General features: G+C 36.5%; 34 protein-coding genes, 1 long non-coding RNA gene, 3 other non-coding genes and 1 pseudogene across 58 annotated transcripts; 21 read left to right on the plus strand and 18 right to left on the minus strand.

Annotated features, from left to right (window-relative positions):
* Nucleotides 1–1,319: 1,319 nt before the first annotated feature.
* Nucleotides 1,320–7,696, minus strand: LOC108999238 (phosphatidylinositol 3,4,5-trisphosphate 3-phosphatase and protein-tyrosine-phosphatase PTEN2A-like). Of its 2 annotated transcripts, none has more exons than XM_018976092.2 (13): nt 7,445–7,696; nt 6,058–6,592; nt 5,779–5,880; nt 5,634–5,690; nt 4,901–4,966; nt 4,408–4,584; nt 4,205–4,291; nt 4,025–4,089; nt 3,873–3,949; nt 2,761–2,807; nt 2,494–2,624; nt 2,338–2,407; nt 1,320–2,139 (listed from the first exon to the last, which is right to left on the minus strand). In XM_018976092.2, the coding sequence occupies exons 2-13, from the start codon at nt 6,502–6,504 to the stop codon at nt 1,618–1,620; spliced, it is 1,848 nt and encodes a 615-aa protein (XP_018831637.1). In that variant the 5' UTR covers nt 6,505–6,592; nt 7,445–7,696; the 3' UTR covers nt 1,320–1,617. The 2 variants fall into 2 exon arrangements, with proteins under 2 accessions (XP_018831637.1, XP_018831636.1); XM_018976091.2 differs by having other exon boundaries at nt 6,058–6,598.
* A 576-nt stretch (nt 7,697–8,272) lies between these two features.
* Nucleotides 8,273–13,481, minus strand: LOC109016711 (KRR1 small subunit processome component homolog). The gene is made up of 12 exons (XM_035686313.1): nt 13,140–13,481; nt 12,984–13,060; nt 12,164–12,274; nt 11,835–11,903; nt 10,407–10,463; nt 10,188–10,226; nt 9,968–10,072; nt 9,806–9,888; nt 9,616–9,697; nt 8,848–8,991; nt 8,666–8,737; nt 8,273–8,581 (listed from the first exon to the last, which is right to left on the minus strand). Exons 1-12 carry the CDS (start codon nt 13,333–13,335, stop codon nt 8,477–8,479), a joined length of 1,140 nt encoding a protein of 379 aa, XP_035542206.1. The 5' UTR covers nt 13,336–13,481; the 3' UTR covers nt 8,273–8,476.
* A 9,780-nt stretch (nt 13,482–23,261) lies between these two features.
* On the plus strand, nt 23,262–25,182 carry LOC108999137 (uncharacterized protein At4g06744-like). Its single transcript, XM_035686311.1, has one exon. The coding sequence runs from the start codon at nt 23,401–23,403 to the stop codon at nt 24,883–24,885; it is 1,485 nt and encodes a 494-aa protein (XP_035542204.1). The 5' UTR covers nt 23,262–23,400; the 3' UTR covers nt 24,886–25,182.
* Nucleotides 25,183–31,075: 5,893 nt separating this feature from the next.
* On the plus strand, nt 31,076–32,953 carry LOC109021033 (uncharacterized protein At4g06744-like). The gene is made up of 2 exons (XM_035686264.1): nt 31,076–31,469; nt 31,675–32,953. Exons 1-2 carry the CDS (start codon nt 31,142–31,144, stop codon nt 32,766–32,768), a joined length of 1,422 nt encoding a protein of 473 aa, XP_035542157.1. The 5' UTR covers nt 31,076–31,141; the 3' UTR covers nt 32,769–32,953.
* Nucleotides 32,954–42,576: 9,623 nt separating this feature from the next.
* On the minus strand, nt 42,577–44,013 carry LOC109021032 (annotated as a pseudogene).
* Nucleotides 44,014–47,813: 3,800 nt separating this feature from the next.
* Nucleotides 47,814–49,610, minus strand: LOC108999143 (scopoletin glucosyltransferase-like). The gene has a single exon (XM_035686737.1). The coding sequence runs from the start codon at nt 49,464–49,466 to the stop codon at nt 48,000–48,002; it is 1,467 nt and encodes a 488-aa protein (XP_035542630.1). The 5' UTR covers nt 49,467–49,610; the 3' UTR covers nt 47,814–47,999.
* A 723-nt stretch (nt 49,611–50,333) lies between these two features.
* LOC108999144 (scopoletin glucosyltransferase-like) lies at nt 50,334–52,176 on the minus strand. Its single transcript, XM_018975938.2, has one exon. The coding sequence runs from the start codon at nt 52,055–52,057 to the stop codon at nt 50,609–50,611; it is 1,449 nt and encodes a 482-aa protein (XP_018831483.1). The 5' UTR covers nt 52,058–52,176; the 3' UTR covers nt 50,334–50,608.
* Nucleotides 52,177–52,825: 649 nt separating this feature from the next.
* LOC108999145 (abscisate beta-glucosyltransferase-like) lies at nt 52,826–54,720 on the minus strand. The gene has a single exon (XM_035686804.1). It carries the CDS (start codon nt 54,347–54,349, stop codon nt 52,913–52,915), a length of 1,437 nt encoding a protein of 478 aa, XP_035542697.1. The 5' UTR covers nt 54,350–54,720; the 3' UTR covers nt 52,826–52,912.
* Nucleotides 54,721–55,495: 775 nt separating this feature from the next.
* Nucleotides 55,496–61,940, minus strand: LOC108999142 (probable E3 ubiquitin ligase SUD1). Of its 2 annotated transcripts, none has more exons than XM_018975936.2 (9): nt 61,558–61,940; nt 60,138–60,830; nt 58,412–59,179; nt 58,102–58,313; nt 57,621–57,986; nt 57,118–57,275; nt 56,872–57,035; nt 56,605–56,751; nt 55,496–56,228 (listed from the first exon to the last, which is right to left on the minus strand). In XM_018975936.2, exons 1-9 carry the CDS (start codon nt 61,855–61,857, stop codon nt 55,722–55,724), a joined length of 3,315 nt encoding a protein of 1,104 aa, XP_018831481.2. In that variant the 5' UTR covers nt 61,858–61,940; the 3' UTR covers nt 55,496–55,721. The 2 variants fall into 2 exon arrangements, with proteins under 2 accessions (XP_018831481.2, XP_018831480.2); XM_018975935.2 differs by having other exon boundaries at nt 57,118–57,278.
* A 2,838-nt stretch (nt 61,941–64,778) lies between these two features.
* Nucleotides 64,779–70,477, plus strand: LOC108999268 (filament-like plant protein 7). The gene is made up of 6 exons (XM_018976135.2): nt 64,779–64,965; nt 66,230–66,368; nt 66,642–66,789; nt 66,933–69,354; nt 69,450–69,507; nt 69,860–70,477. The coding sequence occupies exons 2-6, from the start codon at nt 66,270–66,272 to the stop codon at nt 70,388–70,390; spliced, it is 3,258 nt and encodes a 1,085-aa protein (XP_018831680.1). The 5' UTR covers nt 64,779–64,965; nt 66,230–66,269; the 3' UTR covers nt 70,391–70,477.
* An 811-nt stretch (nt 70,478–71,288) lies between these two features.
* On the plus strand, nt 71,289–74,409 carry LOC108999181 (40S ribosomal protein S16-like). The gene is made up of 2 exons (XM_018975992.2): nt 71,289–71,357; nt 74,035–74,409. Exons 1-2 carry the CDS (start codon nt 71,289–71,291, stop codon nt 74,407–74,409), a joined length of 444 nt encoding a protein of 147 aa, XP_018831537.2.
* Nucleotides 74,410–81,845: 7,436 nt separating this feature from the next.
* LOC108999180 (caffeoyl-CoA O-methyltransferase 5) lies at nt 81,846–84,176 on the minus strand. The gene is made up of 5 exons (XM_018975991.2): nt 83,987–84,176; nt 83,709–83,788; nt 83,387–83,531; nt 83,122–83,253; nt 81,846–82,453 (listed from the first exon to the last, which is right to left on the minus strand). Exons 1-5 carry the CDS (start codon nt 84,077–84,079, stop codon nt 82,160–82,162), a joined length of 744 nt encoding a protein of 247 aa, XP_018831536.1. The 5' UTR covers nt 84,080–84,176; the 3' UTR covers nt 81,846–82,159.
* A 7,010-nt stretch (nt 84,177–91,186) lies between these two features.
* On the minus strand, nt 91,187–93,130 carry LOC108999177 (protein ALP1-like). Its single transcript, XM_035686286.1, has one exon. It carries the CDS (start codon nt 93,014–93,016, stop codon nt 91,676–91,678), a length of 1,341 nt encoding a protein of 446 aa, XP_035542179.1. The 5' UTR covers nt 93,017–93,130; the 3' UTR covers nt 91,187–91,675.
* A 1,023-nt stretch (nt 93,131–94,153) lies between these two features.
* Nucleotides 94,154–100,714, plus strand: LOC108999176 (E3 ubiquitin-protein ligase MBR2-like). 7 transcript variants are annotated; one of them, XM_018975983.2, is made up of 5 exons: nt 94,154–94,514; nt 96,624–98,118; nt 99,928–100,026; nt 100,104–100,244; nt 100,397–100,714. In XM_018975983.2, exons 2-5 carry the CDS (start codon nt 96,763–96,765, stop codon nt 100,526–100,528), a joined length of 1,728 nt encoding a protein of 575 aa, XP_018831528.1. In that variant the 5' UTR covers nt 94,154–94,514; nt 96,624–96,762; the 3' UTR covers nt 100,529–100,714. The 7 variants fall into 7 exon arrangements, with proteins under 7 accessions (XP_018831528.1, XP_018831526.1, XP_035542338.1 ...); XM_018975981.2 differs by having other exon boundaries at nt 94,200–94,514; nt 96,557–98,118; XM_035686445.1 differs by having other exon boundaries at nt 94,200–94,495; nt 96,389–98,118.
* A 3,401-nt stretch (nt 100,715–104,115) lies between these two features.
* Nucleotides 104,116–106,446, plus strand: LOC108999178 (transcription factor bHLH95-like). The gene is made up of 3 exons (XM_018975988.1): nt 104,116–104,490; nt 105,492–105,959; nt 106,107–106,446. Exons 1-3 carry the CDS (start codon nt 104,116–104,118, stop codon nt 106,206–106,208), a joined length of 945 nt encoding a protein of 314 aa, XP_018831533.1. The 3' UTR covers nt 106,209–106,446.
* Nucleotides 106,447–108,013: 1,567 nt separating this feature from the next.
* On the minus strand, nt 108,014–108,850 carry LOC118344837 (uncharacterized mitochondrial protein AtMg00810-like). Its single transcript, XM_035686265.1, has 3 exons — nt 108,833–108,850; nt 108,594–108,708; nt 108,014–108,351 (listed from the first exon to the last, which is right to left on the minus strand). Exons 1-3 carry the CDS (start codon nt 108,848–108,850, stop codon nt 108,014–108,016), a joined length of 471 nt encoding a protein of 156 aa, XP_035542158.1.
* An 8,861-nt stretch (nt 108,851–117,711) lies between these two features.
* Nucleotides 117,712–119,442, minus strand: LOC108982943 (U-box domain-containing protein 26-like). The gene has a single exon (XM_018954427.2). It carries the CDS (start codon nt 119,241–119,243, stop codon nt 117,987–117,989), a length of 1,257 nt encoding a protein of 418 aa, XP_018809972.2. The 5' UTR covers nt 119,244–119,442; the 3' UTR covers nt 117,712–117,986.
* Nucleotides 119,443–121,185: 1,743 nt separating this feature from the next.
* On the plus strand, nt 121,186–126,492 carry LOC108982949 (probable receptor-like protein kinase At1g49730). Of its 4 annotated transcripts, XR_001994786.2 has the most exons (10): nt 121,186–121,404; nt 121,991–122,542; nt 122,785–123,072; nt 123,188–123,455; nt 123,542–123,594; nt 124,227–124,294; nt 124,418–124,507; nt 124,818–124,902; nt 124,984–125,701; nt 125,890–126,492. XR_001994786.2 is itself a non-coding variant. In XM_018954436.2 (9 exons), the coding sequence occupies exons 1-9, from the start codon at nt 121,326–121,328 to the stop codon at nt 125,526–125,528; spliced, it is 2,028 nt and encodes a 675-aa protein (XP_018809981.1). In that variant the 5' UTR covers nt 121,186–121,325; the 3' UTR covers nt 125,529–125,883. The 4 variants fall into 4 exon arrangements, 3 of the variants coding, with proteins under 3 accessions (XP_018809981.1, XP_018809982.1, XP_018809983.1); XM_018954436.2 differs by lacking the exon at nt 125,890–126,492 and having other exon boundaries at nt 124,984–125,883; XM_018954437.2 differs by lacking the exon at nt 125,890–126,492 and having other exon boundaries at nt 123,194–123,455; nt 124,984–125,883.
* Nucleotides 126,493–126,566: 74 nt separating this feature from the next.
* On the minus strand, nt 126,567–128,779 carry LOC108982950 (cold-regulated protein 27-like). 2 transcript variants are annotated; one of them, XM_035686627.1, is made up of 3 exons: nt 128,443–128,774; nt 127,085–128,333; nt 126,569–126,928 (listed from the first exon to the last, which is right to left on the minus strand). In XM_035686627.1, exons 1-2 carry the CDS (start codon nt 128,695–128,697, stop codon nt 128,106–128,108), a joined length of 483 nt encoding a protein of 160 aa, XP_035542520.1. In that variant the 5' UTR covers nt 128,698–128,774; the 3' UTR covers nt 126,569–126,928; nt 127,085–128,105. The 2 variants fall into 2 exon arrangements, 1 of the variants encoding a protein (XP_035542520.1); XR_004798571.1 differs by having other exon boundaries at nt 126,567–126,928; nt 127,070–128,779.
* Nucleotides 128,780–131,077: 2,298 nt separating this feature from the next.
* On the plus strand, nt 131,078–135,743 carry LOC108982947 (bZIP transcription factor 46-like). 6 transcript variants are annotated; one of them, XR_004798573.1, is made up of 6 exons: nt 131,078–131,205; nt 132,632–133,842; nt 134,833–134,904; nt 134,996–135,055; nt 135,152–135,252; nt 135,429–135,743. XR_004798573.1 is itself a non-coding variant. In XM_018954434.2 (5 exons), the coding sequence occupies exons 2-5, from the start codon at nt 132,748–132,750 to the stop codon at nt 135,170–135,172; spliced, it is 1,248 nt and encodes a 415-aa protein (XP_018809979.2). In that variant the 5' UTR covers nt 131,078–131,205; nt 132,632–132,747; the 3' UTR covers nt 135,173–135,743. The 6 variants fall into 6 exon arrangements, 5 of the variants coding, with proteins under 5 accessions (XP_018809979.2, XP_018809976.2, XP_018809978.2 ...); XM_018954434.2 differs by having other exon boundaries at nt 135,152–135,743; XM_018954431.2 differs by lacking the exon at nt 135,152–135,252.
* Nucleotides 135,744–136,336: 593 nt separating this feature from the next.
* Nucleotides 136,337–136,409, plus strand: TRNAE-CUC. The gene has a single exon. It is a non-coding gene; the product is annotated as a tRNA-Glu (tRNA).
* A 584-nt stretch (nt 136,410–136,993) lies between these two features.
* On the plus strand, nt 136,994–137,066 carry TRNAR-UCU. Its single transcript has one exon. It is a non-coding gene; the product is annotated as a tRNA-Arg (tRNA).
* Nucleotides 137,067–137,553: 487 nt separating this feature from the next.
* LOC108982948 lies at nt 137,554–140,679 on the plus strand. Its single transcript, XM_018954435.2, has 3 exons — nt 137,554–137,684; nt 137,808–137,874; nt 138,770–140,679. The coding sequence occupies exon 3, from the start codon at nt 138,795–138,797 to the stop codon at nt 140,385–140,387; it is 1,593 nt and encodes a 530-aa protein (XP_018809980.1). The 5' UTR covers nt 137,554–137,684; nt 137,808–137,874; nt 138,770–138,794; the 3' UTR covers nt 140,388–140,679.
* Nucleotides 140,680–141,142: 463 nt separating this feature from the next.
* On the plus strand, nt 141,143–145,440 carry LOC108982946 (ferredoxin--nitrite reductase, chloroplastic). Its single transcript, XM_018954428.2, has 4 exons — nt 141,143–141,657; nt 141,950–142,304; nt 142,882–143,170; nt 143,538–145,440. The coding sequence occupies exons 1-4, from the start codon at nt 141,285–141,287 to the stop codon at nt 144,276–144,278; spliced, it is 1,758 nt and encodes a 585-aa protein (XP_018809973.1). The 5' UTR covers nt 141,143–141,284; the 3' UTR covers nt 144,279–145,440.
* A 14,450-nt stretch (nt 145,441–159,890) lies between these two features.
* On the plus strand, nt 159,891–162,922 carry LOC108982942 (abscisic acid 8'-hydroxylase 4-like). Its single transcript, XM_035686318.1, has 9 exons — nt 159,891–160,280; nt 160,394–160,718; nt 161,008–161,157; nt 161,273–161,521; nt 161,621–161,710; nt 161,805–161,883; nt 161,986–162,092; nt 162,320–162,438; nt 162,546–162,922. The coding sequence occupies exons 1-9, from the start codon at nt 160,078–160,080 to the stop codon at nt 162,676–162,678; spliced, it is 1,455 nt and encodes a 484-aa protein (XP_035542211.1). The 5' UTR covers nt 159,891–160,077; the 3' UTR covers nt 162,679–162,922.
* Nucleotides 162,923–164,977: 2,055 nt separating this feature from the next.
* On the plus strand, nt 164,978–174,815 carry LOC108982945 (LAG1 longevity assurance homolog 2-like). The gene is made up of 6 exons (XM_035686835.1): nt 164,978–165,100; nt 166,250–166,458; nt 172,482–172,637; nt 174,152–174,383; nt 174,463–174,607; nt 174,796–174,815. Exons 1-6 carry the CDS (start codon nt 164,984–164,986, stop codon nt 174,813–174,815), a joined length of 879 nt encoding a protein of 292 aa, XP_035542728.1. The 5' UTR covers nt 164,978–164,983.
* A 1,686-nt stretch (nt 174,816–176,501) lies between these two features.
* LOC108982941 (ethylene-responsive transcription factor ERF109-like) lies at nt 176,502–177,753 on the plus strand. Its single transcript, XM_018954425.2, has one exon. The coding sequence runs from the start codon at nt 176,669–176,671 to the stop codon at nt 177,428–177,430; it is 762 nt and encodes a 253-aa protein (XP_018809970.1). The 5' UTR covers nt 176,502–176,668; the 3' UTR covers nt 177,431–177,753.
* A 362-nt stretch (nt 177,754–178,115) lies between these two features.
* LOC108982277 (two-component response regulator ORR23-like) lies at nt 178,116–180,112 on the plus strand. The gene is made up of 2 exons (XM_018953600.2): nt 178,116–179,365; nt 179,840–180,112. The coding sequence occupies exons 1-2, from the start codon at nt 179,218–179,220 to the stop codon at nt 180,031–180,033; spliced, it is 342 nt and encodes a 113-aa protein (XP_018809145.2). The 5' UTR covers nt 178,116–179,217; the 3' UTR covers nt 180,034–180,112.
* A 2,090-nt stretch (nt 180,113–182,202) lies between these two features.
* Nucleotides 182,203–185,476, minus strand: LOC108982285 (protein CYPRO4-like). The gene is made up of 2 exons (XM_018953612.2): nt 183,705–185,476; nt 182,203–182,695 (listed from the first exon to the last, which is right to left on the minus strand). Exons 1-2 carry the CDS (start codon nt 185,337–185,339, stop codon nt 182,405–182,407), a joined length of 1,926 nt encoding a protein of 641 aa, XP_018809157.2. The 5' UTR covers nt 185,340–185,476; the 3' UTR covers nt 182,203–182,404.
* A 1,344-nt stretch (nt 185,477–186,820) lies between these two features.
* Nucleotides 186,821–186,893, minus strand: TRNAR-CCU. The gene has a single exon. It is a non-coding gene; the product is annotated as a tRNA-Arg (tRNA).
* A 203-nt stretch (nt 186,894–187,096) lies between these two features.
* Nucleotides 187,097–190,450, plus strand: LOC108982279 (probable LRR receptor-like serine/threonine-protein kinase At1g67720). The gene is made up of 9 exons (XM_018953602.2): nt 187,097–187,243; nt 187,590–188,145; nt 188,279–188,745; nt 188,862–188,997; nt 189,100–189,171; nt 189,332–189,400; nt 189,550–189,621; nt 189,741–189,812; nt 189,946–190,450. Exons 1-9 carry the CDS (start codon nt 187,150–187,152, stop codon nt 189,950–189,952), a joined length of 1,545 nt encoding a protein of 514 aa, XP_018809147.1. The 5' UTR covers nt 187,097–187,149; the 3' UTR covers nt 189,953–190,450.
* A 447-nt stretch (nt 190,451–190,897) lies between these two features.
* On the plus strand, nt 190,898–193,881 carry LOC108982275 (protein disulfide-isomerase SCO2-like). Its single transcript, XM_018953596.2, has 3 exons — nt 190,898–191,444; nt 192,489–192,615; nt 193,721–193,881. The coding sequence occupies exons 1-3, from the start codon at nt 191,070–191,072 to the stop codon at nt 193,792–193,794; spliced, it is 576 nt and encodes a 191-aa protein (XP_018809141.1). The 5' UTR covers nt 190,898–191,069; the 3' UTR covers nt 193,795–193,881.
* A 2,798-nt stretch (nt 193,882–196,679) lies between these two features.
* On the minus strand, nt 196,680–198,790 carry LOC108982276 (cell number regulator 1-like). The gene is made up of 4 exons (XM_018953598.2): nt 198,340–198,790; nt 198,167–198,238; nt 197,858–198,070; nt 196,680–196,958 (listed from the first exon to the last, which is right to left on the minus strand). Exons 1-4 carry the CDS (start codon nt 198,536–198,538, stop codon nt 196,882–196,884), a joined length of 561 nt encoding a protein of 186 aa, XP_018809143.1. The 5' UTR covers nt 198,539–198,790; the 3' UTR covers nt 196,680–196,881.
* Nucleotides 198,791–199,924: 1,134 nt separating this feature from the next.
* On the minus strand, nt 199,925–204,007 carry LOC108982289 (nifU-like protein 2, chloroplastic). Its single transcript, XM_018953616.2, has 4 exons — nt 203,809–204,007; nt 203,616–203,727; nt 201,821–202,131; nt 199,925–200,345 (listed from the first exon to the last, which is right to left on the minus strand). The coding sequence occupies exons 1-4, from the start codon at nt 203,896–203,898 to the stop codon at nt 200,157–200,159; spliced, it is 702 nt and encodes a 233-aa protein (XP_018809161.1). The 5' UTR covers nt 203,899–204,007; the 3' UTR covers nt 199,925–200,156.
* Nucleotides 204,008–208,945: 4,938 nt separating this feature from the next.
* On the plus strand, nt 208,946–215,004 carry LOC118344838. The gene is made up of 8 exons (XM_035686266.1): nt 208,946–209,162; nt 209,454–212,504; nt 212,936–213,090; nt 213,241–213,511; nt 213,594–213,690; nt 213,801–213,925; nt 214,011–214,089; nt 214,857–215,004. Exons 1-8 carry the CDS (start codon nt 208,946–208,948, stop codon nt 215,002–215,004), a joined length of 4,143 nt encoding a protein of 1,380 aa, XP_035542159.1.
* A 6,419-nt stretch (nt 215,005–221,423) lies between these two features.
* LOC108983923 lies at nt 221,424–223,145 on the minus strand. Of its 2 annotated transcripts, none has more exons than XR_001994943.2 (5): nt 222,971–223,145; nt 222,531–222,582; nt 222,242–222,325; nt 222,022–222,078; nt 221,424–221,857 (listed from the first exon to the last, which is right to left on the minus strand). It is a non-coding gene; the product is annotated as an uncharacterized LOC108983923 (long non-coding RNA). The 2 variants fall into 2 exon arrangements; XR_001994944.2 differs by having other exon boundaries at nt 222,531–222,636; nt 222,971–223,120.
* Nucleotides 223,146–224,331: 1,186 nt separating this feature from the next.
* Nucleotides 224,332–225,798, minus strand: LOC108982278 (WEB family protein At1g75720-like). Its single transcript, XM_018953601.2, has 2 exons — nt 225,032–225,798; nt 224,332–224,460 (listed from the first exon to the last, which is right to left on the minus strand). Exons 1-2 carry the CDS (start codon nt 225,660–225,662, stop codon nt 224,387–224,389), a joined length of 705 nt encoding a protein of 234 aa, XP_018809146.1. The 5' UTR covers nt 225,663–225,798; the 3' UTR covers nt 224,332–224,386.
* Nucleotides 225,799–231,174: 5,376 nt separating this feature from the next.
* On the plus strand, nt 231,175–262,386 carry LOC108982284 (DExH-box ATP-dependent RNA helicase DExH7, chloroplastic). Of its 3 annotated transcripts, XM_018953609.2 has the most exons (34): nt 231,179–231,566; nt 231,787–231,892; nt 232,024–232,211; nt 232,669–232,722; nt 233,613–233,763; nt 233,853–234,235; nt 234,684–234,902; nt 237,565–237,676; nt 237,890–238,087; nt 238,690–238,769; nt 240,031–240,153; nt 240,335–240,421; nt 241,347–241,447; nt 241,958–242,015; nt 242,528–242,593; nt 242,928–243,010; nt 243,121–243,301; nt 244,799–244,951; nt 245,073–245,174; nt 245,266–245,418; nt 246,089–246,193; nt 246,668–246,808; nt 246,892–246,981; nt 247,064–247,120; nt 248,048–248,131; nt 255,364–255,462; nt 255,556–255,696; nt 256,045–256,115; nt 257,776–257,845; nt 258,568–258,660; nt 259,371–259,583; nt 260,430–260,522; nt 261,289–261,411; nt 261,903–262,386. In XM_018953609.2, exons 1-34 carry the CDS (start codon nt 231,258–231,260, stop codon nt 261,978–261,980), a joined length of 4,365 nt encoding a protein of 1,454 aa, XP_018809154.2. In that variant the 5' UTR covers nt 231,179–231,257; the 3' UTR covers nt 261,981–262,386. The 3 variants fall into 3 exon arrangements, 2 of the variants coding, with proteins under 2 accessions (XP_018809155.2, XP_018809154.2); XR_001994678.2 differs by lacking the exons at nt 258,568–258,660; nt 259,371–259,583; nt 260,430–260,522; nt 261,289–261,411; nt 261,903–262,386 and adding an exon at nt 257,064–257,215 and having other exon boundaries at nt 231,175–231,566; nt 257,776–257,833; XM_018953610.2 differs by lacking the exons at nt 256,045–256,115; nt 259,371–259,583; nt 260,430–260,522; nt 261,289–261,411; nt 261,903–262,386 and having other exon boundaries at nt 231,175–231,566.
* A 2,474-nt stretch (nt 262,387–264,860) lies between these two features.
* Nucleotides 264,861–268,501, plus strand: LOC108982286 (uncharacterized protein At5g49945-like). Its single transcript, XM_018953613.2, has 3 exons — nt 264,861–266,090; nt 267,733–267,936; nt 268,031–268,501. Exons 1-3 carry the CDS (start codon nt 264,987–264,989, stop codon nt 268,259–268,261), a joined length of 1,539 nt encoding a protein of 512 aa, XP_018809158.1. The 5' UTR covers nt 264,861–264,986; the 3' UTR covers nt 268,262–268,501.
* Nucleotides 268,502–279,086: the final 10,585 nt, after the last annotated feature.

Genomic DNA, 279,086 nt, shown 5'->3' on the forward strand with positions numbered 1-279,086 from the left:
CATAGCTTTAAAAAAATTCCGATACGATTTTCTGATCTTGTAATTTCTTTTTGTTTTCTTTTTCTAATTTACGTATTTTTAATTTTTCATGGAACTCGTGGACCCGACACACTTGGTTTATTCCATCTTTAGCTTTCCTGATCTGATCTATTTCTTTTTCTCGATTGCAAAAATCCTTAAGCTCGTCATCATGTGTGTCGTGCATGTGTTAATCTTGTTTCACTCTACGAATCAATAAAAACATCATTATCAATATTGGTGTTTACCTTTCAAACTCTTTATTATTGAGGTTATTATTGAGGTTCATATTTAATCTATATATATATATATATATATATATTTCCATAGTTAGGTATGCATCATGATTACAATGTATGCTCTCTGTTTCTGTAATTTACTTTTTGATCATATTATAATATAATGTGATCTAGTAGGTTAGCTATAAAATTCAGGGAATTTCAAGAGCCTCTTTCTGGAACCCGCGTCAATGTCTGTCATTATAATGAAAGTTGATGGATTTTAGATAACGGCATTCCTTCTCCAACTAAGAATTTAGTTTTACTAAAAAAAGAACTTAAGAATTTAGTATAGTCAAGATTTCCCTTCCAAATTATAATATTATAAAATGAGAAAACACAAATGAGAATAAGGAAGGTCAGTTTTTATTTTATTTTTGTAAGTAACAAAAGCATGAGAATAAGAAAGAGATTGAAGAAGATCCATTAATGAAAGATGAAGAAAAATCACCCGTTATAAATTTAGAAAAATGAAAAAAAGAAACATATTTTTGACTTTTGGACAATGTTCAGATCCAAACATTCCGCATTTAGGAAAAGAAGCCAATTTGTTAAATTTTGGGTTAATTCTTGAGATTTTAGCTAAAACATGAATATAGGTATTTTTTTAGTTTTTTTTTATTAAAAAAAAATTGTTCCTATATTTTGGGATGCGGATTAAGAAGATTTATTTATTTTTTATTTTAAATTCGTAGAGGTTATCTCAAGGAAAAGAGCATTAAATATATAGAATTTTAAGGACCCTCCATATACACGGCCAGAAACCAGCTTTGGCCCAGCAACAATTGTTGGACTTTCCACCCTCAAAAATATAAAGGAGGTCCATTACTCTTCCGGACATGGCCCAAACCAATATTAAAAAAAAAGATGTTATCAATCACATTAATGAAATGCGAGTACGTAAATGTAACTGATATGTAGAGGTAAAGAAAAGGGGTAATTTAAAGCTGTAAAGCGTTATGTCCAATTGGCTTCCTCTGTATGTCAGAAAACTTAATAAAATAAAATAAAAACACAACAGGATAAAACAAATATACACCATATGCATATATAATTTTGCTGTGTTATTAACATGTTACAGTTTTTGTTGTTCATCGGAAAGTAATAAAACAAATTCACTATTTTGAGTCCCATGATATAAAAACACTTCTCACGTCTAGCCAATTTTTTACACGACAACACAAAACACCAGAACCAGACGTGTCACATTACCAAGGAAACTAAGGGATTGAACAAGACCTCGTAATAAGCAATTGGTGCATTTACAAGCCATTTTATGTACAGATCATTTGAGTCCGAGGCAACAATGTATACCTGCGGTTTACTCACTTTCATAGTCCTCATCATCTCCAAATGTGAAAACAGAAGCATCAGCTGCCATTGCCTTGAATTCACTTTCTGTGTTGGGCACCTCAAGGACTGAGACAGCTCCGGCGACGGCATCACTTTTACTCTGCCCATCAACATGCATCTGTGTGGAGCCAGCAGTGTTCCCCAGAGATATATGTTCGGTTGCATGACTCACACTTGCAATTTGATCTGAATTTGTCTTCGTCTCAGAACTGGAGATGGTATTGGTGACAGTTCCTCCTCCTGCAGAAGCAGCTTCTGCTTGCCTGCTCTTCGAGGAACCAGTTTCCTCTGCCTCACTATCTGAAAAGACATCATCTTTATCTTTCTTTTGGTTTGGTCTGGGTGCACCCTCATCAACTGAAGCAGTAGTAGTGCCCGAGCTTTCATCCGTTTTCTTAGCAATAGTTTCAGTGTTAGGTGTTGTAGGGACAGTGCCGTTATAATCAACAAGCACAACCTCAACCTGAAATCCGGGGGAAGGAAGTTTCCTCTACAGAAAGTACAAAAAAGAAATATTAAATGGCATAACATGCTAATCAACAAGAAAGCTAATAAAGCAGTAATACTAATGATGGGAACCAACTCTTTCAGATTTAATATAACCATATCTTGTGGAGAAAAGCATGTAAGTGCTAGGATCTAAGTGCTGTATGTGCAGATCACCACATGATAAATGTTTTATTTTTACCTTGTCAAACCCGTCGAGATCGTTTGTGTTTAAAACTTTTCTATTTTCTGTCATTGTTGTGTTTAACCAACTGAAAACCAAAGAATAAACAAATTTCAGTTTCACATGAAAAGTGTTAAACAAAGTGATTCGTTAGGAAGAAGCTGGATTACAGACAAGTAGAAATCGCCTTGGCGGTCGTGAAAATGGACTTTGAAGTCCCCAGCTAGCTCTGTAAGGCCAGGCTCCCCTGGCAAAGTGAAGACCATTACCCCCTTCTTGGGTGCATTAAACCAAAAATCTTCTGGCTGCAGGAAATAGAAAAGGGGCATGTAATCTCAAATTAGTATAACACTACAAATCCCAAACGTAAAAATGGAATATCATCAAGACCTTTTCTTTAGATTCCTAACTAGTTGCTAGCAAACGGTCAAAAAGACCTACCGAAATATCCTTGGTTCGTGGATGACTTTTTGTGGAAAAGAGAACACCTATGCATTGAAAAAGCATATCAAAGCAAATCCATACAGTAGGCATTAGGGAAAAAAATAAAGCAAAATAAGTGAGCAAGCATAATGATATTTTATTTAAAAACAAGTTTTGACGCCATGCAGTGCTTCAGAGATACCAATTCATGACTAAGAAGAATTACACCAATTGTCCCTTAAACCTATCAACCGAGTCCATTAAGCATACCAATGCATGATAAAGAAGAATCCATAACAAGTCAAGTCGTTATCAGGATGAAAACTCAGAAGATTCAAGGGTAAGGGAAGATTTTCAAAGAAAGGAATAAAATTGATAAAGGTTGTAAAATGGGAGGTTCGGCCCCAGGACAGGGCGGTATACAAGAAAAAAAATCTGGAAAATGAAGAAAGAATGAAGTAAGAGAAGAAACAGCTACCTCCTAGATTCAAACAGCTCTAAGAAATCAAGAAGAGAAAGAGCAGCAATTACTTGCATCCATTTGGTCTATAAAACAAAAGCTTAAAATTCTAAGCATTCTTCTGACCACTCCCCAGATGACCACATAGGACAGGAAAGTGCAGTCTCACAGATATCACGACACATTTCATGCAGAACATCAATGTCCGTACCTATAAACCCAAACAAAGAGAACACAAACAACTATGGTTCTCATTGGCAAAAGTGTAAAAAATGTGACACCCATCTGCATCAATGAGCTATCAGTGCCAGGACATGCCAATGAGTTCTTGCTCAATTTGTCTGGTGCTGTAAGGTTATGGAATACGGCCTTAAATCAACTTGGTAAAACTCTTCTAGACACCCGCAAACTTAGGTTGTACAACAACAATTAAAACAATGCTCCAGAGTATGTCAAAAGAAGAATATTAAAAAAAAAAAAAAAAGTATAGAACCAATATGTGTATAGGTAAGTATGTATACATGCATGTATATGCACAAGCACTGATGAATATCAGGGGAAAAAACATAAGGAAGGTATGGCAAATAAACGTCAGTATAATATAAATATCATAGAAGAGTGGAGGGAAGGGAGGAAAACTTTCAAACAGAACAGGTATGCCACAACGAACCATTATGATCAGAAACAGTAATGGAGGGCCTGATCCAATAGGGACATCTGTGAATTCGAAATCCCCTAAGCATGCACCTGCACCAGATGTGATGTCAATGCCCTTGTAAAAGCCTGAAGCTGCTACAAACAAATATGAAGTCAGATGTATACCTTCGCCCAGGAGGGGTTTCACCATTGAAGTATGTTAAAATACGCTCAAAATATTTGACGTACCTCTGAAGAATTAAAAAGAAAAAAATATATACATTTCAGGTAAGTAAAATGTAAAGAAGCTCGGCAATAGATAAGATATGAGATCAAAAAAATATCACAGAGAAATGAAACACTAACAATCTGACTTGGCAGAACAAGCCCTTTTCCATCGAAACATCTTTTCTGATTGTAGTAGTCAATTGACTCCTCAGCAGTTGGGAAGAACTGCAAAGAGATTAAAAGCCCATGTTGAAACAAGCCATGAATTAAAAAAAAAAAAAGTGATTAAAACTTCCACTGTGATCATCGTCACATAATTCAGTAACACAATGAATCCTTGCCTTCAAGAATAGAAGAAGACTGGAAATCATCAACCCTGTTCTTGCCATTCCAGCCTTGCAATGCACAACCACAACATTCTCGATATCCTCCTTCAACCATGAGTAAGCACTTTGGCAAAATGATATTATCAGTTGAATTGGGGGGCAATTATGATCATTAAACGGGAAACAAGCCACCTGTAGAAACATTTAAGAACTTGATATATAAAATATAAGTAGCAGTCAACTTTTTTCAAATGCCTTTGTGTCAACCATTGTCGTTTGTTTTACCATGCAGGATCACCTAGTGGGGGAACTCATCTTTTTGTCATGACAAATGTAAAATATGCTTTCTTCACTAGCTGTCACTTGAGAGCTATGTGCAATACCTTGTGACGCTCAATCAGAGACAAGGCAAACATGCGAATGGCCCAATACACTAAGGTCTATGATGTACAAGGAATGTAACCCTACATTTTCCACCTAGTAAATTAAGTAACAAATTATGACACACCTTTCCTTCAAATAAGGACGCATCATACAGCCTCTCAGAACAAAGATTGTACACTTTGTACTTGTCCTGCACATGGAAAGTAATGCAATTTATTCCAATACATAGCAATAAGACAATGAAAAAATTTCAACAAAAATAGCATTTAATTTATATTATACAATTGCAACAACAATGATAACAGATAAGGCCAGAATGTATCCAATGGACAAACTAACAAGCTGAAAAGTAGGCTTACAAAGTGTTTACACTTAAACCAAAGAAGGTCAAAACAAATTCGATTTACATATTTATTTTAAAAGAAAAAAGCCATATCCAGTCCACTCTAATCTTGACAGAATAGATGAAGAACTTTCTTTTTCCATTTCTTATGAACATTGGTGGTGGATATTCCACCACAATTAGCTATAATTATTAAAAAAGTTCCATGACCTAGCTGAATCCAAGTAAAATGAAATGAAAGCCAAACACTTCCAATACGCAAATTTGAATAACAATACCTCTCTATGACAATCTCATAGTCAGGAAAACAATTGCTATATAATTTACAAGAATCAAACTATACTGTAATGATACAACAATAATGGGTACCGGAACTTTGGAATAAAATCCACACTAACAATGAAGCATTCAAGAGTATTATGTATCTTTATTCTACAAGGAAGCATTCTAAAAATATTAACATGCAGAGAAGTAATTAAAATGTCAATAATCAATAAAATGTAGTTGTAGTTACCTTGTGATGAGTTTCAAAGAATTTGATTACTTCTTCCATGTGGTTTCGGTAGAACCCCTGATCACATATCAAGATAGTTTGAAAACTCGTGTATAATTGAACAGGACGAGGAGACTCAGCTGTGCAGTTCAGATGAATTGTTTACCTCAACATAACCGAAAAATCCAGAGCTCATATCACCAGCAGGGAACCCCATTGCAATTATATTCTCAGTGATATAAGTCATATCCAGATCAAATCCTCCTTCCTGAAGAAAGGTACACCAGTCAAGGTTATAATCACATTAGACAAATACATTACAGAGAAATGAATATAAAAATGTAGCCAAAACCGCAAAAATTTACACATTTAGGATTGATCCCCAAATAAATTACAAATATGGGTAAAAACCAAGGATAAAAGTCAAATAACACTAGCAACCCACCTGGTATCTTCGTTTATTTTGAGAGACAACATGCCGAGCCTTCACCTGTACAGCCTTTACTGCATTCTTAGAAGAATCTACTAATCCTTTTGTAACAGTTCCAATAAAACCAGGTTGTGCAGTCATTGAAGTTCCATCAGAACTATCGTCTGAAGAAGGGGCTTTTGGAGACAAGCGCAATCCTAATCCACTGGTAAAACGTGCAAAAGTTGACTTTCCAGCATTTCCAGTTGGAGAGTCATCTTGTGTGGCAGCCAATGGCTGAGGAATTTTCAGACTTTTGGCCCATGCAGATATTCCAGAAGGAGATAATTTAGATGGTACAACATGAGGCGAATTATCTAGTCCAGAATCAGCAGCAGCTGGAGTTTGTATAGAAGCTTGGGGTGGTGGGTCAGGTGCTTTAAGAGGAGGTGAAGCTGATGAATCGGCAGATTTTGAATCCATTCCACAACCACTAAGGTTTTGACAGATACCGTTGATAGATGTTCAATGTCCCAACATAAAAGGTGTCTATAGCATCTTGCAATTAAAGCTGCAACTAAAGAATAACAATGAATGAATGGATAATTTACGAACATCCTAATAAATCAAGTTTCCTAACACTTAGAAAAATAAAAAACAAGTTTCCTAACTTTCCTATATCTGCATCAATGTAGATCACAGGTTTCCCATTCAAAAACAGCTATTAAGATAGCAACATTCATATATATGATTTTATAAGGACTTTGGTTTTGGGATTTATGTAACTCCCAAAGCTCTTCCACTGCTTGTAAAAGGTATTCCTCCACCATAAGATATGGTTGTCAATAAAATTAGGGGTACCATCCCTCTTCTAAAAAATAAAAAATAAAGATAGCAACATTCATCAGGATCAACCCTGAAATTACATCACCGCATTGATAGACCTAAGGGAAGAAACTGACCCCAAATCATTTTTCTGAGACGACCAAAAAACCTCCCTAAATTCTATGCCGAAATGGTTAAAAGAGTCCAGGCCAAAGTGGATAACAAGTGCCCCAAAAAAACATAATACAGGCATCAAGGACTATGCTACCGTTAAAAAAATTTCTCAGAGCAAAATGAAATCAAATTTCGCTTCGAATGACAGAGCTTTGAGAATCCACTCGCATACAATGTTGCCAATCAATTCAATTCAACTCCCTGACATAGCCAATCTCCCTTATGCTACAGCTAGCTACAAATAATTTATAAATTAGTAATGGAATTAAAAACCGCATTCAATCGTTAAAACTAAGCCAAATATATATATATATATATATATATATATATATATATATAAGAAATAAATTATTTGAAAAATGAACCGCAGCTTTCCAGATCCATGGGCATGAAATTTTGATTAGGCGAAGTTTAAATATCTTACCGAGATAGGAAGGCGAGCCTATGGAGCTTTGAAAGCTAGTTAGGGTTCAATAGAGAGGTTCGAGAGAGAGAGAGGGATGGAGAGTAATCGGACGGTAATGAAGATGATGAAGATGGGACGAGTAGCCTCACGTGGGGCTTCGGTTGGTCAACTCATCGGAAGGCGGTGATTTCGGGAGCGATGGTCATGAGATTTTTAGATGGTAATCGAACGGTGGTCAAGATTCAGGGTTCCCCCGATGAAGCTCAAGGCAGAATACAAGCACACTGATTCTTCGTACCTCTTATTACATACAAGTGACGGTAATAGCCTATTTTCAATATTTTTTTTTTCTGTTTTATTAATATTCTTTTTTTATATATATATTATTTTAGAGTTTTTTACTTATTATTTCAACACGCTATTTTTTATTTTTTTTTTAGCTTTATTCTTTCTAAATTAATTGAATTCTACTCATCATTCATATACCACACATTTAATAAAAAAAATTAAAAATTAAAAATTAAAAAATTATATATAATATGTGATGTGAGGATGGTGATTCATTTTTCTATAGTTAGTCCAAATGAAAACCTCATTTTTAATAAAACTAAAATTAATAGCAATGTAAAAGACAAATAACCTCTTGGGTCAAGATCAGGAATAACGTTGTCTTCCTCGAAAAAAAAGCAAACAACAGGCGGCTTGAAAATTTAATAATGTATTCTCACTTTTCTGTGGCAATATAGACTCAACAAGATGGAGTTTCTTAGATAAAAATCTTGTTGGATGTTATGATCCGTCGGATCTCTAGTGACAATAATGGCAGGTTGCTCATTGCTCAATCCATGACCACACTTATACCATTTTAAGGGTTGCTTGTATTTTCAGGAGTAATTTATAAATTTTTATTATCCACTTACACAAAACTCAATGAAAGATCAAAAACATATCTCAAAATCTTTTCTGAGAATTTCTCAAAAATTTCCTATAACCAGTCATGCCCCTACAATGAGAAAGCAACATCAGCATTGACACACCATGTTTAAAGACTCAGCGCTTGGATTTCTTTTTAAAAGGTTCGCCGGCTGCTGAAATATAAGCTTCAGCATTGATATTCTCAACCAATTTTTGCTTTCCAAACGCCTTAGCCTTTTCCTGTAGAGCAGGGAATTACATTAAAATTGAAAAGTCCCAAAAAGTAAGACGCCTGAATCTCATGGTCTGGCAATCTTATATTACCTTTAGAGACATGGCTATGGACGCCACATATTTGGTATCATCCTCAGATTTTGTATCCTGGATTCTCGGCTCCTGAGATTGCCATGACCAAATTGTTCAGTCATTGGAATAAAAGATGAAATCAGCCATGAATCAAGATGACAATAAAGTGACAAAGGAGTGAAACCGCTTCAGAATCTGACCTCCGGGGGAATAAATGCAGCTTCTCTTTTTCTTTTGTTTTCTGTGGTTTTCTGTGCCTGCTGCTCCTGCTTCTCTTGCCACTTCTTCGCCGATTTCTTTTTCTGAGACGTGAAGAATTCTCCACTTGCCAATTGTTCATCGATCTGAAAATACGATAGAAATTGCACATCATATATACTAATACTATCTCTTAGGCATTACAACAAATTAGATAAACTCATAAAAGAGAAATAGCATAGGAAGGAGTCTCGGTGCTCTAAAACTATGCAAGGAACCCACAGAAAAATATTTCACCCAACCAATTTAGCAAGTAAATCCGTGTCTCCACTCACAAATTGACAACCAAGCAAAGCACAAGGAAAAGAAAATTTGACATCTTTTTTATTCTGCGTACCAAACCTATGGTTAAACCTTGGAAAGATACACATCTTTGCAGCCACCTTGTATGTATTAAATACAGATAAAAACCAATAGTCACAAACATCATATTCAAAGGTGCATATAATCAAATTGTGCAATATAATCACAGACAGTAATAATCACTAAACAATTAAAAATTCATAATAACTGCTGAAATTTGTATCTTTATTACGTGCAGAAGAAATTAATGTTCTAGGGGTTTTCAGACCTAAGATATCAAAATTGAAAAAAAAGGATTCTCGCCTTTGGTGGCAATGAGGGAATAGTGATTATGATAAGAATACATTAAAGCATTGAATCTCTTGCAGAAATCTAAAACGTGTAGATACTAGAAGCAGTTCTCTCACCTTGCTAGGCTGTTGTGGAGGAGGGAAAGGTGTATATGGTTTCTTCTCTTTAGTCTTAACCTTCTTTTGTTTAACATTTTTCCTGTGTGAGAGTTATAGAAGTAATGTATATAAGAATTATATACAGCAGAAGAGATTGAAAAGAACAGATTATGTCCATAAACAACAAATAATGTAGTAGATTCTGTACTTCTTGAATTTGGGAAGAAACCTATCCCAGTTTTCATGTGCAAGTGCAGGATCCTTTTCAAGTTCTTTCTTCATCATAAGAACCTACTCAGAAAAGAGAGTTTGAGAATGTTTACATATCCTCAAGAATAAATAACTACAATCGTAATAGAGGTCAATTCACCTTGATATGGTATACAGGATGCATTCTATTCAGTATGCAGTCTTCCACAATCCTCCTGACTTGCTTCAAACCTTTAAATGAACCCATAGCAGCAACTGTATTGCCCTATGCATTCACAATCAACAAGAAAAGGAATTTATTTCATGACTCTCCACTTTGCCCAAGGAACAACAAATAGCAGCAATTGACCTCCAAACTAACAAAGAACGGTAACAATCACCTGAACTAGAATATAGCAGCCGGTCAGTATTTCGAGTGCCTGCACCGTCACAGTTATCATGGTAATTCTAGTATTAATAAAAGAGAAAAAAAAAATCTGACAGCATACAATGTCAAAGCATGCCAGCCAATTAGCTAAACACTCTTGTTTTTCCTTTCTTTTCTTTTTTTTTTTAAATTCAAGCTGCAGGAGATTATCAAATGTAACCACCATACACACCTTTAAAGTGGAAGAATTAGGACCAACAAGATGTTGCCTTCGTTTCACAAATCTCTCCTGCACACAATTTCAAAAATTAGACCAGCCCTAAACTTGTAAATCCTAAGCATTACAGTCTCCGAGAAGGGATCGACTTGTAAACAATAATCTTCATTTGTTTTTTTCCAAAACTTGAAATTGATTTAGTTGCGTGCTTGCACGGTGAAGTTTATGTCTGATTAAAAAACAATCATGCATTAAAAAAATGTACCAGCCAGTATCCACCTAAATTAAGTATTTCTCACAGCTTCAAAATATATGAACATTGGCATTTCACTTCCAAATCTTTCTTGATAGGAGACAATTTTTTCATGTCTACAACAGCCAAAATATACCACTTCATAAACTATTGGCAAATATCAATAACTAACTTCTTTCCAAATAGATAAAAGTTTGGACTTCTTTGTACACTATTCCTCACGTAGTCACATTAATTAAAAAAAAAAAAAGAGGTATTAAACAACTCTCCAACTTGATAAATCAAAGTTCATCAAGCACTATAGTACAATTTTTATGTCGGGGAACCTCTCCAAGGCAGGGCCCTTCGGACCCACCCCTGCGGAGTAAACCTCGGTCCCGTACACCGCACCCTCGGAAGTTTCCTACACGGAACTAGTTAAATCGCTGGTTTTTCACCGGGGGGTGTGGCCCCTAGAGATTGTTTGCACCCAAGGGGATTTGAACCTTGGACCTAGGGGGAGCATGCCCCCAAGCCCAAGGCCTTTACCACTTGAGCCAACCCCTAGGGGTTTACCATACATTGTGACACTTGTTCCAATCAAAATTTAATATTTCAATACCGCCATATATTTTGTATGATTCCACACATTATATGGATTAAAACATGCATATATTGAACTATCATGATAATGGAATTTGACGATACTAAATTCCTGCCAGAATACAGGTTTTCACACTACATGTACATGAATGTCCATCAATGAAGTGCTAAACTCTCTTACAATAAGCACTCATGCACAGATTCCTTGTAGCATTAGTATTAGGATTCCTAATTTGACTAGTAATAGTAAACGAAAAATCTAATAAAACCAAACTTGGACTCAAAAAAAAAAAACTAAAACCAAGATATTTAGAAAATTCTCCAAAACTCTAGACTCAACGCAATGGCCAAGATTCTTAATAGCAACAACGGCAAAAATTACTCCACAAATGGCAAAGTTACAGATTTGTCCGAGGAGAATACTAATAAAAATCCAATTGAGAACTTATTTAACACAAATCCTAGTGACTTGACCTTAAAACTTACTCTTTTCATCGGATATCATACATGAATCGCACACATGAAAAAATTCCAGTCACCAAAAATGAAAATTAGTGTAAAAGTAGAAAACACAGCAACTTGATCTTTCTTCAACGGCAACTACATACCTTATTGCGGACCAAGTTGGTAATCTTGATGATGTCACATTGTATTTCATCATCAAGAATTTTTATTGCCTGCCACCAAAATGTTGTACAACAACAAAAAATTAGGCAATTAATGAAACCTGCTCACAACAGAGAGCTACTAAGGTAGTTTCAATGAAGACAGTTAAGCACATGAATTAATTGAATATCACTCTGTACATCCTTTTCATCAAGAGCTAATAATATAAGGAAAAAACCAATACCTTGGTCACAACACCCTTCTTGCGCTACAGAAAATTCATACAAAATAGGCAAGAAAACAACATTGAAAGGAGAACTCAAAATTGTACCTGATGAACAGGAACACTTCTTGACAAAAGCTTAATAAGATCCCTAGCCTTAACGATAATATATGGGTCCCTAGTCTTTCTGGTTGTTGAAACTGTCATGGAACCCTCAACCTGACCAGCAATAAATCATACAACGAATAAATACAAAAATATAAACATCCGGCCATCAAGAACAGAAATAAATTGCTGAAAAACAAAATTGTTGAAGAAATCCCACAATTTGAACTTCCAGCTACTAGCAAAATGAAAATGGGCAATGGGTACTTAAGAAGCTAATAAAGGTGAAACCAGCAAACCAAAGAAATGACATATGACTGGATTGGTGACACCCACATGTGCACCCTATTTTCTTCTAGAGTGGCACAAAACCTGATATGAGTCATAGTTGGTAAAGCTTTCTTTTTTAAATTTTCTATTAAAAGATTTGCTAAAATGTCATGAAACGCAGTATATTTCCACATTACATAGATGGGACGAGAGCAATCTGATACAACAAAGAAAATTTCACCCGGATTCTACTACTCTCTTTCCAGTGCACTTCTTGCTCCTCTTCTGCAGATTTATCCAACCATTTCCTGTTTCTTACTAGTTTTACACCCAAATTGACAAAATAACTCATTAGAATCGCTTCTCCCAATTATTCCTCAATCGCAACAACACGCCTTTTCTGCCATAAACCCTAAACTGACCAGTCCCAAACCACCACCCTAAGCGAGTACACTCCAGCTTCATTTCGCAATAACAAGGTGATCAAAAATCAGTTTTCATGTAAATAAAAATCAGTAATCCGTTCACTAAAAATAAATTTATGGAAACTCACCAGATTAAGTTCACACGAAATACAATACTCTTTCAAAGCGGATTTCACATTGGGCCAAACCTCTTGCAAGTATTTTTCTGAACAAATTAATTGAAGAATCAATTCAGAGATCTCAAATCAACTAAAAATGCCCAAAAGAACTGGGGTTTTAATTACCTCTGTATTGAGGGAAGAGCGTGGAGAAGGAGCTGACTTCAAGCAAACCGGATTCATTCCAGGAGGGGTCAAACTTTTCGATCTTCCAGTGGTCGATGTTGGGGTCTTCGTCCCATGGCTTCGGCTTGTCGTGCTTCCCCCTGTGCTTCTTCAACTTCTGGGCCACCAAAGCGTCGCCGTCGTTGTCGTTCTCCATCGCCCGCTTGGATATTGAGCAAGAGACAGGAACGCTTGTAGGCGATTCGAAGCCGAGGTTTAATTATAAACCCTGGATAGAACGAGAGAGAGAGAGAGGGGGGGGATTGTGAAGCACAAGGGTTTTACAGACCGTTACACAAACACAACGGAGCTGGAGTCAAAGATAGAGCCGTTAATTACCTAACTTCAATTGGGTTCATCGTGCTCATAATTTTGGGCTAATCGAAGAAGGATGGGCTCCGCATATAACTATGAGACCAAATCTGACCCAACAAAAATACAAGGCCCATATAACGTTTCCAAAGCCCAAAATATCAATACCGGTTGATGGATGAGGATTGAGATCCATTATAAATGCTGTACCGTAAAGATCTAAATCCAAATAGATTTTATCGAATCTAAAATTGATTTTGTAAAAGGGAAAAGAGATGGGAGTTTATATAGTATCTAATTTCAAATTATCGTGGTATAATTAAATTGTACTATAAACTATAAAATTTAGCAATTGACACCTAAACTTTTTAAATTTTTACAATTTATGCATATATGCTTAAGATGGGATTGACGGATTGTGTGACATGCATGCCCTATTTGTTATTGATCTCAACAATTGTATGTTTAACGGATCAGATCAATTGTCAAAATTAGATAGTTTAGTGTGTCATGATCTTGTCAATTTTGATAGCTTATCGTGTAATTTATTTTTTTATTTTTTAAAAAAAGTGATATTTCAAAGGTGTGAAATGCAATTCGTCCCAACATTTAATTTTAAAAGATGGGAGGAGTACGATTAGATTGCGATCTTATAAGTACAAAAGAAGCATAAGATAAAAGGAGTTGTACTATATATATATATATATATAATGTAGATTAAAATAAAGAAAAAGCTTGTAGACCATGCAGAGCCTTTTAAAAGTTGAATGGCAATCCTTGAAAAAAGGAAGGCTTCCCTCCCACCTATAAAAGCTTTGTGAAGTACTTTATTATAATGATCATCCGAAACATTTAATTGGGATAAAATCAAAAGGTTTTACATGTGCTTTTGTTTATATTTTAATGGGACGTACGGAAGCTGCATGCATGCTTTAATCTAAAAAAAGACTTCGATAACATTAAATGACCACACATGGAGATCATTATCCACCAATTATATATGCATGCATATATGGGACCGAATCAAATCATCAGCATGCAAAACATCAGCATACTTCCTTTTGATCTACTACTTTCAACGTCGATCCTAAGTTAATATAGATGTATTTTTTTAGAAATATTTGTTTTAAATTCTTCATATGTTTTTTTTTTCCACATATTCAATAATTAATATGCCACTTTTTTCCTGGTTGCTGCATCCCATTTTATAGAATCTTAAAAATGATTGATGAGAATATACTCTGTTATTGTATTTCTGATATGTGTACAAGAGTTGCTATTTATAATACAATTGGAGATATAACGTATTTAAATTTTGAAATACAAAAACTGATATCCCAAGATTTCCTCATGCCATATTTCTTCATCTTTCCGTTGCTTGAGTTTCGGCAATTTAAAAAAAGCTGATATCCCAATATTTCTGCACCTGCATGCCAGACTTTATTCTTTATTAGTTCCGTTGCTTTCGTTTCGGCATCTGTTATCTATTGCTTGAGTTTCGGCATTTATCTTCTTCCGTTACTTGAGTTTCGGCGTCAGATGCACCAATATCCCCCCGCAATCGAAATGGCAGTTCTTGGAATTGAAGATTGGCGCGTAACATAGTGAATCGAGGAGCATTCAACGCTTTGGTGAGCAAGTCAGCCAATTGATCTTTGGAAGTGATAAACAGAACTTGAAGCTTTTTTTGTAGGACTTGATCTCGTACATAATGAAAATCAATTTCAATATGCTTGGTACGGGCATGAAACACCGGATTGGATGAGAGATATGTGGCACCAATATTGTCACACCATAATGTTGGACATTGAGGAAGAGAGATGTGTAAATCATGTAGAATCGATTGAATCCATTGGAGTTCCGCAGCGGCATTGGAAAGAGATTTATATTCGGATTCAGTGCTGCTTCTTGCCACAGTTTGTTGTTGTTTGCAACTCCATGAAATTAAGTTTTTTCCATGGAAAATACAATAAGCACTCACACTTCTACGATCGTCGCTATCCCCCGCCCAATCAGCATCACTAAAGCTATGAAGAGCTTGATCAGTTTGGTTGGAAAAATGAAGACCAAATGAAATGGTATACTTAAGATATCGAAGGATGTGCTTCACTGCTTGCCAGTGGGGTTCTTTTGGTTGATGCATAAACTTGCTTACACGATGAACACTGTAAGCAATATCTGGACGTGTAAAACCAAGATAATGCAAGGCTCCAACTGTACTCCGATATAATTGAGGATCACTGAAGTCGGCACCTTCAAATTTAGAGAGATTGCAAGTGGTTGCCATGGGAGTTGCACATGGTTTCACGTTATCCATATTTGTCTTCCGTAATAGATCACTAATGTATTTACGTTGGGTTAAGAATAAATCATCACCCATACGTAAAGTTTCAATGCCAAGGAAGAAAGATAATGGCCCAAGATCTTTAATTGGAAAAATTGTTGCTAAAGTTCCAATTAATTGATCAATAGCTTTAGTGTCCGAACCTGTAACAATTATATCATCCACATAGATGATGATGATTAATTGAATTTTGTCTTGCTGAAAAGTGTAGAAGGAGGTATCAGCCTTGGAGCCTTTAAAACCGAGTATTTGTAATTGATCTGTGAGGCGAGAGAACCATGCTCTTGGGGCTTGCCGAAGGCCATAGAGACTTTTTTTTAATTTGCAAACATGATGAGGATAATCCGGATGAATAAAACCTTGTGGTTGTTGTATATAGACATCCTCTTGAAGAAATCCATGAAGAAATGCATTTTGAATATCCAATTGGCGTAGTGGCCAATTATTAGAGACTGCAAGAGAGATGACAAGGCGAATTGTTGTTGGTTTAACCACCGGGCTAAAAGTTTCATTGAAATCAACTCCTTCTTGTTGATGGAAGCCTTTGGCAACAAGGCGTGCTTTGAATCGTTCAATATTGCCGTCAGCCTTTTTTTTGACACGATACACCCATTTATTCCCAACAAGATTGTATTCTTGTCTGGGTGGAACTAGATCCCAAGTTCCATTTTAAATTAAGGCATTGAATTCCGAAAACATTGCATTCCGCCATTGCGAGTGCTTGTTTGCTTCGGTGAAACAACTTGGCTCAATGTAAGAATTATTTACCTCAGCAAGAAGTGCAGTTGGAAGAGGATATCTGATGAATCCAACATACGGCAATTTTGGCTTGAGGTTATTTGTTTGTGACCGTGTGACCATGCGCTGGGTTGTAGCAGACGTAGACACATGGCTCGGCAACGTACTGGGAAGGGAAATTTCAGCAGGCGTCGAACTTGATGCAGCATGCAGGTCTGGAGCAGTGGCATTATCTGGATGGTGCATTACTGTTGGAGTGACATATGGCATGAGATCAAATGCAAGTGGCAGTGGATGAGGTTGAGAGGACACGGCACCTGTATGTGAAGTGAGTGGGTGCGGACTTGCGGAATGCAAATTGAATGGAAGGGATGCCACGTCAAACTGAGAGTGACTTAGAGTGGGAAGATCTGGTTTTTGATATGGGAAGAGAGTTTCATCAAAGACCACATGTCGAGAGACATATATTTTTCCTGTTGATAAGTCTAGGCATTTGTAACCCTGATGTGAGAGACTATAGCCTACAAAAATGTAAGTTTTGGATCGAAAATCAATTTTGTGACAATTATAGGGTCGTAGGTTGGGCCAACAAGCACAACCAAAGACACGCATAAAATCATAGTTCAGCTTTTTGTGATATGCTTTTTCAAATGGAGAGAGGTTGGCCAAGATTTTAGTTGGTAAACGATTAATAATATAGGTGGCCGTTTGAAAAGCATCTTCCCAATAGGATTGAGGAAGGTTGGAATGAGCTAATAAAGCAAGACCCATTTCAACAATTTGACGATGGCGTCTTTCAACCGAACCCATTTGTTCATGAGTATAAGGACAAGCAATACGATGTTCAATACCACAATTTTTGAAATAAGTATTGAGTCGGCGAAATTCACCTCCCCAATCGGTTTGAACCGCTTTAATTTTTGTATCAAAGTGCCGTTCAACATATGTTTGAAATTGGAAAAAAATATTTTCAACTTTAGATTTGTGTTTGAGGGGAAAAAGCCAAATAAATTTTGTACAATCATCCAAGAAACAAACATAATAACGAGAGTTATAGCTTGAGGTAACAGCACTTGGTCCCCATACATCAGAAAAAATGAGTTCTAAAGGTCGAGTTGCATGATTAACAGAGTTTGAAAATGGCAAATTGTGGCTTTTGGCCATCTCACAGTCAGGGCAAACAGATTGCCTTTTATTAACTTCAACAGAAATTTTATTGGAATTTAACACATGATTGACAGTACGAAAATTAGTATGTCCTAGTCGACGATGCCAATCAGAGATGGAAATACGAACACCGACAAAAGCAGAAGAGGCAGCACGTTGAAGTGGTGGTGAAAAGCAATACAATCCGCCTTTGCTATGGCCTTTATGAAGGACGTTCCCCGAGTAGTCCTTAATGAGAAAAAATTCATTATGAAACTCAAAATAAACATGGTTATCCCGAGTAAATTTTTGAACAGAGATTAAATTTTTTGTGATTTGGGGAACAACAAGAATTTTATCAAGAACAAAAGATTTTGAAGGGGTGGATAAGGATGTGGTGCCAGTGTGGGTTATAGACAAACCTGAACCATCACCGACTTGTATTTGATCAGTGCCAACATAGTCTTCTCCACGTACATTGAGATTATTGGAATTGTTAGTCAGATGGTGCGTTGCTCCAGAGTCAACATGCCACTCTTGATCAGACGGCTGTTGAGTGTGGGTGGTGGAGAGATTGGCTTGTCCAGTCCGACGTGGTGGTGGGGGTAGAAAGTGAGGATCATAGCGCTTATAACATCGAGAGGCAGTATGTCCTGATTTGTCACATAATTGGCACCACAAGTCAGAATTACGGAGTGAGAAATTACCTCTACCAGTGCCACGATTGGAATTTCCAGAGCTACGTCCTCTATTGGAGTTGCTACGGCCACGATAGGGGGAAAAGTTCTGCTGGCGTGCAGCTACATTAGCTGACACGTTCATTGTTGGAGAAGACTGAGAATGGTGTGCAATTCGGGCTTCACAAGTAAGAAGCATAGAGTAGACCTCCTCCAACGTCAATGACGCATCACGAGCAGAGATGGTAGTGACAAGAGAATCATATTCTGGTCCTAAACCAGCAAGCAGGTAAGTGATTGTGTCATCAGTGTTTAAGGGTTGCCCAGCAATTGCAAGGTTGTCCGCGAGACGTTTAATATGCATGAAATATTCACTGGCAGTCTGATTGGTTTTACGAGCTGTAGAGAGTTGAGTCCTTACTTGAATGATTTGAGCCCTGGACTGAGAAGCAAATGAGGAGGTAAGAGCAGTCCACACTTCATGAGATGTTGTGCAATGAGCAACCTGAGCAAGAACTTCATCAGTTAGAGAAGCATTGAGACAACTCAGAATTAAATTGTCTTGAGTTTCCCAAATGTCAAAAAGAGGATTGGGAGTTGTGGTGCCATTTTCGGCAACAAGTTCTTTTGACGGTGGCGGGAGAGAACCATCGAGGTAGCCAAAGACCTTTTGGCCTTTCAGATATGGAAGCATGGTGGCCTTCCAGGTAGGATTGTTGGCACAACTGAGTTTGATAATGTTGAGAGAGGAGGTGGGATTGAAGAGGGGAAGTTGAGCAGGCATGATGAAGATAGGAAATAGATAGTTGACGTTGGTCTATTGGCCGGATACCATATAGAATCTTAAAAATGATTGATGAGAATATACTCTGTTATTGTATTTCTGATATGTGTACAAGAGTTGCTATTTATAATACAATTGGAGATATAACGTATTTAAATTTTGAAATACAAAAATTGATATCCCAAGATTTCCTCATGCCAGATTTCTTCATCTTTCCGTTGCTTGAGTTTCGGCAATTTAAAAAAAGCTGATATCCCAATATTTCTGCACCTGCATGCCAGACTTTATTCTTTATTAGTTCCGTTGCTTTCGTTTCGGCATCTGTTATCTGTTGCTTGAGTTTCGGCATTTATCTTCTTCCGTTACTTGAGTTTCGGCGTCAGATGCACCAATACATTTTAAGCCTCATCAAGGTCGACCACCCTCCTGGCCAGCCGGCCTCTGTCTTTGAGTCGACGTTGGTTAATTTTAGTGCGTGGCAAAAATGGCCGGAGGTGTTCGTACGTAGATGCACTTGAAACGCACGATTTCTATTTTCTCTGAGATTGATCTCACTGATCTGATACTGATCCAACTTCGAGTACTCTTTCATCAGTACGCACCCGCCCCGATCGATCTGATTTTTGGAGTCCAAGCACAAAAACAAAAACGTCCCTAATTCGAAGGAAAGTAATAACATCATGGCCAGCTAGCTTATTGTATTACAAGATTCCCAAAAGCCAGGCCACATGGGTTATGTTTGTTTTTATTTTGATGGGGCATAGGGCATTTTGTAACATGGTCTATGTCGTGCATCGAAATGGAACGTATAAACAATCCCTAGTACTGATCTCCTCTCCCTCTGGCCTCTAATATTTTTATCAACTTTATCCTATATTTTGAAACATGTTTTTTAATTTGTTATATATGATCTCAAATATTTTCATTCCATCAATAATTCTCATATGAGTCCAAATTTATAAGAAGATCAAACAATTCCACTGTCCATTCAACCACGTACACGTCATTGGGCTGTCGGATGCACCCAAGGTAGACTGATCATTGTAGAGTTGCCATCGAGAAGTTTGGTGCCTTGCCCAAAGGGTCAAGTAAATTAAAAATATTTACTTTTTGGCAGGGCCAAATTAATTCGATCGATAAGAGACAGGTCAAAAATTATAAAATAAATAAATCTCATTAATCATATTTAGATTATACATGTACATATATATATATATATCGAGAGGTTGAGATCCCAACAACTTTTCCAAAAAAATGAAACAAAGAGAAAGTCATATCTTGTAATTACCTCATCTAGAAATGGACATGCATCTTGATTAGTGGTTACAATATTAATTGCGGTGAATGTAAGAATCTCAAATTGTTTAGATTGGCTGCAAATGTCAGATATCCATTAAATTAAGGCTTGTATAAAAATTACGGTGTCTTGTATATATAATATTGCATGTATGAGATTATTAAGTAGTTTAATTATTAGCTAAGTTAATTGGACCACCAATGGGCACTAAGTCTGAATTATTTGTCTCATTAATGCTGAGCTCGCTCTAGTTTGTTGGCATCTGCACTTCAAATAATTATATATATATATATACATATATATATATACAGAGTAGGTGATATCCTTTCAATTTAAAACTTCTATATTTATATAATATTGGTAAAAATAAAAAATAAAAATAAATAAACCTCTGTTTGGTACCCTCGGCGGGGGGGACTTTGCCAAAGACTTCGACCCCCGGTGCCAATCTTCTATTTTTTAATATATCAGCCTATTACTTAAAAATATCTATATGTGTACTGTTTATTATAAACAGTAATAAACAGTAAAGCAACTGTTTTTTTTTTTTCTTCGCATATTTTTTTACATATCCTATTAACAATATGATGAACAGTAATGAACAGTAAAGATTTTTTTTTTATTTTTTTGATTTGTCCGTGTGAATGCCAATGTACGACATAATACCGCAATCGTGCATAGGGAATGAGACAGAGGAAGAAAGAAAAAGTAGAAAAAAATATTGATTTTTGAGTTTTAAATAAACAATAAAGAAGCTATTTTTTTTCTTCGAATGTTTTTTTCGCATATCCTATTACTGTTTATTATATTATATACTAAAAATTTCCTTTAACTTATAAAATACTAATTTTTCATCATTAAATAAATGATGAAATTTTAATATACATTTTTAAAAGTAAAAACTATCTAATTAATTTAAATTTTTAATATAATTTAAATTTCATAATAAATTATGAACATAAATAAATAATAATTTTATTCTTATATATTAGACTATTTTAATATTAGAAATTACACTTTATTTTTTTCTTCAATTTGACAGATGTGGCAAACGTGTTTTTTTTTATCAATTAGAAAATTTTATGTCATACAGGATTTTACACAAGTACCAATAATTTCAAAGTAACCAAGCTCATTCTACAAATCAGTGCAATTACTGAATCAAATAAATAGCAAAAACAGAAAAAAATAAAAAAAATAAAAAAATATGAACTAATTAATTACTGTCGTCTAGCCGATCTAACACTTCTATCATTGCCGACCTTACTATACTAGGATGCCTTTTATATATGTGTGCGTATATATATCTCCTTATATTTAAAAGTGTGTATCGTCTGATGAATAGTAAGATAAACAGTAATAAACAATGATAAACAGTATTCTTATTTTACGCTTCCCTTCTTCGTCCATCTCAACATCCTCACAGCAATCCTCTTTACAAAATCACCATAAAATATCACAAAAATTATTACAAGAGAACTGCTACCGAAAAAGTAGTCCGAAAATATGTCCTGAATGTATATTTCACTTTTTTATTTTTATTTTTTCATGTATTTTTTTAATCATCCTAAACATTTTTAAAAAAATAAAAAATTCACAACATCATTAAAAAGCAATTCCTTAATCACTAGGTAAAAAAAAAAAAGGTGAGAGAAGGAGAAAGAGAAAGCGAGACAAAAATGAAATTTTTTAGGATTTAAATCTAACCCTTCATCATAACTCTTTAAATTTGATCAAATGGTAAAAATTTAAATATTGATTTAAATTAATTTAAAATAGATAATTAACATATAGATATCATATCATAAATAAATTATCAAATTTAAAAAATGATAATTAACAAAATGATGAAAGTTTGTTAAATATTTTTAAAAAAGTATAACTATATAAATAATTAGAGTTTTAACATAATTTAAATATGATAATATTCTTAATTAACTAAAAAGAACTGCTACAACTAATGAAAAAGTAGCCCGGAAATATGTCCTGAGTGTGTATTTTATTTTTTTATTTTTCTTTTCTTTTTTTCATGTATTTTTTTAATCATCATAAATATTTTTAAAAAGATAAAAAATTTACAACATCATTAAAATAATACTTCCTCAATCACTAGATAAAAAAAATTAGACAAACGTCCCTTGGACGTTATCTACTGCTAGTATATATATATATATATATATATATATATATATATATGTTTTGCTTAGCCGTGCCGATCTTCAATTATGTTAGGTTTTGTTTAGATATTAAAATGAGAAAAATTAGTAAAATAATTTATGAATGGATAATAAAATAATTTGAATTGAAATGTTTTATAAAATTTTAAAAAATTAGAAAAAAAGTATATAAAAAATTAAATACGGCAGATAAAGTTCTAGATTTGTCTTTTAGCCTCTGCAATCAAATTGCAGACCATTGTTGGAGGGAGGGGGCCATTGGGCATAGACTTTTATGATTGCAAGTACAAAAAGTATCAAAATTTTGCCGGTGCACCAAGTTAATTGAAGAATTTTACTTATGTTTAGTACTCCAATTCCTGTGAAATATTGAACTGCAATCCATGCGATCAGCAGCAAGTGGCGTTCCACGCCAAAATCCAGGACCTACCAAAATTATTATTTTTAAAAAAAAAAAAAAAAAAAAACAAGGAGGAAGGATGGAATCCGTGAAAAACTGTACTGAAAAAGTATGTGGGGGGAACAGCAATTACAAGAAAGTGTTACACTCGTGAAAATGACAGGGCAATACACGGCCTCTAACCCCGGACAAACTTTTCCAGCAGTGTTATCTGTATTGCCCGTGAATGGAAGAGAATACCTCTCTGACTTTTCTCCATGCAATCTACGCTCCCTCTATATAACATTACCTTGAACTAATCTACTGATCTTGAGAGTCCCTAGCTAACTTGCACAGAGATATCAGAGATGGTCACCGGCCTCTCGTTTTGTGTTCCATTTCTTTTGCTATCGACATGCTTACTTCATCAATGTTTGCACTACGAGGTGGCTGCTGCTGATCCTCTTGTTGGGTCCAATAGAGAAGCATTGGAGATAATCATAGGTGGTGGTGGAGGTGGCAATTCTCCTGCTCCTTCTCCTGAATATGTAGACTGTCCTCCTCCCCCTCCTGAACCCGTTTGCCCCCCACCACCATCGCCACCGCCGCCCCCATCTCCACCGCCACCGCCACCCCCTCCATCGCCACCTCCTCCATCTCCATCGCCACCGCCACCATCGCCACCTCCTCCATCGCCACCGCCACCATCTCCACCACCACCGCAATCGCGACTTGAACTAGTCAAACCCGTTCTTCGAAGATTCCAAAGACTTGCTACCTCAGACCCAAAGGGCATTTTCAAGACATGGAAGGGCAACGATATATGCAAGTGGAAGGGCTTATTTTGTGACAAACGTCCGGACATCAATCAACGAGCTCTTGCTGCAGTGGACTTCAATGGCTTCCTGCTTGGCCGTAAGGACGGCGGCGGGCTCCCTCTCTATGACTTCATGGAGAAGTTACCAGATATAACCGTGTTCCATGCAAACTCCAACAATTTCACCGGCGGCGTCCCCAAGAAGATCATGAACCTAAAGTACTTCTTTGAGCTTGATCTTAGCAACAACAAGTTATCCGGCGAGTTTCCAATGGAAGTTCTTGCAGCCAAAAAATTGACGTTCCTGGACCTCCGGTTTAACTCCTTGTATGGCACAGTGCCACCTGGAGTGTTCAACCTAGACGTGGACGTGATCTTCATCAATAACAACTTTTTTGTGCAAACGCTTCCTGACAATCTTGGCTCCACACCAGCTCTTTATCTCACTTTTGCCAACAACAAGTTCACGGGGCAAATCCCACGAAGCATTGGCACTGGCAAAACTTCAGAAAACCTCATTGAGGTGCTCTTCTTGAACAACCAGCTCTCGGGATGCTTGCCACCCGAGATTGGCCGCTTGAAACGGGCAACCGTGTTTGATGTGAGCATTAACCGGTTGACAGGTCCAATACCCCAGTCATTTCAGTGCCTGACCAAAATAGCATTGCTTAATTTGGCTCAGAACCAATTCTATGGGGCGATCCCGGAGGCCATCTGCAAGCTACCTGACTTGTCTAAATTCACGTTATCATACAACTACATCACCGAAGTCGGCCCCGAATGCAGGAAGTTGATAGGAAAGGGCATTCTTGATGTTCGAATGAATTGCATTATAGATCTTCCAAATCAGAAATCAAAGAAGGAATGTGCTATTTTTTTCACCAAGACGGCCAAGTTCCACACCTGCCCCAACGATAAGATGTACCTGTCTTACATTCCATGCAAGAATAAGTATTATTCAGGTTCGGATCATCAACCAACGGTTGCAGCCACTTCGCCATTGTCCTATGACGCTCTTACGCCGCATGGGTCGTGATTTTCATGCTCTTTAAATTGACTAGCTCGATTAACGTCGAAGATGGGGGTCATCCGTCATCGGGGGGCCAGCTTTGCTCTTTAGTAATTATGTGTGTCTATATATATATATATTATATCATTGTCAGTAATTAAAAAACAATAAGTTCATGAATAAGCAGTACTACTTTAATTACGTATCATAATTATTTGGCATCTTGATCATGAGCAGATGCTAAATTGTATTCCTCGTGAGCAATGTTTTCCGATAATGTATGAATGTGATATAATTAGCTGGTAAATGCCATGGTTACGATTCCTTTGCTTCTCCGCCAAAGTCGTCTCAGGCGATCGAGTGGGACAACGACTTTTCTTCTCCATAATGAAAATATCTAGTAGATAGGGATAAGAAAATGAAAGATTTCACTGTATAAAAAAAATAATAACTATATATAATCATGAAAGGTGTAACGTGGTATAATCATTTTAGAAAAAAAATAAATAATTATTAAAAATTAATTTATTTTTATATAATTTTTATATTTATTTATTTTTTAAATATTAATTATATGACACTTATGAAATCACACGGGCATAGACTGTACTGGATGGCCCACTGCCCATGCAAATGTACACAGGAAATGTTTGGGGGACTCTCCATCAATGATTGAAAAATGATTATCAATAAATTTATGTATTTTTTAAAATATTTAAATACATTTAAAAATATATCTTTATAAATAAATAAAATACAATTGCGCTAAGGGCATATTTGATAGATACATTTAACTCCGATTTAGATTAAAAATTTATCTTAATTCATCTTATTTCATATTATTATTATAATTTTTTTAAATTTTTATGTAAAATATAATAAACAATTTAATTATTTCAAATTATAAAATAATAATATTATTAAAAAATAATATTCTAATAATATTTTATTTAATTTATCTTGAATCATTTTAACTCATCTCTAAATCCAAATAGGCTTATAGTCATCATAATATTATCCATATATATGATCCTCACCTCTTTTATTTTAGTTCTCTTTAGGAGTGATTTAGATTTAGAGATGAGTTGAGATAATTTATGAATAATAAAATAAAAATTAAATTGTTTATTATATTTTGTATAAAAATTTGATAAAGTTATTTTAAAATTTTAAAAAATTAAAAAATTAAAAAATTAAATTATTTATTATATTTTATATGTGAAAAAAAATTAAAATGATAAATTTAGATGAATCAATGTGAATCTTAAATTTCAACGAAGCTTTTTATACGTTTCTAATTTCTTTATTATGGGAGTTGATTTATTTTTTAAGACAATTGAAAGCAAGTAGTCGGAAAAAGAAACTTCGAGGAAGGGCACTTTAGGGCAGGAAAGAGGGGGGAGAAAGAAAGGAAGGTGGGTCATGGAAGTAGGTTGACAGTGTTGAAAGGGATTTAGACAGCGTCTAATCTGGCACTGACTATCAAATTCATTTCTTTCCCTTTTTTAAGTATATATTTAAATTGCGTTTGAAGGTTAATTTAAATTAAATTGAGATAATATAATATTATTTTTTAATATTATTATTATTTAAAAATTTAAAAAATTTAAATTATTTATTATATTTTGTGTTAAAATTTAAAAAAATTTTAAAGATGAATTGAAATGAGTTTAAGATCCAAACTCATATTTAGATTGTATTTAAATATTGAATTGAGTTGAGTTAAATTGAAATGATAAAATATTATTATTATAATTTTTTAATATTATTATTATTTTAAAATTTAAAAAAATAAAATTAATTATTATATTTTATATTAAAATTTAAAAAAATTATAATAATAAATTGAGATAATAGTAAAAGGCAACCTTAGTTTGCATTTGTTCCTAAAAAAAAACCAACAACAAAAAAAAAAAAAGTAGGATAGATTATTAAATACGAAGATCATTGCGCTTGGACTGTCTGAGACGTGCGTGCCACGAAGGTCAGTGCATTTATGTCTAGGTCCCAGCTTTTGAAGGATATCGTTGTCATTTCACATCTGTTAATCATGGGTTTTCAACGCGGTGTGCACGTTAAGTTTTGTAAGGTCTGTCTGTTGCACGTTTATCCTACCACTAACAAAAGTTAATTGCGGGCTGATGGGATGATACCCTTCCACATTCTCTATTGCTGTTTTATTATTGAGTTTTTTTTTTTTTTTTTCATTTTGCTCTTTAAATTTGTACTTCAAATCTTAAAACATAACATTCTTACATAATTTAAAAAAAAAACAAATTTAATCAACCAATAAAATTATATAATTTAATTAAAAATAAATTCAATTTTATAAAAATTACATGATTATATTAGTTGATTAAATATATATTTTTTAGATTATACAAAAAGATCATGTTCTGAGAGCATCATCAATGGATTAACTAAAAGTTAAATCTATTGAATATTTAGTTATTAGAGAGTAAAATATGCTCACAATAGATTAGCTAAATTTCAAATAATTAGAATTTAACTACAGTAATTTCAAAAGTTTTTTCCAACTTGAAGGTTACTAGATATATATCAAATACATATTTTATCAATTATTTTTCTCTCCCTTTCGTTTTATCACATATTTTATCACAATTGATATATTAATTTAATTATAATATGATTATTAATTAATATACAATAGGTAGAATAGTAAAATATAATAAAATTAAAAATAATAATAATTAAAATAAATAAATATTTTTAAAATTATTAATTATTCATTACTATATAATGAATAAATAGATAATTTAATGTAGAGATTTGATGTGAATAACTAAAATCAAATTCATCTTATATTAATTTATTGTTATATAATGAAAAAACAGTTATTTCAATATAGAGATTTATGTAAATGGAATAGTAAAAAGTTAAATTTTTTTTACATTTATAAAAAATATCCTTTAATTTTATTTAATCTATTGAGAATGTTCTAAGAAAATTCAAATTCAAAAAACAACTAAAAAACAAAAAGATAAAAAAAAATCCAAATAATAAAACAGTAATAAAGAAGGCGTTGCCTTTTGATCAATATTGACTAGTTAAGTTAGTACTTGGTTTGTCCTTCCTGATTGGGTTAGTGACAGTTTCAACCTTAATTTGTTTGAAGAAATGGGTTCAATCATTAATGTCTCTTCTTTTAAAAGGAACTAAACCAATAATTATATTAAACTCTCTAATACTAAACTTAGATAAATAATTGACCCCTTGCTCACGTTACTCCTTTTTTTATTTTTCCTTCATATTAATTATTGCATGCAGACCAATTCATCTTCACTTTTGTCGGGGAAAAAGATAATCATTAATATTATTTACTCAGTGGTCCGCATTAAATAGAGTGCAGATACAAAAGTGGTGGGCTGGGGCACATAACGCCTGAACATCTTGTTCTAGATGGGTCAGGCCTAAAACGTTGTTTGTTGGGATTAAAGAAGGCCTGACAAAGAAGAAACGAACACAGACGTCAAAACATAATAAACGGCCTGCAACTACGCAGATTAAATTCAACATGCAGGGGTGGCTCAATGCATACGGTAGTCTAAGACCAAAATTTAAGGTGAGATTATTTTTATAAATTTTTAATATAATAATTCAATCAATTTTTTAATTAAATATAATATAAATTAATAAACATTTCGATTGTAAAATATATCATTTTTTTCTTTGTGTAAGTTTTAAGATCAGAATTTTTTTTTTAATTAAAGGCATATGACTGGATTATCATAACATTCAGCTTCTAAAATAGAGATATGAAATTCAAAACCATCTCCCCAAATCAAAAAAAATAAGATCATAAAAATTTTCTTTTTTAGATCATAATTAATATTATTTAAAGTTGAGATTATAAACTAAATTTTATATTCTATTCTTAATTACTATATATCTAAAATAACTATATTTTTATGTTATAAGATGTTGATTAAAAATATTAATTATTAATTTATTTATAACTCATAGCAAAATATTAAAAGAATATCTGAGATATATTGATTACACTACTAATTTTTTTTTAATATCTATTTTCTATCAATTTTATTTTTTTAAAAAATATAAATAACTTATGTCGATTTTTTTAAACAAACAACATTAGTCATTGGGAGCTTAATTAAGGAATGGGGCCTTAGGCAAGCGCCTTAGTCGCCTTGCCTTTGAGCCGCCCCTGTCAACATGATCGCCTGTACAAAGAAATGCTCCTTTCCATTTTTTGGAATTTAATGATAAGTACAATTATTAGACGCGATTTCAATGCTATATTCCTCTATCTTAAATAAAGTCTTGGAGTTTGCGCTCCCGGCAGATTTATAATTTCAAAACTATCCTATTTTTAATTTTAAACTGTATTTAAATATTAAATTAAATTAAATTCAGTTAAATTGTATTGAATTGAAATAATAAAATATTATTATTATTTTAAAATTTAAAATAATTGAATTATTTATTATATTTTATATTAAAATTTAAATAAATTATAATAATAAATTAAAATGAATTAAATTTGGTTTAGTTTCCAAACATATACCTCCCATTCTAAAAAAAAGTAAGGAAAAATCTCTCAGAAGTATCTCTCCGTCGATACTTGTCTTTTACAACAAAATTGCCGGCTATACATTGCAATAGGAATGGAAGAGTATGCTACACTGAAGTTTCATATTTTGTATATTACTTAAAATATATATAATTTTATTTTTTAATCTTTATAATTTATATAAGAGTAAAATAATAAAATTATATATTTTTAAATAGTGTATAAAATGCGGTGATTATATCTAAAATTTTTCGGAATGAAAATATGGGTTCCTGCGTCGGTATGGCTTTGGGCAATGGGTATGCTTCAACTCAGCTGGATTGCAATTTTTTTTTAAAAGAAATTCACTTGGCATGCTACGTGGCATTCCTCGTGAATAAAATAAAAGTATTTTATTAATATTTTAAATTTAATTTCAACTTATCTTGACTTTAAAATTAAATGAGGCTATTGGTGGCTGTAAAAATACAATGATTCAATTTAGATGGAATTTAAATAGTGAGATAAAATTAGATTATTTTATATAAAAGTTGAAAGTTGAATAAAATATTATTAGAATATTTTTTTAATAATATTATTATTTTAAGACTTTAAAAAATTAAAATTAATTTATTTATTATATTTATTATAATAATTAAATTAAATTAAATTAATCGAAATGATTTTGATATCCAAACAATTTTCATACACAACTATAGTACTCAACCGTTTTCCGTGATATATGGGACGACGTTTGGTCCTCCCGTCCCGTCCCGTACGGCCTCCCTTGTTTGTTCAATCATAATTGAGTGAGAACGTTTTAAGGCATGACGTGCGAGGGCAACCCAACCCCTCTACGGCTACTTGTCTCCGAAAGTGAGAGGGCAGGCAGTCTGGATATTTGAAATATTTTAAATAAAAACCATTTATTTAAAAGTGAGATGGCAACCCCTCAACAGCCATTTATTTAGCGAAGAGTATTATAACGTCTAGATATTAAAAATGTTTAGAATAGTTGTTTCGAAAAACACATTTTCTTTTTATATATTTTTTTAATTATCATAAATATTAAAAAAATGCACAATATCATTAAAAATATTTCTTTAATCACTTAATAAAAAAAAAAAAAAACTCATTCGAGATACTTTTTAGATCTTGAATTCGAGATTTAAAGTATTTCTCAATATTTTAATATATCTATAATTAATAGTAAAATTATTTAAATTAAAATATTTAATTTAATTTTTGAAAATAAAAAAGAATAAATTGAATATAAATATTATAAAATTAAAAAATTATTTGAAATATTTTTTTGCTATTATTTTTATCTTAAATTTTGAAAAAATAATATTATTTTTTGTGTGTTGATTGAGAGTTTAAAAAAATTTTACATTTAAGGAATATTTAAGAAGTAAGTTATAAGATTCACATGCCAGATTGGTGGGTAATCTTAGCGTACGTAGTAGATCAGAACGATACTAATATGATAATACTAATATCAGAAAAAACAAAATTATAAATATTTTTTATACCAATGTTAGACTTTCCTGGTAATTGTCGTGAACTTGTCGTGTGGCAAATTGGACAGAGAATTTCTCAATATTTCTCTTAAATAAATCTGAGTGGAAGACCTCTGTTGACTTTTCTTCTGCATGTATGTAGGATTGTCGCTTACGCTCCCTCTATTTAACAGCCCTTTCCTTGATCTATGTGCCATTAAAGAGTAGAGTCCTTAGCAGGAAGAGATCAGAGATGAGGAGCATCACCTTCTGTGTTTCATTCTTGCTATCTACTTTACTGCTTCATCTATGTTTGTACTATGAGGTGGCTTCCGGTGATCAAATTATTGGGTCCGATAGGAAAGCATTAGAAATAACCACAGGTGGTTATGGTGGCGGCTATTACCCTGCTTCACCTCCACCCCCGGAGCATTGTCCTCCTCCTCCTCCTCCCCCTCCTAAACCCATTTGCACCACACTGCACCGGCCTCACTCATCATCATCACTCACCACTGCCGTACTCCTGCCTCTCCGCTATCCCGAACTGATGCTGTCCCACACACATCACCTCCAATCGACCCGTAATACCGCCACCCGCCGCCACCACCACCGCCACCTCCGCCCCCCACCTCCTCGCATCGGGCCCGCATGATGCCTGCCGCCGCCCCACCACTTTATCGCATCACCTCCCTGCTTTTACCCCGCATCGCATCATGCCCACACCCCTTTACTTTTACCTCCGCATCGCATACCGCCACTTTACGCATCACTCCCGTAAATGGGCAGACTGTGTGCCGGGTTGTGAGGTTGCGGCGGTAGCGCATCAGTTACAGGTTTTCAGGACGTGGACGGGATACAGCTGGAAGGGCTTATTTTGTGACGCACATCCGGACTTCAATCAACAAGCTCTTGCTGCAGTGGACTTCAATGGCTTCAAACTTGGCCGTAAGGACGGCGGCAGCCTCCCTCTCTATGGCTTCATTGACGAGTTACCAGATATAACCGTGTTCCACGCAAACTCCAACAATTTCACCGGAAGCGTTCCCAAGAAGGTCATGACCCTAAAGTACTTCTTTGAGCTTGATCTAAGCAACAACAAGTTATCCGGCCAGTTTCCAATGGAAGTTCTTGGAGCCACACAATTGACGTTCTTGGACCTCCGGTTTAACTCCTTGTGCGGAACAGTTCCACCTGGAGTGTTCAACCTAGACGTGGACGTGATCTTCATCAATAACAACAACTTTGTGCAAAAGCTTCCTGACAATCTTGGCTCCACGCCAGCTCTTTATCTCACTTTTGCCAACAACAAGTTCACGGGGCAAATCCCACGAAGCATTGGCACTGGCAACACTTCAGAAAATCTAATTGAGGTGCTCTTCTTGAACAACCACCTCTCGGGATGCTTGCCACCCGAGATTGGCCGCTTGAAACGGGCAACCGTGTTTGATGTGAGCATTAACTGGTTGACAGGTCCAATACCCCAGTCATTTCAGTGCCTGACCAAAATAGCATTGCTTAATTTGGCTCAGAACCAATTCTATGGGGCGATCCCGGAGGCCATCTGCAAGCTACCTGACTTGTCTAAATTCACGTTATCATACAACTACATCACCGAAGTAGGCCCCGAATGCAGGAAGTTGATAGGAAAGGGAATTCTTGATGTTCGAATGAATTGCATTATAGATCTTCCAAATCAGAGATCAAAGGAGGAATGTGCTAAATTTTTTGAAAAGAACGAGTACCACACCTGCCCCAACGAAAAGATGTATTCTCACCACATTCCATGCAAGAATAAGCATTATTCAGGTTCCGATCATCAACCAACGGTTGCAGCCACTTCGCCATTGTCCTATGATGCTCTTACACCGCATAAGTTGTGATTTTCATGCCCGAAGTTGACTCATTGACAGATGGGTCATCGGGGTGTCTTTATTTATTTTACGTCTAAAATTGTTTTTTTATGTACAAGCACCCATTATCTTGAAAAGATGTTAATGCAAATCCTGTACCCCTGAGTATTGCCATTGCTGTTAGGGAAAGCTTGCTTCTTGTCCGTTAACTTATCCTTGACTCTGCTAGCTAGCTAGATAATAATGTACATACATTTAATGCTGACGCTACTACTTATTTCGTTAGGTTAAAAATTAACAATTTTATCTTTACATAGCTTTCATCTATTTAAAATACATAAAACTTACGTTGAAGTTTTGGGAACATATTTTGAAGAGATGACAATGAAACATAAAAATGTCGTAACAATCCTTTTATCCAAATCAGAAAATAAAAAATGAAATATCTGTCATGAAATTTGAATATAGGTGTCGGTAGGCTGGCCCACTGCCATGGAAATAGCCTCTTTTATTTTTTGTTTACTTTATTTATTTGAAGTGTGTGTATTTACTTTTTGTGGTTGCTTTATACTCCTCCCCCTTGGAATATTTTAGGCCCCGGTTCTGTCGTGCTTTTGATAAAAGATGAGATAGAAATTTAAAGAGCCTGGCCGACATACAGATGATATCCAATAAATAATAAACACGATATGGAATCTCCCAATACTTTAAATGCTTAATAAAATATTGTACGATCAGATTATTATGAGGTAAGGTATCATTATCATTTCTAATTAATTTTCTCCATTAAGTAGGAAAGTAAGCGAATGCTTGAAAAAATAAAAGATCAAAGGTACGTAGGAAAATGACTTGGCACGTCTCCCACTCTCTCATTTTCATGCGCTCTATCTCTCTCCTCAATTATCGTTCATTTTCATGCCACATGCACGCTGAATTGCATTCAATTTCGGCAATCGTACTCAGTTACGTCACAACAACCGAAGAAGTGGTCACGACACACGCTTATTCATTTTCTAGATATTCCCCCCTTTTAGTACATTTTTTAAAATAATATTAAATTAATAATTACTATTATATTAATTATTATCAAATCAATAATTTGATTTTTACAATTATCAAATTTATTTTTATTTGATTTTCATAATATTTACCTTATCTTATCTCATCTCAATATAATTTTCTTATAAATAAAAATATATGTCTTGTATTCAATAACAATTGAAAAAATAAAAATATAGCACTAAAAAATAATGCCCCGTCTTTTTCCTTCCTCCATATTCTTTTATGTTATATTTTATTTTCTATCACCCACAAGTCACATGGCAGCTGATCACAAGACTATTCAGCAGAATGAATAGCATTATCATTGATTTTATGAAAGTCATCTATAAAATTTAGTTAAAAGTATATATTTTTTATAAATCTAAAATCATTCAAGTCATAATTTCACTCGGATTAATCAAAATGATAATATAATATTAATTTTTTAATAATATTATTTTAATTTTTTTCCTACACTAACAATATATTAATTAATAATCACTAAATATTATTTAAATTATTATTTCCCAACAATTTTTTTTCCTTAACATAATTATTCAAAAAACACATTTTAGAATAAAATTGAGAAATATTAAAGTAGTTGGGACTAATATTTTAGAATAAAATATTATTTTTGAAGATAAATAGTACATCTTCAAATATGAGGAAACACTTAGGCTAGGTTTGGTTTGCCAGATGAGATGAAATTAGTATGTACGGATGAGATAGTTTTGTCTACCAAATAGTTAATTTCACATCTCTATTTCATCTTTAAGTTTTCAAACTTATCTTATTACTTTTTGTCATAAACAGTAAAAAGAATCTCACACGGTAATAAAAATTCATTTGTGATTAAAATAGAATAATCAATAAGTCATTATTAGAATAATATATTTTTACAAAGAAATTGATAATTTTGTGAGTATCAAATAGAAGTGCATTTTGGGGTTTTATTAGAAAATTAGAAATTAATAAATTATTTAAAACAAATCTACAACATAATTCATATAATAGATAAAAATATCTTTTAAAAAAGAGAAATTATGAATTTCAGTCAACAACTTTTCAATATATTTTGGGATTTAAATTATCTTTCAGAATAATAATATTTTTAAGAATAATATCTTTAAAAAAGAGAAATTATTTTTTGAAATTATAAAGTAATTTCGACTAACAACTTTCCAATATATCTTGAGATATAAATTTATTTATGATAGTTTTTTTAATTATTCATAAATATTAATTTTTTTTAATATATTTATAATTATTACTCAATTATTAGTAAAACCCATTCCTTTATCAAATAGTGATTTTAGACCCACACATGGGATCTGCCCATTGTGTTTTTTTTTTTTTTTATGCTTTTTTCATTCCTTTTTTTTATCATTTTTAAATATTCTTTTATAACAAAAAAAAATTCAATATCAATAAAAAATATTTACTTAATCATTAAGTAAAGATAATAAATAATAAACACGACATGGAATCTCCCAATACCTTAAATGATTAATAAAGATAAATGATTTGTAAAAAAAATATTCTTTATTAGTGGGATCCATTTGGTTACAAAAACTTTATATGAGATTTATCTATTTAGAACTTATATATAACATTATTCATTAATAAAATATTGTACGATCAGAGCATTGTGAGGTAAGGTATCATTATCATTTCTAATTTTCTCCATTAAGTAGGAATATAAGCGAATGCTTTAAAAAATAAAGATCGAGTACTATGTTAGGTAGGAAAATGACTTGGGGTTAATGCAACGTCTCCCAGTCTCGATCTTCATTCGCTGTCTCCCTCCCTCCTCAATTATCGTTCATTTTCATTTTCATGGCACATCCACGCTGAATTGCATTCAATTTTGGCTGTCGTACTCGGTTCTGTCACACTAACCGAAGAAGTGGCCACGACTCACATTTATTTTTTAAATATTTCGCTTATGGTCTTTTTTTTTTCTTTTTTTTTAAGGTAATATCAAATCAATAATTAATATTATATTAATTTAATTTTTTATAATTATTAAATTACTTTAATTTGATATTATTTTGATTAGATATTATATTGATTTTATTTTCATAATTATCAAATCAGTTTAATTTGATATTATTTTGATTTTATTTTCATAATATTTATCTTATCTTATCTCGATGTAATTTTTTTATAAATAGAGATGTATGTCTTGTATTTAATAATAATCGAGAAAGTAAAAATATAGCCCTCAAAAGTATCTTTCCCTCTTTCTCATTTCTCCGTCTTCTTTTATATTTTTTTTTTCTATCACGCAGAGCATTAGCATTAGATAGGTCATCTCATTCTTTAAAATTTAACTAATATGTAACTTTTTTCCTTTTAGCTAATCATTTAAAGATTGAAATCTATATTGGATTAACCTTCACACTCTCTATAATAATAAAATATTATTATTTTATAATTTTTATATTTCTTTAATTATTTTTATATTTTATTTTCATAATCTCTAATAATTATTTTTATTTTCACAATTTAATAATCTATAATATAACAATCTTAATATAATAGTAAAATACACAATTAGGCTCTCTCTTTATTAGGCTCTACAGTTTTCAACTATAAAACCGGAACTTAAATACACAATGGATAAGGTTGCATAAATGTGCTTACAATATCTTATCCACAATATCTCATCCACAAGAGAGAGAGAGAGAGATTTCTTTTCAAAACGGTGTGCGTTAAATTAGTATTATCGTTTCTTGTTTTTTGTTTGAAAGACCGGCCCATTTTTTGGCCCATGGTTGGGTCCTTTTTTCAGAATTCGGTCGTTGAAAGGCGAGCCGAACAACAAACCAAAAAAAAAAACAAAGAAGCTTACGTAGTCTTTTTTCAGTCCACGCTGATTTAAAAAGAAACGAAAAAAGATGACGATGACGTAAGAGCACTAGTATTACTTTTTTTTTTTTTTATATGTATATCTAAAATTTAAAATATGATTTTATATATGAAGAAAAATTTTTATATTGAATTATTTATCTTTGAGTCAAATAAAAAAATTATTATTTTATTATTTTTCTAAAATGATTATTTTTTTATATTTTACTATTAACATTATTGTAAATTTTATCATTTAGCACCAATTAGAATTCTTTTCTTAAAATTCTATCAATTGGTGGAGAGAGAATGAAAGGAGGCGAGAGAGTGAAATTAATAAAATAAGATTTAAAGAATGAAGAGTAAATCTTTAAATTTATAAAAATATTATTCATAAATATATAAATTTGTAAATCTGCATAATCTAATACAACTTAATTTAAAGTCATTATATAAATATATAGATAAATATGTAAATGTATAATTCAATACTAGTGTTATAAGGTGTTGGTACGTGGTATAAATAAAAAGCGGCACTTCAGCCACACATGGGGCTTCTACAGTATTTTTTGTATGTATATTTTTAATATTTTTAAATATATTTAAAAATAATTATAATATTATTAAAAAATAATTCACTATTATTAAATAATAATAAAATCAGTCCAGAACCATCCGAATCCCTCGTAGCAGCATTTCTCATTAATAAAACAAGAAAAAGCTCATAAAACAATCATAGTACACCGCGAGTCATAAATCAGTTCTAAAAAGTTTTTAATTTAAAAAAAAAATCTCAAATTTAATTTTTATGCAGGATATGGTCCTATGGATATGGATATTGTGCGAGACTGCGAGTACTTCGGTCTTCACTTGCAGTATCGCCACAAATAAGATCTCATATATCCGAGTGTCAAATTTGACACACCGACAAATCACAAATAATGGCTCTCTTTTCCTCCGCCGTAACTTACGCTTTACTCACGTGCACCGCCTGACAATCCCACTATTACAATTTACAACGTCACAAAGAAGTCCATGTCCTGTCGTAGCAATTGCCTCATCAATCGTACAAAACGCGAAGTTTCTAACCTTCACGCGCCGCAACTGACCAACCAAGGTACGCGTTTCCAATCACATAATATTACTCTTAGCACGTGACATTATTCTCAAATCCAACACGAAAATGTTATAAAATTAATAAATTTAAATTAAAATAAATTGATTCGTTCTGACACAATTTATAAATAGATCAATTTACTTAATATAAAATCACAACTCGTTTTGAATTTATTTTAAAATTAAATTTTTATTATTGTTAATTTATAATATTGTTGATTCTCAATATACTTATATTTTGATTATTTTTATCAATGTTATGAATACCGTACCGGACGTCGTACCGGACGTCGTACCGGTCAAGGCACTGGAACGAAATATTTCGATACCGATACCGTTTTGGGATAGCATTTCGGGATAACGTTTCGGAATAGTCAATATATAAATAAATTATATATAAATTATATTCCAAAATAATAGTCTATATATAAATAAATTATATATAAATACATATATATATAAATTATAAATAGTTTAGTCTGAATTAGGAGTAAAAAAATAAGTTTGTAGTTTGAAAAAATGAAAAAAAAAATACAGGCCGAAATATCGGCCGGTACTGGCCGAAATATAGGTCGGTACAGGCCGAAATTTAGTCCGATATGGCCGGTATCGGCCGGTATTTTAGCTGGTACGGAATAGATATAGTACCTGTACCGGCCGAATGGTTGAAACGAAAAATTTTGACCTTACCGACCGATACGGTACGAAATTTAAAACACTGGTTTTTATTGTAATTTTAAACCTATGCTCATTATAACAAATTTTCCCCCATCTATCTTAGCGGGCCTGAAAATGGTAACTAAGAGGACACGAACCAAAGTTTAGCCCAAAACAAGTAGAATCTTTGACCCAAACCACGGGTAGCCTCATTTGGACGCTACCTGCATGAGGGAACGTACTGCAGGAAGATGAGACTCGCCGACCTGGTGACCCTTTGAATAGTGTCCAACTTTTGAGTACTTGTCTGTATAATGGGCGGAAAGTAAGGGAGACCCTCGATCCTCCGACATGAGAGGCATCAACAGACCACAGAAGACGCCAACAAGGTGAGGCAAATCGGAGAATCACGCCACATTAATGACGCTGTCGCAAAGCCACGTCGCATTAAATGACTATGACAAAATGAACAATACTAGGACACGGACTCAATGAGGGCACACACGATCTGTCCCCCCAGACTCATAGCATAAATAGTAACTCCCAAGTACAAGAAACTCTTTCTCTGATTTGTAAACTCTCTCACTTATTAACAAACTTCTAGGATAATTTATTGACTTCAGTATTGGAGACTCCCCGACCCTAAGGCCACCCTCTCCTAATTTTCTTGTTCTCTATTTTTGCTAGCCCAAGTTCTGAAGACTTAAGTTGCTGGAACTTGGCTCAAAAGTGTGCAAAACGCGACGTTAACAGTGGTACTGTATGTGAGATTTTTTTAGATCTTACGTGAACTTTGTATGCCTGCGACAACCCGTTCTGGACAACTTAGAAGAGATACTGAGGAGGACATGTAGGCAAGGCTGTAAACTATGGAGGAATGAGTGACGAAACTGACCGACGAGGAGCATATGCTTCGCAAAGAGAATGAGGAGCTCGTGAAGCCTTAATGAGGACATGACGAGGAGGCAAAGTCTAGCGACATCGAGTACATGGAGTCTTGGAACACAGGAGCTGAAGCAAACAAGGAGGAAGAGAGGAAGAATATGCACGACGAGCATCACAATCTCATAGGAAAGTACGAGGAGATTGCAATGAAGGTGGGTACGTTGTCATTGATGGACCAACTGCTCACGAGCACTGGTCAACCCTACACGGAAGAAGTGATATTCGTGTACTTACTGCCAAAGCTCAAAATCACAGCCATGGAGAGGTACAATGGAAGTAGAGACCCCCTCAAGCACCTACAAACCTTTAGGGCTCACATGACGCTACATGGCTTACTGGGCGAGGTGGCATGAAGAGCGTTCCCGCTGACCTTGAAGGGGCCGGCATGAGTGTGTTTCAGGTCTCTGGCACCTAGATCCGTAGATAGTTTTGGCGAATTGGCTAGACTTTTTCTGACCCAGTTCATGTCGAGGCGGAGAAGGCGGTGCTCAGTAACGGACATCCCCACCATCAAGCAGGGAGATGAGAAGAGGCTAAAGTCCTATATGACTCGGTTCAACAAGGAACGCATGACCACTGATGACCATAATGAGAAAATAACATTGGCGGCACTTTTAGGAGGGGTCTGGCCACGATTCTAGTTTATGGCTGAGTTGATAAGAAGCACCCCCGTGTCACTGTAAGAGTTCATGGATCAAGCTGAAAACTTCATCAACGTTGAGGATATTTTTCAGGCCTTGACAGAGCCAATAAAGAATGAGCTAGAGTGAGCAGAAATGAATATGAAGGCCTTGACTAGGGCTAAGGTCCACGAGAAGCCGGAGAAGAGTTCCCAAGACAAAAAGAGAGAGGAAGCTCCGACAAGGGGACTGAGACCTCGGTTTGACCGGCCTACATTCACCATCCACAAGGTCAACACCTCTGCCGCCTGCGAAGATGATGACTGAGATCTTGCACGCCACTACTGCATATACCACAGGTCCACCTCGCATTATACCGAGAATTGCTTCTCCCAGCAAGGGAGAAATGAATATGCAGAGCGGACGAGACAACGCTATCCCCCGACTGGAAGATTGAAGCATGAGAGAAGGGAAAAGTCGAGGGAAAGGAGGGGAAGGTCGAATCAACCGGCGCAGAAATGAAGAAAGCCCCTAGAGACGACCACCAGCGCGGGGACTGCAACAAGATCACCCTCATTCGCCACCACGGGAGGGACCTCTACTCTGAGAAATATGAACCATAGTGGAAGGATTCACGGGTGGGAACACTTCCTCATTAAGTAAGAAAGCACACGTTAGGCGAGACCGGTACCACGAGGTGTACTCTTGGCAAATTACCATCCCGCCAAGCACCGAAGGGATGAACCAACCTCGGCCATCTCCTTTGTGGAGGCTAACGAGAAAGGGGTCTTGTACCCGTATGATGATGTGCTAGTGGTGACTATGCTGGTTGCCAACTTCACCACTCACAGAATCCTCATTTATAATGGGAGTTCTGTCGACATCCTGTTCTGGGGGATCAACGCTACCTTAACCCAACACTTACATTTCTTGCAATATCAATGAGAGGGAGCATGTTCAATCTCAAACTGTCCGGACAGCGTACCTTCCTTGGGGTTAAAGGGGAGGGACATTGGCCTCGTAAAACAAAGTCACTAAAAAACTCAGGAGAATGACTACTTGCCAAAGGTGGACAAAAAAAATACGGGCAGGAGAGCCGTCGGCCTGTGGGGTCTTCGAGAATAGGCTAGGCGCTAGCGGGGTGGATCGTAAAGCCCTGTATGGCGACAACACCCCCAGCTTGACACCATAGGAAAACACGCAAAAGCAAATAGCCAGACTTAATCAATAAAGGGTAATATCATTAATCATCACAAGTTACAACATGAAGTTGCAGAGGAAACCTGCTGCAGGGGGATGAGACTCGCCGACCAGGAGACTCATCGAATAGTGTATAGCTTTGAGTGCTTGTCTACGTAATGGGTGGAAAGTATGGGGAACCCTTGATCTTCTCACATGGGAGGCATCAATGGACCATTGAGGACACCAACGGGGTGAGGCAAATCGGGGAACCTTGTCGCATTAATTGCACCACTACCTGAGCTACATGCCACATTAATGACGCTGTTGTAGAGTCATGCCGCATTAAATGACTTTGACAAAAGAACAATACGAATGACACAAACTTCATGAGAGCAAACACAATCTATCCCTCCAGAGTCATGGTATAAATAGTAAGTCTTAAGTATGAGAAACTCTCTCTGATCGCCAGACTCTGTCACCTATTTACAAACTTCCAAGAGAATTTATCGACTTTGGTATCGGAAACTACCCAGCCCAAAGGCCACCCTCTCCTGATTGCATTCTTCTTTGTTTTCGCAGGCCCAACTTCTGGGGAACTGAGTTACTAGAACTTGGCCCATAGTCGTGCAAAACACGACGTTAACACTCATATTTGTTATTGTATGATTTATAATATTGATTTTATTATATGTTAAAAATTGAAAAATATTGGTATATATTTTTTAAAATATTGTGGTTATTAATAAATATAGATTTTAATTTTTATGTGAAATTATATTAATCAACTCAAATAAATTATGCATTTTAATTCGACTCATTTATATAAAATAAACGGATTTAAATGTGTTATATTCTATTAACATATTTTTAATTAATTATTAAACAGATCAAAATAAATACATGACTTTTTTTAATTGGGTTGAATTAAAATTTAAAAATTTGATATATTTAGTTTAACAAGTAGATTAAGATTAACTTATAAAATTTCATGAATTGACATAACATAACACGATCGAATCTCGATTTGCCACCCTAGTCTGTCTCTTCTACAGTTCTAAGGTCCGAAATTCAAACAATCCCAATCACCGTTAGTCCGTTACCGACAATCTACGTATCCTGATGATACAGCACAGGGCCCTGTAGGGCCCTTTTCTCCAGAAATGAATGAAACTAATTTTTTAACGAAACCGTTTTAGAAACGGGATCGAATCCGTTTCGTTTACCGGTTTACGTGTTTTTGGGTTTAATGAAATGAAAATTTTAATTATTTACGTATTGATTTATCATTTTAAATTTTAATCTGTTGTTATGACCGACTCTTCAGCAGAGTAAATAATTAATAGAATCCCCGTTCAGATTTTTTTTTTTCTCAGCTATTCCGTTGGAGATTCAATCACTATCATCGATCAAATTCTGCTCTTTTCCCACCGTTTCTCGGCAATGCATACTTTCAGATACCCAGTACGCAATCTTTATCTTTGTTTTTGAAACACTTGGATGCTGAAAAACTGAGCACCTATAAAATTATATTACATTTTATATGTTAAAGGGATAATCATAAAAAACGAAACAAATATTAATCACAAGCCCCATCTCTCAATGATCGTCTTCGTCAATCGTCATCTCCTAATGATAAAGAAGCTAAACCGACGATGGCATTAATGTTGATGAGGAAGAATTCGAATTTGTACAGAACTGAAAGCTGTTCTCCTCCATTCTCGCCACCACAAAATGCCCCAACAAATCCACAGTTTCAACCATATTCTCTTCGCACAAGAATTCATCGCTGCAATTCCGTTCGACCTCTCGGTCGAAGTCGTGCACGAACACATGGGTGCGGGACCGACCGTCGCTTCTGCTCCTCGCCAGCACGCTCGCCGTGAATATAGCAGACATCCTACCGGGAGCATTTGGGAAGTACCCACGTGGGCCATCGACCAGAATAACGTCCCAAGGCACGTCGTAAATGTGGTTGGGAAGGTCGTTGATTCCGAGAATGCATTCCGAGAACAAGAGGTTCTGCACAGGTCTGCACTCGTTGCGGACCAGGGATTTGGTTTCTTTGATGAGCTCCGTCATGTCGGAGACCTTGGTGGAGTAACACACGTCGTAGGCTTCGATTCCCGGGTGAGACTGTTCGAACCTGGAGACCAGGAACTCGCTCTCGTCCAAATAGACTGTGCGGCCGTTGAAGTTGAGGGCGTGCCAGAGGAGGGACTCGTGGGTGAGACCAAACGCCAAAAAGTTGCAGCGGGGAGAGCAGAGGCTAAGAGCGTTGGCTATGGAAGTGAGCTCGGCGGAAGACATGTGAGGAGAGTTGGTCGAGTTCGGGATCGTGGAGGCGTAGTGGAGGAGAGCGTCGGAGATGGAGAAAGGGAGTGGAGTGGAAACGGAGGCAGAGGTTAAGCTTGGGGATCTGGCGGAAGAGTAAGGGAAGGCGGAGTTGATGAGGGTGAGGGTGAAGGTTAAGGCGAAGAACGTGGTGAGGAAAAGGAGCCAGAGACGGTGGGAGTTTGAAAAGGAGGAGGCAACGGCGCCGTTCTGTCTGTGAATTAGAATGAGCTTGCTGCTCTTCATTTTTGTTTTTGCGGGGAAGAGGGATAGAGTGAGGCGTGAGGAACCGGAGACTTGAAGATCTTTCATTTTGTTAATGACTCATTTGGTTGAGCAATGGCCGGATTGATTACTCGTTTGATTGAGAGAGAGAGAGAGAGGGGAGGGGGGCCAGAGTCATCGCGGAGGAGATTCAAAAAGAGCGATGAGATTTCACGAAGACCGAGGGATGAAGAGGATGTGAGTGGTGGAGATGACGTGCCCTCTGAATATAGCACTGATATTCAAGAAGGCAAGGGAAGGAAAGGAAAGGGGATGGATGACCGACGGCTTTTAGTAGGCACTAAATATTGCATTAGTTTTAATTAAGTGGAATGATACCTATCATCTCATTCTATATATTTTCTATATTTTAATTTTTTTATTAAATTATTATATTCATCATCCACATATCACATATTTATTATAAAAAAAAATTAAAATAATATGATATATGTTATGTGAAATGCTGAGTATAAGAATTGTTCATGATCTTTAAAATGCTAAAAACTGAAACTTGATACTCTAATTTAATTATATTAATTAAGATAATTGAGATGAGTGAAAAATGCAATTTTTATAACCTGAAGAGTTTAATGTGTTAATTTCAAACTAAACATATTTGAAATTGATGAGGAAAAGTTATGGAACCTTTCGCGGAGCTCACTGAATACACTACAAAAAACTTGTTTATTTACTGTCAGTTATTTCTTATCAAAATTATTATTTTTTGTTAAAATGAGTCTATTTTTATCTTAAATGGTCATTCTCATCGTAAATAATCTGTCACAAATATATATATTTTTTTGTAGTGATACCTGCATAATCCGCAAGAAATCGGGCATAAATTTTAGGGATATGGAAGGGTCATATTGTAGGTATTGAAGTTTAGGGTCCGTTGGAGGGATGGATATGGAAAAAGTTAAAAATTAGAGTCTTTGTTTGAGGGCTTGAGCTAGCTATAGTTATTGGTCAAATATTGTGATCTAGCTAGATAGGAAAGAAGAAAGAGTAGTTGTGGCGAATAATAACTTCACTTTCTGTTTTGCCCCCAATGTATTTACATGTCTCGTACGTGTTTCATGTGCTATTCTCACAAGATTTGTGAGTATTTATTATGTACATGATCATGTGCTATTATCAAAAGATCATGTAAACGGGAGTTGATCAGTCAAGCCCGACTATTTATTATGGTTTGTCGTTTGCACAATCTAAAGACATGAAGAAAGAAATGGTTTTATTTTACATGGAGTGGATGAGTCCAAGTGAGAAGAATGATGCAGAGAGATGCCACCTTGTTTGTTTGTTGTTTCTGCGCCCCCACAGAATCGACAGCAAATTTAAAGAAGATCCACGTAAAGCCCATGCAATAAATGATGTCTATCTTTACAGAGTTCACACAAATATATACAATATATTTAACAGCATTCACATTTTGGATATATCTCGGTAAAAACAGTACAACACAAGTCATGAAATCCTTCACTATTTTGAATGATCTGCACAACCTTAATTAGGAATCTTCGAAACATGATATAGATCATAAGCACTCGGCTAGCTAACAAGGGAACTATAAAATGTTCCTACGGTTGAGGTTGGGGTGCCACAAACTTTAAGCTTGAGCGCGCACTGTGAAAAATAAACGAGGAAAGTTACCAGAAGTTATGGGACAGTAGATCAGGTCCTAATTAAGGTTAATTAGATGTTTCAATCAATGTTGGTATTGAATAATGTAAAGGGAGGCTGCCCAACAAGAGCTTCAAAGTTCCTTTTTTTGTTAGCTATGGAAATGATGACTCCGCATTTATCGGCCTTTTTTTCCTAGACCGTTGAAGAAAAAGTACAGTAAGAACGTTGAAGAAGTTCTTTGCATCCTTTTGATTTTTGAAACCTAGAAAGGAATTTTTTTCCACGTTGATTGACAAATTTACAGACCTTAATTTTCAAAAATTCTGTCGTTTATGTTCTTAAGTCTATGATAAAACTTTTTTGGTCCGAGTGAATGATCAGTGACTGGCATGGCATCAGCTTTATCTCCTAAATAATGCAACGTCTGTTTATCATGCCTAGATCATATGACCTTTGACCCAAACTGTGTTAAATCAAGTTATCTTACATTTGAGAAAAAAACAGTAACATGATATATTTCTCATGTCACAATCCCAACCTAAACCTTGTGATTAACGTGATAGAGAGTATGTTAACCTTTTGGTACATTGATGCTTGAGGCTGATCTTTTGAACGAATCCATACGCTACGTCGCTAGCTACTGATTGCTAGCTGCTACAAAAGTTTGAAATGATTGAGCGGTACACATGAAAGTGCCTTCCATTAAGGCGATACTTTTTCAAAAGTTGAAACTTGCCTACCCACTAAACTCTATAATTTCAGTTGTTTACGCTAATACTTTTTCCCAAACACTTCGCTCTTTATTATTCCTGGCGAAGTTATTGTATGATGCTGAACTCATGATTGGACAGAATCATGATGGAGGGAATCTCTAGATGATATAAATTTATGATTATTGATATGATATGGACAATTATAATGCTCCCATGCATGCAAAGTAGCAGTGAGGCCGTGCTGCTCCGAATCCAAGCTTGAATACAGGAACTAAGGAGCAAAAGCCAAGAAAGTAGAAGTTGATACGGATTCAAGAATATCATCATGGGCTCACATTCGAAAAGTAAATTGCTTCGGACTTTGAGGAGTTCGGTACCCCACGACAGAAACCTACCTCAACTGGAGCCGGAGGAGGTCTCAATCTCTAATTACAAGACCGCATGACTCATGAGGCATTATACCCTATATCTAAAGCCGAAGACAGCTAAGTTCAAGATAAAAGCCCATTTATAGTGAGATGGGCCTGACAAAACCCATTCTATATGGGCCTTGATTCTGAGATAAAACTTTGTTGTTAATTAACGGAACTCTGTTTGTTAGTATTGAGTAGTGGTAATAAATAAGATCTCGATCGATCCGAAGAATGATTTTACTTTCAAGTGGGTTATGGTCTTTCACCTGTAGGAGTTCATGTGGCTCCTATAAATGTCGGTTATTAAAATCCTTTCAAGAAATTATCAAATATTTCAATCTATTTTTTGCAGAGCAATGCTACACAACCTCCTCAACTTCCACACACCACATTTTTTTAAATTTTTAAATTTTGTTTTTTATCTTGCAAAAATTATTTTTGTCTTCGATTCACATTATTTCATTAAACATTTGTCTTACATGTCAATATTTGTGCGTAGGGGTGTAAACTTAAACCGGAAAACCGGTTCGGACTGGATTGGACAAAACCGGTCCAGTCCGGAACCAATTTTTAAAATGTAAAAACCGGCCGGTTCCGGTTTTGGGATTTTTGGACCGGACCGAACATGACCTATTGATTAAAAAAAAATAAAAAATAAAATTTTTATATATAAGTTTTATACAAAATATATTAAATATTAATATAAATAAGTTTTATATATAATGTATAATTATAAATTTATACATTAAATGTCAATTTATAATTTCATATGTATATACATACATATATATGAAATAATTTCATATTATAATTTATAAATTATTACATTAAATGTTAATGCTAATATATAAGTTTATAAATAATACTAATAGTCTAATATAGACTATAGATTATAATTATACTTATAATTAATACTAAAAGTTTTTACTAAAAGATTATAACTAATACTAATACTTATAATTAATACTAAAAGTTTTTTTTTTTATAAACAAATTTTTAATAACAAATTGTGAAATTTACATTTTAAAAAAATCGAAAAACTGGACCGGAAACTGGAAGTACCAGTTTAGGAGGGTAATCGGTGTGTAATCGGTTTTGAAAAATACAAAACCGGTACATATCGGTTCAGTTTTAGATTTTGTCTAAAACCGGATCGGACCGGATTGGTTACACCCCTATTAGTACGTGAATTGGTGCGTGAACTCGCTTACAATAAGACTTTTCTACTTAAAATTTTTTTTTTGTATTTTGATTTAATTATTTAATCCTTAATTTGGATTTGAAATGGAATATCTTATTTTGTGTCTAAGAAATATGTTGAGTTTCTATCCCTAAAGAAATTTATTTATGAACTGAGACAGTCTGATTCTTTTTTTTTTTTAAGCCGAAACTCTTGTTTCAGCTTTATGGCGCTACGCCAAAATCTCTGTAGAAATTTCTAAGGAAAACGAAAATGCTCAGAGTAGTGTCTCAGTTGCAACAAGCACAAAGTGAAAAACTAAACTAGTTGTTCTCGGTAGCTTCACCAGCAATGGCATGCGAGCTCAGATCTTCAATCAAGGCATTCAAATCAGAGTAAGAGGATCCTCCTCCTTCAGCAGAGCTCTTTGCCATCTTCATAAGCTCTCTTGCTCTGCTTCTCATTTCCTCTGCTTCTTCCCCAACCATTACTCGAATTAACGCCTTCTCTATGGCTTCCTTCCCAATGCTGTCGCCCAAAAATCTGACCCATTGTTGAGCACCAACACCAACTCCAATTTTCAGGATCTGGGTGACCAACTTCTCATTGTAGAATTGCTCAGCAGACACCGGCCATGTTACCATGGGCACCCCTGCAACCACTCCTTCCAACGTGGAGTTCCACCCACAATGAGTCACAAATCCACCAACTGCTTCGTGATCTAGAATCAACAGTTGGGGTGCCCACCCTCTTATGATTAGACCCTTTCCTTCTACTCTTTTCTCAAACTCTTCGGGCAGCCACTCGTCTTTTGTTCCTTGAGTTTTTTCTCTCTTCACAACCCAAATGAACTGCTGCTGAGAAGCCTCAAGACCCATTGCAATCTCCATGAGCTGAGAATCATTGAAGTTAGCCATACTCCCAAAACATACGTAAACAACAGAATCGGGTTTCTTCGAATCAAGCCACTTCAAGCACTCATGGCCATGAACGGAAGCTTCCTTCCCCCTTCGTGCTTTATCCTCAGACTCCTTATTGCATAATGAAACCGGGCCTATATGCCATGCCTTCCTTCCAAGGACCTTCTTGTAATAATCTGCATAAGCTGGCTCAAGATCGTAGAAGCTATTGAAAACAGCCCCATCACTCGTTAGCTCCGCTTTTATGACTTGTCTAATCAACTTCCCGACATCGGTCTCGATGTCTTGTGTAACAAAATCTGGAAGTTGGTTTCTTGTCAACTTGATCTCGTCGGGGAAGTTGGGGAGGATGAACGGTTCTGAATCTGACGAAACTTTTTTGTAAGGCTCGTATAGCCTAAGACATTCTGAGGCGCATATAGAGAAAGAACTTGTGGCATGGAAAATAAGCCTCGGTATGCCAAATCTCCTAGCAACATCGGTGGTCCATGGGAACAGCGCGCTGGTTATAAGGCAATCAGGACAATAATCTTGAACAAGTTCTTCGAGAGGTTGCCTCAGCAAGGTTATGGCCTCCAGGAATTTCATCCGCAAATCAGGTGCAGTGGCTAAGTGGTAGCTCTCGCTTCCTTTGGGCAATCCAACCTGTTCAGCAGGGAACTCGATGATTAACATGTCCATTTTTAAACCCAGAATTTTGCTTTTTTCGACTGTTTTTAAGATCGAGGAGGCATTGAGAGGAGTAGTGATTATGGTTATTCTCAAACCTCGGGAAGCAAATAGCTTGGCCATGTCTATGGCCGGGATCATGTGGCCTGCGGCCATGTATGGGAAGATAAACAGGTGAAGCTGGCGCTTTTCACTCTCCATACGGAGTTAGTAGAAAACTTTTTGTGGCAGAAGATAAGTACTGGTGACGAAGAAGAGCAAGAAGAAGAAAGAAAGCCCGGCTAACAGTAGCAAGGCATTGGATTTAGGATGATCGTTGCACCGTACTTAAATGGATGAGCTTTATACTCATCGTTCCATATACTTCAGCTCACATTTATTTTTATTTTATTTTATTTTATTCTTATTAAGTTCATTGAATTTTTTCAATAGAGTTTGCTTGGTGTGCACACCAAGGCGTCTGCTTTTCAGTCTTCCCTACTAATAATAATAATAATAATCATAAAAAAAACTCGGCCTTTGCTTTCACTGGTAACGTAACGCCCTGCGTCACACAGATAGTGCAGTTAAAGAATAGTTTGTCTTAAAAACTTGACATTTATGTTTCGTAGTGTCGTCTCCGAGAATCATAGCCGCAATATCGCTGTCACTGTGGATAGGTTCTACTTAAATCTATTTATAATTTTTTTTTATGAGAAGTGAGAGTATTTTTTTTATAAGATGTAAAATATGAGATAATGAATACTGATGAGAAAAAAATTTCGAAATTGTGTGCTTCATCTCTGTCAGAGTATGCGATAGTCTTCTTGTTCAACGATATGAGAAACGGGGAGGGGGGCGCTATTTCACTTTAGCCAAACATAAGGCTGCGTTTGGTTTGTAAATTACTCTCAACTCATCTTAAATCATCATTACAACTTTTTCAAATTCCAACACAAAATATAATAAACAATTCAATTTTTTCAAAACTCAAAATAATAATAATATTAAAAAATAATCTTTTATCAATATTTTATCATCTCAACTCAACTCAACTCAACTCAACTCAACTTACTTCAACATTCAAACTCACCTGATCAAACGGAGCATATCTACCCTTGGATTGGCATTTAATTCATGAGAATTTTGCAAATGGTTGAATTGTAGCATTACTAATGGAAGACTTCAGAGGCCACCGAAGTTTGAATGGAATTTCAACATCATCCACAAAACTGTCTAAGAAAGAAAGAAAAAAACATTCCTTTTCACACTTGGATCAAGTTTTAAAGAAAGAAAGAAAGAGCCTTCCTTTTTCAATGCTTGCTCTTATCACGAGCTTGTTCCCAGATGTTTTGTTTATGGCATCAAAGTCTGAGGGACTTCAATTCTTCAATTGAAGCATTCAAATCGGAGTAAGACGATCCACCTTCGTCAACGGCTATCCTCGCCATCTCCGCAAGTGCCTTTGCTCTTCTTCTCATTTCCTCTGCTTCTTCACCCACCATAATTTGCCTCACTGCCTTCTCTATTGCTTCCTTCTTTATGCTATCTCCCACCACTCTAATCCATTGCTGAACACCAACAGCAACCCCTATTTTAAGTATCTGAGTCACCAACTTCTCATTGTAAAATTGCTCCGCCGAAACAGGCCACGTAACCATTGTCACCCCAGCAGCCACTCCTTCCAACGTAGAATTCCACCCACAATGAGTCACAAATCCTCCAACTGCTTCATGATCGAGAATCAACACTTGGGGTGCCCAATCTCTTATAATTAGACCCTTATCTTGCATTCTCTTCTCAAATCCTTCGGGCAACCACTCTTCTTTCCCTCCACTGTTCATTCCTTTCTTCACAACCCAAATGAACTGCTGACCTGAAGCTTCAAGACCCATTGCTATCTCCATTAATTGAGAATCACTGAAGTTTGCCACACTCCCAAAACATACATAAACAACGGAATTGGGTTGCCTTGAGTCAAGCCACTTCAAGCTTTCATGTTGATCGGTGAAGGCTTCCTTCGATCCTCTCAACGCTTTCTCTTCAGCGTCCTTATTGCATAGCGATACTGGTCCTATATGCCAGGCCTTTCTTCCAAGAACTTTCCTGTAATGATCAGCATAAGCCGTCTCAAGCTCATAGAAGCTATTCACAATAACCCCGAAACTCTTCCGGTCGGCTTCTTTGAGTGCTTTAAAAAGCTTTCCAAATTCTGTTTCTACACTACTTGTGACAAAATCGGGTAGCTGCTTTTTTGTCAGCTTGATCTCATCGGGAAGAGTAGGGATGACAAAAGGCTCTGAATCAGATGACACCTTCTTGTAAGGCTCATATGATATCACACTCTCTGAAGCACAGAGAGAGAAGAAACAGGTTCCGTGGAAGACAAGCCGGGGAATCCCACATCTACTAGCAACATCGTTAGACCAAGGAAAGAACAGGTCAGAGACGAGGCAATCGGGACGATGTTTTTGGAGCAGTTGCTCAAGTGGTTGCTCAAGCATGTTGCTGGCCTTGATGAACTTCTGGCGCATCTCGGGCACAACCAAGTGAGCACTTTCGCATCCTTCGGGCAATCCTACCTCTTTAGCTGGGAATTTGATGGTAAGAACTCCAATTTCGATACCTAAACTCTTGATTTTGTCGATTGTCTTGGAGAAGAGTGGCACGTTGAAAGGGGTGGTGACTATGGTTGCTTTCACACCTCGCGAAGCATATTGCCTGGCTATGTCTACTACTGGTATAGTATGACCTTGAGCCATAAATGGGAAGAAGAAAATATGAAGTGGACGATGGGTTTCAGTACTACCCATGTTGCCTTTCTTGTAGATGACGCGTATTGATGATTCCTGATTAGAGAGAATTCACTTGGGCTATAAATTTCTCATTGAGAGAGAAGGTATAAATAAAGTAGCTAGGTCCAAGAGGAAAATGAGAGGCAGGCAAAAAATCTAATAATTTTCTTTGCTAACATAAGCACTTGCGTCGGGGGAAAAGGAATCTTGCGCGGCACCCAGCCAGACTTTGTCATGATAGTCAAGGAAAATACGCTTACGTCAAAGTATTTAATGATATAATATATGGAGAAAGAGTACTGTGCCAGGCCTTGAAAGTCACTGTCGAGAGTATTTTGTGGATGAGCAGTATTACTTATAAATCTATATTTATTTAAAAATATATCATTTTATTTTTTTATTTATAGGTGTAAGATTTATATCTAAAATTTTGGACAATAACTATTTGATCTTTTATAATAATAAATTTATCTATTTGAAATTTATATTTAATATTACTCTTTATAATAATAAATGTTGTCGTCGTTTTATAATAATGAATCTTGCGCAGCACCCAGCCAGACTTTGTTACGATAGTCAAGGAAAATACGCTTACATCAAAGTATTTAATGATATAATATATGGAGAAAGAGTACTGTGCCAGGCCTTGAAAGTCACTGTCGAGAGTGATTTTGTGGACGAGCAGTGATACTTAGTAATACTTATAAAGTTTGTATACCTATTTAAAAATATTTCATTTTATTTTTTTATTCATAGATGTACAAAGTGTAAGATTTATATCTAAAATTTTGGACGATAACCATTTGATCTTTTATAATAATGAATTTCGAACGAGGGATCATCAGATATTTCGATCTCCAATCAAATCCTCTTTCAAAGTCTGACTTTTACGAGCTCCACAATTAAATCATCAGCATCCTTAAACGAAGATCCACCTTGTTCCACGGCTCTCTTGGCTTTCTCTGCAAGTTCCCCAGCTCGCAGTCTCATCTCCACTACTGCTTCACCACCACCCATCAATCTTTTCACTGCCTCCTCCACCTTCTCCCTCCCCACCAACGCCGCCTTCTCAACATTAAACGACATCCACTCCAAGCTTCCGACTCGAACCCCAACCCCCAACACATCGGTTATCAGTTTCTCATTGTAGAACTGCTCCGCCGAGACAGGCCATGTAATCATGGGCACTCCACAACTCACTCCCTCCAAGGTTGAGTTCCAGCCACAATGAGTCATGAATCCACCCACCGCAGCATGCTCCAATATCAATAATTGCGGTGCCCACCCTCTTATTATCAATCCCCTGTTGGATTCCCTAATCCGCTCTTCGAATCCGCTGGGAAGCCAATTTTCTTCTCCTCCTCCTTCACCTTCTCCCCTCGATTTGGAGAAGATTTTCCCAACCACCCAAATGAATGGATGCTTGGAAGCCTCGAGACCATGAGCGATCTCAAGGAGCTGTTGAGGTGACAAGCGAGCCAAGCTCCCGAAACTGATATAAAGAACAGAGCCTGGTTCTTTATCAGCCAACCAACTCAAGCAGGTTTGATCGTCGATTGAGGCTTGTTTGCCTCTCTCAGCCTTATCTGCAACATTTCCATTGCATAAAGACACTGGTCCTATAACCCAAGCCTTCTTTCCCATCTGGTTCCTAAAGTACTCAACGTAAGCTGGCTCCAACTCGCAGAAACTATTAATCACTATCCCAAAGCTTTTCTCCTCGGTCTTAAACATCTTATCAAAAACACCAGATTTCTCTCTAGCAAAAGGCGGGAGCTGAGACCTCGTCAATTCAATCCGATCAGGAACACCCGGCACAACAAAAGGCTCATAGTCCGAACCCACCCTCTCGTGCGGCACATACCGTCGAATATTCTCTGTGACACAGCGAGAGAAGCACCCATTTCCTGTGAAGACAATCCTTCTAATCTGGAGTCCGTCGAAGAGATCAGCCGCCCAGCGGTGAAACCCGTCAAAGACAATGCAATCGGGTCGGTGTTCAAGTAGGAAGAGCCTGAGAGGCTCTCGGAGGACTGAAGTATCAGTGAAAGGGGTGGCGGACATGTCGATGTCCGGAGAAACGGCGTCGTCTGGCAATGGGAGGGAATGGATTGAGATTGAGCGGCCGGAATGTTGGTCGCGGAGGATGGAGTTTTGGAATTGGAGGACGTTGGTGGGTGTGGCTATGATGGTGGATTTAGCTCCATGGGATGCGAACACTCTGGCCGTGTCTATCATTGGGATCTGGTGGCCTCCGCCCACGAATGGGAAGAAGAACATTTCAACTCTACGAACTTGTTCCGAGTCCATGATGCAGGAGGTGGAAGAGATTTGGACTGGACAGTAGGCAGCCCCTAGAATTTAAGGAACTGACTGATGAATGTTTATGTGTTCCAGTTCTGTGGAAGAGATTTATAGAAGCATAGGTTTAGAACAATGCTAACGTCATGGATGACATAGCTTGAGATGATTTTCAAAAAACAAACTCCAGAGCTCTTTTTCCCGTGTCATCTATACGATTGGTTTCCATGGGAAAGTTTGGGGGACATCCCTATCGATAGACCATACGTATGTTGATGGAGACATAATTAGATCGGAAAACCAATCCGATACGGCAATGCAGCCCACGGCAAAATCAGCCTCACTGCATTTAAATTTGTTGGGGGCCCAAAAGAGATGGGATCGTGCAACTGGTACCAAAAGTTTAGACCGTTCATTGTAATTTTTGTTTTTGTTTTTGCTTTATATATATATATATATATTTAAATATCTTTAATTTAAAAATACATCAATTCACTAATAAATACTTCTTTAACCACAAGCATTTTCCAAAGAAATGTGACATAAAACAAAAAAGATGGGACATAAACAGGGATTTGGCTTGCTAGAAGAGATGTTCGAGACTTTAAGAAGAAGGAAACCAAGACAGAGAGCATCAGAGTACTTGATGACCAGAGAGGTGAATAAGGATGAAGAGCTTGTAACAAATTCAATATTAGAATAAACTTGCACCCAAAACCCGTTGACGAGGCTGAATCATGTAAATATTATTGGATTTCCTTATTTCCTGCCATTTATTTATTATTAAGGAAGGCATGAATGAACACTTCAAACACATTGTCATCAAGAACAATCGCGTGAGAGGAGATGATCATTCGACCATTGAGGGCCAATGCATCAACAAAATCCATTGCTATACAAACTTCATACCCGTGCTCATGGAATCCAATTAAATTAACAGTCGTATTCGCAGGGGAGGGGAAGAAGGAACTTTAATCGGCTCCTGCAGATCAAATCTATACAAGGTGCAGCACATCCCAACAACGACAAGTACCAGCTCCTTTTCAGATGGCAGGCAAAAGTTTGATAATACTTATGATAGAACGAAAAATGTCTTGACCTCTCTCTCTCTCTCTCCCCATGCAAACGCATAAAAGACAAGTTTCCACAAATATCCATACAAATATCATATGCATGTAGAAAGGAAAATAAACATGAAAAATATAAGATACATGCAATTTTATAGACACTATAAGTATATTGTTTTCGTCAACTAACTTAACAAGTACAATATGCACAAACCGCACATAACCCTGAACTTAACAGAGCATTTTTGAAGACCCAGAAAAAAAGTGTATACATCCTGCAGGCTCAACGATTGCCAAAACTGACAACACATTCCTCATGCGTCATGTTGGTGAGCTCGCCTCAGCCGCAACCCCACATCGACTTCTTCGTCATGTGGAATTAAATCAGTGCCATGCAGATTAGAATCTGGCATTTCAGAGGAAGTCCCGGCCTCAATTTGCTTCTCTCCAGTGTCTTCCCCAAAGTTATGAAGCCTACGGCCAATCAAATAGCGATCATCACGTATGGAATTGTGAAGATTGGTGAACCAGACATGAAACCTCTTGGCACAGAAGAACAATAAGCTGATGCAGAGGCATCCCAGCCAGGCAAACCGGTAGACTGCAGAGTTTACTATTAACGGATACCCCAGCACAGGAAACACCCCTCTGGCTAAAACATAAGGTACACATAATGCTGTCAACAGCTTCATTATGATTGGGAACACGATCTCACGCAACACCCAAAGGCCCTGCAGCCTAGAGAAGCCGTCTTCTCTCACTCTCTCAAATTTTATTCGCCAACTTTCATCTACCAGTGGCATCATGTGATCCAACATAACCTGTTCAGAAACCACAACAAACTCGAGAAAATAAATGATAAGTCAACTGTAATAGAAGCAACCTAGTCTTAAAAGAGCTCAATAACTACAATTTGTTCCTCATCTACACATGTAAAAGACTCACTTGTCCCCACAAATAAGTTTCTACAACAATTGTATTCCCCGTTATAATTTAGGGTGTTAAAAACCCCCCTTTACAAAACTCCCAACGTCCTCATCAGGGCCTACGTCTCAGTGCTCTAGCATCACTAATAACCCAGTAAATAGTTAAATTGACTTCATAATTGCAACAGCAAATATATCCAGGACAATCCTAACAACTTGTTTATTTATTTGATGCCAACATAAATTGAATAGAATGTGATTTAACACTAACCAGTCTAGTCCAGATCTTAAGAAAGATGAGGCCCAATGCCCAATCCTGATACAGTAGGAAAACCGGGCTTTCATCCACAGGCACTCGCATTGGCACAATTACCAAAAGCTCAAATAGTAGCCCAATCAACACGGGGATAACAAAAATCTGGATCACAATAGTACGTGAGTCAAGGCATTTTGAAAACCTGGTATAGTTAAAAAACAATAACTACGCATAACAAAAAGAAACCGACTTCTGCGAGAAATAACCATAATCAATTCTTACCCATATTGACAAAAGTGCAGAACTCTTAAAAACAATACCACACCACTTGCAGATTCGGCTCAACAAAACTGTAGCCCTCTTAGTTCTAATATGCTCAATGGAGTATCTAGCACCAGCTACGGCAGTCCAAATTACATAGCTTCCAATGATGAAAGCATATAGATCTAATAATTATAGAACACCATATTAACATTCTCATCCAGAAGTATGAATAGGTAGAAAATAGATTCAGTCAGACCATTTTACCATTACACTTGATGCCGTGAGTCATTGGGAGAAGAGGAATTGCGTTGAAAATAGCCCTTCCAAGTGAAACTGGCACAACTATCAAGGTAGAGTTGAAGATAAGTAGAGTCATCCAAGCCACCACCAACAATAGGACAATGCGGAGAACAAAGCCATACCTGCTAAAAGACAATAGGAGCAAATTTTATACGGTAGCCAGAGAAGTCTAGAACCAATAAACAAAAACGTCAAGCACAATCACATAGACGAGAAGTCTAGGTGGCATCTACATCAATCTGATTTGAAGTCACAAATTAACAACAGTTTTACTCAACTCATAAAGTTGCAGTCAGAATGCAAACCTATAATGGCAGGTTAAGGCAGTAACATACAAACTAGGATAGAAAACAGTATTATTAAAAAGGACAAAACTCGATAGCTAAGATTATTCGACAGTTCTTTCTTCCATTGAAGTAATTAGGATCTGCTAACGATTTTAAAACTGTGAACATCCAAAAACTTACTCTGAATCAGACTGGTCATCACCAATGTACTCTTCCGAAACATTTGAGTCCTCTGATGCAAGAATCACTGTGTTTGGATCATCAGCACCAGCAAGCACCACCAGGGCCCTATCCTGTACTCCTACTTGTACTGCCTGTAGTCTATCTTGCCTTCCTGGATACCCATTACCATTTTCCTGACCACCATTGTCCTCAGGTCTGGGCAATAAGAAATCTGTTAAGCCAAGTGCCCAGCCAACCGCTGTAAACCAGTACCTTAGAAGGGATTTAATTGTTGTCCGTAATTTAAAATGCTCAATGGCAAATGGAATACAAATTTGAAAGAGAAGCATGTCAGCTGGAATTTCGGTAAATGGGTCAGACACCCTGCAAATAAAAAGATAAGATCCATAAGTTAGCAAACAGAGGTGACATACCAACGTGGAAATAACATGGGTTAATCAATCAACAATAGTAGCCACAATAACATCAACCAACGTACGAAATATCAAGTGGGAAAACGGAGGGAGCCATTCTCATTGCAAGTTTAACCGGTAAGAACACCAGCATCACAATCAAACTTCCATAAACAGCAACTGATAACAGAACCCTGCGAGCATGCTTGTGCACAGGGTCATCAATCAAATCACGGAACGGATTGTAGTTTGGATCAGCAGGATCTCGAAGAAAGTACAGCACTCCATTACGCAAAACCTGACAGTGCAAGAAAAGAGTCTTTCAGATCAAAACATAACAGGATAAGTGGTCCAGAAATGATAGAATCAATATGATACAATGGCAAAGAATAATACCCCTCTGAGAAGGCTAACGAAAATGCTTATTTGCAGCATGTACACAATTCCTACAACCCAATGAACTAATGAGCTCGCTAAAGGAGAAGCTGATAAGAATTGAACTCTTTGAGACATTGACTTCCCAAACATCCTTATCGTACAGACATCTAGCCACCATCCACACATCAAAGGGAACACCCCAAGTTCAATGACAAGAAGGAAAGCAACTTTTATCATAGTCATCAAATGCCTCATTGCTGCCAAAAACTGCCTGAAGAGAGATGGAATTGTCTCTGCTATAGAAGCAATACCATAGAATCTCCCCAACGTCAAAGACTCACCCTTGGTGTATCGAATCAGTGCAACAATGCCAAGATAGAGGAAAACTAGAGAAAAAATAAAAATATATCCAATGGCAAGAGTTGTAACATCAGAAAGCCGTGATGTTGCAACAGTTTCCCCTTTCAAAAGATCTGTCGAAAGTGGTGAACTAATGTTGTTTGAGGCCTCATTTAGACCACTATAGTTACCCTTCAACATTTCCGCAACCTGACCAAGCACACCATTTTCTTGATTCTCAGATGATAGATTTGTTATCGCAGTTAATGCATTCTTCAATGTAATATTTGCTAAGGAGAGGGCTGTCTCTGTAATTGGCAGAACCGTTGACAAAACTGGACCACTAGCAACAAAGGAAAGCCAAGATACATAAAAAAGTATAATCCGGCCGAACGAAAAAGGCACAAAGATCACAACACCAAGGAATATCATATTGCTGGCCAGAACCTGCAGAGACATAGGACCAATTTATAGACCAATCAGAGCAAGAGTAAAAATTGACACTAACAGTTTTTTTTTTTTTGACATTGGAGCAACACAGTAAGTTAGAACAGATAGATTGCAACATTATTATGTCAGGCAGCTGAAATATTCATGTAGAAAATAAGGCAGATGATCCAATACCAATGACATAGGCCACAACAAAGATAGAACACTTTAAAATCTTATTTAGTATGTCTTTCTCCTTTTATTTTGCTACCCTCTGTCAATTGAGTGCAGTGGAATATATTTGAAGTGTTTAACATCTCATCTGTGTGGATGGAGGAGCCCACCAAACATTATATTTTCCCTGCTTTCCAACTGTTTCATAGATATGACCCAGCTCTAAATGAATAAGGGGCAGCATCCGACTTGTATGCATCTGACTTCATTCCTCTACTTCTTCCAGTACAATCACCCACCATGCATATCAGCGGGACTAAATCGGTAATATGTGACCCACATGCATTATATGGTGGTTGATTGTACCAGACCAATTAGTAGAGCCACACCTCCCCCATCAGCATACTTATCTAATTACATCCTACTTAGTTGCCATGCTGCGTGCACTTCTACCAAGTTGCATCAGCATGCATGGTGATAGTGCTGTAATGATCTGTTTACCCAGTTAAAAGGGGTCTTAAATGTGCTAGAATGCCTATATTTGTATACAAATAAAAAAGAAATAAATAAAATAAAGATGTAAAACAGCAAACTTAAAGTTGAACCTCATACTAACCAACAGAAATTGCAGACTACCCTTCTATAGTAATTGATGGTACGGATAATTCTCCCATAAAAATAAAGTAAAAAACCAAGGGTGTTGTGAAAGCATGATAGCATGTGAAACCAACTGATAGAATGGATATTATAACCAGAAATGACCAGAAACAGAGTAAAAACATGAGGGAAATAGCAAACTCACAGTGAATGCATTTTCAACCAAATGAAAGACAGGGCCCTGCATGCCAACAAGCTCATCAAAAGGCACATCCTCTGCACCATCAGCATCATCCAAACCATCAAACATCTGTTCAACATGAGCTTCAAGACGAGCTGCCTGCATCTCCCACCGAGCAGCAACATTTTCTGCATTTCTCCTGAGTATTTGACCAGCACCTGCAATCCCTTGTCCTCCACCCACATCTTCAACGTTTCCATCACCGGCATTATTCCTATTAGCTTGCCCAGGAGGTCTTCTTGCAGCACGAGCACCATTTCTGTCCCCTTCATCTTCTCTCTCAGCATCCTGTCCTCCAAGTTCCCGTAAATGCCTGAAGTAATCCCTCAAAGAAGTTGCACACAGAAAAATAAACACGATGCTGGCAGAAAGTAGAAACCCATGTAGGCAATCAGTAAGGATGAGTGTTATGGACAAATGACTTAGGAATAATCTCTGGGCTTCACCAAAACTCCTCACAAAAGCCAGCCTCCATATCCAGAATGTAATGAAAGGTATAATGAGGAGCCAAACAGAAAGGACAAAACCAAGGCGCAGAAAGAATTGCAGAACATGGCAAGCTTTCATTGTCATCCCAACTACAAACTCCTGGAAAGGGAGCCTCGCTGGAGCATTCTCAGCATAAACAGGGGAGAAGGAAAATGCATGTTTGCAGACCTGTAACACAAAGGGAGTATATTTAATAATGACATAAACTAATCTCCAAGCAGAGAGCTAAAATCATTTTAACCACAAACCTATGCTTCCCGGAGAAACACAACTCTACCCAAACCCAAATCATGTTAACCATAAACCTATGCTTCCTGTTGAAACGCAATGCTACTCAAACCCACAAGGAGAAACGTAAGCCACCATTGTGCTTCAGCTTGCATGACATCAAGCAGACCATTTGCGATTCAGTGGCTTAGGATTTGCCTAATTATATTCTTTTATTGTCATCTTCCTAATAAAACCATAAAAACGTTAAATTTTACATTTTAAAGACTAGGAAAACTAAATCATAGTTCCTTAAACGTAAAGTTCAAAGTTGACGGTCTTTTATTCCCTTTTAAATGTTCACCAAAACATAAGTACGAAAATAAGGCTAAAACCATTTCAAAGATTGGTCATGCTATTCTCATCGTTGTAAGTTACATTGCTTAACACTAATTGCTACACTGAAGGCAAAACCTAAAACCCTAATTACAGCCTCTTTAATCGATGTTTCAACATTTCTCTCAATCAAACTACCAATCCAACGAAAAAAAACCTAAAACCCTAATCCCGCCCTCTTTAATCGATATTTCAACCTTCCACATAAAATATTCATAAATTTCATTAGAAAGGAAACAAGACCAGCACAATTTGAAAAAATTAACGTCGAACAGAGAGAGAGAGAGAGAACCTCGCACTGGCGAGCGTTGCTGTGATTGAGCCACTGCAAAAGGCAATCCTGGTGGACGTACTTAATGCTTCCGCTACACGCACACGGGAAACGAAGTGGGTTATCGGAGTCACCCGGGTTCCGGCAGATCCGGCACACGTCCTCCTCTTCCTCCTCCTCTTCCTCCTCGTACCTTGCTGCCACTTTCGTTGGCACTTCTTTCTCCTTCATGCCTCCAGGTGTCGACGAAGTGGCAGAAGAAGACGACGGTTTGACGCCATCGCCGCCTCGGATCGGCGGCGCATCCGGGTAGATCTCCATGTCGACGGTTTCAACGAGATGATGGATCGCGAGGAGAGATGGAGCCCAAGGATGGAAGAGAAGCTTTTCTCAGTGTTCCGAGTTTGCCCCTCGTGGGCGGTTTTATATTACTGTTGCGTCCCGATAGGTTTCTATTAATTACGTGGATGTCGGTTCCACTGACTCCGCGTAATCTGATGACGTGGACGTGGGTGATAGGTCCGTCGCAGAGTGCTTTGAAAAGTCCGAACTTACGTTTGATACTGGAATAATGCTAATACCGTGATAATTTCATTTATTAAAAAATATATATTATTAAAAAATTAATTTTATTATATAAATTCAATATTTAATTATTTTTTAAAAAATGAGTCCACAACACTGTATATTTTATTAGAAAATGATTTACCTACAACACCTTATACAACACATTGTACATATAAGGGGTATTATTGTAAAGTGTTGTACAACAATGTGTTGTATAAGGGGTATTATTGTAAAATCATCTTATAAAATAAGATGATTTTACAATAATACCCCTTATACAACACATTGTTGTACAATATGTTGTATAAAGTGTTGTAGGTGTATCAGTACTCTATTTTATTATCGTAAATATCATTTATGTTGATAGATTTTTTATCATTATATTTTTAATAAACAAGTCAGTCAATCAGAAGGAAAAAAAACAAAGTCAGTCAATCAGAAGATTATATTTTATATGAATAATGCTAGAGCGGGCGCTCGGGCTCTGTATTTTTTTATATGATTTTTTTAAAATTTTTTTTTATATAGATTTTTTTTAATAATTTTAAATATTTTTAAAAAATAAAAAATTTATTAAATTATTGAAAAATACTTTCTTAATTATGAAGTAAAATATTAAAATATTTTTTATAATTTTTATTTTACTTCGTAATTAAGGAAATATTTTTTAATAATTTTTTTTTTTACTTTTTGGTTAAGAAAGTATTTTTTAATGATGTTTTGAAATTTATTTTATTTTTTAAAAATATTTAAAAGTATTAAAAACATCTATATAAAAAATAATTTAAAAAATACATGAAAAAACACTATGTTAGAGCCTGCGGGAGCCCAACGAGAGCCCCAGCGATAGCTCTAGCATCATCATTTATAAAATAACAATATTTTTTATAATTTTTATTTTACTTCGTGATTAAGGAAGTATTTTTTAATAATTTTTTTTAACTTTTTGATTAGAAAAACATTTTTACTGATGTTTTAAATTTATTTTATATTTAAAAAATATTAAAAAAAATTATATAAAAAATAATTTAAAAAATAAATAAATATAAATAATAAATACATACTTGTAGCCCTGACGGGAGCTGTAACACTATCCATTTTATATTAAATAGATTTTGATCACTTCAAAATTTATCAACTGTATAACCTAGATTTGACCACACGTGTGGTGAAGCTTTCTAGGTTCAGATTCTTTATTAATTTTTATTGAGATTTTAAGATTATAGTAGTAGGAGTGTTTTGTCTCATAATTATAATTTTTTTAAATTTTTACGTAAAATATAATATAATTTTTTTAATTATAAAATAATAATAATATTAATAAATAATAGTTTATTTAATTTTTAATTTTTATATCTAAAATTATCTCAATCTTATTTTACTATTCAAACTGAACCTAAATTAGGAGATATTGATATATGAAATAAGTTTTATAATGACTATTTATATACAATGATGTTCGAAAGTCACACAAAAAGAGTGAAAGAGAAGTATTATAGTATAAAGAGTATCAAAAACATAAATTCATCAACTAACATAATTTTATATAATAAATTATTTTTATTTTATAATAAAAATAATTTTATAATTTAATATATCATATTAAATCACTTAATTTATATATTTATCTTGATCTAATTTAATTATAGTTAAAACATATTTTTAGCGGATGTAGCACAATTAGTTTGATGTATTATCATTACTTTCGTTGAATCATGATCCAAACACTGGTACATTTGAGACACGGGAAGGATCTACTGATCATCGATATCATAAGCAGACAGATATGACTGCTGACTTTTTTTTGTTTCACGAAGATCGTGAAAGATATTTTTAGCCGTTATAGCACTTGCTTTGTTACTTTTTTTTTTTAAAGAGCAATGAATCCCTTTTAATTTCCTCGCGAAATGATTATGAAAGTCAGAGCTTACTGTTCAACCCTGTAATCTGTATTGCCCTTTGATTCTTTAGTTGCCTTTATGATAATGAAGGGAATGATCATGATTGAAGTCCGGGTAAACAAAGGAAGTAATTTTTAAGTTGGCATGGAGAGACAAATCCAAAAGATGACTTTGAAACCTGAATAGGGTGAAATGTTCCAACTTTGAATTTAACACCTGACTTGGCAGTTGGCCATAGTCCATACTTTCTTTCCATCTCGGGATGTCATAAATGGCACAAGAAGATTTTGCTGACTGTTCATACTTTATTCCCAGCCTGACTTGGGTCTGTGTCCGGCACTTGGTCCCAGAAATTCAATGCTTTGCTTTGTCGCAAGCTTACTTACTGTTCCTCGTTTTGTGTCAGCGTAAGTAGGTATCTTCGGATTATAAAAAGGAAATTAAGAAGCTCGGAAGAACAGCTACAGGCGAGTGTGATAAGAAACTGAAGGAAGGGTTTAATCAATAATTTCATTAGACCCCGCCCAGTATTAATTTCACTGGGATCCCCACTCATGGCCGATCGATCACCTATCTCTTTCTTCACTTTTGTCACCGCTTTGTCTCTTTATGACTCTTCTACTTTGGGCCATTGTCTTTGAATCCTTTTTCTTTTAGCTTTTCCATCTTTACGTTATATTTTCTTTGTGGGGCCAAGGTTCTCTCTCTCTCTCTACCTCTCTCTATCTTTATACTCAGGCATGTGTCGGTGGAGAGCAAGCATCCTATGATGTTTTTCTTCTCCCAGTTTTGCAATATATAGTTAATAGTTCTCTTTCACTTTCATTTCCAGACGATGAAGTGTCTTTTCTGGTGCATTCATGACTCCAGCTTGTGTCTTTCACCTCCCTCTCAGTTTTACACCAGAAATGGTGGATGATTCTTGAACTGATAGTCATCTCTCTGATGCTGCTCTTGTCAGGTGAGTGCTACTACCGTACTGTAGCTCAAACTCACACTACTACTTTCAGTCTTATATTTAATTATTTTTTGGACTCAATTCTTTGCCTTCATGGCAGTCTACAATAGAGTCATTCGGAATGACTGTTCATTTTGTAAGACCACTGGTGTGGCATTAGTTAGCACAAGACCTTCTTGTTCATTGTTTTGGTTTCAGAAGCTTAGAATATTATTTTTGACACCATTTGTGTTTCCATTTTCTGATCCTCTATGTAAACACTATTTTGATATTTTCTGATTGAAGAGGAACGGATTGAGCACCAAATGTAGAAATCTACTTATATTGTCCTGCTCTTAGATTGAGAGAGATAAATACGGTGTGTTGGCCCTACGGTAAATGTTGTGGAGTCCACAGATTGCGAGTATTTTTTTCCAGTCTAGGCTCTAGAACTTGGGGTATGGATGAATTATGGGGGATCTTTTTTTTTAGGGACAAACTGCATTTATGTCTGTACCCCAATTAAGAATTCTACTCAGTCAATCAACATGTGTATAATGCTGTAGTTGTTAAAAAAAATTATGGTGGATCTCAATCCACCTTGTCACAATTATTATCATAGCTAGAACACAATATTCCCTAATTTTCCTTAATGTTTTCCCCCTTCGCACCTTCCCTCGATGAAAGTGAATCAGTTGCAATTAGTTATCTGGAGTTTGTTGTCTTGGCAAAGAGATAAGTGTTGTATACACTACAATTTCCACTAGACTTACTTCATAACCATCAATTATTGTCAGGAAAAATTTACCCCAAATCTCCATAAGTTGGTTTCTTTGTATTGTTTTGTTTTCTTACTCAATATATAGGCAAGTTATTGACATTAATGGAACAATTTACCAAAAGGTGTCCCCTTTCAGCTGCAATTTGTACTTGCTGCTGAATAAGGATGGTTACTGAATTGTTTGGTTTTGCTTACTGATGAAAAACTAGATTCACTAATCAAGTTATTGTTATTTAGATCGAAATTAAGTCATCTTAAAGGGACCTTGATTGCAATTATCAGTAACATATGCTTGTAATGGCGGAAGGCAAAAGATGGATTAGCAAAGCATTGATTTTTCTTATAGTGTGTTGATATGGCTAAGATTGTAAATCGCAGAGCTGAATGCCTCAACTACCAAAAGATCTTACCTTGTGTCTAGTTAAATGGACTTGCTTTCTTTTCTAATTTTTTATCTGATATTTTCCTAAGAAAGATTCTTGTTGATAGATGGTTTTTGTACATCAGGATTGAGTTCCGCCCCCCTAGTTGAATAGAAACCGAAATCATGGACCACAAGTCTTGGCTATGGAGGAAAAAATCTTTAGACAAGACAATTGTTTCAGCTGAAAGAGTTGCTGTTCCCTTGAGGAGAACTGAAAAAGAGGTAATGGAGGCTTCTCTTGATCATCTACCTTATGTTCTATTAACAAATTTCTTTCATGTTGTCTCACTTTTCATCTTCTGTTCTTCAATTTATCATGGAAGATTCCACATCTACTTTTTCTATCTTGCGCATGCCTTTTCTATTTTCTGACTTATTTTTTTCTTCCCCATTGTCTGACCACTTGATGTGAGCACCTCATAGCCCATGGCATTTTAATTGGTGGAGGAGGTGTTAAATATGATTATAATACATCAGTCATGTTTCTTTTATTAGATATGTATACTTCCAACACCACATGAAGGAGGGCCAGAAAGACCTGTGAAAAATCTCAACGAGAAGTTAGCTTCAGTCCTCCTTGATTGTCATGCCAAAGACAACCTTGTGACAAAACATGCAAAAGGGGCTCAAGAAGCTGAAACAGGTTATTCACTGATATCCTTACCTGTTCTCTTTTCCCCCCACCTTCAATGATGCTTCCAGTGGAGATTAGTTGTATTGGTTTATGCAAATCATCTGCTCTCTTTGGCTTTCCGCCGACTCAATAAACAGAAATTTTCTTTTTAGGGTGGGAGAAAGAAGCAGCAGTATGCCAAAAACAAGAACCGGATGAAGCTTTGATGCAGGGAACAACTGCAAATGAACAAGTGGCTTGCTCAAATGCTGCATTGAAGGAATGTATTCAGCAATTATGCACTGTTCGTGAAGAACAGGAGCAGAGGATACGTGATGCCACCATGAAAACATCAAGAGAATACGAGAAAGCCCAGAAGAAATTGGTGGATGAGTTGGAGGAGACAAGCAAACAGCTCGCGAAATTGGCTATTGAGAATGCCCATCTGAGTAAGGCCTTGATAGCCACAGAGAAAGTTGTCGAAGATTTACAAAAACACAAGTCTCGGGCAGATGCAGAATTCAATGTCCTTATGGTTAGATTAGATTCTGTAGAAAAGGAAAACACTTATGTAAAGTATGAGTTTCACATACTTGAGAAGGAGCTTGAGATTCGAAATGAGGAGATTGAATATCGTCGTCGATCAGCTGATGCAGCACACAACCAAAATTTGGAAAGTACAAAGAAAATTGTTGAATTGGAAGCAGAGTGTCAACGACTCCGTCTCCTCACGCAAAAGCGGCTGCCAGGTCCTGCTGCTTTGGCAAATGTGAAGAGTGAAGCTGATATGTTGGGAAGGGATCGCAAAGATATTAGAAGAAAAAAGCATAGTCCTACAAGAGATCTGGTTGACCGACTCCGAGAAGCCACCACCGGTCCTGAAATTCCCAGTAAGAAGATGAATTTCCTGATCGAAAAAGTACGTGATGTGGAAGAAGAAAACAAGGCTCTTAAAGAAATTATAACCAAGAAGAACTCTGAACTTTATTCTTCAAGGATCATGTATGCTCATACAGCTTCCAAATTATCGCAGATGGAGGCTCATGCTAGAGAGCTTTCTAAAGATCATAAATCCATGGAGCCATTGAGGTGTAGTCCCATGTCAAATGAACTTTCTCTACTGTCAGAGTCTGAAATCGGCAGTGATGATGGTGTTAGTTCTTCTGGATCTTGGGCTAATGCACTACTTTTAGGATTGGAGCATTTCCGAAATGTGAAACTCAAAGATCCAACGGTACACAAAGCAATCGAAGCTTCAGACATGTGTTTAATGGATGATTTTGCCACGATGGAGAAACTTGCGATAGTTTCTGTGGTTACACCTGGAAATGCGTCTCTCCCCAATTTGGCTGGTAAGGATCCAGGTCCAGTTTCAACTCATTCTGGTTTCAGTGACAGAAAACAAGAGATGCAATCAAAAAACATGCCTACTGAAAAAACTTTTGACTGGCTTCAAATTGTTTTAAAAGCAATGCTGGAGCAAAAGCGTATTTCGAAAAGAAGCCTTTATGAACTTTTTGAGGACATCAAGATTGCTTTGGGTTATATAAACCATCCAACAGCACATGAAGCTGATGCAACTGCAACCTCAGGGCATTCTGGAGAGTCTACCCCTCTCCACGTTAGAGGTAATATAACCCCAAAATCTCCCAAGACATCCCCACTTGTAGATTCTTTGAACATAGTTTCGACAATTGACACCCTAGTGGAAGAAGAGGGAAAACAACTTAACCTATCTAATCTGAGTAAGTCGATCCATCAAATCATCAAGCTGGTTGAAGGGATCAAACTGATGTCGTATGTCAGCAGTAATACTCCAGAAGAGTCTAAGGGGGATCAAATTCAAAATCCCAAACCATTTCATTCAGCAACATCGGCAGACTACTTTGTCCACGTTTTCCAGTGGAAAAGTTCGGAGCTAAGTGCTGTTCTACAACAATTCATTTGTACTTGTACTGATCTCTTAAATGGAAAAGCAGATCTTGAAAAATTTGCCACGGAAGTGATGTTTGCTTTAGAATGGATTATTAACAACCATGTGACCCCTAAAGATGCTTTAAGCTTAAGAAATAAGATCAAGAAGCATTTTGGTTGGATGGAATCCGGAACTGAAAATCAACATGGAGTTCAGACATCCAAAGAGTCATCGTGTTTGCCATTGATTGCTTCTTCACATGACCAAGATGTTTTGCTCCAAATGGAGGACATTCAGTGTAAACTGCAAGAAGAAAACAGTACATTAAAGGAGGAATTGAAGAAGAAGGAAGCCTTAAAGAAAGACATGGAAGCAAGGTTACAATCAGCAATTGATATGAGTGAGGCCTTGATGATACAACTTGGAGACTCGGAGAAAAGCCTTGGAAACTTACAAGCAGAAGTGGAAACTTTAAAGCAATCAAAGGGGGTGATTGAAGATCAGATTGAAAATCAAAAGTTGATAAACGAAGATCTTGATACTCAACTTACTGTTGCCAAAGCTAAAGTGAATGAAGTTTTCCAGAAGTTCTCATCTTTGGAAGTTGAATTAGAGGATAAAAGTAACTGCTGTGAAGAATTAGAGGCAACATGTCTTGAGCTTCAACTTCAGCTAGAAAGGTAACTACTGATTGCATAGTTCTACCTTATTTACTAACTAAACAAAAGCATTTCTACTTTATGGGGGATTCTGATTTCTTCAATGTAACTCACAGTGTTGCAAAGGAAACTCCGAAGTACAGCATGAATCAAGAGGGAAAGCAATCCCAAAATGTATGTTTTTGACATCTTTTGTGTTTGGGAAGAGACCCATGTTTTGGCTACCCAAACTTTGTATTTAACTGAAAATAGATATGTTTGATGAGTCGAGCTAATGGTATCATAAAAACCAATCGTATTCAATATTCAGTATTTTAAATAAGAGGGAAATTATTGTTAACATCAGATAATATACACAGCAAACAATTATTGTGTTGAGATATTGTGATACTTCACATAATTTTTTGCATGGTAGTTTGTTTTACATGGGGTTCAATCTTGTGAGATATAATTATTCAATGCATTTGTAACAAAGCAAATTACTATATTCTATCATATAAAATTAATTTTGTCGAATGTTTTTCAGGGTTGGGAGATCACAACAGCTTCCCTAAAGTTGGCAGAGTGCCAAGAAACCATCCTACACCTGGGAAAACAGCTGAAGGCTCTTGCTTCACCTAGGGAAGCGGCACTGTTTGACAAGGTTTTCTGCAACACCAGCACTGCAGTTTCTGCCATTGATAATAAGAAATTGAGCAAGCGTGCTTCCCTCCGTGATCGAATGCTAGCTGAGGATGATGCTAAGGCAGAGATCCTTAAGTCTCCAAAAGCTAAAGAAACTACAAGCAGCACTGCAGACGCAGAGAAACAACTTGTTCTCCACTCTAGTAGCTATAATGCTTCATGTGCTCCAAACGCCCTGGTACATGCTCCGGGAGCATGTTTCGGTTCGAGCCATGAAGGAGATAAAAGTCCCGCTGGTTCTCTAACTATTGTCCCAAATAAAAAACAGGGAGGATTCGGTTTGCTAAGGAAACTTCTGCTGAGAAGGAAGAAAGGAAACATCAAGAAATCCAGATCTGTTGTAGACGAAGAACTAAGGCTGAAAAGCAATTAAACGCAATGTTCACCGTTACTGTTTATTATTAATTGTATTTGAACTGTTCGACCTTTTCGAATGAAGAGAATGGAAGTTTGGGCTTCTTTTCTCTCATCTTTCTTTTTTCTCATTGGAGGGGTTTTTCTGGTTGTTCCAAGTGTTGCTGTTGCTGATGTACAAATACATCTGGGTTTGAAGAAATTTGAGAGCCGCCATAAACATATACATAGAAAGGACGTTGTAGTTGATCATGATGGCATTGACCAGTGGCTATCATTTATTGAGTATTCTGGTCATGATTGCATGGCACGGCAGTTTAAAGAAGATAGAATGCAACAGTTAATAAGTTTAACGACATATTCCGCCTATTATTACTAGAATAATACATCGACAACTACGTACAAGAAATCCCAACTACGTACTAGAATAATAATATGGGATAAATCTAAATATCTATGTATGACCTCAATTGTCCTATCATCTTCATTTGCAAAGAAGATAAATCCTATTAAATTATAAGTTCATGTAATAATATAATTTTTTGCATTACTAAAACTGATGCATTATATTTAAAGAAGTAAAAACTGACACTTTATATTTATACTTATCTCATGAAGTTAAGTATTCTACTTCTAAATTTTCAGAATTTCTATCAATTTTACCGAACACAGTGATAAAAAGTTGATACAAGTCTCATTCTATATTTTGTAAGATAAAAAAACAAATCTCAGATCAAGAGCAGTTTTTGAACAAAGGGAACTCTATTCGTGAGAGAGGGCCCAATACAAGGGCATTTTGCCGTTTACATTGGTGGCGACAACCCAAGCGCGTCCGCATGACATGCCCATATAAATTTGGAAATACATATTCTCGCCTCCGTTCCTCACGCTCACCAAATTAGCATTTCAAGGCAACAATGGCGACCGGTCCGTTGGAGTCGGTGCAGTGCTTCGGGCGCAAGAAGACGGCAGTAGCAGTGACCTTGGTAGGAACCCCTGTTTTGTGGCTCATGGCCAAGCCATTAGTCATGTGGGGACAAGGCTAGACAACTCCAAAACAACCTTAGGGGCATGCCATGGGGCTTGTCTTGACATGCCCAGGGTGCCCAAGGGGGCTGGTGACCAAACCAACCCATTCAGCATGCAGCCCGCATGCCCAGCACCCACGCACGCCTCGCCCGCAGACAAGCCCAGCGCGCGCGCGCCCCAGCAGGCCCATTGCCCCAGTGCCCAGCGCCCAGGCAACCTGCCTGGGCCATGCTAGCCTGCACACACCCAGACCAGCCCAGGGCTCTGCCAGCCACATGCCATCAGCCAACCTAGCCCATCAATGGGCTCATGCATGCCATGGGTCAATTTGACCCATGTCAACTATGTTATTTTTTATTATTTATTTTTATTTAATTATTTATTTTTCAAGGGACCTATTGGGAGTTTCTAACTTGTAACTCTTATAAATAGGACCCTTAGGCTTTGCTTTCATATCTTTTGAACCTTTGGCAAATTCCCTAAGTGGGTAGACTAGTTCTTGAGATCATCTTTCGGTACTAGGCACTTGGACTTTTTGGGTGCAATTCGTGAATCCAAAGATAGGATCACACCTTGCAATTCGTGAATAAGTGTGATTCAATCTATCTATCTTGTTCATTTCATCTTTAGGGTGCAATTCGTGAATCCCTAAAGAATCATTAATCTTATTAGGGGTGTAACCGGTCCGGTCCGGTCCGATTTTGGATAAAATCTAAGTCCGAACCAGTATGTACCGGTTTTGTATTTTTCAAAACCGATTACGCAACGGTTACCCTCCTAAACCGGTATTTCTGGTTTTACCGATTTCCAGTCCGGTCCGGTCCGGTTTTCCGATTTTTTTAAAATGTAAATTTCACAATTTGTCATTAAAATTTTGTTTATAAAAAAAAAAAAAAAAAAACTTTTAGTATTAATTATAAGTATTAGTATTAGTTATAATCTTTTAGTAAAAACTTTTAGTATTAATTATAACTATAATCTATAGTCTATATTAGACTATTAGTATTATTTATAAACTTATATATTAGTATTAACATTTAATGTAATAATTTATAAATTATAATATGAAATTATTTCATATATATGTATATATATATATGAAATTATAAATTAACATTTAATGTATAAATTTATAATTATACATTATATATAAAAATTATTTATATTAATATTTAATATATATTTAAAATATTATGTATAAAACTTATATATAAAAATATTATTTTTTATTTTTTTTAATCAACTGGTCCGGTCCAAACAATTCCAAAACAGGAACCGGACCAGAACTAGCCGGTTTTTACATTTTAAAAATCGGTTTCGGACTGGACCGGTTCAAAACCAGTAAAACCGGTCCGGTCCGGACCAGTTTTCCAGTTTTCCGGTTTTCCGGTTTGAGTTTACACTCCTAAATCTTATAAGTATTTTCCATCCCATCTCTTGTCTTCCATTTTCTATCTTTGATTTTATTATTTTATGTGCATTGTTCTTGAGTTGTTCATAGTGTTCATCCATTCCATTGCTCATTTGATTCATTCCATTCCATATACTCGACCACCATAGTGTTTGTCATAATTTCCATAAGTTAGTCCACTTACCATAAATTGCCTCATCCATACACTTTGCCCTAGCCGAAACCCACATAATCACACTTCCACACACACCATTCGGCCAACCCTAATGTTGCCCCACTTTTCATATAAGCTCACCTTCCCATAATTGTCCTTCATCCATCATATCCTTAACCCTAGCGGCCCATCATCACTATCCAACACCAAACCCTAAACACAAGTGGCGCTAACCCTAGTGATCCCATCTTACCTTCTTTGTCACCTTCCATAAATAGCCCCATCATCCACATAAGGCCTAGCCACCCACCTCAAAGCTTTATAAGGAAACCCATTTCTTCTAGGAGTCTTGACTTTCTCCAATTCAAATTCAAATTCCAATCCCTTAATTTAAGGAATTGCAAATCCTATTCAATTCCTTAAATCACTCTTCCTACAATCTTTCCAAGTCAATTATTGACTTGTCATCCTAATTCAAAATTCAAACTTCCATCTTCACTCAAAGATTCCTTCCATCTTACAAAATTTCCATAACCATTCCTAAGCTAACCAAACCCTAGCCTCACTCTTCCAACTCATTCCCAAACCCTAGCATCATCCTAAACTCCAACTCTAAGTCAATCTTGAAATCCATCCTAGCCACCTCACAAAACCCTAGCTAGACTTCACCTTACCTACCCTAATCATTATCCAAGTAGCCCAAACATTAAGGGTAACCCTTAAGCCATTCTCATCGCATCAAACACCTATAATCCTAAGCCAATCTTCCAAGACCACACCAACCCTCATTCTACCATAGCCCACAAAACCCAAGTTGCCTCTAACCCGAACCCTAACCTCATCTCATCCATTCAACCATTGCCTCCATCATCTTGGCATCTCACTCAAGATCAAGTCTAGTCACCCACGTCGATTTGCCTTAGCCTACCCAAACACATTTTCATTCCATCACTCAAACACCATCCTTTTATGGAAAGGCCAAACAAGCGGCACGAACACTCGGTCACCATCATCACCAAGACTAGCCGTGGACCCTTAGTGTTAGGGACAAGTCCGAGGTCCCTAACAGACCTACTACAAGCGGGGATGTGGGCTGATCAAGATCAATGGGTGCCTGATAGAGTTGGTGGAGCCGGAGATCCTGAGGTTCAAGGCGTACGAACCGATACTCTTGCTGGGACGGCATCGTTTCATCGGTGTCGATATGCGGATCCGTGTCAAAGGTGGGGGCCACACTTCCCAGATCTACACCATCCGCCAGAGCATAGCCAAGGCCCTCGTTGCATACTACCAAAAGTACGTCGACGAGCAGAGCAAGAAGGAGATCAAGGATATCCTCGTTAGGTACGACCAGACCCTGCTTGTCGCTGACCCCAGGCGCTGCGAGCCCAAGAAGTTCAGTGGTCGCAGTGCAAGGGCTAGGTTCCAAAAGTCCTACCGTTGAGGAGTCTAAAATCCCATAATCAAAAGGCAAAATTTTTGTTTTTTGTTGTATTGAAATTCTACTTATGATACTAAGCACTTGAATGAATGTTGGTCTTCTTTTGTTTTCTATTTCATTCATAATCTGGGAACTGTCTTTTGGGAATCGCTTTCAGTTGATTTGAATGTGGAGGTTTTAGATAAAATATTTGGAATCCTTTGCCTAATTATCTTGTTCGGAGCCATTTTGCTGTGGCGTGTTCATGGGGTTTGGTTACAGCTGATTGAATTGGTGCTCAAACGCATGCTTGATTCAGTTTAAACTTTCCGTCTCTAAGTATCTGTTTTTTCCCGTTCATTACAGGTTACCCTATTATTCTTATTGTTACAGTTCTCAAATTTGTTTCTTGTTCTAGTTGTGCATTCGGGTGCCAGTGAAGGCTAGTACGTTTGTGGGTTTCTTTCTCTTAGGTAATTTGAGCCATTCCGATAAAAATTTATGGTTGTTTTTCTCCTATGCCATAAGAGTTTCTCAATGTGCTTGGTCCACAGACAATTTTGTTAGTCTGGTTTAACCTTTGTGTCATGACACTATGCAAAGTTAGTTTTCTTTAGCTATGGGTATTTATCAATGCAAAATATGTGATCTGACAAGAGAATGAGCATTTTCACTGATCAATTAAGCCTGAGACTTATCAGTGGAACGTTTTGCCTTAGTTGTTGATGCACACTTGACATATTAACATTCTTCCCTTAAGGGAACTGTCGCTTATGATGTTCCGAATTGGTTGGCAGAAATGGAGGTAGGTAGGTTATTGGATATCTATAAATTGTTTGCTACAATTACAGCCTACACTTATTGTATAAGGGGATGCCTAAGATTCTCAAAACTATTTGAATTATAATAGAGTTGTCTCATGAGAGGTGCAAGTTCAAAACATGTACCGAGGTTCTTAGACCTTGAAGCATTCACAAAGAAGCTCCTCAAAACTAGTCGTCCGTTACAATATACAGACGAGCCCCCCAACATTGGAGAGAATGGACAGACTATGCCTCTTAGGCCGAAAATCAAAGCGAAGGAACTCCTGATGGTAAACTAGCAACATACCCAACATCATGTGCCATAAAGAGTGTTCTATCGTAAGAGAAAGCGTGGCCCAAAATTTAAAATGGATTGCAGCATGATAAACCATAATTTTTGGTAATCACGAGCCCAACTTGACCACTCTAGTGATAGATAAGTTGGTTGAAGCAATTTCTATTTCTAGAATCTTAGCTTTAGATTAGAAAATGGCAAATGAAGAATTGAAATTGAATTGAAGCCTAGCAAATCAACCTAGGCATGACTCAACAAAGCTTCCAGTTCCCGATATCTATTTTTAGCCCTCTCTGAGTCTCTGTCGTTTAAAAATTCATGATTTTTATGAGCTGCTGCTTTGGAAAATATTATGAAGCATTCTCCCTACCAGAAAAAGATTGAGTGATGTCATTCCTTAGATCCACTCAGAAGATTGTCCATTGTGTAATGAAGCAGAATAAATTTCACTCCACCTCTTCACAGAATGCCCCATTAATCGGATCTTGTGGCAGCAAAGCTCTTGGCAACTAAATCTCGCTACATTGCTGATACACTCTATGTCAGATTGGATACAAATGATTCTAAATCCCGAGAAGGAATTAAGACTAAACGACTTAGAAAAATATCCCTTTCAACTATTTGCGGTCATCATTATGAATTTCATTTGGAGACAAAGAAATGATATAGTCCACAATCACACAAATTTCTCTCTTTGGATAGCAAAAGATCAGCTGAACTAGATTTATCAAGCCAATAGATACGCATGGGAAGAAAAACAAAAAAAAAAACAAACAGAAGCATGGAAGCCTCCCCTTCACAACCAATGGAGTTTCTCCTTTGATGCCGCAGTTAGATAATCATTCTCAGCAATCTCAGTTGTATGGAGGGACCATAACGGAAAAATATTAGAGATAAAGATCTCAAAAATCTAAACCACAATTACTATGATAGCAGAAGCTTCGATTAGAAAAAAGAAAAAGAAAAAGAAAAAAAAGACAACCAGTTATGTCATTAAATAATAAAGTTTGATCCTAACCCACGTCCAAGTACACGGCAATTGGGAAGCTGAGCTCGACAAAGTAGACCGGCTGATACAAGAGAAGTGATCGGCTTCATTGTTTTTTTGTTTCTTGGTCTATTTCTTTTTCTCTGGCGCAAAACGAGAGACTTCAAAAGGAGGAGAAACAGCTGCCAATATTTTTTTATTTTCAAAGGTTTTTAGGAGAGCAAAACATCAAACCTGAGAACAGGTCGAGCCCAATTAAGAAGGATAATGAATAGCCAGGGAAAAAAACGTGTTGGAAACCACCACAATAAACAATCCAAGTAACAAAGCGAGACCACATGGAAATAGTAGAAAGACAATATGCCCCGCCTGGTGCGGATGCGACCATCAATTCTCCATGTTACCATAAAAAATAATGATCGACAGACCAACCACACTGAAGGTGCTATCAAATTCAAAATAACGTTGCAGAGGATAGATAGGGAGAGCAAGCAACCAGATCTTTGGAAACTAACATCATAGTTCTGATATTTCTACGCAAGTTGGTGGGGTTGCTACTTGAGAATTTTGATGATTCTTGCGCTTACATCCCATTACTTTCAGTAATTTTCTTTACTGGATGTTTTAAGCCAAACTCCAAAAAATCAAGTTATCAACTCCCACTTCTTCTTCCAAGTACCTATCATCGCCTATAATGCGCAAGCTCATTTTCCCCTAGTCGCGACCCAATAAACCTTATCCACAACTTGCCAAATGGCCTAAACTCTAAAGTCGCGCTGCTTTTGATATATATATATATATATATATATATATATATATATATATATTTTTTGCATGCATATGCCACGCGCGTGTTAAATATGCTTGAGGATTAATTACTTAATTACTTCCTTCTTTTTGTATCTTTCAGAGCGAATGAAAAATAGAAAAAACTTGAGATGTCTTTAATTTACACAATGGTTACCTTCTTACCCCATGTATTAAGCTTTAATTTGCCATGTGAATGAATTGAAAAATAAAGACCCCGATTAGCTAAACTATAGACCAGCCTCAGACAAGACCGAACCGTGGAACAGAAGGTGACACTTTTCCGTTCAAACTAGCAGTCTTGCCCACTAGATTATACAGACGGACCACACTTCTGCAGGGACCTTCAATTAATTAGAACTTGATCTCACCCTCTTTTTCCTATAAAATAATGCACTGATGCGGACAGCCATTTAGGAAGAGGAATTCCATGACAATCTATGTTGAAATTTCTCGCAGTTAAACTGAACACCAAGTCTCCACTTTTCAAAACAAAGTTGGTCGCCAAAGCTCAACTACTAGATTAGCCAGGGGACATAATATTCAGAGTTAATTCTATTTTACTTGTTAAGTATAGTACAGCTCATGAATGTTACTTACTATCTTTGACATGTTTGGGTTTGGTGGATGGGTGGGTGGAGGCCCCCGCTGTCCACCAATTATCAATGTTCCAACCAATTCATTTCTTTATTGTGTAAAACATCATGATAACCATGGAGACGATCGATCGTAAAAGTGGATTAACATTTTATAGTTTGTCGTTTCCGAAGGATTTAATTAGTACAAGTTAGGTGATAATTCACAACTTGCATATATATATATATACTAGCAGTGGTTCAACGTGCTAGGCACGTTAGCCCTGTTGGAAGAAAAAAAAAGTTTTACCAAAAATATATATAAAAACCCTTTGTAAAAGCAGATAACAATACAAATTTCTTAAGAAATATGTTCATTACATAGAAAACAAAGGTAATGGTATTAAAGCTGCAAGAGCTTAGAACATAGCAAATGATTTCGTGCATAATTATTTCAAGTCCATCAATATAAAGCCCACAGTTACCTGTTAGTTCACAAAAATTTACAGTATAAGCCCACAGTAGTAAAAACAAAGTTGGTGCTAAATAGAACCAATAACTTATTTTCATAATGCCATCTGAAAAAATCTTGTATACCTAATGAAGTCAGCCCCTCGGCCTCCACCTATACCTGCAAATGAGAAACAAGAAAGACAATTGTCATGCACAAGCATAAGAAGCAATTGAGAATGACTTATTGTGTAGTATTCCTTGTATGTCAGAACAAGCTCTCTGTACAGATATTAGGGTGTGTGTGTGAGCAAACTCGGGCTCCTCTCACCAGAAAGGAAATACAATGGATAATTATATAAAATTAACAATAGGAGGTATGTAGAACACCACATATCTTTTATTTATTTATTTCTATTCTAACCTGATTTAATTGCCAGCTCCTCATTTCCAACAAGTCATTTTTTATATCGTAATGGCAGATTTGTTTAAACGACTCTTAACGTTTAAAGACTTAAGATAAAATATGATTTTTAGCCAACTACTTGGACTGCATAAGTCTCTTTTTCATATAATTTCTAAATGAGGCAGTATCAAGTTTGTATGGAAATATTAGCACAATTTCAAATGAGATGAGAAATGAATTTTTAGCATCCAACAACTACCACTTAGTAACTGCAACAATAAACTTGCAATAGATTAAATAGAAGAAATCTTAGAAAAAGAAAACACAAGATGTGGATTTCTGAATTCTGATAGATTGTAGAAGAACATAGAACCTTGTCAAGGGGACACATTCACCTTCTTTATAATTAGCTGGAGCTCGCATAGAACCCCAGTAACATTTGCCAAAACAACATTAATATCCATGTTAAACACACAACATTACTATCCATATTAGACACACTAATGTGTGAAAAAGTTAAAAAGAATATGCTAATGCTAAAGTTAACTTGGCAATTTCTTGTCAAGGAAGAACACTGTCAAATTTACAGTATACCAGGAAAAGAATATAACAGTTCACAACCACTAAAACAATACCAATTAGTCTATTCAATAACATAACAGAATCCTTCTTTTGTTTACCAAGTGACAACAATGTCAACTATGTAATGTTTGTGAGAGGCTATAATCAGGAGGCTCGAAATAATGGGAAGTAGCCAAGCAAACTACTTAAGGTAGCTACAAGGATAATCCCACAATAGTTATAAAAAAGGTACGGCTACATAGAACCAAAAAATTATTTTCATAATGTTAAACTTCTGAAAAAAAAAAAAACAATCTCATATGCCTGATAAAGTCAGTCCCTTTGTCTCCACCTATATATGCAATTGAGAAACAATAAAGACAATTGTCATGAACAAGCATAAGAAGCAATTGAGAATGACTATTTACCTTATTGTGCCTTATTTCTTCCATGTCAGAACAAATAATAACGTAAAAATAATGTGTGATGAAAAAATCAAATCACCACAGCCATATATCATCTTCCCCAGGGAACTGCACATCAATTCAGATCTTATGAGCAAGCTGGTGATGATTATATAATTACAGAAGCGTTGAGAGGGGAAAAAAAATAGCAGACTACTATAAATAATAATCCAGGAGCCTATCAAAAAAACCCTTTTGACTAACCAAAACTTTTCTCTATTTTTAAACATAAATAATAAAACATTTGATTTCTGGAAAGGAATTCTCTTTGAACAAAAAAAAAAAAAAAAGCCAGAGTTCAATATTTTAGCATTTAGGGCATTTCTATTTCTTTCTCTTAGCATTCCTAGAACTAAAGGACCAAATTCAAAGCCATAAGAAGGGAGAAAAAAAAGAAAAAAAAAAAGAACCTCAAAGGGAAACTTTTTTGGAAGGAAAATAATAATTTGAAACATACGATCCTTAACATTATCTAATACAGTATCATTTGTGTATATGCAGTAGGATCTGACCCGAAAACTATAGCACACAAAAAGCAAAATCCAAAACCTTTCATCTCATCTTGTTAATATATCGAGAAACTAATGCACCTCGCAATATACATAAAAAAAGGTGTAAAGAAATTAGGGTGTTCGAAAAATATAACTAAAATTTCACGGTGTGTTTGGCTGCCAAGAAAAAGTCAGAGAAGTTTTGAATTCGAAATCCACATCTCTCGTCATCTAAAATCCCAGCAAAATGACAACATAACATTCAAAGTACCAAACCCTCATTCCCTTCCCATTATCTCCGCTTTCTCTGAAAGCACACATAGAGCCGACGAAGATCATTAATTTCAAATGCTACACCCAGCTTAGATCTGAAAATAAGAGAATAAGAAAGAAGCAGAAAATACAAAACTAAAGAAAATCCTTGCGTCCGTACCTTAACCAATGGGTAATCGAGAAAGAAAGTCCAACCAAATGCAACAACAATAAAAACTTCAAATCGATGTTTTGAGCAAAAATAAATGAGGGGTTATTGCTTCATTTCTGAATAGGAAAACTCCTTTTTTTGGTTTAGTTGTAGACTTTCTACCTCCTCGTGCTTTCTAGGTTTTCTGGGTTCTTGCAAAAATCAGAGAGAGAAATATATTTTGCTCAAACAGGGACGAAATCGAACGAAGTGAGCAAAAAGAAACACAAAGCACAACCACACAAGGACAAAAGTAGAACTAAGGAAAAAAATTTAGGTCCTTCTCTCTGTCATTTCCCGAAGCCCTCTTTCTATCTCTCGGATCTTGTTAGATCCTTGTATCGCCGCCATGTGCCACCCTCTGGGCCCAGCCTCGTCGGCCTCAATGCCACCCTGCCACCACGCCTAGCCCCGCCACCCACAGCCGTTGGCAGTGCCACCACGAGGCACCGTGAGCCTCCTCTCGAGCCACCCCGATCCTCCACTGCTCCAGCCCAGCGTCCCTCTCCCATTCTCTATCTCTTAACCTGCGGCCTCCAACCCTCCCGGTGCAGCCACAAACTACCTTAGACCATGACGACCCATGTCCAAGCCCACCTCCCTTAGCTATTGCCTCTGTCCCTGCACCACCAAGTGAAGAGAAAACCAAAAGAAGAAGAAGAAGATGTAGAGATGGTGTTACGTGGAACACGCGGAAAGTAAATCACAAAAACAATAACAAAACCGTAATAAGACCCAACCACAAATGGCACGGATGGAAGAAAAATAAAGTGACTGTTCATTCTTGTTCATCTGAGTATAGCCGCTTTTAAGATATAAGGGATATTTGATAGACATTGACAAAAAATGAGTGACCGCTTCTTTCAAACATTTTAGCATACAGAAACCAAACAATATATGTTGATTATCTGATCAATATCATTCTAAAACACATTATCATAACCTATAAAAACTGATCACGCAATACTTTTACGAATCTTATTGTCAAAAAAATAGAATTTTGTGAAGCCAGCTCGATGACATGACATGATTACGTACGAAAGCGGGTTGTATTTTGAAGAATGTTAAGACCTAGACAGCTGATCACCCATTAATCTACACTCCAAAAACCCAGAGGCTTATTGAGTTGTCCATGGAAAAGGACGTAAGACCGTTCATTGAGTTATGATCATACGCTATCAAAGGCTAATATTTTATTTTTCTTTTGTATGCAGTTAGCCCTTGTATCTTATTGACTTGAATTTCGAACACAAACAGGTATAGACGACCATATTACCATCACTAAAATACAATAATGATATTTTTATGGCAACAAATGAAATCAGCACCATCGGAATGTGGTCATCTTCCATCACTCACCGTCCATCACATAATACAAAGACAAATTAGAAATGAATTATAAGAAAATAATTAGACGGTGAGTTGAAGTTTAACGGGCAGTTTTTTTTTGGGGGGGTGGTGTGTTGGTCGGTCATTTGATCCGACGGCAGAGAGTGATCCCATCACCAACAGGAAGCATGCAGATCTCAATCCTAGGGTCGGCAGCAAGGGCCTTGTTGAGCTCCAAGACGAAGTCCCTGTAGTACCTAACGTACTTGCGAAGTGGCGCATCAGCAGGCGCCACGACAGAGCCGTTCCAGAGGGTGTTATCGTAGCCGATCAATCCCCCGACCTTCACGAGGTCAATTAGCCTCTTGTGATAGTTGATGTAGTTGTCCTTGTCCGCGTCCACGAATATGAAATCATAAGCTCCATGGTTCTTTTCCTGTGGTTCACCAAACAAATAGCTTAGCTTTCAAGACTTTATCATAATTTAAGGTACGACGTCGTTATTTTATTAGGTTATACTATTCAACATTCCACCCTACACATTATATATATTTTTATTTTAATTTTCTTTTGATTTTATTCTCGTTAAGCTAATTGAGTTATTCTACTCATTATCCATATATCATATACTTTTTATAAAAAAAATAAAAAAAATATGATGTATAAGATGCTAAGTAGAATTATTCTATTTTACCTTATTAAATAAATGGTTTTATAAAATTTAGGTCTCATTTGTTTAAAATGAGGAGATTAAATGAAAGTTTAATAAAATATTATTATATATTAATTTTTATTTTAAATTTTTTATTATATTTTATATAAAATTTTAAATAATATATAATAATTAAATAAAATAAAATAATTTCTGAAAACAAGCAAGTCCATAATCACGGATCTTCTTCTCATATAAGTCTTAAAAATTAATTAATTATTAAAGTTTTGAGAGAGGCGAAGTCCCCGCGGCCCAAGGCCATCCCTAAAATATCTGGAAGGCGGTATTTGTGCCTCTCTTGTTCTAATTTTTGCAAACAATTTATGATTTTTTTATAAGTTAAAAATAAAATGTTTACAAACAGTGAAAGTAATTGGGCTCGAGAAATTTACATCTTCAACCAAAAGGTCAAGGACTGGGAGAGCGGGGCCCTCTCTGAATTCGATCTTGTGGGCAACACCGGCTTTTTCGATGATGGGCAGGCCTAGCTCGTAGTTTTCTCTGTTGATGTCCATGGCCAGGATCTGTGACAATCAAAAATAGAATATTATTATTACTTTTTTTTTTTTAAACAAACTTTTTTGGGCTGTTATGGTTGAGTTTGAGAGACCATCTTATTGTAAGTATCGGTGATTGGAAATTTATGAAATTTCTTACCTTTCCATCGTCGGGAATCGCTAAGGCTGTAGCGAGAAGGGAGTAGCCGGTGTAGACACCGATCTCCATGGTGTTCTTGGCATTGATGAGTTTGAGTAGCATGTTCAAGAACTGGCCTTCATCGGCTGAGGTGGTCATGATGTTCCTGTTTTACCATTCAAACCAAACTGACATTAAAAAGACATATACAATATTTATTAATCAGTTAAATTCATTGTTTCTTACTAAATTGAGCTTTTGAGGGTCCTGGTACCAGAATTGATCTGAGTTGGAAAGGAAAAAACATAAAAGAGAGAAAAGGAATCTTAATCACGAAACTCACCATGGATGCTTGGCAGTCACCTCTCTAAGCTCCTTCATGGGTTCAGGCTCTCTCGGGTAGACACTGGTCTCCAATATATACTACAAAACCATACCCAAAAACCAGAAACAATGTTTTAAAACCAGAAATGGAAGATCGATATATAATTGAAATAATAAAACAAAAAAAGCTACAAAAGCCCGCTGATGGTTTAAATAAATTCTCTTTCTTTTCCCTTTTCAATGTTTTCATCCGTTGGGGGCGTTAATACATGAAAGCATTGATGGAAACACATCTACCTGATAAAGAGCATCACTCTGCAAAAGGCTCTTGTGACCAACCTCCTGGTGCCTCCCGGCTTCGTTTTGATTTACTTCTCCCTTGGAAGCCATTGCTGTAATACCTTTTGTTGTTCTTGTTCTTGTTCTTCTTTCTCTTATCTGGCCTTTTGATCTCTGGACTTTTGCTCACCGATTAACAGTTGAGCCTGAGCTAAGAAGAGGAAAGAGGGGGGGTATATATGGGGAAAGAGGAATCCGGTTTGAACCAGATGGCGGGTGTTTGGACCGCCCGCCAAACCGGTCGGGGGTGGGTGAGACTGCAAATGTACCCATGAGTCTTGCTTGACGTCCCACTCGCTGGGGCCAGTATAGAATTGGTAATGATCGATTCATCGTCTGTGGAGTGTAGACCAGTGGTCTCGGTTGGGGTCTCTTTTTTAACATATTTTGTGTAATGCCAAATTTGAGGCTTTATCTGTTCCGCTGTAAAATAAAACAAAATCAGAAATTATATTTGCAATTTTAGCAGAAGATTGTATGTCCAATTTTATTGATAAATTAAGATAAAAAAAAATATTATTTTAAAAAATATTATTATAATTTTAATTTTTTTTAAATATAATTGTATAGATTTGTATGGACTATATGTAGACTAACTGAAATAAAATATAGAATAAGAATTCAAGTTTTCTATTTAAATGCTTGATAAAAATAAGAATGAGAAATGCTAGAGATCAACATACTGTACATTGCACTCTCCACACACCTTACATAATTTTTTTTTTTTTCAACCCAGCATGTTAGGTGTGCTGGGGCTTATACCAATAGTAGAGTGTGAAGAAGATTTTTTCAATAAGAATAAGAGAAAATATAAATAGCAACCTACTGTATATATCAGCCGCCGCACACTTAATGTATTGAGTGAAAAAAAAAAAAATTTATCTATAATATACTGCAGCTTCCGACTGATGCGCAACACAGCTCTAAGAATAATGCTATGCACACCGCTTAGTGCTCGCGCTGCGTCCTCCCGCTTGATGTACATGCCCCGTGGTATCAATTTTAAATATTAAAAAAAATTTCTGAATCAGTTGGCTTTTTTATTTTTTATTTTTTTCCATCCTTCTCTCCCAAATAATAAACTCTAACTCCACTCTCCACTTCGTAGCTTGCCTTATTTGAATCTTCCATCCCAACTCAAAAAAAAAAAAAAAATTGCTCACAAATAATAAATCCCAACTTCACATTGTAAAAATCTTCCCCAGCCTTGTTCTTGCATTTTTCGAATCACTCATCCCAACTCCACATCGTAATGGAGTTGGAGACATAATGCAAATCCAGAAAAGCAGTAAATGATTGCTAGTATGACCTAGATATACAAATTTCTCTCAAATTTGGGAAAAAGAAAATGGAAAAAACATGTCATTTTCACAAAAACTTCTCTTTCCATATAAATAAAAAACAACACATTATGTCACCAATACAAAACAGACTATGGAAGAAGAAACACTTACAAGTTGCAACGGAAACTCTACGCAAAACGAAACAGTCATCCATACCACTCAAACTCACATGATACAACTTCTTATATAAACCATAAAAGAAATCAACTGGAAATTCTAGGAGTTACAAATTTGCACACAGATTCGAATGATTTCATAACCCTATGTTCGGTGCCTAAGAAAATAAAGGAAAAGAAATCAGAAAATTTGAGGTTGCTATGAATTTCACGAATTGAAATTTTATCTTCTTAACTATCGTCGTTTCACAATTAAAATGGATCTCTTGCCGCACGGACTAGATGCCGGTGGAGATCTGACGGAGGAGCCGAAGGAAGGCTTATTGTGATTGGGGATTTTGGACTTATGAGAATTTGGGGGGAGACTTTTTTTCTATTTTTTTTTAAATTAATAAAACACACAACAGGCCACCTCAAGCGGAGAAGGAAAGCAGTGTAAATGAGCGGTAACCGTAGCATTATCCATAAATAGATAATCAGGAATCAGAACTCAAGGTGTCAGTCAGTGTCTGATCTGTTAACAAATAAAAGGGCACTGCTATGGGTCCCGAATTCGGGATCCATTTTGTGTCCCGAATAAGTTTTTTATTTTTTTTTATGTATTTTTTTAATCATCATAAATAATTTTTAAAAAAATAAAAAAATTACAACATTATTAAAAAATATTTTTTTAATCATTCAGTAAAAAAAAAAAAAACAAAAAAAAAAAAAAATTTCGGGACACACTTTGGGACCCAAAGCATTTCCCCAAATAAAATTATGTAAGTGTGTATAATAGTAATAGATAAATAAATATAATACTGCTACTTGAGAAATTTTAATAACCTGTTCGTTTGCTTAAAAAAAAAAAAAAAACCTGTTCTTTTGCCCAACCGGCCCCGCAAGCTTTTTGGTGGAATAATACACGTGGCAATTTTAAATTGAAGTGCGGTTGGTGGAGAAAACTAGGCGTTTTTCAAAGTAAGAGTTGGTAGGCGTGATTGGAATAAATTGAGATTAAAATTAAAATTAAAATTAAAAATTAAATAAAATAGTTTTTTTTTATATTTTTTATATTTTAAAATTTTAAAATATTTATTTTATTTTATAAAAAAATTTAAAAAAGTTATAATAATTAAATGAAATTAATTAAAAAGTCTTGTCCTCAATTTCTCTAAAATTTTACTGCAGTTTACGTGGAAAAAAGTACTGTGATTGTACAAATGTTGTGTATTTTTAAAAAAAAAATTTATATTTATTTAATTTTTTAAAAATTAGTACCTGACATATCATTGTAAATATCTTTTTTTTTTTATTAATAATATTTGTGGTGATTTTTCTTTTTTTGTTAAATGGTTTTGAGAGTGAGTTCAAAGCACGAACTAGACAGTAATTAATTAAGATAGATTATTTTGTAGGTCATCACGAACTTTTCTGAAAATTCCACTTCATCTATACGTAGAAAATGACCTTACAGCGTACTACTTCACACCAATGCCAGTGGTGAAATATCGATTTAAAAAAAAAAAAAATTACAAGAAAATATCTAAATCAAGGTTGGTTCATTGTTAGGTGAGGAGGTATAAGGGCGAGAGGCCATATGCTTGAAGTCAAAGCAAATAGGCAAACAAAACAAGCCGCCACCACTAAAACCTACAGAAATGGGGGGGTGGTTGTGAGGGGAACACATAGGGCATAAACTTGCCTCGAGTGATTTGCAGCTTCATTGACTTTTCATAGAGTTTTCTTGGGAGGAAGTTTCCTGCTTCAATTCATTTTATAAATTTAACTGAACATGTGAGAGATACATATATTTTTAAAGAATGATGCTACTGGGGTGCTATCCGCATTGCACCGCCCCGTCCCGCCCCGCCCCCTCGCATGGGCCGAGGATGGGGTTTTACTCTCGCCTCCACTCACTTCAATAATGAATTACATTTTACTATGTTAAAAAATTATTCTTAGATTTAAAAATGATCAAAAACATATTTAAAGACTTAAATTGTAAATTTAAATTTGTAAATATAACTATAATTAAAAAATTATATAATTTTTAAATTTGCTAGTACATATATCTTGTGTAAGTTGTAGTGTAATACAAGAGTCACACGCTGCTTAAGTGTGAGACTTGTATTGTTAAAACAATCTATAAAACGGTCACTCTACTACATAACAACTTATATAAAGTATTAAGTAAAAGTTATACTTAATACATATTACTATATTTATATATAGTAAAAATAATAAAGATTTATATATTTATATTAATAATAATAAAAAAGTGTAGGGTGGGATTAGGCCCTACCCGCCCCCGCTAGGGGGCCAAATGTTGGGCAAACAGAGGTGGGACAGCAGGGTACAGGGCCCCACTGTCCACCCCTATGCTATTATGCCGCCTCATTTTGCCTTTTCATTTTGACCGCTCATGCATTTTATTTTTTAAATTTTTTTTTACTTACTAATTAAAGAAGTGACTGTTAGTGTATTGATATATTTTTTTATTTTTTTAAAAATATTTAAATATATTAAAAACAATGTAAAGAAAAAAATAAAAATAAAAATTATAGTAGTGGGCACGCTCAACGGTCAAAGCTGCGCGGCACACTATCACTACCCATTTTTAAAAGTTTAATTTAAAAAAAAAAAAAAACATAAATTGTTTCTCACAAATTTAAGATGCACGCGAGAAGTTAGTTTATTGTCAGAACAGTTGGAAGAAAACTTTTTTTCTTTTTCCCATTATTTCGTGATTTATTTGTTGAGGACGTCGTGTTTACTGCACGTCTAATGCATGCAGTGTTTTTCATATCTATTCATGCATGAAAAGTCAGCAGATTGATGTTATGTGCAATCCATATCTGTGTTGGGTAGAAATTAGAACAAAATATTACGCCACGAAACCTATGGATGCCCACTCATTTATCCAGAGGAAAGAAAAGGTTTCTTCATTGGAGTCAAATTAATTGAAAATAGTGAAAGGCTGAAGGTCAGTGGGAATAGAAAAAAGGCAAAATATAAAAGTCATCCCGAGAAAGAGAAAATATAAGAACAGATAATGAAGAGCAAGCTGCATGTGTATGAATAAATTGGAAGGCCATTGTTAAATTGGAGATTGATTTCGGGCCATTTTTGTGAGCGGATTATTTTAGAGGTAATTATGTTAGAGGTAATTATTTATCCCTTATGGATCTATCTAAGAATACTCGATTTTGGAAGGCTATTATTAATAGTATGCCGGAGCCCAAAATAATTAAAAGTGGTTAGTGAGAGATGGAAACATCTCTTTCTAGTATGATAATTGGGATGGAGGTGATCCTCTTCATGTCCAGTACTCAATGATTGAGAAGCCTTTGTTGAAGGTAAAAGAGTGTCAGATTGGGAATGACTGAGACATTCCACTCTTGGAAAGGCTCGTGGGTGTCCAAAAAGCTAATGATTTGGTTCAATTCTTAGTTAGGCGCAAAGAGAGGCATGATGTTCGTATTTGGAAGAGTGAAAATGATAGTTATTTTAATATTAAAAGTGCTTGGGATTGTACTAGGGTTCGGGCACCTTCTTTACCTTGGGCCTAATGGATTTGGCATGCTAACCTCCCCAAGAAAATCTCTATTATAATGTGGAAAGCTATCACTTATTGTTTGAGTGTGGATGAGAAGATTAAAATGACTGGCATTCATACGGTTTCTAAATGTAATTGTTACTCTGTGGGTCACCTTGAAGATCTTAATCATATTCTTTGTATGAATGATTTTGCTAGACAAATATGACGTTTGGCGTTGGTTTAATTAGGTGGGCATATGGGTCTTTTCCGCACTTAGCATGAGCAAGTTAATTTTTGGTTTCGTCGTGTTGGGCACTCCTCTCACATTCGAGCTGTCTTTGGTCTCCTCCTGTCTATTGTTTCTTGGAAGCTATAGGATAGATGTTGCAAAGCCCGATATGAGGGTAAGACTAATATGGTTGAGTCGGTTTGACATGTTATTAAAGTCTAGATCCGTTGTGTTATGCAAGGGTCTATGAAATCTTTAAGGCTCCTAAAGCAGGATGTTGTTATTTTAAAGAGACTGGATATTCCAATTTTAACTCCTAAAGCTAAGAAGATTACCTTGATGAAGTGGATTTGATCTCAACAAGATTGGGTGAACCTGAATACTGATTGCGGTAGATTGGGAAATCCAGGTACGGCTGGTGCCGAGGGTGTCGTTAGGGATGATAGTGGTAAGGTGTGTGGGGCTTACTCTGTGTTCATAGGCCAAAGCTTTAATAATTTTGCCTAAATGGGAAGTTTACTAGAAGGAGTTAGGAGGCGTTGTCTGCTTGACTTTTATCAAATTCATATTGAGACAGAGTCTCAACTTCTAGTCAACTGGAATCTTGAGGATTTTTTATATGAGATCCAAGCTTGCCTTCATTGCATGGACTATAAAATTACTCATATCTACTGCGAAGATAATGTTGTAGCTGATTTTCTTACTAAGTAGGGTGTTGGGGGATTAAATACAGACTGGAGTGATGATAGAGATACTTTACCTATTCAGTTAAGAGGCATTCTTCGCATAGACATAATTGATTTTCCTTATTTGAGGTTATTAAAGTAAGGTACTGGGTCTTTGCTTCTCGCTTCTCTGTTTTTTTCCTTATATGTGTGATATGTTCATTTTCTTGCAGGTTGGTTTCTTAGGGTTGTTCTTTCTATTTAATTTGTAATTTTTTGGTTTTCTTAATTTGTGGTTGGATCTTTTGGTTTTTGATATCTGGATTTTGGGTCCTTATGCTTATTTGTAACTCCTAGGTGTCTGGTTGTAACGACAGTTTTCCTCCGCAAAAAATAAGAGCTATCAATAAAATTGAAGTACCGTCATCTTTTTTTAAAAAAAAAAGTATGAAGAAATTGGAATTTCAACAATGGTTGGGGAGTTGAACTTAGGTCACAATATAGAGTTCCGCTTGTATCAAGTATGCAAGTTCTCTATACACTTTCAGCCTTGCACACCTGCTACTTGTATCATTACTCAGTATGTACTGTTTTTTTTTTCCCTTCTTTTCTCCTCTGGAAAAAATAAGGATTTGGAGTTTCAACATAAAGATCAAATATGAGGTTATATTATAAAAGAAATAACCAAAATCACCGCTGACACTATAAATTAGAATCATTATAAAGGTTAAAAAAAAAAAAAAACTTATTACCTAGACAATGTGAAATCCCATTCATCAAACTCTCACTTATCACCATTTTCATAGATTGCAGGTAACTGAAAGAAATTCACACGTCTATGAAAATCTGGTTTAAAGTAATCTTTCCTTAAAAGTTTGAATCCAAAGACACTACTGTACTGTTGCTAGTATATAGAACTTCAATGACAACTACCAAAACCAAGCAAAAGCTACTCGCAGCAATCTAAACAATATTGTCATCTACAGCCACTTTTCAATTCAGCAGCAATTATGACCTAATTTACTGTATTCCATTACACAAAATAAGATGGTTACACCACACTACAAAAACATTCTCATAAAGCTTTAATCGAAAAAATATTTTCAATCCTTCTCGCGCGTCAACGAAGTCAGTGGACATAATGGTCTTCGATGATCTTACATTTTAGATATCCCATGGTTTATTGCCCACAAAGGAACATAAGCAAGAAGAACACGAAATGTTCTTAGGTGAGACCTAATCGATCAAAAAGAGTACATAAAGTTAACAAGACGTGCCAATCTAGTGAGATCCTGGAACCAAATACATTCTGTCATTATGGAGATGGTAAAGCATGAAGAGAAACCATGCATATTGAAGTTCTCATTTCTTAACGGCATTTTAATATCCGTATGTTCTCGTCACTGAAAAGCTGAGAGAGATTTTGTAACACCCATATCAGAACTAGAAAATTAGATAGACGAGCTTTTTTCCCCCAAAAAAAGTTGAGAATTACCTACCCATGTCCAGTACATGTTAATTTTACAGTAATGAGAGAGAAAAAAATTCCTCTGCATTGCTAGAGATTCTGAAGTGTATGTATCTTAAAAATGGAACAATTGGAGCTACAGACAAGAAAAGTTCTATAATCTTGTTTTCTAAAAAATCTTAATTACCTATCTAAAAAATGTTGATCAGAATAGGGGTCACCCACGTCCTTCCAAAATTCACAAGAAGCTGACTCATGATTGGTTTTTAAATAGCACCAAACCACGGAGACCAACAGAGAACAAGCTTAATCACTTGACTCTTTTGCTCTCCTAGCCAATGCAGTTCTGATAACATAGGCCTTGCTTTCAATCAAATTCTCCTCCAACCCACTATCTTTATAGCAGCGAGTGCTCTGATCACAATCCCCCGACCCATCCCACAATGCCGTATAGTCCTCTCTCATTAGCAACGCATTATGAAGCATCGAACAAGCACCAATATAAGCAACAGCATTCTTAAACTCCTCCTCTATAGGCCGGCTCAAAACGCCCCAATTCTTCAAACTAGCAATGGTTTTAAGTGCCGGAACACGCATCAAACCATGCGCCTTATTGAAATTCTCTTCGCAAGTACCCGGCAAAGCGTCCACATATGGTACCATTAACCAAGGAAGCAAAGGGTACCCACCACTTCCAACCAAATACTGATTCACAGCCACCTCATTTATAGTCACTGAAAGTGAATTTAGTAACATTTCGTCTTCAATATCCTTGTACAAAGTTGATGACTTTAGAACCTCATAATCACCCTTATTGCCTCGAAATCCGGCTACAATGCTCAAAATTTTCGATGACGAATCTACCACTATTTGAGCAGCAATTCTGTCTTCTTGAACTTCATCGTTTGGTGACTTGGGCACATGGTTTTTTGGAACAATCTTGAACCTTGCGCAATCAAGTACTCCACAGCAATTTGGCAATCCGGTAAGGCTTTGGAACGCTGTGGCCACGGATTCGAGCTCGTTTGGCGCCGGGAAAGTGACCCAGAATCGAAAATCAGTGCATAAGACACGGCACAATTGCTTGGTGCAGAATTTTGCTACGGACTCCGAGACACCGAACTGCTTGGAAAGCTGGCGGTAATCGGAGCCGGTGGCTATGCGAAACAGGCCGAGACCGAGCCGAAGCTCTGCAGAGAGGTTTAAGGGTGAATCGGAGGGATCACGGCACTCCAGTAAAGGTTCGAGCAAGCCGGAGAGCCATTCGAAGGTTGAGGAGGTCATTCTGAAGCAGTTCTTGAACGAGTCGGGGCTACGACTCGGCCCGAATTCAACCCGGACTTCACCGAGTCCTAGGTTTTCTTTGTCATCTGTAGGTCTAGAGTCTCTTTCAGGTAAATGGATTCGCTTGCGTTTTCGGGAAGTAGATAGGAGGGTGAGAGAAGCGGAGATTTCTTGGGAGAAGAGGAAGTGGTGGATGAGAGGTAAAAAATTTGCATTGGAATTGGAATAGAAATTACGATGGGAATTGGAATTGTCATGGGACGTAAGGGAGAGGGGATTGGAGCAAGGGAAGAGGAGTAGAAGGAGCAGGAGGAGTTCGGAGATCAAGGAGGAGAGTAAAGCTGCCAATTTCCGGGACTCCATTTTTAGGAAAATTTGGTTGGGGGGAGATTTGATTTTCTCGGGAATCGAGGTTTTGTGTTGTCGTGTGAAGGGTTGAGTGCGGGCAAATGGACGTGAAACAAACGGCACATCTCATCTGGGTGTAGAGGCAGATCGTGCGGTCCCTTATTCTTCTTCTTGTCTTTTTTAGCTGCAATAAAAATCTTCATTCCGGGGTCGGGGACACCGACACGTATAACGTGCGACTGTTTTGGAAGGTTTGATTGGTCAACTTCCTTTTTTTTTTCATTTTGTCGCAGTTGTTCCAGTGAAGTTAAAGGACTTGATTTTTTAACCTTATTAAACCAATCTTGTGTATAAAATATTATGAAAAATGTTGTATGCCATTGCTTTTCATTTTTCAATATCTAAACTCTAAAATTGTAAGTTTGTTTTTTGCAGTGTTGACTCTGAGAGGATGAAGAGATAAAAATTTATTCTCTCTTTTTATTAATTTAGGTTAGTTAGGGCTTTTATTTTTTTCCTTTTCTATAGACATATTACATCAATTGAAGCGGGGAGTGTCTTGGGTTTAGGTTGTCGTAAATGGCCTATACATAAGTGACTGGTGTTTATCATCTAATAAGTAAGTTTAATTTCAATTAAATTAGACACAACAACATCAGTCAACTAAATTAGACATTGTCTATGTTTATAGGCAAGAAATAAAGCAGCTCACTTACTCACAAGACATGTTCGTTTTGTGGATGACACTAATCAATAGAGACGTCAATGTCCATATTTTATTCCACCTAAAATCTTGTTATATATTAATTTGTAATTAGTAATACTAGATACAAGTCTCAAATAGATAAATTCTATATAAGTCTTTTGTAAAATAATGAATCACACTAATAAAAAATAATTTTTTTTACACTTTTTAAAGTGAAGTTTACTTTTTTATAAAGATTTATATAAGATTTATATATTTAAAATTTATACAAATCATTTATCATTTGTAATTGCATTGACGTTGTAATTGGTTTACATTACGAATACAATTTGTTCTGTTCTGAAAAAAAAAAAAAAAAAAAAAAACTAAATTAGACACCAACAGCATCAGCCCATTAGCCCACGCAAGACCTGTTGGATCTCAAGTGCATGTGGCTGTGTCGGAGTATCAGAGCCAGACCCAAAAAAGAGACCAACCCAATCCAACCTCCCCATAGGCACTTTCAGATCACATACCACAGATCACTGTGCCTCTGCTCGTGCTCTCTCCCTCCCTCATCCATTGCTCCCGTGCCTTTGTCGAGTTTCTTCTATGAACCTATTCTCTCTCTGATACAAGATATAGTAACTGAACGAAGATGAAGACTCAGAATCAGGGAGAAGGAGTGAGGGAGATTAGAAACGAGTCACAAACGTTTCCAAATCTGGCTCAAACTGCGACCTTTTTCTCTTTGTCCGGAACCCCAATTTGAGCGCGCATCCTCTTGTTTTTCTCTCTCGGGGCCTCAGGTTCTTTTTCCTCATCCATGTAATTCTTCTTACGGTTACCATTATAGTTTTTTCTTGTATTATGTTTTGACTTTTGGGTTTTATTCGTTTGTTTGAAGGGATCCGATTGACCCATCTAATTTTGTTTATTCCATTTATATTTGAAAATTTCGTTTTTTTCGTAAATTTATGTCCCCAAAAAAAAAAATAAAAAAAAAACTTTTTTGCAGTTGTTGAGATTTATGCTGAATCTGGTAATTTTATTGCTGATGCTATGTTGAAGTGGGCTTATTTGGAGCTTTGCTAGTTGAAGGAGTGCTGCAAGTGCAGGCGATCTTTACAAAGCGTTTTTTTATTTTTATTTTTTTGTTATCATATTATAAGATTTGTGATTTGATCATGCAGATGACTACTCTTTCATGCTCTGTCTTTAAAAAAAAAATTAAAATGTTAGGGTAGAAAAGTTTGAATTTTTGTTATCATATTATTGTCTGGGGCTCTAGTTACTTATCAGAAAAAAAAAAAAAATTGTCTTTGACTCTACTATTAGAACCATTATTGTACAATGCCCTGTTATTTCTCCCCATTTAGGAATACAATAACTATTTCAAAGTGTAATATGTCCTAGCAATTCGTTTTTTCTGGCATTTAAAGATCTCTCTATCTATCTCACTTTCTGCCCGTCTCTCTGTGGCTTTGGAATGTGTTTTAGTCTTGGGTAACTATAATGGTGGAGTTGTCTCAGGTTCAATGTTGTATGGGTGCGTGAGTTGTTTTTTCCTGTCACTAAAAAATCCATGGTTGAGTCCTTGCGATGGCAGCTTCACCTTATGTTGCTGCATCTTTTGGTTGCCTTTTTTACATTCCCTGTCGTGCTATTTCCCTATCTGGTTCAGCTACTTTCTTTCATTATTTGATACCCAAAATTCCAAATATATACAGCTATATTGACCTTCTTTGGTCCCTAGTTTTAGACACAAACTTGGGTTTGGTTTGTATCTTTTTGCTACTGGTAGGATTCCTTCCATATGTGCCCAAGAAGTGTTTGACATAAACCAGCATTTGCATCGGAAACTGGAATTTTGTTTAGCATCCTAGAAACTTTACTGGTGGAATAAATTCACCCTGATGCAAGGACAGTAGGGGTGTAAACTCAAACCGGAAAACCGGAAAACCGGACCGGACCGGACCGAACCGGACCGGTTTTACCGGTTTTGAACCGGTCCGGTCCGGAACCGGTTTTTAAAACGTAAAAACCGGCCGGTTCCGGTTTCGGAATTTTTTGGACCGGACCGAACCGGACCGGACCGGTTGATTAAAAAAAATAAAAAATAATATTTTTATATATAAGTTTTATACAAAATATTTTATATATATTAAATATTAATATATATAAGTTTTATATATAATGTATAATTATAAATTTTTATGTGAAATTTTATATATAACATATATATTCATATATGAAATAATTTCTTATTATAATTTATAAATTATTACATAAAATGTTAATACTAAATCACTAAAAGTTTATAACTAATACTAATATATAACTTATAACTATACTAATAGTCTAATATTAATACTATTATATAGTCTAATATATTAATAAAAGTATAAAACAGTTTTTTTTGAATCAATTTTTTTTTTTTTTTATAAACAAATTTTTAATGACAAATTGTGAAATTTATATTTTTAAAAAATCGGAAAACCGGACCGGACCGGACCGGAAACCGGTAAAACCGGAAGTACCGGTTTAGGAGGGTAACCGGTGCGTAATCGGTTTTGAAAAATATAAAACCGGTACATACCGGTTCGGTCCTAGATTTTATCTAAAACCGGACCGGACCGGACCGGTTACACCCCTAAAGGACAGGGATTACCTTTTAGTACACTGAAGTTGATATTAGGCAGGGTTTTGTTTCGTAGAGCACCGGTATGAGTCATCGGACTTCTCTGAATAACAAGCTAGATCCTGTAGAATGGGCGTTGTCAAATTATAGGGTATACTATCTTCTGGTGAGACAACATTTGTGAACGCAAGTACTCATGATGTTCTGAGCTTTAGTGGCTGGAATACAGGTGAACCCAGCTCTAGACTGAATCAACAAAATCAAGTGAATGATGATGTGTTTAAAATTGAACACAGGTAGTCTTCTTCGCTAAATGTACATTCTGGGGCCAGCCCAAGGTTGGAGGAAGGGTGACTTGAAGTAAATAATATCCTTTTTCCTGGGAGAGTTAATATTGGCCTTGGTGGCAGTCGGATTAGAAGTGGGCCTTTGTTCATGGAAGGCTTCAGCCCTAATAATGTCCCTCAGAATGTGAATCTAAATGAAGGATATGCGGGTAATAGTGGGAATAGTGGTGGGGGCATGGAATCTGGTCTAGGCCCTCATCGTAACAAGTCAAGTGGAGTAGAAATAGAGCAGACATCTTCTGCTTGTGGTTCATCTAATTATGTTGAGACTTCGTCTGGAAGCTCCAGCTACATGGTGGAGGACAGTACTGGTGGCTCAGGCTCTTCTTTGGGGACTTGGGGTTTATCCTGCAAGCGAAAGGCCCTTGAAGGTACTTCTGGGCAGTCTTATCCTGGTGGAAGTTCTAACTCCTTTCCACAGGCTGAAAATGCTGGATGGCGTGGTGGCTCTGCTGGTTATAGTTCTTCTAACAGTCTATTTATACTCTCCCAGGATTCTTCTGATGTTAGTCCTCCAGAACAGCAGAACCTAAGCATTGGGATTGGTATAAGAGGAGGGGCTTCTGATGCCTTTCCTTCTTCAAGTATTATGGGTAATGCAGAAATCCCCTTCAGAAATTTTGGTAGGAGACCAAGTCCTGGAAATCAGCAGGAAGCTTTACCACTGAATTTATCTTCAACAGGGAGTAATAGGCGTTCTCATATTTTCTCCTCTCATGAATCACCTAGATCTGCTCCATTTGGTGATTCTCTGGACCAGAGACCCGCAGCAGTAACATCAGCAAGTTCGGGTGGTCCCCAAAGCCAGTCTCATGCTATGCATGATCCCGGTTTGTCAGGAAACACACATCCTTTCCATTGGAATGGGGCTTCCACTTCAAGAGTGAGTGGCTTTTCAAATTCTCTCAACTCTAGAGAAAGAGGCCCTTCATTAAGAGAAGAACCAAACTTAAGAAGCATCACAAGAAATGCTACAGTGCATCCCATGTTTGTACCTGCAACTGATGTGAGAAATTCTGTAAATGATCCAACAAGTTGGAGTTTGGCTTCTAGAAATATCGGCAATTCTGGTGGAGTTACTTCCACTACTAGAGCTGGCCCCAGTTCAAGCATCCATATGTGGCCTAATTCTACCTGGATTCCTCACCACAATCCCCCGGCACAAAATCAGCTAAGACCATCCGAATCCCCATGGTCTTTGTTTCCCCCCATTGACTCAGAATCTGGAGGTCGTAGTGGTCATTTTACCTCATTACCTTCAGGCCCTTCTTCTTCTTCACAAGATGCAGCGAGGTCATCTGGATCTAATGGCCAGGGCCATCACCAACAATATCCGAGGTCTGCATTTCTTATGGAAAGACAAACTGATGATATTCTTGGTATGCCCCATTCTTTGCGAGCTTTGGCTGTTGACATTGAAGGGAGACGACGACTAATATCTGAGGTTTGCATTCTAATATTTCTCTCCCCTCTCCACTTATAAAAAAAAATATATATATTTCTCTCCCCTCTCCATGTTAACTTTTTTGGTGTCTATATTGCTTAGAGGCTATGCTTTTTTTACAAGTGCTTAGAGGCTATGTTCTTGTGTTCAATCTTTTACCATGTTTTGTATTCATGTATCAACTATTACTGGTGTGCTCATGAAATGCACAAAGTATTTTTTGATGTATAATATTCTCTTATACTAGCTGTTAATCTCTCTCGCACTCTCAGTGTGTGTGTGGATCTTTGCATTGGTAATGTGCCTAGTAGTAATGGTACAGTTGCATATGTTTGAACTCCCTAAGAGTTTTTTCCCTTGTTTCAATATATCTCAAGATAATGTTTGGACGTTCTACAGGAAATTTTATTCATCTTGATATTATGTTGGCCTAGAAAAGTAAACTAAGAATTGCCATCTTCATAACTAGCTTTTATCTGCAACTTACGGCCTTGGGTTGAACCACTGTAGATGGGTTTAAAGCTTTTTAGTTTAGTTTTATAGTTTTAAATTAGTAAAAAAGTGAACATTGATCCACACAGATGTAGGATATTATACATCCCAATTCAGTGCAAGTTTTCTCAATTGATAATTTAAGCATATCAAAGCAAGACAGACTCCATTTAACTATAGTTAATCTAGGACAAAGCAGACCTACCCTTGGATTACCCATCACTTTGGTTGTGCCCTTTGGATGTTGGGTGAGGAGCACCTGGAGCCATCATCTTGTATCCATAGTCCAAACACCCCTGAAACTGGCCCAACGTCTTAAGAAATTGGGCTGGATTATCTTGTAATTTTTTATTTGCCAACACACATTTTTAAAGAAAAGCTTGCTGCATGGTTCATCAAAGTTTGGTTGAAATCGTGAGTATTGAATTTATTCAGTCTTTGTCTGTATAATCAAACATTTGAGCTATTGGCTTGCTTGTTCAGGTAACTAATTGAAATTTATAAAATACGTGTTTCAACTTTTAGCTCTGGGGTCTTAACAAGTATTTTACAAGGGAGTGAGAAGTCTGTGGTGTATTTGAAGATGTTCTTTCTAAACACTCTTTACCAATAGCTGGTGGTCCACACTGGGGTAACACCCGTTGTCTTTAATACAATTTATCTTATCAGAAAAAAAAATGAATAATCTCCTTCACCAGTTATGCGGTGCAACTAATGGTAGACAAAAAAAGAATTACGAGTATGGTGTTGGTGCATGGATGATCAGTGTGTGATTATACCGGAATGGATGATTATCTCATTGTATTCTTACTTTGATATGCTTTTGTTGTAAAGCCGGTGGCTTGACTAGGTGAACCGTGAACTACCTTTTATGACTATGGTATATGGTTCACTGTTTGGGTATCATGTGTAGCACATGTAGAGTACTTTCTTATGGATGACATATACGCAAGATGCTCTCATACATTTAGTTTTGCGAGCTCCCTGCCTCCCATCCCCTTGACACTTAAAATTCTCCTTCTTATCCTTTTGTTTGATCAACTCTATGAACTTGAGAAGAAGCATATTGGACCACATGCTCTGTGTACCTTTCATTTACACTTAAAATTTTTTTCCTTATGATTCAGCATACTCAAGCTGCCAGCAGATCCTTGCACTTGTGAGCAAGACCTTGACATGATGGCTCTTTAGGCACCCACCTTGTTAGGACTCACTAAGATGCTCTGTTGATCCAGAAAAATGCGTACTACGTACTTGCCATTTGACACATGCTATGGCTTTGGCTAACATTTAAACTTCATATTGGTGATATGCCAGGACTATATGTTTTTTGACCCGTTCATATATCATGGCATGGCTGATGTGCACGACATGCACAGGGATATGCGGCTTGATGTTGATAACATGTCTTATGAGGTATGAAAAGAAAAATTATTTTCCATCAGCATTTCTAGTAGAAATTGTTCTCTTGATACAAACGGTTTGGATATTAGGAACTGCTGGCATTGGAAGAACGCATTGGAGATGTGAACACTGGACTGAGTGAGGATAGCATTTTCAAGTTAATGAAACAGCGAAAACATTTAACTGTTGCACCAAATCCTCCAGACTTGGAACCGTGCTGTATCTGTCAGGTATGAGCTATCTCCATCTGTACTCTGTGCATGTATTTTTTCTGCTATATTTCTAGTTTCTACCTTCTGTTTTCCTTTTCATCTCTCTAGTAGACTGCCGTCTTGGATTGCCGTATATAACTTTGTTTACACTGCTTGAACCTTTGTGGCAGGAGGAATATGTCGATGGGGATGGTCTTGGGACACTAGATTGTGGGCATGATTTCCACACCGATTGCATCAAACAGTGGCTAATGCAGAAGAATTTATGCCCCATTTGTAAAACGACAGCCCTGTTGACATGAGAGGGATGATGACATTGTCTAATCGTGAAATGATTATTTCCTTGCACAGATGAATCAACAAACCCATAATTGGGTTGATAATAACTTAAACATACCTTTCTTTCTGAACGCAGTTATCTTGTTCACGAACTGCATGGGTTCACGAAGACGAAAAGGTGTAGTTATCTGTAAGAGGGAAAAAAAAAATGCTACTTAATTAAGTCATAAAGGATTTGTCTATAACTTTGCAACGAATACGTTCATATCTTCATGCGAATTATATATATATATACACACACATTAAAAGTATATTTGTCACATTACGAAGCATTGAAAATGGTGCTGGAAATAAGAATTTAACTTTTTTCGTTATACCTATCAGATTGGTTAGATTTTAATTTGGCTCGTCTCATTATATGGTGTGATCACTGATGATCTCCTTCTCGGAATTGAATTTCGAAGATAATTTTATCGTATAATTTCTTTAGAACTTATTCGGTTTTGGTATAAGATACGCTGCATCTTGTTCATAGTCCCATAGATTTAAAGAGTTATATATATATATATATATATGTATTCGGATGTTAATTTCATGTCTTTGAGTCTCATGATCCCCCCCAATAAAGATAAAAAGTTGTCACTTGTGCTTTGCCGACGGTCTCCTCATCTTTTACAAAATAGACATGTTCGGTCTAAGTGGCCAAGGAGAACCCAAATTAATTAATCCACTTCCAGCATATCATATTACATATATATATATATATATATATATATATATATGGTACCACATGATTTTTTTTTTTGGTTCTAAAATTCTTTAGCCTTCAGAAATAGGATTGAAATTCAATTAAGAGACAAAGAGTTGATCATTAATAGTAATTAAAATTGATACAATTTGCATATCTTTCTGAAAAAGCTAGATCATGCATGCATGCATGCTTACATGATGATGTATTATGAGGTTGCCCTCAAGCCTCTTAATTCTTTATAGGAAATAATAAAATGATGCAAATACAACTGTTACAGTACAACAGTTACTTAACTTTTCAATAAAATTATTATTACTTTTTTTTGTTTTTAATTCAAACTTCTAAAATAAAATAAAATTCAAATAAATTTTAAAAAATTAATATTTTATTAAATAGTTGGTTAAGAATTAATGTATACTAATTCATGTATTTATAATTTTTTTTTTATTACGTGTCAATTGTTGCCAACCCAAAAATATGTAGTAATAAACATATAATATCCTGACATCTAATCATCACATATGACGAAACGCTCGCATCTTTTTCCTGATGAAAAAATAAATAAAATAGCTCGCGTGTTACTCGGAATATCTAATGATTAAAGACAATATTGTCTTTTTGCTTTAATGTGATCATGAAAACCATGAAGGATGATGTTACAGCTATTGTTGGGATGTAATATTATTTTATATGTATTTTATTTAAATAATTTTTTATATAATTTTTTAATATTTTAAAAAATAAAATAAATTTAAAATATTATTAAAAAAATATTTTCTTAATCAGAAAGTAAAAAAAAATATATTAAAAAATATTTTCTTAATCACAAAATAAAATAAAAAATTATAAAATATTTTTTATAATTTTATATTTTACTTCATGATTAAAAAAATATTTTTTAATAATATTATATTTAAAAAAAACAAATATTTAAAATGGTCATTCTACAGCCCCGTTGGGAGCTCCCGTTGGATTTAATATGTATTTTTTTATGTGTATTTTTTTAATTTATTTTTTATATAGATTTTTTTTTACACTTTTAAATATTTTTAAAAAATAAAATAAATTTAAAATATCATTAAAAAATTTAATCAGAAAGTAAAAAAAAAAAAATCATTAAAAAATACTTCCTTAATCACGAAATAGAATAAATATTATTTTTTATTATACTTCGTAATTAAAAAATTATTTTTTAATAATATTATAATTTTTATTTTATTTTTTAAAAATATTTAAAATTATTAAAAATATCTATATAAAAAAAATTAAAAAAAAACACATAAAAAAATGTTAGAGCCCAGCGGGAGCTCCCAATTAGAGCACTCTCATTGGAATGGCTAAATTAAAGTACATTTTTTATGAATGTAAGATGAATTTAACTTTTAGCTATTCCATTTTTATAAATCTCCACATTGGAATAGCCATTTTTTTATTATATGACAATAAAATAATATAAGATGAATTTAATTTTGACTATTCACATCAAATTTTCAAATTGAATTATCCATTTATTCATTATATAGTAATGAATAATTAATAATTTTGAAAATTTTTTAATTTTTTTAATTATAAATTTATTTTATTTTATCATATTTTACTATTTATAATATTATATATTAATTTGTAATTGTATTCTAATTATATTTTTTCAATTGTCATTTAAAATAGAGAGATAAATAATTAATATTAAAAGGAGAGAGAAATAAATAATATAAAAAGGATTTGATGAATGAATAGTGTGTTCCAAATTTGAAAATTAGTTTGGATATTACTGTAGCTATATTCCAAATATTTGGAATATAGCTAATTCAATGTGAGCAATTTATTGACCTAATAGCTAAATTCTCATTGGATTTAGCTTTTAGTTAATCCAATGAGAATGCTACGGGAGGCCCCAGCGGGACATCTAGCATTTTCCAACCATGAATTCTAACGGGTTGCATGCATGCATGCATGGGGTAGATCATCATCTACTCAATTAAGAAAACTACTACGCGTTTCCTGCTGACAAAGGAAAATCGAAAAAATTTAATTACAATATATATATATATATGTAGAATCCAGATCATGAGATTAATTAATTTTAAGCTCAATTTCATAATCTTAAGAATCCAAAACTAGGTAAGAATATCAAATAAGACTTTGTTTATTAATTTCACTACCGATCGAGCCAATTATATATATATATATATATAGATATATTACAACACACACACACACACACATATATATATATATATATATATATATATATATATGTTGATTATAATGAATATTTGATCCATGCATTCATATTCCACCTTATATATATATACATATTTTGATCTTGTTCAAGCTGTTTCCTTAAAGAAATGTTGTTATATATATATATATATAATGATTGAATGTCAAGTTTTAGGACGAATAATATTTATCTATCTGGAAGGAAGAACTCATTTAACCTTAAACCCTAGCCAGATCGAAGACTAGGCATGTTTGTTTCCAGTTGAGGCAATCTACGTATGATGTTATATAATATATATATATATATATATATATATATATAAAATCGTAGTACTGAAAATGAAAGTTAGTATTTGGTTTGGCCAAGTGGGGCCATCATGATGCTTTGCTTTGTGGGACCCTCGAATGCTTTAGGCTATACGTTTTTGTTTCTATCTAAGCCCAGTAACGGCATCGGCTTATGATTGTATTTTGGGTGCTTTCGTGCCGGCCGAATCATCCCTCTCTCACACACACCCAAGCCTTTGCCATCTTTTTTAAACGCCTCCTCGGCCCCCATTCTCCCTCCTCGACTCCATCTCTATCTCTTGGGCTCTTTCTCAGTCGCTCACTCTCTCTCTCTCTCTGTAGCTAGCCATGTCAGAAGGAGGAGAAGGAATAGGCCATGAAAGTTTCTTATGGGAAAACCAGTCGTGGGCCTTCTCGAATTCGGACAATTCAGCTGGCAGTGAAGGGAAATCGAGCAAGAAGTTGCCAGTGTCGAGCTCGAATAGCCAGATAGAGATAGGAGCAAAAGAGGTGGCGCTGCCACCCAGTAAGAAGAAGCGGGGCCGAGGCAGTGTGGGCAAAAATGGGAATGCGAGTACTGGTGGTGATCAAGGGAAGGGAGAAGGAAAAGGAGGCGGTGAATCTGATCATGATATACATATATGGACGGAGAGAGAGAGGAGGAAGAAGATGAGGAATATGTTCGCTAATCTGCATGCTTTGCTTCCCCAACTTCCTCCCAAGGTAAAAGTATTGTAGATTCTTCGAGGGTGGAGGTTCATAGATATTGGTTTCTGATTGATGGGTCCCTCGCTAGCTAGCTATTAATTAGTTTTATATCATTTTAAAAAGAGAATGTACTCTTTTTGATCTAAATTTCCCTTTCGATATTTATACATATCAAGTTCTTAACTTTTTGGTTTCTTTTGCTTCATGGGAGTTAGAGATGAAAAAGAAAAGGTGGGTCTCGATCTGTCAATCTCTATTTTTGTCTTTTCCTCAGTTTACTACTATACGAGGATAATTCTTAAAGGCAGTACTAGATATCCATCAAAACCAAGAATTCAACCTTGATGTAACATTTGGTATAGGCCAGTCTGAAATATTTAAGCTGCATGCATATTGTCGATCCAAAGCTGGTATCCCTGATCTTGTTATTTTGTAAAGCTGCTACTCAATTGATCCTAAGATTACAGATAGAAATTAAAGGTTCTATAGGCATGCATGAGCTCGATTGAGGTCATTTTATCTTGAAGTACTTACCCTTGCATTCTATAAATTCAGTGCATTTCTTATCTAAAAAGGAATAATATGGCATGTACGTACATGTAGTTCCTTTTCCTTTTACTTAATCAATCATGTGGACATGTATTTCAACGACAGCTTTAACGTTTGACTGGCTTGCTGGTAAGTTTTATTTCAGGTTTTAAACAGAAATCAATATATTTTAGCTGAGCTGCTACGGTCTGCAATTAAAATCTACTATACCACCTAAAATATTCTTTCATTAATTAGTACCCTATATGTGCAGGGGACAAACAACCTTAAAGAAACTTCTGTCGCATAATCATGTTTTAGCTAATTAGTTACTTATAACTTGATTAATTATCAGTACTGTTCTAATTTCATTTAATTTCATCAAGATAACATTTCTATACTTTCTCGAACACTAGCAATTTATTGCCAATTTCTCAAACAAAAAGTTATCACATAATATATTTCATTTGACCTTATTAATTAATTAGGCGGACAAGTCCACCATCGTGGATGAAGCGGTAAGCTACATCAAAACCCTACACCACACTCTCCAGAAGCTACAAAAGCAGAAGCTAGAAAGACTTCAAGGCGGCGCAGCGTCGACTTTCGGCTTTGAGTCACCCATATTGATCTCGCAAAGACTATCAAGCGACTCGAGGGAAGCATTCTTAGCCGATCAAGGATCTTCAAACAACCTGGGCGCCGTTACAGCAAATAATTCTTATTCAAATCCACTTTCAGCCAGCTTGCGGTATCCCGTAAACTTTGAAACCTGGACTTCTTCAAATGTCGTCTTGAATATATGCGGTGAGGAAGCACAGATTAGTGTGTGCTCGTCTACGAAGCCTGGCCTCTTGACCACCATCTGCTATGTGTTGGAGAAGCATAGAATAGAGGTGGTATCTGCTCATATTAACTCCGATTCTAATCGGAGCATGTACAATATTCATGCACGTGTAAGTCATGCATATGTTATATATATTCTAGTACTTGACCTTTCATTTTCACTTAACTGCTGCTTTAATTTACTCGCATGTTTCAAGAGATTTCTGACATCAAGCTAAGTAATGTCAGGTGGATGGTGCTTTATGTGTATTGAGCAGGTAAGCGGAGCTTCCAATCATCAGTTCCAAGAGCCGGCGGCATTTCCTGTGGAGGAAATATACAAGCTAGCTGCGGGAGAGATAATGTTGTGGGTATCATGATCTGCGTGATCATGCATCCAGGATCAGACTTAACAGAGATCAGAAAGCTTTTCATTAATTTGGTGGGGACGGCTATATATACGGCTATGTACTTCCAGCCGCCAAATAGCCTTCATGGTCATGATATATAGCTAATTTCTGGCGTATATTTGTAGCCATATAAGCTCCGTACGTACAATTAGCTGTATGTAATTTCCAACTATCATTTTGTAAGCTGCTTTTCTTAAAGTACACATGAAGTAAGTTCATATATTGTCTTGGGGCTTTCAGGAAATATGAATTCTATATATATATATATATATATATATGTGTGTGTGTGTGTTAGTAAAAGTGCTCTTACGTACCAAACATATATAAAACCAGAAAAAAGTTTCTTACGTATGAGAAGAGAGAAATGATTTGTAAAGTTACAAGTTTCGATCCGCACAAGTCTTTGTAAAAAAGTAGACACACCCAAAAATTATTCTTTTTTAGTATGACCTACCTATTTACAATGGACTTTTGGAGAGCTTGCCTATCATGAGTTTGTACCTAGCATTACTCCAATATATCCCTTTAATTAATTTGTTTCCGAATTGACTGCTTCTTTGATTGTCCTAATTAAAATTGGTGTAAATGAATCGCATTCAAAAGACATTGATGTAAGAAGCCCAGCTGATCACATATATAAAGTATAAACTGTCCCCTTGAGGTTAATTTGTTAGCGCTACGATCGTAACCACTGATCACTAGGAAGGCTTGAAAATTTGGGCCACTAGTTGGCGTTTTGCATTAACTGGCGCAAGACAAGTTAGATTCAGAATCCAAATATTATAAAATTCTCAATTTTCATTGGAAGATCGATACTACGTACGTAGGAGTGCATTATAATTGATTAAAGGCTCTTTAATTAATTGTGGCATTCAGTGAATATATAGGTTCCATTGATGGCCCTTGATAAACTAAGGAACAGAGTGATGCATATAGAATGTTTGACAAAAGGTCAGAAAGAAAATTCCTCTCATTCGATATTTCATATCTGTTGTTCTTTCCTCAATTCAATGCAAAATAAATCATTACAGATTTATAGACAGAATGTATAACAAACCAACACACATGATTAGTACACCTCAGCATTTCAGTTTGTTAGAAATTTCTATTCTAGAGCCTTCTAGCTACTGGTGGAAGATTCTTCTGTTGATGGTGCATTGGAGGTAGCACGTCCAGAGTGTTGGTCTTGGTCTAAGGTAGCAGTGGTGACTGCCTTAATATATAACATCCCCCCGAGAGTCAAGCAGCACTGGACAAATGGTGCGTGAGACTTGATCGTAATTGTGAAAATCGAGCCGACGACAAAGGCTTGGTAAAAATGTCAGCTAGTTGATCCTTACTAGAAACAAATGAAACTTGAAAAGTTTTAGCTGACACACGATCTCGAACAAAATGATCATAGTCAAGATCAACATGTTTAGTGCAAGAATGTAACACATGATTAATTGAAAGATAAGTAGCACTTAAATTATCACACCATAAAGTTGGTGGTTCGGTGAGAAAAATCCCGAGCTCTTTAAGAAGAGATTGTAACCAAAGAATTTCACATGTAGTATTTGCCACGGCCTTGTACTTGGCTTCGGTAGAAGATCAAGCTATGGAGGCTATTTCTTAGAGCCCTAAGAAATGAGATGAGGGCCAAAATAAATGCAAAACCCAACTGTAGACTTATGGTCATCATGGCAAGCTGCCCAGTCAGCATCAGAGATGACAGACAACTTAATGGATGAAGATGAAGAGAAGTAAAGATAAAAATTTTTAGTGAGATTGAGGTATCAAAGGATTCTTTTGACAGCATGCCAATGAGGCAGCCTTGGATAATGCATAAACTGGCACACTTTGTTTACTGCAAATGAAATATCTGGCTGAGTAACCGCTAGGTATTGAAAACGACCAATGATACTACGGTAAAATTGAGGATCCTTAAAGGAGTGTCCATCAAGTGCAGTGAGTTTAATGGAGGCAGATAAGGGAATTGAGATGGGTTTTGATTGATGCATGTTGGATCGAAAAAGTAGGTCAGAAATGTATTTGGACTGAGACAAGTAAAGACTTGAAGGATTTCTAGAGACCTCGATACCCAAGAAGTATTGTAAGGGCCCAAGGTCCTTAACTAGGAAAAAAGAAAAAGCTTAATGAATAAATAAAATCAGTTATAAACAGAGAGCTAGAACTACTAACAATAATATCATCTACATAGATTAAGACATAAATGAAAGTAGAATTATTATGAAGAATAAACAGTGATGTATCAGAGCGAGAGCCATGGAAACTGAGAGATAATAATCGATAAGTGAGTTTTGACAACCAAGCCCTAGGGGCTTGCTTCAATCTATAAAGATATTTTCAACTTACAAACGTGATGAGGGAGATTCGGATTAACAAATTCGGGAGGCTGCTGCATGTAAACGTCTTCCTTGAGATCCCTTGTAGAAATGCATTCTAAACGTCCAACTGGTGCAAAGGCCATCTGCATGAAACATCAAGAGAAAGAAGCAAACAAATGGTAACAAGCTTTACAACCAGACTAAAGGTCTCGGTATAGTCGAGGCCAAATTGTTGATGAAATCCCTAGGCCACAAGGCGAGCCTTACAGCGCTTAAGGGTGCCATCGACCAGTCGTTTCGACTTAAGGACCCATTTCAAACCAAGAATATTGAAGGTGGATGAAACGGGAACGAAGTCTTATGTTTGATTTTGTAAGAGGGCTTGAAACTCAGTGGCCAAGGCGGCACACCACTCGGGAAACTTGGAGGCTTCTATGTAGGAAGAAGGTTCTTTAGGAACTGTATTTGAGGAGAGTGTAAGAGAAAGGGAAAGTTTGACAGAGGGCCAATAAACAATACCATCGTGGTGGACTAGGGGCGATGGATGTTATTTTAGGCACGGGTGACCATTGGATGGTGTGATACAACCAAAGAAAAGGGAGGAGAGGAAGAGGATGATGGGCTATGGTTTGAGGGAGATTCTGAAGAAAGTGAAGGCGGCGAAGAAGATGAAGAGATGGTAGAGTTTGAGAGAGCAGTGGATGCTAGACTTAAGTTATGAGTGGGTATCGGGCTTATAGAGGTAGATGGGAATGTGCTGGTGGGCTGAGGATTGGATGGGCTGAGAGAGGGCAGAGAGGATAAGTGATGGCCACGGAAGTTGGAGGATGGGCGAGGTAGATTTGTTGGGCCATTGGGCAGGAAAATTGTGTGGTTGGGAGGGTTCAGATGTAATAGAGGAAGCCCAGGCATGGTGGAGACTTGATTTTTTGGTCTGGGCTAAACCTAGAAGGGGTATTGGAGTTCATCAAATTTTACATCCCTAGAATAGCCTTTGTGATATGGGCTATATGCCATGAAAACATAGAGTTGGGAACGAAGGTCCATTTATGTCTATTAAAGGGCCAAATATTAAGCCAGCATGCAGCACAAAAAATTTACAAAAATTTATAATTAGGAAATTGATGAAAAAGAGTTTCAAAAGGGGATTTATTATTAAGAACAAGTGTGGACATTCTGTTAATGAGAAAAGCGACCGTCTGGAAAGTTTCAGACCAATATTTATTTGGAATTGATGCATGAGCTAGAAGCAAGACCCCTGTCTCAACTATATGATGATGACGTCGCTTAACATTGTCATTTTGTGCATGTGAGTATGGGCAAGTGAGATGAAGTGTTATGCCAAAAGACTGAAGCATTGAATGAAGGGGACCCCAGTCAGATTGAACAGATAGGACGTTAGTGGAAAAAGTGTTACTGACATAACGTAAAAAAGCTTAAAAGATAGATGAGACATTAGACTTTGATTGAAGTGGAAAAAGCCAAATATATTTCGAAAAGTCATCTACAATTGAAAAATAAAAGTGACAACCATTTGTGGAGAGCATAGGTGCCGGTCCCCAAACATCAAGAAAGAGGAGTTGAAAGGGCTTGTGAGATCGGGATGGTGAGGATGGATGGGGTGGAGCATGTGCTTTGACTTGAGAGCAAGCCGAACAAGTCTGTGTGTTGGTCTTATTATTGATAGGAAGCTAAAATCTGTGAAGAGTAAGGAGGTGATCCATGGTGTTGGATTACCAAGTCGAGAGTGCCAGATTTGAGCATAGGTGCGTTCACCCAGGAATGCTTGAGGAGGTGAGAGAAGAGTGGTGGATGAGACAGATGGATTTGCAGCATCCAATGGAAGGACATATAGACCATCCCTAACGGGTCCCTAAAGAAGCGCCGCCCAGGTTTGCAAATCCTTCACAAAGAAACAAGATGAGTGAAACTCAAAAAATACAAAATTATCAAGACAAAACAAACAAACAGAAAGTAGATTTTTGTAATTAAAGGAACATGCAAAAGTTTGTTAAGAATATAATTGCCCAAAGAAGTATGAAGCTAAGCGGAGCCAATATTCTGGATAAGAAGCGTCGAGCCATCTCCAATGCTAACTTGTTCAGTGTCGTGATATGGCGTAGAGTCCAGGTTCAAATTTACAAAATCAGAGGTAAAGTGATTAGTAGCCGCAGTATTAGGAAACCAAGTATGTGAATGAGAGCTAGTAATGGGAAGATAAGTAAAATTAGCTGTGAGGGAAGATAGAGTAGGGGACTGGTAGGATTGATTGAAACAATGATAACACGAGAAGGTCGTATGGCTAGCCTTTTGACAAACTTGACAAACAAGCCAATTATCAGAACGAGAAGATAAATAATTGGGAGAAAGAGCAGAGTGGTGGCCTTGGCTAGTCCCTCGTCCACGACGCCCTCCACAGTGAAAATTATTTCTACCTCTATGAAAACTGTTAGAGGCTATGGGTGGTCGCGTGGTAGCATGGGCGGTAATGTTACTACCCAAAAGGAAGGAATGAGTTTGATGAGCCAATCTAGATTTCTGATTCAAGAGATAACTATAGATTTGATGGGAAGATAGTGGTTCAGGACGAGTTGTAATGGAAATGATGATCGACTTATAATCTGTGTCGAGGCCAACAAGGAGATAAACTGAAAATTGAGAGGGGGACAACGGGTGACAAGCCACACTAAGGGAGACAACTAGAGTTTTAGCTTTGTGGAAATATTTCGTGATGGCCTCGAAACCCTTTTTTAGAATGGCTAATTGGAACTAAGTTTGGATGACATGGGCAGAGGACTGGGTGGCATAGAGGTTGTGGAGGGAGGACTAGACTTCACGAGAGAGGTATTACAGTCGAGGACCTGGGCTAAAACCATATCGGACAAGGATGGATTTATAGATAATATGATTAATTGATCTTGAAGGGTCCATCAAGTGCAGTTTGGGTTTGGGTTGCCATCAAAGGTGGAGGGAAGAGGTGGGATGGAACCATTGACATAGCTAAAGAGTTGGTGACCTTTGAGAAAGGGGACGATCTAGGCTTTCCGTGGCAAGTGATTGTCTATGGAAAGTTTCAAGGTGATGAAGTGAGTAGCAGTGTTAACAATGGAGGAATTGAGAGGGGGTGGGTGGATAACCGACGGTATGGTTTCTTGGGAATTATCGGGAGACTCCATGGAAGTGAAGAAGTAAAGTAAGAAGAAAAACAGAAAAAGAAAGAAGATTGGCGTGAGCCTTACCAGGCTCTGGATACCATGATAAACCAAGGAATAGAGTGATGTATATAGAATGTTTGACAAAAGGTCAGAAAGAAAATTCCTCTCATTCGATATTTCATATCTGTTGTTCTTTCCTCAATTCAATGCAAAAGAAATCATTACAGATTTATAGGCAAACTGTATAACAAACCAACACACATGATTGGTACACCTTAGCATTTCAGTTTGTTAGAAATTTCTATTCTAGAGCCTTCTGGCAACTGGTGGAAGATTCTCCTGTTGATGGTGCACTGGAGGTACGTAGCACATCCAGAGTGTTGGTCTTGGTCAAAGGCAGCAGTGGTGACTACCTTAACAACCTTTGTGAAGAAGAACGATCGAACCTCGCCAGGGTTTCTTACGATCGGCCTTTAGATGAAGATGGTTTTCAACACAAAGCCAAAATTGATAAATTAATAAAACAAATCATAAAAAATAAGGCTGCCACTGAGAGTTTTCTTATAATTTACCATCTTCATTCCCCAAAGCCCTAGAGGTAAGTCTTTTACTTCCATCGATCACACTTTACCCTTACTCAGATCATGACAACTCTTTAGGTTTGAAAAACTTAGTGGTGCCTTGTGAAGAACGATCAACAACATGCTGTCAAATTCAAAAAGGTTAAAGCGAGACATTTTGGGCCCCAGATGCTGGCCGATATATCACGAGTTTCGAAAGAATGAAAGATGGTAACTTATGCTAGCTTTAGCCTCATTCATATTACAAATTATCCTAACGTTTGAAAAATCAACTAAACAACAATGCCAAATTCAAAAAAAAAAAGTTAAAAGATAGACATTTTGGGTCCCAAATGCTGGATATCATGCATTCCAAAAGACAAACCAAGTTAAGAAGTTGTTGAGTTCTCGTGACGAGTAAGCTGCCGAGAGCAAGAACAAAGATGGGTTGGGCATGCATGTGACAGATCTGTGAGCACTAGCTAGCTGCCATCACATAATATTGGAAGAATAAGAACCAATACATCACATGTGATTCCACAGTTTTAATTATTCATGCCACAAACATCTTGTGTGGTCTGTGATCCCTCCGTATTTCAAGCCACGTACGTAACTCTCCAATTCCCACAAATTCTTTAAAAGTAAGTAGGTCGGCCCTCTTACTTTTAAATGGTTGGGATTCCGATGGTGTCTAAGTGTAATTGTTGTGTTTTTGAAAATATGGAGGATCTTAATCATGTTCTTTGTACTGGGGATTTTGCTAGACAACTTTGGCGTATGGCGGCTGTTCAGTTAGGGGTGCATATGGGCGCTTTTCGTACTTGGAAGGATCAAATTGAATTCAGGTTCCGTCGAGCTGGTAAGTCCTCTCAAGTTAAGACGATTTTTGGGTTGCTTCCTTCCATTGTTTCTTGGAAGCTTTGGGAGAGGCGTTGTAAAGCTAGGTATGATGGCCATCTGGACAACATTGAGACTGTGTGGAGTGCTATTAAAAGTTGGATTTGTAGAATCATGCATCTTAATCAGAATTATATGAGACTTCATAGTCATGATATTGCCATATTGAAGCGTTTGGATATCCCAGCTTGGATTCCTAGAGCTAAGAAAATCACTGTGGTGAAATGGAACCCGCCCCAACGGGACAGGGTTAAGCTTAATACTGATGGGAGTAGTTTGGGGAACCCTGGTTCAGCTGGGGCTGAGGGTGTCATTCGTGATGATAATGGTAAGATGTGTGCTGGTTATGTTGTTTCTTTAGGTCAGGGTTCTAATAATTTTGCTGAGCTGAGAAGTTTACTTGAAGGTGTCAGAAGATGTTGCCAACGTGGTTTTTTCCGGGTGGATATAGAGACTGATTCTCAAATTCTGGTTAATTGGATTAAAAAGGGTAAATGTGACCTTTGGTATCTTGAGGATTATTGGGATGAACTTCAAGGTTATCTTCAATGCCTGGACTATAGAGTGAGTCATGTCTTTCGTGAAGGTAATGCTGTTGCTGATTTTCTTGCTAAACTTGGAGCTGAGGGATTGAATATGGATTAGGTTGAGGATCGTGGGACGTTGCCTGGCAAGTTAAGAGGCCTTCTGCGCATGGACATAATTGGTCTTCCCTACATGCGTATATCGTAGTGAGGTACTCTTCTATCACAGTTTGTCTTTCTTACTATTCTATTATTTGTTGTGCTGACATTGTCTTGCAGGTGGTGGTTTAGGTTGTTTGTCTTGAGTTTTGTGTTTTGTCTTTTAGTTTGATGCCTAGGTTTTTGAGGCCTGGGTTTTGGGTCTTTTTTGAATATGTGTAACCCCCAGGCTTCTGCTTTGTAACCACGGTTTTCCTCCGCCATACGTGAGGGTTTATTAATAAAATTTGGGACGGGATCACTCGTGGACAGGTGATTCTCGGCTCTTTAAAAAATAAAAAAATAAAACCCCACGTACGGTCATGCACCTTGTAATTAACACACACACACACACACATATATATATGTATATCTTCCATAACATAAATCCTTTTGTAAGACCCAAATTAAGCAGTATGCACGCGCGGCAAGCTAGCTGCATGTAGGTATCAGCTTAATATTGTCAAAGATACTCAAAACCTCCACATGTATATATGTACATATAATCTGATGATCAGGCTCGAGTCCAAATGTGAAAATCATTGTAACAGATCGAACATGCATTCCCTAACTAAATCTTTACCCAGAACATATACTAGCTAGAGATAGAAATCTGCTGAAATGAATTAATCCAAGCTAGTTAGCTTGCGATTATTTGTAACTTCTATATATATATATATATATGCATGCAGCATGGTTCTGTCTTTTGTCTTCTTTTCATAATTCTCATGGGTAGCATGAGTACTAGTATATATACGGGGGGGAATTTCCTGTCTCAACTGGTGATCATTGAGTCATAACAAACAGTACCCCATCGAGCCTCATACAAAATAAATATAATGCTAAAAAGCTAGCTGATGGATAGATATAATAGACAGTACTGGAGATGGATCATGGTCAGATCATGTAATTCTTGGATAGCTAGCATTAATTAGCTAATTATGTCGCATAAGATCATAGGAGCCAATTATCTTCAAATTTAGATCCAGTACCGAACGTACCTTCAAATTACGGCCTTCAAATGTCATCGATCTGTTCCAATTAACGCACGTCGTTTAGTAAACCTCATTAATTAACAAAGCGTATGGATTATAAAATTGAATCTGCATGTAGCCTTATATGTTCCATATTATGCCGCTAGCTTCATGTGTTTTATAAAATTTTAGTGTTAATGGATCTGTAGATCATATTATTATTAATTAGATAATCACATCCATCTTCATTTATTTTAAACGGATATACAATACACACATACACACACATACATATATTGATCACTTAGCTCAATGCCATAATTAATATATAATTAGCCCCACACATGCAGTCAAACAAGAGTACGGGTGATGCTACACGCACATAGGATTCTCACGAAAAATATCCTCACCGAATAGCAAAAATCTTCTTTTTTTTTTCAAACATTTTTTAAATACTTTAAACATTTTTAAAAATATACAAAAAATTACATTTCATTAACCATTGAGTAAAAAAAAAAAAAACAAAACAACTCAATCGGTGGGTTTTGTCGATGGATTTTATAGGTGGGAGTAGTGTTTTCCTCGATACTCCAATCTACGGTACTGAGACATTGATTGAGCGAGAGAAAGAGTTAGCAGAAAGTGTGTGCAGTCTATTACAAACCGGAGAGATGAAACTTCTAGAACTTGGAAAAATTGAAAATTGATATTATTCAGTCTAATCTGAAGGATTACACACAACATTATTTATATAAACAAGTAAAGAAATGACTAAATGATTAATTAACTAGAGCCAGCTAGGCAGCTGAGCTGTACAATGAATATAAAATGCAATAGTCCCCCTCAAGATAGAGTATAGATGTTCAAAATACCCATTTTGGATAACAAAGCAGAAAACAAAGGAAAACTTAAAGATTTAGTCAATAAATCTGCCACTTGATGAATCAAACTAAATGTCACAATGAATCAAGCTAAATGAAATATTAGAAATATGAGAACTATGTGGAAAAGGCAAATGCCTTTGTTTGGCTAATGGAAAAACTATGCAATGAGGATCTTTATTGGATTGAAAAGAAACATTGGGAATAGTAGGTGCTACAAGCTGTAAAATGGAATGACTGGGATGTCCCAAAAGATTATGCCAAAGATTAACAGAATGGTCAATGTGATCAGTAGAACCTGTGCCTATGATCCAAGAATCTTTAGAAATTGAATAATGGGCAAGTGTGTTAGATGAACACACAAAATGATTATGACATACGGAAGAAATATTATAAGGAAAATGATTACATGAAAAATCAATTAATTGAGATGATTGAGTGAGAATATTGGCAACATGATGAGAAAAACTGTCATCAGAGGCAGAGGGCTTAATATTGCGCAATGCTAATAACTTCTGACATTGTTCTTGAAGAATAGACAATTATGTATTCAGATCTAAGGGAGTACTAGCAAGAAGTGTCAGAGAAGACACTTGATTAGCTGAAGGCTTTTTTCCTCTCATCTTGTACCCAGGTGGAAAGCCTTGAAGCTTGTAACATTTATCCACTATATGATTTGCAAGCCCACAATGTGTACAAACAGGCCTATTTTTACGACAAGGTTGTTTGTTCAAGTTAGAGTCATCAGCTTTCTTGGCAAGAAAAACAGTAGTGTCAATAGTTGAAGAACGAGCAGATTCAATTTCCAATTGTTTTTCTTCTTGTAAAACTAAAGAAAAAACCTTATTGATGGATGGAAAAGGATCCATGAGTAAGGTTTGTCCACGTACATGGGAAAAACCTTCATTTAACCCCATAAGAAAATGCATAACATGTTGGCGTTGCTGATTTTCAAGTAAAACTAGTAAAACACCACATGAACAAGAAGGGACAAGATTATAGTGCATGAGCTCATCCCAAAGACCTTTAAATCGTGTATAATATGCACTAAACGAATGATTTTCTTATGAAATAGATGAAAGATCATTTTCAAGCTGATAAATTCGTGGTCCATTGCTCTGTGAAAAAGGCTCATGAAAATCATGCCACATCTCCTATGCAATAGTGGCATAAATGATACTAGATGCGATATCTTTAGACACAGAGTTGATGGTCCAAGATAAAACCATGTTATTGCAATGGAGCCAAGCATGGTAACAACGATAAGAAGTATCCCGAGGTTGCAAAGTTGAACCATTCACAAAACCGATCTTGTTCTTGGCAATCAGTGCCATTTCCATAGAACGAGACCAGATATGGTAATTATCTCCCAGCAATGGTTGCGTAACTAGAAGAGATCCAGGAGAATTACCACTTTGGAGATGATACAGACTTGCAGAATTGTCTTCCATTGTGGAGGAATGAGAAATAGAGGAAGACATCGAGAAAACCCTAAAATTCAACTGATACCATATTACAAACCTAGAGATGAAACTTCCAAAACTTGGAAAAACTGAAAATTGATCTTATTCAGTCTAATATGAAGGATTACACTCAATATTATTTATAGGAAAATACTCTAGCCACAAAGTAATTACACAAAAGTAATATCACAAATTGATGTGATCTGATTTGTCAGATTATAAAATTATTTTTATTATAAAATAAATATAACAGATTAGATGAAATCATATCAATTTTTAAAATTATTTTTATATAATTCTTTTATAGATGTAACAGTCCTCTTATTTATATGGACAAGTAAAGAAAATGACTAACTGACTAAATGACTAACTAACTAGTGCCACCTAGGCAGCTGAGTTGTACAATGAATATAAAATGTAATACAGTCAACAATTTTATGCGACTCTCCCCATTATGCATCAAGATTCCACGTAACAATTCTACCACCAAAAATCAATCGCCATTATTATTATTATTATATCAAACAAACCAAATGCCTCGCCCCAAATAAATAAATATATGCATATAATATAGGTAAACCAAAATTAGTCATGCGCAGATGATCTCTATCTTTTCATTTGCTTTTCAACAAAAATTCTTACGTACATAAATTACAATTCTCTATACATCAACTTCCTACAACCTCAATTTTCTTTTCTTCCTTTTTTTTTTTTAATTTAATGATAAAATAAGAAAAACAATTTGAGAACGGATTGAAGAACTCAAGCATCAGTACGACCGTATCACAACCTCGTTACAATAAAAATCGTCGGAATTTCCGATGGAATCTTCTGGCCACGAATCCCGAAGAAGCTTCAGCAACAGCTGTGCCTTCCTCTTGGCCCTGTCCGTACATATGCTCTGCACCAACAATAGCAGCTGAGTCAGTACCCCCGCGGCTACCACATCTTTCTGACTCTCCTCCGACGCCGAGCAGACCGAGAGAAGCGCTCCCACAGCGTATTCGGTCGCCCGTTCTGAGATCTTCAGGATTATATTTACGAGCAGAGGCACGGTGAGTGCGTGGGCTGCAAAAGCTGAACATCCTTCCGGGACTCTGCAGAGCAGCTCGACTGTAGCCAGCGCTCGCTCCGCATCGCACTTCTCGAAATCGGTCAACCGATCAATAAGAGTTTCGGCCGCTCCGGCGGACACCGCCTTGTGCCTGGTCTGCGTCACCAGGCACAACGCGAACAAGGCCTTTACTCCTACCTTTAGAGCTCGCGGATAAGTGGCGATAGGTTTCTTCATGATCTCTATTACTCCTTCGAAGATCTCGTCCACATTACAAACTTGAGCTCGGAGTTCCGGAAAACGAGTTCCAGACACGACGGTTTCAATGAGTGCAGCGGAGTTGACTCGGACTTCGATCGAAGAATGGCGAAGTAGGTGTGATAGGAAGGCAACACGGACCCCATCCGAGGCTACCGAGGTGCACTCCGAGTCTGTGAGAGGGAATATTACGAGGAGTGCAAGCGCCTCTTGGTTTAACTCGGGGAAGTCGGAACCTATGCCGGAGAAGATGATGTTGCTGAGGACTTCTTCTGCGTTGAGCGAGGAAAAGACGGAGCGGTTCTTGTCCGATTCACGGGCGAGTCCTTTGAGTCGACGAAGCGCGGAGAGGCGGGAATGGGCGCGGTTCGACTCGGAAGAGGCCTGGATCAGCAGCGAACGTACCAGATTGGTGTCGGCGGATTGCTTGGGAGTGGGGATCCGCTCAATACCTAGAGAACGGTTGGCAACGCACCAGTCTTGTATGAAGCGACGAAGTGTGTGGTTCGGGACTAGAGTGAAGTCGGAAAGTGGGGTCCGGGTGACGGGGCACGTGGTGTTACCAGTGGCGACCCAAGACTCGATGCTGGCTCGGTCGTATGTCTGACCGGTGTGGAGGGTCACCGGGTCACGCATGAGCTCGAGCGAGATCGGACACATGAAATGATAAGGAATCTGAACCCTCAAGTCCAAAGGCTCTAAACTCCCAGGCATTCTCTCTCTCTCTCTCTCTCTCTGGTTGTATGTCTTCGCTTATCCTCTCTGTAGTTTGTAATCGAAACAAAGTCCTGGATTGGTTTGAGGGAGGGAGAGAGGAAGTAGTGAGTCTGAAAGTAGTAAAGCTTAAATCTGACAACTCTCGGTCTGCAAATTTTTGTTTTCAACTCGAATGAACTTGGTTGTGCTTTGCTTTGTCTTATATACGAGAATGATGAAACAGAGGGACACGCCCTAACAGCTGGAGGGACTGACCCTGAACCTGACATTGCCCGCCTGCCCTTATCTGACTGACTCTACCCACACGTGTGGTCGCTTTTAACTTGGGGACCTAACCCTGGTTCGGTTAGGGAAAAGGAGATGGTCAAAGCAAATGCGAGACCAGTGGACTGGGCCCTACATATTCCTTCATAATCCTTTCCTTTGCTTGGGTGCCCTCCCTTGGTTTTATAATCATGATTTCTTAATTTTAAATGTTATCATTTTTAAACATATAAAATGATTAATATTTTTTTCTTTTTCTCATGGCAACTTTGTAAGGAAGAGGAATTGAGAAAAGATGGGTAAAAGTATATATTCAAAATAGAAAAAAAAAAAAGGGTAAAGTGTCAGAGGTGCAAAGTGGCCTGCCAGCATGATTTAATAAGGTTTGAATTGTCTGCTGTTAATTAAGGAAGTGGGTAGTCAAAGGTCAAAGGAGAACAGATTACACTACAAAGGAATGTGCGAGTCCAGGTTGTCTTTCCACTCTTTATCGGGCAAAATTTTTGAAATGGATCGATGGCATTAACATGTTGGCGTACTGGGAATTAATTATCTATCACGACTCGAGTAAATATGACGTATATTAATATTTTTATTCGTTTATATAATATTTATTTTTAAGATATTTATTTTTACGATATTTATTAGTTAAGAAATTATCACAGCCTCAGATGAGAGTCTTGTGGGTGATAACGGGGAATATGAGGTTCAGGAAAACGTCATTGTCTCTTAGCATAGCCCCGGCCCATTGATAAAGACCAACCTCCCTTGGCCCATGTATAAAGACCAACATCATCCAGTCTTTTTACACATGGATTCATGCGAAGAGAATTTAAGAATAAAGTGGGCCACTTAAGTTTGAGAGGTTGGTGTTTAAATGGGCCCACCCACTCACTCGTGCCTATTAATAAGGAAATGCCCCGTTCGAATGTTATCATTTGTTTTCTTATTTGGACAATAATTTATGCATGTCTTGTCTTACTCTTTTATTATCATTTCTTTTGTTTTTATTCCTATCTACGATATTGTTTTTTTTTTCTTATGATGAAAATTGAATCTTGCTTATGATAAAAACGAATATAGATTTAATAATAATAATAATAATAATAATCTGTACTCTCAGAAACCCACTGTTAACTATTAATTATTTATAAATAGAAAATATTAAATCTTTAAATAATCCTAATGTTCCAAAAATCCGTGTCCTTTGCTTGCTGTCTCTCACGCTAATCAACCATTTTGGGCCCCTTCTACATCCTACTGATCTCAATCCCCTATCTCCTTTGAAATTTCTCAATCTATATTTCTTGCCTATTTTTCGACCCATTGGATAAATAAATAAATACTCATGATTGGTTATAATTTTGTAATTTGCTTACATCAGAACTTAAAAGCATATATTTCACATATAAGGCTTTTAAATAGTAATATTATATATAAATTTAAGACGTTTAAGTCTCGTGTAATATAACTCATGAGTAAACAAACAAACAAAAAAAAAAAGGAATTACAGTGGGTTTTTCATGATTTTAGATCATATAAGCATAGTAAAATTACGTTACAACCTTACTTGGCTAACTTCGAAATTAAAATAGGAAACAGTGGTGATCCAATGGAGCCCACGAGTGTGCATTAAATTGCCTTTAAGGATTAGTTTCAGAACTCGAGAAAGTCTGAGAGAGAGAGAGAGTGGGGCAGTGTTCCACAGAGAGTCAAGACCCGCTTCCATTACCCCCCGCATGCTTACATTGCTCTCTCTCTCTCTCTCTCTTTCTCTCGTCTCTGTGGGAGGATCTTTCCCTCTTCTTCTCGACCATGGGAATTTACGCGACGCTCTTTTTGCTGTGTTTGATAGCAATTATTGCAATGAAGCTTCCAGTGATAATGTCGTCGGGTCAGTTCCATATAATCCTATCCACTTGGTTTCTAAGCTTCATCTTTTGTCCGCTCTTTGTTAGGATTACTATTTAAAGAAGTTGCGTTTATTTTGTTTTATCTGCTTTCGTTATTCTTTATTCCCTCTTATGGCGTTGGTTTTTGTGGCCTGTTTTGTTCAAGTGGTGATTCTGTGAACTGGTTTTGATTTGTAGTTTGAACGATTCAAGTTATTCCTATATTTGGTTTTATGACCCATATGCTGCAGGTGGTTGTTTGTGAAACATGGTATTGTTTGAGTGAATTTCCTGGAGTGGGGAGGGAAAGGGAAGAGACGCACGAGGCATGATTCTGGTCTATCGCGCTACCCTTTGGGGGCTGAAAAGATTAGGATTTTACTAGTTAGAAAGCCTACAACTTCTCATAGGAACTATCAAGTTTGATTTTTAATTTTTAGAAAGTTGTTTTAAATCAGATTAATGTTTTGCCTGCTTTGTTTAATTGAAATTCTTTGCATTCCAAAATTCAGATTAATTCTTTGCATTCATCACTTGTTAATCAGAGAATGGCTCATTGATTAATAATTACTCTTACTACTTCTGCAGATTGCCCCTTAGATTTGAGTGGAGCTAATATCACTCTAGTGGGCTCGATCTGCTCCGCTAACGATGACAGAGGAAAGTGTTGCCGCTACATTAATGCTGCTGTTGCAGTTTCCATTGCTCGCTATGCAAATACCACAGGCAACCTTGGGGTTACCACGGATTTGTCTGAAATCTGCAAACGTTCCATATCAGAAACCTTGGAACTGTACGGAGTTCCACGAAATGCAACAGTGTTTTGCGGGTTTGGAACCAAAATCTCAGTTAATTATGAGTGTACGGGTCGGAAAACTGTCACCCAGATGCTGCAGTCTCCAGATTTTGTGGATGTCTCTGAAAATTGCAAAATGCCACTTTCAGAGGAAACTAATTGCAGGAAATGTATAAACGCTGGTATCATGTACCTTCATCATCTGGTAGGAGCAGAAAATAATACGACACTGAGTACGTGCCGTGATGCAACTTTTGCTGCGATTGGAAGCCAAGTTGATGGCACTTCAGCTGTTGAAATTGCAAGCTGTTTCTTTGGAGTTCAAGGTCTTGGCATTCTTCCAGGCATCAACGCTCAACTCAGTTCAACTGTCTTTCACATCTTGTGTGCCTAATCTTATCATAGTGGATTTGGCATTTGTGCTCTTGAAATTGAAAAAAAAATAATCCTGAAATGCCAACTAGAGTCTATCTATATCTGAATGTTTTTACATTTTTGGGGCTTTTTTATTCATTTTTCCCGTGTTCTTTATGATGGTGTATTTGTCACTAATGATCATTTGTTGCAATTGTGATTCTGATTTCAGAGCTGTCCCCATCTTCACTCACGCCTGAGGCTTCTCCAAGTCCACTGGTTGCTGCAAGCCCAAGCCAACTAATGTTGGGCATACCCTTGTCTAGAAAGCGCCATCCCTATCGACTGACATTGATTCCAGGTGTTGGACTTGCAGTTACTGCAGTTGCTGTTCTAATGCTTGTTGTCTTGATATTTCTTATTCGTAGAAAAAGCAGAGAGCTGGAGGATACTGGAAATATAGATAAGACATCTTCAAAAACTTTTCCTCCTCCTTGGCCCCTGTGGAAATTCCATGAAGGTATGACCCTGGATCTTTTATTGTCACATTCTCTCTCACATTCCCATATATCAGACATCCTATTTATTTATATGTTCTTTACTTTTGGGGGATGGCGGCGTCATTTGGACTTAAGGTGCAGGCCCTTCGTCTACGTTCCATAAATTCAGCTACAAGGAGATAAAGAAGGCAACCGACGGTTTTAACACTATCATTGGGCGAGGAGGATTCGGAACAGTATACAAGGCTCAACTTAGTGATGGCTTAGTGGCAGCAGTAAAATGTATGAACAAAGTTTCAGGGCAGAGGGAGGATGACTTCTGCAGAGAGATCGAGCTTCTTGCTAGATTGCATCATCGCCATCTTGTTGCTCTAAGGGGCTTTTGCATTGCAAAACGTGAGAGGTAGTTGGTAGTTTGGTCATGCATGCACTCGAGTGACGCACCTCATATATTAGCAACACTGAAAACTTTTGATCGCATCATGGCAGGTTTCTCATGTATGAGTATATGGCAAATGGAAGCTTAAAGGATCATCTTCATGGTATGATTCTTGCTTCTTCACCCCAAAAAAAAAATGTCTATGTTTCTAACTTTTACTGAAGTTGAATTTTTTTACAACATAACTTGTTCCTTCTTATCCTATCTATTTTTCGTAGCTAAACTTTTTGTAACGCCTCAATAGAAGGTTCAAACCACATGGCATATACTTCAGAATGACTAGTCAATGATATAATTGGAGCCCCATTGAAACCTTATAAATAGCAAAAACTTCTCATTCTTAAACAATGTGGGATCCCATACACTACCTTCCTTATCATATGGGGTATCACAATCTACCTCTCTTAAATTCCTGACGTCCTCGTAGGGCCAATCCGTCGTAGGTGGCACGGCTCAAATCTCACATTTCTGATTGGGATAGGCTCTCATACCATTTGTAACACCCCAATGGAAGACCCAAATCACATGGCCTATACTCCAAAAGGACTAGTCAATGATATAATTGGAGCCCCATCGGAACCTTATGAAAAGCAAGAACTTCTTATTCTCAAGTAATGTGAGATCTCATACACTACCTACCATTATCCTTATCATATGGGGTATCACACTTTCCCGTCTAAAGCACCCTTCTTTGATGGCTGTATTCTAATTGAATTTGATCTCATGTATGCACAGCTCCTGGTAGAACCCCTCTCAGTTGGCGAACTAGGATGCAGATTGCAATAGATGTGGCTAATGCGCTGGTAATCTACTAAATCATGCTCATCACTTTGGCTGGGTTTTGATTCTGTTAATGTTAGATCTACTGAAACCTTCACTAATATCGCGTGGAATTGCTTTTTCTTATTTGCCATTGTCATATGCAGGAGTACCTCCATTTCTACTGTGACCCTCCTCTGTGCCACAGAGATATTAAGTCCAGCAACATTTTACTGGATGAGAACCTCGTGGCTAAGGTAGTGTACCTGTCAGATGCACACATAGCTCTTGTACATAATTCTGAGTCCGTCATTACTTTTGTGGAAGAGATTAGATTTTTCACTTAATAGAGTTCAGGAGATGAGATTCTCTCTTAATTAGACTACTTTCAGGGATGAGGGACGAGTTTGCACATAATAACTCGAACGAATTCTTTTTTATGGGATCATGTGTCCATAATTCCTTCCTTTCTTTTTCTTTTGTTAGAGTTTTACATTTAAAAATGCACTTCCAAAACCATCTTAAAAGCTTTGTATTGTGTACCAACGTTGCTGTTTTGTTTTCTAGGTTGCAGACTTTGGCCTTGCACATGCTTCAAAAGATGGTTCTGTTTGCTTTGAGCCAGTAAATACTAATATCCGGGGAACTCCAGGTCAGGGAAAATCCATGACTGCTTGAGTATGAATTATTTTCTTTTTGTGCTAAAGAGAGATAAATGTTGGATGGCTTTCAGGTTATATGGATCCTGAATATGTTGTCAGTCAAGAATTCACTGAGAAAAGCGATGTTTACAGCTATGGCGTGCTACTTTTGGAGATAGTGACTGCAAGGCAAGCAATACAAGACAACAAGAATATAGTGGAATGGTCCCAAATATATATGGCATCAGAATCAAGGCAGCACGAACTTGTGGATACTAGTATCAGGGATTATTTTGACTTAGACCAGCTTCAAATAGTAATCTCTATTGTGAGATGGTGTACCCAGAGAGAAGGCAGAGATAGGCCTTCAATTAAACAGGTTCTTAGGCTTCTGTATGAGAGTTCTGACCCAATGCAAAATGGCCTTTTAGAAGCACTGGAAGATGAAGAGTATGAAGGAATTGAAGAGAGAGGAAGGAGAAGCAAGGGCAAAACAGGTCGGCATGATGCAATTTCTCACAGTGGAGATGGTAGATATCTTGCTTCTTCCTCAAGCACATCTAGGTCATATTGTAGTAGGAGCTTTTTTCTTGAAACTGGCTCTCCGCAGTCTCCGAACAATATACTCTCTGTTTGATGCCTATCATTTGGCACATGGACCAAGTCCGGTTGAAAGATTGGATAAGAGGGGCTTGAAATAGGTTGCATGTATGCTCGGTTTCCATTCTCACAGCAAAGTCTTTCACCTTCTGGAGGCACGTCAAAGATTATTACTGGCTTTGGTTGAAGTTAAAGAATGAAATTGCAAGAGTAATCACATTACACGGTTTTTTGTTTTAGGTTCAATAAATTTTGGGAGAAATGAATGTATTGCTTCTCTTTTATTACCGATAGTATACATACGGCATGAAATTGTAAAGTTTCTTCATATCAATACCCATCATTTTGACTGAAAAAATATTTTTGGTATATGTAATGTTTGTCTTGAATTGATGCAGTTATCGGTGACTTCTCCATAGTTCCAACTTGTAGCTTGAAGGACAAGTCAGCAAGTTGGATGTTCCAGGGAAACGATGTTACTTTGTGTTAGATTACAACAAACAATGCCAAACGCAAGTAAAGAACAAAGATCAGCGTGGAGGATCAAACCGTGGTATAGCGCAAGGCAGCGCTTTTATCTGGACACCAAGGTCGCTCCCAACACAACAATGCCGGGACAGCATTGCAAGCGGGTGACTAAACTCTCCTCCAACTGGAGAGCGGAAAACGATGGAAGAGTACATGCTTTGACGTCGATCGGAGGCACAGAGCCTCATTATACTAAATACACCGTTCCGTAATACCCTTTCCGAGAACGCTCCACAGCCACCTTACCCAAGCTATGAACGAACGGAGAATGGTGAGAGAAATGAAAAGGGTGATGTTCGTTCCCCTTGACGCAAAGCAATCTCTGCTTTTAGAAACTGTACTTCGACGACCGCCTTGAATATAAATATATACTGACAAAACTGCTATAGCACATAACGCCATCTGCTCAGCTTTGCAGATGGTATATACGCTGTGTATTACGAGTTGGAGGGAGATTCTTGAAAGCATGGATCTTTGTCATGCCAAGAAAAAAAGAATTCACTTCGTTGATGGACTTTCAAAATATACATGGTTCAGATGCTTACTATGAATTAAGGATCTCAACCTTTCAATCAATACATTTACAATATGCATCAACTGCATTTCCTGATTTTTAGGTCTAATAGGAGTTCGAACTTCTCTCGGAAATAAATTGAGGAAATGAACAGGGAAAGAAAGGAGGCTCAGAGAAAGAATAGGTAAGACGAAGAGTCTCTCTCCAATAGCTAACGAACTTCACTAACCCCAGCACCAACCATCCATAAGAAATAGTCACCAAAGAAAATGATGTAGATCGGATTGTGGGCAGACAAGGATCTCAAGGGTGCTGTGACTGCAGTTCGCAATGTCCTTGTTGTTCCCTCTCTGAGGAAGCGCATTATTGACAGTTCCCTTTCTGCAGGGCACAACCTGAAAAACAGAATGATAACAAGTGGATAAAATTTGATCTCCAAATAATGAGGACTCTTAACCAATTACATAATCTTAAATTTATGTCTGCTTGGTACGTAAGACAAATGGCCGTTACGAATTTTCTTTAAATGTTATTACTCGATCATTGCTTACAGCATCAGCTGCAGTTATCTTCAACCTCTTCATCATGGATGCACAGCTTGACTTCTCTCCTTGGTCTTCATCCGCAAAATTCTGATCTGAAGCCTCTGCAAAGAAACCGAAAAATGCCTAAGAAGAAGCATATATCTGAAGCAATATCATAAGAATAAACATATTTACACAAAAAAAAAACTAGCAAAAAGAGAGTATCTACGATGATCACATACTCTGGAGTCCTCAATTATCTGGCTATGAAAATTAAAGAGTGATGTTGTAGGGCTATCTCAACTGAATCATTCTCACAAGCCATTTAAAGCTGTCAAACTTTAGTATTGTTTAATGAAACAAGTGACCGTTTTACATAATACAACAGAAAAATTCCATAAATTATAACCTGTATTATCCTTTGGTCTTTACTGACAAGTTCTATGTTTTTAGCAAAGTGGAGAAATCAGCAATTATCGTGACAAAGGATGCATCTTTTTGATATTATCAGCAATTATGTTTTACCAAGTCAAGTCTTTTGATATATTTATGTTGGTAGTTGGGATGATTGCAGTTAATTAGTAATGATATACACCAAAATATCATTCCGTTATATAAGATATAACACATTTATGGTATCATCTAATAATAATAAATGTGTCACATCTTACTAAAATGAAATAAAAATATGGTATATAAAATTTTTCTATTTACTACGATGTTCTTTGTGTAAGTTTTAATTAGGGAGTCTTTCTATACGTATATTTATGTGATGATTGTACTGCTATCATTATATTAGATCGATGAGCACAAAGTGCAGATGGGATAAGCTTGCATCCACACTCAAACCGACATTTGAGTGTGTTGGAGAGGAGGGGGTAGCATGTGTATACACATTCTAAATGAGATTTGCCATTTGGGATTGAAACCCATAAAGAAAAACTACGGTATAAATACAAGGTAAGCTATGAGTAATGCAGAAAAAAGCAAACATCTAATCCAAATTAATTAACTGTACAGCTGCCAATTCCAAATTTTGCTCCAAACATCACGATGATCCACAGAATAAATGCCCTTTTACGTAAGTTCCTTCATCGTAAAGAACGCAGTGTTCTTGGACATTTGGAGATCTTACACAGCGCCGCTTTCCTGAAGATGTAAAATGGCGTATCCATGGACTTCTTAGAACAACCTGAGAATAAGCAGTGCTGTCCAACAAAGGAACATTTCTTTCAAAGTTGATCTTCTGCCAGCTGCCATCTCGTAGAACCACAAACTGAAAATTAATAACAGTAAATAAGACTACTGCATCAGGAGTTTGAACAAGACAAGAACAACACGGAAAGACTGGATATATTAACATATGCGACCATTCACTTCCGAACCAGGTCAGAAGAATTGCCAGTACTTTTGGATCGAGGTTCTTCAGCTGAATATGATCCCCAGGTGTTTGCTTGGGAGTGCCAAGCATGCATATGCATGGATTGCTGCAGCTTGGTAACGAATGATGCCTCTAGAGAATCAATATACAGACTGTGCTTTTCGTCTGTCCATTCTGTCAAGTCGCTCCGGAATCTCCCCGTTGCCTCGGGATCGGGAGACAGTACTGACCGAATACTAGGCCGGAGTCCCTCTCCCATTCCTCTTGCACCGACAGAAAATGCTAATTAAAGAAGAAAATCAGGAAATCGTTAATTTGAAGGGGAATTCAGCAGAAACCGCGTGCGTGAGAAAGAGAGCGGCGTCGGTGGCGTCGTTGATAACGTTGGGGCCAATGGAGACTCCACGTGGCGTCGCTTTTACACGTGTCAGCGACAATGGCAGGACGATAAATATCTTCGGCCAGCGTCGGCCAAGATATTTTTTCTTTTCTTATCGTGTCAGTAAACGCCATACAAATATCTCCGGGGTAGAGTGATGTTAGCTGTCCAGCATTGACGGCTGGACGTGCGGTCTAGATAATTTTTTTATTTTTTATTTTTTTAATATATTTAAATATTTTTAAAAAATATAAAAAATAATCAATACATTAATAATAACTTTTTTAATCAGTAAATAAAAAAAATTAAACTGACAAAATGAGATAACATATTAGAATTATTCATCTTGGATATGATACAAAATTAGCTACTCCTCTTAACTCATTTTATTTAAATATTATATTTTTTAAAATTTTTTATATAAAATATAATAAATAATTTATTTTTTAATTAAAAAAAATATTCTAATAATATTTTATTCAACTTTCATATTAATTTACTATCTAAATCTCTCCTAAATATTAAGATTTTTTTCATAAAATTTAAATTTTAAAACTTATCTAATATAATTGTTTACTTAAAAACCTCTAGCTCTCTTCAGATTTATTGTTACAATTTCAAAGGTATCAAATTTATATTTTCCATTTTATAAAAGGAAAAAGTTATATTTTCCGTGATCCTTGCGTTTTTAAAGTCTATTACCTAATTTAGTTTAAATTTCATTATCTAATTTGGTTAAAAAAAAAAAAAAAGTCTTCACAAAAATATCTTGTATTACCATCAATCTCAAATGATTATTTTCCCAGACAATGAATCAATTTGAAGTTAAGTAGATCCTTTGATTTATTTTCAAAGGAATTGATAATCATATAAATTGAATCACGATCTGGATAGAATTTGAGATTGATCGTAGAAGTCGTGCTAAAACTCGGTTGAAGGACTACAACCGAGTAATTATCATTCAAAAATAAATTAATAAAATGATATAGTCTATCGTTAGTTCATTTTTATTTTTTACGTATTTTCTTTAAATATTAAAAAAAAACACAAATGCACTCGGGATACTTTTGAGTATAAAAAATAAATAAATAACTAACGATAACAACTTTAAGTGATAACTTTGAGGAGACTACTTAGCATCATTTTTTATAAATTTACAAACCGAAGGGCATATGTGTGATCTATTAGATAATAAAATTAAATAACTTTTGTGAATAAAATTTGTGTATAAACCTAACATTTTTTCTTAGAACACTCTCAATAGATGTTTTATAATACATTTTTCTTTAAAATACGAAGAAATTTATTCAAAAATGATCTACAATGGATGTTATATTTCATCTTCATTTTCCATTTTGCTATAATGATCCCGCTGCTTATAGAGAGAACTATTCACCCATGTAAAATATTTTTAATTTATTTTTCTCTCCTTGTATAATTTTCTCTATTTTTTCAAAATCTTTTATCTACATTTCAAATCCCCTCTCTCTTTTTCCTACGCTTTCTTTTTAGTTTGGCGTCAAAGATTCTAGGTTTCTTTCAAATAATACCCATAGGCACAGAGTTTTGCTCAAATAATAATTTTTATTGTAAAAGTAAATATGTAAAATAAAAAAAATAAATTTTAAAGATATATTTTAAAAAATAAGATAAAAAATTTATTGAGGTTGCTTTAATAAAAAAATGTGTGCAACAAACATTTCGGATAAGAACTTCATAAAATTTCTATCACTTGTTTTGTTTTTTTTGTTTATTACTAATCAGGGGAAGAAAGACTTTCATTAATTAGGGAGGGACAAGGCTAAAATATCTCGTCTGGTCTCATGGTCAAAGATGATGTATTCATTCCATAAAGCAGGTACCGTCGGCACATAATAAAACATTATGATTATTTATTTGTTACTACAAAAGGTCAAAAAATACTAATTAAACTACAAACGTACATAAAAATCTCACAAAAAATAAAACTAGCTTAATGCATAGCCTCAAATTATAAAGCTTTTATGTATTAGTAAAATTATTGTGGAAATCTATTTCTTCTATGAGGATAAGATCATTAGAAATTAAAATCACTAATCCTACTAAAGCTATAAGGAACGGTCCAGATATTCCCACTCCCAGCCGTCGCCAAGCCCACTGGCTTTGTGTCACGTCAATTTCAACGGGCCACGTTGCGAGATCTCGTTGGTTGAGCAGGTCTCCACACTATTAAAAATAAAAAATAAAAATCCTAAAGTCTGGGCACCCACCCCCCAAATCCCTCCTTAAATAACGACTCGGGTCGAGGCGGCAAAGACACCTGTCACTTCCACCACGCACCCCTAGCTCTGCTCTGGCTTCCCTCCGACACGATTCTACAGCCGACTTCCGCTTAAAAAAAAAAAGAAGGTAAAAACAAAATCCTTTTCTTCACTCACATTCGATCTATTTGTTTTATGCTCCGTTTATGTCTTTTTTTTTTTTTTTCCTTTTCTGTCAATATTCCAAGATTTATTTTATTTTTTAAAAAACTTGTTGGCGTGATTTATGGAACATTTACTCATTTTCTATACTAAGTTTAGAAAAACAGTTCATATTTTTATGGTTGTTGCTTGTGAAACTCTGTAGCAGAAATGGGTAGTGGTTTTCCACCCTTTTCTCCATTTTCCCCCAGGCTAAAGATGGTTTTGGGGTTCTGTCGTGGTGTTTATCATTTGGTTTGGCTATATCTGCTAATTAATAGTTGTGTAATTTTGTTGATACACATGTTAGTTTATTTTGGATCTGAATGAAGTTGGAGCATCTGCGGGACAAAAGTGTTCAAGTCTTTCATCTGATCTGAATTATTTGATGGGCCATGGGTGTTCAGATTGTTTGGTTCTAGTCATTTCTGATTGTATTACTTCAGATTCTTCAACGTGGGATGTTTTTGTTTTTTGTTTTGTTTTCTGAGCAACGTGCATGGGTTGTATTCGAAAGTAAAGTTTGGCTCTGAAAAATCTTAAGAATATTTGAGAATTATTTTGAGATCGAGTTTTGGAAAAAGATAATTTTTTTTTAAAAATATATTTTATATTGGAATTTGTGAAAGTAAACTAGTGGAATCGAAAAGTTCTTTTAATATAATTTTTTAAAAATATTTTTTATTTTGAAGTTTGTAAAAGCTCTGTTGATTCTTGTGTTTAGATAATGATTAACTAATAATTAGAGATATTCACTCACTGAAACACCAAGAACAACATAGACATATTGCCTAGCATGATTGGATGGTTTTATTTTTTTTATTGCTTTATGTGGATGATGTGCTGATTGCTGCTAATATATATTTTTTTTAGTTTTAAAGATGTTTGGCTTGGTTTTAGAAAACAGTTTGAAATTTTTTGTTAAACCAATTGTCTGGGTTTTCAAGGGTTTCAACTACCTCAAGCAGTATCTGAGCTTGTTTTCTGACTTGGTACTCTTAATAATTGTCAGTTTTGATACTTGTGGTTCTTTCTAGTTCCTACTACTCTAGGTTCTTAATTATCTGACTTTTATGTGTAAATCTGGCCCTTCATGGTTCCAATACTTGTAATTCTTAATTTCGGACTTACTTTGTTTACTTATATGGGTTTTTCAAGGGTACTATTTTACTTGACTTTGGGTCAAATGAATTGTAGGATTATTATGTAGGCAGTGTGATGTTTATGGGTTTTCTACTTATAAAAAAAATGTTTATGGTTTTTCTATTTTGGGTTTTACACCTATCTAGTCCCTTGATAGAGTTGAGTGTGAATTTTCTTCTTCACTGATCCATCATTTCTTGTGTTGGTGAACTCTGGATCTAAATCTAAAGAAACCAATACAAAGCCAACTGAATATTGCACTTGATCTACTTCCAGAGGATGCTAGATATTAAGACACTTGCATAAGTTGAGCTGTTGCCACTGCTAGAAGTTTCTAAACAAAAATATGGGGTCTTATGTGGATTTGGATTTCAAGAAAATCGATGATGCATCACCTGGGGATGGAAGTAATGAGAAGCCACAAGGAGATTATGCGTTGACTCAGCAGCCTTCTATATACTCCTTGACATTTGATGAGTTCCAGAACACCTTGGGTGACCAAGGAAAGGATTTCGGATCCATGAATATGGATGAACTTTTGAAAAATATATGGACTGCTGAGGAGACTCAAGCCATGACATCTTTGGCTGGTGGAAGGGATGGAAATGTCCTGGGTGGGAATTTGCAGAGGCAAGGATCTTTGACATTGCCATGGACACTTGGTCAGAAAACTGTTGATGAAGTTTGGAGAGACTTGATTAGGGAAAGTAGTTGGTACGGTGCTCTAGATGGGAGCGTCACTGGGGGATCAAATTTGCCGCAGAGGCAACAAACTCTGGGAGAGATGACTTTAGAAGAGTTTTTGATGAGAGCGGGAGCGCTGGGAGAAGATATCGAACTAACTAGAAGGCTTACTGGATTCTATGGTGAACTATCTCAACCAAATGATAATACCAGTTTAGCTTTTGAGTTTCAACAGCCAAGTCGAAGTAATGGTGTCTTTGTCAATCAGATAACAGAGAACAATAATTCAATTCCTACTCAACCTGCTAGTTTAGCACTGAATGCAGGTCGAGTTAGGTCTCCTCGCCAACAAATTCAGCAGCAGCAGCAACAACCACTCTTCCCCAAACCTTCGACTGTGCCTTTTGCCTCTCCCATACATCTAGTAAACAATGCTCAGCTTGCTTGCCCGCAAAGTAGGAGTACAGTCGTTGGAGTTGCAAAGCCTACTGTGAATACTGGTTTAGTCCAGAATGGACGAATTAGCAAGGTTGGTTTGGGTCCTGGGGCTATCTCTAGTGTGGCTGGATCCGCTGCAAGTCAGATATTATCAAATGTGATTGCAAAGAATGGTGTACATACGGCTTCATTGCCACCAGTTTCATATGTATTTGGCCAGGAAAGGAGATGCGGGGTTAATGAGAAAGTAGTTGAGAGAAGGCAAAGGAGAATGATCAAGAACAGAGAGTCAGCTGCAAGATCACGGGCTCGTAAGCAGGTAATCATGTGTTTTCAAGTGTATTTTATTTAGCAGTTAGCTGGATAATAGTACATTTATTATGTTGCTTTGCTTCTTTGTCAAATCGGGATTATAGTTTTAGAGGACTTAATGTTTGGTTAACGGTATTTTGTGAATTCAACGTTTGAAATCAAGTTTAGCCATATAAATGCACAGAGTCATGATGTTTGTGCACATTCCTACAATATTCCCCTCCCTTTGAAATAAAATAACAGGAAAATCCTCACAGTTGCTAGATTTGAATTGAAAAAAACCTCACCTCGCTTTGTTTGAATTGTCATTGAAATTACCCTTTGTTAGCAATTGATTTTGTGGATAAACTTGACGTCATACTAGGCATCTTATTGCAAACTGCAGTATCTCTGCACGTAACTGCTTTCTGTATGCCTTGACTAAATACTATAATTTGAATGTATGTGTTTCTGTCAATTAAACAATCATGGTGCTTAATTTGACTAAGCAGCAACTTATTTCCCTTAAAAGACAATTTTATATGCCCATTGATGTAAATTGAAGAAGGAAAAACAAGGGAAGATGTTACTTCATAAACGTTTGGTTTGGTGAATCCTCTTTCTTGTGAACTTTCTGGTGTCATCTATGAACATGCCACAGCGTGATGGACCTCTCCACTTCCATAAGAAAAAAAAGGGGCCTTAGCTAACACCAACTTAACTCCATCTAATGTTGAGGTGGGTTGCAATTATAAGAGGGTTTGAGGAGATAATATTAGAAGCTTTAAATTACTCCAAAATGAGGCGATGACATAAACATGTGTGCATCTGCAATGTGGCACAAGATAAAAAATTTCAAGTCTTCACTTTTGACACATGGCTCTTGAAAGGAACTTTTGGATGTGAATACATTGGCAATCTTTCTATGATACTCTGCTTGCTTAGTTATTTTTTTTGATTTTGTGTACGGAAGAATGATGGTTGATTAGTGTTCCTTTTGCTTTTGGTTTTGTGCCAGGCATATACCTTGGAACTGGAAGCAGAAGTTGCAAAACTCAAAGAAATGAACCAAGAATTACAGGAAAAACAGGTATGTCTTTTATTACGGCAAAATCTTGGTCGGTTGATTTGTTAATTTTGTATGTGAAAAACCCTCTTTGAACTCATTTTATTTGCTTCAGGAAGAAATTATGGAGATGCAGAATAACCAGGTAGATGTCCCCTTAGATATTTCTTATAAGGTACGCTTTTATATAGATACTGATTACAGAGCATTCAGTCAAAAAACAAATACGTGTTCACATACTTAGATCTGACATCTTCTTCAACGTGCAAAGGTTAAGAAATCTCAACTGTAGTCACTCAAGCCTGGAAATAGCTGGTTAAAGGGGTTTCGGAAGAAGTTGCAGTCTCTTATGCTCACACACGCCACACACATGTACAGAGAAACACATTATTTTGAACTCAGTTCAGTTCTTTGTCGATTTAACGAGTAGAGCAAGATTTTATATATCTTGTTCCTTTAATAGGTTCTTGGTGTAATCCGTATAAAAGAAAGTGTTCTAACTCTAAACTAGAGATTGAACAACTCCTTCTCTCTGTCTGTTGTGGCAGGTATTAGATCAAATGAATCAGCAGTGGGGAAGCAAAAGACAGTGCTTGAAAAGGACACTGACGGGCCCTTGGTAGTGATGATGAATTCGAGGGTGCATGGATATAAGTAGAACTAGTGCTTTGAGTACGCTGATGTAGGTGTTGATGCTATCCCATTCCAGGTCCTCATACTACAGTTTAGTTTAGGTATATAGCTGTATATAGTAAGCATTATAAGAGAAGGAGCACATACAGTTTTGAGTTGTAAATTATGAACTGAGATAAAGAGTTTTATCCTGTAAAATTATTAAAGCTTTTGTTGTTTGTGATTTCTCATGGCTTGTTTGGTTTTTTCCCCTTCTGGGAATTAAAGCTCTTCCTATATCTGCACGCAACTCATTTCTATATCTGAGTGCCTTTTCTTTCGGAGTTCCTCGTTTTATCTTTTGTTCCCACTGGAGGATTTTATTTAGTGCCATATAAAGCAATGCGTAGACGGAACCTTCAAGTAGGATAAGAATAGTTGAAATTTCTTTCCTTTCTTACCAACCAGATTTTTTTAATTGATTGTGAAATTCAGATGATACGAATTCCTCCCACGTTTAATTTAGAGTTGAATACATGTGAATGATATTGAAATATTAATTAAAGAAAAAAATTTATTTATCATGCATTTTCTTATCATTTTCTCACGCACTGATGCACTTTATTTATTTATTTTCGGATAAAAAAGGCCAAGCGTCTAGATCCACAAAATTTACTTTCAACGTGTATTTTTCCCTTTTTAACTTTGAGTAATATCATAGAAAAATTCTATTCATCATCTTTTTTTTTTTTTTTTTTAACTTACTAAAGGTGTGATATAGATGAGTAGAAGAATTCCATAAATTTAAGAAAAATATTATTTATTGCATTACAGCTGCCAGGAATCCGTTGTAGTCTAGTTGGTCAGGATACTCGGCTCTCACCCGAGAGACCCGGGTTCGAGTCCCGGCAACGGAATGTTTTTGCTGCATAAAGCTAGATTGAACATCAATACTGTGATATATTATATTATATATAGATTTTTTTTTTTCATACATATATATATATGCACTGCGGAGGCAAGCAATTCTGCAGAAGAGACACCCAAGTCTGAAGTAGGGCCCATCGGCCGAGTGAGTGAGTACGTGGCTGTAGAAATTATCTTCAATCCAAAAGTGGGCCTGATTCGGCTCTCCCAACTACTAAAATAAATAAGTCCTTTCATGCTATTAATGGAAGAATGATTAGTTTTCATATATTTGGAGTCTGAGTAATGTTACGTCGTTTAGTTGCTTTAGAAAAAAAATATAATTTATTATTAATAATTAATTTTTTTTTATAAATCTCACGTTTATTTATTTATTTTAAAAATAATTATGTGATGATTTTATATTTACGACTACAATTATTATTTTTCTTTGGAGTCAGCCAGCAGCGTCACCAACTAACTTTGTCATCAGCAACAATTCTTGTGCTCCGAAGACGCAAAGACGTGCACAGATTTTTCAATTATTTCAATTCAGTTTAATAATTAAATAGATTATCAGCTTGACTTGCAAGAAGCGCCCGTGGCCTAATGGATAAGGCGTCTGACTTCTAATCAGGCGATTGTGGGTTCGAGTCCCACCGGGCGTGTTAAGCTTTTATTATTTTTTAATTTTTTTCAAAATTATTTTTGCTCATTAAAAATGAGTTGTTATGCTTTTTTTTTAATTACATTTTCACGTATTTTTCAAAAATATAACTTATTTCATTACTTCTTTTAAATCTAAATTTGGTGGTGGAGTATATAAGAACGTCTCTTTCCTTAAAACCTAGATGATATTTCTAAATAAAATGCAGTTTTTTGTTGTGTGTATTTTACCAACTCTGGAAGAAAATGAGAACTTATTTTGTCGGCGTCTTTTGTCGTGGTCGGTTTGTATACGTGGACGGTAGTGTGCCCACGTTTTTTTTATCGAAAAATTTTAAATATAAATTATTTAAAAATATGTAATTTTTTTTTTTTAATTTTTATATTTTATAAAATATGAAAATATAAAAATAAAATTATATACTTTCAAGTATGCAGAGTGTGAACTCATGTATAATACAACTTTTTCTACCGTTGTCGGGCTGGCCCCACCAACACACACTCACACACACACCCCTCCCTTTTCAAGTCCTTCCTAATCTAGTAAATCGTTTAGTTCCTGAACTCGAGTTGTTTTCTGGAAAATCCCATGACCATAGCCTTCTACCTTTGATGCCTAGGTTTTCTCTCTCCCTCTCTGGCTCGGCTATTTTTACAGTTGTTTTGTGGATTTCTTTCCCTCACTTTTTCATCTATTTAGATCTCTCTTTGATTAAATCGCTTACCTTTTGCTTCTTTTTCAGGATCTAAGAATCTTGGTTTTATTGGGATCGAACCGGAAGTCAGAGAGGAGCTCTGGACAAATATGAGGTACTATTTGATGTTATTTTCCCAATCTAATTGTCAGTTGGGAGATCAGTATTTGGAATCATAAACGATCTGGTTTTGTGGGATTGCTTTCGTTCTGAGGAAACGCAATAACGAAAAAAAAGGTGTTGTAGGATTGTTTTGGTAGCTAAGAAAACACAATAACAAATACATAAACGAAATTTTAGTATTTCAACTTTTGTTGGTATGGTGTTCGAGTGATTGAAATTTTCGCCGACCTGGGTCGAATAAAAATGTCTCCTTGCCATTATCGTCGGTAAAATAGACGTCACCCGTAAAGCTTTGAAATTTATATGTTGTCTTTTATATTGTGCGAGATTCTACGCTCTCAGACAGTCTCTCCAATCTAATATTTCTGAAATAATCATATCTTATTGGACTTTATTTGCTAGTTTGTAATAAGAAATCAAAGAATAAGGCTGGAACTTTAGGTGTTATTTGAAAGTGTAAAAGAGAACAGTATTCCTATTTTGTAAACGGTAATGAAAAAAATATTTAGGTTACTCATTCCTTTTAGCCGTAAGGGGACGGGGATTCGAAGGCCGTCCTGGTTTAATAATTTTTTCCCAGCAAACTGTGCTGAAATGCCCTGCAAATGGTCTCTTAGGTGTTTATTTAATTATCCTGGCTGTGTGAACGAACCTGTGGCAAAATCATGTAGCGTGAAGTGGGTTTCATGTTCGATCATGTTATGATCAACTGTGAATCAGGTTTATGCATTTCTATCAGTAAGTACTGGATTTAGGCTGTTTTCATCCCATCACTGGGTACTTCTGGAACATTTTACCTTTCACATATGTACAACTGCGGCCTAGAGATGTTTTGAGGTGCTTCCCCATGGAATTTAATTACATTTTCTGCTCTCTGCCATGTGCAGGAATCCTTGATTTTGTTAATGAACAATGATGGCTAATCCAGATGCATCGACATTGATAGCATCTTCGGAATCCTCTGGAAAAAAGGCCACACATTTGGCAGATTCAAACATAAACATGCTTCAACCTTCTTCAAGCCATCAAAGTCGAACCTCCTCAGATGGTCCTATTGCTATCCTTTGGGACATTGAGAATTGCCCTGTCCCAAGTGATGTCCGCCCTGAAGATGCAGCTGGTAATATTAGAATGGCTTTGCAGGTTCACCCTGTAATTAAAGGAGCGGTTGTGATGTTTTCTGCCTACGGAGATTTTAATGCATTCCCTAGGCGACTCAGAGAAGGCTGTCAGAGAACCGGTGTCAAGCTTATAGATGTCCCAAACGGGAGAAAGGATGCTGCTGACAAGGCAATCTTGGTTGACATGTTTCTGTTTGCCCTTGATAACCCTCCACCTTCTTCCATCATGTTGATCTCTGGGGATGTAGATTTTGCTCCAGCACTTCACATTCTTGGCCAACGTGGATATACAGTGATCCTTGTTATCCCCGCTTGCGTTGCCGTTTCCTCAGCACTCACTAATGCTGGTAAGTTTGTTTGGGACTGGCCTAGTGTGGTTCGTGGGGAAGGCTTTGTTCCCCCCACCAAGGTTTTAATGCCCCCTCGTGGAGGTGTAGCTGACACTGCAGTGTATCTCATGGGATGTCATATCAATGACAACCCCAATGCCCAAAATGATGAGGAGGCAATTGTATATAGGGGAATCTCAGAAAGTTATTGCAATTTGAGGGATCTCTCATTATGGTCACAATCTTTATCTGAATACAACAATATTTCTTCAACCTTGCCTTGTCTTCCTACGACTTTGAGATCACAAAGTCTTCCTTCTGGTTTGAATGAAGTTTCAGGAGGTGGTGTTTCTTCTGGTGATCAGATGGAATCTACTTTGTGGGTACAGCCTGGAGATCTAAATGGACTAAAAAGCCAGTTGGTAAAATTGCTGGAACTTTCAGGAGGATGCCTGCTTCTGACCCGAGTTCCAGCCGAGTACCACAAGTGTTTTGGGCGGCCTCTTTATGTATCAGAGTATGGAGCATTGAAGCTGGTAAATCTTTTCAGGAAGATGGGTGACACAATGGTTGTAGAGGGGAAGGGCCGTCAGAAATTTGTCCATCTTCGAAAGTCTGGCCCCAGTGCTCCACCTTTGGTTTTGACAAGGAAGGATAAGAAGGGAAAGGGGACCCAGGAAGAGTGTATTGATAATAATGTCACAGGTGGTGGCTCTTCAGATGAATTCTTAGATGAAGAGAGAGTGGTTATCGAAGAAAATGATGTGAGCAAGAGCCGATATTATAATCAGGGAACAGCAGCCCGTTGTGAAATTGATGACCGCAGTCTTGAGCAGTTCAAGTATGAGTTGCAAGAGATTCTAGTCAGCTATTCTTGTCCAATTTTTCTCGGTAGCTTTGAGGCGATATACCAGCAACGGTACAAGAAACCTCTTGAATATAAAAAATTAGGTGTGAATCAGCTAGAGGAACTGCTTGAGAAAGTGAGCGATGTGGTGGAGTTGCATGAAGAACCCATAAACAAGAGGAAGTTCCTGGCTGCCGTTAGTGGCTAGAAGAATAAAGGCAGCTGAGGTCTCTGTACTCTTTTTTGTGTCTTTATTTGATAGATATGAAAAAGAATAGTCCAGCGCGTATAACGACAGACTCCAGCTTTTTTCCTTTTTCAGTTCGTCCTACATGGATTTGAAGGTTTTAACATGAAAATTTTCCATGTAGGACTCTTGCCTAATCATTTTTACTGACTAGCTGCTAATGGAGATCTTTATGTAATTGACCTGCAACTTATTATTGTATTTGTACTTTCGATCCTAATAATCACCATTAAAGATTCGGTTTTATTTACCACTGCAAGCGTTCTCAAAACTCAACAGTCGAAACTAGACTATTATTGCATTTGTCTAAAATATGTTCTTCATTTTTTTTTCTTAATTCTATCTCCATACAAACTCTCTCCTAATTCAATTATAATGAATATTACAGTTCAAGTAGATTAAATTTTTATTTAAGATTATAGTAACAAAATATTTTACATTAACAGATAGATAGAATGCTGTCTACACGATTTTAAACTCACAAGAAAGTAATTAATTTATTAAAAAAAATATGAAACAAGATGCCATAGACGTGAAAAATTGTTGAAAATGATGCTGATAAAGTCAATTCCAACTTCTCCGAGTCATAATGCCATCAATTTATTCTCTATTAAAAAAACAATAATACAGCGAGATATTTGGTTGGGGACAAACAGATAGAAGGTCATGCTTGGCCCTTGGTACCTCCCAAAGGTCCTCAATGCAGCAACAAGGAGACGAAATTCCTCAGAAGAACCTCTTCTCATCTCCTAAGGTCCCCCAACACCCCCTACAAAATGCTCACCCTCCGTTCTCACCCCACTACAATTGCCACCACCACCACCGAAACTACAATTACAAGCTCTTCAGTTGTGTCCCATGTCGTCGCTCTCAGTGCGCTTTCTTTCACCTCCCCTGTCCTCTTCCACCTCTGCATGGCCAAGGACAAGGTCCTCATCCACTCAATCGGTGGCACCTGTTACGGAGGAGGTGGAGGTGGAGGTGGAGAGGCTGGAGCCGAGAGTGGAAGAGAGAGAAGGGTACTGGGTGTTGAAGGAGAAGTTCAGGGAAGGCATAAACCCTTCGGAGAAGGTGAAGCTTCAAAAAGAGCCCATGAAGCTTTTCATGGAAAATGGGATAGAAGAGCTGGCCAAGATGTCGCTGGAGGAGATTGAGAACAGTAAAGTTACTAAGGACGATATTGATGTGAGGCTTAAGTGGCTTGGTCTCTTCCATAGGAGAAAGCATCAATGTAAGTTGTGGCAAGTTTTGATTCTTTCTGCAACTGGAAATAAGAATTTCATATTTTGATTAATGAGAAAGAAAAAACAATTGTGCGACTTAGATTAAGTTAATGGGTTAGAGCCCTTTTATCTTCACTATTGCTAGGTAAATTTTGAGGGAAGAGATAAAATATTTTGATAAATTGTAGACTACATAATTGATAACCAGTGAAAGTCTAGTGATATTATACTATAACGGATAAACCATTTTGACGTCTCCCTTTGGTCTTGATGAAATCTGCTGTTGTTGGTGATGATCAGATGGTAGATTTATGATGCGACTGAAGCTACCTAATGGGGTGACAACAAGTGCACAAACTCGATACTTGGCGAGTGTGATTAGGAAATATGGTAAGGATGGGTGCGCCGATGTGACAACCAGGCAAAATTGGCAAATTCGTGGAGTGGTACTGCCTGATGTGCCGGAAATACTTAAAGGTCTAGCAGAAGTTGGCTTGACAAGCCTGCAGAGTGGAATGGACAATGTGAGAAACCCTGTTGGGAACCCTCTTGCAGGGATTGATCCACACGAGATTGTTGATACACGGCCTTACTCCAACTTGTTATCACAGTTTCTCACTGCCAATTCATTTGGTAACCCGGCGGTCACTAACTTGTAAGTCTTTGGCCCCTAAACACCGGAAATAATTTTTATTTTTTATTTTATTTTTTGTTTGCTCCAGTTAAGAGTTTTCAAATTATGCCGAATGTTCCGAGTGTATCACTGGTCTATAATGTGTGTATTTGGTTTAACCTCATTGTTTGTTCACAGCCTTAGTAGGCATAGAAAGGAGATTGGAATTTCTGGGAAGGGGAAAGCCCAAATATGCTATGATTGGACACCGGGATTATAAATTCTAATTATTTTGCTACTTTTAAGTTTCTTCTTCTTCTTCAAACATGCAAGGGAAAATCAAGCTTTTTGTGTAGTAATAATTTTGTAATGTGAAACTGCCTTGTGGTTTATGAGGAAGTTAGTTACTGGTTCACAAAGGTTGGGGAGGTAATATGGGGTTGCAACAGCTTTGGTATTTATTTTTTAAGTCATGTTCCATGCATAACAAATTTTGATAGTCAGTCCAGAGGATCTCATTAAGTCAGAGGAGTGTGTATATGTTCAAAATAGACATGAAATTGAGTTTTTTTTTTTTTTTTTGTAAATAAAGGTTTCTTGTTAATTTCTGTCTGAATAGGCCAAGGAAGTGGAATGTGTGCGTGGTGGGTTCTCATGATCTCTTTGAGCATCCTCACATCAATGATCTTGCTTACATGCCTGCTGTAAAGGATGAACGGTTTGGTTTCAATCTGCTGGTTGGAGGCTTCTTTAGTCCCAAGCGATGTGCAGAGGCAGTACCTCTTGATGCCTGGGTCCCGGCAGATGATGTGATCCCAGTGTGCGAAGCCATACTAGAGGCTTATAGGGATCTCGGCAACAGAGGGAACCGGCAAAAAACAAGAATGATGTGGTTGATTGATGAACTTGTGAGCAATCATTCTCTTTATTATGCAATGTGTCTCATCCTTTATTTTTTTCAGAAGAGGGACAGTTCCCTGGATTTTATTGATAACGGTCTCTTGTGGCCAATGTGTCTCATCCAGAATTATCGATCACACATGCACGCGCGCACATACACTCACACACATATATGTATATATATATTTCTTAAGCAGAAGCTACCTGATTTAATGGCATGAGATTCAGAAATATAATTTACAATTCCAGCATTTGGGATAACATTATAAAAATGTGGACGTAGCTGAATTAGCGATATCTTATTTCTAGCGTGCAGAGTTTTTTATTTGTTAATGCTATTCACTTGATTAATCTATGTAATTAAACTAAATGCAGGGTATTGAAGGATTCAGGTCAGAGGTAGTCAAAAGAATGCCCCAAAACCAGCTGGAGAGAGCTTCTCCTGAAGACCTGATTCAGAAGCAATGGGAAAGGAGAGATTATCTTGGTGTCCATCCACAGAAGCAAGAAGGTTTTAGTTATGCGGGTCTTCACATTCCTGTAGGTCGAGTCCAGGCAGATGACATGGATGAACTAGCTCGTTTGGCAGACTCATATGGTTCAGGTGAACTCCGGCTGACTGTGGAGCAAAACATCATAATTCCAAACATTGAGAACTCAAAACTCAACGAGTTACTTGAAGAGCCTCTATTGAAAGACAGGTTTTCACCAGAACCGCCTATTCTTATGAAAGGGTTGGTGGCATGCACTGGCAACCAATTCTGTGGGCAGGCCATTATAGAGACAAAGGCCAGGGCCTTGAAGGTGACTGAGGAAGTTGAAAGGCTAGTGGCAGTGACTCGGCCAATTAGGATGCACTGGACTGGCTGTCCAAACACTTGTGGGCAGGTACAAGTGGCTGATATTGGTTTCATGGGGTGCATGGCAAGGGATGAGAATAGGAAGCCTTGCGAAGGTGTTGATGTTTTTTTGGGAGGCAAAATTGGTAGCGACTCACATTTGGGAGATCTTTACAAGAAGGGTGTTCCTTGCAAGGACTTGGTGCCATTAGTTGTGGACATTCTGGTTAAACATTTTGGAGCCGTACCGAGGGAGAGGGAAGACGAGGAGGACTGATTCAAACAGCGAGATAACTTCCATGGAGCTCGTTAAGCTGTTTGGATGAGTCCCTGCAAATATTTGTTCAGGGAGATGGGTCATGAAATATGAATGATGCATCATGGTGGGACTAACATGGGCTGCTCTTTAAATGGACTGAGATTTGGGGGAGGCACATTTTAGTGCTATACCCAGCATTTAATAGGGTTGGTTTTGGAAATGGTACGAGTCTGGTTGAATTGTCTGGTGTATCAAAATAACAGCCATGAGTTCAATGGTCTTGTTAAGAGGAATAAAAGAAAAGGAATATTTTTTTTTTTCATAAACCATTCTCAAGTCATGCAGACCATGCTGTTAGCACATCTTCGAATTTTCCTTGCAACCCAGCTAGAGAAGAAAGTGGGCCACCCCAATTTCGCAATTAAGGCTCTATTTAATTAGCATCAATCTTGCCTGTTTTGGACTGCCAATGGAAGGAACTTCGGTTGTGCACGCAGTTTGTAAATCTCGTATAGCCCGAGCTAAGTCCACGGGCAGGCCCCAAATTTTCATTTAAAGATTTCCTATCATACATCACGACTTCATCCATAGGACTTGAGATCTTGTGCATGCATGTTTCCACTCGATAATACTATCTACAAGCTGGAGCCTTTATAATGGTGACTCGTCATAAACCTGGGAAAGCTTAAAATTGCACGGCCCGCCCAAACTCAGTGAAATGATTCCTGAACGATATGGTGTGAAGTATTTGCTACACAACTCTTGGTACTCTCTCTCTCTCTCTCTCTCTCTCTCCCTCCCTCTGTGTGTGTGTTTTTAGCAGCAGATGTAAGATTTTCCATCAACGACGTGGCGTTCTATATATAGGTTTAAAGAGAGACTAGAGTACATAAAAGCTTTGGTGATTACCTGTAAAACCCGGCCATTAATGTAGTGATACTAGAGCTAAAAAATTATGGAATTAAGTTGGTCTAAACCCAGTTATATGATAATGTTTTATGCTTACGGCTACATCCACCAAGCATGGCTAGCTTTAGCTATATACTTTCCTCCAAGGTCCGAGGATGCAACCAATAGGAGATTGCCTTCTGCCTGAAACACTGCATATATGCTTCTGCTTTTCACTTGTACGTAAGCTGCTTGATTTTTTTCCCTAAGAAAGTGATCATCAATTTATTTCTCTCTCTAATTACACTAACTAATATCCATTATTTCTCTTTCTCTAAACAAATATATATGCTGGGGGGCTTGAGTCCCTTGTCTCACCAAATTTACCCTTCATGCAATTCTACAGGTCCTAAATTATGAGTTGTTTGTGTATGGGTTTTGAATGCACAATTAGGGCCGGTCTGCAGGATTGCATGAAACCAACTTTATCAGGAATTTAACCCTAGTTTTGGTACTGGCATATATGCTTTAAGAAATAGTTTTTGCAAATTATTTTTAGATTTTTTTTAAAAAAAAAAATCACATTTGATTATCTGGATTTTTTCAGTAGTTTGTTTTTCCTAATTAGAGATACTGAATCATTTCAGGAAATCTCATTTTGATTATCTGCAAACAGGCTATTTTAAATTTAAAAAATAGTTTTTAAGAGCATATTTGCTAATAAACTTCTTGCAATGTTTCATTTTTTTTTTAATGAATCTGAAAATGGAAAATTGTTTTGAGAAACAAGAAACAAGTTATAAATAGGGTCTCAACTCTTGGATTTTGTATATTTTGATCGAGTCTGATTGGGGGACTGGCTAGCTATATGTAAGAAATGATGGCAAACAGATGTTGAAAATAGCAAACAATGAGGCAATTTTTAATTTATCTCTTAGACAAATATTGCCACTCACTCACTAAATTGAGTTTTGCAAAGGAGAATCTAGTAATTTTGTTCTCAAGATACAACATTGTTTATATAATGTGTAAATTGCAAATTCTGAACACTAATCTTAGAACTTCGAAAAGATGTAATAGCAGCAGTTGAATTATTTCATTTAAATTTTAAATAAAATAGTTTTGTTCAAAATGTGTAAAAATAACTATCATTGATAGTTAATAATAATTGTGATTAAGAAAGGAAAAAGCATATCATTTCATTAAAAAAATAATTTCGTCGCTTGCGATGATGCGTAAGTGTTAAGTGCATCTAAAACATCATAGTGTTGAGCGAGCGCATGTGGTCAGTGTGAACACTGAGTGACTACTATTGTGAAACTCATTCACTTATAAATCACTAAAAAGATTCCTTGTCTTGTCAACGTGGGACTAACAAAAAATCACGCACATTGGAGGGAAATTTCTAAAGAAGTCAAAATCAAATTGGAGGAAATTTTTTAAATAATCCAACATTTTAATCAACAGTACTCTTGAGTTTCAGAAGTTTTTTTATCCCTTTATTTATTGTCGATTGCAAACAAGAAAAAGATCGAAAATCAAAGGGAAGATTTTCTTCTCAATTGGGACAGTTAGCTAACTTGCCCCCGCGATAATGCCAATGACAATATTGTGTTTAATTGAACAACTTGCATGAGTAGTTTAAATCACGATCAACAATAAATTAATAAATGTAGGAGAAAAACTAATAAGACGGAGACATGACCAGAAAAAAAATCAACCAATGTCTGGGACTCAACAAACATTTTGGACCATGTAATATTTGACCATATATATATATATATATATATATTATATATATATATATGAGAAATTCTATTTGTAGTCTTCAAGTGAGGACTGCATGTGCAGACACATTATTAAATGAGAGAAAATATTATTTTATGAGGGATAATTTTGTAATTTTAAAAAACTTTAAAATTAAAATAACCTAAACCTGCACATACAGTCTTCAAGTGGGGACTGTACCTAACATTGCTATATATATATATATATATATATATATATATAATAATCAAAACCGCAAGCAATTAATTAGCCAATGTCTGGTTGCAGTTAACTTTCTGCAGTGATGGTACTTAAGCAAGACAGAAAATTCAAAAAATCCATATATAACAACCTTAAGATCCGCGAGACTTGTGGCTCCAAAACCAGCCTACCCGTGATTGTGACAATTGCAGACAACCACATGTGTAGAAATTCCAGACAACCACGTGTAGAAAAAAGGATTAAATGACTAGATGTGGTCTGAAAAAAAAGATATAAAGGAAAAATTATTAGAGAACGCGAAAATTAGATAAAAAAAAAAAATGTTATATATTATACTTTTTATATATAATAAATAATTATTTAATAATAATAAAAATATCTCATCTTATTTAATAGAATGAAAATAAAATGATAATATTTTTGGTTAATCTGAACAATGATCCACCGAGTTCCAAAATGGGAACAAAAGGAATCAAAATGATATGCAGTTTGAAGCAAATCAAGGATGAGTGGGGGACCCTTTACTGGCAAAAGGTCATGGTGCGCTGCATGCCAAGATCTAAGAGTAAATCTGGTTGATCCTGTGAATTCCACGTTGAAGGTCTGCCAGATTAAAAAAAGGAAAAAAAAAGTGCACTTTTGTAGATCCTCCAGAGAGTATGATAAGTAGAGGAGGGTGCCCCCCCCCTCGACGAGCGTTTTAATCTGATTGGAGGTGGGTTGCTAGCTGTAATTAGAATCATGTTGGATATCATTGTTCCGAGATTTTCTCCATCAATCAACAATATATTTATGCACTTCCAATCCGTACTGGTTTTCAAAGCATAATGATGGGGTATATGGACAAACAAAAGCAGAGATGAGCCATTTTGAAATCATAATATATATATATAACTTTATTGTGCTCCAAATGAAAATTTGCTTTTTCGTGCACATCTTGATGTGTAAAATAAGAATTATTTTATTTATATCTTCATACACTATATATTATATTTATTTAATTTTTTTATAATAAATATGTGATATATAAATAATAAATAGTATAACTCAATTAATTTTAAAAAAATAAAAAATAATATTTAAATATTTAAAATTTGTAGCATCCCTCGTAAGATAAATTGTCATATGGAGAGAGTCGTGGCAAGAGTTTAAAAAAGAAATAGAATGGTGGTATGTGAGATTTTGTTGGGTTTGTGAAATTTAGTTTATTTTTATAGTGGTCCAATTTGATGATCAGACTCGACAAAAATTCCCTACTACTTTTTTTGTGAATTTTCAATAAGGTATGGGTTGATAAAAATGTTTTGATCCTGTTTGTGACTCGAGAATCGTTAGACAAAAAGCTCAATTGACATTTGCACGACATGTCGCTCTAGCGAAATTTAGACAGAAAGTTTGCTTGGACAGAAAGTTCACTTGATCGAATAACCTAGTTTTTGTAAAATTAGGGTTTCTGCCGTTCAACTTGATATATATATATATATATGTTTATTATGAATAATATGGTCGTTCGGAACAGTATATTTTGTGATTTCTCAAGATAATAAAATTATCTACAATTTCGTAAAAGTAAGGAGGTTATCAAACCACATAAATCTTTATGGCGCATGATTGTTTTCTTGTTCTTATTTTACTTTTTCTGTCATCGTTTTCACAACAAGAGTAAAGCCTAGGAACAATGTACAAATAAATATGTGGCCAGACTTTGCATGGAGAGCATAACTCCTAATTGAGAATTGCTTGGTTACAATTAGAAAATGATCCGACTACTCGAGAAAAGAGCAACTTCAATTCATTTACGCCTTTTTCGGCCATGGTGCTGTCTTTATTAAAGGTGATCACTAGCTAATTCGTATGATTAATCGATCTATATTTATCTCTATATGATGGCTGTAGAAGAGAAAGATTTGACTGGATGGAATGCTTACACTGCAGCCAGCACCACCTTCATTTCATTGGGGCACTTGTTCCTCTATAGCAGGAACTTTATTCCACATTCACAAGAATCGCGCGTGGTGTACCTCTCAGGCTGTCTCTGTATCACACACACACACGCATCATGGTCAACATCATAGGGAGCATTGAGTGGGTTAGGCATTTAGAAATAGGATGGATCACTATCCGCCGTATGTTCCAAATATAGAATGATCAATACTTAGAAGGCCCCCGGCCAAAGGCTAGGCTGAGGTCAGCTTTTACAGCAGATTTGTTTGGCTAATTTAGGTGGATATGGCGAATCGTTCTGGGTATATGGAATTAATTGGAAGGATATCCTTTTCTGTTTGTTTCCTGGGATAATTCCAGAAGGTCCTGTGGATTTTGATCCCCATATCTTCTTTTCCCCCTTTCACAGAAACCTCTGCCACATTTGGCCTCACTGAAGCAAACAATCCCACTTTGGACCCTTATAAGATCATGAGTTTGAAGGTCAAATCATGTTTTGCGAGGCGAGCAAATGCAATGTAGGCAAGTCTGATTCCGGCCTTGTGGTGGATATATATAGTAGGTCGGTCTAATTTGCAATAGATCTTCGATGCTGGCCTTTTAAGATTCTTCAGGGTTCTTGCAAGAGTTTTGGCTTTTGAGAATTGCTCTGACTACTTTTAAGTGCCATCCATTATTAATTGTGGGGCAGTTTTTTATATTTGTAACAGAGAACTTGGCCGAAGATAAGTCAAAATCATACCACCATACTATATATATATGCATGCATGGCTGCCTTGATGCAGTATTGAAATTATTGAAATCTTGCTTTCATGATCTTATCCGACGCATGCAGCAAATATTCCACAGTAAACTTATCCATATATATATATAATATATATAATATGCTTATATATGATCAAGGCGATAGACATGCATGCTAATGATCTGAGCGTCTCCAAGCTGCCATGCATGCAAATGTAACCAACTAAAAAGGGATATATAGACGAATGCAACAGTACTACTGAAAGCCAGTACTCTTGTCAGCTTGGCTTTGAACAGTACGTACTAATAGTGATGAGACACGTACGAAATGTTGGCAAGAATTTCTCTAGTTCTCAGAACGTGACCACAAGAAGAGGCGTGCGTGCTATATATACCTAAATTACTTTGAATTTTGGATCATCATCTTGTCGATATATGCCTTTTTTTCAATTATAATTACTCACGACCGACCTCTTCTTTTTCTTCTTTGCTAACTAGCTTTACATGATTTCAAGACCTAATTTATATCAGTAGCTAGCTAGGTATATCATATATACGCTGAGTTAATTTGCAGCTTTTTTATAAGCTTGCATTTATAGCCAGCAGTAAGAGTATTCTAGATATATAACTTTGAATTAATCCAATTAAGTCCTTCTTCATCAACTAATTAATTATATATTAGTGGAAGATCAGTACTGACGTAAGCACAGGCTGGACTACATTTATATATATATATAGCAAAACTCATCATCTTGCATGTGTTGGAAACAAATTGCATACATGTCTGGGTTAGGTCACATTCATACATACGTGGAGAAGTGACGCCGAGGCCATCCATCCAAAGGAAGAGCTAGCGATCGATGGCTGATCAATCATCAAGTGTCGTACCGCATTGGCCTGCCTTTATCCTACCAATCTCTAAATTAATTTGCTGCATATTATATGTATGTGTGTGTGTATATTTATCGATCTGATGATCAAGATTCCTATTCACTTTGAGTACCGCGTACTTACGTAGGACCCTTGAGATGATAGACTCTGGTGTTTCTGTCCTCAAATTTCAAAACAAAATCTTATATGATTCGTTGGTACATGCGCATATTGAGGAGGGGGGAGGCAGTATCTAATAATTTAGAGTCGATCGCCAAGCTAGACACGAATTAAAAGAGTTCTCCAAATTAAAGCTTTCTTATATATAAGTACTTGCTAACATAAAATCGCTAGCTAGCTAGCTATCAATTAATTATTTCACTATATTAATTATAACATTATTGATTAGTGATTTTAATTAAACTTGCATATTTTAAATATATATATATATATATATATAAGTTCAAAATATAATTATTGCGAGTTGTAACTCATTGGGTCGATGGGATGGGATTGGATACGGAAATGTCTCATTAATAAGAGTTTTGTTATATACAAATAAGTTTACGTATTAATCTGCGTATTAATATTATTATCTTCATATTCTAAATTTAAATTAGTATTATTTTCAATAAAATTTACTTTTTGACCAATCATATTGAATGAATACGCGTATTAGTACATAAAATCGCTTATAATTAGATTTTTTCTATTAATAATGCCTTGAACCATCAAAAGCCAAGCAATTAGTATAAAAGATGATTGATTTTGCTAATTGCTAACAAACTGAGTACTACTCCCTCCACTGAAGCAAAATGAATGCGCACTATAAAAGCATGTGGGTACCGATCGAGAAGAACGCAGATCAATTCAATCTTATAGCTAGCACTCTCGATGGATCATGTATTTTACGAGAACATTTAAAATAATAAATTATTTTTCATTTTCCATTTCACTATATACAATAGTCCCGCTTATATATTTAGTTGCTCATTATTTTATATGCATCTCGTACATTTATTTGAAAAAAATAGATAAATTTAAGATATGTATAAAAAAATTTACTTATTAATTAATTAATGATGAATTACACTTTGAGTAATGTTACATGTATGCACAATATTATACGTAGCCCCATTTTATTAGTATTTTTTTAATTTAAATTTAAAATTTAAAATTTTCTTCATTTTTAATAGTTGATACATCAACATGTAAGATTATGTAAGTAAATTTATATATGTAAATAATATTTTCTTTATACTATTTTTTAAATTATTTTCAATCCATACAATACATTCAATAATATATATTATAAAATAAAATATTTTAAAAAAATGATGTTATTTTTATAAAATCTTCTATAAAAATATTCAAAATTTTAAAATATTATTATATAAAATATTGTAAAAAATAAATGTGTAATTATATTTTTTTATAATTTTTTGTGGTACATGGAGACGGGCGCGCACCTACCAGTTCCTTCTACAGGCACTGGACCACCGCGTATCGACACGTGTTGTCCAATGAGTTTCCGATAGCGACGGTACCATCTGACGTGCGCTTCCTGGAGAATGACGTCAGTCGTGCCTCTATCTCCCGCGAGAAGCTCTCGAAAATTCCAGTTTTTTAAAAAAAATATATGTCCGTACAAACATCACCGACCGGTGGATAAGAACGAGACAGCATTCGCCAATCGCCATTACGATATCGGGGATGTGTCTGTTCAAAAGAATCAAAACCGCTTGACGATTGCGTGAGCTGTAATGCACCGCCGTATCAACTGGGTCCCCTCGCTCTGCAAGCTGAAGAATGCCGTGCCGGCCAAAACTAGATTCCTCTCGGCCCATCTCTCTCTCTCGATCTCTCGACTGTTCTGAGGCTCTCTGGTACTGGTTTAATTAGACACGTTAATTGCTTGAGATCAGCTCAGCCATAAATAATCAAATTTGGTTGCAGTACTTGGGCTAAATTTCAACTTCTGAATTTGGATTTACTCTAAATTTCAACTTCTTTCGACCTTTCACAAATTAATTTCGTGTTCAACCCAAAAGTCAGAAAATTGTAGGGTCAGTCGACGGTCAAGACTCGATCGAGGCATGAAAATGAGGGGCAATTAATGGTCAGGCCGGCAAGTCCATACACGATATTAATGCCCCACAAAGTGAATGACGATGAAGAACACGAACAAATTATTGATTGATACTGTTGCATGCCCTTCGCACACAGTACTAGTACTGTGCATGAGATAAATAGGACGTAAGGTTGGCACCGTCCTGTACTGATCATGGGATAAATTGGAGTCATTGGACGAAATAGACTCATGTTGATACAATAATGTTAGTTCTTCTTCTTCTTCTTTTTTTAATTTTTCGCCATAGTTGATATGGATCAATTCGTCTACTAAATATTAGATATATATATTCTTCAATTTGTCATGTGAATATACTAGTAGACTATATATATTATACAAATTAGTCGTGCAATTCACGTGAACATGAATTTGCTGACTATATATATCATGTATTAAGAATATTTTTAATTATAATCTTAACTCTCGAGGAAATAACAGTTTTAATATATATCTTAATGAACATCAAATTAATTATTTTTTTAAACAGATGAATTAGAAGCTAATTAATTATTTTTTTAAAAGATAGACAGTACTCTTAATTTTATTAACAGACCTCTTTTATAGGAGAGAAATACCCTTTTATAAGAGTTTTGGGGGTTACATAGATCTCAAAATCAAAACTATTGTAAAAACCTTGCATTTTAAGAAAAAGACTACTACTTACGTGTGTCCCAAAGTATTTATAACAGAAATAAAACAAATGTCCAAAAGAATTATTTCTATCCAAAATTTGGAAAAATTTATCAATAATAAAAATTCTATACAAATTTCTAGCTAATTGTAAAATAGAAGAAAAATACAAAGTAATACCTGAAACTCCAAAATTAACTAATTTGTCTGCCACACCATTATCTTATTTACATATATGATGCACATTAAAACTTATCATCAACTAGTTAAAGCCAAGTAATATATCTTCCTAAATATTCACATACCTGCAGGAACTTTAATTAGAAGCTAATAATATTACAAGAGATTGGGGTTTTTTAGACAACAGATTTGTCTCAAACTCTAAATTTTGTCCCGAATTGTATTTGAAAATGAAAAAATTTTTGTCTCGAAAAGACTGTTTCAAAAAGTTTTTGAAGATAAAAATTAAATTTTGTCTCAAAAAATTATTTTTAGAGACGAAATTAGGCAGAACCAGTTGAAACCATTCGATCGGAACTTTTTTCTTTTAGACGAACCGATTTCGTCTCAATACATTATTCAAATGAAATATTTTCCCATTTGAACCAACACGTCTATTCGAACTAATGACCATATTTGATCATATTAGAACGAACGGAGTGTTCGAACAGATTTTATGAGTTCAAACTAATAAATTTTTCAAATGATTTGTGTTCAAACATAAATTATGTCTGTTCGAACAGAACCTTTGTACCTCCAAAAATTATATTCGTTTGAATGAGGTTTTGCATATTAATGTAGTTCAAACAAATATTCTATTGTTCGAACGTCCATATTTCTTAATTGTCGTTCGAATGAATTAGTTTTTGTTTAAATTGGTCTATTTTTGTTCGAATGGATTTATAAATGGTAATTTACCGTTCGAACTGGTTATTTACCGTTCGAATGTTATTAATCATACATATCAGAATTTAATTAAAAATACTATATTAATACTACACAAAATGTAATTCAAATATCAATTCTTCAACTGTTTTGAAACATCATAATATAAAGGTAATTAACGAAAAAATAAATTCTAAGATTACGGTGGTGGCATAGAATTTTGGGACATTATTGACTGAAACTATTCAAACATTTTTTGGTTATTTAACCGCATTCTCTCTTCAAACCTCGCCTCTAAATCCGCAACTTGATCTAATCGGATCAGCAACTCTTTTTCTTTGGATCTCAATCGTTCTATCTCAAGTTTTGCTTCCTCTAATTTCTTAGTTTTGTCGTCATTTAATTTGGCTCGAGAAGAGGATGATGATGTTGATGATGATTTCATGCAACGTCCTAGGCCCCTCAAATATCCAAAACGTGATTCAAGAACTTGAGAAATGATCCGAGCATTGTTGACATGAGATGATTCATTAGTCAGATTCGCAGCAGTTTTCTTAAGAGATATCATATTTTCCTACAAAAATAAAACATTAAAATTAGTATAAGTAACAAAAATATTACTAGACAGTGGAATTAAATATATAGTAGTATAACTATGTAAGTATATTATATATATAGTAGTATATAATTATATAGTAGTATATGTATAACTATATATAAGTAAATAAATGATATATCTTCTTATTAGTCTAAGTATGTATTATATATAAGTATATTAAATGATAGTTATAATATATATAACTATATTATATATTATATTAGTGTATCTAACTATAATATAAGTTAACAAATATATATAACTATATAAATATATTATGACTATAGTAGTATATAATTATATAGTTGTATGTTTGAAGTATAATATATTGTAGTATATAAGTATATATAAGTATTAGTATAAATATAAGTGTATAATAATTAAGTATAAGTATTATATATAAGTAGTATAAGTATATATACTATATTATATAACAAATATAATAATAACCTATGCAATATTTTTTCTATGTTGGAATGGTATTCGTAAACGTTCGAACCGATAAAATGAATGCGTTCGAAAGGATATTAATGACGTTCGAACGGAAAAAAAATAAATATTAGGGATTGTGTCTAGACACAACGCCGTTAAAATGCACCAAACCCACTCTCGTTGCCACTCCACCGCTCCAGTGCCACCAACTGCCAAGCACTGCCGTCGAAGCCACTGTCCACCACCACTCACCAACCCGCAACAGGTATGTTCTTTCTCCCAATGTTTTTACCGATTAATTTCTCTTAAAACTTGTTTTAAATGGTTTGAAAATTGGGTTTTTGAAAAAAAAAAAAAAAACCTCATTTTGATCCTGTAGTTGGCTCAAAATGGAGGATGGGATGGCTCTATAGTCATCTCGGCCTCTCATTGTTGTTGTGGGAGGAAAAACAAATGTTTAAACCGATTATTTACAATTTTGGCAATGATTGAGTCGACTCAGCCATTGACGACTTCGAACCAAAAATCGTCGTTTGAATGTGTATAAGTTGTTCGAATGGCATACGAATGGTTTTCATTTGAACCACAATTATACGGTTCGAATGACAATCTATGAGCTTTCGAACGTATATTTTATTACTGGTTGAACACACTATAATATCGTTCGAACGTGTTATTAAGCATTCGAACAATACATTTTTATTTTTATTTTGTTTTAGATATAATTATCTTGATCTAATTATAATTATGATATTTTGTAATTATTGTCCTTAATTTTATATCATCAATTTAGCGTCATTCCAAAAGTTTCTCGAGAAAAGAAGTGGGTTGTGCCAGGGCAATCATCTAGCGAATAAGTCCAAGAGATGACTATTTTATTGAAGAGGCAGGTGAAGATAGATGATTTTAGGGATCTTTTGTGGGAGATACATTCTCTCGCATCTGTCTTTCTCGATCGTGATTAGACACCGATTATCAATCAAAAGGACGAAGGCACAAACAAGATAGTTTTGTACATCAATATTGTATCTGAGTTCTATTGAGAACTTGGTCATGCCAGCCAGGAGGATGAGGCATACACTTTCTCCGTCTAAAGCATACATCTCGATACGATTTTCAGTTGATGCAGTTGTTGATTTTCTAGGTATCTATTGACTACCCTCTACATATCCTAACATGGTGCCTAAAGATCAGTCCACACCTACAGGTGATGGAGAGACTGCGGAGGAGGAGGATACTGTGATGCCTGATGAGATCGATGGTCTCGCTGATCATGAGGTTGGTGAGTTGGTTATAGGTCTAGATGTTCATTCCTATGATGGGAGCAAGAGCATCAAACTGGTGGACCTATCTAGTTTTTTCAAGATCATGATCATTATAATAGCCAACAACATCGATCCTCGACTGCACAAGACTGAGGTGAGCATGGACCAAACACGATTTATGTTATGGGTTGCTCGTGGGGTGCTTATTGACTTAGCGAGATATATATTCGCTAGGATTCTATCATAGGCCACCTATATTACAACATGTAGAGTTTTATTTTATTCAGTGTATTTGATTACTCATTTTGATATATATATATAATACTTGTACTTATAAAAAAAAATTATGACAGATATATTGTCGTTTGAAGTCATGATCACATGATTCCTTTTAGCAAAATGAGTCAAGCCAGATGAGTTTGAGCGTGTTCAAGAGCCGATTGGACCAATCAACTCAACAATCTTGTCTCGTAGCACTGAACACTCCAAATTTTGTATTCCTGCACCCATTACAGAGGTGGTCGACACTCAGGGAGGTGCACAGGGCGTATATGGTAAGACATCTACACAGAGTGCATCACATAGTGCTACTCGTGAGGAGATTGCAGATATCATGCGTGTAGAGATGCGCGCAGAGACATCAGAGATCATTGATGTAGCCTAGGTCGCCCTAGTAGAGACTGAGTTGAAGATAATGTTTCGAGTGTCTGATATTGAGGCACACATTGCTGGAGTCGAGGCGGTGCTACACGATCTAGCCCAGTAGTACTGTATATCTTTTATTTATATTAAATGTGCTTTTTTGTATGGATAATCATAACTATTTGTATTTTGTATAATTAATTTAAATATTCAAATAGTCAAACATTATATTCCCGCCATATATTATTTTTTTGGGATGAAATTAATGTATAGTTTTTAATTTTAGTGTTTGCTAACTTGTTTATTGTTAATTATGTTTTTTTTTCATTTTACTTACCGTTCACAATAATATAAAAAATGACACTATAAGTAATATTTATTTAATATAAAATAAATCACAAAAGAGTTTTTACATTAATTACATAAAATTAATTTATAAATTTGAAAATATTTTATGTTTCATTCGAACAAGGTTTCAAAAAAATTCCCGCAAATTTTAATTTAATTTTCCCCCAAATGTTCCGTTTGAATGCATAAATTGTGTGTCCGAAGAGCTTGCAACCTTCCCGCCTATTTTTCCCACCAAATCTTTTCCGTTCAAATGAACATATTTTGGTTCGAACAGATTTGAACTTTCTCCGCCAAAATAAATTACTTCCATGTCAAGATTACCATTTGAACAAATTATAAACCATTCGAACAAACATCAATTCTAAGTTTGAACGTATTTTTTACCGTTCGAACGATTTTGACATTTTGAGACGACCTCATTTACCTCAGAAGATTTGGTTCAAACGCTTTTATAAAGTCATCAATTTTTTGAATTTTGTCTCTAATAATTACTTTTATGAGTGATTTTCATCCTTAAAACTAAAATTTCTTATAACGTAAAAGAGTAAGTAACGAAAGTAAATAGCTATAATAAAATTGTATAGTCTTTTTTATTTATTGAAAAAATAATAATAAAATGATAAAAGAGGTAAGTACTGATCACGTGAAGCCAAAGAGATCACAAGTAAATATGTAACTACTGTAAGATGAAAAAAAAAAATTGTTTTCCTCTCTATTTATGATGAATATTATATTAATCTAGGAAACATATAACCTACTACCGTAGTAGGTGTTGACCCACAATAAGGTGTTTAAAATTTCTATTAATTATATATTTTATTCATCTCTTATACTACACATTAATATATAATTTATTTATTTTATTCTTTTATTTAAACACATATTTACATTCTTTTATTTAAACACATATAGTATAAATATATTTATTTAAATAACAAAATAAAAATAACAGATCATATATTTGTGTGCTATTAAGATAATAAATAACATTTTTCTTTTAAAAATGATAAATAGGCAAAAGTCATTTTACAGTAAAAGGTGATAACACTAACATGTTAGCGAAAATGAGTAATGATGAACGTATAATTTTTTATATAATTATTATATAAAATGTGTATATTTATATAAAGTGATATTATTTTATAAAAATATTCATGATTTAAAATATAATTATATAAATAATTATAAAAAAATTGTATCTCTATCATTTGATCAAGCGGAAAGTGAAAAGATAACTGCTAACTAGACGGTGGAGATGTGACTGTTGGAGGACAGCAGCAATGAATTTAACTTTAATACATGACATAAAAAAACAAAAACAAAAAAAACTTGCTAAAACTATGAAATAAAATAACGACAAGAAAAATGCAAATAAGGATCGAGCACAAAAAAATGATTGACAGAGATAGCTAAAAACGTGCCAACGGAGGGGCCGTACGGAGCTACGTGCCAGTGGATCGAAACGCTGGACTCCTGGAGGCCGGCAACATGTTCATTGGCAGATCGATGTGGAGGAGGCAATTATGATGATACGGGACATGTAACTCGATGAGGGAAAAGCGGCTATAGATATGAAGAACTGTACTTTCCAACAAAAAATGAGAGCAAAACCTGAAAAATAGGCAATAAATTAAGTTTAAAAGACTATGGGAGGGAGCGAGGGAGATTCTAGTTGGATTGGGCAGTCCACGGGAGAGAGAGAGGGAAAGAGCAAGCAGCGCTCCTCCCTCCATGCACCCAACCCAGGACTGACCGTTTATGGTTTATCTCGTCCTCGTGCCTGAAATTATTTATTTATTTTAATTATTTATTTGTTTTTAGAGAGAGAAGCCTCAATTTCTAGGTCACTTTCATGTGGCTCCGTCTGGATTTAAGAATCACTTCAATTCAATTCAATTCAATTCATCTCATTTCATTTCATTTAATTTTATTATTATAATTTTTTTAAATTTTTTTTATACAAAATATAATAAATAATTTAATTTTTTCAAATCTTAAAATAATAATAATATTAAAAAATAATATTTTATTCAACTTTCAACTTTTATCTAAAATCATCTCATCTTATCTCACGATCCAAACTATCTCGATCTTCACCTATATCATAACGTGAAGAATTGTAGTAGTCACAGATATTCTTCCATTCTTAACTTGATCTCTATTAGCAGATTTGATTCTGCTAAAGTTGAATTTCCACTTTTATATATATATATATATTGTGGGCGAATCTTCCCCCGTTATCAGATTTGTGATCTCTCTGCTCTTCCCTAGCTACCACTTCATCACATTATATAAACCCCAAGGCACCTCCCATCACTTCTCATGAGTGGTTTGATACCAGCAGCATAATACACCATATACATGCACTTCTTTCACTCTGAAAAAAGAACACCACTACAGCAATAGGCTAGAATTCAGAGAGAGATCAGAGAGAGGCGCTACGTTCGAATGGACACTACTATTTCAATTCTGATATACATATTTCTCTTTCTCACAACTCTTTCCTCGTATCCCTTAATGAGGAAAAAAAAGAAGAAAACTGGGAGCATATCTGAACTTCCTCCTGGTTCAATGGGGTGGCCTTACATAGGAGATACCCTCCAACTCTACTCTCAAGACCCAAACATATTCTTTGCTAAGAAGCAAAACAGGTTCTTAAAATCTGTGCTTGATGTTATTCTTAATTTCTTCTTTAAATCTTTCCTTTTGCATGCATGGTCTTCAACTTGATGGTGCTGATCTTCTTTTTTCGGTCATGTTTTAGATATGGAGAAATATTCAAAACCCACATACTTGGCTGTCCTAGCGTCATGCTGGCTAGCCCTGAGGCGGCGCGATTTGTGCTAGTGACTCATGCTCATTTGTTCAAGCCCACGTACCCCAAAAGCAAAGAGAGGATGATTGGCCCTTCCGCACTCTTCTTTCACCAAGGAAACTACCACGCTCACCTTAGGAAGTTGGTTCAAAGTTCTTTATCCCCCGAGACAATCCGGAAACTAGTTCCTGATATCGAAGTCATAGCCATTTCTGCCTTGGAGTCGTGGGCAGGGGGGCAAGTGATCATTAATACGTTTCACGAGCTGAAGAAGGTTGGTTTGGCGCGACAATTTATAGATAGTACTAATCATATTTATCAAACATGTTTCTAATTTGATTCTATGGCCGGGTGGCTTTAGCTTATCTACCTTGAGGTTGTGGACACTTTTTCTTGGGAAACTGACGAAGTTGTTGTTTTTTATTGTTTTATTCCTAACGTTTCATAATGGTGGTCCTTGGAGATTTTTTTATTTTTTTATAATGATTCATCGTTAATGGGTGGCCATTATTTTTGGATCATGTTTTCCTAATATATTGATCTCCTTGATCCTTCGCATGCAGTTCTCTTTCGATGTCGGCATTCTTTCTATCTTTGGTCAGTTAGAAGGCAAATATAGAGAAAAGTTGGGGGAGAACTACTGCATAGTTGATAAGGGCTACAATTCTTTTCCAACAAAAATGCCTGGTACTGCATATGCGAAAGCACTCTCGGTAATTAAGCAACATCACCCTGTAAATCCCTGACAACCTCTTACTGGAGCGCTCTTAATAATCTGATCCTTTTTTTTTACCCTCTTCCTCTTCCCTACTCAATGAAATCTTGAAGGCAAGGAAAAGGCTTAGTCAGATTGTAAGCAAGATAATTTGTGAAAGAGAGGAGAAAAAACTGCTGGAGAAGGATCTCTTGGGTTATTTGATGAACTTCAAAGATCAAAAGGGGCAAAGTTTAACTAGGGATCAAATCGCTGATAATATCATCGGAGTGTTGTTTGCAGCTCAGGACACAACAGCTAGTATCCTAACATGGATTCTCAAGTACCTCCATGATGACCAGGAACTTCTCGAAGCTGTAAAGGTAAGAATATATAATTACCTTAAGGTTCCAGAAACTTTCGAGTAGTAAATCTTCATGTTTGTGGACAAGGACGTAGTAATTGCTTGTATGTTACTGCAGGCCGAGCAAAATGCAATATATGGAGAGAATGATGGAGGGAAGAGGCCCTTGACATGGGCTCAGACTAGGAGTATGCCACTTACATATAGGGTATGTGCTATTTTACTAGCAGTACTAGTCTAGATAACAATTTCAATAAAGTGGGACTTCTAAATATACAGCTGGATATTCTTATTACTTTCAGGTTATCCAAGAGAGCTTGAGGATGGCAAGCATCGTATCATTTACCTTTAGGGAAGCGGTGGTTGATGTAGAGTACAAGGGTAAGGATTCAAACTAGTAGATTCTCTATCTTGAGGCTTGAGCAATATTCAAGTTTGCGAGGCTTTTGTTTCTTACTAGTTTCCTTTTAATATTCTGATCAGGATATCTCATACCAAAGGGTTGGAAAGTACTGCCACTGTTCAGGAATATTCATCACAACCCAGAATATTTCCCAGATCCTCATAAGTTTGATGCCTCTAGATTTGAGGTATGTGGGGTCACAAACAGAAGATCAGTTGGTGTTTAGTCAAATACTAGGAGATCAGGACAAGTTTCCATTTAATTAAACTCTCCCTTTTCAGGGATGTTTGGATAAATATAGGTGAATAATAGTGAAATAATAAGAAAATAATAGTAAATAATTTGAGAATATCTAAGAACAATTATGTGTCCAGACAACCTTTAACTATTTTGTTTATATACATGTGGCTGCAGGTTGCTCCAAAACCCCATACTTTCATGCCATTTGGCAACGGAGAGCACGCTTGTCCCGGCAATGAGCTTGCCAAGCTAGAGATGTTCGTTTTGATCCACCATCTAGTAACCAGGTTCAGGTACCCAGAAATGAAAATAAAAATCTTTTTTGTATATATATTTGTGAAATGATTAGAGAAAAGGTCCTATATATGTTGATGTTTGATGGGGTTATTAATGTTTGCAGGTGGGAGGTGGTGGGATCTCAAAGTGGGATTCAGTATGGCCCATTCCCTATTCCCATGAATGGACTCCCAGCCATATTTTGGAAACAACCCAGCAGTCCCAAACAAGATGCCTTGCTTTCACATGAGGCCTAATCCCACCCAAAAGCCTTCTGTTTCATATGTAACGGGGTTTCTATCTAATCTATCTTATTCCTCATGTTACCAATTATCTGGTAACTTGACTTTGACTAGTGCAATAAACAGAGAGATCAGAGTTAGAGAGAGAGAGAGAGAGAGAGAGAGAGAGAGAATTTGAATGGGAAAGATTTTTTTCCCCAGTTATCTATGATATCTAATATTGTAATTTTAAGAGCACGAAGTACTGAATCTTGTCTAAGCCCAAAGGACATGATGTATTGTTTTGGTCAATATTGAGCGAGGATCATAAATTCAACAATTTCCACGTGGCATTGTCTAAATGGTTTAAGGGGAGGGGGGTCGTCAACAGAGGTGGTCTCAAAATAGCCACGTGTTATCAATTTGATAATCTGAATGAAAATAGATCAGGTGCCCTTGGCTGGAGGGCACTCAATCAGTATGCAAACCTCACCAGGGTAGAAAGCTTGACAATATATGTTGAGCTTTTTTTTTTTTTTTTTTTTTTTTTTTTAAAGATACCTCTGTATTTCATATATGAACTTCTTGTATACATTTTCTATCATTTTTCAGACCATTAACAATGAAATCTGGAACTTCTTTTATCCATACTTTTTCCTTAACTAAGAACACTCTCAATAGTTTATGTATCTTATCTTTTAAAATACATCATCAAAATTTACTTTTTCTATTTTACATACTAACTTTTACAATATACCATACATCAACTTATCTATTTTTTCTTTATGTTATATTATTTAATAGTTTATTAGAAAAAAAGTACAAAGAGAGAGAAACTATTGTGAGAGATAAAATAAATGAAAAGAGAATAAATGAATAAAATATTTTTAAATGTGTGAACAGTTCACACTATATTTAACTGAACATTGTAGCAAAATGTAAAATACATTTGAAAATAAATGATCAGTTGGAGGTAGTTTTAAACTACTTTTTTCAAATTTTACATAAAAATAGATTTTACAAAATCCATTGAGAGTGCTCTAAGGTTGAGTTTGGATGTTGAAGTGAGTTGAGTTGAGTTGAGTTGAGATGATAAAATATTGTTAGAATATTATTTTTTAATATTATTATTATTTTAGGATTTGAAAAAGTTGAATTGTTTATTATATTTTATGTTAGGATTTGAAAAAGTTGTAATGATGAGTTGAGATGAGTTGAGAGATGTTTAGTAACCAAACGAAAGCTAAGTCTAAGACAGCTTTTGCCAAATTGTGAGCAACAAAATTTTTTTTCCCTATAATCGAACTGTAAAAACCAGTCATTCCTAACCTGATCATTCATGTATTAGGAGATCATTAGTTAAAAAAGATTAATTTATAAAGAAAAGTCTTCTTGCAAGTGAATTTGTGTATCAAATTATGCATTGATACTGACATGTAAGGCATCCATTTAATGAAACAGTATAAATTAAAAACGAAAATTATTTTCATGAGGCAAAGTACATTTTTTCTCTCAAATTATTATTATTTTTTTCTTCTATATATGACAGGTCGTTTTAATTGGCAATACAACCACTACTTTCGACATCCATAAAAATGAAAAATGAAAAAAAAAAAAAAACGTTTCATGACTAAGTGAAACATCTCTATATATCTAGCATTACTCTTTTAACTAATATGAGATTAATTTAATTTTGATTATTTTATTCACATCAAATCTTTATATTAGAATAGTTATTTTTTTATTATATAATAATAAAATAATATGAGATAAATTTAATTTTAACTATTTCATTCACATATTCTTATATTGAATTATTTATTTATTCATTATATAGTAATAAAATAATATTAATTTAAAAAAATATTTTTTAATTATTAATTTATTTAATTTTATCATATTTTTAGTTAAGTAACTAAAAATCGCAGAAAGAAAGGAGAACCCAACCCCTCTTATGGGCCAGGCTCAACGGTGGCTTTTTAACCCAACAAGAGGAGAAAAAAGAGAGGTAAAAAGAAACGAGAAGGAAAAAAAGAAAGCACAAAGATCGTCAACCGAAACTGAAACCACCTATCTCCCATTTCAGTTTCGGTTGTAGCCTCTACTCTCTCCCTCTCTCTCTCCGTTCCCTCTCTTTCTCTCATTTAGCAAAATCCTTTTCAATCTCTCTTTGCTCTGAAAATTAAGGCAGATCAATTTCTTGGATATCGGAGACTATCCGCTGAATGGAAGTTCTTTGCACCTGATTCTTTCATTTCGTTCACTGATTTCGTATTTTTTGATAATTTACTTGCTGATTGATGCTTCTCCTTGATACTCTGCTTCGGACGCTGACACTTACATGGACTCGATCTGGAGCCACAATGGCGCGCCGCACCCGTGCCATTTCGTCGTCGCTGTCTTCTTTGCTCTCGGCTTCGTCGTCGCCAGGTTCTCCCTTGACAAACTCATCTTTCGCGTAAGGTTCTTGCCTTAATATCTTCATTGCCTTAGAGCATTTTTCGTAGCTTTACAATTTTCGACTTCTTTCTACGGTGTACGAGAAAATCTTGGGAGGGAGAAGTTGCGTTTTGAACTATATATGTTGTATTCGATTAATTTGTTTTTAGTAATTTTCATCATCAATGAGCAGCATTGTGATTTATTAGGTTTGGTTGAGCGAACTTTCTTGTTTTCTTAGGTTGCAGCTTCTTAAATGCATGATTTACAGTTTCTTATATTTATCGGAAGCTTTTAATTTAAATGCTAGACTTCTTCAATGCATTATAACAAGCATGTATGAGCTGCTCTAGGATTTTGAGTCCATGAAATCTAACTGTGAAAGAATATGTACCATAGTGCAGAATCGTCAGTTACAGCTCAAGTTTCTCCGTCTCTATCGATTTAATTGAGATGTGACACGTCCTATCTCATTCATGAAGAAAATTTCTGCTTAGGGGTTATAATTAACGTCATTCATACTGATAAAAAAATTAATGTCATTCATGTATTATTTTAACGGTTCACGTTACTTATTTCCTAGTTTAATACATAACAAGTCAAGTTCTGGGTAATTAATGCGCTTTCTTGAATTTTCACAAAACGTAAACTGCATACTTTTCCCTCCCTAGCTATCTTTCCCCCTACATCTTCCATTTATATTTCCACATCTAAAAAAGTCTTTGCTCATGAGCATTCTTGTGTTCGCTGATGTTATACAAGTTTTTTTCAGTGTCTTTTTCTTCATTTATATTTTATTTGGTAAGTGATAAATCTCGCATCTCAATTGAAACTCCCTGTTTTCCTTTGCGATAGAACAATGGCTCTATTTTCAACAATAAGAGAGATTAAAATCATTATCCTGTGAAATTTTCCACTCTTTTAAGAAATGATACTTCTACATGAATCTCGTACTGAGTAAACTTCTTTGTTTATTACTATAATCCAAATGTTGACATAGATTTAATGGGAATTGAAAATATCCTATGCTCTTTCTAAGTATGAATTTTCAGGTTTCTTGTTACAGTGTATGGATAAATGGACAAGAAAAACAAAAGGACAAGGCATTTCCACACTGATTTCTCATTAATATTTTCTTAATTAGTTATTCTTTTCCTATTTCTTTCAGAGGTTGGCCATCCGGTTGTTGAGTAATGGAACTGTTCCATTGAAGACTGATGAAGCAACACGAGTAAAGTTTGTAAAATGCTCAGAGTCAATGTGGAAACTAACATACTATGCAGCTGTTGAAGCATGTATTCTCAAAATTACATACAACGAACCATGGCTCATGGATAGAAAAGGATACTTTAGAGGCTGGCCAAATCAAGAGCTGCTGTGAGCTACTGTTGTTACCATGCACTTTATCTGACTATTTGCTTGTATTTTTGTTCAAAATTGTTTAAATGTGTGAAGGAGAAAAAAAAAATATATTTGCATGTTGGCATATCTCCTTTTGAAACTATAATCATAATAGAAGAGATTATTTATGTATTTGCAATAGAAGACCGTAACGCCCCAATGGAAGGCCCAAACTACATAGCCTATACTTCAAAAGGACTAGTCAATGATACAATTGGAGCCATATTGGAACCTTATAAAGAGCAAGAACTTCTCCTTCCCAAGCAATGTGAGATCTCATACACCACCTACCCTTATCCATATCATATGGGGTATCACAATCTACCCCCCTTAAACTCCCGACGTCCTCGTCGGACCTGTCCATTGTAGGTGGCATGGTTCAAGTCCTACATTTCTGGTTGAGATAGACTCTGATACCATTTGTAACGTCCCAATGGAAGGCCCAAACCACATGGCCTATACTCCAAAAGGACTAGTCAATGATACAATTGGAGCCTCATTGGAACCTTGAGCAAGAGCTTTAATAGATGAACACAACAAATCAGCCTTAATCACAGCAAAGCCTTGATCACAGCAACTCAAGATCTGTTTCTCCTTGATCTCAGTCCAGCAATGCTGGGCAGTAAATCACTTTCCGTGTCTTTCCTTAATTTTAGCTCATGTAATTAATTTTGTACAGCAGAGCAAATTAATTGCCCTTTCCATTCTTGTCCATATAGGTAGACATGTATAAATAGGTACTCCCACTGTAATACAATTGTGACAGATTTTTATAATAAACATTGAGTGTTCATTTATCTTATATGGTATCACGAGACCTTCTTCTCAAACTAGTTTGATCCTTTTCCACTTCTTCCGCTATGTCTCAATCTCCTCCCTCTGTCACCACCTCTCCTAATTTCAACACTCCATCCGACAATAATATTGTTGCCATTAACGCCCATGCCCAGCTTCCATACAAGCTCAACTCCTCTAACTTTCCTGCATGGCGTGCCCAACTTGACAGCCTTGTCATTGGGTATGATCTTCAGGGCTTTATTGATGGCTCAAATCCGTGTCCTATACTTGGGACTACCCCAACTGCTGAAGCTTGTGTTGCTCGCAGTCGCTGGATTCGTCAAGACAAACTTCTCCTTAATGGCATTTTTGCTTCCGTCTCTGAAAGCATCATGCCCCTGATTGCTGCCTCTAGCACTTCAAGAGAAGCTTGGCTCAAATTGACCCGTCTCTACGCAAATCGCTCTCGTACGAGAGTGATGCAACTCAAGAATACACTTACCTCCTTGACTCGTGGCTCCAAAAGTGTCACTGAATATCTCCAGCAAATAAAAACCACTGCTGATGAACTTGCATTGGTTGATTCTCCTCTCACAAATGATGATCTAACGCTCTATATTCTCAATGGCCTTGGATCTGATTTTCGTGATATTGCGGGTCCAATTCGTACTCGTGAAACTCCTCTCACGTTTGAAGAACTTCATGACCTACTTGTTAGCCATGAAACCTATATCAAACGACTTGAGACGCTGCAGCAAAATACTATTGCCACGACAAACTACCATCAGAAAAAGTCTGCTACTCCTTCCAATCGCAGCAAGTTCAATCGCAATGGAAATCACTCAAAGCCCAACCAACGGTCCTCTCAGTCACAGCATTCCCCTCAGTCCTTCAATAAGAATTCAGTGGTCTGTCAATTTTGTTCTATAACTGGTCACACAGCTCGACAATGCAAGAAGTTCTGGACTCCCTCTTCACCAAATGTCAATTGTGCTGCCACTGGCTCCTCGATGGACAAGTCCTGGATTGTTGACTCTGGCGCCTCGCATCATATCACCTCTGATATGTCTAAGCTGTCTATCCATTCCGAATACGATGGCACCGATGAGGTCATAATAGGCGACGGCTCAGGTTTAAAAATCTCTCATGTTGGCATTGTGAATTTTCAATTACCAACCAGAAATGTCACTCTCACCAACACACTATGTGTTCCAACCATTCACAAAAATCTGCTCTCTGTCCATCAATTCACCAAGACTAATAATCTTGCTCTTGAATTTCACCCTTATCATTTTTTTGTGAAGGATCCGAAGTCGGGGGAGATACTCATGCAAGGACACTGTGACAATGGTATCTATAAACTATCGACTTGCAACACTGGCACTTCGAAGGCAGCTTTTTCAACTGAATGTGTTTCTTCAGAGATTTGGCATAACCGTTTGGGTCATCCCTCTCGGCCTCTTGTTCATCATTTAATCAACAAGTTTCATTTACCTTCTAATAATCGCCTCTCTGAATCTTTATGTTCTGCATGTTCTATCAATAAAAGTCATAAACTTCCTTTTCATGCGTCAACCATTTCCAGCTCCTTACCTCTTGAATATTTGTTCACAGACGTCTGGGGTCCTGCCCCCCACACAAGTCTTGAAGGATATCGCTATTATGTCCTTTTTGTGGATCACTTTACAAAATACTGCTGGTATTTTCCCATGAAATTAAAATATGAAGTCTCAATAATCTTCCCACAACTCAAAGCCATTCTTGAAAAACAATTTTCCTTACCTCTTAAAAATCTTTATTCCGATAATGGAGGGGAATTTGTTGCTCTTAAAGGCTATCTTAGCCAACATGGAATTAGTCACCTAACAACGGCTCCTCACACGCCAGAACAAAATGGCGTGGTTGAACGTCGCCACCGCCATATAGTGGAAACTGGCATGTCCTTAATCCATCAAGCAAACCTTCCACCCTCATACTGGAATCTAGCTTTTCAAGCCTCGGTTTACTTGATAAATCGAATGCCAACTCCCTTACACTCTCTCAAATCTCCCTTCGAGGTCTTGTTTAACTCCAGTCCAAATTACCACAAACTTCGAACCTTTGGGTGCCAGTGCTTTCCATGGCTCAAACCATATTCTCAACATAAACTGGATCCCAAGTCTCGTGCTTGCATTTTTGTTGGCTATTCCACTTCACAAAGTGCGTACAAGTGCTTAGATCCCGATACTAACCGCATTTTCCTATCTCGTCATGTTCGATTTAATGAAACTGTTTTTCCACTTACCTCCAAACCTTCTACGACTTCACCTTCTCGGTCTGAGCCCTCCTCTTCTAAGCTTTTAATTCTCAAGACTCATATGCCAATTCAGTCCAAGAATACATTCAGTGATCACGCTGCCTCAGGTTCATTGTTGGAAGCCCCTAGTCAGCAGATGCTGTCACCTCCTTGTGATAGTATCTCCTCTGCACATGAAACAGCTCCACCTTTGCAGGCTTCTTCCAATTTAGCTACTGAACAGGATGTTGCACCTGAGCCAACTCAGCCTTCTCGCATGGTTACACGCTCCATGAATAACATTCATAAACCCAAGAAGGTCTTCATGGCTTCCAAACATCCTTTACCTCCAGCTCTAGAACCTACTGGAATTCACCAAGCTCTTAAAGATTCTTACTGGCGTCAAGCTATGAGCGATGAATTCACAGCACTTGTTCGGCATGGCAGCTGGAAGCTGGTTCCTCCTCATCCTCGACAGAACTTAGTTGGCTCAAAATGGGTCTTTCGCATCAAAAGAAAATCTGATGGCTCCATTGACCGCTATAAAGCACGCTTAGTTGCTAAGGGATTTCATCAACGACCGGGAATTGACTACACAGAAACCTTCTCCCGGTTGTCAAACCTGCCACCATACGCATCATCCTCTCACTTGCTGTGATGAATGGCTGGTCCATTCGCCAACTCGACGTGAATAACGCCTTCTTGCATGGTTCCCTCAATGAAGATGTGTTTATGGTGCAACCTGCAGGTTTTATTGATTCTTCTCATCCTCGGCACGTTTGCCATCTTCAAAAGTCCATATATGGACTGAAACAAGCGCCGCGGGCCTGGTACCGTGCTCTTCATGACTGCCTCTGCAACTTTGGCTTTATAAAATCTGCATCCAACTCTTCCTTGTTCATTTACAATAAACAAAGCACAGTGGCATATTTTCTTGTTTACGTTGATGACCTTATTCTCACTGGAAATGACACTAAGTTTCTCTCTCAAGTCATCCATCAGCTTGGCCTTCAGTTCTCACTAAAAGATCTTGGGCCTCTCCATTTTTTCCTGGGTGTTGAAGTAATTCCCACCACTGAAGGATTATTCCTCACACAACACAAATATGTGCGTGAGCTGCTTCTCAAAACAGGTATGGATGGAGCTAAAGATGTTACCACTCCTTTGGCAACCTCAAGTCGACTTCAACTGGATGATGGTTCAAATGCTGCGGTCAGCACTACCTATCGAAGTGACATTGGTGCTTTACAGTACCTGTCTCTCACAAGGCCAGATATTGCTTTCCCTGTAAATAAGCTTGCTCAATTCATGCATGCGCCGTCTGAAACACACTGGGCTACTGTAAAGAGGCTCCTCAGGTATCTTAAAAATACTCTCTATCATGGTATTTACCTTCGTCGTGCATCCACTCCTCAGCTCCTTGCCTACTCAGATGCTGATTGAGGAGGGAACCTTGATGACCGAACTTCTACCTCAGCCTACATAATCTTTCTTGGAGTCAATCCCATCTCTTGGTGTACTAGAAAACAGAGGGCTGTTGCTCGCTCTTCCACCGAAGCAGAATACAGGGCACTTGCGAGTGCCACTTCTGAAATTGCATGGCTGAATTCTCTCTTCCGTGAGATTGGTGTCCTCCTTCACTCCACTCCAAAAATTTTATGTGACAACGTTGGTGCAACTCAGTTAAGCTTGAATCCAATTCTTCACTCTCGGATGAAACATATTGCCATCGACCTTCATTTTGTCCGAGACTATGTCAACAAAGGTTTGCTTCAAGTTGCACATGTATCCACTCAGGACCAACTTGCTGACTTAATGACTAAGGCCTTGTCTCGTACACGATTCCAGCTTCTCCGTTCCAAGATTGGTGTCACTGATGGGAGCACCATCTTGCGGGGGCGTAATAGATGAACACAACAAATCAGCCTTAATCACAGCAAAGCCTTGATCACAGCAACTCAAGATCTGTTTCTCCTTGATCTCAGTCTAGCAATGCTGGGCAGTAAATCACTTTCCGTGTCTTTCCTTAATTTTAGCTCATGTAATTAATTTTGTACAACAGAGCAAATTAATTGCCCTTTCCATTCTTGTCCATATAGGTAGACATGTATAAATAGGTACTCCCACTGTAATACAATTGTGACAGATTTTTATAATAAACATTGAGTGTTCATTTATCTTATAAGCTTTTCATTCCCAATCAATATGGGATCTCGTACACCACCTACCCTTATCCATATCATATGGGGTATCACAAAGATGGTCAAGTTACTGTAGATTCCTTGTGTGGGAACCGAAAAATATATGAAATGAAAGTTGTCTTGCAACTTTGTTAGAAAGGTTAAAGCCTATATATTAGGGAATTGAATGGATGATGACCCAGCTGTGGACAAGATTGAAGATTTGGCCATTTCACACTGAACAGAATGTCAAACCTCTTTTCAAAAGTAATCTGTAAAGGAGGATCAGCAATAGTTTTCTTGCTTATAACACCTGCCCTCCCAACCTCCATAACAATTTTAAGGTTTGTTTACTTTTGTCCATAATAGATAAGCATAATTCCTCGTAGACTATAGTACATACAGAAACGTGCAAATGATTTGGCTCATTCCGCTTTGTTGTAACTATGCATCTAATTTTGGCATGGGGTTTTTTCCCTAGGTTTAAATTTGACCCTCCTTTTCTGAATGCATTTGATTGGTATAATATTACTTTTTCTAGCCAGCATCTCAGTTGTTTAAGTCATACAACATAACTGTATAGGGACATTTTCTTTTGTTTATGCTCTCTTTCTTTGGGTGGGAACATAGAGGGGGCAACGTAGGTTGGGCTTGGGATCAGGATATATCTTGCAACGTCTTAAATGTTTAAAATTCTGTCCTTTTCTAGGATGGTTGCAATGAGTTGTTATACGTTGTTTAAACTAATCGTTTAATTCTCATTTCAGTCTTCCCTTAAAGCTTTTCTACATGTGCCAATGTGGATTCTACGTCTACAGCATTGCTGCCCTCCTTACGTGGGAGACTCGAAGGAAGGATTTCTCAGTAATGATGTCCCATCATGTAATTACCATTGCCTTGATTGGGTACTCATATATTACAAGGTATTACTTCCGTTTTTGTCTCGGTACAATGGATTAGCAGTCAGTTGTACGTGCAAATTGTTTTTTGGTTGATTTGTGTGGGAGCTTTCATACCCTTTTTGTTGGCATAGAGCTGTCCTCATTTTCTAGTTTCAAAATTGACAATAAAGGTTTGAGAAAATTGCTGCAGAACACCTGTGTACTTGCACAAGTTCAACAAAATATATATTAAGAGTTTACACTGTTGAACAATGGGCCTTTGCTTCATTTGAAGATGGAAAGTTTGGTTGATGCGAGCTCTAATAGATTACCAGGTGGAGTTTTTTAATTATATGATGATAAAACATAATAATTGAGATGTTATTTTAAAATCAGAGGACTTTTTCTTATCAGTTTCATTGCTCCCAACAAAAATATTTGAATAATAAAATATTCATGGTTTGATATGTTAGTTAACCTGTATAGGTGATGGCGATTAGCTTCAGCCTTTTACACACACAGATACAAATATTTAATTTGAATGGACCGTTTGCTGAGTGATAATGAAGATGCTTTTAGACCATTTAGCAATAAGGGATATTTTGCAACTTTGCTGTCTAGTACGAAGATATAGTTAAAACTCTGCTGCTATGGTGATTAGATATATGGTCGTGCTAAGAGTTGTTAACAGCTGATGGTACTTGGTTACATTTTCATTACTGGACTGAGATTTTTTTCAGCAGGGCATGCTAAAAGTGGTGGGATAGTGCTCTTATAATTTGTGCATGGAGTGTTAAGTTTCTGGGGACATTCACTGCACTCTGGAGAGGAAGTTAGCCAAGTCCTATTTCATTGGTGTTCCATTGTTTTGATTCTGCTCAGGCAAACCAGCCTGAGCATGCAGAGATCCTTTTATGTCTGTTGTTCATGTCCTTTGAATTGCATCAGCCATTTTCATGTTTTTTACAGTCTTTTATTTTGTGTTTCTGACATTTGTTGTTAGTGGAAAGAATAAAGATTAGCCATGTTCTGGTCACTTGCATCTTTCTCATAATTCGTTGTTGTTTGCCATGTTAGACAGTATTGCAACAGCTTGGTAGCTGCTACCCATTATAAAGATCATCAATGCTTATATTCTTAAAACTTTTGGGGCTTTTGGATTGTTAATATTTAACAGTGTTGTAACTTGTCAAAAAAAAAAAATCTTGTAATATTTTATTTTAGAATTTTTTTTTAACTGTTTCTATTTGGCATCACGTCCATGAATCATTTTAATATTGCAAATATAGCATCACAAAGCGGAAAGCACTCGTGTAGCTTTGTGAACTCTTCAGGGGTTCTCTGGTTGGGTCTTTTAGGTAAATAGGTCTACATCAATAAAGTTTGTGTAAGAGAACTCTTACAAGTTACATGTAAAAATCATTACCCTTGAGAGTTTTGTCTACTTTTTTTCTGTGTTTTTGTATAGGAGTAGGTTGATTTAACTGAGCAATATTTAGATTAATGCTAACATGGAAATATGCAATGGAAGAATCATTGACATTTTCCTTTTACAGCTTTTTTCGAATTGGTTCAGTTATTCTTGCCCTGCATGATGCTAGTGATATATTCATGGAAGCTGCTGAAGTTTTTAAATACTCTGAGAAGGAGCTTGCTGCAAGTGTCTTTTTTGGATTCTTTGCCGTTTCATGGCTCATTCTGCGGCTAGTATTCTTCCCTCTTTGGGTTATAAAAGCATCAAGGTTTGCCCTCAGGGTAATTGATTTTAATTCACCAGATGTGGCATTAGTGCTCCTTTTACTTGTCTGTTCATGCTATTGGCATTTTCCAACTACGATATTTGTGAGTTCTTGAAGTTATATCAGAGGCCTATCCTACATTACTGTACTATGTTTTCAATACAATGTTGCTGATGCTACTCGTGTTTCACATATACTGGTGGGTACTCATATGCTCAATGATCCAGAGACAGTTGAAAAACAGAGGAAAGGTTGGAGAAGATATAAGATCTGGTAAGCCATTCACTGCTTATTTATTATCATTCAGTTCATGCCCTGTGCATATGAGGTTTCCGATGAATATCTATATGGAACCCATAAAAATGAAGCTCTCAAGAAACTCATAGTACCCTCATGTTTGCGCATAACAATCACGATTTGACATTATAATCTGAAGTAGCAATTATCTCTGTTTAATACAGATTCAGAGGACGATGAATAATAGGTGGAAGATTTTTGTTCAAGTTAGTTTTGATGCTCTCACTGATGATTCCTGTGTTTGTTGGTTTGCAGCTGATATCAAGTGGTTGTGACCAATTGTAAAATTTGGAGGGGGTGGAAACTTTCTTTGATTTCTAATTTTCCTTTGATCCTTTTTAGGGTATAATAGATGAGGAGGAGGAGTAGGGCTGGGCTCCGACTCCGACGAAGTCGGAGTGCTCGTTTCCGACCTCCGACTCCGACAAGAGTCGGAGCCAAATTGGAGCTCCGACTCCGACTCCGAACTGGAGTTCGGAGTCCAACTCCGATCGGAGGTCAGAGCTCCGACCTCCTATCGGAGCTCCGACCTCCTATCGGAGCTCCGACCTCCTATAGGAGCTCCGACATAAGATCGGAGCTCGACGTGCGCTCGACGTAGCGCTCGAGCGGAACTCTTTCAGAGAGGTTCGCTCGACTTTAGCTCAAGCGAACCTCTCTGGAAGAGGTTCGCTCGACTTCCGCTCGACCTGTCGTTCGAGCAGAACTCTTCCAGAGAGGTTCGCTTGACTTCCGCTCGACATGTCGCTCGAGCCAATGTTCAATACAACGTGTGCTCGACTTGCGCTCGACACCTCGCTCGAGCGCAAGTGTACAGTAAAAAAAAATTTCGGAGTCGGAATCGGAGCTTCTTGGAGCTCCGACTCCGACTCCGACTCCAAATAGATATTCGGAGCTACTCCGAATTCCGACTCCGAATTCCGATGAACGAAGTCGGAGTCGGAGCGGAAGTCGGACGGAGTCGGAATTTTCGGAATTTTGCACACCCCTAAGGAGGAGGAGGTAGGACTGTTAAGCATTTCTTTTCCTGATATCTTTCAGGTGTACACACAATAGGAAATTCCTTCTTTTAGACCATAATAGGTAGGATATATGACTAAGATCCACAATAGTAACAATTAGGTTATAAACCTGAAAAATGCACTGCCAATCGCATAGTGGAGAACATTTGTTGTGACAACGGCTTTCACAGCCTGTTTTGTTCCGATACTCTTCAAGAAGTATTAAGAGTTACGTTCTGTCAACCGCGGACGCTTTTTCTCATTTTTTTTGTTAGATTCGCTATCTGAACTGAACTGATTGTGTGCGGTCCGCTTGTTTTTCCGCTGTCCAGGACCCCACACCCTTTCTTTTACTCGGTGAAAATAATGACTTCAAATACATTATACAACAGGAATCGAACAAATCCCATCACTTTTAAATACGAGAAATTCAAAAGAAATATATTTTATATACCAAAAAAAAAGTGACAAAAAGTAGTACAGTTACTGAAAAGGCAACCTTTTTGTTTTTTGTTTTTTTTTTTTTTTTGTTTTTTGATAGGCTGCAAAGGCAACTTTTAGTGCAAGGATGTATAAATATATAAATAAAATAGCACGCGTGTTCACCCATGAGACCAAAGCGGAGCGAGTACAGCTCCAAAACATGCCTCTTCACCCACTCACAAAGCCGTCAAACACTCCGCGTCTGTGAGTCACAGAGTGCGACTGTCTCCCACGAAAGATGTACCCCACCACCTCTCTCCTACGTCAACCTCAACCTCAAACCACCATTTCCCACGTCATCAACCGCCATTATCTGTCTCTTTTAACGCTCAACAACTAGTACCCCACGTGCTTCCCCTCCTACTAATATTTTAATCCTTATTAAACCCGTGTGAGAGAAGTGTGCCAGTTGGCTGCAATTACACTACACCCACAACATATAAATCCCCCCACATCTCTTCCCCCAACACATATAGACCAGACAGACTGACCATTCCAGACAACAGAGAAAATCTTCAAACCAAATTCCGCAGCTCCAGCAACGCCAACCGAGATGCAGGGCAAGTCGTTCAATGCACCAACGCTAGATGAGGCTTCGTCGAGCAATCAACATCCGTATCGGCTCACAACTGAGCAGGAATTCTCCATCATGGTTGTCGCTCTCACCAATGTTGTCTCCGGCACTTCTGCTGTTACTTCTGCTAATCCTGACTATTCTACGAACTCCCTCCTCTTTCACACACCATCTTTCACTAATTTGGACACTTGTCATGTGTGCAACATTGACGGTTGTCTCGGCTGCAACTTTTTCTTCCCTCCCATGGATAAGTTTCAGGAAGAGGAAGAGGAAGAGGTAGAAGACAACAAGAAGAAGAAAGGGAAATTACCCGCAGAAGCGACGAAGAGGCGAGCAAAGAAGTACTACAGGGGCGTCAGGCAGAGACCGTGGGGCAAATGGGCAGCGGAGATCCGAGACCCAAAGCGTGCAATTCGAGTTTGGCTTGGCACTTTCAACACAGCAGAGGAGGCCGCCCGAGCTTATGACAAGGCGGCTATCGACTTTCGAGGGCCACGGGCAAAGCTTAACTTTCCCTTTTCGGAATATACGACGCATAGGGATCAGGTTTCAGAGTCGTGCGTGACATCATCAGAACAACATCATTCAAATTCCTATTCCTCAGCAGGAATTGAAAATAGATCAAAGGAAAATGAGTTGTGTGAACCTATTAGTGAGGACGAGTTTCAGCGGTGGATGATGATGGATTTTTCTGAGAATTCTTCAGATTCTGCTGCTACTGGGACTGAATGCTCCTAATTAGTCCGACTTTCCTTGAGAGGCAAAACCATACTCAAAAAAAAAAAAAGTTCTTATCAGGAGCTATATATTCTGCAATGACAATTCCAGAATCTGGTACCGCCAACAAAAAGAAATTCTAAATATGTTTATTACTTTACTGTAGCTTCAGTTAGCATGTTTGGCTGTCGGGAAAATCTGGAAGGGGACCCACACGGGCCACAATCTCTTCAGCTGTAAAAAGATCGATCGGGTCCCACAAAGTAAGGAACGTGTGTCCCTCTTGTCACCAGTACCAAAGCAGGTTGGCTCTGGCCACGTGTATTCATCATGTCTGTTTTTATTTTATAAAGGGCACTGCTATGGGTCCCGAATTCGGGACCCATTTTGTGTCCCGAATAAGCTTTTTATTTTTTTTGTTTTTTTATTTTTTTTATGTATTTTTTTAATCATCATAAATATTTTTTTAAAAAATAAAAAAATCACAACATCATTAAAAAATATATTTTTAATCATTCAGTAAAAAAAAAACCTTTCGGGACACTTTGGGTCCCGAATTCGGGACACCAAAGCATTTCCCTTTTATAAAATCTGTTATCACGTTTCAAGTATATCACGTGTGTATTTGAGATGTTAAAAGATATAAGATCAATTGTAAAAGAGTAATGCTAAATACAAATCTTAAATAGACAAATTTTATATAAGTCTTTTATAAAATAATGAGTCTCACTAATAAAGAATAGTTTTTTTTACACTTATTTAAGGCGAGGTCCACTTTTTTACAAAAGCTTGTATGAAGCTTGTCTATTTGGAGCTTGTACAAATTATTTCTCATTAGAAAAAGAAACTATATGTGAGGAGTAATCCCTATGGCCGAGCCGGGCCGGGCCGGGCCGGGCCGGGCTAAGAGGGTCCAGGAAGGGAAGCAATCAGGCAATGCACACTGATTAAAGGTATGGGTGGGCAACGGGGGCCCTCGCTGACCCGTCCCCGACCGCTCCGCCCCCATGAGGCGGGGCAGATTACCCCGTCCGTCGCTGCAGGGGGACCCCACCCGCATATGAGGCTTCAAGTGGAGGCGAGAGCAGGATTGGGTGGAACCCCACCCCTCTCCGTTTATAATATATATGTATATAAACAGAACCGCTTCTAAGCGGTTAGTCCGATAACTCTTGTATAACAGCCCTCCACTCAGCTCTTGACACCTCAGCAAATGCAGTAATCTCACGATAGACTCGTGCGCATGGGATAGAAGGGGCAAAAACTTCAACTCAGCATACACATTTGTGCTTCCGTCAAAATTCGCGACCGTGTGCTTCCATGCCGAGGAGGCCTCCACCGCCACCAGTCCACCACCACGTCCAGAGGCAACCGCCACCAGTGTCCTCCTTAGCTGATTTCACCCAACTCGATTTCTCCCGATTTCGGCCCACGAGTTCTTTGCCCACTACACAAGCGTAGACCGCCCCACTCCACCGCAACTGGTCAGTTGCCCACCCTAGGCTTCTTCTGTTTTGTTGGGTTGAATCCCTTCACTCTGTTCTAGCCATCACCATCATTGTGCATCTCGTACAGCCTTTACTCACTCTCCATACCCATCTCCTCTCTCTCTCTCTCTCTCTCTCTCTCACAGTAGCTCCGTCTGATCTCTCTCTCTCTGAGTCTCTTGTTCACATTCTTTTATCTTCTGGGTTTGGTAAAAAAGCTTGAAAATTTGAGTCCCAACATTCAAAATTGAAACTTTTATCTGTGCTCTCTGTTTGGTGTTCTGTTTCTCGTCTGAGTCTTTCCGTTGTTGTTAATTCAAAATGACTGTGGAGAACCGTAGAGCTGGTGTGGTGGGTGAAGATATGGACCAGGACAAATTCCCGGCGGGTACACGTGTTCTTGTTGTGGATGACAATCCAACTTGCCTAAAACTTTTGAACACCTTGCTTCGAAAATGCCAGTATCAAGGTCTGTTCTCTTTCTGTTTTAATTGTTTTTTTGTTTTTATGGAGTTGGCTTGATTTCTGGAGCATTTGGATGGTGCTTGAACTGTTGTTGGTTTTCTAATTTTACAAAATTCGTGTTTTTCTATGAAGCTTTGTACGTGTTTTATTGAAACGCGTTCGTATTTGGTGTTGTGCATATCATTTTTTTTTTAATCCGAAAGGTAATGCCATATTAGAATCCATCTTGTACTATAAGAAAAGACTAGAAATCGTAAATGGGATTTGCTTTTGCTCTTTGAGCATTTTGGTATAATTATGATTTTTCTTTGATTTTAATGAGCAATGGTTTAAGTACTGTTGTATACTCTTCCAGTTATGTAGACTTTGTTTTCTATCGTAGGATAAGGGAAAATGCTTCACTTTTCATTAGTGTCTGGGTTTTGAATTTCATATGTTTTCAAATTTGGCTTCTTAATGTGATTTCTGGTTTGTGTAGTTACAACGACCAATCAGGTTGTTATGGCATTGAAAATGTTGAGCGAGAACAGAAACAAGTTTGACCTGGTTATCAGTGAGGTGAATATGCCAGACATGGATGGTTTTAAGCTCCTTGAGCTTATGAGGCTTGAAAATGGGGATGCAAACCAGAGAGGATCTAATGCTATTCAGCTCAGCAATTCATCCATATAACCGCTTACGTGTCACCACCTGATTGGTGGGCTATTATCTCCAAATAATCAGCCCGACCGGTGTGCAGGTTTTCTCATATATAAATTATATATAATACGTCTCATATAAAAAGAAATACCCAAGCACGTTTTGTGCCTGGGTATTTTTTTTAATACCCCTGCCCATAATCACGGCGTTTTTTGATTATGGGTTAATATCCAATCAAAGAGCCCCCCAGCCCCTGATTCTCTTCTTCCTCGCGATTCATCTTCTCCTTTCTATCTCTCTCTGCGATTGTCGCCTCTCGATTCTCTCCAATTCGCCGTATGCCTCACCAATCACCATCGTCATCTCGAGTCACTGTCGCAAATTTCCATTGCCGTCTCAGTCTTAGCGCCGGGCGAATGTAAGTAGGGATCAATGGCTCACTCCCAAATCTCTTCATAAATCGCCCCATATTTTTTATTATTTGTGGATGGAGATTGGAGGATGAAATTAAATGAGAATGAGATTGTGAATTGTAGAGGATTTAATTGTGTATGTGGTTTTGTGAATTGCTTGATTGTGCTCAATGTGCAGTGAAATTGTGAATCACTAAATTGAATTTGTTATCGAGATTGAATGGGCGGACGGTTGGAGGTCCACCCCCACACCCCAATCAACGGATAGGGTACCTCGCACCCACATGGACGGGGTCGGAGCGCGGGGGAAAAATCCAAACCCCCCCCCCCCAATGCGGGGGCGGGGGGAGGGATAGGGGTGACCCCGCCCCGTAGGGGGCGGGTAGCACCCCTAATTAAAGGATAGAAGATAGGATTGTCTGACACCATTACTAGCCGACATTTAGGGACACCCCATGTCCTTGAACCCTGGTGTTGGGACAAGTCAGAGGGATGGACGTACCTGACCTAAACCACGTCGCATTTAATGGAATGGAACGTCGAAAACAGGCACACCATGACAGAAAGTCATGCTACATTTAATGCATTCCGGAGCTCAGAACGCCACAACGTACCTCCTGGGATGTCAATGACAGCCACAATCAGGTCTGGCGAGTCTGTTGTGCAACAGAGAGATGACAGGGACACCCAACCCAGTACGAAGTGACACACGCACCACCTCCATCTCGGGGGTCGCCCCGGCCAGGTATAAATACCCCATCCCTCAGCTAGGGGAGGGGTTCAGACTTTTTCACACTTAAACGTATTACTCTCTCTAATTGAGTACTCTCTTCTTTCACTTGTTTCATCACTCTATTTCAATGACTGACTTAGGTATCGGAAGTACCACGGCGTCCCGAGCCCCCACTCTCTATTTCAACAAGACCCAGACTGAGCCCAACAACGTGGAGTTACTCAGGCTGTGAAACACGACTTCAACACTATCATTTGAAATAAAAGTAAGAGAGAGGAAATGTGGGGTTCAAACTCAAAGTCGAGTATTTTTTTGGACAATGATTGTAAGTTTCTTGTGCAAAATATATTTTATCATCCAAAAAATATATAGATAATAAGTGGATTTAAAAATATTTATTAATAAAATATATAATGATTTTGAGAAATTATTTTTAAAAAAAACTTTAAAAACAAAAACAAAACAAGTACCAAAATATTAAGACAATATTAACAATTTAAAATCAAAATAATTAAAAATAAAAAGAACATCCCTCTCTCTGCACAAGCAACCGAGGGGTGGTCTGAATCTCATCCTAGAGGTGATATTTCTCCGAGTAGCCACAAGGTGGCCCGCGTTTGAGAAGTAGTCTCCTAGGTGGTGTGATTGAAGTCACCAAATATGGGGGGTGAGGAAGGGGTCCCTTCCTCCTCCTTGGCTCCTTCACGCCTGGGGCCTCGGGGGAGGGATTTTTGTTGTTGTTTATATATTTCAGTTTGTGAGTTTACTGTTGTAGGATATCTTTGTAGTTAAAATATTTATCAATCATTTATTTATTGAGATGGAGTGGTAACATGGATTCCGCACGTCCGTAGTTGATTGTGTACAAGAGGGATAAAATGCGAAACAAACAAGTTGATTTGAAAAAGAGGTTCACCCTGAGAAAGGTATGGTGCCAGAAGGGAGAGGGATGGGTCGATTGGTTCGATATATATGCCAAAATTTAAAGTGGTGAGACACTCAATATCCCTATCTATGACAACCCTCATCACTCTTGCGTAATATCCACACCACCAATGATTTTCAATCCCAACGTTTTTGTCACGTAGTATAAGTGTAACAAAGAATTCATGTAAATACAAGCAACAGGCAAGATAAGCAGGGAGAGAGAGAGAGAGAGAGAGAGAGAGATCTAAATACAGATGAGAGCAAGCCTGAATGAATGCACACAAATCGGACAAGAACAAGAATGCAACTTTAGGTAAACAAAGATTAGTTGTCAATCTTGTCGCTTACCAGAGAGACTAATAGAGCTAACTTTCAAAGGGGTTGCCACCACCAGTGGAGCTTCTGGAGAATCACTGCTAACACCAAACTTGTCGTGCATGAAACGGCTCTCAACAATGGACTCATCCTTCAACACAATCTTGTAACAATAACAGCTTTTAAGGCCTTGCTGATTCCTGTAGCACTCGTGAGCACTGTTCTTCACCTGCTGGAAGTCCCATATCACGCTGAACTTGCCCACCGTTGCAACCAGGTGGCGCTCTTGTTTTCCATTTTCAGTTACCTAAAAGCCAATATTGCACATGAAACAAATCCATAAGTTTTGGGTAATATTTTTTCACCAACTAAATGATAAAAAAAGCAGTATTTATCATAAGTTCCAAAAAACACCCTGAGTAAACGGCAAATAATTAATCTAATTCAACTGGAAATAGGTAGTTTAACAGAACCCCCCTAGGCCCCAACTTTGAGCACACAAAATGAAACTATAAACCTAAGCACTGTTAACTAAAAGTCAAATCATATGCACAAACAACAGTAAAAGTTATCTACGGAGTTTACAGAAAATTATATTTCCATTCGTTTTTCGCCATCAGATATTTCAGGATTCATTCTTTATGACTGAAGATCATCACCCATCATTTCAGTGTCTATGCATGGTCCAATCTCGGATGGTAACAGTGCATCCTAGCCAGGTATAAGTCCCAAATAGACAAGCATATCCTTTGTAAAAAAGTGGATCACACTAAAGCCTACGCGAGACTTGTCTATTTAAGGCTTATCTAATTGGGAGGCTTATCTAATTGGGACTAGTACAAATCATTTCTCTAAACCAAATATCTCCCCTCCCGAAAACAGAAAATTGTGTGCTGTCTCCACAAGATAGAAATGTTCTTCTTTACCATTTCCTTCTTCCGGATCAGATTTAAAAAAAAGGATAGATAAGACAACAACCATATATAAAGAACAAACCTCAAGAAGCTATTAATTATGAGCACACTACCTTTCTATTATGCAAGATGTCCATCACAACTTAGCACCAGATCAGAACCTTTACTTAGTGCATGCGAGTTCTCAGCAAATACAAAATAGCACTCTCCAGTTATTTGTCCAAAATCTTAAAATTAATAGTGCAAGCTTGTATGTGAATTCCATTCGAACTGACAGGGCAATGAACAACTTCGCCAGTCGTCAGTTGCCACTTAAAAACATATAACAAACTACGGTCTTATGTAGATATATTACAGAACAATTAAGGGTTGAAACGTATAAAGGGGATATAGTATGCCTACCCACGAGAAATGGCCGCCGTGAAATTTATTATTTGTCCCAGCCAAATGCGAATCCAGAGGAGTCAGCTTCAACAACCTAGGAGCAGGAATCTTGTTCCCCATTCGACCACTAAATCCAGTCTTTGTCCTCCCATCTTTGTCGGTAAACAGAGTGCAGATGAGGATCAAATGGGTGTCAGTCGTGCCTAAAATCCACTTCCCATCGTACGTAACATCCACATTTGTAACCGGTGAGCCGAGCCCAGGAAAAGCTGTCTTGGCCTGCCTCATCGATGACTTCGAATACAACCTTATTTTCCCATCAAGAGAACCAACAACAATCGACCCGTCCCCGGTCGTCGCAAAGCACTGAAAATTCGTCCCTCTCGAGAACTGATGCCCCTGCGTCCAATGCAACACTGGTGAATTTGCCATCGCAATGTTCTGAACCATTCCTCTACGATCACGCATATCCCACTGACATAACTTATTATCATCCAACCCCAAAAAGGTCGACTCCGACGGATCTAATTGGGACCCCTTAGTATCGTTGGTGATATCTCTCATTGTAATATCAGCCCCATCCTTCTCAAACTTCCACTCCGTAACAATCTTGCCTGTCTCAATATCAAGCTGTTGCAGCCCGGTGGCGTGGGGCTTCCCTTCATTCAATGGACTCATAAGGAGCATATTCGTCTCGGCCCTCATCAGCAACGCCTTTTTCGGGGTAGACAATCGGCCGGAACTCGAGTTCCCAGCATCGAATTTGACAGAAACACCTTTCCCATGGATTCCACGATTAAAATTCCTGTAAACCTGCACACCTATATCGTTCACCAAGAAGCTGTTATCCAGTGCTCCCAGTGTCAAGCTCTGTACACCACCATTCGCCGCCTCCTCAAACTCCTCTAGTAAGTCCTGGCTCGCCCGAATAGGTGTTTCCGGCTCGCCGCCATCGTCTGTATCCTCCCACATCGAATCGTCCGCCGCCTCGGGCTTCAGCCACCCAATGAACTCTTTCCCGTAAACCTTAATCTTGTTTTCCTCAGTCGCTTTGAGCCCGTGCACATTCTCAAACAAATAATCCTGAAATTCAGAGACGAATTTCCTAAACGCCTGGTCGGTGGGGAACTTCAAGGCCCACACGCCGTTGGATACAAAATCGACGCGGCGCTGATCGCCGAACAACTTCAATTGCATCTCCGTCGAAACCCTAGCACGAACCTTGGACCCCACTTTCAGTACCCACCAAGACTGTCCCATAGCGTCGTCCGGTTCATCTTCATCATCCTCACCGTCGATTTTGGAGGTTCTGACAAAGGAATAAGACGCGTGCTTGTCCGAGACGATCCACTTGGCTTTGGGGGTGTTGCCACCGATGTGGAGGTAAAGCTTGACGGAATTCGTCGAATAAAGGTTTTGCGATGAGGAAGGAGAGAAAGAGGCACCGTACTTGAGCTTCAGGGATTTGAGCTTGGCGTCGACCTCGGCTAGGGATTTGGAATTAGCTTGGGTCGCCGGCGAGATTTGGGGCTTTTGTTGGTCCTCGCTGTCGTCGTATTGCTCCTGCTCATCCGCTTCCTCTTCCTCTTCAGTGTATTGGTCCGAATCGGAGTCAGCCAAGTCGAAGCCGTCGCGGCTCTGAGAGGTACCCATCGTAGCCAGAGATAGAGAGTGAAAATGTCGATAAGATCGTCGAAAGCTTATAAGAAATGATTTGAGTGCGGAATTTCAGAAATGTTTGAACTTGGCGATCTCAGGAGCAGTTAGTTTGGGACCTGGCGATACGGAATGTGTCCCCCGCCTATAACTGGTTTCATTAATTGTTTTTTTAATTTCTTTTTAAGAAAAAGGTTTTTTTTTTTAATGTAATGTTCTACCATAAACTATGTTCATATATTAATAGATGGTGTACTTTTAGTATTACCATGTTCGTGATCAGATGAAAATAGAACAAATATGTAATAATCTGTAACGTCTTTAAAAAAATATATTATCTAGACTATAATGGAAAATATTTATGAAGAAGGGGGTTTTTCTATCTTTTACTTCTTTCATCTTTAAGCTATTTCATCCTGCTTTGTTAATGAAATCCCACGTGTTCCTCATGATATTTAGTACTTCTAAGTGGACATTAAAGAGAGATAAATACTTTAGATACAAAAATGTAATCAAGTAAATTCATTTGAGTTTTGCTATTTTTCATTTTCACACATTACATATATATTTTTATTCTTTTTTAAACTAATTAATTTCTTTTATTCATCATTAATACACCACATATTTAATAAAAATAAATAAAAAATTATGTGTGACATGTGAATGATGAATAAAATTCAATTCATAAATTGATACGATTTAATATGTTATTTTAAATTACAAAATTATTGTTATTATATAGATTTATTCTATTCATTATTAATACACTACATATTTAATAAGAAAAAAAATAAAAATTAGGTGTGAATGATGATAAAATTCAATTCATAAATTGATATGATTTAATATATTATTTTTATATCCAGTTCCAAATCATATATCTCATACTTCTTAGAGCATTTTCATTGAATTAGTTAAAAGTTAAATCTAATGAAAATTTAGCTATTAGGTCAGTAAATTGCTCACATTGAATTATTTGAAATATAGCTACAGTAATATCCAAATTAATTTCTAAATTTAGAACACACTATTCATTCATCAAATCCTTTTTATATTATTTATTTATCTCTCCTTTTAATATCAATTATTTCTCTCTCCATTTTAAATGACAATTGAAAAAATATAATTAGAATACAATTACTAATTAATATATAATATTATAAATAGTAAAATATGATAAAATAAAATAAATTCATAATTAAAAAATTTTCAAAATTATTAATTATTTATTACTATATAATGAATAAATGGATAATCCAATTTAGAGATTTGGTATGAATAGTCAAAGTTAAATTTATCTTATATTATTTTATTATCATATAATGAAAAAATAACTATTTTAATGTAGAAATTTATGTGAATGTAATAGTTAAATGTTAAATTCATCTTGTATTCATTAAAAATATACTTTAACTAATCCAATACTCTTAAAAACGACATGTCAATCGGCTGTGCTATTTCTACTAAAAAGGGCCCATCGCGCCAGATAGGGGTCGAACCTATGACCTTCCGCTTAGGAAACGGACGCTCTATCCACTGAGCTACAGGCGCTTTTGTTTCTATTATCGTTTCTAATTTTAATATTTAGAATTATAAAATTGTAATGATAACTGAACTGACCTGGTCAACATGTTCTCAAAATCCCACCACTCTCTTCAAGCGCTGTCCTCGACCCGTGGAGCCCGCCTGTGAATCCCGAACTTGACGATGCTCCCCACCCCACCTTTCTCTCTTTCTTTCAAAAAAACAAATAATCCAAAAACTTCCCGGTCTGCATTCATTTCTGGGTGCCATTAATACCCAGAATATGAAACTCTCCGTATTCCTCCTATGGCTTGTCAGCATCCCTCTCCTCGTCCACTCTATCCCAGTTCCTGACATTAGAGTTCCTGACATTAGAGGTACTGCATTCCTCTCTCTCTCTCTCTCTCCCAAGTTTTTTTTTTTTTTTCATTTTTTGGGTAAGTGATTCATAGATCACACTTTTGCTCAAGAGAAGAAGACAATAGAAAATTAAATCATAACATGATGTTCATTCATTGATGATACAAAAAGTACTGCATGCCTACGATCAACTATGTATTCTCCAGGGTAAATCTATTATATATGCTCGGTAACGTATAATATAAATAGCTTATCATACATTTACTTTGAAGAACTATACTAAATATCAATCAATAATTTTCTCCTTCTTTTTCCTATAATTTTTCTTTTGTTGGATGAATGCGTACGTAAACGCGCGTATAGGTTATCTCCTAAACTGCGGTACTGCGGGCTCGTCTGGTGAGGTAACCTCGGGCAGCCTAAAGTACATCACGGACGAGGGTTTCATATCAGTCGGCAACATAACCACCCTCAAAACCCCAGACGGCCTGTTGCCCGTACTATCCACCTTGCGGTATTTTCCCGACACGAGCGCACGTAAATATTGCTATGTGATTCCTGTGACCAAAGGAGGGAAGTACCTGTTGAGGACGACGTACTATTACGGAGGTTTCGATGGAGGGAAGGAGCCGCCGGTGTTCGACCAGATTGTGGACGGGACTAAGTGGAGCACAGTCAACACCACCGAGGACTATGCGAACGGACTTAGTTCTTATTATGAGGTGGTGGTTATGGCCATGGGGAAGACGCTGAGTGTGTGCTTGGCGAGGAACCAGAAGACTGTTTCCAGCCCCTTTATCTCGGCTCTTGAGCTCGAGTACTTGGAGGATTCCATGTATAACACCACGGATTTTAGCAAGTATGCGCTCATCACGGTTGCGAGGAGTACCTTTGGAAGTGATAAGGATGACATGATAAGGTATGACCGGAAATCAACTTCTTGTTGATCTATCTATCTATCTATCTATATATAGAATAATGAAGAAAAAGAATGTGGAATAGAAGCTTGAGAAAGTTCTGATGGTGAAAATGCAAACATATATGTTTCCTAGTTATCCAGACGACGAATTCAACCGGTTATGGCAACCATTCAATGACGGGATCAACCCAGTTGTCATAAGCCACTCCAATGTAACTTCTTCAGACTTTTGGAACCTCCCACCAGCAAAGGCTTTCCAAACTTCAATCACAACAAGCCGAGGAAAGGAACTCCAAATCCAGTGGCCACCTTTGGCCCTCCCTAGCACTAGCTACTACATCTCACTCTATTTTCAGGACAATCGGAACCCGAGTCCATACAGCTGGAGAGTCTTCAATGTTTCTCTCAATGGCCGGATTTTCTACACCGATCTTAATGTCACGGCCAGTGGAGTCACCGTCTACGCTACGCAATGGCCTCTTTCTGGGCAGACCAAAATTGTATTGACTCCTGCAACTGGGATACCCGTTGGACCTGTCATCAGTGCTGGTGAATTATTTCAGATTCTTCCTCTTGGTGGAAGGACTATCTCTAGAGATGGTAATTGCCCCCTTAAGCCATTACATATATATACCTGCACCATATATTTTTTATACTACAGATTTATTACTTTTTTGCGTTGCTTTAGTCATTAAATTTCTTGTAATTTTCTTCAGTGATGGCCATGGATGAGTTCGCCAGAAACTTGGACAGCCCACCTTCCGATTGGAGGGGTGATCCTTGCTTACCTAGAGAGAATTCATGGACTGGAGTTGCATGTTCCAAGGGACAATTTGCTCGCATTGTCACTCTGTAAGCTTTCATACGTATAGTAGTTAATGTTACATTTATCCAGCTTTTTATTGATTATACGGTAATCAAGAACTAATTTTTGTTGTTTTTTATAATATGAAGGAATTTAACAAATGCTGGGCTGTCCGGCTCACTGCCATCAAGCATTTCCAAGTTAACTGGACTCGCCCATCTGTAAGTAATGATCTAGTACTCCTCCTCCTCATAATTATGCTGTATGTCCCACTCCATCCGTACCAGCTGGAGGCTTCCATCTCATGATAATATCACATGATCACCTAGCTTCATATTCATGATGCCTGTTGATTGGAATTATTTGCTTGCATGCATGCAGTTGGCTTGGGGGGAACAAGCTCTCCGGCACCATCCCAGAAATGGGCTCATTGAAAGTACTACAAACTCTGTATGCTAGCTGCTACCTTCATGCTTCATTAATGCTTGTCATTTCTTAGCTTTTCTTTTATACATAGTACGTAACATCGTGATCGATCTCATGTTGATTTTTCTTTCTTGCTTCTTTTTCCCCCCCGTTTCCTTGTGAATCTGGTGAAGCCATTTGGAGAACAACAAGTTGGAAGGACAAATTCCTCAATCATTAGGCCAACTGGCTAAACTACATGAGATGTAAGTAGTACTACTACTGCCATGATCAGAAAAGCTACGGCCAAATGACGTTGTAACCCTCCTTTTTACTGTTAATAAGGAGAGCTGGTAACTAGTTTGATGAAATGATTTGTTAACAGATTCGTCCAAAATAACAATCTTGATGGTAAAATTCCACCTTCACTACAAAAGAGAAAAGACATTAATATTCGGTAAGCACAAATTAAACATCGTCTTGGTTCTTAATTTTTTGTCTAATTAATTTAATTTAGCTAATTGCAGGTCCTATTATATATTGACTTCGAGTCCTGACATTAAAATTCTGGTTTATTAATTGATCTGCAGGTTGTAGGGATATGCAGAAATAAGCAAGACTATATATGATAGAGATGGATGCATGAGAGATCAGGAGATCAGTGCTAACAGATAATTCTGCGCACCACTTAATTAATTAGTACAAGCCTAGCTAGGGTGATGATCAAACAGAAACAAGTTCTACCATTGTAGCTGCAGCCGGCCGAGGAAGGCAGAGGGTGTGTCGAGATTGATTGGCATTGGTCTAAGATCATGAAGGTCTACATGTTTGTGTCTTGCTTCTCACTACTTCACTATTATTCAGGGTCAGCATGCATCATGATCATTGATGCTAAATCAACAAACTAAAACATGCCTGCAACATCAGTTTCATGAGTAAACCAATATATATATATATATATGAAACTTAATTATTGTCCGTACGTTATTGCGTTTGACTTTCTCCAGTTTATATATCATGTTTATGTTTCGTGATCTATATTATATGTAATTAATCATGTGAGATTATGGGAGCTTTTGTGCAATTTCGCCTAAATGCATGGTTGGGCCATATTATGAGGTAATATTTGATATTAGGGCAGGTTTGGGGTTAAGATGAGATACAAAATTATCATCGGATCTCATTTTATATAAAAAATAATTCTAATTTTTTTAAATCTATAAAAAAAATAATATTATAAAATTATATTATTACAATATTTTAAATTTATAATATGTTTTATTCAACTTTTTCTTCTCTTTATTCAAAGCTCAAAAAATAATCAACTCAAACTATCTCACTACTATTTACAAATTATTTTACACTTTTCATAAAATTATGATTTCATATCACTGCCTAAACAAGCTCTTATCTAGACTTATCATGGCGACATTGTGGCCTTAAAAGGAAAAATTGAAAACGTGGCCTAAGCAAACTTTTGTCGTAGAAGTCGCCGTTATTAGAATGGTACTACCAAAACGTGGACCCCGTCACCGACGAACTACACCCAAACTTCCACTTCACAAAATTCACAGAAGGGAAGGGAAGGGAAGAGAAGGGAAGCCAGTGTGAAAAAAATAACTGCAAACTGTCAAAAACCAACGGCCACCTAGCTCGCACCACCATTTCCAAGTTCCTCTCTCTGTTTCTCCTTATAACGGTAGTCTCAAACCGAATGTTTGCTTTATACCCTACCTCTCTCTTCTTCCCAGCTAAGCCTTCCGCCCTCCGCTGCCGCGCCACCGGGGACATCCCGGTGGGCCCCTCGTTCCCCCGGTGGTTCCACTTCCCCTCCTCGGCCGAAATATCCGGCGTCCGTATCGGCCACGACGTTGACGCAGCCGCCAAGGACGGCTCGTCTAGGAGCGGCGCAGCCGGTAACAACAGCGTGAAAGTTAATGCCAGAGAGAAGAAGAAATGGTCTCGTTGGGGAGATAGCTACTTGGATGACGATAGCGACGCTCTTCCGCTTCCAATGACCTATCCGGATTCTTCTCCGGTCCCACCCGAAGAGATCGATCGACGCCTCCGGTGCGATCCCCAAGTTCAGGTTTTATATTATCTCTTCCAAATTTATCTAAATCTTGCATTCAACTTTTTTATTCTTTTTTATTGTTACTCTTTTCTAATGTTAGGAGGCCTTTTGGTTTGGGGGGTTGAACTTGAATTGCAGATATAGCTTACTAGTGCTTGCAATTCCTCCACTTTCCAATTGTAAAATGTTTAAAAAGAAATTTGAGACGAAGAGGTTCTGAGTCTTCACATTTTTCGCTCAAACTTTTATTGAATTATCATGCAACAAGCAATGAGCTTTAGAAAAACGTTGCGCGTGAGCGCATCCGTTTTCTTGCTACGTTACCGCTTTAGAAAGATTGCAGCCCTTGTTATTTTCTAATAAGGTAGAAAAGGCGTTTTCAGCCCAGCTCAACTCGAGACCAAGACTCCTTACAACTTGCATCAATAGTGGCACTGAGCGGCCCGAGATTGATAAAAGGGTAGCCAGCCAGTCCGCCCATTTAGTGATTGTGATCAAGAGCACACACTGGACGGCTTATTCTGGTGTTTATCGGTGGTGGTATACGACTGGATTAGGAGCTTTTTGCTGGTTGGTTCCATTACCCCACAGCTGCTCCAAAATTGGCTTGGTTCCAAGACGGAGAATCTAAAACAATGACTCATTTCAATTTCATGAGCGAACAATTCAATTTAATAAAGCCTAAAACCAAACTACAGTAGTAAAGGTGAGGTATATTAGGAGCCACATTGAGTATGCTAAGGTTTAATACTTCTTCATCGTCACATGTGGGCCTGTTGTGGCTTCCTCTTTATTTCTTTTTTTGTTCTTGTTCAAAGTTTCTATTTTTCCCATATGATTGGCAATTCACATCCTGGAAGAATCGCATATGAAATATGCCAAAGGAGCATCGTCTTTGTGTGTGACGGTTTTGAACCTTTAAAACTTGGTGTCCAAACTTTTAGAACCAAAAGATCACCACTATGGCAGTTCCCCCTGTTCCTCCCTCACATTCACAAAGCAGGAAAATAAAACCTAGAAACATGAATCATTGGAGTCTGATTCATTTTGGGTTTACAGGATTGCAAGGAAGTCGTGTACGAATGGACAGGAAAATGTCGAAGTTGCCAAGGATCCGGATTTGCCAGCTATTATAATAAAAGAGGAAAAGAGATCATCTGCAAATGCTTACCTTGTGCGGGAATTGGTATTCTTCTTCTTATCGAGTACTTCTGAGGAATTTATAATTTATTACATTGAATGAGGATTTTTATAACATGTTCAAAGGCTAGAAGTGGTGCTTACCTGTTATGACTTTAAGCACCTGCTTATCTTACCATTTTCTATTTTTAGTTATAATGATGATCCAGTGGTGCTATATGTTCAACGTGTAGGTTACAAAGCAAGAGAGATCTACAGGATTCATGAAACTTTACAAAGAAAATATCCATAATGAACTGTGCATGAAACATGTTATCTTTAAAATGGGGATGGTTTTCAGGTGCATGGTTAGATAGCATGTTCTTTGGATCATGAAGGGTCTTCTTTGATGTATGATGTTAGTCTTGGTTCTGATCACACAGTAATGGGTAATCTGTTTGGTGTTACTTGGCTATTCTTGCAGTAGGGTCGAGCCTCTGTTGCTTTTTGGATGAGTTTAATGTAGCTTTTGGTAGGTCAGTCAACATACCAGATGGATATGGGAGCTCCTCAGTAAACAAATTCCGTTATCTCAGAATTAGATTAACTATAACGTGCACTATCTCCACTATTGTTTTGCGTAGTCAATGATATCTGGTCTTTGGTCTTCTTTCTTTTTGTTGGGGTGTCCCTTCACTTGCCAGTAACTTGTTCTTAGGTGGTTGGTATTGGCAAAGCTAAGGCTAAGAAAAAAAGTTTGGCAAGGGGGCTCTACATTCTCAATTTTGACGCATTAGAAAGCAGGGAAAATAAGTTTGGACATAAGGTTCCAAGTTCAAGTTTGAGTTTTACTTTGTATTTAGGTTTTTTTATTATGCTTAAACAGTTTAAAGAATTTTATGTTCTGCAGGTGTAATAGATTCCCTTAAAGTTATGTTCTGATCTTGGTGTGGTTACTTCTTGTGTTTACTTGCATGTTGATGGGCACCTATTGAATATATAGCTTGCCTTTCTCAAACTATGATTATTATCAAATATCAAGCATATTTCCTTATGAAAACTGGTCAAGTGAATTATTAGGTGTTTAAACGGCCAAAGAAAATTATTGGTGCTTGATTAGAGTAGCTGCGTGGGCGTTCTGGAGTTCACACAGATAGTTTTCATGATTGCAGGATATGTGCAGAAGATAACAGCTCGCAAGGACATTGAAGTAATGGAGGATTTAGATAATGGAAGACCACCATGATTAAAACAAATATAGTTTTGATTCTTTTTAAGGATTCCGGGAACTATACCATACAATCATTTTGATATTGTTTATCCTCTTGTTCAATACAGTTTGCATGTAGACTAACCACCTTTGGGTTTCTATACCGGGAAAGATAACTTCCTTGAATTGGGAAGGAGACTATGCAGAACAAGCCAATAGAAGAAATGAAAAATCTAACTGTAAGCGATTCTGCACACTAATACGTGCACCAATTCAATATGATTGGTCAGAAAGTAGATTTTATTGAAAACAATGCTAATTTAAATTTAGAATATGAAGGCAACAATATTAGTACGCAGATTGGTGCGCAAACTTGCTTGTACGTAGCAAAACTCATAGAGAAATGTACTTTTTGCGAAGAATGTATTCTATTCTTTTGTAACCACGTCGGTTTGTCCCGCGTGTGCCTATAGTTATGTCATTAAAATGCTTACCTTTTGGTTGCTTTATCCTCCAGCAGTGGGAGCCAAATAATCTTTCATGCATCCTTTTTTTTTTTTTTTTGTTCCTTGATATGCTCTTTCATGTATCCCCTAAAGCTTATTTAAAGACAGCTAATTTCTTCCATAAATACTTTGAAAACGTCATATATTAGGCTATTAGCTTCCTCGATTTCCGATTCAATCTCTCTAAAACGAAGTTGTTGAGGAAACCATCTCATCCGGCTTGAAAACTGCTAATTTGCAGGTTAATAAGGATGTGATGAAGCAAGTATTTGACAAATTTGATTTCAATAAAGGCTGGAAGATTTCTCAACAGGAGTAGCAGGCCATGCTCAGAGAGCATTTGGAAAGGGCAATATGATAGGAAAAGTGCCAAAGATTTTCCGAAAAATAGAGAATTATATAACAGAAACACCTAATTAAGAACGATGCCAAGCTTGTGAACGCGTTGTTTGCTTCAATTTTGTCCTAAGGAACATGCCATAATTTGTCATAAGAAACTTCCGTGCGTATTTTCTACGTAAAGAACATAACAATTACTTAATTATTAATATAATAGATCTTGGATCTTGGATGAAACCGTTTATTGTCCCTAACAATTACTTCCCTCCCAACGATCTTGAACATGATCTTTGGCATTATGACAGTCGTCGCAGATACGGAGGTTCGTGATGATCCTAAGAGGCGTCCTTGTTGGAGTACTGATCAGACCATATGCAATTGTCAAACAAGCGCTCACTATGATAGATCGAGCATGGCCTGCTCCTTGGCCTCCTGATAGATGTCATGAAGAACATATCGTGTCCGGTACATAACCTGCTTCTTTCGTCCCAATGGATGCCTAACCTGCTTCTTTCATCCCAATAGATGCCTTCAGCTTTTCATCATCCTCGTAGAGAGCTGGGTTTCGAAATTCACCGATTCTATTCTTCCCATCAAGCATATGCTGATTGCGGTGCGCTTTTTGGGTGTGGAGAATTTGAATTTTACAAATCAAATTTTATCATTTACTAACTTAAAAATAAAATAATTATTGATTATTATTTGACAGCATATATTAAATTAATACAAGCTTGGACTATTCATCACTTTACCCAAGTTTGAATGTTTGTGCCCTCTGCTGCATGATGTACGATTGGTTCGTGTTATCCTTAATTATTAGCATTTTCTGGATGGATCAATGCTAATTAACCGGGAAAATGCCTCTGCTGTAAATGCTAAGTTAATCACATTTTTTTCTAGTTTTTGGACCTATTTGGATGGATATATAGATCATGTTGAACAGTGATAACACAAACTACACTTGTTTTTGTTAGTGCAAAAGGAGTTGCAAAACAAAAATTAATGAGAGAAAGTTTCTTTCAATGTGCGTTACAATGCCCCACGATTCTGGTTCAGGATAGGGTCAACGCAAGGATCTTACTTCGAAGCAATCTCTAGAGTTTTCCCTTATCCAAACTAGTCTTGCAAGAAAATAGGATTTCATATTGAGCTCCAAATATACGCTATTGGGATAGGATGCCCCCCCCCCCCTCAAAGAACCGCACATGCGAGTTCCCTCGTATACAGCTCAAGCGGCGAAGGGATCTTTGCTCAGAAGGAACACTAGCTATATTCTTAACACATGCAAGTCGAACGTTGTTTTCAGGGAGCTGGGCAGAAGGAAAAGAGGCTCCTAGCTACTAAAGGTAGCTTGTCTCACCCAAGAGGTGGGAACAGTTGAGAACAAAGTGGTGAACGGGTGCGTAACGTGTGGGAATCTGCCAAACAGTTCAGGCCAAATCTAAAAGAAAGCTAAAAAGAAACTCTACCGTTTGGTCGTAACAAGACCACACTAAAGACAAACACAGTCCAGAAAGAAATATCATCACCTTGGTAATCAATACAGTCCCCGAGTCCATGTCGTGATAATAGAAAAAGTACTGCCTAGATGTAGATGTAGTTAGTCTAGCCCTCCGCCCCCCAAAAAAGCTAGGGAACCAGGCTCTAATCGCAACCAAGTTCTATTTTTTTTTCATCGAGATTGATGTTGAGTATGCCAGGAAAAAGAGAGAGAGAGAAGACGTGAATTATCGTCTACTCTAGAAAACTACAAGCAACTCCATCAACAACTTCTTCTTGCCCCAAAGGATACAATCACTCTTTTGAGCCATTCTCTCCATAAATCAATCAAAACTCTCATTTTCATTGGGGTGACTCAAACCCAAGCCTTTTGGGTAAACCCAAGGCATTAATACCACTAAGCCTGGCTTATGATGCAAATACAGACCCAAAATATAATAAATTTTATAAACTTTCTATATATTCTTTCTTTCCAAAATAATTCATAACTTCTAAAATCAATTCAAAAATATTATTAATAAATATAATATATAATTACTTAAATTGAAAATACTTCCAACAGTTTTTCATCACCAATACGCTTAGAAATGAGAGTACCATAAACATAATATATGTTGTTTACACAGGCTGCTACATTAGTACAAATTTCACGTTTTTCCTTCTCTGATGCCAATAACCATTCAAACACCCCCAACAATAACGATACAACTGAAAAAAGAAACTGCACGCAGCAAGGAAGCAGAGAGGATCAACAGCAAAGGGGTCTCGGTTTTCCATTTCACCTTGTCATGCCTGGTGCCATTGTTGGAGCTATTGTAACTCCCCGCCTTCGTCTGTCCTCGTTGGCTTTCCATCCTTCATTTCCAACAACCACCCACAAGAAATAAGTTCCCATAAAAATAAATAAATGAAGCCCCGAGAAAGAATTAAAGTGGATTGAATAAAAGAAAGTATCAGGTCAAGGCAAAAATATAGAAAAACTAAAAAAAAATATCAACTTTCCATATCCATACAAAATCTTTCGCAATCTTCTGAGTAAACAAAATCAAGATGTGATGACAGAATATAGTTTTTCCAATTTGGCATGCATATGGTAGATGGGGAATATCATGATCTCAGAAATCAGGATTGCATCATGTGTAACCAGTAGCCTCGTTTGTTTTCATAGATAAAATAAGATGAGTTGATATTAAAATTAAAAATTAAATAAAATATTATTAAAATATATATTTTTAAAATTAATTTTGTTTTGAAATTTAAAAAAGTTGAATTGTTTATTTTATTTTGTATAAGAATTTAAAAAAATTGTAATGATTAAATAAGATAATATGAGAGAAGTTGTGAAAATAAACGAATATGCCCCGTTTGGATAGTGAAATAAGATGAAAATTTTAGATGAAAGTTAAAAGTTGAATAAATATTATTAGAATATTATTTTTAAATATTATTATTATTTTAGAATTTGAAAAAATTAAATTGTTTATTATATTTTGTATGAAAATTTATAAAAATTGTAATAATAATATGAGATGAAATCGTTTTTTATTTAAACAGGACCTAAAAAAGATATCTCTATCTTCAAAGAGAAACCAACGGTTTTCTTCAACAATTAATTTGGAAATAAGAAGTATAACATGTTTGAGTTGCTGACCATCACGAAGAAAAAGAAGATTTCAAAGTTGATTAGAGATTGTTGTTAAAAAAGAAAAAAAAATTAATGAAATAAAAAATTGATAACCAAGAAGCTATCATACCTATTCCCATATCAAACCCACGATTATGCTTGAGCTCTCTGTATTCTTGGCACAGAGCACAAGCCGGACAGCAGAAGTGCACTAAGCAGTCTGCACAAGGTGCCTCTTCCAAGTCATATTTCCCCCTCAGTTTTGAGCGATTACAGCAGGAGTACAAGCAGGCGAAACCAGTAAGACCCAGAAGAGCATAGATCGCGGCACTTAGAACACAAGCTGTAAGATACGATCAATCAATACAAAGAAACCACTCTAACAATCGTTCCATATTATCAAACTAAATGATGAGCAAGTTATTTTTCCAAGGCTTACATGGAGAACCTTCGTTTACTATCTCAGCGATCTGTCCAAATGTGATGCAAGGGCAGCAGCAAGTAGTAAAACCTTAAAAATACAAAAGTGAAAGTGTGAATAAATGAAACAGGATTTGATATGTTTATTTCTAGAAATTGGTGATTGAGCAAGATGGGGTTTGAAATCTTTACAATTTGCAGGATCATCACAACAGTGGCAAAGACCAGTTGACCATTTCACTGCACCACCATGAACCGGCCTCCCGTAGTGTATATATGGAGGAGCATAGAGTTGTGGGGGAGCAGTATTTGGAGTTCCTGAAACCGGGACAGCACCTGGATAGTGTTCAGCTGCGTGTTTATCATACTCAGGAGGAGCTGAAGGATACATTTTTATGGGTAACCGAGCAAAGATTATGGTAAGCTACCGATTTGTTGTGTCTTGATAAACAAGGAATGGGGCTTGATAGTTGATATTTATGTTGAGAAGGGTCATTTGGTGGAATTTGTCAACCGGTCTACGGTTTAGAAATTTCTATGCAAGTGAATCAAAGTGATGAAATAAAAAGAGAAACGTCAAATACTGAGAATATAATATACATATCTTTCTAGAATCCAAACCAATTGGTGGTTTGAAGTACCAACTCTGAAAAGTAAAATGCAGACCCCTTCACAATTAAATTCTAGAAGTTTGACAGAGTCGAGCCGGCTGCCACTTGTTTGCTTATAATATATTGCGAGATGGCCCAATTATTGGATCTTTAACATTTTGAAAAATGATTTACGCACGACCTTTTTTACAGCATTTTATACAATAATATTTTAAATGATATATATTTTTATAAAATATCTTATAAAAATAATAATATTTTATACTATTATTATATAATATGTTGTGTATGTATCATTACTCGAACTATATATACTAATGCAATTCATCCACATCAGTATTGTATATAGCATGTAAATCTGGTTTTAGCAAGCTGACAACCATACGAGGACAGGTGAATTATGCTGTTCGTGTACGTTCTCAAATGAGTTAATATGGAAGCTTGATATCTGCTAACCTAAAGTGGGTGAAATATAGAGTTAGGATTTAAATTTAGAAAATTCGTCTATGAGACTTATTCTAAATATTTAAGCTGATACGCAATATAGATTTAATCATTTCTATTATTTCTTAACACGTTGCACCACACGTTTTGTCGGGTTGTTGGAAAAATAAAAAAACAAGTCTGAATGCGTTTATACGAGGTCAATACACGTGGTCAAGAGAGGCCAAGTTGGCCAACATAGCGATTGCTAGGTGTCATTAATATTAAATAGTTTTAAAAAATTATTATTAAACAACACTTTCTTACTTAATCATTAAATTTAAAATAAAATAAAATAAAAAAGGAAGCGGGATCCCTGATTCCCTAGCTTTTTCCTTTATTTAAATGGACCTGTCTATCTTCCCAAGCCTCAAGCAAGTTTAATGCCGTCCATTTCTCAGTATCTCTTTTCTTGGAGGTGTGAATCTGATCACCCTCGAAGCAAGTTTAAGCTTCCTGTTTGTTCTTTGGCCTGAAACTTATATGCTCCCGGGCTATTTTTTTTCCTTGGAAAAATGTATGCTAGAAACGAAGGGTGTGTGCGTGTGTGTTTCTTTTTTTCGTTCAACGTCTGCGTCCAAATCAACCCAAACGCATACGCTAATTGCTAGGTAAAACTCTGGATAAGATAATAATAAAATAAAAAAACTTTGATAACCAATTTAATCATACACAACAAGATATGTCCTCTTTCCTATTTCCGCTCTTAGATTTCCAGTTAAAAAAAATAATTTGCTCAACTTTTGCAGCCCTCTATATATCGAACTGTACATATTCCATTGAACTACCACAAAGATTTTTTATGGACTTCTATTGACACACTTTGTTTGCAAATTACTTGCGAAAGAAAATCGCAAGCATACAATTAGAGAGACAAAAGGGAGGGGGGGGTGTATTTCTTTTGTTTTAGGGTTTTTACAGAAGTTGAACTGCTGCAATGGATGGAATTTTTTCTCGCAATTTCTGTGTAACAGCCACTCGAACAGTCATCACCCCTGCTGCTGGTCCTGTTATACGAATTTTGACTATCGGCTCCTCAATTGCCACAAGTTCAAGTGACCCACCAGCTGCCCCAACTAGATATGGCCTTATTTCTTCGAGTACCTGAAATGGATTATAAAGTATGAAGCACCTAGAAATATTAACTTTTTTTGGAAGGGAGGGGGGATGGTAATTGCCGAGTATTGATTTTTAAAGGAACTGCCACATCGAATGACAGACAGTTTCCTGCTGAACTGCAAACGCAATAAGCAGATCTGTCCTATTTCAGAAAGGACCTTACCATGCAATTAAACTTGGAGCTAGTCTACCCAGGTGTCAATCATTTTTTTTTTTTAAAGGAAAGCACATGTGCACATGACTGCACATGAGGGAAGACTTGAGTACTGGCCTGTTAATAGGAAGCAGAAACTTATTTTCTTTGTTACTACTTTAGGCTATAAATAGAGGCTTCAGTTTGTACTTGAGGTATTGCTTTTTGTACTGAGAAATACAAGAGAGAAATAGAGAGAACAATCTGTGAAAAAGGCTCCAAGAACTTGTGAGGTGTAAATGAGAGAGTGTTCTTGTAATCTCAAGATTGTATTTTGATCATCAATAAAGATCTTGACTGTTGCTGCCGTGGATGTAGATCACTAGGATCGAACCACGTAATTCTTGTGTTATTTTGTTTACTGCATTCTGTTTACAAACATTAAACAAATCTGTGTGACAAATCTTGGCATCTAAGATTCTGATCTTGGATCTACAAGCAAATCAGAATTACAACACACCGATTACAAGACTTTTTCAGAGAGCCCTCATACATTTCTCTCTTTTTTTTTAAAGAGGAAAAAAAAAAAACCGTTACAGATTTAGAGGCCAACTCTACCTTGAAGCACCAAAGCCAGAATTTAAACTAAGCGAAACGGAACTCAACTGTTGTTTTCCAAGAACAGAAAAGAAAATAAAGATTTGAATTAATGCACTAATAGAAATCGGGATAAGCTAAACAAAACAGGAAGTTTCATAAGAAAAAATGTAGGATTTTGTTGTGCTGCATTAATTGTCTTCAAAAATCCTAAAAGGACAAATTTCCTCTTACATGGGGTCACTTCCATTATGTCCAATTCATGCAGAACTTGGAACAATTTCAATTATCTCATCTTCTTTATTTGCCCTCCCTAAACTCTATTCTCTTTGCTCAGCTTATGTGGAATATGGCTCCTCTTTCAGATCATTCACCATGTACTACCCTCTCACCCTCTTCAATGAGTTGTACCAATAAATAAATGAAGAAACAGAAAAATGAACATATCTTGTACATATTACACTATCTACTAAGACCATTGGTAGTTTAACACGAAAGTACATATCAAAAAAGTTTAACACGACAAATTATTGTGTTCTCCCATAATATGGATAACATGGAACCCTCATCTTATCACAACATGCCATGTAATTAAAGCTGTTTTCATATATACCAATTTTGATTGACCTGCCATCCTATATTATGATGATAGTACCACATGTCCATATTCCAAGATTACCCAATAATTACTTGTTTAACACTAGAGTAGTTACTAGAAATGCAAAATTACCTTCTCAATATTTTCCTCATTCAGCTCAAGGCCAGTTTCTTCATCAGCTATGGGTTCCACTGCAACTATTTCGGGGATCTTTTCCATCAAACGGCGCTCAATACCCATTTTCATTGTTGTAACAGAGCTCGGACAGGAGCCACATGCTCCCTGTAGCTTCAATCGTACAACATTGCCGTCAATCTCATGCAATGCCACATTTCCCCCATCTGCAATTAGATAAGGTCGGATTTCATCCAATACGCTATCAACATTCTCTGCAGTTAATGGCAGTTCAACGGCTGAATTTGGAGTAGCAACAGCCTTCACAACTGTACAGTATGAAAATTAAGAACCTTTTAATATCCAGTAGGTTAAAAGTGGAAAGGGGAGATCACAGGCAACTCACAAACGACCCAAGCACCTCCACAACAAAGATGACGAATACATTATACGTTGCAGTACATGCAAAACAAAACCCAACTCAATTTTAAGTTTTATGCCCCTAAATAACCTGAATAACTTGGTATTCTTCTTTTGTTCTAGGACTCAGACCAAGAAAATGTGCTTGTTAGGGTTGCAAAATTTTATAAGTAATCAAGGCCTTTACTGATAAAAAAAAAGAAGTAATCAAGGCCTAATTAATGAATAATGATAGGCTTACTACTTCCTACCACCCACTTACTATTCCATAGTGTATTTGAATTTTATTATTATTATTATTATTATTATTATTTTAATATCCTTAATCATTAAAAAAATTTAAAAAAATATGCAACTTCACTAATAGTCACTTTCTTAATTATTAAGTAAAAAAATAATAATAATAAAATTTTAAAAAAAAATAAAGAGAGTAGTAAAAGAGTGGTAGAAAGTAGTAAGCCTATCATTAGCCCTAATTAATATGTGGATTTTTTCTTGATAGGTAAATTAATGTGTAAAAATTAACGACAATCTCCCAAAACTTCCAACAGTTCATTTTGTACAGCCAAAGTAACGATTTTATTGATGGCTGAGTTTCCACCTAATTATGATCTGGGATCACTTTCAGCTACTGATTTTCACAACAACATACTTAAAAACCATGATCACCAATTAACAACTAGTATAAAAGTTTCCAAGACCAAAATTGCAATGAGAATACAAGAATGGCTTTTTCGAGGTTCCCAGGGTGGAGGTCACACATATTTGAATGGACAAAGGAATACATAAACATGTTTTTTAAATGCTGTTCACAAAATATTACTTAGCACGCTAAACAATCAAAACAGGCTTGAAACAAACAATCCAGGTAAAGAACTGTTAAGATTTATGAATGTCACTTATTACTTCTGTCTGGAACACATTTAGAAACATTTTTTTTTTTTTATAAGTAGAACACATTTAGAAACATACAAATCGCAGATATGCTCGTAATCATGGTCGAGCACTTGGCAACGACGAAATGGAATTTCCTTTTAAGCTTTACAAATTCCACGATCCTAAGACAGATTTGGATTCAACAGGAAAGCTCAGACAGAGTATTCTGAACGATCAAATCCATGTTTTCGAACCTAAGCTTGTGTTAGAAAAACGACAAATTAATTCCTTTTTTTTATCAGTAATTTTATTGAAAATAGGCGAAGCCACGTACACGGGACATATACGACAAATTAATTCTTTGCAACGCGTACTTACGAAGAAAAGCTCAAACTCAACGAAACAATCAACGACGTCATGAATTTACCCATTTCCGTTCAGATTCAATCCTCAAAGGAAGAATATAAATCATACAAATATGCAAACCAAATTATACATAGGAGAAATTTAATGTTACCTGGACTGCGTGAACGGGAATGGAAGCGAACGGAAACGGAACGGCATGAATTCCGCCACACTGGATTATGTCCCCTCGCGAGAAAAATATGAGTGCCAAACAAGCTCGAGCTCTGTAATTTTTCTTGACGGTAAGAAAATCGATCCCATATATTTGAAATGAGAGAAAGTAACAGTGAATAAAGAGAGAGGACCTTAAAGGATCGAGAAGAGGTTGAGGACTGAGGTTCTAGGGCTGCTTGGGGCCTGCCGCAGGATAAGTGCGTATTCACCACAGATTGCATCTCTCTCTCTACTCCGATCCTCTTTCGCTTTTTCTCCTCTTTCTTTCTATTTTCCTCGGTTTCTCGGTAGACAAACAGCGCTACAGTACAGTAGGGAATCAAATCTCGCTATTTATATATTATTATTATTATTATTATGTATATATATATCCCCTTATATCTTAAAAGTGCGTATAAGATCTACAGTAATAAACAGTAATTCAAAGGATTCAACACCATCGTCCTCTTCTGCAGTTCATTTCCTTTAGTTTCAGTCACATTTTTACATCTTAATTCAATGTTAAACATCTGGTTAGCTTTTCTTCGACACTGCAAAATATCTCGCCTTCGTAAAATATCTAGCCTTCATAAAATAGATAGAATGCAAGATACTTTCTATCTGCAGACGTTTCGAGTTGAAGAAGAAATATTTCTGTGCAGTTTGAGAGTTTTCTTCTCACCGTTTGGTATGCAAAAATTCTTAATTTCACTTCTGCATGTTGTTTTTCATCTTTCTCGCATGTTTGTTTCCTCTGTGTTTGTTTTTGGTTTGACGAGAGAAGAGAGTTCCGTCTGGGTGTTAATGGTAGTAGGCGACGGAGACGGAAAGGGAAGTTCGTGGTCGCCGGGTCTGGTAGAGATCGTCGCCGGGGTGAGGTGGTGGAGGTCTGGTGGCCTGGGTGGCCGCCTACGGCGGCGCTGGTTGAGATAAATGGGAGAAACCCATTTCGGATGTGTTTCCGCGGGGAGACCTAGGGCTGCGCGTGGGGGACATCGTCGGTGGCTGGGTTGGTCGCCGGCGTGAGGCGGAGTCGGCTGTGGTTGTCGTGACGGTAGTTGGCCGCGTACGGCGGCGCCGGTTGAGAGAAATAGGAAAAACCCATTTCGGATGGGTTTCCGCGGGGGACACCTCCGGCTGCGCGTGGGGGACATCCATGGTGCCTCGGGTGGTCGTCGGCGTGAGAGGGACTCCCCGGTGGTGGCGGTGAGACTGGCCGGCGCACGGCGGCGCGGCGCTGGGCTGAACCAAAACCGACGGTGAGGAGGATTCGGGCGACCGAGATACAACCTGAGGAAAAAGAAAAAAAAAATCATTATAAATTTAATAAAAAAAATAATATATGTTGAATGAAATCATTTATTGATGACCATTGATTCAAATTTTGCATTCTATAAGCATAGATCACAATTTACTTAACAAGGTCTTGACCAAATATTTGGGCATTCTACTGTATTAAAAATTTATGCAATCCGTGTCCATTTGTTTTGCTAAATCAGAGGTTATTCTATGCGTTTCCTATAGCTTGGGCTTGGACCCATAACCATCTGTCATTGCTGCCTATTCATGCAGCACCTTCAAGTTGAAATGAATCACGTACTTTACTGATTTTGTTTTTGCTTATGACCAATCATTAGTGAGGGTTGTATTCTTTTTATAAATAAAACATACCTTCCATTGTATTCTTGCCTTTAAAACACATTGACCCTTTTATCATAACTGTAGTTACGCTCATTCAAGGGCATGATTCTTGATTGACTGGCATATTGGATCACATTATAGTGCTGAAAACATGTTCGTTTCATGTATCCCCAACTGTATGCATATGTGAGCCTATAGACTGGAAATGGGAACGGCTATTGATTTATATTCCAATAGAAAATAATTTAGATGAAAAAATTAGTTATGTTACTAATAACATACTCAATTCTTTCTTTTTCTTTTTCTTTTTTATTTTTTTGCATAAAACTGAATATATATAATATAATGTACATAAGAATGTTTAGATAGAAAATAACTTTAGAGGTTTAATTCAAGCATGTATAGGACTTTATTATACCTATGATGTTTTATGTAATAAAACTTCTTATTTAACAAATAAATGGAGATAATATCAAATTCAAGATCTTGAATTTTAACTTGAAAATCCTAAGTTGAATAATTACAAATGAAATGGTAATTATATATAGGTCTAGAAAAAAAAATCTTTCAGTGAATGTGACACATCAAATTCTGCAGATGATATCCTCTATACACATATTTAATAATAGAATAACTCTTAATATCATGATGCAGAAAAAATATATCACCAACAACACAATTAATCCATAAATATATTTTACATAGAAAATATATGAGCCACACCAACAAGCTGGAGGGAATTAAAAGGGAAAAAATTAAGCAAATTTCATAAAAATAAAATACAAATTAGGCCTGATAATTAATGTTTAGTGAGTAGGTACAACCAATTATATTATCGTATTTAAATAAGGAATAAGTCAGCTAATTTGTTTGATACAATGAACCCATCACCGAGGTTATAGATAAGATCAATATCATAGTAAAAATTATTATAAATTCAATACAAAAAAAAAATATAAGTTAAAAAATATCTAATTATTTATTATTAATAAATAATAGTCAAATTTTTCTTTTCTTTCCATAAAACTGAATATATAATATAATGTAAGTAGGAATATTTAGATAAAAAATAGCTCTAGATGAAAAAATCATTAATGTCTCTAATAACATCAATATTAAAAATCATTATAAATTCACTACAAAAAAATAATATATGTTGAAAAACATCTCATTATTTATTATTAATACATAATGTTTATATATATGGTACGTACGTACGTATGAGTTCACGATCAGCTGAAAGATAATGGGTAAAACCAAGCAGTACTACTCTCTAAATTAATATGGAAATATTCTAATTGATCAGTAGAGTAACATTACATATATACAAGGGTTACAGCTGGCCTCATCCTGAATGTTGTTGGAAGGCATTTAATTACTCAAATGAACATATAGTAGTGCATATATAAGAGTATGCAGACAAAATATTAAATTATAAAAAATTTCAAAATTTGTTGCTCCCTTTTATTTGTTTAAATAGTTGATTTGGTTGTAAGTTTTTTATTTATACATTTTTTGTGTACAATTCATACTAAAAAAATCATATAATTTTTGTTTATTGTTTATTATCTGTTAAACATAGATATAACATATGAGATTCTAAATGTTATTTTATTTCTTATAGTTTCCTCAACAACTATTCTTAATGCAATAGAAAGTTGACATGTTTTTCTGACCTTTTTTCAGCCTGCAAAGCCAGAGGTTCCAATCTCCGAGTTCATTTTAAGGTACCTTCCGTCAACTTTGTTGAATCTCTCACTCTTATGTATGTGGAGTTTGTTTTTATTGTGGTTCATCGTGTTCTGTGCATAATTTTTCAGTTTTATGCTATTGTTCCGTTCATGGCTAGGCAGATATAGTCAAATGATATGGTTGTGTTTGCTATTGGTTTCATTGATTGTTACATAAAATATCAAATTTGAGATTAGATAATATTATCTTTGGCTTGTGACAGTCATTGGAAAGATATGATGCGTGTATTCTGAGCAAACTCACTAGCGTTGTTCAGATAAACAATTTCTTAAAATCATTCGACTGTTAGATGATATTATCTTTAGCTTGTGACAGTCATTGTAAAGATATGATGATGTAAAGATATTATCATCAGCTTTTGCTCACTCTGTATTTTTAGACTCATGGAAATGACCTATTGAGGTTCATGAGGGTACTTTGCAAACTTTTACAAACCTACTCCAAGGTTTTATAATGTAAACCTCAGTAGTTGTTGGTTTTATTTTGTTCGAACATATATTTAGATTGAAAAAATTTTTGTTGCATATATAAATGAAAAGTGATAAGCTTACATTGATATATCAATACAAAGTTATCATTATATAATCAATTAGTTCTTTTCTATTCTTATAACTTCAGTTTTTGTTTAAAATATTTTCCAAGGTATTGGAAAACAATCTAGGATGAACAATTTGTATAAGGCTTTTTCTTTAGAAGAAGAAAAACATATACAACGAAAAAAGAAAGAAAGATATCTTCAACAAAGGAATTCTACGAATGATACTATTCAAGACGAAGAACAATTTCTCTCCCAACCAATCCTTCACAATGAAACAAATGTGTTAGGAGGAGATATAGAATTTATGCACAATAATGAAAATGTCAGACCATGTACAAAAAGACAACGCATTTCTCGTGCTGATGCTTCGACCAGTGATGTATCTTCCGTTAAACAAATCGAATATAATTCTAATATTGATAATTCCGGAGTTCACTATCAGCAAATAAACACAATTGACATTGTGTCAACAGAATCTCTCTGTTTGGACAATGCTACAATGTCTTTTCCACTTGAGGCAACAAATACATGTACAGAAAATGTACATACATCTGGTCCACTTCCGATCGAACAGGTTTATTGTATATCCTTTGTTCTTATCGTACTTTTCCATTAGTCTTCTTTTTTTTTTCTTTATTCAACATGTTCAATTTTTTATTCAATAGGCTCGTTCTTTTTCTCGATGCCAATCCAACTTTGAAACAAGAATATCAACAAATTCTCGTGGTAAGAAAGATGTATAAAATTAAATTGTACTTCTTTCCATTTTCTTTCTTCCTTATACACATCTTCATTCAATGATACTTCTATTGAAAATCATATCACCTTTAAGAGTTTGCCTCATTTGTTTTATTCATTTTTCCTTCATAGGAAAGCAGCATCAACGATCGGCTGGTCTTAGAAAAATATTACAAACAGTGCCATTTGAGACAACTTTGTTATCATCAGTTCCATTCTGTAGATATTGTGAGGCAAAAAGATTTCAACATGAAACAAATGGTTTTTGTTGTGCCGATGGAACAATTTCTTTAACTACAAATGATGTTCCAGAACAACTTTACGATTTGTTTACTTCTAACACAGTTGAATCTGTCAATTTTCTTACGTATGTGCGTACATATAACAATAAATTTGCTTTTACATCATTTGGAGTTAAATTTGATAGAGATTTATGTAGAAGGAACAAAGGAATTTATACATTCCGAGCTCAAGGTCAAATTTATCATTACATTAACAACTTGGTTCCTCTGGATGGACGTCCTTCGTATCTACAATTGTATTTTTATGATACTGAACATGAATTGGACAATCGTATTTATGACACTGGAAGGTTGGATTCATCAATTATTGCTCAACTCATGGATATACTTCATGTTAATCCATACTCAACATTCTTTCGAATTCTTGGGGATCTGCCCAATTTGGAAAATCACAAAATTCATATTAGATCAGATGTGGGTTTGGATCAACGTGTTTTTAACGCACCGTCAGCTTCCCAAGTAGCAGTTATCTGGATTGAAGATGATGATTCAGAACAATTGAGAGGACGAAATATTGTGGTATTCAATCATGCAGGTGGGAATCATATAGTCCAATATTATTTTGGCTGTTATGATCCACTGCAATATCCATTGTTATTTCCTTTTGGCGATACTGGTTGGCACCAAGGAATATTAAAAGTAAAGAAAGGGGAAAGACTCCCACAACGAGTAACAAGAGCATCAATTGACCCCCAACAATCAATATCAGCAGAGCAACTACTTACAAAGGAACAAGAAGGTTAAAATAATTATTCTTATTCTAACTTTTAATTGTTCTAATATAACAGTTTCATATTTCTGATTTGTTAAATTTATCAACTTACAGTGCTGAAAAAGATTAGAAAAGAACCTGTTGTGTCATGCCGCGAGTACTATTGTTACAAGCTTCAAATTAGGAAAAATATAAGATCTATTTTGTTATTCTCGGGCCGTTTACTGCAGCAATTTGTTGTTGATATGTACGTGAAAATTGAGACGTCAAGATTGGATTATTTCCGAAATAAGCAACAAGAGATTCGATCTGAGGTGTATCAAGGAATAGTTGACAGTATTTCAATTGGACAAAACAATGCTTCTAAAGTTGGTAAACGCATTATTCTGCCTTCTTCTTTTATTGGAGGTCCAAGAGATATGCGCAAAAGATACATGGAAGCAATGGCTTTAGTTCAACGTTTCGGAAAACCTGACATATTTTTAACTATGACGTGCAACCCAAGTTGGAAAGAAATCTTGGATGAGTTGGAACCACAAGAAGAAGCACAAAATCGTCCTGATTTAATTGCACGTATCTTTAGAGCAAAATTAGAAGAATTGAAGGATGAATTATTCAAACGGGAGGTGTTTGGAAAAGTTTCAGCATATGTATATGTCATTGAACATCAGAAAAGAGGATTGCCACATGCACATTTCTTAATCATATTACAAAGAGATTGGAAAATCTATGCTCCCGAATCTTTTGATGAAATTGTATCAGCAGAAGTACCTGATAAAGATCGAAATTCGCATTTGCACAAAACAGTAATAAAGCATATGATGCATGGCCCCTGTGGAGTATTGAATCCGATCAATGTATGTATGAAAAAAAATGGCAGTTGCAAAAATCACTATCCAAAAAGCTTTGCATCAAACACAATTGTTGGAATCGATTGTTTCCCACAGTACAAACGTCGTGATAATGGAATAACTGTCAAAGTCAGAGGTAAAGATTTAGATAACCGTTGGGTTGTTCCACATAATCCATACCTCCTTGCAAAATTCGATTGTCACATGAATGTGGAAATTTGCTCAACAATCAAAGCAGTCAAATACCTCTATAAGTACATTTACAAAGGTCATGATCGTGTTGCTTTCAATTTAATTCCTGGACAAAACATTCAAGAGATAGATGAAATCCAACAATTTCAATCAGCTAGATGGATTGCTCCACCAGAGGCTATGTGGCGAATATATGGCTTTACTCTTAATGAAATGTATCCATCAGTTTATAGTTTACATCTACATCTTGAAGATCAACACTTGGTAGCTTTTCATGCACATGACGACCTGAACAATGTTCTAAGATCTAATTTCTCGGCAAAATCAATGTTGACTGAATTCTTTTCAACAAATCAAGCTGATGAAAATGCTCGAAAGTTATTGTACAAAGAGTTTCCTGAGGTTTTTGTTTGGAGCCAACAACATAAAATATGGACTCCAAGAAAGAAGAAAACTGTTATAGGTCGTATTGTCACAGCAAGTCCATTCGAAGGTGAAAGGTACTACTTACGAATATTGTTAAATCATATAAGAGGTCCTTTGTCATTTGACCACATCAAAACAATTGGCAATGTCACTGCACCAACCTTTCGTGAAGCAGCTACATTACATGGTTTGTTAGAAAGAGATACCAGTTTACAAGACTGTATGCAAGAGGCTTCCTTGTACCAAATACCAAACAGTTTAAGACGGTTATTTGCAACAATTTTAGTATATTGTAATCCAACAAATCCTAGAGAACTTTGGGAATGTTTTGAACAAGATATGTCGAGTGATTTCCAAACAAATGATGCAACATCGGCAGATATTAAGACAAAAGTCTTGCGAAGCATCTCTTCAACTCTTGAATCGATGGGAAAAGACATAAACAGGTTTCATTTAATAGACCAAGATGTTTCTTTGGATCAGAATGAAATTCAATTTCGAGAAATAAATGATGAATTTGCAGTTTTGATACCAGAAGAAGATCTTATGGCTTCAATGACTCTTAATCCTGAACAACATCATGCATACGAGTCAATTTTGCAGAAAGTCCTTCTAAATGAATCTGCTGCATTTTTCATTGACGGTCCTGGTGGAACAGGTAAAACATTCTTGTATAAAGCACTCCTCGCTACAGTGAGATCAAAAAACTTTATTGCTCTTGCAACTGCATCATCTGGTGTTGCAGCATCTATTTTACCTGGGGGTCGAACAGCACATTCTCGCTTCAAAATTCCATTAGATCTTGACAAAAATAGTACTTGCAGTGTAAGCAAACAAGGCGCTCTTGCAAAATTGTTACGTCTTGCAAGGTTAATCATATGGGATGAAGCACCTATGTCTAGAAAAGAATGTATGCAAGCATTGGATAAAATGTTACGAGATATAACTGATTCAAGATTACCATTTGGTGGAAAAGTTATAGTATTTGGTGGAGATTTTCGTCAAGTCTTACCCGTGATTCGTAAAGGCACAAGACAAGAAGAGGTTGATGCCAGTTTAGCATCGTCATATTTGTGGTCCACTCTAACTAAGATTAGGTTGAGTGAAAATATGCGAGCAAGATTCGATCCAAATTTCTCAAATTATTTACTTCAGGTTGGAAATGGAACAACACCAATCACAATTGAGAACAAGACAGAAATTCCCAAAGAAATGCTTATTCCTTACAAAAATGATGTGGAGTCCTTAGATAATTTGATCGATGCGGTCTTCCAAGATATTGGCAGTTATTCAGAAAATTTATCCGAAATGACAAATCGAGCTATCTTGACACCAAAGAATAATTCGGTCGATGAGATAAATGCAATGCTCATTCAAAGATTTCCTGGTGAAGTTACACAATATTATAGCTTTGACGAAACAATTGATACATCAGAACAAGGCATCATGGAGGATTTCTTAAACACATTAACACCAAATGGACTTCCACCCCATGAATTGTTACTAAAAAAAAATTGTCCTATCATGTTGCTCAGAAATGTTAATCCTTCAGAAGGTTTGTGCAATGGGACACGTCTTATTTGCCACAACTTTGAACGAAATATCATTGATGCTGAAATTGCAGTTGGTCATCATACTGGCAAAAGAGTTTTCATACCAAGAATTCCTTTCTTGCCAAATGCAGATGATAAGAGTGGTTTTCCATTCAAAAGAACACAATTTCCTATCAGATTAAGTTTTGCGATGACAATAAATAAAGCACAAGGACAGACATTAGATTTTGTTGGTGTATACTTGCCTCAACCCGTATTCTGTCATGGTCAACTATATGTAGCATTGTCAAGAGCCAAGACTTCTGCTTCAGTAAAAGTTCTTATAAGACCAGTATCAACTCATGATTGGGAAGATGCCGAAACAAATAATATTGTTTATAGAGAGTTACTAACACTAGCATATCCATCATAAACTTCTGTGAGTAATCTAATTTTAATATATGTCTCTTGATTGAATAGAATTTGTTTTTCCATTATATAATTTCCTCAATTTCCTATTTTATTATTTACTAAAATTTTTTTGTTTAAATTCAATTATTTATACTAATATCTTTTTCTCTTCATGCATGAGTAGCTTTCAACATGCGGACTGTCCATACATCAATCAAAAATATTACTCCAACTACAAGAAATTGGAGTATCAAGATGATTGTTTCAGACAAATCTCCCAAACGTACTGCACAACATTCACCAACAAAATATCAAAATCTGACATTGATAGACCCTGAGGTAACACATTGACATTATTATCATACTTGCAAAAATACACTTAATATTTAGATTACATTACACAGTTAATCCTACATGTATATATTTAATAAACACTATTTTACAATTAATTGAATGCATATAACTATTCATTTAAATAATATTATGCAGGGCAACCGACTGCAAGCAACAATTTTTGGCAAAGATATAGACCTACGTAATGACACATTACACATCTTCCGATCATACTACATTAGCAATGCCTATGTTAAACCTTTGGATGCCAGACATAAAATCGAAGCGCACGAATACCAGTGGATCTTAAATTCCAGAACAATCATCGAAGACATTCCAAATGATGAAGAGGAATTACAACCACCAGAATACAATATTATCCCATTCACCGATCTGCATGACTACAAAAACACTGGATCTGAAATAGGTAAATATCACAATATTTTAAAATTCATTCTTAATACTCTTATTTAAAGTTCACGAGAAAATTTTTTTGCATAATTGAGCAGCTATTATGGCGGTCGCAATACATATGAAACCTCCTAGAGAAATTACCTCAATACATGGGCCAACAAAGATCCAAGAAATATACGTTATTGATCAAAGGTAAACAAAATTTCTCAACTACATATGTAACATTATAACTCTTTAATTACCTTATTCTAATACTATTTTATCATATTATACTTTTAAATAATCTCTCCTAAACTTTTCAGCCTAATGCCTATATGGTTGACTATGTGGGGTCGGTTTGTGGATGGTGAATGTCAGACAATCTCTCATATTATTGAAGCTAAACCAACTCTACTTGCAACACGTTTAAAAGTCGGTTCATACAATGGTATATTACTCAACTTAAAATATCAACATATATTAAATATAAAATATCATTATTTACTAACTATTTTTATTTCTTTATAATATAGGTCTCTCTCTTTCTTCTCAACCGACAAGTGTATTTACCTTAAATCCTGTCATCCCTGGTGCAACTCCATTATGCCAATGGTAATTATTTCTTACCTTGTTACATATATAATTTGTACCTATTATAAAAAAAATCTAGACATTCTATACTATATTCAAAATTTTCAAAATATATACACAAAATGCATATTCATCAACTAGCTTTAATTTTTTTTTTTCTTTTATATCTTTCCATTCATGATTTAACTCATTCCTTTTAAATTCTACTAAAATATTAAGGACGATGCTTAATCATGCACTGCTTGAAGAAATCGTCGAAAAAAATCTACATCACACATCAACATCGGCATCAACATCAACTGTTGATATGAAAAACATAATTAAGATTGATGATGTTGCTGGCTTCCTTAAAACATTACAACCAATGATGGTACGTCTCTACAGTCTTCTTTAACTTTTTTTCTCTTTACATATATTGCCTAATAAAAATACTACACATGCATACTATTTACAAACATACTATTTACTATTTACAAACATTTAAAAACATATGTTTGTTCAAAATTTTATGCAGAAGGCAAAATTTTGGATTAAAGCAACTATCTGTGTAGTTGATCTCCATCAAATTTTCTTCTACATGTCCTGCATTGGATGTAAGAAGGGAACAGGATATGAACAAAATGAAAAATTCATGTGTTACCATTGCAAATATATGAGTAATGCACAACCACGGTATATATGTTATATTCAAATTTTACATCATGAATATAATTTGTTTAATCAATTTTATGTTATATTAAAAATATTGTTTAGTTATCTATACTAAAAAATATAGTTTGTTTATACAGCTGTCGCGCCTACATTGACATTGACGATGGCAATGGACGACTAGGAGCAGTCATTTTTGGTGAAATAGCAGAAGAAGCTCTAGGTTGCACAGCAATTGAACTAATGGAACACACCGGAGAGGTAACCAACTTTTCACTTAATAACTAAGTTTTTAATATGTAAAAATCAATCTTATTTTCCAAGATAGATTTAGCTTTTTCTTAACTACAAATGCCTTAACTAAGTCTCTTTACTGCACGTTATATAGCTTCTGATAAATATGATATAAAGATTATCACATCATTTATGCATGCAGACCATGTTTAAAGAATTAAAAATGTGTGATACTGTGTCTATATATATATATATTATACTGAATTGTGAAATCATGCACCTACGTACTTAGAAGAATTAAAACTGTGTGGTACTTAACTTATTTATTGGTAGCTTTTTTGTTGGAGGCCACCTATTACTTCCTCTAGATTTTCTGATGCCTTCGAGCAACAGGAAAAGACGCCATTCTGGTGTCAAATTATTCTTGTTTGCCTACAATTTTTATTTTTATTTTTATTGGACTGTATTAGCTTTTATTGATCTTGTTAGCATAACAATACCAAGTAAGGGGGTGGGGTGTACATGAGAAGGTGTGAGTAGTCTACGAATGATATTCTCTAAAGTTATACAACAAAAAAAACAATTGAATACCTGTCACTGGACCCCTTTGCCCCACAATTTGAGAACCTAAAATCTTTGATTAATTTAGGATATTTTCTTCGAATGCATTGTCAATGGAACTCACTCCCTTTTGGCTCAAGCAATGCCAGCTTCTACCCATAAAAACAAACTTACTTTAATACTGCTTTAGCATGATTAATATAAAGAGATCACCCATATATATACATATATATTAGCTTAAAGCCAGCATTTAGAGTTGCTCACTCACACACAAAAAAAAAAAGCATACAAGCAGCAGTCTCTAATCTAGCCAAATGGAGAAGGACTCATCACCATGTTTTAGCATTTTTTTTTTCAATTGTTAGTACTGAACAATATGTTTAATTAAGTTTTTTCATTCATACACTAATAATATGAAGGGAGCCTCAATTGGTTGGTCTCCTGCCAAACCATAGAGTTTCCTTCCCTTGGTAGCGACATCTTATAGCAGCAGCACCTTGTCCTTATCTCTAACAACAAAAGAATATCTCCTATAGATGCTCATGTTCTGATCAAATGATCCAGTACAGTAAAAATGATGTAAAAACACTAACAGTAAGTAAATATATACAAGATATGCATAAGATCAAGGCTTAATTACCAAAAGTCAAAGAGGCCCATTTAATCTACTTTTTTGGTTGAAAACTGACCGTTTAATGGACAGAACTGCACAAGATTATAACAATTAGACACAAACACTACATTTATATTTATTCACTATACTTTATATATTCTATATTAACATGCCTATAAATCTTTGATAATCATGCTTATACTCTAAATTTATTTCATGCAGGAACATTTACCATATATCCAAAATATGGCAAAATTATGTTCAAGCAAAAAATGGATCATACAATTGGGTGCAGATTTAGATCAACTCCAAAAACAACGCCACAAAAACTTCAATGTTCTTTCCATAAATGCTGTGAATGAGGAGAACACACCACTTTGAATCGATAACCAGGAAACTTTACTTTCAGTAACAAAAGAAACAGTTATGTAATATCTGATGTAATATTCACTTTCCAGTCTTGCTTAAACGTATAGTTTGTTTAAATCTATTATTAAAAACCTTAAACAATTATAGTTTGCTTAAACAATTAATTATATTATCTTCATAGACCTTATCATTAAATTCTCTTCTTCTACACTATATGTTTATATTTTAGAACAATTAAATACAGGGCAAACGTGCCTCGCACGTCACTTCACCGCTAGTATTATATATATATAGCAGTAGGTAACGTGGGACGTTTGCCTAATTTTTTTTTTTATTTTTTTTTAACTTAGTGATTGAGAAAGTATTTTTTTAATGATATTGTAAATTTTTTATTTTTTAAAAAATATTTATGATGATTAAAAAAAATAAAAAAATGAAATACACATTCAGGACATATTTTTAGACTATTTTTTCGTTAGTTGTATGAATCAGTTCTATTTAGTTAATTAAGAATATTATCATATTTAAATTATGTTAAAACTCTAATTATTTATATAGTTATATTTTTTAAAAATATTTAACAAAATTTCATCATTTATTTAATGATGAAATATTAATATTTTATAAATTAAATTTGATAATTTATTTATGATATGATATTTATATGTTAATTATCTATTTTAAATTAATTTAAATCAGTATTTAAATTTTTACCATTTGATCAAATTTATAGAGTTATAATGAAAGGTTAGATTTAAATCCTAAAAAATTTCGTTTTCGTCTCGCTTTCTCTTTCTCCCTCTCTGACCTTTTTTTTTTTTTTTACCTAGTGATTAAGGAATTGTTTTTTAATGATGTTGTGAATTTTTTATTTTTTTTTAAATGTTTATGATGATTAAAAAAATACATAAAAAAAATAAAAAAGTGAAATACACATTCAGGACATATTTTCGGACTACTTTTTCGGTAGCAGTTCTCTTGTAATAATTTTTGTGATATTTTGTGGTGATTTTGTAAAGAGGATTGCTGTGAGAATGTAGAGATGGACGAAAAAGGGAAGCGTAAACTAAGAATACTGTTTATCCTTGTTCATTACTGTTCATCAGACGATACACACTTTTAAATATAAAGAGATATATATATATACGCACACATATATAAAAGGTTAATTGGCATCCTAGTATAGTAAGGTCAGTAATGACAGAAGCGTCAGATCGGCCAGAAGACAGTAATTAATTAGTTCATATTTTTTTATTTTTTTTTTCTATTTTTGCTATTTATTTGATTCAGTGATTGTGCTGATCTCTATAATGGGCTTGGTTACTTTGAAATTAGTGGTACTTGTGTAAAATCCTGTATGGCATAAGATTTTCTAATTGATAAAAAAAAAAGCACGTTTGCCACATCTGTCAAATTGAAGAAAAAAATAAAATGTAATTTCGAATATTAAAATAGTCTAATGTATAAGAATAAAATTATTATTTATTTATGTTCATAATTTATTATGAAATTTAAATTATATTAAAAATTCAAATTAATTAGATAGTTTTTTTCTCTTAAAAATGTACAGTAAAATTTTATCATTTATTTAATGATGAAAAATTAGTATTTTATAAATTAAAGTTGATTTTTAGTGTATAATATAATAAACAGTAATAGGATATGCGAAAAAAAAATAGTTTCTTTATTGTTCATTTAAAACTAAAAAATAAATATTTTTCCCACTTTTTCTTTCTTCCTATCTCTCATTCCCTACGCACGATTGCGGTATTATGTCGCATATTGGTATTCACACGCACAAACCCAAAAAAAAAAAACTCTTTATTGTTCATACTGTTTATCATACTATTGATGAACAATAATATGATATGAAAAAAAAAAAAAAAACTCTTTATTATTCATACTGTTTATCATACTAGAACAGTAATATGATATGAAAAAAAAAAAAAAAAAAACTCTTTACTGTCTATTATTGTTGATAAACAATAATAGACAGTATGCCATATATATTATTGTTGCTCTTATTTTTTCTATGTTCTTTAAATTTTTATCTTTTACCTAAAAGAATAGACAGACTTCTGAATAAAAACTTCAATTTTCATCTCAACATATTCCAAGACAATTTCGGTCTTTAAAATTGATGTTGAAAATGTCAAGGCTGCTAAGTTGAGATATGTTTTTTAAATATATAAAATAAGTTGAAATAAATTTAATTTTTTTATAAAATATTAAAAAAATAATAAAGTTCATCAATAATTAATTTGATATATGTTGAAGTATGCTTGACATCCAAATATAGCCTACGGGTCCAATTGACAACACAACTTTTTTCAAGTATTTTAAGGATGTGTTTGGATGTTGAAGTGAGTTGAGTTGAGTTGAGTTGAGATGATAAAATATTATTAGAATATTATTTTTTAATATTATTATTATTTTAGGATTTGAAAAAGTTGAATTGTTTATTATATTTTGTATTGGGATTTAAAAAAATTGTAATGATAAATTGAGATGAGTTGAGATGAGTTTGGGATCTAAACTCACCCTAACTGTAAAAAAGTAGATCATACTTCAATAATGTGTAAAAAGGCAATTTTTTATTAGCGTGATCCATTTTTTTATAAAGAACTTGTACGAGACTTATTTATTTTGACTTGTACTTAGTATTACTCATTCTAAATATCCAAATAGACCCTAAAACTTAACTTCGTTACTTTAAGGCCACATTTGGTTACATATCTTAAATGAAATTAAAACTTTATGAATAGTAATTAGATAATTTGTGAATAGTACCAAAACTATTTAAATCAAGATTTTTATACGATTTTGGGAAATGAGAAATAAAAGGTTGAATAAAAAATTATAAAGTTAAAAAATAGTTATAATATAATTTTGTTAATATAATTTTTGTTTTGAAATATTTTTTGTGTTTTGTTTGAAAATTTGAAAAAATTATAATGATTAAATAATTATTATATAAAAATTGAAAATTAGAAATTAGAAAATATTTTTATTTGATTGATGTTTAGATGTTGACACTACATGAGTTGAAATAGGATGAGATAGTTTAAAAGGTTTGTGAAACCAAAGGCTTAAGGCCCCGTTTGGATAAGCAGTTGGTCTCTTATAGTTATAATTTCATCTCATCTTAACATCAAAATATTATTCAAATATAAACAATTTTCAATTTATCTTTCATATTTTTTCATCTAATAATTACAATTTTCCTAAACTTCCATATAAAACATAAAAAATACTTCAAATTTTTCAAATTTCAAAATAAAAGTAATATTAACAAATTATATTTTATCAATATTTAAAATTTATAATATTTTTATTCAATTTTATATCTCTTATTTTCCAATACCTAATAAAAATCTGAACTTAAACTATTTTATTACTATTTACAAACTATCTTATTATTATTCACGTATTTTCAATCTCATATCATCTTATTTTACTATCCAAACTAGGCCAAACAATATTTTGTGATTAATATCGAGTTAATGGATAAGATTTAACATTATTTCTATAATTATTTCAATGGATCCAACTATAATCTTGACTGTATTAGAGGTGGCTTAAATATTTATTAAACCGTTATAATTGATAACAAAGCTAAATTTAAACTCTTTATAATAATTAAGAAGAGATTTTAATTGGGATATTGAGTAAGAGATTTTAATTGGGATATTGAGTAATACTAGGTGAAAGCAACGTGCAATGCACGTTTGCTTAGTTTATATTTATTTATTTATTTGTTAAGAATTAATTTTTTATTAATAAGAATGTAATGTTTTTGGTTAATTAAATAACGATGTAATGTTTTATGTAATTTATAAATAATTACACGATGTGATATATTATAAAAAAAGAACATTAATAGAAGCTATAATATGGTCCCTACAGAGTAAATTAAAAGTAAATTCATGGTTCCAAATCCACATGCCAACTTTGCACAGTAGGACAAGGATCTTTTGCTTCTTTCATAGCAACTAAGAGGACATACAAATATCGGTCTTCATAAATCAAGGTTCTCTTTATCTAACTGAATGGGGAAATCATTACACTCTCCTAATGTTTAATATCCTAACATGGCCCTTTGTTGGAAATAGAACAAACGAGAAGGCCCTTAACACATTCAATTTGCCTAAAGTGTCTCGTGATAATTGACGTCAAAAAGATAAGATGATTTCTGGTTTCACCACCCTTCTGCTTCCCTTATTAGGCTTGGGTTGCATAACTAAAAGACTTATTTAACTGATTGTTGCGCCAGTGGTGTTACATCTATGACAATGAAAATAAGAGGGGTAAGAGACCCATGACTGATTTTTTTTTTGTGTAATTTTATCACAAGGCAGAATAGTTTCCAGATGATCTCAGCCTGCCCTGCATTCCTTTGAAGCAGTGATATCCCATTTTGAAGCCAACAATAATTGCTTGGTTCCTTGTGCAAGATTGAATAAGCGGTTGCTGCTCATGCTTACTGCTAACGGTATTCAATATCCAGCAACTATCTCACTTACCTTGTTTCACTTTTCTTCTTTTGCTTCAGAATATAATTAAATGGCATACTAAACTCTTAAAATGTAAACTTTCACCAATAAGAGAAGTATGAGGCCTTTGATCACACATATGCACAAAGAGAGAGGCACAGAGAGAAAGAGAGGGAGGTTATGAAGAAACAAGATCTTTTGGTTCATGCTTAGCATCTTTCTGTCATAAATACCATAACTTTTTTGCTTCATCATATATCTACATATAATAGCTCTCAGTATTTAAATTTTCAACAGAAAATATCTCGTTTCACATTTGATTCAGTTCACAGTTAGTGACAATGTTTTTACGAAAGCACTTCAACTCATAATATGCTTGATATCACAGTAGACTAAGATCTATGAACTACCTTACTATTTTCAGTTACACGCTCACATAAAGAGTTTACTGCATGCAATTCTTATCTGAGATGGCATGCAAAAAATACCTAAAAAACCATGGCTTATAACACCAGATAAGTTGAGAATGTCAAAAACACAGAAATGTCAAAATATCTTGAAAATAGAAACCTCATAGCAAGTAGATGAGGCTAAGTCAGAGCATTACTGAGAATTGATTTTCCATGACAGGTGAAGGTTCGCATATACCAGGAACAATTTGCCATTGCCTAAAGTCCCCTCTAAAACCTCTAGATATGCTGCCACTCTTGTGACATAAACACAGTAGATCCTCTATGATTAATAAACGTTATTACAAACAAGAAATGAAGCATTATACTTTGATACATCACATACCCATCCCTCCAAGCGAAACCCCTTTAGATGCTGATGGCTTGCAACTTTCTCGAGAGAAAGGATCAATAGGTGCTTTCTGCAGAGATAATACCAGTCATAGTTCAGGCTTCTGAAGCTAAGTTTCAATGGTCTAAACTAATGTAAAAACATTTCTTTATTCGTTCATTGGAATTTGAACATTAAGGAGGTCAAATAGATCTAACATGAATGACCTCTCCGTTAAGGAAAAATAGAAATTACCCTCCCATGTGAAGCCTCTTCCCTGACATAGGACCACAATCGTATTCGTAGTCGAACCTTGAAATTCAAAATTCGCAATTCAAAAATAGTGAGTAGGACATAACTGGGAAAGGAAATTGAAAATCTATATAAATATAGGATAAGCTATGCACAAGATTAAATATTGCACACGTCTGTTTCCACAATCAGTGAACTAATAAGAAAGAGAACAATCTCTTACCATCCTTATTGCGTCAATAAATGTGACACTATTTCATCTCCTCCTCCAGGCTTGTTCCGGAGGGGCAGCACTATCGAAATCAAACTACAAAAAACACTCATAGAAAAAGACAAATTAGTCAACATACAATATTAAAACCAGATATCCTAACTACAACAATCAACTTTCAGTTTTCAAAGTCTGCCTTTTCTTTTTTCATTCTTAAAGTTTCTCTGCAACCAAATAGAGTCCAATGAATATTAGAAATTAATTTTTGAAAAAAAAAAATGCAAGCGACATAAAAGCTTACCAACTGCAAAGTGTTCCTGCTGATATACTCCTCGGGCGGCCATGAATTCTTTCTACAATGGAACAAATTCCCACTAAATATCAGATCTGCCCTCTCTCGACACCATCTTTTGAGAGAAGAATAAGATTCCAATCAAAAGTGCAACAATGAGCGACAAAAAGAAAACATCAATTCAGCTCCAAAACAATGGTATTCAAATAATTCAATTACAATTCAGAGATTCGAACAAGACTACCCAAAACCCCCTCTGCCCGGTTGCCAAGAAAACAGGGCTAAACAAAAGAACCCAAAATATCCAATTCTCAAAAGAAAAACCAACTCCCAACTCAATGAAGATTCCTTCTTTAACTTTTAAAGCCCTCCACTTTCCGGGAAACCAAAAATAGGATAACAAGAATCAGAGAAACCAAAGCGAGAAAAGAGGAAAAAGAGAGACGGACCAGAAAAATCAAGATTTCAGGTTGGGTAAAGAACCCTAGATTTCATCTGTCCATAAGCTCGACAGAGGGTCCAGTTCTGCGTGGACGTGGTGTGCGGGTCGTCGTGCGTGACAGAGTTCCTCCACGGCGGAGTCCCTTTGTTGGCAATCCCTTAAGGATATACCTTGCAGGCCAGCTGCCAGTTCGTGAATGAAGATTTATATAATTAATTAAGTAGTGAGCATGATTCCAATGGTTTCTAATTATTAAATGCGAACAAAAGATCTGTTGAATCTGGATGGCATCCATTCTGATTACTCAATTCCGAAGCGACAAATTCTCTACGTACGTACAAATTCATGCACTACTTTTGTTTTGGATTTTTTGGATATATACGTGAATGCATGCACGCACACATATGCGGAAGCAGCTAGCTGTATATTTAAACATCGAATCCTAGAATCAAGCACACGCAGATATTGATGTCCTTAATAATGAATTGAAATACATGCATGATGCAGCGGCTGCCAACCAAATGAACGGCGTTAACTTTTAACGGAAAACAACATAAACTGTTAAAACAAGAAATTTCCGTTTGATAGGCTCTTTATATATATAGATATATATATATATATATATATTTTAAAAAGATCCAAATATAGCTTCGGCTTTTGATGTAGGAAAATGATACTACGTCGTTTGAGTTTGCTCCTTCAATTTGACCGTTCATGTATTTTATTTTATTTTTTTATTTTTTTTATTTAATGATTAAGAAAATGATTATTAGTGTATTAATATTTTTAAAAAATATTTAAAAGAAAAATATATATAATTTATACTAGGGGCATAACCTGTGGTCAAATCTGGACAGCATAATAGTACTACCATTCGGTGTAAAATGACAATTGTCAACTCAAGATTAACAAAATAATTTTTAAAAATTATTGAATTAAAAAAATGTTTAAAAATACAAAATTGTGAAACGTAACTCCTAATTGAGGATCCTAATTTTTCAAAATATGTATATTTTGCTGCATGAACACCTTTATCGAATGTTTCTCAATTATTTTATCTTCCGTGATATCGTGACGTGTCTTGTTTTATGCTTGTGACTCACACTCCTCTAATAATAATTGAATTATTTTATTTTTAATTCAGTGTATAAAGTGCACATTTTATCTTATTTAATTGGTAAGATTTGATTTATAAAATTAAAAATTGAGAATTTAATTTTTAAATTGAATTAGAGAATATAAACACTTTATTAAGCCTGCTTACGCACCGATTAGATAATAGTATTAGTTATATTTAATTTATTATTTATTATATCATTGTATTAATTATGCCCCTTCTGTAATCTGGAGGCATGATATCACCTTCTTTCTTTGATCTTGTTGCGGTTGGCCATCGGTGGGATGGTGTCGCATGCATGCCTTGCTATCTAGGCCCTTCGCAAGCGATGTCGGTTTTTGGGTGGGCTTGACTCCAAATTCCAATGGGCTTTTTGCAACCTATTTACCCGACAAACGGGCTCAAAGATAGATAATTAGATTTTCATTTAGGCAAGAAAGATCGATCACCCACAATGCATGCATGAATAAGCGGATTAATATTCATAAAAATATTATGTGTAGTCATTTTTATATTTTTTTTTTGTATTTTATTAATATTATTGATTGTGTTATTTTTTTAATATAAAATAATTATTTTAATTAATCAAAGTACATAAAAAAATACGTAAAAGTCATTAATTCAATCTCCCAACATTGTGAATGAGGGAATTGAGGTGTTGATTAAAAAAAAAAAAAAAAAGAGTACATGCAATGGTCATTGCTAAATCAACTGAGCAATGATTTATACATATTCTAAATGAACAAGAATATTAAAAAAAAAAAACAGAAATTTCAGTGGCCATAAATGAGCTAATTTGCACGTAGAATGAATACCCAGTCCCAGAGATCAAAACAGACGTTCTTATAGATCTTAAAGAAGATTAATTAAAAAAGAAGAAGAAGACGATAAAAGGAAAAGGAATGATATCAATTATACAAGTTGGGAGACGAACAGAGTGTGTTTACGTACGCAGAGCAGTAGATGAACGTTTTTTCCTGGAAAATAAATCTCCCAACAGAGGAATAATAGGCTTCTTCTTCATCCTCTTCTTCTCTATTCCAGAATATCCTTCCTTACCAAAGCTTAATATTTGAGCCAGAGTGGGTGAGTCCTCCATACTAGACATTAACTCCCTCTTCCTATCTTCCTCTCTTATCCTACTACTTGCTCTCTCCACACTCATCATCTCTCTCGCAGCCACTGCCTTTGCTGCCGCAGCGGCTTCGGCCTCGGCCAACTTTGACATGTTCTTGTGAAGCTCGGCGTTCAGAGAAGCCAATGCGACCTCAGTTTCGGACTCTCTCTCCTTCAACAACTTCAGCTCCACCTTCGTTTCCTTGAGCTCGGCCTCCAGCTTCTTCAGGGTATCTAAAATAGAGCGGTGATCATTAAGATCTTCAAGTTTAGACTCTGTAGGAATTGGTGAGAAGTTCCACGAAGTTTCTTGCTTGGGGATGTTCACGCAAGGCTTTGGAGAGAAAAATTCTCCCAGAAGAAGCCGCTCGTCGTAGATGGCCACGGCTTCTTTGACGGAGCGGAAGGGACGGGACGCGTCAACCTTAGAACTACAATCGATATTGGTCGAATGATGAGATTCCATGGTGGTACTGGTAGTGCTTCACCTTGGGTTGGGAATAAGAATGGTATACATGAAAAAGGAGAATGGATATTTGATGATTGGTTAGGTTAGGGTTTTCTTTGCTTATACTTCAAAAGAAGAGGAGTAAAAAGTGAAATGGCAGGGAGACTGTTGTTTCAAGGTTAAGACAAGACCAGAGTGTCCCTCCCTGTCCCTGATCAGGAATGAGGATGACCGGTTAACCACACGTACGGCTTAGAGCAATATCAAATTAAGGTTAAGGAGTGATTTATATTTAGAGGTGAATTAAGATGAATTGAGATAATTTATAAATAATAGAATAAAAATTAAATTATTTATTATATTTTGTGTGAGAATTTAATAAATTTGTTTTGAGATTTGAAAAAGTTGAATTATTTTTTATATTTTGTGTAAGAATTTAAGAAAATTGTAATGAATAGACGAGATGAGATGAGTTGAGATGGGTTAAGATGGATTTTGAATGCAAACGAGGCCTAAAAGTTTAAAAATAATTTTGGAGATTATTATTTTTATTATTTTCAAAAAATGTAATTTTTCATCTTAATTTTATTAATTTTTTTAAAAAAATTATTCTCATAAACCATTATTAACTATTTTACATCTTATAAAAAACACTTATACAAAAAAAACTATAGATGTGAGGGGATAAACCTATTGGCCTTGGGCCCAGTAGGGGACAAAGGGGGCAGAGAGGCATGCAGAGAGTAAAGGCTAGGGGACAACAAGGAAGTGGGGCTGTCAGGAAGTAATGTGCAGTCAATAGGTGTGGCCTTACCTGCAGGGGTAACACGTGGGAAAAGGAAATGAGGATAAATAGAGGCTCCCTCTTCTTCTTCAGGGTTGGCTTCTTCTTCTTCTTCTTCAGTGCTTCTTCTTCCTCTTCGACTTCTCCTCCAACCAGAAAAAGCTCCAACGAATGCCTTTCTCTAGTGAATTTATTTACGGCATCACCATTATATAGTGAGATATGAGAAACCATGAGAGACTGTAAACAAGAATATTCTAGTGGATTTCTCATTCCCAAACGCCCGTGGACGTAAGCATTATGTCAAATCACGTACATCCATGTGTTCATCTATTTTATTTCTCTGCATTAGTATTTTCCATTCACCGCCATGGACGTACACACAACCACCGTACAGTAGCACCGGAATACTGACATGGGCCCAAAACAACACCGAACGAGGCCCAAGTCGCCCAGTGGGCCGGGAATGACTCTTTCTCTCATTCCGGCCTGTTGAGCGATTTTTACCGTATTAACAGTGGCGCCGTCTGTGGGATATGATTTTCTCTCCTCGTCGGAGGTGGAAAAAGGATGAGTTTTCTGCACACTGAATAAATCACCGGACTGATAGATGACACCCTCCCAGATAAGTATTCTCGATTTCTTTAACGTTTACATTTATAAAAATAGGAGGATCGTGGACGAGAAATGATTAAATATCTCTCGTCCAGGCGAGAGAATCAATCAACTTCTCGCCCTTGCACTCGAATCGCTCTATCACAAAAAATATATGTATATACATTGCTTGGACACTTGCACTTCTGGGTCATTAATGGCCAAATATTGTGCATCTAAAAGTACACAGTAGCCACGAGCCAGGGCACAGTACCCTGGTGGGCACAGTGCCGCCCACGTAGAAACAGTGCCATGCATGGCAACCCATGGGCAGCCATGCCCATGTTGTGGCACTCTGGGCTGCCGTGAAGGCCGCCAACATTCTCTGTTGTGACCACGGGGGTCACCATAGTTGCTGGCCGTGCACGGCGGGGCAACGTGTAAACGTTGCCCAACGCCCTCGAAAGGCTCACGACTGACCACTGTGAGCTCGTCTGACTCTTCGGCGGCCACCACTTGGGCCTCCAGGAGTTTCTGTCCTAGGTAGCATGATCCCCCTCCAACAAGGTCGCTCCCGATGGTTCATCCCCTCACCATGGTGCACATACGCACGGAGAGGCCACGACCTCGCTGTGTCTGGGCCAGGGGCGATGCTGGCGGTGTCCATACGAACCACCGTCGTCTTCTGTCCCCTTGAGACGATCCATGGCCGCCTACCCGTGGGGGAGGCATTGCAGAGCCACTGGCAGAATCACCACGACTGGGGCACACCCCCACGGTCCTCCTCTACCTCCTTGGCTAGGTAAACATCTCCACGGTCCCTTTCCACCATTTGGACCGGCAGATGCACCACGACACGAGATCTTCCACAGCTCCCCCACCTCTCTCCTTCGGCTCGGGCACTAACCCCACGGGGTCCTTCGTAGCTCCTCCACCCCTCAGTTCGGCAGCCATCCAGCGCGGGCCCCTCGCCAGTTCACGATCCACAGCAGCCCTTTGGCTCAGCAAACACCCCACATCCTCCACCTCATTTGCTTGAGAACACGGCTTGGGGTTTGGGAGTACCACACGACATCTCCTCAGCCGGACCTAGCCACTCAACTCGCCACTATTGCTTGGCCACTGCACGGATACCCAGCCTGGATGCAAAGCTCGGACACCGTCACAGCTCGAGACCACCAACTGGGACAACCACTTGGGAAACAGCTGCATGCGCGGCTCAGAAGAAACAGCTCGGGAAGCAACCGTATGCACGGCTCAGGAAACTGACACCATGCACGACTCTTAAATCACCACTCGTGCACGGAAGATGAGCTAAAAAACAACTTTAGCTCGGCGGTCCATCCGCACGGAAGCGAGTTCGCTCGGGAGCTCCTCAACTAGGTAGTCCACTTGCACTGGAGCAACTCGGCTCGGGAAGCACTTGCAACTCATCTGCACAGGAAGGCCTCTCTCGCTTGGGAGTCATCTGTACGAGACAACACCCACACGACAGCCCGCTGGCTTGGAACAGTACTAGCTCGATACCTCACTTGCTCGGATGACACCTCCTCAGCTCGGGAAGTCACCTCAACTCGGGAATTCCCTACATGGGAAACATAGCTCAGACTCGCTTCATCCGCTCGGCAGCCCACCAGGTCGGGAACCACCTGCTCGAAGCTCACTCGTGCAGGAATTACAACCAATAGCAGACAATTTTTTTGGTCAAGCAAAAAAGATCAACTACAGTGGCAAAAACTTTTCGGTATTGTGTCCCAAATTTTGTGTGAACTTATTTTTACTAATTACTTCCTGTAGCATGGAACGCAGATCAATAAGACGAGTCCCTCGACTCGCTACGGGGTAAGGTCCCAAGTCCCTAGACTTGGGACCTTACCCAAGAATACGGGTCTCTTGACTCGATAAAAGCTGAGTCCTTACACTCGCAAGAATACGGGTCCCTTGACTTGATAAAAGTCGAGTACACTCGCAAGAAGACGAGTCCATTGACTCTATAAGTCGAGTCTTTACATTCGCAAGAAGACGAGTCTTTTGACTCTCTGCGGGGTAAGATCCCAAGTCCCCGGATTTGGGACCGACCCCATTTCCAACAAAGCCGAGTCCTTACACTCGCAAGAATATGGGTCCCTTGACTCGATAAAAGTCGAGTACACTCGCAAGAAGACGAGTCCATTGACTCGATAAGCCGAGTCCTTACATTCGCAAGAAGACGAGTCTTTTGACTCTCTGCAGGGTAAGGTCCCAAGTCTCCGGACTTGGGACCGACCCCATTTCCAACAAAACCGAGTCCTTACACTCGCAAGAAGACGAGTCTCTTGACTCGATAAAAGCCGAGTCTTTACACTCGCAAGAAGACGGGTCCCTTGACTCGATAAAAGTCGAGTACATTCGCAAGAAGACGAGTCCCTTGACTCGATAAGCCGAGTCCTTACACTCGCAAGAAGACGAGTCCTTTGGCTCGCTGCAGGGTAAGGTCCCAAGTCCCCGGACTTGGGACCGACCCCCCTTCCAACAAAGCTGAGTCCTTACACTCGCAAGAAGACGGGTCCCTTGACTCGATAAGCCGAGTCCTTACACTCGCAAGAAGACGGGTCCCTTGACTCAAGCCACAACCACCATGCGCATGTAACCTTTGGGAACGAGCCGACTGGCTCGACAACCGCCTAACGTGGACCCAGGAGGTCAACGAGCCTTCTGACCACTTAGTGTGGGTTAACTCACACAAACTCCAGTGCCAACAACAAGATAAATACCTCAAACGAACATACACTATATGAATAACGACAAACATTCGAGCTCCGAGCTCCGAGCCCGCACCATAAGCGGTCGAGCCCATCTCCTGCAATAGCTGAGCTCCGCGCTCGCACTAGATGCAGTCGAGCCAACCTCCCGCCACAACCGAGCTTTGCACTCACACCATATGTGATCCGATTGAGACCATCTCGCATTCTACGCAATCGAGCTCCTCCTTGCCTAACCCTAAGTCCAAAAGTGTTCATTGCTCGCACTAGAAGGACAAAGGAAATGAGGATTGGCCTCCAGAACTCATTTTCCAAAAGTACTAGGATAGAATAATTCGGTTGCATTTTTACCTTTGGAGATTCTCAAGATTTTCTTATAGAAACAAATCGCCCTTAAGACTCGCGGGGTACTGTGAGGGGATAAAGCTATTGGCCTTGGGCCCAATAGGGGGACAATGGGAGAGGCATGCAGAGAGTAAAGGCTAGGGGACAACAGGGACGTGGGGTTGTCAGGAAGTAATGCGCAGTCACTAGGCGTGGCCTTACCTGCAAGGAGAGCACGCGCAAAAAGGAAATCAGGATAAATAGAGGTTCCCTCTTCTTCTTCTTCCAGTTTGGCTTATTTTTCTTCTTCAGTGTTTCTTCTTCCTCTTCGACTTCTCCTCCAACTAGAGAGCAAAAAACTCCAACGAATGCCTTTCTCTAGTGAATTTATTTACGGCATCACCATTGTATATTGAGATATGAGAGACCATGAGAAACTGTAAACAATAATATTATAATGGATTTCTTCTTCTCAAACGCCCGTGGACATATGCATTATGCCGAACCACGTACATCCATGTGTTTATATATTTTATTTTTCTACATTTGTGTTTTTCATTCACCGCCATAGACGTACACACAACTGCCGTATAGCCACACCGGAATGCTGCCAGGGGCCCCAAACAACATTGAACGAGGCCCAAGTCGTCCAGTGGGCCGAGAATGACTATTTCTCCCATTCCGTCCTGTTGAGCGATTTTTACCGTATCAACAATAGATATAAATTATGAAAATAAATAGTGACTGATGTATAAAATTTCTTATTTGTAAAATATTATAGATAGATTGCTTTATTTTCCCCTTTAATTATCTTTTCAATCCTCTTTTATTCATACAATGGGGGAATAAGCTAAGCTTACTGTCGTTCATTTATTTAATTTTTACGATGTAGAATCAGGTTTTTTAAAATGATTTTATTGATTTATTTATCAGTATTTATTAATGTAAGGAAATTTTGTAATTCGGAAGAATGTAATCATAATATTAACTGTGTCTAATGTTGAGTTATCTATTATTCACTGATAGTTCATAGTTCACGGCTCTCTAATTTCCGTTTTTTCTTTTTTTTTTTTTGAGATTACCGGATTCGAATTTCCTTGGCTATGTTATAGGTATTGAATTTCCCAAGTGGTCCAAGTCGATCAGCTCCCGGTCGGAAACCAAAGCGAAATGGCTCCCAAGAAGAAACACAACAGTAGCAACAGGGCTCATTCAAAATCTTCGTCCAGAGCCACACCACAAGCTTCGTCTTCGTCTTCGTCTTCGTCCTCGTCCGGTCCCAGGCTCCAAATTTCGGCCGAGAACGAGAACCGGCTCCGCCGCCTTTTGCTCAACAACAACTCTGCCCGGTCCGCGGCTCCGGTCGATGATACTCTCTCCAAGGCCCAGAAGGCCAAGAAGCTTAAGACCGTTTACGAGAAGCTCTCCTGCGAAGGATTTACCAATGATCAAGTCGAACTCGCTCTCTCCGCTCTCAAGGTAGCATTGTTACATATTCATTTCTCTATGTTTGGCTACCGAGAAAATTATGAACAAAACAAAAGAAGAGAAAATAAAATTTACGTTTTGATACGATCCGGCATGGATTGTTAAAACCGCAGGTTGGTTCTTATACCTTCTTAAGATTGTCCTTGTATCCACGCTTTTATTAGCTTGTGCGTAGTTAGTATTAAGTCTCGTGTTTCATTGTATTGGGTAGGAGGGTGCTACATTTGAGGCTGCCCTTGATTGGTTATGCTTGAATTTGCCGGGTAATGAGCTTCCATTGAAGTTCGCTAGCGGGAACTCTCTACATACAAGTGGAGGTATATTTGGATTCGTTATGATCTTATTGTTTTTCTTAAGTGTAGATGGTGCTTGCTATTTACTTTTTGCAGTAACTGAATGAAACTGCGCTGGATTTTTGTATACTGATATCACCAAACTTCAATGCCAGGTTCTGTTGGTGTCATATTGAATTCACGGGAAGGTTGGACGCCTTCGGTGGACCCATCTACTGAGTTTAAGGAGGAACCTCCAGAAATTTCTATTAAGATCAAGGGCCGGTGGGATGATGATACTCTAGATTCACGTCAACCTTCTCAAGCTAATTGGATCAGGCAATATGTGGAGCAACAGCAAGAGGTACGGAGACATATTGCATTAGCATATTTACTACCCCAAGCATATATATCTCCTAATAAGATGCTCAAAATCTCTCTCTCTCTCTCTCTCTCTCTCTCTCTCTCTCTCTCTCTTGTTTCAGTTTTATTTATTGCTAAATATATGTTGATTAAATACAATTGATATTTGGTTTTTTTTACCGATCAAAAAATTGATATTTGCTTTCCCTAGATACACGAGGAACTATTGGAATTAGATATATCAGAAATCATAAGTTGCATTTCATCTTGAATTGAATAATAAGTTGAAAATTTGAGCACTTTCTATCAACTGGCTGCATTTCTAAAGAATAAGTATTATAACATATATAAATATATATATATATATATATATATATCTGCATGTATTTGGAAGAAAACTGTTTTGGGAGATAGTTCATGCAGTGGAGGAATTAAAAACACTTCGATATTATTTGCAGGATGATTCTACAAATTGGGAAGATGATGTGGTTGATAACGGTTCCCTTGAGGAGGTATTTACAATTGATTGTTTGCCACTATTAGGTACCTGATAATTATTTCTGTCTCAACATAACAGGGAAACATCATTCCTTTTGTAGTTTGTCTTGTTACAATAACTTAAAGTACTCTCCCCCTCCCCCTCCCTCTCCCTCCCTCCCTCTCCTTTCTCAAATAATTAGCTATGCTAATAAGTGAATAATATTTATTGAATGGCTTGATGCTGTCCATTGATGTGTTTGTTAGTACAAAAATCCTATAAGAAGTCAATGGAACTGAATAAAACTAATTTAGCTTTACACTGGTGTCAATGAAGTCTTCCTCATACATATATGTGTGGTAGAGGCAATTTAGAGTAGTTCTATATAAAGAGAATATAGCTTCTATTTGGTTTGTAATTGCCTCTTGCAAGGTTTATTCAGTTTGTGATTTAAAGTGATGTTTCTCTGCGCCATAAGATTCTGAATATTTGTTTGCATGCTATAAGCATGGGGTGCCACCCATATGAAAGAATTGCAGAGGGTCGTGGCAACACTGGCTGTTGAGGTGATACCAATGTGCTACACAGAAGTTTTCTCCATGATAGTCCCATAGTTCTGGAACGTATTGGGTTCAACAGTCGAGTCTTGCAATGGGTTTTTTGAGTCGAGTATATGGGTTTCGTCCTCTATGTTTTAATAACACCGATTTATTGAAAAAATGATTGTGAAAACCAGTGTTAGAATTGAAGTCATTCTCTCTATACTCCTCATATCATTGTATAGGGGCCCACCAGCCATTTTTTCTTGTGCTACTTTTCAGGACTTTCTAGATGTTTCTCTTGTATGCACCGTGTATTGGGCTAACAACCTTTTTGACTCAATAAATTTCATCTTACAAAAAAAAAAAAAAAATATTGCAATAGGTCCATGGACCTAGGTCGTACGATGTTATCGCGAAAGAGTACCATGCTGCACGGTTGGAAGCAACGAAAGCAAAGGAAAAAGGGGATAAGAAAAGCCAGGAGCGTGCAGGCAATGTTATCCGCAAACTCAAACAAGAATTGTCTGCTCTAGGTTAAAAAATTTAAACTCTTTGCTGATTTTTGTAAAGGATTGTGTTCTTCTGCACCTCTTGTCATGCGCCGTTTAATTTTCATCTGCAGGATTATCAGATAACATCTTGGCATCAGAATTTGAATATGAACGAGCTTCTAAGGACACAAGTACTAGTTCCATGCCTCATGAGCATTCCGAAGGAAAATCATTATGCAATGTTGAAGCTGGGTCAGCCTTTGTTGTGGAAGCAGATATGGATTGCTGTAGCTCTAAGGATTTTCCAATGAAATCTTCTTCTAGTTCATATACTGAGGAAAAACATGGTGCAAAAGAAGAGTCAGAAGATGTAGAGCTTGGTGGTTTCTTTTTAGAAGATGCCCCATCTAATGATGGTTTATCTCCTGAAGTTTTGAAACTTCAGAAGCGAGAAAAGATCAGAAAATTGTATGATGAGAAGAGTTTGGAAAAATTGGATGGCATATGGAAGAAGGTAATTTGTCAAATGGCATTTGTAAAAAATTATAATGATGGTTAGAATATGGATTTGATGTGTCTGGCTTTACTCATATGTAGTTGGTAATTGTTAAAGGATATAATTTGAATGATTAAATACATTATTTCGAATTAGCTTAAACTTTTGGGACTAATGGTGATTAGTAAATGATTCAATTAGTTTGATATCCAACTTTTCTGTCAGAAGATTGCTGAAAATCAACTGTTTGATGCTTGATTATAATAAATTGTGCACCCACAAGTTTTACCATAGAAAAAGCTTGTATTTTTCTATATGGTGGATTGACATTTGCATTTTGAAATGCTTGATGTTTGTCTCTTTTTGGTTTTCATGTGGCTCCTATGCCTTCTATTTATTTATTTTCTATTTATTGCAAGTTCTATCTGATTGTCATGCTACTCTAATATTTTTTAACCGATGGCAGGGGGACCCGAAAAAGATCCCCAAGGCTGTTCTTCACCAATTATGTCAAAGATCAGGGTGGGAAGCACCAAAATTCAATAAAGTGCCGGGCAAAGAAAGTAGTCTCTCTTATGCTGTCAGTGTGTTGCGTAGATCTAGTGGGAGAGGTAAGAGCAGAAAAGCTGGGGGCCTGATCACACTTCAGCTTCCAGATCAGGATGGAACCTTTGAATCCGCTGAGGTGCTCATTAATCTCTAAAACCGCTAATGCCTGTTATATTCTGCATAATTATGATATTAATTTACTTAAAGAAATTTTTTCCTCTGAATCTTCTGCAGTAGTCTGAACTTCTAGATCGCTGATGCATGTTTTGACAGCATACTTTGTGTGCTATCAATCTATCATTTGTACTTTGATGTTTGTTCACTTAGTTTTATTTTTTGTACCTATTTGAAGACAATTCACTGGATTCTTGAGGTATGTTGATAAATTTCAGTGGTCTCTAGTGGCTATCTGCCCAATCATATATCAGTTAAGGCATTGATCCTTCAGGCTATCTACATTTTTTGCTAATCATGGTTGGAAAGGAGATGGGACTTTAGAAAGGAAAATTATATTCTCAAGCCGGTGTGTAGAGCACACCATCTAAAGTGCTTATATAGAATAATTTGATTTGGAATATAAATTTTAAAATTTAAATCTTACAAATCAAATTTTACTATTTAAGTGATGTGGATGTTGTGATCTACACACCGGTTTGAGAATATAATAACTCTCTTTAGAAATGTGTATAGCTTTTGGCTCTACAACTGTTACACCTTGTGAAAATCAATAGTTGTATTATTTTTTTGGCTAACCACAAATGGTAAGGAGGTGGAGAAGATTAGAGACTCATTTATGTGTTTGAAAGTATCATGCTAATGTAAACATAGGTGTGTTTGTGGGATACCCAATATCAAGTGAGTATAGGTGGTGATTGAGATCTAATATTGCTTGGGAGGGTGAAGTTATTGCTCTTTGTAATGATTTAAAGGGGCTTCAATTATTTTATTGACTGGTCCTTTTGGAGTATGGGCCCAAATGTTGCTTAAGCTTCCCTAGAAATGGTATCAGAGCCAATTTTAATAAGAAGTGTAGGACTTGAGTCGTGTCATTTATAATAGAATGACTCGACGAGGATGTTGAGAATTTAATAGGGGAGATTCTGATACTCTATATTGAGGGAGCATAAGTGGTGAATGAGATCCCATATTGCTTAGAAGGGAGAAGTTTTTGCTTTTTATAATGATTCAAGTGAGTTCCAATTGTATCATTGACTAGTTCTTTTGAAGAACGAGCTCAGATGTGGCTTGGGCCTCCCATGGCTCATCATAGTTTGAGTTTGGTCTGATCATTGTTTCTTTAGAAATGAAAATGAACTATGCGCAATTGGACTCAACTTTTTTCTACCAGATGTCAAATTGGGTCGCTCAAGTTTTAACTCTTCATTTTTTCTTTAAAATTGAAAGCGTGTGTGTTCATGTGTGCACCTATTTTTTTTTTTTTTTTGATAAGTAAGATAAGTATTATTGACAAAAAGGCAACAACTGCCAGTTACAAAAATGTATGCCCTATTTACAAAGGCATGTTAGAAACTAGGAAATCATGAAGTTCCATGCCATTAAAGTCCACAGCAATGGCCCAAGTACAAAGAGTCCTAAAAAAGAAAATTTTTAGTTCTTCCATCGATCTCTCCTTGTCTTCAAACGTCCTCTCATTTCGCTCTTGCCATAGGCACCACATGATACAAATAGGAATCATCTTCCAAATCTCTTTGATTTGATGCACACCTCGAATAAATGTCCAACACGCCAATATATCCACCACGGATTCCGGCATAACCCAAGCAAGATCCATCCTTTGAAAAACCTCATTCCAGAGCGCCCTAGCTACCTCACAATGCAAGAGTAAATGATTTACCGCCTCACCTCCTCCTTTACACATACAACACCAGTCTACGATAATTATCCTCTTCTTTCTCAGATTATCTGTAGTAAGAATCTTGCCTAATGCCGCTGTCCACACAAAGAAAGAAGCTTTTGGAGGGGCCTTGTGTCGTCAGAGCCTTTTCCAGGGAAACTGTGCCCCTGGCGCTTGTGTAAGGACCTTATAATAGGACCGAACAGTGAAAACCCCTTTTCCTGCAGGAATCCACCAAAGGCTATCCTCATGCTGGGTATTAGGATTAAAAGAGTATAGATAACTATAAAATTCTGCAAAAATCTCCATCTCCCAATCCTGTGCCGCCCGGTTGAAATTAATATTCCAGTGGATACTTCTTTCTGAAATTCCCATGACCTCCGCCACTGTAGCTTCTTTGGCACTTGCTATCTGGAAAAGAATAGGAAACAACTCTTTTAGGGCACTGTTACCACACCATGTATCCTTCCAAAATCTGATCCTGGCACCTGACCCCACCTGAAATCTCGTGTGTCGATAAAAAACCTCCCACCCTTTTCTAATATACTTCCACAGCCCCCTTCCATGTGTCCCTCTAACTTCTCTAGTACACCAACCTTCCCCTAAACCACCATATTTATTTTCTATCACAATTCTCCATAGGGCTTCTGGCTCCTTGGTATATCTCCACAACCATTTACCAAGTAACGCCCGATTAAACAGCCGCATATTTCTGATACCCAAACCACCATTGGAGATAGGATGGCATACCTTCTCCCCTAAACCACCTATTTTAGTACTTTGATACTTCAATGTTGTCATCACTGGTGTTATTATTTTAAGGGAGGTTCTTCATATTACACTAGTACATCGAGTGGTAAGTCGTGCCTTGATTTTTAAATTTACATATTGGATTATAGATGGCTCTTTGTAAATATAAATACACGAACCATTTTCATCACAGGATGCACAGAATAGAGTGGCAGCATTTGCTCTTTGTCATCTGTTTCCTGATCTCCCAGTTCACCTGCTAGTTATGGAGCCCTATGCCTCACTTGTCATGCAATGGAAGGAAGGTGACATTTTCTTTTCTCTCCAAGACATAAAGCTGAAAAATTGAAACTCTTGGAAATCTTTGAATTCTTGTAGATTAATATCCTTTTCAATATGGGTATATATATTCATTTCGCATTTAGTGCGAGATGATATTGTTTATCAGGATAGTAAAAAATGTCAACTTGTTAAAGTAGTTAGCTATTGGCTTAACATTTGAAAGCTTACACTTACAGGGGAGTCATTGGCCAATATGGAAGACAGTGAGGAAGATCGAAGGGCTGGTTTTGTGGATTCGTTATTGAAAGCTGATCAATCTAGTTCAACTGCTTCTGATGATGTGGTGGATTGTTCTCTACCAGAAAATTTTCAGAAGCTCCATGTTGAAGACTATAAGAACTCAACTGTTGCTGCTTCTGATTCATTAATTGACAGTATGTTCTTTCTCTTATGCTTGTTTGCATTGTCTCTGACTTTCTTGTTAGTAGAGGTGCTCTATTTTGATACTGGATTGACCTTTTTTACATCTAGTTCTTTTTGTTCCAATATGCTGTAGCTCAAACAACACCTATTTCCAAGTAATAAGGGGGTGGAAAGGTGTGGTTGTGGGTTCAAGACCCATCTGGTGTGTGTGTAACTTGCCAATAAAGAAATCTAGTTCTTTACCTTTATAAGCCCCCCAACCCCACCCCCACAGGTGCATGCTAAACCAAACACGGCCAAATAGATAACTAAAAGGAAGAAAAATGTGAGAAAATATTTAAGATATTTCAGCGGCCAGTTTGATAAGAGCCTGTAAGCTTTGATTACTGAAGGTTTTAGCACTTGGTGGGAGATTGCAAGTTTGCTCTGTGCTCATCCAACTGATAATGTATTTAATAAACATAGGTCCAAAATTTTTAGGAAAAAGGAAAAGGAAAAAGAGAAATTCAGTCGGGGTAAGTTGACATGTTCTAAACGAAAAAAGAAAAGTAAATATGAGTTTTTGATTGGTGTTGATTTATCTTCCCTAATTTATGTTGAGCTTATATTGCAGGAGTAGACAAAAGGAAAGAGATGGAGAGTGCATATTTGAGACGAGAACAAGAGATCAAAATGAAAATGAAGAGATACAAGGTTGTTTAATCTGAACTCCCTTCAAGTTTGCAATGTCTACTTGTGTTACTCCCAAAGTCTTGTGTGCATTCTTTTATATTTTAGCTGGATTTTAGGTATTTTCCTCATCTTTTGTAGGCAATATAGAGAATAATTATTTTATGTTCATGTTCTTTGGATTTGCCTCCTTACCATTCTTTGAGTTTCATGATTGAATTTGAAGAGTTTGGCTAGCATTATGTGACTAAGATAATATACATCATCTTGAGTTTAAATTTTGTGAGTTGTTGAATGTAAAATATTTTGAGTTTGTTTGGAGTTTGTAATTAAGTATTTCAGATAAGTGAAAACATGTAATTCTGTGTCTCAAGGTTCTTATCTTATCCATTGAAGAGTTTGAATTTGAAACGGCTACAAGTCTGTGGAGATAATTTTCTGCGGTTAGCAAAACCGTCGTGATAGATTCAATCTGTCAGCAAAATTTCACTGGGACTTGGAAACTGCTTCCAGAAATACATTTAAACTGTCCTACTATTTAGGAAATGTAGAGATTCAATTTTGGAGATTTTTTAGAGCACTTCCCAGTGCTTATTTTGGTGAGAAAATTCCTTTGAGAATTTTCATATTGTTTCTCTCAAAGAATGTGATTGTGATTGTGATCCGAGATTCAGATAGTGTGATCGTTTCAGCTACTGGAGTTCCAATAGATAAGTTAATATTTGAAGATCGTTAGAGGTTTTGGCTACTATTGTGGTAGAGACAAACGGGTCATTTGTTTGGTCAAGGAAGAGTGTCAATTGACAAATTTTTTGTAATGGAAACTTGCTTGTAAAAGATTTTCAAGTAGTGGATTGACATTTCTGGGTAGGTTGTCCCATAGGGTTTTACCTTTAAAGAGTTCTTTAAAGGGTTTCCCTTCGTTATCAATTTTTGTGTTATGCAATTGATTTATTTTATGTTAATGCTGTTCTTATTGAATAATTGCCTGAATATTGATTAACAAAGTAATTGATAGAATTGGTAGACCTTTGGAAGTTTTACTGTACAGGAGTATTTGGGTAATTTCAATGATGTTAAAATCATTTCTCACTTGTGGTCAAGCAATGTGTGCTAGAGTCAGCTAGAGTCATTAAATAGTCTGCATATTCATATATTTCATGCTGGTTCCACTTTGCAATTGCAAGTTTCTCTAGCATTTTCCATTATAATTTTTTTCCTCGTGCATTTCCAGTTTGTGTTCTCTTTTTTCTGTTTGTTACATTTCACGTGTTATTTCCTTTAGGAGATGTTGAAAACTAGGGCTGCCCTTCCTATTGCTGCTTTGAAGGGTGAAATATTGCAACTTTTAAAGGAGAATAATGTCCTTGTTGTTTGTGGGGAAACTGGCTCTGGGAAGACAACTCAGGTTTACATTCATTTTTAGTTTGCTTCGAGCATTCTATATTTTTCAATGTTCATTTTTTATCCGTTTAGTCATGGAATGTCTCTAGTATTCAGAGTTTTTGGCATGGCTATTATTACTCTGCTCCAATTATCCTCCCTTAGTAGAACAGCACCACAGCTTATATGAGTTGCATTCTATGTAGGTTCCACAATTTATTTTGGATGATATGGTTGAATCCGGATTTGGTGGACAGTGCAACATCATATGCACGCAACCAAGGAGAATAGCGGTGGGTACAAATTTTTTCACATTAATGTAATGTGTACCTTATGTTGTACAGCTTTAGTTCACTTGTGTATTTCATGAATGTCTTGTTGTGAAGAATTAGATTAAATCAGTGCCACCAGCATAAATCATCTTGTCTTTAATGTACCATCACTTGGCTGGTTAATTTGTTTTGAATGTGTTTTTTAGTAGGTTGTTCTTGCAAATCAGATTCCTTATCGATCTGACGATCTCTTTAAATCCTTCTGGTCTGTCAAAGAATGGTGGGCTTTATGTCTTGCAAAGTTCCCTAGCTGGTCTTCTGGGACATCCAGGGATCTGATAGCACCTTGACTAACAACTTTCCTCCATTTCCTTTAAAGAGTCAAACAGTTGTACATCCTTTGAAAGATGATCTCTCTCTCATGCTGTCCAGAGTGAATCATGAGATGATTTCCTATGCCCTTTGGCATGTCTATCTAATAGAAACTTCTATTGACTGGCTTCACGCTTGGATTTCTGGACATTTAGTTATTATTTCAGGATTGTGGTGGTAGCAAAGGTGCCAATCAAGCTTGCAATTTGTGTTATTAATTCTTTTACTCCCGAATATGGTTTCTCTTGTATACCTCCTTTGTACTAAGGTTGCGCCCCTTTCATATTGTTAATAAGATCATATTACTTTTGAAAAAGTGTTATTAATCCATGACCGACATATTTACTCCTGGTTGAGTTGATGCTATATATTTTTTTAAAAGCACTGTCCCTTTTGTCTTGAGATTCATTGTTCCACAGTATTCAGCAGATAATTATATACATGTATATATATTTAAAGATTTTGTTATACTGTAACACGGGGTATTCTTTTTATTTTATTTTTGATAAGTAACACGGGGTATTCTTTCTTACCTGTTGACCATAGTTTTTGTCTTTGCTGCATTGTATTGCAGGCTATTTCTGTGGCGGAAAGGGTTGCTGATGAGCGCTGTGAACCTTCACCAGGTTCAGATGGTTCTTTGGTTGGTTACCAAGTCCGTCTTGATAGTGCAAGGTGTTCAGATTCTTGTTCCACTAATTGACTCTGAATAGTGCATGGAATAACAGAGGCATCATTTTATCTGATGTCATGCCTGTTTTTTTTTTTTTTTTAATTTTATATATTATTGTTCAATAGGTTATTTCTTATAAAAAAAAAGAGTTTGAGAGGTTTACACAGTTTCATTTCTCCTAATGTTTTTCTGGGATTTCTAATCTTGGAGTTTGGTTGTCAAAAATTCTTTCTTTTCTTCGTTTTAGGTTTTTTCTTCATCTACTAAGCACATTTTCAAGTGTTTGGTTGAGATATATTTTTAATGTACATGAAATCAAGTAGGTGCTGTTTTATTTAATATATGAATGTTAACAAGCAAAGAGAGCTACTAATTTCCATTTGAAAACTTGAGAGTATAATGGATTTAGTGATCACATCAGTGCTAATTGATATGCCATACCTTCTTATACATCTATGAAAAATGTGTCACTGATATTTGCCTTTTTCTTTTGCTTAATTTCACAATCTCAGGAATGAAAAAACAAAGCTTCTCTTTTGTACTACAGGCATTCTTCTAAGAAAATTCTCGGTATTCCCTCCTGTCTAATTGGGTGGTTATTATGAATCTATTGTAATCAATATGGTACTCATGCTGATTTTTATGTCATACCAGGGTTACATTTTGTTTGTTACTTTTTTGTAATGTATGCACTTGTCTTTGGTGGGGTGGTTTTTTTGAATCTGTTGTAATCAATATGATGCTTATGATAGTTTTTTTTTTCTTTTTAAATTTCATATCAGATTTAAATTTTGCTCGTTATGTTTTTGTGATAGTTGTTTTGGCACCAGTGCTATATTTTTCATATCTTTATTTAATTGAAGTGAATTCTTTTTAAATATTTTCTGTGCATATGCCCTTGTGTTTTGACTATTTTAATTACCACAGTTATTCTTTTACAATGGAATAACTGGTCAAATTTAGTAAAAGTAGGCTTTGATATATATTATAGTCAGTTGTTTTGGGACCTCTAATTTCTTTTTTCTTCCCATTGAAAGCACACCAACCTTCATTGTTGATTGTTGTGTTTTTCAAATTTTCAGGGGGACAAAAACTTGACTGGTGTTACTCATGTCATAGTTGATGAAGTGCATGAACGATCTTTGTTGGTGAGTTAATTTTACCATGGGTGGTTCGTTGATATATTCTAAGTGGGTCTTGTGATTATGAGTTCATTTGCACTATTTTTTTCACAGTCAATGAAATGCACAAATATTTACTTGAAATAAAAACTCTTGTTATTTCCAGCTATTCTCTCTGGTTCATTTTAACCTGTTATAGGTGGTATGGTGGGTTTTAATTTTAGTGTCTTTATCACTTACGGTCACATGTAATTGGTACTTCATTGAGTTATACACCTATTCCTCGATAAGACTGTGGATGTTGTAATAAGAGGTAATGTACTCTGACCTGAATTTTGATAAGATTCTTTCTCCGTAACAGGGTGATTTTCTACTAATTGTTTTGAAGAATCTGATAGAGAAGCAATCTTCTTATGGCAAACCAAAATTGAAGGTCCTTCTTATGTATGCAAATTTCCACTTTTTTGTAGATATAATTATGCATATCTTATTTGTATTTTGATCTATATTAAGCTTTCTTCATTTTTGTGGGCTTATATAGTTTGAATGTTCAGGTCTGCTACTGTAGATTCCAATTTGTTTTCAAGATACTTTGGGAATTGCCCAATAATTACTGCAGAAGGCAGAACTCATCCCGTGACAACTTACTTTCTTGAGGATATATATGAAAGTATTAATTATCACCTTCCTTCCGATTCTCCAGCTTCTATTAGGAATGAATCCACCAAGGAGAAGGTATCATGATTTTGATTCCTTGACTATCCTTACTTTGTCATGGAACTCTGTGAACATTTTTGCTTGCTTTTTCACTGTTGTATTAAATTAGGACAAGTTTCTCTTAGGTCCATCTTTTTGCTTTTCCTAATGTTTTCCACTTGCTCATGAAAATGTCGAAATATTATGGTCATGTTTGGTTAACAATGTTTTAAAAAATGTTTAGACTTAAGTTCAAACATTTTTTGAACTTGAAAAAAAAATTCTATTTCAACTTTTCATCCGATCATTTGCCTAGATTTTAGTGAAAAGTAAAAACACAAAAATCAAAATTACTTTTACAAAATTCAAAGCAAAAACTACGCAAAAAAATAATATTCAAACAACTTTTCAACTCCACCTATCCACTTTCACAAACCCTAATACATTATATATATAAAAAAAAAATTATTCAAAATTTCTTATCTACTATCACAAAACCTAATAAACAATACATAGTTTCTAAATAAATTCTCAAGCATTCCCAACATTTCCCTTAAACAAATATACCTACACTTTGCATGATTAGATGAATATATTGATGTGACTCCTTTACTTAAACAAATATACCTACACTTTGCATGATTAGATGAATATATTGATGTGACTCCTTTGTTTATTGATAAGGAAATCTGTCTTAGGTATAGTTTGATATGGAATAGTGCATCATGGAGTGCTATTAAAATGGGCTTTTTATAGTATTCATCATGTTAAAGGTTATTCATATTATTCATTTTAGGTTATCTGTAATAATTTCTAGAATATTAAGAGTATTAATGCTAATAGGATGACCACCACTGTCTCACCTTGTCCACAAACCCTTAGGCTTTTGACCACATATTTTCAAACTTGAATTATCTACGACTCTCATTAATGCCCCCGCACAAGATGATGGGAAAATGTTTCGAACAAACCCGAGGTAATCTCTTCTACCATACCTCTGGGAAATGACCCTCCCAAGAATGTGATGCCAGGAAAATATATAATCTTGACCAAACCCGAGTATGAGACCATGCAAATTCACCTCCACAAGGGGCAAATCTAGGAGGTCCAACTCGAAGATAAAAACAGAAAATTCCGTCATGAGACAAGAATGCCTCAATCTTTCACTTGAAAACCAAGTGACATTGAAATCTGCACCAATACATCATGGGCTATCCCACCAGCTGTACAAACTAGCCATCTCATCCCACAAAATTCACCTGCTGCTATCCAAATTCTGTGCTTAGATACCTGCAAAAGCCCACACAAATCCATCCTTCACAATCTTGAAACAGCATACCACCAAGAGAGCTTTTTTGGCTATTTTTTTAATCAATTATTTGAATGTACAATGATTTTTCAGTTTTTCCATCCATTTTATGGTACTTGTCGTTTGGTTGGATAATTCCGTACAGTTTCAAGTATGATTATTGGGTGGGTTATGTAGTTCTATTTTGATAGTCATATCCTAAGTTGTGAACTCTTGTTTTGCCACAGTTCCAGAGTGGTCCTGTAAATATCCGTAGGGGTAAGAAGAATCTTGTCTCGTCTGCATGGGGAGATGATTCTCTGCTTTCAGAAGACTGTATTAACCCGTATTATTTGCCAAACATGTATGAGTCATACGGCGAACAAACACGACAGAATATGGTAAATACCTCTTAAGGCATAAATTCTGACACACTTTCAAAGGTGACTTTATAATTGACAAATTCAATTACTTAGCAAAAAAATAATTTGGAAAATTCACTTTTATTTATATTTGGTGCAGAAAACTTTGAATGAAGATGTCATTGATTACGATCTTCTTGAGGACTTAGTTTGTCATGTTGATGAAACTTGCGGCGAGGGTGCCATACTTGTGTTTTTACCTGTATGTCCTTTCTATAATCCTTTTCTTGGGTCATTTATTGTCTGTATTTTCCCGCATTAAACAAGTTTAATACTGCTGTCCTGCATAACAGGGGGTGTCTGAAATCTACCTGTTACTCGATAAGCTAGCTGCTTCTTACCGGTTTGGTGGACCCTCTTCTGATTGGATTCTCCCTTTACATTCATCCGTTGCATCAAATGATCAAAAAAGAGTGTTTTTACGTCCTCCTGAAAATATACGCAAGGCAAGTTTTGTCACTTGTGCCGGTTGCTTCTTCCAATTAAACTTTCGAATCACTGGTTTATGCTAATGATATATCTTGTATGTCCTTGAAGTCTTCGTTTAAATATGGTGTATGCTTCAGTGCTTTTATTGGTGGATGAAAGTCCTTGTTCATGTGACTTGGAATAAAAAATGTGTGTTTAGTCTGGAAAATTGAATTTCCACTTATAAAAATTTAAAAACCATGTGACTTCTCAATTGACCATTGTCATTAAAGGACGGACTCTACTATTTATCAATAATAAGCTTTTTACCAGAAGGAAGTGAGTTCTCAAGTGCATTTAATGTGTAAAAAAGTTATCCTAATGATATACAAGAATAATTTAGCCTTTGTCGTTGGAAGAATAATATCTCTATTGGAGACGATCAAGAATTCTTATGACTAATTCATTATTACATTTGAAATTGTGATGATGGTTCTAGAACCCCAATTAAGTTGTTCTCTTTCATCATTTGCCTTTGAGTTTCTTATGTAGTTTCTTTGTACACACTTTATTTGACAAAGAAACATTGACTTTGTAGCATATTTTGTAATTTGTTTGACCTATGCTTGTACCAAAGTTCTCAACTTCTGTTGCCCTTTTCTTGACTTCTTATGTGAGATTTATTTTCTTCAATATCTTGTGTCTCAGGTCATTATAGCCACGAACATTGCAGAAACCAGTATTACAATAGATGATGTGGTGTTTGTCATCGACTGTGGAAAGCACAAGGAGAATCGTTATAATCCTCAGAAGGTGTGTGCTTTTCTATACTCAGTAAGAAGGATACTAGTATTGAGTCACATCTTTCTTAATATTGTTACTCTTACACTAAATTGTGTTCTGCTAGATAAGATCACTCGGTAAGAAAGATAGTGCATGGCTCTCATGCAATTTTTGAATTGAGTGAAAAATAACCTGTGTTCTGCTAGATAAATCAAGGGATAAGCTGAGCATGGTTCTGTCGCACGTGATATCTTTGGTTCACAGAACTATGCCTTTTTCCCCTCTCTTTAAGGAGCTGCATAGAAAGTCGATAGAAATTGTCGTAAGAAGGCTAATTTGCGTTAGCTTGTATTACCTTAGACACTAATTAAAGACTTTCCCCATATGACTATGTGTCCTTTGTTGGTAAGTATTGATTCAGACCGGTCCCTTCAGTTGTCTATATGCACCTTACATGCCTTTACCGGTCCTGGTGTCTCACTGTTTTTAATTGGTCACTTTTAGAAATTGTCTAGCATGGTTGAAGATTGGATCTCCCAAGCAAATGCAAGGCAAAGGCGGGGAAGAGCTGGACGTGTAAAACCTGGAACTTGCTTTAGCTTGTATACACGCCACAGATTTGAGAAACTCATGCGCAATTTTCAGGTACTCTGCTAGAAAGAAAATGCTCTTAAGTTGCATAGCCTTTTTTGACCTATTTTCTCTCACACGCCGTTCACAATTCCAAGGTTCCTGAGATGCTTCGGATGCCATTAGTGGAGTTGTGTTTACAAATTAAGTTACTTTCTCTGGGTTACATAAAGCCTTTTTTATCCAAGGTAATTAATGCTATCTTTTGATTACAGATGTTTAAACTGATAGACTGTCTTAACTGGTTTTATTTGTTAACTTCTGTTCCAGGCTTTAGAACCTCCTAGGGAGGACGCTATAACCTCAGCACTTTCATTGTTATACGAGGTAGATTTCATTGTGAGAGTGATGCTTCTGATTTAATTCTGAATGTATGAATAGTAGCAAAACAATCAGCTTGTTTCTGATCCATGTTGATATAACCTATCTAATTGTTCAATTAGATACAAAAAGTATCATTACTATGAGAGGATCCTAATTGTCAAACAATTCTTTTTGTCACTTTTTATTGGATGTTGTGCGCAACTGGAGGATTCTCTTCTTTGTATGTGCACCTCTTGAAGACTTCTCATGTGACCATGTTGTTCCTTCATTGAATAAAACTCATGAGAAAAATTTCACATGGAATTATAATTCCTGGGCACATGAAATATGTCACTTATTCATGTATAAACAGTCTTCTATCTTTGTTCAGGCAGAAAATAGTCTTCTCCTATCTTCTCTGTGGAAATATTTAAGCTAGTGGTGTTTTGTTCTGTCCCCTTTTTTGCAATTAACCCATTTTATTTCTTTATTTGAATTCTTAAGTCTATGCGTCCACAATAATGAAATGAGTCTGTATCTAAATCCTTGAGCTTTTCATGTCATATGGAAATGTTCCATTAGCACTTTCTTACTTTCTTAGATTTTATGCATTCCTTTTGTTTACTGATCATAGGAATAAAAAAGATTTTATGCATTCCTGTTTTTATCCTCTCTCGGGGTGCTTACTCTTATATTCTTCCTGTGTACCCAGGTTTCACCCCTCCGTGCTTCTAATCAATTCCAATCAAAAAAGAAAAAGAAAATGTTCCATTTTGTCATTACCCTTCTTGCAGAAGCCTATCATGGCACTTAATAAATGAAATTAGTGATGTCTGTATCTGTCATTCGCCTTCATACGAAACAATTACTTTCTATGCACATTGTGAAAAGTACTTATTTTCATAACAAAAAAACATTCCATTTAAAGTCTAGAACTGGAATTTTTTTTAGGTTGGGGCACTTGAAGGTGATGAAGAGTTGACACCTCTTGGGCATCATTTGGCAAAACTTCCTGTTGATGTTCTGATAGGAAAGGTGTGCATTAAATATTCATTTATTCTTCTCTTTAGACAGAGAGTTATTGTAGCATATGGAAATTTCATGCAAATGTAATGTTTTTAGACTTGGCTTTTTTTTTTTCCTGATTTTGAGGCTAGTCCAGATTTTTCTATTACCTTATTGAAGTATTTTGTTCTTAAATATTTAAATTCTGGTCTGATGAATTCATTCTACAAAGTATCTTCCCATTTTCAAGATGAGCTTCTTTTGCTTTTCTATTTCCATAGTTAGCTTGCCCCTCTGCTTCACCTCATATTACTGTCTTGACATGATTATTCTACACTTCGACATGGCCAGTAGAAGCCAAAATTTGTGGAGAATCATTTACTCAATTCTGACACCTAAACTTACAACCAGCAAAACACTCGTATGTTCCCTTGGGTAAGTAAGTCTATTAAAGAAGAAAAACATTTAAAGAGGAAGGTGGCATACCCCATAACACACGAGTCTTTCAAGACTTAAACAAACGAAATGTATATGCTAATGGGGCAAGCCTAAACAAACCTGACCTAACTACTTGCAGAGCACAAAGCAGCAGTTGCAACATGAACTAGATAACAGCAAACAAGTAGAAACTCTGATACAAAACTCCAGTCATTACAAGAACAAAAAACAAATACTCTCAAAAAACACAATTGCTGCCATTGAGGCACTACCATTTTTTTTTAAGATTATGTTGAAGTTCACATGGTTCAAATTAAGCCACTACCAATTTTTTCCCTGTTGAGAAGTATCAATAATTGTATGAAATGGAAAGTATGAAATGGAAAGTGAACATGGTACACGAGATGAGAACTTCATATCGCCAATGGAATGGAACTAAAAAATTCAAACAAGGAGCAATAAAATCGGAAATGACTTAACATTAGATGCTAGCTAATGAAAATGCCCAATTGTATGATGTTTTAAAAACAAGAGTTAAACTTATTCAAACTCTGCTTGACTCCATTAATGGTAGGGTTGTTCCTTTTTCTCATGGCATCTGCATAAGACAAAGTGGTACAACATGGCAAATCTTTTTTTTTTTGATAGGTAAATGATAGTATAAATAAGAATAGGCATAGCCCAAGTACGCAAGAAGTTATACTAGAGGTAAGGCCTATCTAAGTTGCTGTAAAAGAAACAAGAAAATCATGTACATTTAGGCTATTAAAATCTACAGCTATAGCCCAAAGAATTAAGGTACGGAAAAATAAAGCTCGAAGCTCCTCTAAGGTCTGCTCCTTATCTTCGAATGTCCGCTCGTTACGCTCTCACCATATACACCACATAATGCAGCTAGGAATCATCTTCCACACAGCTTTGATTTGTGGAACTCCCTCCGGTATTACCCAACTAGCCAATAATTCCACCACTGTAGCAGACATCGCTTAGTTTAACCCTATACGACTGAACACTTCGCTCCACACGGTACTAGCTGTCTTACAATGTAACAGAAGATGCTCTACTGTCTCCCCAGATTTCTTGCACATACAACACCAATCAGGAATAATTACCCTACGCTTTCGTAAATTGTCGGTAGTCAATATCTTACCCAGGGCCGCTGTCCAAGTGAAGAAGAGTGCCTTGGGGGGTGCCTTATTCCTCCATAGTTTTCTCCAAGGGAAATGAGTATTTGGAAGTACGGTAAGGAACTTATAGAAGGAACGCACCGAGAAGATACCCTTACCTGCTGGTGTCCACCACAGCTTATCACCACACCTTCCATTCGGCTTCGTATTATACACTAAACTGAAAAAAACCTCGAAACTGTCTAGTTCCTAGTCTTGTGCTTCTCTATTAAAGAATATATTCCAATGGATTTAGTCCCCTGAACGAACCATGAGGTTCGCCACCAAAGCTTCTTGGTCACGTGCCACTCGGAAAACCAAAGGGAACGAGTCCATGAATGCCTCTTCCCCACACCAAATGTCCCTCCAAAACTTTATACGAGTACCCTTCCCCACGCTAAATTTAGTATATTGAGAAAACACCCCCACCCTCGTCTTATGTGTTTCCAAACCCCCACACCATAAGACCCATTCCCTTCACTAGAACACCAACCCCCCCATATCCTGCCATATTTGCAATCAACCACAAGTTTCCAGAGAGTTTCCGGTTCCATATTGTACCTCCAAAGTCATTTCCCAAGAAGTGCCCGATTAGATGTTCTCAAATTCTTTATCCCCAACCCACCTGAGGAAATTGGTCTGCAAACCTTATCCCAACTGATTAGGTGGAACTTGAATTCCTCTCCCAGTCCACTCCATAGAAAGTCACGATATAGTTTTTCAATCCTCGCCGCCACACAAGCTGGAATTGGAAATAAAGACAGAAAATATGTTGGTAAGTTAGAAAGAGTGCTCTAGATAAGGGTCACCCGGCCTCCTTTTGATAGATACAGTCTCTTCCACCCTGCCAATCTCCATTCTATTTTCTCAATAACTATATCCCAAATAGTTGAAGCCCGTGATACAGCCCCCAACGGTAACCCTAAATATGTCAGAGGCAATGAAGCGACCTTACACCCTAGAGTGTGAGCCAGATGCTGAGAATTCTTGATGTTCCCAATTGCCATTAACTTTGATTTATCAAAATTCACTTTCAGCCCTGACGTTGCTTCAAAACAAAAGAGAAGCGCCTTCAAAGCCTGAGATCAAGCCCCTATTCGAATCACCCATTGAGAATCCGGACAAAAACCCATGACTGACCACCGCCTATAACATCCTACTCAGAGCCTTTATGATGATAACAAATAAAAGAGGGGACAGGGGATCTCCCTGTCTTAGATCTCGTGAGCTGTTGAAAAATCCCTCTGGGTTGCCATTGATTAAAACTGAAAATCTTGCCGTTGAAATGCACCATCTGATCCACCTACACCATTTCTCCCCAAAGCCACATCTCTTTAATAAATACAAGAGAAAGTCCCAGTTTACATGATCATATGCCTTCTTCATATCTAGTTTACAGATAATCCCTACAATACCAGACTTTAACCTACTATCCAGACATTCATTGGCAATTAGGACAGAATCTAGAATTTGACGACCCCTTACAAAAGCATTCTATGGCTTTGAGATTATCTTACCAATGGCCATCCCTATCCTGTTTGCAAGCACCTTGGAAATAATTTTGTATACCCCATTTATAAGGCTAATTGGCCTAAAGTCCTTCACTTCCAATGCACCAGTCTTCTTCGGAATCAAAACAAGAAATGTAGCATTCAGACTTTTCTTGAACTTCCCCGCCATAAATAATTCCTAGAACACATTCATAATGTTGTCTTTCACAACCTTCCAACAAGTTTGGAAGAAACCCAGTGAAAAGCCGTCTGGACCTGATGCTTTATCTTTCGCCATTCCTCTGACCACTTCATACATGTCCTCTTCCTCAAAAGATCTTTCCAACCATGATGCTGTCTGTGACTAGGGATGTGCAAATAATCCATCAGTTCGATGGGCCTGTTCAAAGTGGCCCTACCGGACCCGCATTTTGTTGGGTTATTATATAATCGGGTCTCCAACCCGACTAGTTAACGGGTTTGTATTTTTATTTCAACCCGTCCGTAAACCGTTCTCATCTTCAGTTCTCCAACTCGCCCAAATTAAAACGCAGATATTCATGCCGCCCAAAGTCTAAAACGCAGATATTCATGCTTAGTTATGAGTGATGGTCTCTGAGCCTTGTACAACTTTCCATGGATTGAGTCCGATGTGGGTTCACTGAGAGACGACAAACATGCAACTTTCTTGAGAACCTTCAACATCTTGCGAATGGGATTTCTTGAATCTTTCCGTGCCTTTGCCAACACATCATGCGTATCTCAAGATCTGAGGACTGTGGATTGTGCCGGCGAAACAGGAGCCCACGAATCCGGCCTCGTGTGAGCCGATCTCTACAAGGGTGCCCGGTGGGAAGAAGGAAGACGAGTGTAAGATTTTCTGCATTTCTTGAATCTTTCCGTGCCTTTGTCGCCAATCGCTTCTTACGGAAGGTAATTGTTTACATTACTTGCCACTGGAGGATGGATTCGAAAATCAAAAGCCCCATCTCACACACACACACAAAGAACTGTTTTGCCGATTCCACCAAGAAATCTAATTTGTACCTCGTGCGTATCTCATCGCCGTCGAGGTCATTGGTCTTTCAATTATATAGGCTAGGGATTAGGGAAGAAGTTTTTGGTTTCGATATGTATACAAATTCACACGGTTATTCAAGGCCTTTACTGACAACTGAGGATCGAGCTTTCTAAAGTGAGATAATGGCTACGCTTGGCTAGTGGAGATTGTTTGGTGCTGCGTTTGCTGGAATTCGCTTCTTTCATGGCTTTTCTTCATCTGAGAAAGGTATAGTACCGTGAAAAGGGTAGATTTATCGGGTCTTACGGGTTTGACCCGGTTTTATGTTGACTGGGTAGGGTCGGATCGGGTTGAGTTCTGAACCAGAAAATTTCGGGTCGGGTCAGGTATAAACCCGACTGTTTCAGTTCGGGTTGCAGCCCTATTTGTGAATCAATAGAATCAAAACCAAGTCCATCTAATTTTGGCCTCCACCCCTCGCCTTCTCTAAATAAATTTTCATAAAAAATCACCACATGTTCCCAGATCTCTGAAGCCTCTGTGCTTTCACTACCATTGATTTTAAGCATTTCAATGGTATTATTTCTCCTATGAGAAAATTTTGTGCTTCGATCCCATTCTTTCAACCGAAATGCCCTAGACTTCCGACGCCATAAGATTTCCTCCAAGGATAATACTCTTTCCAACTTTGAGACAAGTTCTGCCTTACGTGAGACTTCCTCTACGGTGAGAGCTCTAACTTCAGTGATCTTCTCAATGTTCTGTACTTCCTCCATCCTGGATCTCTTTTGTACCCCTATATCTCCAAAAGATTGGAGATTCCAAAGCTTTAAATCATTCTTTAGAGCTTTTAGTTTGCCTGCAAATATATGAGAGGGGGTACCAAAAAACTGATAAGAGGACCACCACTGCCTTACCCTTTCCACAAAGCCTTCGCTTTTGAGCCACATGTTTTCGAACTTGAAATAACGACGACCTCCTTGGATACCACCTCCATCCAATAAAATGGGGAAGTGATCCGAGAATAGTCGCGGTAATCTCTTTTGACATACCTCCGGATAATGAATTTTCCAACCCGGCGATAATAAGAATCTATCCAGTTGAGACCACGTCTGACTATTCGACCAGGTAAAAGGCCCACCTATCAGTGGGAGATCCACCAGATTCAAATCAAAGATGCAATCTGAAAATTCTATCATGGCAGGACAAATCCGACTATTACCAGACCTCTCACTAGGAAATCTTACCACATTAAAATCACCACCTATGCACCAGGGGAGGTCCCACCAGCTGTACACTCCTGCAAGTTCTTCCCACAAACAATGTCTGATATTGTCAGCATTTGGTCCATATATACCTTCAAACGCTCATAATAATTTTTTTTTTATAAGTAAAATAAGTATTATTAATCCAAGAATGGGCAACAACTGCCAATTACAAAGTAAGTATGTCCTATCTACGTAGGCACATTAGAAACTAAGAAATCATGAAGGTCCATGCCATTAAAGTCCACAGCAATGGCCCAAGTACAAAGCGTTATGAAAAAAAAAACTTTTAGCTCCTCCATAGATCTCTATTTGTCTTCAAACATCCTCTCATTTCTCTGCTGCCACAAGCACCACATAATACAAATAAGGATCATCTTCCAAATCACTTTGATCTGAGACACACCTCGGATAGAGGTCCAACACACCAATATATCCACTACAGATTCCGGCATAACCCATGCTAGTTCCATCCTTTTAAACACCTTATTCCAGAGAGTTCTGGCTACATCACAATGTACCAGTAAATGGTTCACCGACTCACCTTCTCTTTTACACATACAACACCAGTCTGCAATGATTATCCTCATCTTTCTCAGATGATTTGTCGTAAGAATCTTGCCTAGTGACGCTGTCCACACAAAGAAAGACGCTTTAGGAGGCGCTTTGTGTCGCCATATCCTTCTCCAGGGAACTGTATCTCCGGACAAACGCCCATAAGAAATTATCCTCCACCATCTTAAAGGAACACGCTACTGTGTGTTCCTCAACAAACTCCTCTATTTTTTCCACCACCCTTTTATCCCACATCACTAGAATCCCACCCGATGCCTCATTTGAAGCCAACTATACCCAATCCGCATATGGACAACACCACACACTTCTCACTATTTTTCTAGACACCAGCTTCAACTTGGTTTCTTGTAAACACATAATATTCGCTTTCCAGTCCCGAGGCAAATTCTTTATATGATGGCGTTTATTAATCTCATTCAACCCGCATACATTCCAAGACACAATTTTTGGCTTCATAAAGAAACATGTGTACCCTTCCCTTTGCTCCTATCATGACTTGAGCTACCCTCATTCAGTGACCATTTAAGTCTGTTAAGTTCCCTCTGCTTCTTGGAACCAGTTTTCTTGGACTGAGAATGGCCTACCTCAATGGCCGTGAGAAGGGCCATAAACTGTTCTTCATAACCCACACTCTCCATTCCCACCACACGTTGAATATCCTTAACCATTTTGAATACCCATTTAGAGATTTCAAACTCATTAGGAAACAAACAAGTTAACGGGAATGGCTCTCTACCACCAGTTTCTCCCTCGTACAACATGGCAAATCTTAGTACACTCATGATGATCAAAGATCCATTCCATTTCCAGTATGATGAAATCTTCTCAACTCCTAGGCATCACCCATCATACGTCTCCTTTCTATTGAACCATTCTTGTTTATCCCTCATTTATTGAACTTGTTCTCATTTTTTATGCATTTAAATCTAGTCAGCCAACAAAAGGTGCTTAGGTCAGGCTGTAGAACAGAAGCTGAAATTTGATTGGACATCTTGGCGAAGGGATAGTTTATCCAGAGCTGGGGCTAGCTTTGTCCTGTGTCAGCCCTCCCAGATTGACAGTCTCGATTGGATGTATTGTTTGAATTGTGCTGCCTGTACTTAGAAATGTACTTGGATAAAATTTCCCATTGATTTTTCAGTACTTCAGCTTTCCCTTTCTTGAAGATTAGTCGTCTCTTTCTTCGTCTCTCTCAGACACAGAAAAGTCTTCTACTTATCTTCATGATAGACTGCTGTGTACCCTTGTTTTTGGTTTTCCTTTTTCTAGTAAAAGTTTCATATTTTGTTTTCCTTTCAAACTGCAGATGATGCTGTATGGTGCTATATTTGGTTGCTTATCACCCATTCTCTCAATTTCAGCATTTTTGAGCTACAAATCTCCATTTGTGTATCCAAAAGATGAGGTCTGTCAATTAATGCTGCACTAATTTTGACTGATGGTTCTCTTTTCTGAAACTAGAAGAATTTGAATTATGTATGAAAATTTTGGTTTCCAGAGGCAAAATGTTGAAAGAGCAAAATTGGTGCTTTTGAATGATAAGATTGGTGGTTCTAGTGATTCAGATGATGCTGACAGGCAATCTGACCACCTGTTGATGATGGCTGCATACAGAAAATGGGAGAAGAGTCTACGCGAGGTTAGGTTTACCCTGCCTCTATTAGTTTGGTTTAGTGTTCAAGGACCACTATGTTGCTCTCACACTGGTTATTCTATCACTGGTACTGTCATGCCGCAACCAATGTGCTTTCCTTCAATATGTCTTAAAGCAAAATTCTAAATTACTTCTTGCTTTCCTTCTAAAGAGTAGATAGCCCCGTCTTTCTTGTGACACATTTTGTTTATCAGATAAGCCATAATTTAGGATTGAAGATCTCTGCTGTTATTGACTGTATGATAACATATGTATAATTTGCATAGTTGATCATTATAATTCCGTGTAGTCTTGGAACACTGTTTACTGATACAATAAACTTGGGTCATGCAGAAAGGAGCTAAAGCTGCTCAAAATTTTTGCAATTCAAATTTTTTAAGCAGCTCAGTTATGTACATGATAAGGTGTAGCTTCTTTTCTCTTGATTCTATGTTCCTTTCGTATGTCCCCGTTACATGTCTTTCACATATAAAAAAAAATAAATTCCTCACATATAATTTTGATAACCAAGCTTGTTAAAAAATTATTTATGTCGTCTTCCCATGCACAGAATCATATGATTCTATTTGCGCAAGCTAATTGAACTTGACTTTCCTGAGGTCCAGTGACGGTTGATAGCTACTAGAAAGAATAACCTGTTTAAAAAGCTTATGCTTGATAAAGAATAATACACTTCTTTCTTTTCTACCTATCAGTAAAGGAATAATGTACTTCTCCTTGAGTGATTAACGAGAATATGCAGATGCCTGTGCATTAGGTTCACACTGTTTTCTTTACTACCTTTCCATAAGTTGGATGCTATCACTTATGTTGTTATGAACATGATTTATTGGCTTCTACGTGATGATATCTTTTTGAGCATATTTATATGTCCTATGATATTTGTTTCAATTTTTGAATTACAAAGCTGCAAACCTCGTAGGCGCACCGCATTGTGTGCAAAGAAACATCTGTCATGCAAACATAAATTTCTGATGGTGGGTTTCACCAATGCTGCCTCTACTTTGTTCAGCCTAGAACATCAAGCATATTTAATATTGGATTAAAATATTAAGCATGTTTTGAAGAATTTGTTTGCTTCCATTTTTCTTTTGTTAGTTAGCCCATGTTATCTCTAAAGGGATTGCAATAAGCATCAAGAGGGTCACTAGGCTTTCATTAGGTATACCTAGCTACACATGTTTCTTGCAGTGTTTCGATTGGAATCATGTGATGCTCATGTAGATGTCCACCCGACTTCCCTAGAAAATCTTCCCAAGGGAGGAACTTAACCAGTCCATATGAGGAGCTCCTGAATTACCTTCACTTGCATCTATTTGATGTATAACCACATGATAAGCCTGCTATTGCAGCAAGTGACTAGAGCTTTTGGGATCGATGAGCAAGGCAGTAGCTAAGATAGAAGAAGGGGTGATGCTCCTGGTGGAGTAGAGGAAATGCAGATAACAAACATGAATTGCAGAGCCCGAGGAGCCAGTGTGCATGATCATTACACTTCAACTAGGTTATTGTATTTCACTTCTTTTTTTTTCCATCAAAATTAGCATGGCGATACATTTATACAAATATTTTAACCTGAACCCACACAATGGAGCCGTAAACAGTCGCGTGCAATCCAATCAAGGAGTGGCAAGATAGCCTGCTGTCTTTGAAATCTGTTTCAGTACGACCTATGATGTTGATATCTCGATTTAGAGAATTAAATGGGCTAGAGTGCCCCATTTTGTCTTATCAACCTCAGGGAGATGTAAAAGGAAATCTTCTAGGTCATAGAAAGATGTCCCAGAGCAAGAAGCAGTCAGGATGCAGGGACACTGTGATAAGTATATATGTATGCTGTATTTTGTCCCCAATGAGAGAGAAAGGCAATTGGTAAAGGTGCTGATTGTTTTTTTCCCTGTTATCAATGCAAATTCGTAACTAAGCTGACCAAAAAATTTGTATGATGGACAAAATTTGTATCATACCAGTATTCAGAACATGCTAGCACAATAATATTTTGTCTTTTAACTTTATTAATACCTGAACTCTTCCCAGTTTTTTATATATGTGCTTACATTTCAGAGACATGAGAATACAGTTTGGATCGTTGCTAGCTGACATTGGCCTCATCAACCTTCCAAAAAAGTATCAGGTACAGTGCCTTTCTCGTGAGTAATTTATAATCGATAGTTGTGCTGCTTTCAACCACGGTATCTAGGCATTATGCCATTACCTCTAGCCTGCGACCTGATGTCATGCCTCAACTCTTGCCTGTTCTTGAAAATTATCAGCATTAAAGGACACGTAACAAAACTACTTGTCTGAGATGTCATCTACACGATGCAGTTTTTGTGTATGAAACAATTTTCAATGTTGTTCTGAATAAATACAGCAAAATTTGTCCATCAGAACTTCTTGTCAAAGATATCATTGCCATGTCCTGTACCCACCAATATGCACACGCGGGCACGCACAAATGCCCACAATGCATGCACAGTCACAAGCCCGGTCGTTAATTATAATTAACCACCAATCTGTGGCGGCATACAACTAGTTGCCTCAGGCTTCATCATGTGATTTACAGAATTCTGCCGTCCATATCTGCATGCAGGCCTAATTTATATTTTGAATCTTATTCATGAGTGATAAATAAATATTGGATGCCATCACAAGAGTTATAAGGGGGGTTTTGAAAAATGCAAAGTTTATCATTCTATTTACTCTGGATTGCTATGAATTGATTGAATTACATTTCAATATAATCTTGTTGTAGTTTTTTTCCAAAGTGTTTTTTTTATGAAAGTTTCTATTTTAAATTCTGAGCTTCTGGAGCTTTATGTCCTGAATTGGGGATTCCTATGTTTTCATGGTCAGGTTCAAGGACAAAAGAAAGAGGATTTTGACAGTTGGTTTTCTGATGCATCACAACCATTCAATAAGTATTCATGTCATTCATCAGTTGTAAAGGTCAGACCAATAAGGCTGCTGTTTGTATTTAGTTGACTTTTCCCTCAGAGATAAAATATTCACGTTCAGTTACATTAGCAGTGCAAAATGTTTACCTTGTATTAAGTGGAGTAATACATTTGGTATTTGATTAGACCAGTCACTCATTAATGGTCTCTCCACTAGATGAAACATATAGTCGAGAGAAACCATAAAACTGGAATATAAGCTCATAGTCTGCACATTATTAAACATTTCTTACTAGGCTGATTAGACTGTACATCTTTTTAGTTATATTCAACAGAATTTAAAGGGTATAAACTGAAACATTTTTTCTACACAACCCAGGAGGCGCATTTTTTATACTTTAAATTAGTGTCATCCTTGATGTCTGGACTGTTTTTCTTTTTTGTATCAAACTTGAACAAGAACAAACTTCAACCTTCCCCTTCATCACCAGAGCCAATTCCTAGGGACCAAACTTTTAATGATTTTATTGCTGTCAACATTTTGCAGTTTTGCTGCTGTTTTCTGTCACTTTCTTAAATTTGTTATGTTGGGCTTCCATTAATATAATGGGTACGAGGAAATAAAATTTATTGTTATTAGTTTGATTGTGTAGATGGCTAATCTATCTGACAATGAAGAACGAGGTGTATCTCATGTTTAGTTGGAACTGAAAATACCATTTTCCCTGTTACTAAGTAAACATTCATGGAGTACTCGTGCAGGCTATATTATGTGCAGGTTTATACCCTAATGTGGCAGCCACTGAACAAGGCATTACTGCCACAGCTCTTGGCAACCTTAAACAGTCTGTTGGCCCAGTAACGCAGGGTCGCCCTGTTTGGTATGATGGAAGAAGAGAAGTTCACATACACCCTTCTTCTATCAACAGTAATTTGAAAGCATTTCGATATCCCTTCCTTGTCTTCCTTGAAAAGGTTTCCACTTTAATTCTATGAATCAATTTCTTTTTTTCTAGTCATTTCCTTGTTCTAGTATCAGTTCATGCGTGGGAATCAATTCATTTCCTCATATTTCATAAGAGGTTGTTTGTTTGAGCTTTAAAACCACCTTGTTTCAGCTTCTGTTTTGGTTTTTGCCACTAGCTTCGTTTAGCAAGTGCAAAGCTCGCTTTTGAGCCCCAATTGTCTGTTTTGGTCTGTCTCAAGTTTTGTCTTGCATGTCTGTTTTTGTGGCAGTCTTGCGGAGGAAGGGGTTAGTGTGTACTTGATGTAAATATACCCAGCTTCCTAGTAACTCAAGATTTTGGTACTTTTTGTATCTTACAACTACAAGACCGATTGGAAATGATTTGCCAAGGAAAGGAAATAAATGTTTGTTTATGCTGTGTGGTGGCAAAAATAAAATAATTGGTTCTTTCCCTTGAAGTACAAGTAATATAGTTTTGGTTGAGAGAGAGAGAGAGAGAGAGAGGAGAGAGAGATCTTTCAACTATATCAAAATTCTGTCTGTAGTAAATTGAAATTCCATGAGATGCTTTTTTTTGTGCCGCATAAGCTACTTAAGTCAATATGGGAAGATGCAATTAAGTTTTAACTCAACATTGGGGTTCAACTTCCAATGATACTTTGGGGACTTTGGGATAATATTGATATAAGGATGGTCAAGAGATAGGCCATTGCAATTGCAATAATTGGTTAACCACTGTTCACCCTATATAATTCTCTCTCTCTTCTTCTTCTTCCTTCTTTTTTTTTTTTTTTTCCTGAGCATTCACTGTATCATTATTTTAGGTTTAGAATTTCACCCTGGTTTTTTCTCAGGTTGAAACCAAAAGAATTTTTATTCGAGATTCTTCTGTTATCTCTCCTTACTCTATCTTGCTGTTTGGTGGCTCCATCAATATTCAGCATCAGGTATCTATTTTACTTTTCCCCCTGCAAAAAAGGCACATTCATCCTAAATGTTGTTTTTGTTTTCAAAAAGTTTCGTGGTTCCTGAATCTAGGAACACCTGCCAAATCTCGTATATGGTCTCCCTGGGCCTCAACTGGTAACTGAGAAACTGATCTAAAGGAAGAACTAACACCTGAAGCACCCAGTTTTGCGAGGCAAACCACAACTATATTTCCTTCCCTTACCATATGTACAAGTGTGATACTCACAGAAAAATGAAGATTTAAAATGTCATCCCAAATCTGATGGTTAAGATGGTTAAACCAAAGAATAAGAGCTGAATCCGATTCCATAATGACCACTGTCTATCCATTATCAGCACAAAATTGAAGAGCCAACTGTAAGACCGTAAGTTCAGCACATGTATTAGTTCCATGACCAAATGGCATCATCCCAAAAAAAACTTCAATATATATATATATATATATATATGTATGTATGTACACAAACTTGACTTCCCAATGTTATATTCTGTGTTCATTCTTTACCTCATTTGGCTTCCATACTATGCAAACTCAGGGTCCAACCCTGTTTATGTTGCATTAGCTTGATAACCAATAAATTATGCCCATTATTAGATATCATTAAGTTCCAGATTTTAATGTGATGACAACTGACTAAAGATAAGTGGAGCTTAAATGTTGGATATGTCTGGTGATCATTTCCTTTTGTAGCATTTTTTAAATGTCTTCCTTTGTGACGGTGTATTGATGCTCCTACATTGCAGACTGGACTGGTGGTCATAGATGGATGGTTAAAACTGACAGCAGCAGCTCAAATTGCAGTCCTGTTCAAGGAACTGCGGTTAACTCTTCATTCACTTTTGAAGGAGCTAATTAGAAAGCCAGTGGTACCATTTATTTTGCTTTGATTTATTAGTTCATCATGTTATTATTATAAATTGTCACATGTTTTCTTTCTGACTGGTAGATGTGTATGCTTAGCACAGTTTTTATCTTCCTTCATTCAGCATACACGTGGTCTATGTACTAAGAATTCAAAGCTTGAATTCTGCATTATGTATGTATTAGATATGGCAATCATCACACGCACATTCTACCATTTTATAAATATTATAGTTCCTCGTTTGTGGATCAGCTCAGAATCAGCCCTAGGCCAGTCTGACCATCTGGATGGTTTATAAACATTATTACCATTTTTATTTTTTTTTGGTCAAGCTATTACTTGGACTTTCCTTGAAATAGTAATTTTTTTTTACTAGTTAAACTATATTTATGATCAAAAGGCATTGCCTAGTGATATGGACTTTAACTTGTATTATCATTTCCCTGAAACTGCCCTCAACCCAAAATGATGCATACTATTTTCTTCGTTTCTCAGAATGCCACAGTTGTTGATAACGAGGTTATCGGGTCCATGATCCAATTGTTGTTAGAAGAAGACAAACCCCTCAAGTAATTAGGGATCTCGAGGTTGGTGGGTTGGTTCTCGCACTTGATGATCTTACCATTCATGCCTCATTCAAACTATCCAAGCATGTTGCTGATCCCCATCTCGGCTTGGTGGTGTTCACTGCATGTGTGCCTACTCCATACTGCAAATTACTAACAGGCCTTGATCAGTAGTTCCTTTCTCTCAGAAATGTCGAAACAAGTGAAGTGTCAGTTCATTAATTACGAACATCTGGCTCGAAGAATGCTGACTACTAGGAAACGGGATTTTTATTTTATTTCTTTATTATAAGCAGAGGAATTCATTTGATCCTTACAGATTATGCTTACTGGCGGTATAATTTTTACATCCTGCTAATTCTGTTTATTGTATTTTAGTTAGTTAATTTCAGAGCAAGTGTGTTTGTTCTTTTTATGCTACGTTTTTTCCTGAAAAGAACATTTGTTTTTTTTTTTTAATGCCATTCAAGTAATGATACACTTATATATATATATATATATATATATATATATTTACAATCTTTTATACAATTATATTTTAAAATAAAGATATTTTTATAAATGGATATTATTTTTATCAAAATATCTCTCATTCAAAATATAATTGTATAAAAAGGTATGAATCATTTGGAATGGCCTTGGATCCACAACTTCAAAAAGTTAAGAATATGCAGTGAAAGTGAACTTATATTTTTATCTATGGGAGAGTCGGATATCTAAAAAGACGAGTTCAATCCATAAGGGTGTTCATCCGGGTTCCGACCCGAGAACCCGGGTAGACCCGGACCGGAACCCGGATTCCAAACCCTGGCCAAAACCCGGATCAGGTTAATCCGGGTTAGACCCGGGCCGAAACCCGGATGAATCCGGGTTTTTGAAACCCGGCAATCCGGGTTCCGTATTGTACCCGGATTTTTTTTTTTTTTTTTTAACAAAAATCCATATTATTCAGTTTTTTTCAAAATGCTTTTTTTTTTTTATTATTATTATTCTTATATTCTATTGTAAATTTTTCAAAAAAAAATGTTCATATTCTTTTATATATAAAACTAATTACTTTATAACTAAATGTATCTAAAAAAACATAATGCAATCACTACATATTTCATTATTTAGTATTTATACATTACATTACAAAACAAAAATTACAATATATAAAATTACATATCAAAACTGCAACTCTCTGGCATTAGTTGAATCTGGGACTACATGACCATTCCTTCATTGAGCTTCACGGCTGGATCATGGATGTACTGTACAAACTATAATTTTGTTTAGACCAAAGAGAGATTAACTTATTAAATAAAGGATTATATTTATAATCAATATACTGTACACATTGATTTCTGACAAAATCTCAAATGCCATCTCCTAACAAGTATTGAATCAATCTTATTACTTATCTGTTTGTCGTTATTTAGGCAGCATTGTAATCCTGGAGGACAATTCCTGATAACAACAAAAAAGCCATCCATGATTGGAATTACTCCAACTCTCTTAACCATTTTCTAGCTATGATTTTACCAACAAAATTCACCAAAATATCAACTCCACTGCACAAAACATTTCTGACAAATGGATCCATGATCCATGATCCATTTAGAACATTAGCAGCAGCTAAAATCTACTGACCATGACAGATGGATCATGGATGCAACTGGCTCCATACTTTGAGGGATAACAAGAGCATCATACTTTGAGGCATCACCAAAGAGTTCAGATAGCAAAATAATAAAAAAACCCACGTTTATACCCATGTTTAGCAGCATATACTTTATACCCATATTTAACAAAAAAAAACACAGATCTATCAAAGATTTTTCCATTCAAATATTTTCAGAAGAACAGACCCAAATCAACAAAGTGATAAAACGAGAAAACCCTAAAAAAATTGTTGCAGAGAAAGCAAGCCAAGACCTCCATTCTGGGTCGATATTAATTTTCTACACAAATGTTACAGAGAAATATTGCCTTGGTTCTTCGTTTTCTACACAAATGTTACCCAAATCACAGAGAACAAACCTTGGGGTCGAGAGGATGACGGCGAGTCGGTTAGGAAGATGAGGTCACGAGGATGACGGGGTTTCTTCGATCGGTACTGAGGGAGGAAGGCTAGGGTTTCTTCGATCGGCACAGAGAGAAGACCTTCGAGCCCCGAAAGAAACAGGAAGAAGAAGAAGGAATCATCGAAAGAGACCTTCGATTCGCTCTCTTCAATGATAGACGGAGCTTTGCAAAGCAGAGACTACAGTTTTAGCATGAGCGACGAGAGATAGGGGGAGGGGGGGGAGAGGGCATGGAGACGGATGTGAGATACAGAGAGATGGACGGGAGTCTGGGAGAGTTAGAGATGAAGGCTCACTAGGGTTACAACATCCATCACTTCGATTTTATATAAACCCGGATGGTACCGGGTGTTTTATGGAACCCGAGTTTCATACCCGGGTCCGGACCGGATGAATCCGGTTATTAGAATGCGGGTTTCGGCCCGGATCAAATCCGGGCCGAAAACCGTAACCGGAACCCGGACCCGGTTATCCGGGTTCCGGACCGGGCCGGAAAAAAATCCGGCCCGGATGAACAGTCTTATCAATCCATATAATGAACAAGAAAGCAGAGGTATTTTTGTTTTATGAATTTAATTATTTTCATGTAAAATATTTTAAATGATTTTAAAGATTAAATAAATAAAAATTCTATTAAAACATGATATATTAATTAGTGTGAGTAATATAATAAAATGTAAGAGAAACTCGCATTCTTCGTAAGTTACACTATAATCTACGTGATATCTATTATGAATGAATATGATTTATTATTATTATTATTATTATTATTATTATTAATTAATCTATTATATAGTCTGACAAGTAGAATTTTTCTTTTTCTTTTATTTATAATCCTGTAATTTAACAAAGGGCTGTGCTGCCAGAAACCGCAGCACACCCTTCATAAATTTTTTTTTTCTTTTTTCACCCCAACAGTGTGTGAAGAAGATTTAATTCTTTAACAAATGTTCATGTTACAGAACACATCAACAGTACACACTCGAAGGAAGTTGGAACAACAAATCTCCATCCACAGAGAGAGTGAGAGAGAGATTGCCATGGCGAGTCGACCCCTCTTTCCCTCTCTCTTGCATCTGCTCGCTTTCCTCTCTCTCCTCAACCTCTTCCTTTCCCATCTCTCTCGCTCCCTCGTCCTTGCCGCCGATTCCCACTTCGAAGGCTTCGATTCCGAAGATGCAGATCCCGATATAGACTCCGATCCCGATATCCTCTACCCTAATTCCCTCCGATCCCCTCCTCTCACCCTTTCGGATCCCCACTCCTCCCCACTTTCTCCCCCGGATCCCAGTCCTCAATCTCGGTCTCCGCCTTTGTCGGATCCTCCCAAGCCTTCTTCCGCTACCTTCGAGGACTGGGACGAGGACGAATTCGAAGGCCTACCGATTCTCCAAGATAAGCCCCTCCTGACCCCGACTATCACCGAAAATGACACGCCTTCCGATCCAAAATCTAATCCCCCAGCCTCCCCTAAAGCGAAGCCAGTTCCGAAGTCCTTCACCGTCGAGATCGTGTGCGGGACTTTCCTGATCATATTCTTGATCAACTACTTCACCGGGAAGCGCGAGAACGAGAATCTTGCCCTCGCTTGGGCCGCTAAGTTCGCCACCAAAGACTCCATCTTCGAGCGGAATTTCAGTCTATTGGGGGTAGGCGAAGGGGAAGACTCGCCGTTGCTGCTGAAGGAGGGCCAGACCGTGTTCAAGTTCTATGCCAGTGGGCGCAGGTACTGCCAGGGTTTGCTGGCGACGATGGAGCTGAAGAGCCGGCATGATTTGATATCGAGGTTGTACAATTTGGTGGTGCCGTGCAAGGACGAGATTTCTTTCGAGGTGTATATGAACGACGACGCCATGGATCACGTGCTTTTCGCGGTGGCAAGGAAGAAGTTGGCGAAGGCGATGCAGAAGGAGGTCAGGGATTTGCAGAAGTTCGCAGGGACGGTGTCCCCGCCAACGAGTGGCAGGAAGTGGGTGAGCGAAGAGTTGGCAGTTATCTCGGAATCGAAGGAGGTGGCGGCGGATTTGATCACGGAGGCCGTGCTTGATCAGGTTGGATTCGGTTACATTTTGTTTTGTTTGATGGGATTACCTTTTTGCTTGCTTTGAGTATTTTTTTTAGGATGTTTTTCCATGTGAATGGATATTGTTTAGTTTAGATCCCAGGGCCTTGAATGTTTTTATGTTTGTGTATTGTAGCATTGTGTATAGTTGCGTTTCAACAGTTGTATGTTTTCGAACAGTTGTATGTTTTAGATTTTGATAATTCAATGTGAGGAATTTTTGCTTGCTAGCAACGGTTATGTTTGCGTGTTGATTTTCTTTTGAATTTAAATGGTTTAGTGGATAATATTTTGTAGTTGTCATTTTTTTGGTAAGTGCTGTTTTGGAGAACTTTACTGCGGAGAATTTGGTTACTTCTATATGCACATTTAAGTTTTCAGTTACTTCTTTTTACTAAACAAAGCTCCTTTTTTTTTCTTTTTTTTTGAAAAAACTAAACAGAGCTCTTATTGTGCTTAGAGTTGCTCGTATATTGACAACAACTGTTACTTTTTTTCACAAGTAAAAGAACTTTTTGATAAATTAGAGGAGTTTTGACAAGTAAAAGACATTAACTATAACGAACTTTACGAGGAGTTAGTTAGGATAGTGTCTGAAATTTAGAATAATTTTTTTTGTTTTTTTGGTTTCGACTTTTGATGTTTTGCTGTGTTTTTAGAGTGTGGTGCACACTGAGGTCTTAGTTGTTATATTGCTTCGAACTGTGGTTTATCATGTATAAATTTAGAATTGTGCTTGATTCTGTATGATCTTTCACTTGAAAGACAAACTGATATACTTTAAAAATTGATTGAAAAATAGTTAAAGAATATGTAAACCTATTTTCGGTAGCTTATTGTTCCACGAGGAGAGATTTAATTTTCTTTATCCCTCATATTAAGGGGGGAGAGATGCACATTTTGCATGATTTGGAGCTATAGTGCGCCACATTCCCTCAGAATATCACATCCGCAATACTTTTGAATGAATATTGTGATGCATGATTAATAAATAGTGGCATTTATTACTACGGAGTTAATCATTGAAGTTAATGATAATGATGGCGTGATTTGAAAAGAAATGGCCTGGTGCATCATTTGAACTTAATCACAAGTATCTGGGGTGGGTGAATTAACGTTTGCATTGTACAAGATCATTTAGTATGTTCCTGTGATCTGGTCAGACTCGTAGTCAGGTACAGGATTTGTTGGATAACCCCTATTTGATCACTCACGCATGGCTTTATCTAAGGAAGACGTGTTTTGCATGATCTGCCCCATCTAAAAGATGTGTAACTTGTTGTGTGTTGTTTCACTTCCTATGCAATGCTTTTTTTTTTGATAGGTAATAAAACTTCCTATGCAATGCTATCGCATGCTCAGATCAATCAGAAAAAAGAATCTTCATTTGTCATCTAGCTTGAGCTTCAAACTTTATTGGAGTACTCTTATCATTGTTTCACAGTCTTTCTCCAGTACTAATGTTGCATAATTTCACCAACAGTAGTGAACGTAATAATGCTCTTTTTATTTGTAAGCTGTTGGTCTGTTCCCAGATTCTTATATCATTCCCAGCCTTTATTATCTTGTTACACTCTTTAGGTTTGGTTATTCTGGTTTCATTTATGTTACTCGTACCCTGTTTTCTTCAGGTTTTTGGAGAAAAAGCTTTTGAGAAATTCGGAAAACATTTCATCTCGATGCATTTCTCTGATCAACACCCAGGCACACACAAGAGGATGCTATTGTTCAAGTTTGCCCTCCCAGATGCGAATAATATGGCCGATATGACTCGGTTGGTGGCTCTTGTACCTTATTATATTGACTTGATCGGGCGTTACAAACTTAGTTCTCAGGTGGGTCAGCTGATGACAATATTTTGCAATTTGACTAAACAAAACTGGCCATCTAAGTAAGTGATTTGTTTAACTACAAATTGTGCAATTGCAGGCTCGATCGAAAACAGAAGCAGCTAGAGTAAAGGCTGCTCAAGAGGCATATAAAGAACTTCAAAATGCTAGGCAAGAAGCCTTGCAGAAAAAGAAGGCAGAGAGGAAAAAGATGATGGAGGAAGCCGAGGCAAAGCTTAGTGCAGAGTCTGTTCGGAAGAGAGAAGCAAAAGAGCGTGCCCGTCAGATGAAGAAGGGGATGCCAAAAGTAAAGATGACGCGTGCACACTAGTTAATGGATTCTCTAGACAAGTACCTAGAATTTAAACTCATCCCATATTTTCCTAAAATTTACATTTAGTTTTCCTTCTGAAAAGTTTTGGTTCTGTACCCTTATCGCCATGGACTTGAGTTGTTTTATTCAATGTTTAGTTAGTCCCAACAATTCCACATGTTTGTGGATTTTTGAATGTACCAGAACTCAATGCTGCAGAAATTTTCTTCAAGCTGCTATTGGCTGCATTTTACATGACCTGGAGTAACTTCCAAGGTAGGTTATGGCATCATCCCCAACTAGATATCATTTATGGAATTAGAAAAAAATCTATTTGTAAATTCCACCTATTGCGAAACCAAGCACATTGCTGCTGTGAAAGCATTGTCACGTCACGTGGTAATTGCATTGTCTTTTCTTTCAACTGTTGTCTAATAGTAAGTTTGTGTGTTTACAATTACAATTACAACTCAGGCGATGATGCTCTTGTTAATGTGTCCTATATTACATGGGCTTTTGCCTGATCAACAATATTTTATTTACCAATCGAAAAAGTAGTGTGTTTACATATAAGCTTACAACCAACACAACTCTTCTATGTCTAAAATACGTCTTTGAGGCACCAATCCTACAAAACTAGATATATAAACATGTCTCTCAAACCAAAAGTGAGGCTTCTCAAATGTTATTATGTTATATATAATCTTGTTAGATGTAAAATGCCCTAATCAAAACTCTAAAGACTTGGGACTGGTTTGGTTACACAAAACTTAACAATCTCATCACATCTCATCTTATATCAAACTCCCACATAAAATATAATAAATAATTTTATTTTTTTAAAATTCTAAAATAAAAATAATATTATAATAATATTTTATTCAATTTTCAACAAAACATCTCATATCATCTAAACTGCATAACCATATCAGGCTTTAGATATTCATCTTTTTCCATATTTATAGACCCGTACTGTGTTTGAATTGTATCCTTTAAGAAGGGTATGTGCTGCTTAATTAGTTTTGTTTGGTTCTGTTTTTATTGTTGGGTTTGGTCATAGCTGGGAAGTTCACACACAAACGCCATTGCCGCTGCAGCTTCCTCGGTTTTAACCTTTCTAGTGGAAGATGTTACCACCTTGAGCCATACCCCGCCATTAATTTCCCATTTTCTTTTCAAATATCATTATATCAAAGAAGAAATTACTACCCCCTTAATATTAATCGGCATTATTTATGCCGGATGTCAAGTTTGGCATCTGGCATTTGCACTTGGCAGCTTAAGAAAATCAATCACGTTGTATATGTTGAACAGCAAAATCAAAAGCTCCAACGATTCATGTAGTTGCAAGCAATAGTACAACCAAACAGATTATGAGGCATACAACCTCTTCAGTGCTTCCATATCAACAATCTTTGTATCTAAGAGTTTAAACAACATAACTATCCCGTTTAACCAAAGAGTAATGATATCCACACAACATATTTCTTAACGCATTTTATAACACATGTTTTAAAATAAAATGAGAGTATTTTTATAACGAAATATCAATTCAATTGTTACTTGTATGATTGAACGTGATGGACAGCGAGGTCATTTTTTTGATAATCTATGTGACACCGAGACCACATTTTGATAATCTCAAAAACTGACTTCTCTTTATTGGTGAGGGAAGAAACTATCTTACCCTCAGTAACTCTATCATCCAGATGAGATGATGATCAATGGGCCATCATCCAAATTAATGCACCGAGGCCATATGGTCAAATCCTTGGCAAAGAGGCTCGTGATCCCCTTAAGTAAGAGGGTTAAAGATATAGAGGTTTGTTCTTCCTCAAAACCAATTTCCAAGAGAAAATCAAGCCATAACAAATGCTCACCAGACTCAAATCACTTTGGAGTTTCTCAATCCAAAGGCTTTCTATTCCATAAAGGCTTTCTATCCAATTCAGATTGAACTGCAACTGGGAAATATGACTCTAACCTGACCCCTTTCCGAAACTCAATCTGCATATACAGAGGGCTGTTTCTTCCATCCCTTCTATATTAAAACATAATTTAAAAAAAAAAATAATCCATTTCCAAGTTATCTACTCTGTTTGGATTCAGAAATGAGTTGAAAAAATATTGTTAGAATATTATTTTTAATATTATTATTGTTTTGATATTTGAAAAAGTTAAATTATTTATTATATATTGTATGAGAATTTAAAAAAGTTATAATAATGAGATGAGTTGAGGTGACTGGTGAGTTTCAAATCCAAATGGTGAGTTTTTAATTTAAGCTCAAACTCAAAGTAAAAAAAAAAAAAAAATTCCATAATCTGAAGATATATTTCTGGCTGGGTCCTCAAATCTTGATCGTTGTTCAGGACGTATGGAAAAGATTGGAGAATAAAAAATGGGAGAACTTGGCAATAACCTTTGAAAAATCTAAAAGGAAAGACTCCATGCATTTCCAATGTACTCCTATAATTATAACCTTACTAGAAATTGAAGACCACGTGAGAAACAATGAATAAAGTGAGACTGTAGTTGGTCGGTAGGTCAATTTGGTTGGCTGGCTGGCTTTCATTCTCTGTAAAAAAAAAAAAAAAAAAAAGCAAGGATCTTTAGCAAAAGCCCAACCCTACTTCTTAGGCCTCCATCTATTAAATTATGAAAAATTCTAAATATAAGTCTCACATCTTGCACACTCATTTAAAAATATGTGATTTTAATTTTTTATCCTCATATTTCATATTGATTCAATATGAAATATGAGGATAAAAAAATAAAATCATATATTTTTAAATAGGTGTGCAAGGTGTGAAGCTTCTATGTAGCACAACTCATTAAATTATACTTCAAATGGTGCCCACAACTGCTCAGAATTAATGAAGCCCACAAAAATTGAAGAAAGATGGACATCATGTACGTTCACATGCTGCAAGCAAGCAAGCATGCTTGTTCAGTTCATCTGGCATTTAAAGTCTGTGTTGGTTGAATAGCAGTACATGCACATGTACTACTACTACTACGGTACTACCCCACCATTATCAATATCTCCATCTCATAAAATCCTCTCATTTGGCTGTGTGCTTGAAAATAGACCAAAGAGAAAATCAAGAAAAAAATCAAGAGATAAAGTCCAAAGTGTAGAGCACCGTTTTCCACGCCACTTCGTCGACTTTTCTGATGCTTTGATTTGGTCTCCTACATTGGTAATGTTTCAGAAAGAAGCAACCACGTCAAGATGATGAGGAGCGAGCGATCGATGCTGATCACGAGTGTCGACGATACACAGCCACAGCAGATAAAGGCAGCCGGGTAGTGATAAGGTTATTATTTATAGTGTATATATATATTTTTTATCATTTTTTTAGTATTTTTTTTTTTATATTTTTCATTATTAAAAAAATATATAATTTAATAATAATTAATTTCTCAACTATTAAGTAAAATAAATAAATTAAAAAAAAAATAGTAACCTTATCATTTTCGGCTTTGAGTAGCCACCCAATCTCTGCATTTTGGTTTTGCTAAGAGACAATTAGCGATTGTGATCTGTTTTCTTGAAGATTAGTCAATTTTGTTGACGTGGCTAAATAATGACCATTTATTTTCGATTAATCGTCCCACTACTTTTTTTTTTCTACACAATTGACAATCCAATCCAAGTCCGGACCGGACCGGACTGAAATGTACGATCCTGAGGAAAGAAAAGAAAAGAGTAAAAATGAGACGTACGGGCTCGCCACCAATTACTTGTTCAACCAACAAAGCTAGCTATCCTACCCGATGATCTGTTTCCAGATGCGTCTTAGCTTAATCTATATCCATGTCATCTGCTTTTCCTCCAGGACTTCAAACTCACGGGTCTTATCATTTTGTTTTCATATTCTCCTATTCTCTATTACTACTACTCCGTATAATCTCAATGTTTGCATATTTTGTGATATTTTTTTTTTAAATAAATGTAATTTCTCAGATTTTTTCACTTGAATTTTTTTAAAAAATATATATATATATATAAACTTTATACCCTTTAAAATTATACAAATCATTTTCTTCTGTGTAATCTTTACCATCTAATTTGCACATAATTATCAGCTACAACCTAAAATAATCTTTTTGAGGTAAATGATATAAGAGCGGTGCTACATTTTACTACTACTTTAATTTTTTTTTTCTTTAATTTTTTTTCTTTATATTTTTTATCATTTGAAAATATTTAAAACAATAATAAAATAAATAAATAACTAATAATCATTTCTTTTAACTATTAAGGTGTCAAAATGAAGGAACAAATAGAATAGACAAAATAGCATTTTTCATGATATAAATGAGAGAGAGAAGTACATGATATAAATTAGCTTCCTAGGGAGAGACATTTCTAACCCCATCAGGTCTCATCTCAATATTAGGAATGACAATACGTGACATAACCCGTTAATCTAACATGAACACAATACGATAAAAATAGATGAGGGTTTAACCTTAATAAGTTCGGATCAAAACGGATTGATCCTTTAAGACATGATTGCTTAACGGGTTAATAACGGGTCAACCAGTTATGACTCGTTAAGAAAGTTAAAATTACAATTATACATTTATATCTAAAAATAAAATTGTTGAGATTTTAATTTCGATATTTTTATTGTTTGGATTGTAATTTTAGACTTATAATTAATTTTATATTTTTTTTATATATATTATGATTTTAATATTTATATAAAATTATACTATATTTAACTAAGTTAAATAAGTTAATTTTGAATTTATTCAACCTATTTATATAAACGGGTCAAAATGTGTTGATACAATATGACCCTTTATGTTAATGGATGACATTAAAATTTAAAATTTTGATATGATAAATTTATTGAATCGGATTAAAATTGATTCATATAATATAATATATATATTTCGATACGATACGATAGAATACAAATACATCCTTTAACACGATTTTACACTCTACCTGATAACTACAGTGGTCACATGGTTACAAAAACTCGTGATGATAACTGATAAGTGCGCGCTCTCTGTGTCTTTCTCACTCACTCTCAAGTTGGGCCAAAATACATGCATAAATGGATGAAAATGGTGGGATCAACCGTCCAGCTCATGTTCAGATCATCAGTGGTCACATGGGTAGCCCTTACTTCATGCTGTAACCTACGAGGACATCTTGTCATGTTTGATTTAAAAAAAAAAAAAAAACGTGACAAATTAATCCGTCACCACGTTCATATTTGTCATCCTGACCCTACCTAGCTAGCTACTTTATTTATGGCACATGGTCCCCCCCCCCCGGCTGCTGCCCACACCCCCGGCCCCCCCACTTTTCCGCCCTCGCTCTGCATCCACTCCCCTTTTATCCTTTTTTTTTTTTTTTGAAATATATTTCAAAGTAGTTTACATTCTAAATTGAAATAATTTATAAATAATAAAATAAAAATTAAATTATTTATTATATTTTATATAATATTTTTAAAAAGTTATTTTAAAATTTAAAAAAATTAAATTATTTATTATATTTTATGTAAAAATTTGATAAAATTATAATAATAAAATGAGATGAGTTGAAATAAATTTTAAATTCAAACGAGATCGAAATTACAACTTTAACTTATTAATATAAGAAAAAATTCAGACTACAAGCCAAATTAACGCATCTGCTCTGAGACTATTTATGACACATGGTCCCCCCCTATTTAACTGCTGCTCACCCTCCGGCCCCCCACTTTTTCGCTGCCTCTCTACAACCACTCTTTTTTTTTTTTTTTAGAAATAGATTTCATTTCATTCAATGAATCGAAATTACAGCTATGACTTATCAATATAGAAAAAATCTCAAATTACAAGCTAAACTAAAGCATCTGCTCTAGGGCACCCACATACACAAAATTCTTTGTGATAAAAATTATCTTAACTTCTAAAACTAACAGAGAAGAACGCTTTGTAAAACATAACTAATCGCCTCCCTCTTTCAAAAGAAGAGAAGTACTGTATTCATCATTCCAAAAAGAAGGATTACTATCTCTGTGACTCTTCCCAAAGAAGGAACATGATTATATTGTTATAGACATCAAGTCTAATAGCCTATTCCTTATTATTTTTTTATTATTATTAAAATCACATACATATCCACTCCCCTTTTATACATTACACAAACTCAACACTACCCTGCTTCGATTCACACATGCATTTCTAATATTAATTTTTTTTGTTCAGGAGTATAAATATATATTGATCAATAATGCTATATGCATAGTAATAAGTATTACAAAAATCCGTACATTATATCTAACCTTTTTAAAAAATAAAAATAAAAATAAAAAAATTATCTAATTCAACTGGACAATTAAAAAGAAAAGTGGAAAACCGATGATGATAGTGTTGCATTATTAAGCCCATGTTATAAGATTAGACTCTTTTAAATTATTCCTTAATTCCAACTTTGTCTCATTCCTTAATTCCAATAAAACTTAATTTAATTAATTAATTGATGTTGTTTATTGGGTTTCTCTCTGTTCATATTAACTTAAAAAAGAATAAAAACTTTTGTGGACTTTTTGCTGCCTTTGTCGTCATCTGATTGACTAGTAGTATATGTGATTCACGCGCTTATAAAATACTTTATTCCCTTTCTTGTAGGAAACAAAAACGTCATAAATAAACGTGCGAAGTAAAAACAAAGATATTTTTAGAGCAACAATACATGCATGATGTTTTGAGTGGTCCCAACCATGTACTGAATTATTATTGAGTGTTGCGACAAAATTCGAACCCAATAAAGGCGATATTGATGGGTAGATTTGACAGGTGTCAGTAAAAATATTGACGTTGCTACGTCCAGACAAGATTTCTATCCAAGATACGTTTGGAATTAAAACTCATCTCAACTCATCATTATAATTTTTTCAAATCTCAATATAAAATATAATAAATAATTCAACTTTTTCAAATCCTAAAATAATAATAATAATAAATAATATTCTAACAATATTTTATTATCTCAACTCAACTCAACTCAACTCATTTCAACATCTAAACGCAACCTAAATCTTTTATTATTTTTTTTAAACTGTTTAAATATTTTTTAAAAATAAAAAAATTACATATTTATTTAAAAATATTTACTTAATTACTAAATAAAAAAAAATTAAAAAAATTTCAATAAAGCATTTCGATTAAGCATTTCGATAAAAATTCTTTGTGGGTATAGTATTTTCCTAAAAATATTAACATGAACGTGACAGGGGAATTAGTAATAAGGTTGAATACCTCGTCTCTTTGAACACTAGAAAATACTCTCAACACTCGTAATCTACTTTGAGTAGTTGTAGAGGAAATTTTTCCTTGTGTATTATATTTCTTCACTACTAAATGTACAAAGGCAAAGCCTCAATATATAGAGGTTACATGTAAGAGGAATATTCCTCTATCACAAAATTACAAAATAGTAGTATGTGTGTGTGCGCTCTTGATCCTGCTATAACAGATGGTTAGTGGAGGTGAGTATGGGCGTAGGCAATGCAAGTGAGGTGGTCCTGTGTTGAGTGGTCCTGTATGTAGTGCTTTGGTGGTTGCTTTGCACCTGCACTATAAGTGGATGAGTCTGTTGTGGAAGGCGTTGCATGGCCTGCATGATTTGCATGTAGTGCCTTAACAAGCCCCCTCAAGTCAAGCGATAAATAGCGCAAGTGAAGACTTGAATAGAGGTGTTGGAGACATGTAGCAAACAAAGGTTTTGTAAGCACATCAGCCAACTGGTCCTTCCCTGAGATAAAAGCCAATGATAAAGACTTGTTGAGAACTCTGCTACGCACAAAATGGAAGTCGATTTCCACATATTTTGTGCGTGCATGAAAGAGAGGATTTGAGGAAAGGTAGGTTGATCTTATGTTGTCACGATAGAGTGTTGGTGCCTCTGTGAGATGAATTCCAAGGTCTCTACATAAATGTTGAATCCAGATGACTTCGACAGTGGCATTGACCACTGCTTTGAATTCTGCTTCTGTTGAAGATCTGGCTATTGTTGATTGTTTTTTTGAAGACCATGAAATGAGGTTAGATCCTGAAAAGATGCAGTAGGCTCTCGTAGATTTCCTGTTGTCTGGGAAGCCTGCCCAATCGGTGTCGGAAAAGGCTGTTAAGTTCATTGATGATTTGGAGAAAAATAATCCGAGGGTGGGTGTTTGCTTGAGGTATCTAAGGATCCTCTTCATTGCCTGCTAGTGTGGAATACGGGGAGAGTGCATGTATTGGCATACTTTGCTCACTGCAAAAGCCAAATCAGGGCGTGTGAAGGATAAGTATTAGAGTGAACCTAATGTGCTTCACTAAAGAGTTGGATCTTCAAAGAGGTTTCCAGAATGAAGGTTGAGTTTCTCAGAGGTTGCCATGAGAGTCTTGATTGGTTTTGCTAGAGACATGTTGGTGCGTTGGAGAAGATCTGCTAAGACTGCTATGTATTTCTTTTGAGTTAGTAGGAGTCCTTTCTCTGTGTATGTTGTCTCAATGCCCAAAAAATAGTGAAGCTGTCCAAGGTCAGTGATAGGGAATTCAAGACTTAAAAGCATGAACAAGTTCACTTACTAGCCCCATATTCGAACATGTGATAAGAAGGTCATCTACATAGACCAATACATAGAGAACATTTGTGTCGTGAATGCTAACAAATAAAGAACTATCTGCAAATGATGTTTGAAAACCAAGATCAATTAGCTTGTCACTTAATCTCGAGTACCAAGCCCTCGGTGACTGCTTTAGTCCATAATTGGCTTTCCTAAGTTTGCATACATGAGATGAATGTTGAGGGTGGGTAAATCCTGGTGGTTGAGACATGAACACAGTTTCTATCCAAAGGCCATGAAGGAAAGCATTTTGTACATCGAATTGATGCACATGCCAACCTCTAGTGACTGCAAGGACTAGAACAAGTCTTATGGTTGTAGTTTTAACAACTGGACTAAAAGTTTGGTCATAACCTAGTCCGGATTGTTGAATGAAGCCCTTAGCCACTAATCGAGCTTTCCTACGCTCAATACTACCATCTGCAAGTGTTTTTGTGTGAAAGACCCATTTACATGAAATGATATTTGGAGCTTCATTAGCTAATACAAGTGTCGAAGTGCTGTTTACTAGGAGAGCATTAAATTCCCGTGTCATTGCTTCTCTCCATTCAGGAAATTTCTGTGCAATTGAGAAGCAATAAGGGTTTTTTGGTATTGAAGGCAAGACAGATACATGTGCTCGTGGTGGCCACCTGATGGTTCCATCTGTGAACTGGCGAGGTCCTATAAAACCAGTTTGGGAGCGAGTCAAGGCAGAATACAGCTTCTGTTGTACATTTGGTGTTGAACTTGGGATTGAAAATGGTAAGATTGAAGAAGATTGAGGAAGTGGACCAAGTATTGACTGTGTTTAAGGGAGAGGAGTGATGATAGGTTGAATGATTGGGAGATGCACATGTGTTAGCTCACTGGTGATTGTGGGTTTTGTAAGAAGAGAAAAAGGGAAGTGAACCTCATTGTATTTAATATCCTTAGAGATATAAATACGGTGAGATGAAATGCGATAGCAAATGGATCGTTTGTGAGTAGGACTTAAACCTAGGCAGACACATTCAAGTGCTCTATATTCGAATTTGTGGTGATTAAAAGTCCTTGTGAGGGGCCAACAGGCTGATCTGAAAATTCTAAGAGACTTGAAGTCAGGTTCATTTTTATGCAAAGTGGAGAAAGGTGAGGAATTATGGAGTCTTGGAGATGGGAGCATGTTTATCAGTCTAACTGCATGTTGAAATGCGTAGGGCCAGAATTGTAAGGGGATTGAGGCATGTGCAAGCAATGCCAAGCTAGATTCCACCATGTGTCTATGTTTCCTTTCTATGATTCCATTTTGAGTATGTGCTTGAGGATAAGTTATTCTATGTTTAATGTCAAAGTTTGATAGGATTTCTTTGAATGGTCTAAACTCCACTCCCCAATTTGTTTGAACCTGTTTAATTTTGATTTTAAATTGGGTATCAACATAAGCATGGAACTTTAGGAATGTAGACAATGTTTGAGACTTTGCTTGTAAGGGAAAAAGCCATGTGTAGCGAGAGTAGTCATTGACAACGGATATGTAATATTTGAAACCTTCATTAGAAACATAAGGAGAGGGACCCCAAAGATCACTAAAAATAAGAGAGAAAGGCTCAGTTGATTTATGGGGTCTCATATGTGCTGGTTGTCTATGATGTTTAGCCATTGCACATGCAATACAGAAACTTAAAGAAGAAAAATGATCAAAAGGAAGGCTATGCTTGTGAAGAACTGATTTAACTATCTTTAGAGAGGGGTGATTAAGCCTTGAATGCCAAAGTGGTAGAGAAGTCAGTGAGCTTGTATGAGCTTGAGGTGGCGAGGAGAAGGTGTATAAGCCATTAATTGTGTTCCCTTGGAGTAGAGTTTTCCCCGTGATGCAATCCTTAACAAAGAAATGATGAGAGAAAAATTGAAAAAACACATTATTATCTAAGCAAAACTGTCTAACAAAGATTAGATTTTTAGTAAAAGAAGGGACACATAGCAATTTGGTTAAGATGAATTTGGAAGAATTGGAAGGGAAAGTGGCGGAACCAGAGTGTGAAATAGGAATGGGAGTGCCATTGCCAACACGAAGTTCATCACCATGATGTTTAGCAGCATGCAAATTCAGGTTGGCAAGCTCACTTGTGACATGATTAGTGGCTGTTGTGTCGGAATACCAGGGTCCATTTGATGGATAAATGGAGGAGCTATAGTTTGCATATGGATGAGCTGCTGCTGTATATGCTTGATTAAATCTGTAAATGCATGTAAGGGTC

This window comes from Juglans regia, chromosome 16, assembly GCF_001411555.2.
Source record: "Juglans regia cultivar Chandler chromosome 16, Walnut 2.0, whole genome shotgun sequence".
Taxonomy (NCBI): Eukaryota; Viridiplantae; Streptophyta; class Magnoliopsida; order Fagales; family Juglandaceae; genus Juglans; species Juglans regia.

Coding starts and splice junctions, on each gene's coding strand:
- LOC108999178 (XM_018975988.1), top strand. CDS start 104,116: ATGTCAGAAGGAGGAGAAGGAATAGGCCATGAAAGTTTCTTATGGGAA. Junction 104,491..105,491: donor TTCCCCAACTTCCTCCCAAG/GTAAAAGTATTG, acceptor TTAATTAATTAG/GCGGACAAGTCCACCATCGT. Junction 105,960..106,106: donor TGTACAATATTCATGCACGT/GTAAGTCATGCA, acceptor TGTATTGAGCAG/GTAAGCGGAGCTTCCAATCA.
- LOC108982941 (XM_018954425.2), top strand. CDS start 176,669: ATGCAGGGCAAGTCGTTCAATGCACCAACGCTAGATGAGGCTTCGTCG.
- LOC108982942 (XM_035686318.1), top strand. CDS start 160,078: ATGGACACTACTATTTCAATTCTGATATACATATTTCTCTTTCTCACA. Junction 161,158..161,272: donor CATATGCGAAAGCACTCTCG/GTAATTAAGCAA, acceptor GAAATCTTGAAG/GCAAGGAAAAGGCTTAGTCA. Junction 161,522..161,620: donor AACTTCTCGAAGCTGTAAAG/GTAAGAATATAT, acceptor ATGTTACTGCAG/GCCGAGCAAAATGCAATATA.
- LOC108982949 (XM_018954436.2), top strand. CDS start 121,326: ATGGGAATTTACGCGACGCTCTTTTTGCTGTGTTTGATAGCAATTATT. Junction 123,073..123,187: donor CCTGTGGAAATTCCATGAAG/GTATGACCCTGG, acceptor TTTGGACTTAAG/GTGCAGGCCCTTCGTCTACG. Junction 124,295..124,417: donor TAGATGTGGCTAATGCGCTG/GTAATCTACTAA, acceptor TGTCATATGCAG/GAGTACCTCCATTTCTACTG.
- LOC108999180 (XM_018975991.2), bottom strand. CDS start 84,079: ATGGCTTCCAAGGGAGAAGTAAATCAAAACGAAGCCGGGAGGCACCAG. Junction 83,532..83,708: donor GTGACTGCCAAGCATCCATG/GTGAGTTTCGTG, acceptor ATGGTAAAACAG/GAACATCATGACCACCTCAG. Junction 83,254..83,386: donor CGATTCCCGACGATGGAAAG/GTAAGAAATTTC, acceptor TGATTGTCACAG/ATCCTGGCCATGGACATCAA.
- LOC108999144 (XM_018975938.2), bottom strand. CDS start 52,057: ATGGGTAGTACTGAAACCCATCGTCCACTTCATATTTTCTTCTTCCCA.
- LOC108982286 (XM_018953613.2), top strand. CDS start 264,987: ATGTTCATGTTACAGAACACATCAACAGTACACACTCGAAGGAAGTTG. Junction 266,091..267,732: donor CGGAGGCCGTGCTTGATCAG/GTTGGATTCGGT, acceptor TGTTTTCTTCAG/GTTTTTGGAGAAAAAGCTTT. Junction 267,937..268,030: donor GTTACAAACTTAGTTCTCAG/GTGGGTCAGCTG, acceptor GTGCAATTGCAG/GCTCGATCGAAAACAGAAGC.
- LOC108982279 (XM_018953602.2), top strand. CDS start 187,150: ATGAAACTCTCCGTATTCCTCCTATGGCTTGTCAGCATCCCTCTCCTC. Junction 189,172..189,331: donor TTAACTGGACTCGCCCATCT/GTAAGTAATGAT, acceptor GCATGCATGCAG/TTGGCTTGGGGGGAACAAGC. Junction 189,401..189,549: donor TTGAAAGTACTACAAACTCT/GTATGCTAGCTG, acceptor AATCTGGTGAAG/CCATTTGGAGAACAACAAGT.
- LOC118344837 (XM_035686265.1), bottom strand. Junction 108,352..108,593: donor GAATCTCCCTCATCACGTTT/GTAAGTTGAAAA, acceptor CTTTTTTCCTAG/TTAAGGACCTTGGGCCCTTA.
- LOC108999137 (XM_035686311.1), top strand. CDS start 23,401: ATGGTCACCGGCCTCTCGTTTTGTGTTCCATTTCTTTTGCTATCGACA.
- LOC109021033 (XM_035686264.1), top strand. CDS start 31,142: ATGAGGAGCATCACCTTCTGTGTTTCATTCTTGCTATCTACTTTACTG. Junction 31,470..31,674: donor ACATCACCTCCAATCGACCC/GTAATACCGCCA, acceptor GTAAATGGGCAG/ACTGTGTGCCGGGTTGTGAG.
- LOC108999177 (XM_035686286.1), bottom strand. CDS start 93,016: ATGGAGTCCCGGAAATTGGCAGCTTTACTCTCCTCCTTGATCTCCGAA.
- LOC108999268 (XM_018976135.2), top strand. CDS start 66,270: ATGGACCACAAGTCTTGGCTATGGAGGAAAAAATCTTTAGACAAGACA. Junction 66,369..66,641: donor TGAGGAGAACTGAAAAAGAG/GTAATGGAGGCT, acceptor TTCTTTTATTAG/ATATGTATACTTCCAACACC. Junction 69,355..69,449: donor CTTCAACTTCAGCTAGAAAG/GTAACTACTGAT, acceptor TGTAACTCACAG/TGTTGCAAAGGAAACTCCGA.
- LOC109016711 (XM_035686313.1), bottom strand. CDS start 13,335: ATGGAGAACGACAACGACGGCGACGCTTTGGTGGCCCAGAAGTTGAAG. Junction 9,889..9,967: donor ATCCTGTATACCATATCAAG/GTGAATTGACCT, acceptor TTTTCTGAGTAG/GTTCTTATGATGAAGAAAGA. Junction 8,582..8,665: donor CCATAGCCATGTCTCTAAAG/GTAATATAAGAT, acceptor CCTGCTCTACAG/GAAAAGGCTAAGGCGTTTGG.
- LOC108982946 (XM_018954428.2), top strand. CDS start 141,285: ATGTCGTCGCTCTCAGTGCGCTTTCTTTCACCTCCCCTGTCCTCTTCC. Junction 141,658..141,949: donor CCATAGGAGAAAGCATCAAT/GTAAGTTGTGGC, acceptor GGTGATGATCAG/ATGGTAGATTTATGATGCGA. Junction 142,305..142,881: donor AACCCGGCGGTCACTAACTT/GTAAGTCTTTGG, acceptor CTGTCTGAATAG/GCCAAGGAAGTGGAATGTGT.
- LOC108982277 (XM_018953600.2), top strand. CDS start 179,218: ATGACTGTGGAGAACCGTAGAGCTGGTGTGGTGGGTGAAGATATGGAC. Junction 179,366..179,839: donor TCGAAAATGCCAGTATCAAG/GTCTGTTCTCTT, acceptor TGGTTTGTGTAG/TTACAACGACCAATCAGGTT.
- LOC108982947 (XM_018954431.2), top strand. CDS start 132,748: ATGGGGTCTTATGTGGATTTGGATTTCAAGAAAATCGATGATGCATCA. Junction 133,843..134,832: donor GATCACGGGCTCGTAAGCAG/GTAATCATGTGT, acceptor GTTTTGTGCCAG/GCATATACCTTGGAACTGGA. Junction 134,905..134,995: donor AAGAATTACAGGAAAAACAG/GTATGTCTTTTA, acceptor TATTTGCTTCAG/GAAGAAATTATGGAGATGCA.
- LOC118344838 (XM_035686266.1), top strand. CDS start 208,946: ATGGATATACTTCATGTTAATCCATACTCAACATTCTTTCGAATTCTT. Junction 213,691..213,800: donor ATATACGTTATTGATCAAAG/GTAAACAAAATT, acceptor TAAACTTTTCAG/CCTAATGCCTATATGGTTGA. Junction 214,090..214,856: donor GCAACTCCATTATGCCAATG/GTAATTATTTCT, acceptor TTGTTTATACAG/CTGTCGCGCCTACATTGACA.
- LOC108982284 (XM_018953609.2), top strand. CDS start 231,258: ATGGCTCCCAAGAAGAAACACAACAGTAGCAACAGGGCTCATTCAAAA. Junction 248,132..255,363: donor TTGATGTTCTGATAGGAAAG/GTGTGCATTAAA, acceptor TTCAAACTGCAG/ATGATGCTGTATGGTGCTAT. Junction 259,584..260,429: donor TCCTTGTCTTCCTTGAAAAG/GTTTCCACTTTA, acceptor GTTTTTTCTCAG/GTTGAAACCAAAAGAATTTT.
- LOC108982945 (XM_035686835.1), top strand. CDS start 164,984: ATGGACTCGATCTGGAGCCACAATGGCGCGCCGCACCCGTGCCATTTC. Junction 166,459..172,481: donor TGGCCAAATCAAGAGCTGCT/GTGAGCTACTGT, acceptor TTCTCATTTCAG/TCTTCCCTTAAAGCTTTTCT. Junction 174,384..174,462: donor ATTCACCAGATGTGGCATTA/GTGCTCCTTTTA, acceptor GTTATATCAGAG/GCCTATCCTACATTACTGTA.
- LOC108982285 (XM_018953612.2), bottom strand. CDS start 185,339: ATGGGTACCTCTCAGAGCCGCGACGGCTTCGACTTGGCTGACTCCGAT. Junction 182,696..183,704: donor ACGGCGGCCATTTCTCGTGG/GTAGGCATACTA, acceptor ATTGGCTTTTAG/GTAACTGAAAATGGAAAACA.
- LOC108999238 (XM_018976092.2), bottom strand. CDS start 6,504: ATGGATTCAAAATCTGCCGATTCATCAGCTTCACCTCCTCTTAAAGCA. Junction 4,967..5,633: donor TCTTTGAAACTCATCACAAG/GTAACTACAACT, acceptor TTCCATGTGCAG/GACAAGTACAAAGTGTACAA. Junction 2,808..3,872: donor TACTGTTTCTGATCATAATG/GTTCGTTGTGGC, acceptor TTCAATGCATAG/GTGTTCTCTTTTCCACAAAA.
- LOC108999181 (XM_018975992.2), top strand. CDS start 71,289: ATGGCGACCGGTCCGTTGGAGTCGGTGCAGTGCTTCGGGCGCAAGAAG. Junction 71,358..74,034: donor CGGCAGTAGCAGTGACCTTG/GTAGGAACCCCT, acceptor GGTCCCTAACAG/ACCTACTACAAGCGGGGATG.
- LOC108982289 (XM_018953616.2), bottom strand. CDS start 203,898: ATGCAATCTGTGGTGAATACGCACTTATCCTGCGGCAGGCCCCAAGCA. Junction 203,728..203,808: donor CCTCTTCTCGATCCTTTAAG/GTCCTCTCTCTT, acceptor GAAAAATTACAG/AGCTCGAGCTTGTTTGGCAC. Junction 202,132..203,615: donor TTCCCGTTCACGCAGTCCAG/GTAACATTAAAT, acceptor CATACTGTACAG/TTGTGAAGGCTGTTGCTACT.
- LOC108982943 (XM_018954427.2), bottom strand. CDS start 119,243: ATGCCTGGGAGTTTAGAGCCTTTGGACTTGAGGGTTCAGATTCCTTAT.
- LOC108999145 (XM_035686804.1), bottom strand. CDS start 54,349: ATGGACTCGGAACAAGTTCGTAGAGTTGAAATGTTCTTCTTCCCATTC.
- LOC108982950 (XM_035686627.1), bottom strand. CDS start 128,697: ATGGGAGAGGGACTCCGGCCTAGTATTCGGTCAGTACTGTCTCCCGAT. Junction 128,334..128,442: donor CTGGCAATTCTTCTGACCTG/GTTCGGAAGTGA, acceptor ATTAATTTTCAG/TTTGTGGTTCTACGAGATGG.
- LOC108982275 (XM_018953596.2), top strand. CDS start 191,070: ATGTTTGCTTTATACCCTACCTCTCTCTTCTTCCCAGCTAAGCCTTCC. Junction 191,445..192,488: donor GGTGCGATCCCCAAGTTCAG/GTTTTATATTAT, acceptor TTGGGTTTACAG/GATTGCAAGGAAGTCGTGTA. Junction 192,616..193,720: donor CTTACCTTGTGCGGGAATTG/GTATTCTTCTTC, acceptor TCATGATTGCAG/GATATGTGCAGAAGATAACA.
- LOC108982278 (XM_018953601.2), bottom strand. CDS start 225,662: ATGGAATCTCATCATTCGACCAATATCGATTGTAGTTCTAAGGTTGAC. Junction 224,461..225,031: donor ACGTTCATCTACTGCTCTGC/GTACGTAAACAC, acceptor TCGGGTAAATAG/GTTGCAAAAAGCCCATTGGA.
- LOC108982948 (XM_018954435.2), top strand. CDS start 138,795: ATGATGGCTAATCCAGATGCATCGACATTGATAGCATCTTCGGAATCC.
- LOC108982276 (XM_018953598.2), bottom strand. CDS start 198,538: ATGTATCCTTCAGCTCCTCCTGAGTATGATAAACACGCAGCTGAACAC. Junction 198,239..198,339: donor TTGTGATGATCCTGCAAATT/GTAAAGATTTCA, acceptor TGTATTTTTAAG/GTTTTACTACTTGCTGCTGC. Junction 196,959..197,857: donor TGGGTTTGATATGGGAATAG/GTATGATAGCTT, acceptor TTGGAAATGAAG/GATGGAAAGCCAACGAGGAC.
- LOC108999142 (XM_018975935.2), bottom strand. CDS start 61,857: ATGGAGATCTACCCGGATGCGCCGCCGATCCGAGGCGGCGATGGCGTC. Junction 59,180..60,137: donor TGGTTGAAAATGCATTCACT/GTGAGTTTGCTA, acceptor ATGTCTCTGCAG/GTTCTGGCCAGCAATATGAT. Junction 57,036..57,117: donor TCACGGCATCAAGTGTAATG/GTAAAATGGTCT, acceptor TATAATTATTAG/ATCTATATGCTTTCATCATT.
- LOC108999176 (XM_018975983.2), top strand. CDS start 96,763: ATGGAAGGCTTCAGCCCTAATAATGTCCCTCAGAATGTGAATCTAAAT. Junction 98,119..99,927: donor GACGACGACTAATATCTGAG/GTTTGCATTCTA, acceptor GTGATATGCCAG/GACTATATGTTTTTTGACCC. Junction 100,245..100,396: donor AACCGTGCTGTATCTGTCAG/GTATGAGCTATC, acceptor CCTTTGTGGCAG/GAGGAATATGTCGATGGGGA.
- LOC108999143 (XM_035686737.1), bottom strand. CDS start 49,466: ATGGAGAGTGAAAAGCGCCAGCTTCACCTGTTTATCTTCCCATACATG.